The 266,257-nt window shown below is 39.0% G+C and overlaps 13 protein-coding genes and 8 pseudogenes across 24 annotated transcripts; 9 read left to right on the top strand and 12 right to left on the bottom strand.

Annotated features, from left to right (window-relative positions):
- Positions 1 to 8,659: 8,659 nt before the first annotated feature.
- LOC145493778 (trace amine-associated receptor 7c-like) lies at positions 8,660 to 9,900 on the bottom strand. Its single transcript, XM_081473234.1, has one exon. It carries the CDS (start codon positions 9,845 to 9,847, stop codon positions 8,660 to 8,662), a length of 1,188 nt encoding a protein of 395 aa, XP_081329360.1. The 5' UTR covers positions 9,848 to 9,900.
- Positions 9,901 to 23,449: 13,549 nt separating this feature from the next.
- LOC145493938 (trace amine-associated receptor 6-like) lies at positions 23,450 to 24,756 on the bottom strand. Its single transcript, XM_081473430.1, has one exon. The coding sequence runs from the start codon at positions 24,754 to 24,756 to the stop codon at positions 23,566 to 23,568; it is 1,191 nt and encodes a 396-aa protein (XP_081329556.1). The 3' UTR covers positions 23,450 to 23,565.
- Positions 24,757 to 34,040: 9,284 nt separating this feature from the next.
- Positions 34,041 to 49,457, top strand: LOC145492149 (trace amine-associated receptor 1-like). Its single transcript, XM_081471486.1, has 2 exons — positions 34,041 to 34,284; positions 47,351 to 49,457. The coding sequence occupies exon 2, from the start codon at positions 47,453 to 47,455 to the stop codon at positions 48,602 to 48,604; it is 1,152 nt and encodes a 383-aa protein (XP_081327612.1). The 5' UTR covers positions 34,041 to 34,284; positions 47,351 to 47,452; the 3' UTR covers positions 48,605 to 49,457.
- Positions 49,458 to 58,010: 8,553 nt separating this feature from the next.
- LOC145492177 (5-hydroxytryptamine receptor 1D-like) lies at positions 58,011 to 62,966 on the top strand. Its single transcript, XM_081471518.1, has one exon. It carries the CDS (start codon positions 59,507 to 59,509, stop codon positions 60,755 to 60,757), a length of 1,251 nt encoding a protein of 416 aa, XP_081327644.1. The 5' UTR covers positions 58,011 to 59,506; the 3' UTR covers positions 60,758 to 62,966.
- Positions 62,967 to 69,144: 6,178 nt separating this feature from the next.
- LOC145493223 (trace amine-associated receptor 1-like) lies at positions 69,145 to 74,424 on the top strand (annotated as a pseudogene).
- Positions 74,425 to 78,330: 3,906 nt separating this feature from the next.
- Positions 78,331 to 83,613, bottom strand: LOC145491653 (uncharacterized). Its single transcript, XM_081470866.1, has 2 exons — positions 81,693 to 83,613; positions 78,331 to 81,422 (listed from the first exon to the last, which is right to left on the bottom strand). Exons 1-2 carry the CDS (start codon positions 82,764 to 82,766, stop codon positions 79,431 to 79,433), a joined length of 3,066 nt encoding a protein of 1,021 aa, XP_081326992.1. The 5' UTR covers positions 82,767 to 83,613; the 3' UTR covers positions 78,331 to 79,430.
- A 2,135-nt stretch (positions 83,614 to 85,748) lies between these two features.
- Positions 85,749 to 90,655, top strand: LOC145492176 (adenosine receptor A3-like). The gene has a single exon (XM_081471517.1). It carries the CDS (start codon positions 87,806 to 87,808, stop codon positions 89,093 to 89,095), a length of 1,290 nt encoding a protein of 429 aa, XP_081327643.1. The 5' UTR covers positions 85,749 to 87,805; the 3' UTR covers positions 89,096 to 90,655.
- Positions 90,656 to 113,792: 23,137 nt separating this feature from the next.
- Positions 113,793 to 115,344, bottom strand: LOC145492606 (serpin B6 pseudogene; annotated as a pseudogene).
- Positions 115,345 to 115,356: 12 nt separating this feature from the next.
- LOC145493571 (leukocyte elastase inhibitor pseudogene) lies at positions 115,357 to 118,095 on the top strand (annotated as a pseudogene).
- A 2,606-nt stretch (positions 118,096 to 120,701) lies between these two features.
- LOC145493059 (serpin B3 pseudogene) lies at positions 120,702 to 124,823 on the bottom strand (annotated as a pseudogene).
- A 10,676-nt stretch (positions 124,824 to 135,499) lies between these two features.
- Positions 135,500 to 138,593, top strand: LOC145492038 (serpin B6 pseudogene; annotated as a pseudogene).
- Positions 138,594 to 140,037: 1,444 nt separating this feature from the next.
- Positions 140,038 to 141,999, bottom strand: LOC145492036 (leukocyte elastase inhibitor pseudogene; annotated as a pseudogene).
- A 3-nt stretch (positions 142,000 to 142,002) lies between these two features.
- On the top strand, positions 142,003 to 143,545 carry LOC145492037 (serpin B6 pseudogene; annotated as a pseudogene).
- A 1,255-nt stretch (positions 143,546 to 144,800) lies between these two features.
- LOC145491655 (rho guanine nucleotide exchange factor 7-like) lies at positions 144,801 to 182,765 on the bottom strand. 10 transcript variants are annotated; one of them, XM_081470870.1, is made up of 30 exons: positions 182,460 to 182,765; positions 182,265 to 182,357; positions 182,039 to 182,123; positions 178,948 to 179,051; positions 178,339 to 178,413; positions 175,942 to 175,980; positions 175,760 to 175,844; positions 175,551 to 175,636; positions 174,926 to 174,976; positions 174,617 to 174,660; positions 174,038 to 174,133; positions 172,947 to 173,001; positions 172,762 to 172,829; positions 171,094 to 171,172; positions 168,637 to 168,696; positions 168,098 to 168,157; positions 167,578 to 167,658; positions 166,740 to 166,802; positions 165,506 to 165,592; positions 164,846 to 164,924; positions 164,125 to 164,399; positions 163,846 to 164,019; positions 163,102 to 163,162; positions 161,630 to 161,656; positions 160,683 to 160,730; positions 160,199 to 160,288; positions 153,643 to 153,669; positions 151,751 to 151,853; positions 151,362 to 151,416; positions 148,119 to 150,062 (listed from the first exon to the last, which is right to left on the bottom strand). In XM_081470870.1, the coding sequence occupies exons 1-30, from the start codon at positions 182,628 to 182,630 to the stop codon at positions 149,934 to 149,936; spliced, it is 2,550 nt and encodes an 849-aa protein (XP_081326996.1). In that variant the 5' UTR covers positions 182,631 to 182,765; the 3' UTR covers positions 148,119 to 149,933. The 10 variants fall into 10 exon arrangements, with proteins under 10 accessions (XP_081327001.1, XP_081327003.1, XP_081326996.1 ...); XM_081470872.1 differs by lacking the exon at positions 153,643 to 153,669 and having other exon boundaries at positions 182,460 to 182,763; XM_081470871.1 differs by lacking the exon at positions 161,630 to 161,656 and having other exon boundaries at positions 182,460 to 182,759.
- Positions 182,766 to 184,370: 1,605 nt separating this feature from the next.
- On the bottom strand, positions 184,371 to 196,849 carry LOC145491988 (uncharacterized). The gene is made up of 7 exons (XM_081471294.1): positions 196,645 to 196,849; positions 196,432 to 196,525; positions 191,350 to 191,574; positions 190,171 to 190,372; positions 189,221 to 189,502; positions 187,033 to 188,120; positions 184,371 to 186,531 (listed from the first exon to the last, which is right to left on the bottom strand). Exons 1-7 carry the CDS (start codon positions 196,809 to 196,811, stop codon positions 186,472 to 186,474), a joined length of 2,118 nt encoding a protein of 705 aa, XP_081327420.1. The 5' UTR covers positions 196,812 to 196,849; the 3' UTR covers positions 184,371 to 186,471.
- Positions 196,850 to 202,437: 5,588 nt separating this feature from the next.
- Positions 202,438 to 218,428, bottom strand: LOC145493399 (tyrosine-protein kinase HTK16-like). Its single transcript, XM_081472866.1, has 12 exons — positions 217,492 to 218,428; positions 214,429 to 214,743; positions 213,490 to 213,627; positions 212,446 to 212,718; positions 210,787 to 211,078; positions 210,098 to 210,219; positions 209,367 to 209,420; positions 207,750 to 207,842; positions 207,021 to 207,206; positions 206,313 to 206,404; positions 205,844 to 205,970; positions 202,438 to 202,974 (listed from the first exon to the last, which is right to left on the bottom strand). The coding sequence occupies exons 1-12, from the start codon at positions 218,077 to 218,079 to the stop codon at positions 202,786 to 202,788; spliced, it is 2,469 nt and encodes an 822-aa protein (XP_081328992.1). The 5' UTR covers positions 218,080 to 218,428; the 3' UTR covers positions 202,438 to 202,785.
- A 209-nt stretch (positions 218,429 to 218,637) lies between these two features.
- Positions 218,638 to 222,091, top strand: LOC145493403 (A-kinase anchor protein 14-like). The gene is made up of 4 exons (XM_081472872.1): positions 218,638 to 219,082; positions 220,468 to 220,647; positions 220,816 to 220,868; positions 221,028 to 222,091. Exons 1-4 carry the CDS (start codon positions 218,777 to 218,779, stop codon positions 221,110 to 221,112), a joined length of 624 nt encoding a protein of 207 aa, XP_081328998.1. The 5' UTR covers positions 218,638 to 218,776; the 3' UTR covers positions 221,113 to 222,091.
- Positions 222,092 to 224,704: 2,613 nt separating this feature from the next.
- On the bottom strand, positions 224,705 to 230,695 carry LOC145493402 (golgin-45-like). Of its 2 annotated transcripts, none has more exons than XM_081472869.1 (9): positions 230,397 to 230,695; positions 230,194 to 230,297; positions 230,017 to 230,060; positions 229,020 to 229,690; positions 228,670 to 228,728; positions 228,142 to 228,282; positions 227,357 to 227,485; positions 226,453 to 226,729; positions 224,705 to 226,159 (listed from the first exon to the last, which is right to left on the bottom strand). In XM_081472869.1, the coding sequence occupies exons 2-9, from the start codon at positions 230,232 to 230,234 to the stop codon at positions 225,986 to 225,988; spliced, it is 1,536 nt and encodes a 511-aa protein (XP_081328995.1). In that variant the 5' UTR covers positions 230,235 to 230,297; positions 230,397 to 230,695; the 3' UTR covers positions 224,705 to 225,985. The 2 variants fall into 2 exon arrangements, with proteins under 2 accessions (XP_081328995.1, XP_081328996.1); XM_081472870.1 differs by having other exon boundaries at positions 230,555 to 230,695.
- A 281-nt stretch (positions 230,696 to 230,976) lies between these two features.
- On the top strand, positions 230,977 to 248,180 carry LOC145493401 (protein O-mannosyl-transferase TMTC4-like). Of its 2 annotated transcripts, none has more exons than XM_081472868.1 (18): positions 230,977 to 231,678; positions 233,288 to 233,375; positions 234,285 to 234,394; positions 237,705 to 237,806; positions 239,180 to 239,347; positions 240,289 to 240,491; positions 242,068 to 242,242; positions 242,456 to 242,512; positions 242,982 to 243,053; positions 243,431 to 243,510; positions 243,866 to 243,917; positions 245,113 to 245,168; positions 245,469 to 245,532; positions 246,047 to 246,124; positions 246,203 to 246,317; positions 247,069 to 247,181; positions 247,346 to 247,415; positions 247,739 to 248,180. In XM_081472868.1, exons 1-18 carry the CDS (start codon positions 231,070 to 231,072, stop codon positions 247,894 to 247,896), a joined length of 2,370 nt encoding a protein of 789 aa, XP_081328994.1. In that variant the 5' UTR covers positions 230,977 to 231,069; the 3' UTR covers positions 247,897 to 248,180. The 2 variants fall into 2 exon arrangements, with proteins under 2 accessions (XP_081328994.1, XP_081328993.1); XM_081472867.1 differs by having other exon boundaries at positions 239,177 to 239,347.
- A 2,389-nt stretch (positions 248,181 to 250,569) lies between these two features.
- Positions 250,570 to 251,993, bottom strand: LOC145493768 (trace amine-associated receptor 1-like). The gene has a single exon (XM_081473224.1). The coding sequence runs from the start codon at positions 251,800 to 251,802 to the stop codon at positions 250,633 to 250,635; it is 1,170 nt and encodes a 389-aa protein (XP_081329350.1). The 5' UTR covers positions 251,803 to 251,993; the 3' UTR covers positions 250,570 to 250,632.
- Positions 251,994 to 261,678: 9,685 nt separating this feature from the next.
- LOC145493127 (trace amine-associated receptor 13c-like) lies at positions 261,679 to 263,369 on the bottom strand (annotated as a pseudogene).
- Positions 263,370 to 266,257: the final 2,888 nt, after the last annotated feature.

The following is a 266,257-nucleotide window of genomic DNA, read 5'->3' as shown; positions in this document are numbered from 1 at the left end:
TGGCGGCAGCAGATCATGTAGCTTATGGCATGGGTCTCTCATAATTTGATCAAATAAAGTTTCGCTCAGTGCCTGTCTCCTCTCATACAGTGAAGAGATGCCTGCAGCTACTAGAGCCTCAGCATGAGATAGGTCAGGATATATTATCCGTAGTGCGCGCTTTTGCAGTCTTTCTATGTTATTAGATAGGTACTGCGGCAACGCATGATGGAAAACTGAGCACGCATACTCTAGGACAGGACGGATGCATGTTGTATAGAACAATAACATATCCTTTGGGTTGACCTTCGTGCGTTTTATCTGCTTTAGGAAATACAGGCGTGTTGCGGTCTTTTTGCAAATATAATCAACATGTACATTCCACTTGAGGAATGTACATGTAACCTGGCGCCAGGCATGGCCGCCATGCTGAATTTGTTTCCATATATTTTACTCTATTATATCACAATTTACCGCTCTGACTGCCTTACTTTCCACCAGAAATCTCTATTAGGATATCCTAGAGTTTATTACGGGCAGTTTCAATGCGGGAGACGGATTTCCTCCGGCATTCTGCAGCATTTTTATGCCTGGCATCATCGACCCTCGCTAACGACACGGAATTTGACACCCGCCGGCTTCTTTGCTTCAAATATTCCAGCTACAAAATGGACTAAACATGGCCAAACTGCATTGCTGGCTCCTGGACATGATCCCCCGATAGATATTAAGATCTACATGGATGTTCACCCCCAACCCGGCCCTACAAATGGAGAAAACACAGCCATAATATCTAATGGAAGGCTTACGAAAACAACAAGAGGTATGCAAATTCCTGTCTCAGGGAAAATGCACTACTCTCGAAGCGAGCTTCTTACCTTTCGAGGCTATCCAAGTGTTATACTTCCTCACGAACGTACTCAGTTATTCTCCACACTAAAGGACTTTGGTTTATTTCGCTATAGAGGTAAGCAGGGTGGAAAACGCAAAATCCCTACCATTTACAAACATCGGCCGACTATCGATTTCGAGCAAGGACATGTTCACCGTATCGCTACGTTAGCAAGACTCCAGCGAACTCGAAACCCAGCGAACTTGATACCTGTTACCACCACCCTTGCAACCCCGTTGAAAGGATCGACAACGGCCTACGTTCCATCCTTTTTGGTCTCAAATGTGATGTCCTTGGCTCCTAAAATTGATGAATTACGCCAAGTTATACAAGCCAAGTTATATACCGAGCTAGAGAGGCGGAAAATGAAGTCACAGCCCACTGACAATATTAACAAATAGTGTAAAACGCAAGTGTTAGAGAATACAGAAGGAAACGTGACACCGCGAATCCTTGTCCGAGACGGTTACCAAAAGGAAAGTACCTCTTCTTCATTTCCGATCACCAAAGGTAAGCTTAGTACCGAAAGCCTCACCAAGTCATAAAATCCCCGTATTTCAGGTTCTAATTTTCTTTCCTATTTTCATTATTTTCTTTTGTTCTTCATTTTCCCCGCTAATAAACACGATGTGAGTGATTTCCTCCCCTTTCATTTGGCTTAGTTTATCTATTGCCCTGTGTAGTAAAGTTTGACCGCTCCATCGATACAAAGCTGTGTATAATTTATATATCTTTGATGCCAAAACGATCTTCAGTTGGGCATTTTACGATCGCAGGTTCTGAGGTCAATTTCAAGTGTAAAATTTGAGAGATCCTAGAAATAAAATACTGTGTTTAGCGCAAAATCACTATACCACAAAGACAGCGCCGCGCCTCGTCCGATCATCAAATTAAGCCTTGTTCGGCGGGATTAAGTTAGTGCTTGGTTGGGTGACCAAATACGAATACCCCGTGTTGTAAAGTTTTCTTTTACTTTTCTTTTTTTTTTTTTTCTTACCTTTCCAAGGCGATATCAATGCATGCAGAGTTCTCAGCCCTGTGTAATGTATTTTTCTTCTTTTCACCAACTATTCGTTCATATCACCTCGCCATCCCCAAACGTCTTTACGTTGCCAAAAAATTATAAGCGAAACGTATAGTTCGGTCTCTGCTCAATTCGATCTCCTGTCCGTTTCTCGTCTTAGAATATTTATCACGGCTATATTTCAGCTATGTTGACTTTGATTCGACTCTCACTTGATCCTGCTGTGCTAATTACCTAATTAACATTTTCACACTTAATCCAATGCTTTTACAAGTAGTGTAAGTTGTGGACAACAATGCTCACTCAGGCGTAAGACGCGATGCGTGCCTTTGCTTTTTTGTTCGGCTCTGGATTTCAAACAGAAATGTCATTTATTTTCCCCTTCATCTTTCGAATAGATAAAGACCTGTGTTGTCTTTTAAGTCCTCGATCAACGACAGACTACGTAAACCGATCGAGTAAAAGACTACGTCTGGTGAACTGCTTTGACCGGTCGAGTAAAAGAGGACAACGATAAAGTAGTAGAAAGTTTTATGCGCACCGTTCTTTCAATTTGGCAACGCTTTGGAAGAAGAATTTTTTGTGGGAGAACTTTTGGCTCCCGCGCTCAAACCATTTCGAGTGTGACATGTCAACAAAAAAAGTGAGAATGTCGCTGCACACGACTTTGTTGACAAAAGTCTTTGTGAAGAGCGCAGGCCGCCTTTAAATTAGAGCGCTTTTGTTAGCTTATTACACCTTGGGATTTCCTTCACACATCAGACCGTTTGATTGACAGCCGCCGATTCATTGACGAGAGCAGTCGGAATTCCGACAGCTAACATTTGTAATTATTATTCCGCGCATTGAAAAAATGAGCACTGCAAGTATATGTCGCGAAAGACAATAGAATTCTGCGCGATGATAATCTTTTGCCTTCAGCGCCGGACTAAACAAGTTCGCATATCATAGGTCACAATTTTTCTTTTTTCTGTTCTTTTTCGCTGTTTTTTTTTTTGTTTGTTTTTTTTGTTTGTTTGTTATGTTTTTTGTTTTTTGTTTGTTTGTTTGTTTTTTGTTTGTTTGTTTGTTTGTTTGTTTGTTTGTTTTTTTGTTAACGCATAGTTTATGTCAAGAAATCATTTACCAAAAGGCAGCGTCTTTCTTTCCATTTCCCGTGTTTAAAAAAATTGTCTGGAGCTTTTGAACAATCAATCTTGATTGTTTCTTGAACTCACAATATGCTAGCCACTAGTATCACATAGGTTTGTGAAAAAAACCGTGAATACTTTCCCTGACAGTCGAATCGCCAAGAAAGAATCATAAGGCTCTCATAAGTTTCACCTTGTGCCTCTCGAATATAACCCACTTTACACCGTGCAAGCGACTGTGAAAGCCGTTAGACGTCAACAGAATGTTCGAAACCCAGCGGGAACTCCCATGCAAAAAGGTCGAGGATCCTCGTCGTCTCACTAAGGGGTGTAAATAAAAGTTTTTGGTCTCACTTAGGGTGATCATGACGAAACACCACTATTTTTAGCTGTCAAAGTATCTTCTTGGGTACACTCGAAGACACTCCGTTTTTAGGCTCGATTTCCGATGGTCTCTCCAATCCGGTCTACTAGCGCAGGCTCCTTTCCTGAACAACTCCTGGTAATCTAGCCTATTCCGTTTTAAGTGGTATCTTTTAGGAATTAAATAGAGATTGAGCCACGATCAGGTTAGTCTCCTATGAGGATTTAGTTCAGATCTTCCGACGAACATTCCCGACCTTTGCATATGGGAGTCCGCCACCCCCCACCGCCCCTTCTATCCCCCCGGGGTTCGAAATGTCTAGCAAGAAGTGACGGAGTGAAGGAGTGAAACCATTCTACACCCACAACTTGGAAAATAATTTTCCAATATTTTCCAACTTAAGAAGGGTTTCATCGTCCTGTTTTTTAAATATAAGTACTGAAAGCTAACATTAAGGGTGTTTTCAGCAGGTGTTATTGTTGCTGTGGTAACCTATCGTGTTACAAAAATGAAAACCACGTCTTCAGCAATGTTTGGGCAGTCTTTTGATATCATTATTGTAACATCAACTGATCAAGAGTGGTAATAATGACCATCAATATATAACTCTTGGAAATTGCAGAAAACCGTTTTGTGCCACCTTAAGGCGGATGGTTTTGGATTTAATGGGTGATTACGTTTCGTGCGTTTGAACTCGTTTGATTCAACCATTAGCGTTAGACCGCAAAGACGGGAGACCAAAGTGAGCATTTCTAGAAAGACTTTTCTTATGTGAAATTTAAGAATTGCCTGTGTACAATTCTAGATCACTTCTTTGTTTTTCTTTGGACAAGTTTTGTTTTCATTTCTAAGTAGCAAAGGATTCACTTACTTCATTCAACTCATAACTTCGCATGTATGTACATTTCACAGTCACTTCAAATCAAATCTCAGTAAAATCTAACGACAATAAAGACATACTCAACTAAAATACAACGGCGCAGTCTAGATACAAGTGATGGCATTACACAATATTTGTACAACGCGTGATAATCTACTTAATATGCAAGCAGTTATTGGCTTTGGTCTTGAAATTGTGAAATGTTGCATCTCTTAACATGTATATACACTATTTAGACCTAGATGAATAAATAACATACTTAACATTATTTTGTGCAGGCTTAAATTTTTATACAAATATACAATACTGGATCAATGATTCAAAGTGGTATACTTTTAAGAGCAAATGTCCACAAGAAACCAAAATAGTTCGGTAAGGCTTGAAAAATAGAATTTGCCCTACTGTTGCGTGTAAGTAGACCTTAGTGAAAGTAAAAACGCTATGTAGTTTTTTCTTCTTCTAATATCTTGGTATTTTCCGAGAAAAAGGACATTATCGGTTTCACGTCCAGACATCAATCTAACGAGTGAAAAATTGACCATTTTTATTCGATTCGAAAGACTGAAAATTGACCATTTTTATTCGATTCGCATTTCGCAACTACTGAGCACAGAAAAGTTGTAATACAACCAACTTAATGCAGAACTATTCCTTGTCCAAAAAAGATCAGTCTGAAGAATATTGGATTTATGTAGCTATTTAGCGGTATACAAAACTAAAGTGTTCTCCAACGATGAGTTCGTCAGTCGGTGAAAACAATTGTCATTTTGACCATGTGTCATGTCGGGGAATTCCAAAAGATTTTAGATTCTAACTATACTAGGATAGGTCTTTCAATATATGTAAAGTTTAGTTTGGGCAAACGATTAGGCACTCGTCAAAACATTATTCAAATCATACACAAAAAAATTAAAATCACGCCAGCAGTCGAATGCGTGACCAAAAGTACTACCACCGTTTTTGTCATTAAATCACTTCAATTCGAAATATCACAGAAATATTAGCACGACTTAAGCATAAACCAACAAATATATGTTTACCTTAGCTGGGTTATCATGTCTTGACTGTCAAACAACATTCCTATCCCGCCATTTCAACGGTGTTCCAGTAGGTTTGCATAACTTGTACGCATTCGTCTGGTGATTTTGAATTTCCCAAATCGCTCAATATTACCAAGTTCTATGCAAATGTTCCTACGTTTTCCGTTTTCTTGTTTGGTACAATCATTCAACCTGCTATCAGGCAGGAATCCCCAGTAATTAGCAGTAACAAATAAGCCGCCATATTCGATGGCTCCGCGTCTGTTATTTGTATATTGTCCACCAAAAGTCTTTACACACAGGGTAAGGGTAGAGTGGGTTTATTTCCGAAAGAAAAAGCGTTAGAATTTTTCCCATATCTCGATCAGGCTAGTTCCAATTCAGGGCCTCCTTTCTTAAGTAAAGCGATAAAATGCTACACACGAACCAGGTCTTTGTGGCTTAAAATTCAAACAAAGAAAGGTAACTCTCTTCAAAGCTCTGAAATCCCGGCCCTCACCCCCATGTAAAATATGTTGTAACGCAAGGGTCTTAGATAACACATCTTCAGTCAAAATGGAGGACTTTCAAACGTCTTCAAAATGGAAACCCGAAAGTCGCATATGGAATAACACTTTAGCAGTTACTACTGGCTTAATCAAACGACACAAGTAACACAGATAGATAATACATACATGGGACTTGGCAGTAACTGTTTTTTTTTTTTTTTTAAGGTCGGATATGAGTACTGGCAAGAACGCCGCTGAAAATTATATGCAGAGAAAGAATCAGTTTGCAAGATTCAGGATATTACAAACCGAGGTAGGTGAACATGCTATTATTATGTGTATGTCATTTATACTGCTTGGTAATGCTGACGTTTCGAATTTAAGTAATATGCTGATACGATGGCAATACTTTTGGTCACGCACTCGGAAGCTGCTGGCGTGATTTTGTGTCTTTTGTGAACGATTTTGAATAATTTTTTGACGAGTGCCTAATCATTTACCCAAACTGAACTTTACATATATTGAAAGACCTATCTTAGTATAGTTAGAATCTAAAATCTTTTGGAATTCCGAGCTAGACATGGCACATGGTCAAAATGACAATTCTTTTCACCGACTGACTAGCTTAATTTTGGAGAACACTCTGGTTTTGTTTACCGCTAAATAATTAGACTAATCCAATATTCTAAAAATCGTCCTTTTTTAGGCAAGGAATAGTTCTGCAATAAGCTGGTTGTATTACAACTTTTCTGCGTTCAATAGTTGCGAAATGCGAATCGAATGAAAATGGTCGATTTTCAGCCCAGTTGGGACTCGCTAAATTGCATGAAATTGAGTCTGAAAGATTAATCGTAAATTTCGTTTTTCTCGGAAGCACAAAACTATTTCAAGGAAAAAACTACAGCATGTTTGCACTCTTGCTAGGGGCTAGCTATATGCAAAAGACGAGCGAATTTGAGTTTTCTAGCCTTGCCGAAGAAATTTGATTTTGTTTGATTTTTGTGTGCATTTGCTCTTAAATGTCTGACAATGGACGAAATTTTTCCGTATACAGAGGAGCCCTCAGAAAAGATTTAGACCCATAGTTTCGTAAGGAAGGTAAGAGATTGTTTTCAAAACTGATCCTTAATCTTTTCGATTTCAATACCATCTTGCTAAATCAATAACTATGAAAGTCGTTAAAAACGCCTGGATTTACCGTTTTCTAAGGTTCTGGTGATTTTAAATGTCTCTTGAGAAATGATGCGGAGCCCCATACCCATATAGGAAAGAGAAGGAAAGCCATGAATAAATTTTCTCATGGTTATCATGGCTAGCGGTATTGCTCGTGGGCGCGTGGGCAAGACGACGACGACGACGACGGAGACGCGCAAGATGGCGGCCATACTCCAACTTAAAGGTTGACAGAAACCTACAGCCTTGATTTATAGCCTCTTTCTTTGATATTGCGCATCCATGTTGTGGTCAATTGACACCTGTCAAATCAAGGTATCTGCTGACCAGTATCAAGTGACCATATCGCAGGCTCAAGTTTAGAGCTCATCGAGGTCGCGCGTTTTTTAAAGATGACCGTTGACTAAGGGCTGGTTTCCTATTGGATCGCGGGCTCGTGTCAGGTTAACTTGTTGTAAACCGGACGGGTTGTTCGGAAGCCGGTTAACGCTAACCCGGGATTAAAGTTAACAGAGGTATAAATAGTTCTTGTATACAAATGTTTTTTACTGCTTTTGTTTTGTGCGTTTTGAGATTATTCAAACTCAAAACAGAAGGCCAAATTATGTAGAGAAAACCTCACTGCAAAGTTACAAAATTTAGGTCAAAATTGTCGCTTAACCTGGGTTATCTTAATCGGACTTTGAACAACCCGGCCCAGGAGCTCCGCTTTTAGGCTTGGCTAAATCTAGATATTAGTATTGTGAGGCAGCAATTACCATTTTACCGATTTCTACTCGTCGCTCTTTGCCAATCTAGAATCTAACTAGTCCTGTCTGTAGTTCCTGCATTTTCCCTCATTTAATTTAAGTCGGGATCACTCTCAAGCTCGACTATCCGCTGTGTTGTGACAGCTGGCCTCCAAATAGTCCCTCTTCCTTCTTATGTCAATAAAACAGTCGTTTTGACTTGCTTGATTAGATATAAAACGGACCACCTTAAGCTGATTAAGCCATCTGAGCTAAGATTGAAAGACTTTTGGAAGATTGCGCTACAAAAGTGCAAAGGCAATCTAAAAAGGCTTCAAGGTGATGCTCTTCAACGGCAATATGTGCTTCGATGGGGCTTTTTAGCGACGATAGTGTATTGTCCCGCCTGTTTCTCTGAAGTTTTGCACTAAGTTTGCTGAAACTATGCATTTTTTTCTTATCTACACGGACACAGAATATTTCTTTCTGGAATCTTCGTGCGAAAGTTTGTCTCAATATATCAGGTGTGAAACTGGACGACTGTTCACGAGGACATTGAACAACTATTTCAGACGTCTGTGAACGCGAAAATTTCAAATTAAATCGAATTCGATACACGGGTACAAAATGCAAATGGGCGGCTGAACAAAATAATTCTAAACTGTTAAAGAGAAACATGAGGTGATAAAGATTCGCTTAGGTTTCGAATCCCAAATGAATGAAATGTTTGCAGTGGCGTCCAGCCTGTTACTTGTAATTTTAAAAATCCTGCCTCAAATTGAGGCGTTGTTCAGAGATACTTATTATGTTGGAATCAAAGGATTTTGAACTTGATATATTTATTCCACGGTGGTATTTCAGGCCTGTTACCTTTACCATTTTCTGTCGCTTCGCATTGCACGCCGCTTTCATCACATATCGTTTGGCATGTTTCCTCCATAGATGAAGGCTGCTGCGCATCTTAACCATCTAAGGAGCTGCCGCATGTATCAAGGATGGGAGCAGACAAAGACCTTTTCATTGTAGCTACACAGGGTGTTCCATGAATAGAATCTAAAGCACCAGTTAGATTGCAAGATGCTGATCTTTTCAAGCGTTGGCTACCATTTCCTACTGTATGAAGCTTTGACGATCTAAATGGATCATTTCGCCTGAAAAATTTAGCGGCACCACCTCTCGACTGTTTTGCTTGAGGTTTTTTTCTACCTAACAGCTCCCAAATAGCGTTTCTGAAACGGCGGTCTCTATAACAGTAAAGCAGCGGATTAAAAATGGAGTTCAATTGAATCAATGTTTGTGTAAACCTGTGAGGGGCAATTGTACGAAAGATTGGCACAATGTTTGCTAAGATACCAAAAACAAATGTTGGAATAAACGATGATATTACCGCTGCGGTTAATAAACCAGTTGTCTTGGCAACTTTAGACTCCAGTTTTGCTTTCATGAGAACGTCGATTTGAGAGATTTCGTTTAGCTTACGATTGCGTATTCCAAGGTAAACTTTTCGATAAAAGAATGCAACAAGAAATAAGCAAAGGGTATCTACAGCAATCCACACGGTTGCAACGCCTTCCAAAATTGTACGATCACCCATAACGACTACTGTCATAAAAAAGCTTGCAACCGTTGGGAAGAGGGCAGAGAGCCAGGTACCTATCGCAATCTTTTTGAGACGGCCGTTTGTGATGATAAGCTTGTAGTCCATCCATTTTTGTACCGCCACGTACCTCTCCCAAGCAATAACAGTCAAGTGGTGAAAAGTAGCTGAGAAGAGTAAAGACCCGAAGAATTTATTTACCGCATATAACATACAAGTATACTCAAACGAGACCTGACTCAGTGTAAAGAAATCAATAGTGGCACACGTCGGCATAACTATAGCGCCAACTAGAAGATCCGTAACGGCCAGGCTTGACAACATAATGTTTGAGGGTTTTTGAAGCTCTCTTCTTTGCTTTATAGCCAGGATTATGAATACGTTCATAAGAACTGTTGGGAATGAAGCCACGACCGTTATGAGGCCTATAATCAAGTAAAAAACCGACCCATCGTTTTCCCATGATGATACATACGGTGAGTACCGGCAATAAAATGTTGAGTTGGATGAATTGATGTTTGTTTCGTTGCTGTTTATGCCCATGCTGTACATGAAGAATGTCTCTCGTTTGGATGCAGGGGGCGTTAAATAACCAACTACCTCTGTCGATCACACAGGGTTTCAATTTTTAGGATTCACGCCTGTCTGCGGTTGTTTCAATCAAACCTATGAGGGATAAATTTAAAACACCTATAGTTATCTCTTAAAATAAGCTTATGTTTCCTGGGGAAGGGGGAAATGCCAAATGGACAAATAGAAAATACGTGTGACGAATAAAGGTTATTCGTCGTCGTCGTCATCATCATCATTATCATTATTATTACTGTAATATATGTACATTTTGCAGACAGTATGTAAATTTAAAAAAATCGGGTTCTTGGCAACCAGCGCTCTGATGGTGTAATGGTAAGTTAATGTATCCCGACTCCTGAATCGAATTTCTCTGGTTCAACTTCCAACGTCCCCCTACGAATAAGATTTTTTTTCTTTCCCTCTTTTGATATACAGATATAATCTGTCTGTATCCGCAAAAACATAGCCACAGAATTTGACATGTTACTGATACAATTCTGCCCTAGCGCTAGCTTTCGACAAGGTTTGTCGTAGACAACACTGATTGTTAGCTACGCCGTGTACGCCTAAATCTGATAAGACACGGAAAGGCTCTACTCGCATCAAAGTTTAGGGAAAATATCGCCAACATCAGCTAGAAATGTCCGTTCAATTGCACTTCTAAACCCTAATTGATGTGGCTAAAGCTCTTTACCGTCTAAATCAAGCACAACATTATCGCCACAATGCAAACGGCCTAATTACGAGGGAAAATGGTGAACCGTTTCATCTAAGGGCCGTTTCATGTACGATAATGGACGACGCTTTCTAACAAATCGTTAGACTTGCACCTTCATTGGTCTGCATGGTATCCATCATGATGTCCTTCTGCGAGTCACCGCGTGAACTAAAATTCAAACACGCATGTTTACTTGACATCTTGGCAAGTAAACATGCATGGCAGACAGTTGCTGAATGAAATTTTCATTTCTTCGAAAGATAACACTCCAAGTCCAGGATTTGTGAAAGCATCAGGAATTTTCTAATTGACTACATCGCCCTTGGACCTAAATGTGTTCAAGAATTCGTATTCAAACGCAGTGGTTTCGCTGATTGCCAGCAGGTCGGATCCAGTGACCGAAATGAATTGTTTTTCAAACTGGAGCTCATTATTTGTTGACGATTAGTACAACTGTGAATGAAGTCAACAACGATAAATCAAAGGTACCGGATCAATTTATTATTCGTGGTTTTCGCTTGTTTGTTTTACTGCGTAACTCGATGCGCAAACTGATTCACAATCGATTTACATATAGGCTTAGAATTAAAACAACGGCTGCATACGTGTATAAAAACAAACAATTACGTCCGTGGCCTTTTGCTTTAGTCCGCTATTTTGTAGTCAAATTAAACAATTTATTCGCCTCAGGCTCAGTAAACTCGACTTCGTCGTCTGGGTAAAAATTCACCAATGCTCGCAAATAATTGTTAAATATTGAATTTCTCGGTGAAGTTCTTAATAATTTACACTTTCGATTCAATGTTATATATTAGTCAGTTTATTTCATCTGTCACGATCAATTTTTTAATAACTCCATGTAGTAAATCGCTCTCTTAGTATTTATAAGGACTTGTGATGTTCAATTTACCAAACAGCCAACGCACGAGCTGCCGATATCTGATTAACTCATTTAAGAAGAATAAAATTAGCTGCAAACTTAGAAATGTTTCTGTACTAGCTCTTTCATCTGCTTTTGAGGACAATGTGATTCATCTTTCTATCTTTAAATTTAATATTTATCTACGTTGCTTGAAAACTGGATTTCCTTTGTGTTTTTGTAAGTTTGCGGTCCCTGTACTTTACACCAAACAATTTACTTGCATATTTTACCCACCGCTTATAATAAACTCAACGGATTCTATAGCCTCCCACTTTACTATGAAAAGATCTTTTTTTCCAGAAAACGAAACTTGTTGTTCTACCATATCTGCGACCCTTCTGGCAATACCTAATCCACAAATTGATATGAAGACTTTTTTCTTAGAATTTCGTTTTAGCGTCTCTGTCACTTTTTACTGTTTGTAAACAAAAGGTCTACAAGAAATATGTTTCGTGTTATTGATCGAAACATCCATCTTCACCACTTTATGAGAATAAAAGGGTGTTTTCAGTATGTCAGGAGTTAATTAATTGAGAGTTAATAAAGGGGAATGGTTATAAAGCCCGGCCAATTTCAAAGGAGCCAACAGAGCTGCCAAGATTTATCTTGAACGTCCACCGCCGTGCATAGTCTTTTGTTTTGTGTTCATACACACCGTAATATATAGATTTAGGCCAGCCTAAAAGCGTAGCTCCTGGGCCGCGTTGTTCAGAGCCAAATAACCCAGGAGAAGGTAGAATTTTGATTTCAGTTTTGTAGCTTTGCGGCGCGGTTTTCTGTATATTGTTTGGCCTTCTGTTTTGAGTTTTAATAATCACTATATACACAAACCAAAGCAGCCAAAAAACATTTGTATAGAAAAAAAAGTTATAATTCGGTTAACTTTTAATCCTTGGTTAGCGTTAACCGGCTTCCGAACAATCCTGCCCTGTTTTCAACAAGTTAACCTGAGATGAGCCCGCGATCCAATCGAAAACCAGCACTTGGTCAGCGATATGGTCGCGATATGGTCGCGTGATACTGGTCAGCGGATACCTTGTTTTGACAGGTGTCAATTGATCATAACATGGACGTCCAATATCAAAGAAGTACACGGTAAACCAAGACTGCATGTTTCTGTCAACCTATTATTTGGAGTATGGCGGCCATGTTGCGCGACTCCGTCGTCGTCGTCGTCGTCGTCGCTGTCGTGCGTACGCGCCCACGAGCAATACCGCTAGCCATGATGACCATGAGAAAATCAACTCATGGGTTTCCTTTTCTCTCCTATATGAGTATGGGGCTCCGCTTGGCGGCCCTTCGGGCCGCCGGAGCTCCGCTATGAATTACTTATGTAACCGAATTTTCTCTATGTGTTAGTGGCTCAGGCAGACGTTAACAACTCTTGCGTTTTGGTAACCTGTGTTACAGTCGCCCTCCACGAAAGAAAAGAAAAATCATTGGAGAGATCGAGTGCATTGTCCATATAGCCAGAAATTCACATTCTGCTCCAAAAAAAAAGAAAAAAACTAGTTCTTACTTTGTCACATAACAGTAACGTTTGTCGCTGAATCATGTTAACACTTTTTTGAAGGGTAACTAAAAAAGGACAACTCGGAAATTCTCCAATGGCTTTTACTTGAAGGATAGCTGTGTACTTCAATCACACCCTCATGAAACCTAATAATACCGTTATGAATTGTTAATACACAGCGGAAAGTACCAGTATCTTTTAATGGCTGAAAAACTCGTTGAAACAAATTGGAAAACAATGCTTGTTGATGGAAAAGGAATCTGACCACGGTGGTTGGGCGGGTTAGTTCATGGGGTGTACAAATTTTGTTTTTCTGTCTGACAGACGATATCTTCGCGTGCGGGGGTTGGAATAACTTCTCGAAAATCTCCTAAAGGTGATTACTTGTGGGGGCCGAGAATATCAATATTATGATTGAAAATATTTTAAATCACATTCTTGAGCTAATATCGTTTTATTGCATCTGATATAGAAATTTAGTTAGACAATTTATTGATCTTTATTTAGTAAACTGGCATTTTGCTTGGGCAATCGAGCAACTAATATGAAGAGATGGAAATTGTTGCCGTAAATGGTGATTGAAACCGGAGAAACGCAACCAAGTGGATGAGAATAGAAGCGTGAAAATACAAGGAAGATGAATCAGAAATTTGTTTGTAAGAAAACAATAGCTTCCAAGGATTGAAATTATATTTGCCAGTCAAAATTTGCACTTACCTCAGATTCGGGAAAGCAAGATACAATTATTTCCCTCAAATAATTGTCCGCTATCTTGTTAGGAGTTAATGGGATCACCAGAAATTCACATTTGTTTTTATATGCAACAAGACCACTTGTCTCTCTATCATTTGACATGGAGATTAGTAAAAGTAAAAACACTTTTATTACATCAGATAGGCCGAAAAGATCATATCAGACAGGCCGAAAAGTACCGCTTTGAATGAAGTGCACAATTGGAAAGTACCAAAGGCTTTGAGTGTGAAAAAAGTCGTCGAAGCAATTGGAAAAACGGCTTCCTTTTTGAAAACGGACTGTGGCCGCTAGCACACAATTAAAACTTTAATTTGGGCCAGCCTAAATTTAGAAATTTAACGGCTTTCATGAACAGTCAGTCTACAATAGTCTTTTCCGGGCTGTTTAATTATAATCTACATTTTCGTTTTATATTAAAAATCATTTTATGGTACCTGCCAATTTTTTGATTAAATTGACGCCAGTCATCCAAGACATTTCGAAGTCGGTGGATGGCCATAAATAGTTTACTTTTTCTACAAAGTTGTATTCGAGTTTACGGGCTCGTGTAATTTCGTAAGCCGTTTAAAAATTTACTTGTGAGATGTTTCTTACAAATTTTTGTCGAAATTATGCCATTACCAATAAAAATTACATAGCATTTAACAGAGTAATAATGTTCAAGCAGCCAATCACCAATCTAAATTAGCGATTAACTTGACAACTTTTGAATAAGTGGATTAAGATAAGCTATAACATGATGGAAGTTTTGATAGCTCCTTCATTTGGCATTTGAAATGAGTTTTTCTTCAATATCTTATATGTGCAAATGTCGAATTTATAAGGTGATATCTCCACACACATACAATTTTCAACTTCATTCTAACGATCAAGTCTTCTTTTTTATTACGTGAATCAAAATTATTTTATCACATCTGCCCATTATTCATTTGATTTCATTTATTATTGAATTGAACTTTTTTAATATTTTAGTTCATGCAACCAAACAGCTGCGACAAGGAATCTCGAATGTAAAGACAGATTATGTCGATAAAAATTTTCATAAACGGAATAAAATATTTTGCTAGGTGAATCACGTTATGGCAGTGATGTTTGCAATGGCAATTTAAAAGCGTTGTCGCTTGCTATGGATGAGAAAGCAATTGATCATTGTATTTGTATATTCAGGACCGTATTTTTAATGTTAGCCAAATCGGTTTTATCGTAATTTTAGTGTGTGTAGATCAAAGATATCCGGCTGCTCTCTAAAGTGGTCCGAGCCTAATTAATTGCGCGTTGGTTGCTTTCCCAGACCGCTGGTCAAGGGGAGCGAAGACACCGGGTACGAAGTTGTTACACAGCACGGCAAATTTATGCGAGACTGATAAAATGTTTTCTTGGATGGAGTTAATTGAATATCACAACTGCTTAAGTTGTTTATATAATTGCGTTGATCAATAATGTCTCCATATCAATCTCGTCAGTAAAAATACATGCTCTTCATACATTCACTTGCATCTTCACCATCTATGGGCATATTGCGAAGTTACCAGCTCCCAATTGGCTTGATAGCTCAGTTGGTAGAGCACACAGAGGTCATGGGTTCGAATCCCGTTCAAGCCTCCTTTTCTTATTTTTTGGTTTTTTTCAGGCTTTAATTTCACAACTGATTAAGTTGTGTTTGTGACTGCGATGAACAATCATGTCTTAAAATCGCTCTCCGCAGTTCAAATATATGGTCTTTCATATATTCACTAGCGACATTTTACTTTATCTCTCTACTATATGTACAGGACCTGTTTGTTTGTTTGTTTGTTTGTTTTTTGGAAAAGCGATACTGATGTTGACCTTCTCTGATCGTTTCACCGGGAAAATCTCCATCAGTGAAGTTCGTTAATTTCTCTAAAAGACTAAGCTTACTACCTGTCGGTTCTATGACTCGCGACAAAGCTTAACGTTTATAAATGCAAGGAGATTACCGAATCGATAATCAGGAAATAATTGAAAGGAAAAAAATCTATAACTTACAACGCAGAAGTGATATTTATCAGCACGTTCATGCGGTGCTTATTTTTGCAATTGATTTTTAGGGCGAGAACGGGCAATCTAAAAAGATATCTTCATAAATTTGAGAAAGCTTTAAGACAAGGTGTCAAAATCCAACATTTTTAATCCGTCATAATATTCTGCCTTACGTTGTAGCGATTTTGTAAGCTTGCACGTTACCACGTGATACTGATACTGACCTTCTCTGATCATTTCGCTGGGAATGTTTGCATCAGTGAAGTTCGGTAATTTTTCTACGAAACTAAATTGGCTACCTGTCGGTTTTAAGATTCCTAACAGTTTAAAATCGATAAATGCAAGGAGATTACAGAATCATTCAAAACTCATTTATAATTCATAAAAGAAATACGAAACAAATAAATGCTTAATGAGTGTCTAAATTTGATGAAGACACGGCTAAATTTTGCAGCCGATTCTCTCCACAAAAACAATAACAAACTCAAGGATTATTCTACAAATGAGTAGATATACCACAAACGTTTTTGAAGTTGTTCAAAAAACTCGCGGTGTTTTATCGTGTTTAAAACACTCGGCTAACCCTCGTGAAAGCGCAATCAAAGTGCGGTATTTCGTGTAATAAAGTTACCGAAATAAGGTGCGCGGACGCAGCGCTACTGAAGTCTTAAAATAAATTCACTTCACTTCAAATTTCACGCAAATGTGTAACAGCCATTCTAATTAATTCTTCGTTTTGTGAACCATATTTAACAGTATAAAAATGTATCCGGTACCTCACTTTTCGATTATTTTACTTTACAGCCTTAAAATATCATTATTAAACATACAACAGGTCTCATGCTGGATCTCAAAGTATTTCTGTTTGGGAAAAACGAAAATCTATGTGTTGGGCGCAAATAACACAATTTTTAAACACGAACAAGCGACAAATCAGTTTCAATGGCGAAAATAAAATACAATCATTAACAAAGATAGGTCCGCAATGCGTACATGTGTGGTTTACAAAATTGAGCTACTTCGATGGGAAGCTGACAAATTTTTTTGTATCTGATCTCTTATACACCCTATTCATAAGTGGCTGTGAGTTAAAAATTCTTTTGTAATCTCGTTTTTGAGTTGATAATTCAAAACAATTTTTCAGTTACACTCAAACGAAAGAATCACGATATTTTAGCTCAAGAGCTCCACTTAGATATTTACTATTTATTAGTTGCCTCGTTGAGTATCCTCCTAATCCAATCGCAAGTTGTAAGTTTAAACCATTTTGGTCCAAGAATCAAGCACAGCTGTCTACGCATTTATGGAGAATTTGTTTGTGAATTTTCCAGGTCTTTTTACAACTTATGGCGATTTCATTGTCGGGCATTGTACATGCTAGCAGAAATTGTGCGAAGTTCGTTTACTGGTCGTGGTTATCCGAGCTAATTGTGCAGCTAAACATCTTTGCCGTGTTGCGATCTTAAACCCTTTTCAACAGTCATATCTCCTTTGGAAAGCGAATAATCTCTTTCGAGAGAGCCAAAACGAATCATGATAAACTCCTTTGCGAAAAGAACAGTCTAATGACGAGGCGTCAAATTACATTGCACATAATTTGTATAAACTTTCAAGTTGCGTTTTCTTTGCGGATAACTCCGAGAATTTGCGACCCTTAACGCAGTGTAATATATAGATTTAGCCAATCCTAAAAGTTAAGCGGAGTTCCTGATTGCAATAACTGACCTTAGACGAAAAAGATAATTATTTTTTCTTGGATCAGAAACTCAAAAATTGAGCAATTATGATCATGTAATTGTTCGGCGTGTGGTCTTGCTATTTTTTCCAGTTAAATTTTGATAAACTATACCCAATAAGCCTAACCAAGATTGTAGAAATTACGTACGCAATATATCAGGGACTTTCCAAAAGACGATTGTGCAAAGAATATTTCAGAAGAAAAGTCGACAACGCGCCACGGGTTAATTGAGGTTATTTTTGAGAACGAAACGAGCTCGAACAGACTCGCAAAATTTGGCAATGTGTTGCATACGAATTATAGCACCAAAATATCGCCATATTTTGCTATGGGCTATAACTTTAAATGCCATAAAAACACTTTGTACGGGTTAACTATAGACCTACCTGTTTGAAAATCAAAATATATCTCTCTGGGCAAATGATTTTAAGTACGCCGCTATGGCCTGTGTTTCTCATAATTTTTTGCCTTAAATTCGCCGTTGGAATGAAAACAATCGCGTGACGCGGCCAGTCACCCTGAATTCATAATTGATTCCAACAAACCGCAGATAGCTATCTGAGAACATTGGAGTGAAGCAAGAAAATGTCGCGCAGCATGGCTTCAAGTGAAAAAGACTTTAAAAAATACCTATTGAAGATGAGGCAACTTGATAAGCTTAATTTTTATAGAAAACACCACAACAATAGATCAGTCGCTTACCGCAAGTTCTGCCACTGGCTAGGCCTTCCAGGCAGAAACTTGCAGCAAAAGTAGTGAAGACGGAACTGAACTAATCTTTTCGATAGATCAACGAATCAACCATCTTTTCTGCTATATTTAGCGTTCTGTAATTTCTCTAAACACAGTAAAAATCATGTGATTTGCACGGCTGCACATCTCGACGCGCGAATTAACTTGGGAAGTCCTGTAGGCTTCTGAGACAATTTGTCGGCCATTTCGCCTCCTTTATCAAGCTCTCGCTAGCTCTGCCTCATGGCATTGCTTAGTATTGTTTCATATCGTTTCTCTCAGCCCGACTCGCTCTAATTCACGGCATTTTTTAGTACTGTTCCGCCTCCTTTCTCTAGCCCTCGCCGCACCTGCTCTCCTTCGCGATCTTTTCCTGTTACTAGTAATTCTTGCCCCCGATTATTCTCTTCCACGTTCTGCCTCAGTTAAACCCTCTCTTGAAAAGATTATATTATAAACTCCGCCATCGTTTGCTGACGTAACGATATAGCTAGCGATGAGTTTTCATTAACTCGCCAAGAAAAGATGGCATTCTTAAGTTCCCCCGTTCGGGTTACCTTGAGACTACCCTCCGCCTCCCCAAGAGTCTGTTCGGAAGGACGGACGGATGGACGGACATCGCTCGTACGGTGACGTCATAACCAAATTTACTCGGCTTGATAGGTTACCAAAATTTCTAAGGAATGGATGCTAAATGCTCCGCTATTACAAAAAATGTATGGACGCGTTCACATAAATTTCTTGGCTATAAAAATATCAAATCGAAAAACAAAATGAACAGTTCTAAAGTAAATAATGCAGAGATAATGTAGATAAATGTCAGATCTATAGCTCAAATACTCGAGCTAGAAAAAAAATTTTTGTTAAATTACAGAGCTTGTATGAGAACAGCCTGATTCTCAGACGTCCGAGGTCTTTTGCGGCCCCTCTCTCTCTCTCCCATCTGATATACTCTGTGCGAGGTCGTGTTCATGATGTCAGAGCACCTATTGTATAGCAAGAGCCAATCACGACGCGCGTAAGAAATGAAGCGTGGAAAAGCCAACAAATCAATTTCAAGCGGGTTTTTCCTTGATCAGGTTTTGGCAAAGTAAAGATTTTCTAGCCATGTTTGTAACTTTTACGCCGAAGATAGCCGTCTTATCTCAGAATAACTCGATTCAGTACTTGTTCTGCGCTGAATTTCTCGAAACAAGCGATAGAATAACGGTTTTTGGGCGCTTTGCGAGGAACTCTGCAAGATTTTAGGCGGTCAATTACAAACTTCCCACGAGGACTTGTAATATGTTTGCACAAGAAAATGCTACCCAAAGTTGAAAAAGATCGAAAAAATTGATGTGAAATCTCAGAAGTCTCGAAGACGAGTTGAGGGCAGGGGTATCTAAAAACGCCGTGGTTCACATAAAGCGGGGATTGAGTCGAGATCAAACTCAGGAGGTATCCGCCGCGAAATCGCTGGAGGCGAAGCCGGTGAAGAAAGCTCAATTTCCTACAAATCCACCTCAAGATCAAACAAGGTTCCCTTCGCCAGTAACGGCAAAGGAGATGACAAGTCTGACAGAGTTACCTCCTACAGTTTCGATGGTTGGATATACAGTAGTAAGGCATTCAGGTGTTCCTGTAGTTGTGCGGGCATTTCCAGCTTGTGTAAACATTGGGAAGAATTACTTCTCACCTCAACCGGACAAACTTGGTGCAGCAAATAGGGAAACAGTGTCCAAAAGCGTTTCTTTTGCGTTTTCTAAGTTTAATAATATTCCCATAATATTCGATCATGGCTTGTTTTGCTCGAAAAGGAATAAAGAAAATGGTACATTTTTGTTTGACATAAAGTGGATATGAAATATTCCTCCTGAAGTATCGTTACAGTAAACTGTATTTAGTGATGTGTTTGGCTGTTAAGTTTGAGTACATAATGAATTTGTGGAAAACAAAACTGTTTACACAGAATATTTCAACAAATACTTTTCATACAAAGGTCCGGTTTTCCCAGGAAACCTTCGCCAACGACCACTTCCTAGTAAGGACTCTGGCGACGAAAATACCATGATCTAAATCTTCAGATTCAGAGCTTTATCTTTTCCTATCGAGCCAGCTGATATACCAAATTTCCGTAAGAAATTTGTTTGATCTTCCATAAAGCTCACTAGAGTGGATATTACAATTATCATTGGATTCGCTGCAAATCCATCGTGGCCTCGTGATTTCGGCTTGAACTTAGGACCCATCTGGAACACAAGCAACTTTCCGAATCCCGTTTGCAAGTTAAGAAGGACATCAATACCAGAAACAAACGTTTTGAGCACTTTGAACGGTTCAGAGAACAGTTTTTCCACGCCTCCCACAGAGTATATCAGATGCGAGAGGGAGAGAGGGGTAACGAAGGGGCTGCGAACGACTTCGGACGTCTGAGAATCAGGCTAGTATGGGAACGCCATTACAGAGAATGTATGGGCACGGTCACAAAAACAAATATATAGCTCTAATACCAGTCATGTAACAGTACTTTTCACCAAATTTGAGAAGAAAAGGTCCTAATATTGGAATTCTAAGAATTATTTCATTTATTAATTTTATTTAGTTTATATCTTGTTTGTGTAACATCTAACCCCGACAACCGCACAAAAAAGATACACTCAGTGAAATCTGTGAGTGCTAGCTAGTAATGAGGTGAAAAGCAAAACGGTCATTCATCCGACAACTAACGTTAACTTGGACAAAACTGAGTCAACAGAACCTCCACAGTGTTTAAATAGCCAAGTTTGATACTTGGCCTCCAAGGCTTTGGAGAATAACAAGAAGTTGTATCAAGCGAAAGGGATGTTTGTCTTATTCCTCTTAGACTAGGCAAAGAGATGAGTAAGGATTTAATCACATCAAATTTTGCCTAAAGTATTACCCATCAGTGGCTAGTCCCTGTAAGGAAAGGATAGATAAATAAGACAATAAGGATTCTACTACGTTTTACGTGGTATCTTTTAAGAATCAAATTAAGCTAGAGCCACACCCAGATTTGTCTCCTTTTGCGGATTAATTTCAAATTTTCCGACGAGTATCCCCGACCTACCCATATGGGAGTCTCCCCCCCCCCCCCCCCCCGCTTCCTTCACCTCGGGGTTCAAAATGTCTAACAAGAAGTGAGGGAGAGAAACAGCTCCACGTCTACAACTTGGAAATAATATTTTCCAAATTAGAAAGGGTTTCACCGTGTCGTTTTTGAAAGATAAGTACTTTAAGTAAACATTGAGGGTGCTTTTAGCAGGTTATACTGCTGTTATGGTAACCTATGTGTCACAAAAGTGAAAACTACGCGTTCACCAATGATTGGGCAGTCTTTTGATATCGTAGTTGTAACACCAACTGATCAAGAGTGATAATAATGACCCATCAAAATATAACTCTTGGGAACGCCTGAAAACCGTTTTCAGCCACTTTAAGCCAATCTTAAGGTACGTTTGAACTGGTTTGACTCAACCATGTTTGGAGCGTTAGACCGCAAAGACGAGAAGCCAATGTCAGCATTGCCAGCATGGCTTTTCCTTTGTGAAATCTAAGAATTGTCCGTTCTCGATCACTCTTGATCTTTGTTCAAGCTTTGTTTTCAATTCTAACTAGCAAAGGATTAACTTATTTTATTCATCTCAACTTCGCTTGTATGTACATTTTACATTCACTTGAAATCAAATCTCAGTAAAGTCAAGGAACAATGAAGAACTACTCAACTAAAATACAACTGCGCAGTCTCGCTACAAGCGACGACAGTTATTACACAATATTTGTACAACCCGTGATAATCTACTTGTGCAAGCAATTATTAGCTATTGTGAATCGGCGTATCTCTTAACATGTATATATACTATTTAGAGCTAGATGAATGAATAACATATTTAAAAATTATTTGTGAAAGTTTAAATTTATATACAGATATACAATACTGAGTCAATGATTCAAAGTGGTATACTTTTAAATGAAACACAATGGACGAAAATGTTCCATATAGAGAAGAGCCTTCAGAAAAGATTAGCTCAGACTCGTAGTTTTGCAAGGAAGATAAGAGGTTGTTTTCAACATATCATTAGTCTTTTCGATTTCAATACCATCTTGCTAAACCAATAACTATGAAAATCGTTAAAAAGGCCTGGATTTAGCGTTTCCTAAGGTTCTGGAGATGTTAACTGTTAGTTGGAGAAAGGGTGGTTTTTTGTTGTTTTTTTTTTGACTGAAGGCTTAGTTCTGAGATCTGCCAAATAACTGATAGCTGAGAAATGGGCTGAACTCCAAACTAAAAGAAGGAATCACCAAAAACTCAACTAATAGCTGAGGTTCCTGCACCTAGACAACAACACGTTAACTAAATACAACCAGTATACTTTGGTGCTGCAAAACATGAAAAGTTCTTGCGGGATCCTATTCATGGTATGGGATAATATAATAATACTGTGAGGCAGCAATTACCCTTTTACCAATTTCTACTAGTGGTTCTTTCCCAATCTAGAAACTTATTAGTCCTGTCTGTACATCCTGCATTTTCCCCCATTCACTTTAAGCTGGGATCACTCTCGAGAGCTCGACGGTCCGCTGTGCTGTGACAGCTCAAGGTGATGCTCTTCAACGACAATATGTTCTTTGTTAGGTCTTTTTAGTAACGATAGCGTATTGTCCCGTCTGTTTCTATGAGGTTTTGCACTAAGTCTATTGAAACTACGCATTGTTTCCTAACCTAGAAGGAGACGAATGTTTCTTTCTGTAATCTGCCTGCGATAATTGGTCCCAATAGATCAGGTGTGAAGCTCAACGATTCACGAGGACGTTGAACAACTGTTTCAGACGTCTCTGAACGTGAAAATTTCAAATTAAATGGAATTCGATACACGGGTACAAAGATACAAATAGAGCTGCTGGACAAAATAATCCTAAAATATTATAGATAAACATGAGGTCATAAAGTTTCGCTTAGCTTGGGTTCCGAATTCCAAATGAATGCAATGTTTGCAGTGCCGTCCAGTACGTTACTTGTAATTCAATATTTAAAATCCTGCCTCAAATTGAGACGATGCTCAGAGATGCTTCATATGGGGCCACGGTATTCGCTGTCAACGGATCTGGTCTTTAAACGGTTCCATGGCAAATTTGGTTGGCAAATTTCACAACGTCTTGGTAGAATCACAGGATTTTGAACTTGACACATTTATTCACGGGGTATTTCAGGCATCCTTTCATCTCTGTAACCTTCACGATCGTCTCTGGCTTCATATTACACGCCGCTTCCATTACAGATCGTTTGGCTTGTTTCCATGATGGGTGGTGGCTGCTGCGCAACTTAACCATCAAAGGAGCTGCCGCGTGTATCGAGGGTGGGAGCAGACAAAGACCTTTTCATTGTAGCCGCACTGGTTGTTCCATGACAAGAATCTAGAGCACCAGTTAGATTGCAAGATGCTGATCTTTTCAAGCGTTGGATACCATTTCCTACTATATGAAGCTTTGACGACCTAACTAAATCATTTCGCCTGAAAACTTGGGCGGCACCAACTCTCGACTGTTTTGCTTGAGGTTTTTTTCTCCCCAACAGCTCGCAAATAGCGTTTCTAAAACGGCGGTCTCTATAACAGTAAAGCAGCGGATTAAAAATAGAGTTTAATTGAATTAATGTCTGTGTAAGCCTGTGAGAGGCAACTGTCCGAAAGATTGGTACAACGTTTACTAAGATAGCAAAAACAAATGTTGGAATAAACGATGATATTACCGCAACGGTTAATAAACCAGTTGTCTTGGCAACTTTAGCTTCCAGTTTTGCTTTCATTAGAACGTCGATTTGAGAAATTTCGTTTAGTTTACGATTGCGTATTCCAAGGTAAACCTTTCGATAAAAGAATGCAACAAGAAATAAGCAAACAGTATCTACAGCAGTCCACACGGTTGCAACGCCTTCTAAAATTGTATGTGCACGATCACCCCTAGCGACAATTGTCGTAAAAAAGCTTGCAACCATTGGGAAGAGGGCAGAGAGCCAGGTACCTATCGCAATCTTTTTGAGGCGGCCATTTGTGATGATAAGCTTGTAGTCCATCCATTTTTGTACCGCCACATACCTCTCCCAAGCAATGACAGTCAAGTGATGCAACGTGGCCGAGAAGAGGAAAGGCCCGAAGAACATATTTACCGCATATAACATACAAGTATACTCAAACGAGACTTGACTCAGTGTAAAGAAATCAATAGTGGCACACGTCGGCATAACTATGGCGCCAACTAAAAGATCCGTAACGGCCAGGCTTGACAATAGAATGTTTGAGGGTTTTTGAAGCTCTCTTCTTTGCTTTATAGCCAGGATTATGAATACGTTCATAAGAACTGTTGGGAATGAAGCCACGATCGTTATGAGGCCTATAATCAAGTAAAAAACCGAGCCATCGTTTTCCCATGATACATACGGTGCGTACGGGCAATAAAATGTTGAGCCAGATGAATTGGCGTTTGTTTCGTTGCTGTTTATGCCCATACTGTACATGAAGAGTGTCTCTCGTTTGGATTCAGGGGCCGTTAAACAACCAACTACCTCTGTCGATCACATGGGGTCTTCAGTTTCGGCATTCACGCCTATCTGTGGTTGTTTCAATCAAACCTATGAGGGGTAAAATTAAAACAGCTATGGTTATCTTTAAAATAAGCTTATGTTTTCTGGGGTGAGGGGGGAAATGCCAAATTAGACAAATATAAAATACGCCTGGTAAATATGGGGTATTTAATTACACTTGAATGCACCACGATGTTCTTCTTCGTGTAGTACTGACTCTTTGCCTCGGGTTTCTGAACTCTAAGTTTGTTATAGTAAAGTGTATTATCGTTTGTCTCACGATGTAGTCACTTGAGATGTATATCGCGACGTTTCGACTGCTTACTGCTGGTCTTCTTCAGGCGATAAGGTCGACTGATTGCACGGTATCATTTATGTCACAAAGGTCGGCTGTGATTGGTGCATTTCGATCCTCCTATTGTTCCATTGTTCCGGCGAGTAGCTGTTCCCTCAGTGGTCCGCTGTTGTACCGCTCTCCTGTTGTTGTGTTTCTTAATCGTGGGTATCCATGCTTCAGGAATTTCAATTCCACTATCCCTGTTGATGTTATTAGGGTGAAGTCTTATGTGAATAGCTTCCTTGACCCTTCGTGTGTACCAGTGAGGATCTCGATCAATAAACTTGGCCTCATTCCAGATAGGATAATGGTCGGTCTCGTGGGTGTGTTCAGAAACGGCGGAGGTCTGGGTACGGGCGAGTCGTATCTCCCTGTCGTGTTCTTTGATCCTCTCCTGCATAGATCTCCCTGTTTCCCCGATGTAAACTTTGCCGCGCTCACAGGGAATCCTGTAGGCAACACCATCTTGTTTAGCCGGGTTGACGGTGTCCTTTGGTCGCACCAAGTGTGACCGAAGTGTCGTGTCGGCTGCGCCGTCTCGTTGTTCGTAAGTCGATCCGTTGTACTGGAAGTACGTAGATCTTAATTCGAAATCCAGGAGGTCCGCGATTTGAACTGGTGTAAGTGTCGTGCGGTCAGCCAGGCCTGCGTCGTTCTCCATTTTTTTTTTGTAGCGTGGCTTGTACGGCGCCCTCGATCGGTACGTTGGTAAACAGTGACTACGTCGAAAGACACCATGATCTCGTGGTCCTGGATCTCTTCACTGGCGATGGTGGAGGCGAAGTCAGTTGAGTTCTTCAATGTGAAGTTCGAGTTACCTGCAAGAGGAGATAATACGTTAGCCAAGAAAGCAGACAGGTCGTATGCAAAGGTGTTGACACACGACACAATTGGCCTAAGCGGTGTGTCGGCCTTGTGGATCTTCGGCAAACCATAGATCCTAGGTGGTTGTTTGTGTCGGGGTCTGATCTTATCATAAACCGCCTCTGATATGTGTCCATTCCGTTTCAGGGCTAGCAGCTTCTCAGATAGCTTCCAGGTCAAGCGGTCTGTCGGATCTTTGTTGAGTAGCTGGTACGGTCCGGAATCAATTAGCGCTGACATTTTTGCGTGGTATGTGTCAGCGTCCAGGATTAGGCTGGCGCGACCTTTATCGGCCGGAAGGACCATGATGGAGTTGTCCTCTTTTAGGCTGTTAAGAGCCCCCTGTTGTTCCTTCGTGATGTTGGGCGTGGGTGGTTGTGCCTGTTGAAGGATGGTGTTGACGGATCTCCTGACTGTGTCTGCTCGCTCCGCATCTAGTAGCCTGACTGCTGACTCAATCTTGGCCATGATCTCGGTGGCTGGGACGCTCGTAGGAGTCAAGGCGAAATTTAGACCTTTCTTCAGTAAGGACACCTCAGCTTCGTTAAGGGTCCTGGATGACAAGTTGATAACCCACTTTGTTTTGTCAACAAAAGTTGTAGGAGTTACAGAAGACTGTTTCTCTCGCAAAAGTTTCTCAAACTTGCGCTGTTCACGGTCTTTGGTGGTATTATTTTTTCTAACGGATATCCCTCCTCTTTTGTACAGAAGATCACAAAGGCACGAACAACCCCAAGAAGAGAGCCTGTCGCGGAATTTAAATCCACCGCCGTTTTACCTTATGTCCAAGGAGTTTCGGAGTCTCTCCGCCGCTGCCTAGAACAACAAGGCAATCGCCCCGTCTTTAAGTCCGACACAACACTTCGGTCACACTTGGTGCGACCAAAGGACACCGTCAACCCGGCTGAACAAGATGGTGTTGTCTAGGGGATTCCCTGTGAGCGCGGCAAAGTTTACATCGGGGAAACAGGGAGATCTATGCAGGAGAGGATCAAAGAACACGACAGGGAGATACGACTCGCCCGTACCCAGATCTCCGCCGTTTCTGAACACACCCACGAGACCGACCATTATCCTATCTGGAATGAGGCCAAGTTTATTGATCGAGATCCTCACTGGTACACACGAAGGGTCAAGGAAGCTATTCACATAAGACTTCACCCTAATAACATCAACAGGGATAGTGGAATTGAAATTCCTGAAGCATGGATACCCACGATTAAGAAACACAACAACAGGAGAGCGGTACAACAGCGGACCACTGAGGGAACAGCTACTCGCCGGAACAATGGAACAATAGGAGGATCGAAATGCACCAATCACAGCCGACCTTTGTGACATAAATGACACCGTGCAATCAGTCGACCTCATCGCCTGAAGAAGACCAGCAGTAAGCAGTCAAAACGTCGTGATCTACATCTCAAAGGACTACACCGTGAGACAAACGATAATACACTTTACTATTGCATCTACCACGATGAATAACAACAACCTTTTCCTCGACATCTAGCATTGGCCTTTTAAAGTGTCTATACGGCCAACAGGGTTTTTGATGTTTTGGTATCTCTATGATGTGTAAAAAGGTATTCTAAGAAAAAAAATTAGATTCCGATATTTTTACGCCCTACGATCTAGCTTTAAGGTTCTGCTTCAGCCACGCCCAATGAAGTTGACCGTGGGTCAGTGGAAAAAAAGAGTTTGGGTTTCTGAATGGGTCATGACGTCATGTCAGGAATTGCCAAATCCTGCTATTTCAGGTCACTGTTGTTTCAGTAGTGGTTAGGAGTTTTCGTCGACAAAAAACAAACAAACCGAAGTTGGTGAAACAATGCGGTCGTTAATCAAGCAAAATAAAAACATGCAGCTTTGATAGCCTCCTGAGGTGACGTCATTCGTCACCAATCTAACATTACGCGGTCAACTTCATTGGGTGTGGTCGAAGTGGGAAAATTTAAAGCTGGATTTCACGGTAAAAAAGCATCGGAATTCATTTTTTCTTTGGTTTGAATACATTTTTAGATGTTATAGAGATACCAAAACCACAAAAACCTTGTTGGCCGTACAGACACTTAAAATGGGAGATATTATAGTCTGCCTTCATTCTTTCGCTATTCCAGCTTTTTGCGTTACCTAACCCAAAGGCGTTGTGTACCTAGGCCCAATTACCAGCCGCTGCTCGGAAAAGGAATTCGCACTTTAGCGTAGACCAGATTCAAGAGAGCGGCGGAAATTGAGCTTCTAGTGTACCAGTGTAACATTGTTTTGGGTAGGGAGTACGGTAGTGCGGTCATGAATGTCTTGATGAAGGAAGGAAAATTCTGGCCCCTAATGTAATAGGAATTTTTGGCATCTCTTCTAACAGAATAAGGAAAACTAAATACACTTTTCTCGAAGTTGAGACATTTTACTTTTAGAAGAAATGGGTTTAACATTTCTTGTCAAAAACTCCAACTTTGACGAAAGACCAAAGTACAAATATATTGAGTCGGGATACCTTCATTGAAGAAACAAAAAGACATCTTTAGAACGTTGAACTACTGTCAATCAACATTGCTTTGAAATCAGGTTCTCGAAAACAAATTGCAATGACATTGGCCTCCAAAAGAATCGTCAATGTTCTAGAGAAGATTGTCTATTAAGTCAGAAAATGACATGTGTTGTGGTTCCATTTTTCCCGAGATACAATTTGGTATTTTTTGCTTTGCCCTTACCGAGAATACTAATAAAACACGACATATGCATTCAGCACGTGATAAAAGACGTTTATGATCGCATAATCAAGCGCAAGTGGAATAATTGTTTTTTTTTAAAAAAAAAACGGCCCTTAATTATAGAAAACTAAACTAAAATTTAAAAAAAAAAAACGCCCAAAAAAACACGCGTACGCTTACCATATTTGTAGAGCATGGCCTATAACTCATGAAGGGCTAAATCAATGAAAACTCTCGAGTTGCATTATCCAATGATCCAGTTTTTGATAATACTTCTTATATAGCCACACTGCTTGAAGCGTTTGCCAATTAATCATATTAATTATAATTTCGAAAGGTGAATATGAGAATTGCACTGATAGGTCGAAAAGATAATTGATGTGGCTAAAGCTCTTTATAATAATAATAATAATAATATTATCATTATTATTATTATTATTATTAATAATAAAAACAATCTTTAACGAGGAAGCGCCCGTCACGTAAATACGTGGTTTTCAGGCAGGTCCTCTATAGAAATAAAAAGTATTAAAATCTAAAATAAGAAATACAAATACTGTCTAAATCAAGCACAACATTGTCGCCACAATGCAAACGGCCTAATTACAGGGCAAATGGCGAACCGTTTCATCTAAGGGCCGTTTCATGTACGATAATGGACGACGCTTACTGGCAAATCGTTAGACTTGCACCATCATTGGTCTGCATGACGGTCAATCATGATGTCCTTCTGCGAGTCACCACGTGAACTAAAATGTAGCGAGGCACTTGCCATCTTGGCAAGTAAGCATGTATGGCGGACAGTTGCTGACTGAAATTTTCATTTATTCCAAAGATTTCGCTCCAAGTCCAGGATTTGTAATAAAATCAGGAATTTTCTAATTGACTACCATCGCCCTTGGACCTGAATGCGTTCAAGAAGTCGTATTCAAACGCAGTGGTTTCGCTGATCTCCAGCAGGTCGGATCCAGTGATCATGACCGAACTGAATTGTCTTTCAAACTGGAGCTAATTATTTTTGGACGATTAGAACAACTGTGAATGAAGTCAACAACGATAAATCAAAGGTACCGGAAAAATTTATTATTCGTGGTTTCCGCTTGTTTGTTTTACTGCGTAACTCGATGTGCAAACTGATTCACAATCGATTTACACATAGGCTTAGAATTAAAACAACGCCTGCATACGTATACGTGTATAAAAACAAACAATTACGTCCGTGGCCTTTTGTTTTAGTCTGCTATTTTGTAGTCAAATTAAACAATTTATTCGCCTCAGGCTCCGTAAACTTGACTTCGTCGTCTGGGTAAAAATTCACCGATGCTCGCAAACAATTATAAAACATTGTATTTCTCGGTGAGGTTATTAATAATTTACACTTTCGATCAATGTTATATATTAGTCAGTTTATTTAACCTGTCATGATCAATTTTTTAATAACTCGATGTGGTAAATTGCTCTCTTAGTACTTATAAGGACAACTGTGAATGAAGTCAACAACGATAAATCAAAGGTACCGGAAAAATTTATTATTCGTGGTTTCCGCTTGTTTGTTTTACTGCGTAACTCGATGTGCAAACTGATTCACAATCGATTTACACATAGGCTTAGAATTAAAACAACGTCTGCATACTATACGTGTATAAAAACAAACAATTACGTCTGTGGCCTTTTGTTCTAGTCCGCTATTTTGTAGTCAAATTAAACAATTTATTCGCCTCAGGCTCAGGCTGTAATTTCTGTTTTTTGCGTTTTTTTCTTCCTTACAAAGCACTATCGGTTACTATTTACTTTCTTTACGTTATATTTACATATCTATGTATTAGCTAGGAATTGGAGGAATAAAATAAAATAAATAAAAAATAAGGACTTGTGATGTTCAATTTACCAAACAGCCAACGGACGAGCTGCTAATAACTGTTTAACTCATTTAAGAAGAACAAAATTAGCTGCAAACTTAGAAATTTTTCTGTACTAGCTCTTTCATCTGCTATTGAGGACAATGCGATTCATCTTTCTATCTTTAAATTTAATACTTATCTACATTGCTTGGAAACTGGATTTCCTTTGTGTTTTTGTAAGTTTGCGGATCCCTTTACTTTACACCAAACAATTTATTTGCATATTTTACCCACCCCTTATCATAAACTCAACGGATTCTATAGCGTCCCACTTTACTATGAAAGGATTTCTTTTCCAGAAAACGAAACTTGTTGTTGAACTATATCTGCGACCCTTCTGGCAATACCTAACCCACAAATTGATATAAGGACTTTTTTCTTAGAATTTCATTGTAGCATCTCTGTCACTTTTTACTGTTTATAAACAAAGGTCTACAAGAAATATGTTTGGTGTTATTAATCGAAACGTCCATCTTCACCACTGTATGAGAGTAAAAGGGTGTTTTCAGTATGTCAGGAGTTAATTAATTGAGAGTTAATAAAGGGGAATGGTTATAAAGCCCGGCCAATTTCAAAGGAGTCAACGGAGCTGCCAAGATTTATCTTGAACGTCCACCGCCGTGCACAGTCTTCTGTTTTGTGTTCATACACACCGTATGAATTACTTATGTAACCGAATTTTTTCTATGTGTTAGTGGCTCAGGCAGAAGTTAACAACTCTTGCGTTTTTGGTAACCTGTGTTACAGTCGCCCTGCACAGAAGAAAAGAAAACATAGGAGAGATCGAGCGCGTTGTCTCAGTCCCCTGTTGTTGTTGTTGTTGTTGTTGTTGTTTGTTTATTTGTTTATTTGTTTATTTGTTTATTTGTTTATTTGTTTATTTGTTTATTTGTTTATTTGTTTATTTGTTTATTTGTTTATTTGTTTCTTGGAGGGAAGCTGTAACACAGGCTAGCGTTGTGTGTACGGTCGAGGCTCAAAAAAGCGAACGAAGTCGCGCTGCGAAAAGCTTTGTTGGGCTTCTTAACCTGCATCACCCTCTGCCATCTTTGCTTAATTAAAAGGAAAATTACCTTATAACTTTGACATAATATTTCAATTATCATTTTAAGTTGCCTCTACCTTAGATTCCCGAAGTTAAACTTAAAGGATTGAGCCTAAAGAATCATTCACTTTCTTGAAAGGTATTGTCCATTTAGCCAGAAATTCACATTCTGCTCAAAAAAAATAAAAAAATTGAATAGTTCTTATTTTGTCACATAACAGCAACGTTTTTCGCTGAATCATGTTAACACTTTTTTGAAGGGTAGCTGAAAAAGGACAACTCGGAAATTCTTCAATAGCTTTTATTTGAAGGGTAGCTGTGTACTTCAATTGCACCGTTATGAATCATTAATACACACCTGAAAAGTACCAGTATATTTTAGTGGCTCAAAAACTCGTCGAAAAAAATTGGAAAACAATGCTTGTTGGTGGAAAAGGATTCTGGCCACGATGGTTGGGCGCGTTAATTTATGGGGTGTACAAATTTTGTTTTTCTGCCTGACAGACGATGTCTTTGCGTGCAGGGGGTGGAATAACTTCTCGAAAATCTCCTAAATGTGATTATATGGGGGCCGGGAATATAACATTATGATTGAAAATATTTTAAATCACATTCTTGAGCCAATATCGTTGTATTGAATCTGATATCGAAATTAAGGTAGACAATTTATTGATCTTTATTTAGTAAACTGGCATTTTGCTTAGGCAATCGAACAACTAATATGAAAAGATGGAAATTGTTGCCGTAAATGTTGATTGAAACCGGAGAAACGCAACCAAGTGGATGAGAATAAAACGGTGAAAATACAAGGAAGATGAATCAGAAATTTGTTTGCAAGAAAGCAAAAGCTTCCAAGGATTGAAATTATATTTGCCGGTGAAAATTTGCACTTACCTCAGATTCGGGAAAGCAAGATATAATTATTTGCCTCAAATAATTGTCCGCTATCTTGTCAGGGGTAAATGGTGTCGCCAGAATTCACATTTGTTCTTATATACAACAAGACCACTTGTCTCTCTATCATTTAAAATGGAAATTAGTAAAAGTGAAAATACTTTTATTACAATATTTATTGCGACATCAGACAGGCCGAAAGGTACCGCTTTGAATTAAGTGCACAATTGGAAAGTGCCAAAGGCTTTGAGTGCGAAAGTCGTCGAAACAAATTAAAAAAACGGCCTCTTTTTTAGAAACGGACTTTGGCCGCTAGCACACGGTTAAAACTTTAATTTGGGCCTGCGTAAATTGAGAAATTTAACGGCTTTCGTGAACAGTCAGTCTTCAACAATCTTTTCCAGGATGTTCAGTTATAATTTTCGTTTTCGTTTTATAGTAAAAATCCTTTTATGGCTCCCGCCAATTCTTTAATTAAATTGACGAGATTTATCAAAGGTATTTCGAAGTTGGTTGATGGCCATAAATAGTTTACTTTTTCTACAAAGTTGTATTCGTGTTTACGGGTTCGTGTAATTTCGTGAGCGGTTTAAACATTTACTCGTGAGATATTTCTTACAAATATTTGTCGAAATTATGCGATTACCTACACTAATTACATAACATTTATCAGAGTAATAATGTTCAATCAACCAATCACCAATCTAAAGGGGTTTAACTTGACAACTTTTTAGATAAGTAGATTAAGATAAGCTGTGATGATGAACCTTTCAACAGCTCCTTCACTTGGCATTTAAAATGAGGTTTTCTTCAAAATCTGATATGTGCAAACGTCGAATTTCTAGGGTGATATCTCCATATACATACAATTTTTCCACTTCATTCTAACGATGAAGTCTTCTTTTTTTGTTACGTGAATCGCATTCAAAGTTATTTTATCACACCTGCCCATTATTCATTTGGTTTCATTTATTATTGAATTGAATTTCTAATATTTTAGTTCAGGCAACCAAACAGCCGCGGCAAGGAATCTCAAATGTAAAGACAGATTATCTCGATAACATTTTCGTAAACGCAACAGGATATGTTGCTAGGTGTGAAGTTATGGCAGTAATGTTTGCAATAGCAGTTTAAAAGCGTTGTCGCTTGCTATGGATGAAAAAGGAATTGATCCTTCTATTTGTATATATATCTGGATTTATGAAAATGGTGTTAAAGACTGAATCAAGTGTTTTTTATTTATTTTACCTTTTAATTTTTTTTTTTTTTTTTTTTTTTTTGCTTTCGCTATGACAGCAGCTTGTAAATCTTACCTACCATAATGTAGAAACTCCTTGCCGCATGTCTCATTTATTTAGGGGTTTTTTTTTTTCAATATTTATCGAGCGCCCCCTTTACAATTTGTGTTAAGTTTAGCCCAGACTACACTCGTCTGTAAACTGAACGGGTCACATTTAGTCCCGTAACAGTGGGCCGTTTACCCTGTGGCGATAGTGTTGTGCTTTAGACAGCAAAATTTTTAACCACAACAATTTAGGGCTTAGACGTGCAATGGACTAGACATTTCTAGCCGCTGATGGCGTTATTTGCTCTGAACTTTGATCTGAACTTTGATCGCGCTCGACAAAATTCAAGTACATCCGGACATTCCTATTTGCGAGCAAAACATGGCCACGAACAGAGTGAAGAACATGAGTTCAAGCGCTGATCGTGAGTAAAACTTCATTGTTTTATCAATTTAGGCGTTCTCGGCCTAGCTAACTATCAGAACTGTCTGTGATTCGCTAGCGCGGAAGAAAGTTATTTGCGTGGCTTCCAGGCGATAATTGACGTAACGACATGTTGAGTGTTCGCTTACTGCTAACTATGGCCTAGTTTGTTTGAATTTCAATCAATTCTCGATGTAGGAAGCTCTTGTTCAGTCCATTCAGGCCGATGCAGGCCTTTAGAAAGCTGTAGATCAGCTCTCCGTCGAGGCTTTGATATCTGTATGTTCGTGTTGATTTAGACTCCAATTTCATGTTGAAAACACTCTTAATTTATATTGTACAATTCATGATTCAAGGAAAAGACGGTGAATTTAGTCTTCCTGGCCTCTAAAGTCATATAGGACAGTTACTTGCTTTTATTTGAGCTACGATACGCCTTGTGGAAAGCTAGCTCCGGGACAGAATTGTATCAAGATTATCAGTGACAAGTCAAATTCTGTGGCTATGTGTTTGCGAAACCAGACAGATATTGAAATTAAATGTCACGCAAGGGCTACTAGCTTTTTCGCTGAAATATAGAAGCAAATAACCAATTTCACTGCTTACCATGCTCTTGTAGCCATGATAGGCTAATTTAATTCACAGTAAACACATAGTGAGGTCATTTAGGTGAAATCGCAGAGGTTAAGCCTCTCTAAATTAGTGCCGCGAATCAAATGATCAATTTAAGCTCTAATTTAGCTTTGTTTGGCTCGTTCAACTCATTTGCAGCGACTTCAAAGGCTTGTATAGGCATGGTATGGACTATTAAGAGTACAGGAGGTAGATAGCACTCTCAGAGCCACATGGCCATATTTATGAACACTTTCCGACCGATTTTCCAAAAACATGCCCACCATTTTGGTGCAAAGTCTTTAACACGGTTTTCATAAATTCAGACATATATTTAGCACCGTATTTTCACTGTTAACCAAATTGGTGTTATAGTAATTTTGGTGTGTGTAGATCAAATACATCCGGCTGCTCTAAAGTGGTCCGACCCTAATTATTTGCGAGTTGGTTGCCTTCCCAGACCGCTGGTAGGTCAAGGGGAGCGAAGACACTGGATACGACGTTGTTGTTGAGCACGGCAAATTATAAACTACTAAATCACTACAATTTTTTTTCAATACGTAGGCGTCATGTACTTGTATCTTTCGTAGCGAGGGCCTCTGATCGTTTAACTATGAATGCCAAGGATAGAATAATTTCTGGTGGGAATTAGAACACCGGAACCCAGGAATATATAGCATTTTTTTGAAAAAAATCTAAAAGAACTGCTATTTTATCGACGACCTACCATTAATTAAAGGGTTAGAAATAAAGCAATGCAGTTCTTTTGTGAAAAACAAGCTAATATTTTTTAATCTCCCTTTAAAATTGACTTTTTAGAAATGTGATACGGTGGTGACAATAAATTTTCTTTAGTAGCGACTTGAAAAGACAACTGAAGATAAAATTGAGGGATGTGCTGTAATCCAGAAATGCCCTTTTTCCGTTCAAAACTCGCGTAAGCTTCTTATCTTATTATCACTATTCACATTGCCTTCAAATATTTTACGGCAAATTTTATGACAAATGAACTATGCGAGCAACAATACAAACAGGTTAGTCGTGAGCTTGCTTGAGTTGTGTGTATAACTGCGATGATCAATCATGTCTGCATATCTTTGTCCGCAGTTCTAATATGTTTGATCTTTCATATATCCAATCTCATAATCCGTTTATTACCAACCCGAGTTATAAGCATATACAAATATACAACACTAGATCAATACATCAATGATTAAAAGTCGTATGGTTTTAAATGTCAGACAACGGACTGATTTTTTCGTATGCCTACGGAAAAGACTTTTATAGTTTTGCAAGGAAATTGTGAAGCTGTTTTCAACATCTCCTTAATCCATTTTATTTCAAACCCATCTTACTAAGCCTGATCTATGGAAATCGTGACAAACGTCCGGGAACTACCCTCTACTAAGGTCCAGAATAGGGTTAAAGTGATAGCTGAGAACTGGTTAAAGTTTTATGGTAATGACAAATGATAAAACTTAAAATTAGAGATGCCTCAATGAAATATTCTAAAGTCAAAATAAAGAATATGGAAAAGGAGGAGGCCAATATTGAAAGTGCTCTAGCCGCCCTACAAGGGCAATTGGAACAGGACGTAAATAGTAAAGATGTCCTTGAGGAAAAAGTAAGGTGCAAGAAAAATGATTTGGAACGTATTATATAGTACAAAACAAAAGGGGCCATAATTAGATCTACGGTCAGATGGTACAACGAAGGTGAGAAAAATAGCAAATATTTCTTTAATTTAGAAAATAGACATTGTGAAAGGAAAACAAGAACGCAGATTAAGACTAGCAACGGTGCATATGCTACAAACAACCCAGGTATTTTAAAAGAATATAATTCTTTTTATAGTTGGCTTTACACTTCAAAAAACCCACGTTGACGTCATGTTCTGACAACTTGTATTTCGGCCAGGAACACTCTTTATTTAATGATATTGATAAGCAAAAATGCGAAGGACTATTGACTGAAAAAGAATGCTTAGAAGCATTAAAAACAATGGAACCCGGTAAATCGCCTGGAACGGATGGCCTTCCTGCCGAATTTTATGTAAAGTTTTTGGAAGGATATCTCTCCTTTTCAAATACGTTGTCTTAAAAAAAGCCATCAGAAAAGTAAGTTTGCTTTAACCCAAAGAAGAGGCATCATTTCATTGATCCCCAAGAAAAACAAGGCACTACCAGAACTGAAAAACCGGGGACCCATAACTTTAATAAGCTGTAACTACAAAATTGCATCCACGGCTGTTTTGCAAAATTGAGTAGACAACGACCAAACGGGTTTCTTGAAAGGACGATCTATTGCAAAAAATATTTTCTTGATTAACAATGTCATCTCATACACAGAATCAGTGAACATTTTCGGGTTACTTCTCTTTGTTGACTTTGAGGAAGCCTTCGATACTATTGAATGGGCATTTGTTGAGAAAACAGTCCATCGTTTTGGTTTTGGCTCTTCTATAATTAAGTGAATCAATTTGTTTTACTGTGTTTTAAATAACAGTTGGTCAACGGGTTTCTTTGAATTAAGTCTAGTGTAATGCAGGGGTGTCCGCCATCGCCTTGCATTTTTATCTTGTCCGCACAGGTGTCAGCTACCACCATCCGTAAAGATAATGAGGTTAAAGGAATCACAGTAGGCAGGAACAAATGTAAGCTCAGTCAATATGCAGATGACATCACTCTGATTTTAGATGGGACTCAAAAATCGCTTGAGAGCTCCTTTGCTATATTGGAATACTTCTCTGTAAGGAAACTATTGTAGGCTAAAAGAGTTTTAGCTTCAACTAATTCACAGAATCGTGATAACTACGAAAGAACTATTCATATTCGGCATCAAAACTGATGACGAATGATTGTACTGTGGGGGTAAGGGCTCTGTTGAGCACACTTTTATTCAAAGCCCGTTTACGAGGTCCTTTCAAAAAAAGTTATACAATGGTTTAACGAAGCTAATTGTTGTCAGATCTCCCCTACCACTAAGGAACTCTTGTCTGGTATTATTCCTAACTCCAAAGAAAGAAAAATAATCAATAAATTTAACTACACTACCTTAGCTATGCGCCATTACATATATTCAAACAAAATCAGTAGTAAGGGCATTTACATGCACGAATTCATCAGTAAATTATCTCTTAAGTGCAATCTGTAGAATATCAATTAATTACAACAAAATATTTCAAATAAATATCAATTAACGAAAAGACATCCTCTGATATAGCTATAGTTACAAACTAGTGAATTCCTCTACATCCTGACCAGCTCTGTACTATTTAGATGTTAAAGTATAATAGTAAGTAATGCACAGGGCTGTTAACGCGTAATTTTGTAAGTGATATTAGTATTGTAAGTAGCATTAGTATTGTAAGAATTGTAGCTGTTGCAAGACAATAAAAAAAAGATATTGGAAAAGTTCGGTGAGGTTTCGGGTTCGATGAGCGCGGTCAAAGTGCCGGTTTTCGTGTAATAAAATGACCGAAATAAAGTGCTAGGACGAAGCGCTGCTTAAGTCTTAAAATAAATTTAACCGAATTCAAATTTTGAACAATGTGAAAAAACCATTCCAATTCATTCTTCGTTTTAAACTAATCTCAGATATGTTGATATAGTGGTTTTGTGAACCATTTTAAAAACACCTACGAAGCATCTTTGATGCACCATGATCCGAGTGATCTTGGATCACTGATTCTGAACCAGATCACCCCAAAGTAACGCACCCTTAATTTTTTCGACTTACCAAAACGTTTTGAGTTCGTTAAGACACAATAAATGGATAAACTTGGAGTGCTACTTGTTTAGCTTTTGGGACGTTAAAGGACTATAAAATAATCGAGCGGAAATATCTTGAAACAAATCAGAATCGCGCCCTTATTCTAATTTGGTAAACAGCCGATCTCGGCAATAATAATAATAATAATAATAATAATAAAATTTAATAATAATAACAACAACAACAATATTAAGAAGAAGAAGAAGAAGACGAAGAAGACGAAGACGAAGAAGAAGAAAGTTCAAGTAGTCGAGAGGCTAATCCGGCAATATATTCCCGGGGAAACAAAAAAGTCAAACCGAGGTCATCCAAAGTGTGAGCGCCCAAGCGTTCTGCTATAAGAATCAGGGCAAAAGTGCCGCGTGGCTGACATTCGAGACTTTGTAAAAGTGTCACACAACCGTGCGACCAGCCCAGTCACGCGTGTATAATGTAAATATGCAAATATGTAGTTTGTTTACCCACGGAGCACCAAGGAGTTCACAAGAACTCGTTCAGAAATGCCCGTGCATTCAAGATCGAATTGGAATATGGAAATGTTGGTTTTTGAGGAGAGGGAGAAACCGGAGTACCTCTCGTAGCAGAGTAGAGAACACCAACAACAAACTCAATCCACAGACGACGCCGGGTCCGGAAATCGAACCCGGGACACATTAGTATGAGGCGAGCGTTCTCACCACTGCTCAATCCCTCTTCCCCTTTCACTGCTCTTGCGCAAATTTTCAGCATTTCGCAATTTACATAAACCGATTAAAAGTTAAATGTAGTGGCAGTAGATTGAAACGCACTTTTTAAAGTCGTCCTATCCAGGGGCAATTCTTGTTCTTTAATGGCTTTCGGTTGTAGCTACAGTCAGGAGGGGGGGATACTCCCGGAAATTTCGGACATCTGTGTGCAGTGGGGGATTGGAAGGAATGTGAACAACACTGAAACACCAGATAATTCCCGAAGTATCACAGGGATCACTAAGCTAAATGATTTTCAGTTTAGATCAGCTGAGTCAATTAGCTGAATGAATTGCATTGACCGTGAAAAAACAGTTAAACCGGAAAAGCCTGTTGAACCTTGTAATTTAGCGTTGCCAACACTCAATCGGTCTGGTGTTAATGCTAATCGTATTTGATAGAATCTCAAGTTTTCTTTCGACACGTACTACTAGATGGGCGTGGCCGGAAACCACGAGTCAAGTCAGTCAACTCGCAGAGCTTAACAGAAGTGATAGTGAACCGCTGGTGCAGGGATCGCCGATTGTCCCTACGCTTTCCCCTTATAAGCATCTGTGTTATTCTAATTAACTGACGCTGTTGCATTGATATTATTCAGCTTTATGAACGTCCTAATGGTCAAGCGTTTCTTTTGAATTTAGTCAGACATCGCTCTTTCTTTATTTCTGTCGGAAGCACTGAAGGAGACCAGTGGCCAGTTTCTCGAGAGCCCCGGAAACTTTTCGGGCCCGTAAAGCCATTTTAAGTTCATCTGTGTCTAAAAACGGAAAAGTGTATACGCCTGAAACTTCTTGTATGAAGGGAAACTCTGTTCATATTAAGAATACGTGAATAAAACAGCTCTGTAGTCATAAGTTTCGAGATTCTGCTTGGCTTTTCGGGTGCGAAAACTTCTCAGGACCTTCGAGAAACGGGCCACAGGTCATTTTCTAAAAAAGGTACGAACATTGCGACCTCAACAGCAGTGCCATTATCAACAGGTGTGACAGAGGAAGCGTCTGCTGATGTTTCCATGGATAGTGGCCATGCAGCAGGGGTGTATTATTGTCCTCAAAGCGGCTGCATTCGTTTCTTTCATAGGCTGTCTACTTTAGGGAGGCATTTGTCTCTGGAGAAATGTGCTCAGTCGAAGCAGAAACATTCCCTTATGGACGTAGCCAAAATGGGCTACAAGCCCTGCTTGGAGCAAACGTTGTCGCGTTACCAACACGTTAGCAAAGTCATAGTAGGTCAACACGAAGCTCTTTTTGTTTTAAAAGAGGATTGGGCTCTCAGGGCAGTCAGCGACAAGCAGCAATCATATCTTTTGGCAAAAATTTCGCATAGGTCAAACGACAGGCCGAAACCTTGACGCCGAAATGGTTGCGCGGTAAATGCGCAGAGCCAGGGATCCTGATGATATGGGTCTTTTTCAAGCATCTGAATTCTTTACAGCCGCCTCGCAGGTTGCTAGTTTTCCTCTCGCCAAAATGCTGCGGTGCGCCAAAGTGATCCTGATGGAATGCATGTTCAAGCGTTTAAGGAGGAGAGCAATTTGAGCAAAGGAAGCTGTAGAAATAATGCAGCTCTAGCATCCTTTGGAGTACGACCAGTACTACCTCTGTAATCTTAGTATGTGGCCATTAACCCTCGAGCGGTACTTCCTCTTATGCTCATTTTTTATTTCTTTTTGACCGAGATAAAACCTAAAATCCAGAAATATACCTTTCTAGGAAAGATTCTACAGCTGGGTGAAAAGATGTGTGCGGGCGATAATGAACCTTTAGGAATCGTTTCCCTGCAGTCAATTTAGCAGAAATTATCGATATGTAAATGACTCTTATAATTAAAGTCGTCCAACAATACCATTTACAACAGAACGATACCATTTATAACAGAATCATTTGCAGCTGGAATCAGAGCAACTGAAAAATAAATTCAATGTGGCTCCATTGGTTTAATGGGTTGCCAAATCGCTTGGGAGCGGCCTGTGGCACCAACAAAAGTTGCTGCTTTCAATTAAATGTGTTAATGGAGAGATGCGGAACATTTCATGTGAGATTTCTCAAGATGAATAGGAAAGACTACTTGTTTGCGAAAAACGTTCTTGGGCCCGCTCTATTCGAACATAGGGGCGGTGCAGATTTTGACTGAAATTAACTGTAGCTTAACAGTCGACGTCTTTGCTTACATTTTCGTCCAATCCAGTGGAAGTATCTAGGTGCCCCATTTGTCACCTAAATACGGAAGCGTGACAGAAATTGTCACTTGCATGTTATTAAAAAGTAATCAAATGATTCGTTTCCTACAATTTGGAAAAAAATAGCCCTCGTAAATTTCTCAAAGAAAACAAATTGCCCGCATCTTACGGGCTCGTTCAATTTTTTGTAGTCTTGGAAATATTTACTTAGCTTGTGCTTATTTATTCCAAAATGCACCCGGAAAGAGTTGACCACCTATACAAATCGACTGCAGGGAAACAATTCCTAAAGGCCCATTATCGCCAGCACACTGTATCGCGTGTAATATTGACATATCACATCTTGTCGCCCAGCTGTATAATCTTTCTTTGTGGATTTTAGGCTCTCCTTCGGTCAAAAAGAAATCAGCATCACAGGAAGCAACGCTCAAGGGTTAATAGTCACATACTAAGATTTCGTACACATTGTTAAATATTCAAAACCAAATTTATTAACTGCAGGTTTAGCTTCGATCATTTTCTTCTATTTAGTTGTACATGTTTGCCGATTTATTTTGAATTTCATGATTTCCACTTGTGTTTTGATTTCTTAAAATATGAGTTTTAAGAATGAGATTAAATTACGTTTATTAGAAAATTATCCAAGTTTTTGTTCATCTTGAAATACTCATCATCTTTTAGCCGGCCAACCCACCTTCTTAATCCTTAAATTCCCTGTTTAAATATATTTAAGGCGACTATGAACAGCCCTGACAGAACATATAAATTTTTAATTAGTTTAAATGTCAGAATTTTATAGGCGTGCCTCATGAAAATCAACCAAGCAAAGGTAAAATATTTGCATCATAAGAAAAGCCGCGATATAGATATTAATAGTGCTGTTTACGAAATGAAGCTAATTAAAGATTTTACAGGTGTGATAAGATAATTCGAGTCTGATCAATTAATCCAAAAAGTAAATTATTATGTAAACGCCCCGAAAAAATAAAATTATCGTAAAGCATCAACTGTTCAATTAGAATTTCGAAATCTGCGCCACCCCGTAAGGCTGCCCAAGAATTATCTCGCAAACAGGCAGTTTTTCCAATTAGTGTGGAGAAAATTTCCTTATGAAATTTTCCGCTTCTCTCCATTTACACACTTCATTTAAAGCGGCAACCATCGTTTTCGTTAAAGCAGTTCCATTCACTCCAAAGGAATCGGCAACCCTTTAATTATTGCAGCATTAAAATTTAACTCAGTTGCCCTGATTGCAGTACCAAGCAAGTCATTCTACGTCAAATTGCATCGTAAGGCGACTTTATGAATATCAGTCCCACGATCATTTCTGGCTAAATCGACAGAAACCAAACGATTTTCAGAGGCTAACCATCGCCAGTTTCAGTATCGTGAATCGTAGGTAGGGAGCAATTTTGAACGATGAATGTTACTTCAGCGTTCTAAGTTATAGATTTGTTTTCCTTGCAATTATTTCCTGATTATTGATTCCGAAATCTCATGCATTTATCGGTTTTAAATTTCGTCGCGAATCAGAAAATCGACAGGTAGCAAACTTAGTTTCGCCGAGGAAATACCGAGCTGCACTGAAGCAAACTTTCCCAATGAAACGATCAGAGAAGGCCAGCATCAGGATCACGTGGTAACGTGTAAGCTTACAAAATCGCTACAACGTAAGGCAGAATATTGAGACCGGTCAGGCTAAAAATGTTTCATTTTGTCACCTTGTCTTAAGCTTTCTCAAATCTCTCCTTATATTGTCCGTTCTCGCCCTAAAGTTCAATTGCAAAAAAATAAGTACCGCTTGAACGTTCTGTCCATGGCTTAATCTAAATTATTACGTAATAGAGTTTTATCCAGAAATTTCATGTTAAAATATATTTTCTACTCCAGGTTTGATTCCGATCATTTTCTTCAGTTCTTTGCCCCTTATACCAATTCGTGAGGTTTGATTTTAAGAACAATGAATAATCAGAGAACTTATCAGACGAAGAAGATTATAAAATTGGCAGATACTTATGGCAAGTATAAATATAATTCTCAACGCAATACATACATCAGAACCGTAAACTATTAAGAATGGCACAGTTAGTTTTAACTAAAAAAAATGTACGTAAAGCTGTTCTCCTGTTACCATACAATTCCAGACATCTCGCACGTTTTCGCAAACAGGCAGTTTTTCCGATGTGTGAGGGGAATTTTGGCACGAAATGTTCCGCTACTCTCCATTCACACACTGAATTGAAAGCGGTAACCACTGTTGGCGCTCAAGGCAGTTCGCTTCACTAAAAAAAAATTCAACATTAACAGCAGCTGATAACGTGCCAGCTCACTAAATCGCTACAACGTAAGGCAGAATATTGAGATGGGTTGGAAATGTTGCATTTTGCCACCTAGTCTTTAAGATTTTTCAATTTTTGAAGATTTCATTTTGGATTATCCGTTCCCACCATAAAATTTGATTACAAAAAATAAGCACCACATGAAATTACTGTTAATGGCTGAATTACTTTTTTCTCTACCCCAAATTTGGTTCCGATCATTTTCTTCAGTTCTGTGGCCCTTATATCGATTCTTGGGTTTTGATTTTATGAACAGTGAATAATCACAGTAAAACTTATCAGATGAAGTTGATTATAAAATTGACAGATGTTTTTGGCAAGTATATATATAATTCTTTACGCAATATATCCATCAAAGCCGTAAACCATAAAGAATGGCACAGTTAGTTACATACGAAAAGCTTCCGCCTGTTACCATACAATTCCGGAAGTCTCGATCACTGTAAAAATAATACTTACAATGATGAATCTGTAAGCGGCCTAAGAAACGAAAACGAACATTATTTTAATTTAATTTTATATATATATATATATTCATTTATTTTTATTAAACACAAACTAAACATAGAAAGCGTATCAGGGAAATTTTGAGGGGGAAAAAATCTACCTGGGAAATAACGAGCCGCCTCATAAACTCAATATTTATTTTTGCCGACGGCTTTGTGGCCAATTTATACACCGTCGCTATGCTTTATTAGTCCTTAAAAATAATCCACTTTCTAAGCAATCCTGTTTACTTTTACTGTATTGCTCAATGCAATTCAAATTATTCCGTGACAATTGCTATCTTTAAGTGACAATGTCACTTCCAAGTTCAATTTCTTTGGATTACACTGACAAATCCTTTTCAAGAAAGCGGACGATTATTTGAGCCCCATCGTTGTATTTCATTCCACGTAAATCTGAGGCAACATTAATTTTGAACTATAACTATTACTTCGACATTCTAAAGCAGCTTTCCTTACCATTATGTTCTTGACTATTTCACACCGTCCTTGCATTCATACGCTCTGTAATAGGCCCTTTGCAGCTAAGGTCACGTGACCAATTTTTCCCTAGAAAATATAAATATTATGGGCTATAACTTTAAGAATACTAGAAATGGAAAGAGCGCATCGAAAATACCATAATGGCCAAGTTTGAGGTCCCTGGAATTAAAGAGTAAATTTATACGACAGTTTGAATTTTCGGAAAATTTAGAGGATTTATATGGAAAATGTTGCTGAAGAACAAGGTCTTGCTCTCCAACAACTTTTTCCATACAAATCTTCTTATTCTTTTAAAAATTCAGACTGTCATAAATTCTCATTCTTTAATGACAGGGGCCTCAAACTTGGCCATTTTGATAATGATATTTTCAACATGATTTATCCATTTTTGGCATTCGTTAAGTTATAGTGCGTAGTCACGTGATGGCTTAGCTGCAAAGGGCCTATTTGCTATGATTTACAGTACAGTGTGTGTATGAGTGTCTAATGACATCTAGCCTGGAATAACAGAATTGAGTATAAGAAACATTCCCCGTGAGATGACTAAAGCGGTCATTATTAATTTGATTGTAATAACGTGTTAGTAAACTAGATTATAACAAGTAGTACTTAGAAGAACTGTCAGAAGCGTAAGAGCGTGTGCCATGAAATTTTTTGCCAAGCAACAAAAAAAAATTACAGGCAAACAGGCAGTTTTTCCAATTGGTGAGGAGAATTTTTACACGAGATGTCCCGCCCTTTCCATTAATACACTTAATTGAAAGCGGTAACCATTGTTGTGCTTAAGGCAGTTTCCTGCACTCCGCAGGATTCAACATATCAGTATCACTTCTTTCATGGTTAGCTTCCCTTCACAAGTGGGTGCTTTATCCGGCGAGAGTTTGGGGATATCCAAATGTCGAAGGAATTAATTTGCAACGTTTAGTCTAGTTACTCTTGCTGCCGTACAAGCTTGGGTGAAAATCCTCGAGTTCATTCACAATTATCTTTGGATCCAAACTTAAGGTTCCTTTTTTAGTAAATACTTTACAGACACAACTCTTAACTTTTCTTATGAGATTCTAAATTTATCAAAACTTCTCTTTTTGAGAGAGTAGCTGGTCGTTCACTATTGTTCTCGTTGTCTCGAACAAATATTCTGGCAAGGTCTTCACAGACTATTTACTAGTAGTAATTATCGAGTATTTACCTTAGATCAGCACTTTTTCCTTGACAGACCCGTGACGTACACGTGACAGAAAAACATAGCATCCGTGGCGGTAGAGTTAAATCCGGGATGACTTAAAGACTATATTAACGGCGTTTTCTCAAATCCGTGACGGTAATAGTCAAATCCCCGACAATTTATATTAATAATGTAGGTTTATATAAAGACTTCAAGACTATTAAAGATCAATTTGAACTTTGAGTTGAACTTTGGGCTTTTGAGTCTGAATTTGAGACAAGAAAGGTTAAATCATTTCTCGTTACATTAAAATGCCTCAACTTCAAGAAAAGTCTAATTAGCTTCCCTTTAAAAAAAATGAGAACTTCAGGCCTCTCAAGTCATGATCGCACCACTGTAGTCCCAAACCAAAATACTGGTACACTGGTTCACTAGAAGCTCGATTTCCGCCGCTCTCTCGAGTCCGGTCCACGCTGGAGCGCGGGCTCCTTTCTCGAACAGCGGCTCGTAATTGAGCCTAGGTACAACAAAACCTTTCGGTTATCTGACGCAAAAGCTGCAACACAAAAAGAACATGGGCAGACTATCTCTTATTTGTAAGGTCAATGCTCGTCATAACTTTATTATGAAAAAAAAAAAAAAGATCAGAAACCCAGGACAAATAGTCAGTGCTACATGAAGAAGAGGGGAGGCGCGGTGGCTTCCTGGTTAGTGCGCTCGTCTCCGGATCGAGCGGTCCGGGTTCGAGCCCTGGCCGGGGACATTGTGTTGTGTTCTTGGGCAAGACACTTTACTCTCACAGTGCCTCTCTCCACTCAGGTGTATAAATGGGTACCGGCGAACTTAATGCTGGCGGTAACCCTGCGATGGACTAGCATCCCATCCAGGGGGGAGTAGAAATACTCCTAGTTGCTTCATGCTACAGAAACCGGGATAAGCTCCGGCCTGATGGGCCACTTGGCTCGCATGCAGACTTTACCATATGAAGAAGAACATTATGCTGCATACAAGTGTCATTAAATATCCTACATTTATTAGACATATTGCCTATTTGTCCATTAAGTCACCATGCTCAACGAAAAAAGAAAAGATCTGTGTCACAAAATACAACATCGGTACCTTTGTATACCTTTCTCTTGAGTTGTTTCATTGACATTAGTCCTGGGTCCCTTTAGAGTATGATTTACTTTTAAGCAAGAAAGACATATTATTTTCATGGAACGGGAGTCAAGAAACATGAGTTTATTTTAAAGATAATTATAGCTATTTTAATTTTACTCCTCATAGGATTAATTGAAGGAATCGCAGACAGACGACGTAAGAGCTGAAACTGAAGATTGCGAGGTTGTTGGTTATTTACGGTACCTGCCTCCAAACGAGATTTACGGCATGGATCAGAATAGCAACAAAACAGTCATCAATTCATCCACCTCAACGTTTTATTGCAGGAACGCACCGAACGTATCATGGGAAGTCAGAGGCTCACCTTTTTACTTGATTTTAGGCCTTGTGTCGGTCATGGCGTCATTTCCCACCATTATTTTGAACGGATCCGTCATCCTGGCTATACAGCGAAAAAAAGAGCTTCAAAAACCTTCAAATATTATTTTGTCAAGCCTGGCTGTTACGGATCTTCTAGCTGGCGTTACAGTTATGCCAACATCTGCCACTATTGATTTTTTTACCTTTCGCAAAGCTTCGTTTGAGTCTACTTGTATGTTATATGCGGTGAATCTTTTCTTCTTCCCTTTACTCTTCGGAGCTACTATGCATCACTTGACTATCATTGCTTGGGAGAGGTACGTGGCGGTACAAAAATGGATGGACTACAAGCAAATCATCACAAATGGCCGCCTCAAAAAGATTGCGATAGGTGGCTGGCTCTCAGTGATCTTCCCAACGGTTGCATACTATACTACGACATTGGTCGTTGCGGATCGTAGAATTTTGAACCGCATTATGACCGGATGGATTGCTGTAGAAACTGTTTGTTTATTTCTTGTTGCATACTTTTATCGAACGGTTTACATCGGAATACGCAATCGGAAGCTAATCGAGATCTCTCAAATCGACGTCCTTATTAAACAAAAACTGGAGTCTAAAGTTGCCAAGACAGCTGGTTTGCTAACAGCTGCGTTTATATCCTCGTTTATCCCCATTTTTATTTTTGTTATCTTAGGAAATGCTGTTCCAGTCATTCGTACAAATGCCGCTTTCCAGTTTACACAGAAATTCGCCCAGATAAACTCTCTGTTTAACCCGCTGCTTTACTGTTATAGAGACCAACGTTTTAGGAACGCTATTCGGGAGCTGCTGGGGTTGAAAAAGCCTCAAGCAATACAGTCAGCAGTTGGTGCCGCTCAATTTTCGAGGCGAAAGTATTCATTTAGGTCTTTAGAGCTTCCCAAATTAGAAAAACGAACCAAACGCTTGAAAAGATCAGTATCTTGCAATCTACCTGGTGCTTTATATTCTATTCATGGAACACCCAATGAGGTTAAGTTGAAAAGGTCTTTGTCTTTCCCAACCCCTTACACATGAAGCAGCTACTTAGATGCCTTACATCTTCAGCGACCTTTATCCACTGTGGAAACAAGTGCAACGACCCATGTCGAAGGCGGCGTTTAATGTAAAGTGAGGTAAGACAGTCTTCCAGATAACGGAGATGTAGTTAGCTAAACCTGAAGTAACACCTGTAACCAACGCACCAGCAATAATTTTAGGACGTAAAGGAGTCAGGTTGATTTCTGGACGACTCGAACTCTTAACCAAACCTGTCATTGCCAGCGGTTTCAAAAATAAAATGGTAGAAGCATGTTACAGTAAAAGCGGAACAACTAATTAAAATACTGGAAATAACATTGGAAATACGGAACAGACGATGAAAGTCGACATTTACTTGATGATTCGGGAATACGGCGAAAGACAGCACAAATGAACGTAACTTTGGGAACTAGATAGGGAATTGGTTTCTACAACACCGTTAAATTAATCAACTACGATCCAAATCTTGTGACTCCAGCGACACTCCGTGAGAGATACGTCAACCGGTACCTGTCATGGAACGGTTCGAAGACCACCGAACATCTCGGGGCCCCGCACGAAGCACCTCTGAACAGCGACTTGATTTGAGACAGGATTTTGAAAATTGCGAGGAACAGGGTAGACGGCACTACAAACATTTCAGTCATTTGGGAGGTAGTATTTAAGGGAAGCAAAAGCATCTTATGTTCTCTTTAACTGCTTTTCTCTTTAACTGCTTGGGATTATTTATCCAGTCGCTCTCCATTTCTATTTTGTATAGGTGTTTCGAAGTCTATTTTGATGCCTTGTCTAATCAATTGAATATGTTTAGAGATGATACGTCCAGAAGATCTTGTTGATTGTTGAGGTCTTCGCTAATGTTTACTAAAAAGGCACTGAAACACTCAGCTTTATTTAAGTCAGGGGTTATTATCTCCTCACAGGGACCAGAAATTGCACCAATGGTTTTGGCCTTGTGTTTTGACGACATATTGACGACAAGCTTTACGCGTTTGAACAATTGTACTCGGACATTCTTGATGAGCACGCCCCCGTAAAACAAACACACATCAGAGGAAACCAGGTGCCGTACATGACAGAAGCTTGGCGCAAGGCAATTAGGCATCGCAACAAGTTGTGGAAAATATTCATGCGGGATCGCACGGATTGTAATTACGAGCTGTATAAACGGCAAAGAAACAAATGCACGTCTCTCAGACGGAAAGCGATAAAAGAACACTTCAAAAAGAAATCGGAAGGTGGGCGTGAGAATCCGCGTGAATTCTGGGATACATATCGCCCCTTCTTAAACAGTAAAACTAAACAAGCAAATGACATAGTTCTTAAGGAAAATGAAGTTCCCATCACAAACAAGAAACAGATTGCGGAGTTCATGAACAATCACTTCGTCAAGGTAACGGAAAATGCTGATGATGTAAAGGAAAGTGATTTTGGAGAAGACTTCGTGAATCATCCGAGTATTTTGGTAATTCGTAATGCGCAAAGACATGCACCAGAACAGTTTAGCTTTCATCACACGAACATGGTGTTGGTAGAAGAAATGCTTAAACACATGAATACGCGTAAAGCATGTGGGTACGACATGTTACCACCCAGGCTGATTAAGGATTCTGCTTCTGCGATCGCCAAGCCGCTAACAGTGCTATTCAACTGCTCTATTGATCAGAGTAGGTATCCGGCATCTTGGAAGATGGGACAGATTACACCACTATTCAAAAAGGACGATGAACTAAATAAAGCAAATTACAGGCCGGTTACTGTACTTCCTGCGCTAAATAATATATTTGAAAGACTCCTGGCAGCGCAACTTGGTGATTTCTATAGCTTGATTCTATCGGACTATATCAGCTCTTATAGGAAATTTCACAGCTGTGAAACTTCCCTGCTATGCATGACGGAGGAATGGAGAAGGATGAGAGATCAAGGGGACACTGTGGCAGTTGTATCTATGGACTTGTCAAAGGCGTTTGATGTAATCCAACACTCTCTTCTTCTTGCGAAGCTCAAAGCCTACGGATTGGACCAGGCAAGTTGTGTCCTGATTAAGGACTACCTTTCCTCAAGGAATCAGAGGGTCAAGATAGGGGATACTTTTTCAGAGTGGTTACATGCAAGACGAGGCGTGCCTCAGGGAAGCGTCCTCGGTCCCATGTTTTTCAATATTTTCATAAATGACATTTTCTTGTTTTGCGGGGATGTTAAGTTAAATGCTTATGCAGACGATCACCAAATATATTCATCGGACAGTGATCCTGTTGCGCTAGATGGGCGCATGCGTAACGCAGTCGAGACAGCAAACCGGTGGTACCGGCAAAATGGAATGTTGGCCAATGAAAGCAAACATCAGGCTTTGATCCTGGGAAAATCGGAACACACCTTCTCGTTTCCTACAAAGGACTCAATTGACATTTTGGGAATGAACATTGATAACAATTTAAATTTTCACAATTACATATCTCTTTTTGCAAAAAAGTCAACAACCAGTTTAATGTAATGCTTAGGTTCAGAAACCTTATTTCCAAAGACATTTTAGTGAAACTGTATAAGGCCTACATACTCCCTCATTTTGATTATTGCTCGACAGTTTGGCACTTTTGCAGTGCAAACAACAGGGACAAAATAGAAGCTCTTAACAAAAGGATTCTGAGATTCATTCTGAGCGATTTTGAATCGCCTTGTAATGTGCTGCTAGACAAGGTAAACTGTCTCCAACTTCATGATCAACGCATCTGTAAATTCCTTACTACCTTGTACAAAAGTCTATTTTTCACTAGCTATCCGGCCTATATGAGAAACATGTTCTCGTTCCGTTCTACTTCATACAACATGCGTGGAAACTATATACTGGAAATGCCCAAACCTAAAACTACAACTTTTGGTCTCCACTCCTTTACTTATCTGGCAACAAAAAAATGGAATTCTCTTCCCAATTTTATAAGGTTATGTAACTTCTCAGACTTCAAAAAGCACATCAGTAAAACCAATTCATAAAACATGTAAATGACAATTTTATAATTAGTTAACATAAGTCAATTGTAAATATGTAAATAGCAATTTCAACATAAGTCAATTGTAAATATGTAAATAGCAATTTCTATTTTAATTTTTCGTTATCAAATATTTTGTTGCTCGGAAATATTAGCTGGTCAAGCTACTCTGAAATTCGAGCTTAAATAAAGTTTATGTATGTATGTATGTATGTATGTATGTATGTATGTTTTTCAAGACTTGATTTGTCAATCTCCATATTCATTTCGCTTGCATGCTTCCTCTAATAATTTTTGCCACTAAGCAGCTTTTGTAGTCTTTTTAGCCAACCCCCATTTCTTAGGATCACCACATGACTTTGCGTCTTTCAGGGGTTTATATCTCTTATTCATTTACTTTCTAATAGAAGGTGTTGATCCAAGGAAGAGATGTAACTCTGATCACGACATCTCTTGAAAGAAGGTAGCTGAAGGTTGTGGTGTAAAATTACATTATACACACATTGCCAAAAAGCCACACTATCGTCGATATCGTCAAATAACCCAGTTAAATGCTAGGGAGCTTGATCAAAGTCCCTCCTAAGTTGCTAAATATCCAACGACTTATGGTACTTTGAAGACAGCAAACAGAGATGTGCAAGTCAATAGAACCAGAGTTATGAGTATTAGAAGGTTGAATTGTTATCATCATCTTTGCCAAATCCACCACGAATTCCACTTTTCTATACCCTTACAAAGATTCACAAAGCAAACCCAGTCCGAATAGTCCTCATATTTGGCTTTGATACCCCAACAGAATAAAACTCATCATTAGTTGATTACGTCCTTCGGCCTATTGCTAAAGTCAGAAATCATACCTTAAAGATACAACAGATTTTTTAAACTTTATAGCGAAAACGAAAGTGGCAAAGAACACAATAATGCTAGCGCCGTTGCAAGCCTATAAAGTAATATTTCACAGGTGGAACGAATCACCATTGTAAGCCAAAATTACGAAGCAGTACACCTAAACAAACCTCCTATACATGCACTCTAAAAAAAACTCTTTCCACTTGAAATGAAAACATTACTTTTAAATGCAAGGTACTCCCGGTGGGAACAAACATTTTTCAAAAATAGCGAGTGATCTTCGAAAGTGTTTGGAAATCTTCTAACTATTTGCGACTTTCTTCGGAACGATTCGTGTGAGCTTCGACTACCTTCGAAATACCTCGGATCACCATCGGTAGTATAAATAAAAACTTGACAAGTGCTATAAGGTGATTTTAAATATAACAAAAGATAATGAAGTATTACCAAAAACAAGGAAAAAACTGTCTAGTTATACGTAGATGTAAACTGTTTATGCAAAACATTCAATTTCTTAGTTTACGCAGCCCAAAAGATCTCGCTACTTGTTAGTGGTCAAAGTCCGTTTCTAAAGAAACACGCTATTTTTTAATTTCTCTCGACGACTTGCACACTCTAAGCCTTTGGCACTTTTCAATTGTAGACTTGATTCAAAGTGGCACTTTTCTTGTATGACCATTGAATGGAAGAATTCATCTGAACTTCATATAATGGACAGCTTGGAATGTCTGGTTCTTTTTAATCTTACCTAATCCCATTTAAAAAGATAAAGCGACAAATATTCTTGTTGTATGACTATATAGGAACAGAATCTGAATTTCTGATGAAATCCTTAACTCCTAATAAGATAGCGATCTTTGTATATGGCTTTAGCAAATCTGAGGTAAGACCAAATTTTAAATGACAAATATAATATTATTTCAATACTTTAATGTGCTCATGAAGTAAAAAATAATTGCTGCTTATTTGAAACGCTTTTCAAAGTAAAGAAGAATGGCGTTTTCCTTTTTGGAATATCTTTTTTCGTTTTAGAGATGTTCATGCTTCTTTTGTGATGCAAATGAGGAAAGTGATGACATCATAAATAGTTCCACTTAAACAGTGAAATACTGATTCAAGAATATGTCTAGAAATATTGGAGCAGTGTTCCTCAAACTTGGCACCAGAAATGTACATCACAAAAGAAACAGAATGTTTCGAATTCCATTTTTATATATTGTCTAATTAATTGTATCTGGTTAGCGATGATGATACGTCCAGAGGATCTAGCTGATTGTTGATATCTTCGCTAATATTTACAAAAAAGCCATTGAAACACTTAGCTTTGTTTAAGACGTGTTTGTTTGATTGTTTTGTTTGTTTTATTACGCGGGTTTTTATCTCTTCCTCATTCGGATCAGAGATTGGACCAATTCCTTCGTTTGCTAATCTTCAAAACTCATTTGGGTTGGGTGCTCTTCCTCTATTTATTTTTGCCAGTAAACAGCTTCAGCTCTCTGTCAGTAGTTTCTTTAGACAGCTTTCAATTCTTAGGATCACCTAATGACTTTGCGTCCTTCAGAAATTTTGTATCTCTTATTCATTTTCTTTCTGATAGAGGTCTTCATCCAAAACATAGATTTATCTCTGATACTGACATCTCTTGAAAGAAAGTGTTGGAGTAAAATTTCATTATACAAATATTGTCAAAAAAGCACACTGTCATCGATACCGTCGAATAATCCAGTTAAATGCCAGGGAGCTTGATCAATTGAAAGCTGCACCTTAGTTGCTTTTTGTCTGCAACTCGCGGTTCTTTGCTCTGTTATCATCGTCATTGCTAAATCCACCACTAATTCCACTTTTCTATACCCTTACCAAGGTTCACAAACCAAACCCAGTCAGAAAACTTATCATATTCTGCTCAACAGAATGATTCTCATCATTTGTTGACTATCTCCGTCAGCCTGTTGCTAAAGTACAGAAATCATATCTTTAAGATACAACAGATTTCCTAAGCTTGGTAGAGAAAACGAAGGTGGCAAAAAACACAATGCCAGAGCTGTTGCAAGCCTATACACTAATATCCCACAGGAGGAAAGAATCACCACTGAATGTCAAACAGACGAAACAGTGCACCTAAACAAACCTCCCAAACCTTTACGCCACCTTAGAGATATACCTAGGCTCTGATCTTAAAGGAAACTCTTTCCATTTTAACGAAATAAAATGCCTTCAAATACACGTCAACCTAATGATAGTTTCATCTCCCAAAATTCTTATGGCCGCGGTAGAAACAGAAATTATTAACCCTAGTGACGTAAAGTCACCCACTTTGAAAAGATGTATCGATGATGTCTGTTCTCTGTGGATCTTATTAAACGAAGAGGAAATAAACACGTTTATAGAGCTAGCAAGTAACAAGCATAGAGCCATAAAATTCGTAGCTGCAATTTCAGGAACAGAAACAACTTCCCTGGATAAAAAATTTGTATGCGTATGCAATAGAGATAGATTGAAAAAGGACGTCATTCTCGAAGTGGGCAAAAACTTCAAACTATGCGAAACCCTCTTCACCTCTTACCACTCTACAGGCGCCAGAAAAGGCTTTATCAAAGGCAAAGGCTTTACGAGTTTGACAAGCAATTCTTCAAACGGTACATTTAAAGAAAATACAACACAATTTGAACGTAGATTACGCGACAGAGGTTACCCAGATAACCCGACAAGATTTTGTCAAAAGTTAATTTTAGCGAAAGAATCTCGGCCCTACAATATATTCTTATAGGCAAATAGTATTTAATACAAAATCAGCCTCTAATAACAAAGATGTATAAAGACCCTCCCCTGCTTTTACACAGAAAGGGGAGATCTTTAAAAAACTTAGCCGTTAGAGTAAGGTCAAAGTTTTGCCATCTTGACCAATGGGTGTAGAGTTTGGCCTGTAAACAAAATGTACCATCACGTGGATGTGGGATGTCGCATGTGGGAGGTGGGATGTGGGATCTGGGATGGGAGATTTCGGATGCCTGAAATGGGACTGATGTTGGATGACGGATGTAGCATGTCAAATATCGGATATTCTATGTCGGTTGTCGAATGGCCGGCTTACAAACTTTCGTAATAATCACATGATTTCGAGAACAAATGGGAATAAATAACTCAGGAATAAATTTTTTGAACAATTTATTTATGCGAGTAAGTGCTTTAGAAAAAATAGACCATTTACGGCTGCTGGTAGTGTCTTTGATTTTCCAATTAACTTGGGAAACTCCATAAGTATTGCAAACCTAGCGATATTGTAGAGCAAACTTCGAGGACACCTTGTAGTGATCTTCTTCACCCTTCGGATATCTTCCAAGATTTTCGAGTGATCTTCGACAGTGTTCGAAAATCTTCCAATTATTTTCGACTATCACCGGAACGATTGGAGTGACCTTCGACTACTTTCCAAATATATCGGATCACCATCGGTAATTTAATTAATTGGCAGGTGCCATAAGATGATTTTGAATATAATACGAGAAGATGAACCATTACCAAAAACAAGGAAAAAACTTTGTATTTACTTGTAGATGTAGACTGTTTATGTCAGCCGTTAAATTTCTCACCTTACTTGAGGCAGCCCAAAAGATCTCTATAATTTGTTGGCGGCCAAAATCTGCTTTGAGAAAAAAGAGTTATTTTTCCAATTTGTCTCGACGACTTTTACACTAAAAGCCTTTGGCACTTTGCAAATAGGCACTCAATTCAAAGCTGCACTTTTTGACCTGTTTGATCATTTAATGGAAGGACTCAGCTAACCTTCAAATAATGGCAGCTTTCATGTCAAATGACACTTAACTGATACAGCGAAATATGTTCTTGCTGTATTACTATATAAGAGCGAATGTGGATTTCAGGCGAAATCTTTAAGCCCTAACAAGATAGCGGACAATCATTTGAGGGAAATCATTGTATTCTGCTTTCGCGAATCTGAGGTAAGACCAAATTTTGAATCACAAATATTACGTCAATGCTCTAAAGAATTTCTTTTCTTATAATTGAATGTGTGATTCAGTATGCTTTTGTTGATTTTTACTTTTTTATTTTTATCCACTAGGCTGCTTTCCTCCGGCTTAAATCATAATATTGATATTCCAACCGCCCTATACTCGCCTTTTGGAGGATTTTAAGACGTTAAATTTCACTCCTGTGCACGTCAAGATATCGTTTGTAAGGTAGGACGCCGAAATTTATATAACCCGCAATTACAGCGTGCAAACACAGAAACTCTTTTCCTACATATTAGCAACCAGACTCCTTTGCCATCAACAAACAGTTTTTTCCAATTAGTCTCTGCGACTATTACAGTCAAAGCTCTTGGTATTTTCCAGGTGTACACTTAATTCAAAACGGTGCTATCACGTTCTATAATAAATTTTAATTAAAGGACACAGTTACCCTTCAAATAATGGACTTTGCGAGTTGTCATCTTAAAAGGATTCAGCGACTCATGCAAACAACATTAAGAACTAAAGAAGAACTGTTCCCTTTTCTCTTGCGCAGGATGTGACTTTTTGGCTAAATCAACAGTTCCTTTCGAGAAAACGTTCTATGCGAACAATTAAATTTCTCACCTTAGGCGACCCAAAAGATCTCTCTAATTTGTTGGCGGCCAAAATCCGCTTTGAGAGAAAAGAGTTATTTCTCCAATTTGTCTCGCAGACTTTCACACTAAAAGCCTTTGGCACTTTCCAAATGTGCACTTAATTCAAAGCTGCACTTTTTGACCTGTCTGATTATTTAATGTAAGGACTCAGCTAACCTTCAAATAATGGCAGCTTTCATGTCAAATGATACAGCGACAAATTTCTTGCCGTATTACTATTAAGAACGAACGTGGATCTGAGGCGAAATCTTCAAGCCCTAACAAAATAGCGGACAATTATTTGAGGGAAATCATTATATCCTGGTTTCGCGAATTTGAGGTAAGACCGAATTTTGAATCACAAATGTTATTTCAATACTCTAAAGACGTTCTTTTCATAAAATTGAATGTCTGATTCAGTACACTTTTAACGATTCTCACTTTTTTTCTTTTTGTCCACTCGGCTGCTTTCCTCCGGCTTAAATCATAATATTGATATTTCCGTCGCCCAATACTCGCCTTTTGGAGGATTTTAAGACGTTAAAATTCACTCCTGTGCTCGTTAAGTCATCGTTTGTAAGGCGGGACGGGGAAATTTGCATAACCCGCAATTACAGCGTGCAAACACAGATACATTTCTCCTACATGCTGCCAGACTACTTTGCCATCAACAAACTGTTTTTCCAATTAGTTTCTGCGACTTTTACAGTCCAAGCTCAGTTACAAAAACACAAAACACAGTTACCCTTCAAATAATGGACCTCTCGATTTGCGAGTTGTCATCTTAAAAGGATTCAGCGACACACGCAAACAACATTAATTAAGAACTAAAGACGAACTGTTCTCTTTTCTCTTGCGCACAATGTGACTTTTTGGCTAAATGAACAGTTCCTTTCAAGAAAACGGCCGTTTCTCTAGGCTCAATCACTGAAGTTTAACCTCGAGAACCAGAGGTAAAGCAATTTTGAATGATAAGTGATGATAATTGAAATATTTTAATGTCCTGAAACCGATATTCCTTTGATTGACTCGACAGCAGCTAAAGCAGCTGTTGAAGCCCAACAAAGATCTTTTCTACACTATGTGGTTTGCGTTTTTGGCCTTGATTGTACACACAACGCTAGGTTGTGTTACTGCTACCTCCCAGAATGCTGCATGCAAGTGTAGTTACACATCGATACTCACCAGACTTGTCACCTATTTGTCCATTTAGATCCCAAAACATCTTTTTTGCAAAACACATCATCTGTACCTCTGCATTTTTTTTTTCTTAAATCGTTTTATTCCCTTTTGGATGTGGTTTAAATTCAAGTAAGAAAGACAGCTTAGTAAGATTGAACATGCCTCATGAAACATAAAAGTGTTTAAAACTAAATTTTGACATCACTTGCCATTCAGGCGAGTGACTCTCAACTTGCCGGTACATGGAAGACTAACGTTTGTTCCCTTCCGAAGAAAAAATAAATGCTGCAGCCGTTAATAACATCAATGGAGACAATGGAGATTTATTTCCTAGCCAGCAAAATCCTTGTTCCTCTAGTGTGCCATCTCAGTTCTCACGCACTAATAAATGCCAGCTCAAATAGAGACCAAGAAATCGCTTCATAAACATTCGACCGTTGCGTAATTTCACTGCGAGGGAGTCGCATTTCATTGTGTCTAATTTCGAAACCCTGAGTTTTGTTTTATAGGCTAATAATATACATGAAAATATTACTCGATTCTAATTGGCTGACAGCAGTGCAGTTCGAGTGTAACACCAGTGAAAAAAGTGTAACGCTAGTGCAAATTATACATCGTAATTCTGGATTATGATTGGCTGAAAGTCAATAGGAAATTTTCTAAGCCAATGATATCACGTAAACTGATGACAAAAATATTGTGCGGAAACTTCGAAAAAAGTTTTCTCGAATGAGAAAAAATGCCTTCAAGAAAGATCTTCCGGCACTTCCTCCAGGCCAATTTTTTCATGTTAGTATTATTAAGAAGTAATCATACGGTTTTTCTCGTTCAATTTGGAATTAATTTCCACTTGTGAGTTTTTCAAAAACTCACTCGTGCAAATTAATTCCAAATTGAACTCGAAACCGTATGATTACCCATACAAATTAGTCGGGCATTACGAAAGATTAGCAAAATGGAAAATTAAAAGAATTTTTATTAATATTAAGCTTAAATAATTTCCAAAAGATGAAATCATACCAACCAAACGGCGAGTGATGAGTGATTTGCACTCGCTCGCCGCTTCCAAACTCGCATGGGCGAGCGGACGAGCGCTCATTCCTAATACTTTCATAAGCTCATTTTAGAGATAATTATACCGGCTTTCGTCATAGGATTGACTGAAGGAATCGGTGGACAGGCGTAAAGAGGCTGAATAGCTGAACAACATATGTGATCGACAAACGTGGTTGGTTATTTAACGGTCCTGAATACAACTGAGAGATATTCTCCATGTACAGCATGGACCTGAATAGCAACGAATCAACCACAAATTGTTCCAGCCCAACGTTTTATTGCAGGTACGCACCAAACATATTACGGGAAATCAGAGGCCCAACCAGTTTTTACATGATCATAGGCCTCACAACAGTCATGGTTTCACTCCCGACCATTATTTTGAACGCATTGATAATCTTAGCGATAAAGCAAAGAAAAGAGCTGCAAAAACCTTCAAACATTCTGTTGTCAAGCCTGGCCGTTACGGATCTTCTAGTTGGTGCCATAGTTATGCCGACATCTGCCACTGTTGATTTCTTTACATTAGGTCAAGTTTCGCCTGAGTTTACTTGTATGTTATATTCGGTGAATCTTTTTTTCCTTCCTTTACTCTTCGGAGCTACTATGCATCACTTGACTATCATTGCTTGGGAGAGGTACGTGGCGGTACAAAAATGGATGGACTACAAGCGTATCATCACAAATGGCCGCCTCAAAAAGATTGCGATAGCTACCTGGCTCTCAGCGATCTTCCTAGCGACTGCAAACTTTATAACGACAGCGATCGTTGTGGATCCTAAGATTTTGAACGGCTTTTTAACCGGGCGGACCGCTGTGGAAACTGTTTGTCTTTTTCTTGTTGTATTCTTTTATCGGAAAGTTTACCTTGGAATACGCGATCGGAAGCTAAACGATATCTCTCAAATCGACGTCCTAATTAAACAAAAACTGGAATCTAAAGTTGCCAAGACAACTGGATTGCTAACCGCTGCGTTTATATCCTCGTTTATCCCCGTGTTAGTTTTTGCTATCTTAGGAAATGCTGTGCCAGTCTTTCGCACAAATGTCGCTTTCCAGTTTACACAGATGTTTGGGCAGATTAACTCTCTAGTTAATCCGCTGCTTTACTGTTATAGAGACCAACGTTTTAGAAACGCTATTCGAGAGCTGTTGGGGTTGACAAAGCCTAAAGCAATACAGTCAGCAGTTGGTGCTGCTCAATATTTCAGGAGAAAGCATTCAATTAGGTCTTTAGAGCTTCCCAAATTAGAAAAACGTATGGAACGTCTCAAAAGATCAGTATCTTGCAATCTAGCTGATGCTTTATATTCTGTTCATGGAACACCCAACGTGGTTATGTTGAAAAGGTCTTTGTCTGCCCCAACCCTTGATACAAACAGCAGCTACTTAGATGCATTACATCTGCAGCGACCTTTGTCCACCGTGGAAACAAACGCAACGGCTCATGTCGAAGACGGCGTTTAATGTACAGCGAGGTAAGACAGTCTTCCAGATAACGGAGATGCAGTTAGCTAAACCTGAAATAACACCTGTAACCAACGCACCAGCAATAATTTTGGGACGTAAAGGAGTCGGGTTGATTTCTGGACGACTCGAACTCTTAACTAAACATGTCACTGCCAGCGGTTTCTAAAATAAAATGGTAGAAGAATATTACACTAAAAGCGGAACAACTAATTAAAACACTGGAAATAACATTGAAATACGGAACAGACGATGAAAGTCGACATTTACTTGATGATTCGGGAATACGGCGAAAGACAGCATAAATGAACGTAACTTTGGGAACTAGATAGGGAATTGGTTTCTACAACACCGTTAAATTAATCAACTACGATCCAAATCTTGTGATTCCAGCGACACTCCGTGAGAGATACGTCAACCGGTACCTGTCATGGAACGGTTCGAAGACCACCGAACATCTCGGGGCCCCGCACGAAGCACCTCTAAACAGCGACTTAATTTGAGAAAGGATTTTGAAAATTGCGAGGAACAGGGTAGACGGCACTACAAACATTTCAGTCATTTGGGAGACAGTACCTAAGGGAAGCAAAAGCATCTAATGTTCTCTTTAACTGTTTGGGATTATTTATCCAGTCGCTCTCCATTTCTATTTTGTATAGATGTTTCGAAGTCCATTTTGATGCATTGTCCAATCAATTGAATATGTTTAGAGATGATAATTCCAGAAGATCTTGTTGATTGTTGAGGTCTTCGCTAATGTTTACTAAAAAGGCACTGAAACACTCAGCTTTATTTAATTCAGGGGTTATTATCTCCTCAGAGGGACCAGAAATTGCACCAATGGTTTTGGCCTTGTGTTTTTCAAGACTTGATTTGTCAATCTCCATATTCATTTCGCTTGCATGCTTCCTCTAATAATTTTTGCCACTGAGCAGCTTTTGTAGTCTTTTTAGCCAACCTTCATTTCTTAGGATAACCCCATGACTTTGCGTCTTTCAGGAGTTTATATCTCTTATTCTTTTACTTTCTAATAGAAGGTGTTGATCCAAGGAAGAGATGTAACTCTGATCACGACATCTCTTGAAAGAAGGTAGCTGAAGGTTGTGGTGTAAAGTTACATTATACACACATTGCCAAAAAGCCACACTATCGTCGATATCGTCAAATAACCCAGTTAAATGCTAGGGAGCTTGATCAAAGTCCCTCCTAAGTTGCTAAATATCCAACGACTTATGGTACTTTGAAGACAGCAAACACAGATGTGCGAGTCAATAGAACCAGAGTTATGAGTATTAGAAGGCTGACTTGTTATCATCATCTTTGCCAAATCCACCACGAATTCCACTTTTCTATACCCTTACAAAGATTCACAAAGCAAACCCAGTCCGAATAGTCCTCATATTTGGCTTTGATACCCCAACAGAATAAAACTCATCATTAGTTGATTACGTCCTTCGGCCTATTGCTAAAGTCAGAAATCATACCTTAAAGATACAACAGATTTTTTAAACTCTATAGCGAAAACGAAAGTGGCAAAGAACACAATAATGCTAGTGCCGTTGCAAGCCTATGAAGTAATATTTCACAGGTGGAAGGAATCACCATTGTAAGTCAAAATTACGAAGCAGTACACCTAAACAAACCTCCTATACATGCACTCTAAAAAAAACTCTTTCCACTTGAAATGAAAACATTACTTTTAAATGCAAGGTACTCCCGGTGGGAACAAACATTTTTCAAAAATAGCGAGTGATCTTCGAAAGTGTTTGGAAATCTTCTAACTATTTGCGACTTTCTTCGGAACGATTCGTGTGAGCTTCGACTACCTTCGAAATACCTCGGATCACCATCGGTAGTATAAATAAAAACTTGACAAGTGCTATAAGGTGATTTTAAATATAACAAAAGATAATGAAGTATTACCAAAAACAAGGAAAAAACTGTCTAGTCATACGTAGATGTAAACTGTTTATGCAAGACATTCAATTTCTTAGTTTACGCAGCCCAAAAGATCTCGCTACTTGTTAGTGGTCAAAGTCCGTTTCTAAAGAAACATGCTATTTTTTAATTTCTCTCGACGACTTGCACACTCTAAGCCTTTGGCACTTTTCAACTGTAGACTTGATTCAAAGTGGCACTTTTCTTGTATGACCATTGAATAGAAGAATTCATCTGAACTTCATATAATGGACAGCTTGGAATATCTGGTTCTTTTTAATCTTACCTAATCCCATTTAAAAAGATAAAGCGACAAATATTCTTGTTGTATGACTATATAGGAACAGAATCTGAATTTCTGATGAAATCCTTAACTCCTAATAAGATAGCGATCTTTGTATATGGCTTTAGCAAATCTGAGGTAAGACCAAATTTTAAATGACAAATATAATATTATTTCAATACTTTAATGTGCTCATGAAGTAAAAAATAATTGCTGCTTATTTGAAACGCTTTTCAAAGTAAAGAAGAATGGTGTTTTCCTTTTTGGAATATCTTTTTTCGTTTTAGAGATGTTCATGCTTCTTTTGTGATGCAAATGAGGAAAGTGATAACATCATAAATAGTTCCACTTAAACAGTGAAATACTGATTCAAGAATATGTCTAGAAATATTGGAGCAGTGTTCCTCAAACTTGGCACCAGAAATGTACATCACAAAAGAAACAGAATGTTTCGAATTCCATTTTTATGAGTGAATGCCTATAAAAATCGACCTAAATCGCCTATCAATGGCACAAGTCGAAAAATTGATTTCGCTTGTATTTTGCCCATAGATAGGTCCTAGTAAGAAAAGAAACGGACCATAGTTAGTTTCTGCTAATACAGCTTTCTTTGGTAGAAATATGCCAAAAACGATTTCGCCCCCATTGGGCTCAAAACCTACTTTCGGTTTTGCTGAATTTTCCGAATATTTGATTGCTTCGCGCTTCGCAGAACAGCTACTTGAGAATCTTTCAATGGATTTTATATTTAGTTCAGGTCTTCCTGGTATGACTGAGCGAAAAATAAAATAAATCGAAGCTAGTTTTGAGCCCGAAACGAGATCAAACAGACACGCAAAATTTTACAATGTGCTACAACCGAATTATTGCATTAAAACATCGCCATATTTTTCTATGGGCTATAACTTTAAATACCATAAAAACACTTTCTACGGGTTAAATATACACCCAGCTGTTAGGATATCAAAAAATATCTCTGGGCAAATGGTTTTAAGTCGCCCGCCTTGGCCTGTGTTTCTCATAGATTTTGCCCAAAATCCGCCGTTGGAATGTAAACAATTGCGTGACGCCGATAGTCACTCTCGAGTAAATATTCGTCTCCAACAATCCGATGAAAGCAATTTTTGAGACAATGTCTGGATAAAATAATGGAAAATGTTTTTTTTTTGTTTAAGTTAGTATAAATATATGTATATTTTTCGTTTGCATTGCAACACCCACGACATCCCTAATAAAGAAGGTGACTACATTGCTCCAGGAAATGATTCAGGTGAATAATTTTTAACTCGCTTGTTCATTTCCACAAGATGGCTCAGTTATTAATTTCACTGATAAGTTACAATACAGTGACAGTTTTAGAGATACACTTAACCAGTCCTCTATAGTTTATGGCAATTGAATCATTGACTGACAAATAAAGTCAAGTGGAAATACCATAAATTCTATAAACTACTAATTGCGTGACGGCATCTCAACTCTTCTAGCTGTGTACAAAATTTGTTTTTACACAATATTGGCCGTTGTCACACTAGAGACGGATAATCCGTCTAAATAGACGGATAATCGGACGGATAAAAATAGACGGATTATCCGTCTAAAATGAGCACCGTTCCGTTTTCACACTAAGACGAATTATCCGTAATGGACGGGTTATCCGTCTCTAGTGTGAAAACGGCCATTCTCAAACTCAGCTAGAAAACCCGGAAAGAAAATTAAAATGAAAGTGAATGCAATGAGTGAAGGCTAGCAACTAAGAAGAGTAATCTATTCCTTCCAGTCGTTCGCAGTCAGTTTAATCACGTGACTGTCTCTTATTCCCAGATTTCGTTCTTCACAGAAAACCAAGGTGGTAGCGTTCGAACTCCTTAATCAGACCTAAAAATATGGGTACACGAGTGTGATTTCTTTATTCAATTCATTACGTCAATACAAAGAAATGCGTATACACGACTTCTCATGAAGAAATAGTTTCTCCATGAGACAGAAATAGAACTCTTCAGCATTGAGTTTCTTGTCTAAACTAGTTCGGACTTCTCGTGCTCTGATGACAGTGTAAACAAATACAAAAAAGTTTAAAAACATTTGGCCACGCGCGCGCTGTCTTGCAGGGTCGCTGGTCAAAGCTTTATTGTGTCACGAAATATTTGTTACAAGTATTCAAATGCATTTCCTGGAAAATTCTTTGTACAGTACAAGTTAATACTTAATTAATTAAAAATACTTTTACCGTAGGCTATAATCTTTTCATCGCTAGTTCAACTTCACGTGCAGATCGTTATCTGACATTCGATCAAACTTAGTTTTCTATCGAGCCATTCAAGTTCAATTTTCTCTCGCGGGGTCAGCTTGAGAGCTTTAGTCTCGATAAGTTCTTCTTAACTGTGTTCAAAATATAACCATGCTACGCGGTTTTTTTGGTAACTTAATTTTTGCCATTATTGCTCGAATGTTCTGCGAAAATCATCTTAACCGGAAATCGATCCGTCGAAATCAACAAATACAAATTTAATCACTGTAGCGTTCCTTCAGATCACGTAAGGCTACAAACGAACAATATCAACTTGTTATTACGCTTAACAAATGAACTTAGAACGATTTTCTTTCTAGAACTCGTTCTTGTAATTAAAATGATCAAAGAAAGAACGACAGCTTAAAACGACATAGCGGTAACACCCGAACTCCAAGTGAATTGCTTTTAATTGGCGTTTTTAATTAACGAAATTTCTAAAGCAATGCCTTTCAAATTATTTAAGTTAAAAGTGGTCCATTATGTTTTTCTTTTTTCACCCAAATGTTCTAAGATAGCCATCTGCAGTTTGTTGGAAACGAATTATATATTCAGGGTGACCGTCCGCGTCACGCAATTGTTTACATTCCCACGGCGGTTCAGGAGAAAATTTATGAAAAACACAGGCCAAGGCGGGCGACTTAAAACCATTTGCCCAGAGATTTTTTTTGATTTTCAAACAGGTGGGTGTAAAGTTAGCCCGTAGAAAGTGTTTTTATGGCATTTAAAGTTATAGCCCATAGAAAAATATGGTGATATTTTAGTGCTATAATTCGTTTGCAACACATTGCAAGATTTTGCGTTTCTGTTCGATCTCGTTTCGGGCTCAAAACTAGCTTCGATTTATTTTATTTTTCGCTCAGTCATACCATGAAGACCTGAGTTGAATCTAAAAACCATTGAAAGATTCTCAAGTACCTGTTGTGCGACGTGCGAAGCAATCAAATTTCCAGAAAATTCAGCAAAACTGGAAGTAGATTTTGAGCTCAATCGGGGCGAAATCGTTTTTCGCAAATTTCTTCCAAAAAAAGCTGCATTAGCAGAAACTAACTATGGTCCGTTTGTTCTCTAGCTAGGGCCAATCTTTGGGCAAAAAATGAGCAAAATCGATTTTTCGGCTTGTGCCGTTGTTTGGTCCATATTTGTGGGCAGTGGCTCTTATATATTGTCTAATCAATTATATCTGTTTAGCGATGATGATACGTCCAGAGGATCTAGCTGATTGTTGATATCTTCGCTAATATTTACAAAAAAGCCATTGAAACATTTAGCTTTGTTTAAGACATGTTTGTTTGATTGTTTTGTTTGTTTTATTACGCGGGTTTTTTATCTCTTCCTCATTGGGATCAGAGATTGACCAATTCCTTCATTTGTTAATCTTCAAAACTCATTTGGGTTGGGTGCTCCTCCTCTATTTATTTTTGCCAGTAAACAGCTTCAGCTCTATGTCAGTAGTTTCTTTAGACAGCTTTCAATTCTTAGGATCACCTAATGACTTTGCGTCCTTCAGAAATTTTGTATCTCTTATTCATTTTCTTTCTAATAGAGGTCTTCATCCAAAACATAGATTTATCTCTGATATTGACATCTCTTGAAAGAAAGTGTTGGAGTAAAATTTCATTATACAAATATTGTCAAAAAAGCACACTGTCATCGATACCGTCGAATAATCCAGTTAAATGCCAGGGAGCTTGATCAATTGAAAGCTGCACCTTAGTTGCTTTTTGTCTGCAACTCGCGGTTCTTTGCTCTGTTATCATCGTCATTGCTAAATCCACCACTAATTCCACTTTTCTATACCCTTACCAAGGTTCACAAACCAAACCCAGTCAGAAAACTTATCATATTCTGCTCAACAGAATGATTCTCATCATTTGTTGACTATCTCCGTCAGCCTGTTGCTAAAGTACAGAAATCATATCTTTAAGATACAACAGATTTCCTAAACTTGGTAGAGAAAACGAAGGTGGCAAAAAACACAATGCCAGAGCTGTTGCAAGCCTATACACTAATATCCCACAGGAGGAAAAAATCACCACTGAATGTCAAACAAACGAAACAGTGCACCTAAACAAACCTCCCAAACCTTTACGCCACCTTAGAGATATACCTAGGCTCTGATCTTAAAGGAAACTCTTTCCATTTTAACGAAATAAAATACCTTCAAATACACGTTAACCTAATGATAGTTTCATCTCCCAAAATTCTTATGGCCGCGGTAGAAACAGAAATTATTAACCCTAGTGACGTAAAGTCACCCACTTTGAAAAGATGTATCGATGATGTCTGTTCTCTGTGGATTTCATCAAACAAAGAGGAAATAAACACGTTTATAGAGCTAGCAAGTAACAAGCATAGAGCCATAAAATTCGTAGCTGCAATTTCAGGAACAGAAACAACTTCCCTGGATACAAAATTTGTATGCGTATGCAATAGAGAAAGATTGAAAAAGGACGCGATTCTCGAAGTGGGCGAAAACTTCATTCCAATACACCAACTTCACCTCTTGCCACCCTACAGGAGCCAGAAAAGGCTTTATCAAAGGCAAGGGCTTTGCGAGTTTCGACAAACAACCCTTCAAACGTCACACTTTAAGAAAACAATACTCAATTCCAACGTGGATTACGCTACAGAGGTTACCCAGATAACCTTTTAGACAACATTTTCTTAGAACTTAATTTTAGCGAAAGAATCTCGGCCCTACAAAATAAAAAATAACGGGCAAAAGACTTTTGCCGATTGAATATCGTGCGTATGTGCCTCATCTTGAAAGAAATATATTTATTCTTATGATCAAATAGTATTTAATAGAAAATCAGCCACTGCAAAGAGAGATGTATAAAGACCGTCCCCTACTTTTATACAGAAAGAGGAGCTCTTTAGAAGACGTTGCCGTTAAAGTGAGGTCAAATTTTTGCCATCTTGACCAATAGGTGTAGTGTTTGGCCTGTAAAGAAAATGTATCATCACGGTTGATGTGGGATGTGGGATGTGGGATGTGGAATGTGGGATGTGGGATGTGGGATGTGAGATGTGGGATGTGGGATGTGGGATGTGGGATGTGGGACGTGGGATGTGGGAAGTGGGATGTGCCATGTGGGATGTAGGATGTGGGGTGTGGGAAGTCTGAAATAGGACTGATGTCGGACGACGGATGTAGCATGCCAAATATCGGATATTCTATGTCGGTTGTCGAATGGCACTTACAAACTTTCGTAGTAATCACATGATTTCGAGAAAAAATTGGAATAAATAATTTAGGAATACATTTTTTGAACGGTTTATTCATGCGACTAAATTTTTTAGAAAAATAGACCATTTACGGCTACTTTCCAACAGTAATTGACTATTTAGACAGCAGATAGTGTCCTTGATTTTCCAATTAACTTGCGAAACTCCGTAAGCATTTACAAACCTAGCAATATTGCTCAGCAATCTTCGAGGAAACATTGTAGTGATCTTCTTCACCCTTCGGATATCTTCCAATAATTTCGAGTGATCTTCGACAGTGTTCGAAAAGTCTCTAATTATTTTCGACAATCTTCAGAACGATTGGGGTGGGCTTCGACTACTTTCCAAATATCTAGGATCACCGTCGGTAATTTAACTAAAGAATTGGCAGGTGCCATAAGATGATTTTGAATATAATACGAGAACATGAATCATTACCAAAAACAAGGGAAAAAACTTTGTATTTACTTATAGATGTAGACGTTCTATGCGAACAATTAAATTTCTCACCTTAGGCGACCCAAAAGATCTCTCTAATTTGTTGGCGGCCAAAATCCGCTTTGAGAGAAAAGAGTTATTTCTCCAATTTGTCTCGCAGACTTTCACACTAAAAGCCTTTGGCACTTTCCAAATGTGCACTTAATTCAAAGCTGCACTTTTTGACCTGTCTGATTATTTAATGTAAGGACTCAGCTAACCTTCAAATAATGGCAGCTTTCATGTCAAATGATACAGCGACAAATTTCTTGCCGTATTACTATTAAGAACGAACGTGGATCTGAGGCGAAATCTTCAAGCCCTAACAAAATAGCGGACAATTATTTGAGGGAAATCATTATATCCTGGTTTCGCGAATTTGAGGTAAGACCGAATTTTGAATCACAAATATTATTTCAATACTCTAAAGACGTTCTTTTCATAAAATTGAATGTCTGATTCAGTACACTTTTAACGATTCTCACTTTTTTTCTTTTTGTCCACTCGGCTGCTTTCCTCCGGCTTAAATCATAATATTGATATTTCCGTCGCCCTATACTCGCCTTTTGGAGGATTTTAAGACGTTAAAATTCACTCCTGTGCTCGTTAAGTCATCGTTTGTAAGGCGGGACGGGGAAATTTGCATAACCCGCAATTACAGCGTGCAAACACAGATACATTTCTCCTACATGCTGCCAGACTACTTTGCCATCAACAAACTGTTTTTCCAATTAGTTTCTGCGACTTTTACAGTCCAAGCTCTTGGTATTTTCCAGGTGTGCACTTAATTCAAGACGGTGCTATCACGTTCTATAAAATTTAAATTGAAGGACACAGTTACCCTTCAAATAATGGACCTCTCGATTTGCGAGTTGTCATCTTAAAAGGATTCAGCGACACACGCAAACAACATTAATTAAGAACTAAAGACGAACTGTTCTCTTTTCTCTTGCGCACAATGTGACTTTTTGGCTAAATGAACAGTTCCTTTCAAGAAAACGGCCGTTTCTCTAGGCTCAATCACTGAAGTTTAACCTCGAGAACCAGAGGTAAAGCAATTTTGAATGATAAGTGATGATAATTGAAACATTTTAATGTCCTGAAGCCGATTTTCCTTTGATTGAGCATAGATAACAGCAGCTAGAGCAGCTGTTGGAGCCCAACAAAGATCTTTTCTACACTATGTGGTTCGCTTTTTTGGCTTTGACTAAGTGTACGCACAACGCTAGTCTGTGCTACTGCTACCCTCCCAGAATGCTGCATGCAAGTATAGTTAAACATCGATACTCATCAGACTTACCACCTATTTGTCCACTTGGATCCCAAAAAAATCTGTGTGGCAAAATGCATCATCTGTACCTCTGCATATTTTTCTTGAATCGTTTTATTCCCTTTTGAATGTGGTTTAAATTCAAGTAAGAAAGAGAACTTAGTGAGACTGAACATGCATCATAAAACAAAACAGTGTTGAAAACTAAATTTTGACGTCACTCGCCATTCAGGCGAGTGACTGTAAACTTGCTGGTGCATGGAAGACTAACGTTTTTTTCCCTTCCGAAGAAACAAATAAATGCTGCAACAATAACATCAACGGAGACAATGCAGATTTATTTCCTAGCAAGCAAAATCCTTGTTCCTCTCGTGTGCCATCTGCAGTTCTCAGGCACTAATAAATGCCGACTCAAATAGAGACCAAGACATCGCTTCATAAACATTCAACCGTTGTGTAAATTCACTGCGAGGGATCCGCATTTTATTGTGTCTGATTTCGAAACTCTGAGTTTTGTTTTATTAGCTTGGCAAATTAGTCGGGCATCACGAAAGATAAGCAAAATGGAAAATTAAAAGAATATTTATTAATATTAAACTTAAATAATTTCCTAAAGATGAAAATCATACTAACCAAACGGCGAGTGATCAATGATTTGCACTCGCTCAGCGCTTTCAACCTCGCATGGGCGAGCGGGCGAGCGCTAATTCCTAACACTGTCACAAGCTTATTTTAGATATAATTATACTGGCTTTCGTCATAGGATTGACTGAAGGAATCGGCAGACAGGCGTAAAAAAGCTGAATGGCTGAAGATATGTGATCAACAAACGTGGTTGGTTATTTAACGAGCCTGAATACAATTGAGAGACATTCTTCATGTACAGCATGGACCTGAATAGCAACGAAACAACCACAAATTGTTCCAGCACAACGTTTTACTGCAGGTACGCACCGAACAGATCATGGGAAATCAGAGGCCCAGCTAGTTTTTACATGATTATAGGCCTCACAACAGTCATGATTTCATTCCCTACATTATTTTGAACGCATTGATAATCCTAGCGATAAAGCAAAGAAAAGAGCTGCAAAAACCCTCAAACATTTTTCTGTCAAGCATGGCCGTTACGGATCTTCTAGTTGGTGCTATAACTATGCCGACATCTGCCACGATTGATTTTTTTATGTTAGGTCAAGTTTCCCTTGAGCTTACCTGTATGTTATATTCGGTGAATCGTTTCTTTCTTCCTTCACTCTTCCTTGTTACTTTGCATCACGTGACTATCATTGCTTGGGAGAGGTACGTGGCGGTACAAAAATGGATGGACTACAAGCTTATTATCACAAATGGCCGCCTCAAAAAGATTGTGATAGGTACCTGGCTCTCGGCGATCTTCCCAGTGACTGCAAACTTTATAACGAAAGCGGTTGTTGTGGATCCTAGGATTTCGAACGGCTTTTTAACCGGGCGGACTGCTGTGGAAACTGTTTGTCTTTTTCTTGCTGTATTCTTTTATCGAAAGGTTTACCTTGGAATACGCAATCGGAAGCTAAACGACATCTCTCAAATCGACGTCCTAATAAAACGAAAACTGGAATCTTAAGTTGCCAAGACGACTGGTTTATTAACCACTGCGTTTATATCCTCGTTTATCCCCGTGTTTGTTTTTGGTATCTTACGAAATGCTGTGCCACTCTTTCGTTCGAATGCTGCTAGCCTCTTTGCACAGATATTCATGCAGTTGAACTCTCTTTTTAATCCGCTGCTTTACTGTTATAGAGACCGCCGTTTTAGGAACGCTGTTCGAGAGCTGTTGGGGTTGAAAAAGCCTCAAGCAATACAGTCAGCAGTTGGTGCCGCTCAATCTTTCAGGCGAAAGGGTCCAGTTAGGTCATCAGAGCTCCACATAGTAGGGAAACGTACGCAACGCTTGACAAGATCAGTATCTTGCAATCTAACTGATGCTTTATATTCTATTCATGGAACACCCAGTGTGGTTATGTTGAAAAAGTCTTTGTCTGCTTCCACGATTGATACATGCAGCAGCCCCTTAGATGGCTAAGATCCGGAGCGGCCTTCATTCATCCTTCATCATTAATATTCTAAGATCGAAATTCTCTTATTCCAGTAAGACTCTATGAGATTCATTAACTGCTTACTGTCATGGAGCGGTTGGAAGACCAGAAACAGTGAGAGCAAACATCTCGGCTCCATACGTAGCACCTTTGAACAGCGACTCGATCTGAGACAGGATTTTGTAACTGCAAGGAGCAATCTATATGTAGACGGAAGTACAAACATTTCAGTCACTTCCGATGTAATTGTGAACCAAAACCATCTCATGTTTCTCTTAAACTCTTTGGTATTATTTTGTCAAGAAGCTCCCCGTTTGTATTTGTATCCATGTTTGCAATCAATTGTATAGATAGATAGGTATCCGTCCGAGTAGCCGCTAATCAACTCAGCGGTTATCTTATTTTATCTCGGTAGATACCGGTACGCCATGTATTTCGATACATGCATATTTCGATATTACTGTACACATCATATCATCAAAGATGGCGGAATGTTTTATCTTGGGTTTTGATAGAAATGCGTATCTTACAGTAGCAGTGATGGCTCTCTCTGGATTTTCAACGATCTCTTGAATGGCGTTCTCGACAAACTGTTGATATCTGTGATGAAGAAAGTGGAATGGCAATGCACAACACTACGATATATGCATTTTATATAAGACGTTGCCATGGACATAAATCAAATTGCCTACTGTAGTGAATTACTGCGCTTAAAGACTGATAAATTTAGAACATGATACACTGGATTTCATTTTCTTTTAGTTGACCTCTCTTGTTGCAGAAATACTAAACCAACGACAGCTGAATGAAAATGCTTAAACAGGTGTCACACGGCCATTTTTGAAGGAGACTCTTCTAACTAAGAGGGATAAAATATTTTGAACCTTCATTTAGAAACCCAAAATGTGTCTCAGGTTTGAGCGAAATCGGATTTGAGCTGTATAACGTCCTGCCTAGTTCTCTCATGGACAAGCTCTGAAGAACCGTTATTTCCTCGTTTATTTAATTGCATATTTTCCATTTTTACTCTACTTTGTAATATTCTCTCCTTTTATATGGCAAGGCAGTCTTGAGTTAAATCCAAATGTTCTGATTGGTCTTGTTTCTTGGTGGGGGTTTTGCCACACGGACTGTCTCCATGGAAATGTTTTAACGGTCAAAAGCCAGGGGGTGTTTTTCAGTTCAAAAGCCTAGCCTAGCTTGCTTGAGCCGCACTGGGGAATTTTGGCCATCGGTCGTTTTTGTACGGACCACGTTGCGCTCGGGCCGTAGTACCACGACCTCGGGTCAATATTCCCCAGTAACGCCTTCGTGCTCGGATAGTAAGACGCCATTTTTTTTTTTTTTCAAGGCAAGGGCATCAGCTCCCGCACGAGCAGTGCAAGTTGCGGACTTACGCTCGTACAGACAGTCTTGTCACAAATTAAAAAAATAAATTAGTAGGTATGGGATTCCGCGCTTGGGCCAATAGGTGCATAGGAACTTCGCTACAAATACAAGGACAAATTTTCGTCCCTCCCAAAACAGGTGACAATCCTATTAAATTCTAATAACAAACATTATTACCATTATTACAACATGTTTAATTCTGGTTTGAAATAAATGTTATCGCCTCAATCCGCTCTCACATTCGAGATTCCTTGTCGCAGCTGTATGGTTATCTAATTGTGTGCGGTGTTATAAAATAATTTTGACTCAAATCTAGGTAACAATGACATGAAATAGATCTAGAAAAACTTTTAGGTACGTGAAGATGCGACCCTAAAATTTCGATATTTGCAGACATAAGAAAGGGAAGAAAAACTCGGCTACTCTCTTCAATATCAAATGAGGGGGAGGTTTTAAAAACCTCATCATTTTACAGTAAATCTTACTTTATTTGTCAAATTTTTCTCGAGTCAATCCGCTTTCAGTTTGATGATTCAGATTGGCTGCTTCATTAATCTTATAAATTCTCCGAATGTAATATGTCTAGGTAATCAAATGATTTCGAGAACAAATTGGAATAACTAACTCAGAAGAAGATTTTTCAACTGGTAATGCGAATACAATTTGAAGAAAAAATCTAATTAAGGAATAAGTATTAGTGATAACTAGTGATTAATCCAATAACTACAGTAATATAATAAGTAGAGAGATGTTGAGTAATGTAAGTAGAGTAATGCAACGTTTAGTCCTGTACGAATGTTTCTTTAAATAAAAAAGGTAATAAAAATAATAATAATTACGGAATTGACAGGTGTAATAAAAGAATTTTAAATGTAATGCATAAATCAAACCAATGGCCAAAACTATGACATATACGTCTGTTACAATAGAATTACGACTTTAGCGAACTCTGTAAATACAACGGCAAAGAACTTTCACAGAAACAAGCAATTTTTCTAATATGTCGGAAGAATCTTCACGTACAAAAAGTTCGCTTCCTTCCATCAACAACCCTTATTCCGCCAATCCCTGAGCCAAGTTAGAGTTTTAATATATTGCCTATTGCTGTCACATTTGTCCTAATTTTCATATCCAGTAAATCAGTGCAATTATTATCTTTTAGTCGCTATTAGAAAGATCATCACCATTTATTATATAAACACCGATGAAATACCAGAAGAAACATGATATCTTCACACATGAAAAATAACATGTTATTTTCATATGTGAAACGATCACGCTGCTACGGTAACATAATAAATCGCGCCTTTCGCAGCGAAAGTTAAATGGTTCGTTATTTCATTGGTGTTGATATAAGTACAGCATTACATGCCCTCGCGGAAATACGAGATTTCTCTACGACTGTTGAAAAATATTTCACTCGTTCGCTGCGCTCACTCGTGAAATATTTTTCAACACTCAGGGAGAAATCTCGTATCTCCGCGCGGCCCCATTTATATGGTCTCGGGTACCCGAGACAGCCCTTTCGCCAAGGCAACTTTAGCGAGCGTTTATATGTGAAAACGTAGTCCCTGTAGGCCGAATCAAAGTTGACCCTGCATCATTATTCATAACCGTCATTGAATAATCAAATGTGCAAATATTCCTCTTTCTTTGAGTTTCCCTCAGTCATTCGATCACAGTGGGTTTTGCCGAGTTAATTTTCTTTGAAACAAATTTCTACTTTAAATCTAAATCTAGGCATTACGTGACACTCGCCACGCCGAGAGTTGTCACGGTTGGGCGAGCCAAAGCGTTTATATGAAGAAAAGTTGTCCCACTTGCTAGGGTTACCTACCCACCGAGGCGAGACAATAAGCCCACCCGAGTTGTCTCGCCCCCCGAGACGGGTTCACGATCCTAATGTAAACGGTTGGTTGAAGTTTGCAAAGAAATAAGCTAAAAGCTACCTCGGCCAGGGCAACTCGGGGGAGGGTTGTCTCGGGTACCCGAGACCACATAAATGGGGCCTAATATCCTATACTTATTTTGAGCTGAATCTCATTTTCACCTTAATTTCTGCTGGCTAAATCAACAATCTCTTCCAAGGAAACCAGACGATTACTTGAGTCCAGTCATTGTATCTGTTTTCGGAAAATTCAGACTAACGCAATTTTGGAAAAAAACACTACTTATATGTTCTAAACTTTGTTCTAACAGTTATGTTTATGATAAATCAGTACATGTAACTTGGAACATGAAACTTGGAATTGAATTCCTTTTATAAGTTGAATTAAACGAAGTTACGAGTTACAGAACTGATTCATAATGGTAATTGAACTCAGTGGAGTGCAATTTGGTCTGAAGTCATACGAGTGATTTCAAAATCGAACGAGCGCGCAGCGCGAGTTCGATTTGAAACCACAAGTATGATTTCAGACCAAAATTGCACGACACGAAGTTCAATTGCCCCTTTTTATTAGATCGATTTTGAAATCACACGATTTCATCGTCTTAAATTTTAGATTTTTGGTCCCAGTAGCCGGTTTGTTCAAAAAGCGGAACCGCAAACGCCTTTGCGTGTCATTTAGTATGCAAAACGATGTCATGTGACGAAAACTCATTCGAGCATGACAAAGAAACAAGCAGTTCTGAAATCAGAACGAAAATAGTCTACTTCAGGTACAAAAGTTCAGTTCTCGTCGCCTGAATCAATGATGAAAGGCCTTCCTTTCTTTTGTGGTTGAGGCTGAGACTTTCATTGTCTTTAGAGAAGGAATTTGAAGGTGCATCCTATGTAATTCTGCGATCGATTTCTTTTGAGTTGTGAAACTCCCTCGAGTGCACGATGCCCAGTGGATAGTACGTTTTTTTTTTCCTTTAAACACAGTTTAGTGGCATGATTTTAAGGGAGTCCAGCTCGTTATCATCTCCTTTTCTTTTTGTGACCTCGGCGTAGGACTCAACACTCAGGACCTTGTCAAGTTCTTGCGGCGCCATTTGTTTCAAGATATTTCAAAGATGGCGGGACTGGCAGCGGCTTCGTAAGACGTTCGTTTATTCACTGTTTTGTGCAGTGGGGCGTATTTTGACTATGTTTATTCACAGCGACAGAGTTGAGCTCTTTTGTTGCTTCGTTGGAAACTACCGCAAACCTGGAAACATCTACCTTGAGATGGCTCTGAATTTGTTGTTGTGTGGTTTTCGTTTGCTTATGTTTTACTGGACTCGGTATCATACGGATCTTGAGCAGATGTTGAAGAAAAATCGCCAAAATATTCGTCAAAATGGGCACTGAAAGTTGGAAACTTCCATTAAAGTAGGTCTTCTGCCTGAAGGAGCTCATAATCGTCATTCAGAAACTGTAATTAATTAAATTCGTCAATTTTTTTGGAAAAAACTACAGTAACAACAAAGTTTTGGCAATAGTAGTTGCAAAATTCTCCACACAATGGCTTTTTGCCTTTCATTTTCCTAAAATTTTATTGATTACTTTAAACTTATCTTGAGATGTGATTGGTTGTTTTGCTTTACTGTCCCATTTTCATTAGCTGAGAAAAAGATGCAATTTAGTGCAAAAAATAGTGCGATTCGTGAATAAATCGCACCACTGACAGCCAATCAGATTGCAAGGATAACCAGTGATTTCAAAATGGATTTAATAAAGGGTTAAACTGTTTTCTCTTACTCTAAAATTTAAAGATAAAAGAAGAGGATCACGAGAAGCAGTGTTCAAAAGTAATAAGTCACATACTAAGATTTCGTGCAGAAATTTTCAGATTTGAAACGTAGTTTATTTACTGTAGATTTCGTTTAGATAATTTTCTTCGAATCAGTCGTTTGTGGCTTTTGAGATCCGTGATTTCAATGCCATGTTTGATTTCTTCAATTTCAAATATTAAGAGTGGCATTTATCAAATAACGCTATTTAAAAAAATACCAAAGTTTCTGCTGACCGTGAAATATTCATCATCTGTTAGCACCATTTCCTGTAACTAACAGCGTTTCCAAGTTTTTCCATAAGTTTTGTTTTCATTTTCAAGACTTTCCCCATATGTTTGTTACTTTCAATAGTCAAACATTTCCAAACTTTATTAAAAGCGGCAACCGCATGATACTTCTTTTCCCTTTAAGTAATCAACTTTCTTTACATTTCCGACACTTTTTCCTTAATTTCCATTCCAAACGACAACGCTTCGTGTCCTTGGAGCTAACGCTAAATCGTTTCTGCCATCACGGTTTATATTTTTAATTTTTTCTCGGTAGTATATGACTTTGAGCAACTAACGACGTATCATGCTACATGCGAATTGTAAGACCTTCCCGTAGTAAGACCTTCGTAAACTGTTCGGCTCAGTGTGGTATTTTGCTCAAACCCCATTTGAAAGAAATAACACTTGAATGTTAACTCATCGAAGTAAGAGGGTCAGAAAAAGTGCCACAGATCCACTAGAAACCAGTTGCAGCCGCAACAGGCCACAGGAAAGCAGTTTCTTCCTACAGTTTTAACTTAACAATCATTTGCAAATATATAACTTTGTATTTTAAACGCGGGAAAATTTACCACGAAAAAACTGAAAATTGACAGGCAAAGAGGCCGATTTCAAGGAAAACAAATTAATTTGTTGTCGCAGCTGTTTGGTTAGGGAAATTTTAAGAGTAAATGTCAGTAAAAATCAAAGATTATCGAAAAAATCGCGGACACGGCCAAAAATCGATTTGGCTCATTTTTTGCCTGTAGGTAGCCTTATATAGTAAACAAACGGAAATGGGGTTAGATGTTTGAAATATGCACTTTAACGGGAATAAACCGTTAAAAACTTTCGGCGGGTCAATTGCTCAAATTTCACCAAGCGCGATCCTGAAATTATGCACTTTTCGGACAGTTGTCATACGAACAAAAATGTAACAGAAGGACTTTTCTAGCTATAGAAATATAGAGTTGGACTTGCTTAATCAAGACAAAGTGATAGATTTTGTCTCGTGTTATTCCTGGAGGAGCTACGTCTCTGTTAAGAGACGACATCTTCGGCCTTTTGAAATTAAGGCAAAGGTGGCCTAGAATAGCTTGGCAAATAATACATGTGGTAGTGTCTCAAAGTTTACAATAACACTACCAAGAAGTCTTGAAAGATAGTTCTTTTCGATTTGGGTTTTATTTCTTTGGGACCTTTGACAATCAAAAGATGACCACCGGCCGTAATTCGGTTAAATACTATGACGCCATAATGAGATGCATAATAACAAAATTAAACGCGTTGTACACAAATAACTGTTTTGGTCAGTTATATCTTCACTGGCCGTTGAAATGACTAGAAACATATTAAAATGTCTATAACTACACTTGATTTTCATATACTGTGACAGGAGAAACAAATTTCGACTTTTCCTACCCTGTGAATCGCGCCATAATTCTGCATAATTCTGCACACAACAGGTTGAACATTTGAATTGCACACAACAGGTTAAATTTGCCACACAGCCGTTAGTTTACGTTTGCTTCGCATCCAGTGAACATGAATTCGAGCATTTACATCCCTTCTGCGCCTTCTGCACTCACCAGTTTCGAATATACTGAAAATCGTCAACACAAATTGGAGGAGATGCCACCAGCAGCGGCGAGCTCGAGTGACTGAAATGCGATATGTAGAACTCTGCTGTCACGCAACGCCCTCTTAAAAATTATATACGCACCGCGTTTTATAATCAGCGGATCAGTTATTCGTGAAACGTACAGGGCTCAGTTACTTGGAAGTGCAGGTACACTCCTGGACTAATTGTGTGAGTCGTGCGATGTATGGCTTTTTCCTCTTCTGAGGTGAAATGTCAGAAATATCCAGCCCAAGGTCGATGCACATGTCTCTCAGCCTATCCACTCTGAAAGTTGTGAGTGTACGTTTTTGTACAAGTTCGCAGATGTTAAGATCGAAAGATACAATCGGATGCTGAATAGCCACATCTCTCATCACATTCGCACACACAGCAGATAGATGACTCTCAGCTTCGGCGGAAATTTCGTCCTCGTCGGAACTCTCCATGGCCACTTCTGAGACGTCACTGGCTTTTGCTTCGTTACCGGCGGCTGTAACTTCTAATCGCTTCTTTGCTGAAAGACGGCTAAAGAAGCCACTAATCTGCTGCGACGTGAGGACTTCATCAGGTTGAAATCGGCGTTCCCCCGCTTGGTCTCTTGCTAAGCTCATTGCTTTCGAAACTTCCTGTGGATCGCTTTTCCGTCCACTTTGCTCCCCTTTTTGAAATTGGTCAGTTAAGAATTCGGTCTGTTTCTTTGTAAAACGCACTTTTTTCTTAATTGTCTTCAGGGCCCAACCCATTGGAAGAGGCAGCAAGGCGTCACTCTTTGCTTGGACAGTAACTTGAACGTTTGGAATTTGACTGCATCCCTCCGTCAGCTTGGAAGAATATTCTCTTTTAGCTCTATCGTAGAGAGTTTCCTGTTCGAGCATCATTTGGTGTTTTCCAGTATCTAGGTGTGTCTGGAGGTTTGCAAAGCGACTGTATGCTTTTACACATCCATCCTCTGGACACGGGAAAAGCATGTCGTCTGGCTTATTTTGACCAATACTGCTTCGATCTTGGTTTTCGTTTTCAGTTGACAAATCTGCTTTGACAGAGCTTTTCTTGATATGTCGGTGTCTCACAATCTTGAACGGCGGTGCGCCACTTACATTCTGCGATGGGGGTTCTAGGATTTCCAATTTTTCGGGCTGCTTCATGACTCCTTCGAACTTTGCCCATGGCACTACTTTACCGGAACCCACATTGAATGCTCTCCACACTCGTACGCCAGTTTCATCGTACTCAAAATTGTTGAGTAAGCTTATGCCATCCCATTTGATATTAAAGGTGCTTGACGGCTTGGCAGCAACATAGCTTGTTTTCACTCCTGTGGTTCCTTGGCCAGATTCAATGGCTGTTTTGAGCTGTAAAGCGTTGATGACATCATTGCCTTCGTTTACGTACCTTCCAACGTCTCCTTTGATTGTTGCTGCTTTGCGATCACATACCCCCTTTCCACCTTGAGGGTCCGAGAAGTCGTTTCTTACAACAGCCACTCCTACGGCATCACCGGCCAGCTTAGCTGAGATGATTGAATTTCCGCTATGATAACAGCCAGCGTTATCTTGTTTGTAATAAGCCATTTCCAGGTCTGGAATTTCCTTTTTCAGGGTGGTGAGGCAGTCAAGCATTATCGAAGCCACAGTCACACTGTCTTGGGCGCAGCTTTGAAATACGTGAACAAGTGTTTGCGATTCAAAGTGCTCAGAACCCTCTGACCGTCTTATGGCAACGCTAATGTGCCATGGCAATCCTCGCTTCGCAAACCAGTCTGACTGTGCCTCTCGATATTTTCGGGGCATATATTTCATTGCCCAGTCCTGGACTAACAACACCGATCGGCTGTCGAGTTTGGCTAAAACTGAATGCTTCGCCTCAGCTTGGTGGACTGAACGTAGCTGATGGGCTTTCCAGCTAATGATATCATCCCTTGCCTGTTTGATAGTATGCAGCATGTCAGCTTGATCTTCTGCTGACGAGAGCGCAATTGAACACTCATCTTCTATGGTACGCGTGACTTCCTCTAACTCATAACACTGCACACATGACTCATTGTGGAGGTGGTCGCAGGAGCTCCGAAATTCTGCATTGCTTGGATCACTTAGCGCATAAATTCGACAATGATCGGGAACCTCTGAGGCCTCCACTGCATGTACCTAAAAAAAGAAGTAAAATGACAACCGCGTGATTCAGTGCATATTTGCAAAGCAACGCATGCGCATCGACATTTCAGAAAGATTACTTAACCGATTCTCAGCGTTGTATACATGTGTGTAAGCGTATTACAGTGAATTGCAACCTCTTGTTTCATGAATTAAGCATAAAAAAGACTTGGAGAGAAAGAAAAAGGTAGCCGTATATCATAGTAAGAAGTCTACTACATCACTTCCGCAAAGACAACGCATAATAATAAAATATGCACCCACCTTGTAGTCGCCCTTTAGGTACTGCTTCGACAAACGAAGTTGCTGCTTAATTTCCCTCGCCCATTGTTGAGTCTTGCCACAGTCAACAAGCTTGTCTACGAGTTTCTCTAAATGATCAAATGCTTCCGCTCCTTGTGCTGAAAAGTTATCAAGTCCTTGCAGAGACTTGCGAACAGATGAAGAACAGACGGCCAAAACTCTCTGTAGGGTTCTCTTACTCATAGGCTCAAAGTTGGTTTCACAGCAGTATTGTTGATACTGCTGGACAATGCGCTCTGGTATCATTGTTCTGATCACATTGGGTGTTTTTATGATCTCACCAGTTGACAATTTCAGAAGTTTTTCCCCAAAAGGAACATCTTGAATTACGTGTGGACTCGTTATGAAAGAAACAAAATGTTCTAATTTTACAGGTTCAATTCTCATTCTCTTTTTCTCCTGGTTTGGAAGAGGAGCAGCTCTTCCATGTAACAGCCTGTGGCGTCGGGCAATGTTGTAGCGATAGCTAGTAACGGTTGGAATAAACTCTCTCATCTCCTTAAGGGATAACTTATCTGCCATCAAAGAGAGTATTTGTCGTCTGGTGCTCCAATGTTGCGCGTTCAAGTAGCTCTCAGCAAATGCACTAAGAAGCTCCGTCTCTTTTTCACTTCTACCTTCGACCACAACCTGACTCTCTCTGCTTATAGCATGACGATCACAAAGCTCCGTCCACAGTTCTTGCGAATTTTCAGGTGCCAGAACATCAAGCATTGCAGATATACATTGCTGAGCTTTCCGTAGGTATCTGCGTTTAGTACGCTCGTGCGCTGTATTCCACGGCACTGATAACGTGTGACGTACTGGACTGACGTCTCGAAGCTGTAAGAAGCGATTAAGCTGCTCCTGGGACTCGTTGTCTAGACTGAAGCCTTCATCACTCTCTTCGGAATCTTCCTGCGGAAAAAAAAGGCTCTGCCGTCTGGATGTGGAACCTTCTGGCAGAGATTCATCACCAACAGTTACAGGACAAGTAATGGCAGGAATATCAAAGTCACTCGCTTGTTCATCAACCTGACAAAAAAGTGAACACATTGCTTTGGATGGCTTCGAAATGAGATCAACCGTGTGCAAGCGCAGGGTGTCGTGTATAAAAGCGCAAGTCGCATGCGAGCTGGAAAGTAATAGTCGATAATTAATTTAATTGACTGGTAATCTATCCTGATATCTTCATCCAGTTACTACTCAGTATTGTTTTCCATTTGGAACATTTAGAAAAAAAGTTGAGAAGCCATATATTAATTTAAAGCCTTTATTATTTGGCTATATTTTGGGATGTGATTGGCTGTCCGGGCAGGACACGCTTTTCCAATTCTTGTGCCATGCATGTCTTGCCCAGTCGTTGACGGGCGGCAATGGCGCCGTTTTGAGGATGCGCATGCAAGTTATCCTCGACACGCCCTTCTCCCGCGTGGGTTGAACCCCTGAAAAGGGCGGAGAAGGGAGAATTCAGAGAACGCGTTAAGGTTTTTCACTTTCATTAACTATATTGGATGGAAATTTTTCATAAACATTTTGAAGAAACTCACCAAGCTTAGACCACATAGACCTTCTGTGATGTTTTCCATACCTCCTGTGGCACCCAAGTCCTGCGATTCTAAATGATTTTTTGTTTTTGCCAGGGACTGTCGACATCGTACACAAATTCCTTTAATATTTGGAGAGAAAGGATTACTTTATTCTTTTCTACTTTACACATCCCCCTTGAACAAATAGCTCTGAATGTGGCAAAAGAACAAACCTAGCCCAGGGAAAAAGCCCCACAAACCTCAAATTGATTACGCAATCTGTATTTTACCTTGTCACAAGTCAGTCTTTTACGTTCCTTTCCTTTTTTCCGAGCATTGTTGGAAGGAATTCTAATATCTGTAAAATATTTCAATTCGAGTGTTCCTCTTTTGATTAAGTCTTGAAGAAGGTGAAAATGTTGAGTAAATGCCTGTGTTTGAACAAGGTTCCGACGTAAAAGTATTTGCAAAACTCCTGAAAACTCGTGAGACATAAAAATAATTTTGCTGTTAAACTTGGCGTTACTTTACGCGGCAGTGAAGTGATTTGAATTAAGGATATGAAGTTTGTGATTCCCGCCAAGTACCCTGCGTGAAATGAGAAGCTATACGGATGTTTATCCTTGCATAAAGTGAGAATAAACATTGTAATCGCTTACCTGATCCGACGGGTACGAGGTTTTTCGTAAGCTCAAAAATTTGTATTGAGTGCTGCAAACTAATTCCCCTTTCTGCTGCGGGTACTTTTTCAGATTCCTTTTTGTGACCGGAGACATCCTGAGGCACAGAACATAATCTACTAGTTCTTCTCCATCCGATTCCAAGGCTTGATCGATGCAACGGGCAAACAGTCATTTCCGAAAAATTGACGGGGTTCACGAAAATCCCGCTTCTTGCTAAGAGAAGTTCTATCTCTGTCTCAACACCTGAGAACTGTAAAAAACGCTTGTGGCTTCTGATAACCTTGCTGCACGATGACAGCGATACTGTCTGAGTGGACGGATGCCTTGCGCGTTCCTCTGCACCACAAACGCCACCAACAATATCAAGGAAAGAACAAGACATTTTTTTTCTGCTGGAGTTTAAGCAACCGTTATCTTTATTACTTTCACCGACGATTATTACGCTTTTGCTTTTTGTTTACTATCGTTAACTGGTTACATTTGTTTCCCGTGGGAAAATTGAATCGTTATTTTCGTTCCATAAAGTTTTCACTGTACGTTTTAAATTTGTGACATTTTGTAAAGTCTGTTTCTTTGCTGTATCTTTTTTGTTCATGACGGCAATATATTTGTTTGGATTTTATTCGTGAGGCAGAATGTACTGTTAGTTGATCTCGTTACGTGACAGATTATCACATGTCACGCAGTCGACACGCAGACAGGAACCTGTGCAAATCGCTAGCGGTGCCTGCCATGTTGTACAGGATCTTTCGTGTGTGGGACGTCAAAAAAGCCGAAATTAGGATCAAAGTAGACTAAACGAAACTGGCTGGCGACACGCTATAGAAAATGATAACAACAAGTAACTTTTAAAGTTTACCCATCACCGGCTCAGTGGCTTCAGTGAGTGCGCCGGTCGGCCCCCTTTACACCAACTTGCAGAGGACAGTATTTCGAAAGTATCTTCCAAGCAGCATAATAAGGGCCTATAAAAGATTTCTAAGGTAAGGAACTATTGATGTCAAAGCAAACATAACAAGCTAAGTGCGGCTGCGACTCAAACAATGCTTTGCTTGTGTCACTGCAATGTTGATGTTGTTCATTTCAATATGGCGCCATTTGCAATTTTACCGAAGTTTGGTTGGTTGGTATATTGAAACAGTAGAAGATACCAGAAAAATGAAACGATAAATTTGAAGACCTACCTCAGAAGCCCTCGTGATAGTATTGCTGGAAATTTTGAGACACTACCACATGCATTTTTGCCACAATATATTAGGCCGGGTTTGACGTGAACTAAAAATGGCGAAGACGTCCTCTGGTAATTAACCCGTGGTTTCATCAGGAAGGACACGATACAAAAAATATCAGTATATCTTGGTAAAGGAAGGCCAACTGTATATATTTATAACTTGAGAATTCCTGCTGTCGCATTTTAGTTCATCTAAGGACGGCCTGAAAACTACATAATTTCGAGCTCGCACGCACTCATTTTCGATCATGCAATTCATTACGGTTTATTCCCGTCAAAATGAATATTTACACAAACTAACCTCATTTCACTTTAGCTAGTACCTATAGCTACCTGTAGACAAAAAATGGGACGAAACGAATTTTTGACCATGTCCGCGATTTTTTTATTTTTCTTTGATTTTTAGAGACATCCACTCTTAAATACTATAAGTGTAATTTACTAAATGAACGTAATTAATGAATTTACTGCTGTAAAATAATTTTTGACGTGTAACCTAAATAAAAATGTAAATTATTATCAATGGGTAGAAACATGACATACACCTGACATATATGACATTACAGTAGAACTTGGAGATTTCCGCACTCTGCAAATGTGTCGCCAAAATTTTTTACACAAGCAAGCAACTTTCCAAATACGCGTATGTCAAGAGAATTTTCTAATACAAAGTGTCTACTACTTCCATTTAAACACTTAGTTGAAAGTGACAAGTACTGTTGACGCTGTAGGAAGTTTCCATTAGTTGAAGGATGCAGCGACCCTTCAACTGCAAACAATAGACTACTTGAAATTTCCAATCCATTTGCACTAATTTTCATACCAAATAAATCACCGGCAAATGTTATATTTTACTGACTACACGCAAGATTATCATTCATCTTGTGTTGAATGTTGGTCAGTTTCACGTTAATTTCTGCGGACTAAATCGAAAGCCTCTTTAAGAACACAGCCGATTACTTGAGCCCAGTCTTAGTATTTCGTTTTCGTGAATCTCAGGTAAGGGCAGTTTTAGATGTAATATATTCGTAAATGTGTTAAAATTTGTCCTGAAAATCATGTTCCTGATAAATCGGTATAGTAGCTTGGAACTGAATGTTTTTATTTATACATTGAACTGAATGAGTCGAGGAATTACAGAATTGAATCAGGACCGTTCCAGGTGAAAAGACAGGAATATGACAAAACTATTATCACTCTAAGTAATAAAGAGTCTGCACACTAATTTCACATTACAATTTTACATCTTGTCACCCAGCTGTGTAATCTATCGCACAAAGATATGCTTCTGGATTTTGGGTTTTCTCTCGATCAAAAATTTAAAGAGATAAAATAAACTCACATGAAGCACTGCTCAGGGGTTAAAAATTCAAAACCATGTTTATTAGCTGCAAGTTTGGTTCCGATCATTGTCTTCTAATAAGTTGTTTAACGGTTTAATTTTAGTCGCTGTTTGAATTCTTGACCTATAAATATTGGGAGAAAGATTAACCAAATTAACCAAAGTTTCCGCCTACCTTGAAATACTCATTATCTGTTAGCAGACTAACACTCCTTCTAGAAACAAACAGTTCATCCAATTTACCTCAATGACTTTCGTACTATTTACCAAATGTTTGAAACTTTTAATTGTCAAATTGAAAGTACCTAACAGACAATGAAAGCGACAGCTGCTGTACCAAACGATATTTCATTTTCACTTTTTTTTTTTTCCATTGGAGTAATCAACTCTTTGTACTGCGGACACTTTTTATATCGATCTCTATTTCAGATGACAATGCTAAATGCAATTCTTAAATGCTTTCACAAACCAAATTCGAAGTTAAAAAGAAATTAAAGCCGGGTAAAAGACTGATAAAGCATGGTTGCCATACAATCGACTCAGTTTGGGTATATTGGATGTAATGCGCCCTAAAAAAAGCGGAATTGGGAAAAGTTAACGGACGATTCTTTCAGGTCAATACATTCAAAGTTACGGCAAAACTGGAACATCAGCTACATTAGCTACAATAAAGGAATATATGTTTTCTTACATGCTTGGTGTAAAATGGAAATACGAGCAAAACAACCCAGCTAAAGTGATACTTACAAAAGTTAATACAATAACTGCAAGTTGTTGCAATTATTCTCCTATAAGGACTTTTTCATGTCCATTGTTGCAATAGACCAATTTCGATATGTTAAAATTCAGCCTAAAACAATAGACCGCAGTGCGAGGCTCCGGGGAATAAAAACAGAGTTTGTGGGGTTTATTACCCGGAACCTCGTGTTGAGGTCTATTGTTTTCGGCTGAATTTTGATACATCGAAATTTGTCTATTCTGATGTTTTGGCCTCATCGACGACCACGACTATCGATAAAATTGGTCTTATCTGTAGTAAGTCAAATTTTGCTAGAAAGAATATTTTAAGGAATTTACAACCAATACACATGTGCTTGATATGGAAATGGTCGTGACAAATATATTTTTAGAAAGAGGTTCCGAGTGGCAAATATTACGTGTTTCATTCTTAAACATTATAGGGTTAAAGGACCAGAAAGACTTCAAAACGGAAGACTCGTCGTTCTTGTAAGCGACAGATCAAAGGCGGCAGGTTGTTGTACAGTCATTGTAGGTCTCCAATAGAGGTTCTTTCTTCATACCACACCAAAATGCGTCCGAGCAACACTGCAACAACCATCAACTCTTCCAATTCCACATTTTATTGCCGGTATTCTCCAAACCTATCATGGAACTTAAGTGACTCCCATTTTCACTTAATCATAGCCGTCATGACATTAATTGCTTCACTCTCTACCATTCTTTTAAACGCTTTGGTGATCATAGCCATAAAGCAAAGGAAAGAGCTACAAAACCTTCCACACATTTTGTTGTCCAGCTTGGCAGTTACAGATCTTCTAGTCGGCTTTACGGTTATGCCGCTATCTATCACTGTTGATGTCTTCATATTCCTACGGCTTTCGTTTGAGCATGTATGCTCGTTACTGTTGGCGAGTCGTTGTTTTGGCCCCTTTCTCTTCTCAGCTACCTTACATCACTTGACTATTATTGCTTGGGAGAGGTACGTGGCAATCCAAAAATGGATGAACTACAAGATTATTGTCACAAAAAGGCGTCTCAAAAACCTTGCTACGGCTGCCTGGCTCTCAGCGCTTCTCCCGTCGGTTCCAGACTTTTTGATGTCAGTGCTTGGTGTGGATAGTAGATTTTTGGCCGCCTGGTTAACTGTATGGTCTTTTGTATGGACAGCTTGTGTAATACTTATTGCATATTTCTACCGAAAGGTTTACCTTGGAATACGCAATTTGAAAACAAACGAAATCAGTCAAGTCAACGCTCTCATGAAATTGAAGCGTGAATCTAAAGTTGCAGTGACGACTGGCTTATTAACCGCCGTTTTAATACTCTCTTTTCTCCCAATAACTGTGGTTGCCTTCTTAGGAAACGTTTTCTTGGTCTTTAATACAAATGTCGCTTTCCGATTTACATGGGCAGCAACGCAGCTGAACTCTTTATTGAATCCGCTGCTCTACTGGTATAGAGATCGCCGTTTCAGAATTGCCATTCTCAAGCTGGTGGGAATGAAATCTCCGCCTCAAAAATTTCAGCCGGCAGTTGATGCCGCTCGATTTATCACGCGAAAGGATCCTGCGGAGCTCAATAACATAGACAATAAACCTACTACGCTTGTCCCACAATCAGGATCGTTCACTCCACCAGTGGTTTTAGATTCTGTTCATGGAACACGGAATGAAGCTATTTTGAAAAAGTCATCTTCTGCCCCCGCGCTTGAGCAATGCAACAGTTCCTTTGAAGGCCTAGACCTGCAGCAGCCTTCTTCCATCGTAATAACCACCTCTCCAAACCATGCCGAAAGCAGCGTGCAAAGTAAAGTGAGGAAAAACAATCCTCAAGGTATGGCGGATGCTACCATACCTTGAGCTAAGCCGGACGTTGCACCGCACCTATTTAGGAATAAGCCAAGATTGAAATCATGCCTGCCGTAAAAAGCTGGTGCTCAAAGTTGGGTGTTAATTATGGGCAAAGCCTAGATATGGGACCTTGATCAATTATAGGTATAATGGGCTATTTTACCACCATTTTTGCACTAAAACTGATGAAGTTGTTTTCCCATTTGCTACGTCAGAATGCCATCAATATCCAAAACCGCCTGTTGTGACATTTAAATTGATGACGTCACAGAGGACATAAGAAGATCGCTAATTGTACGAGACGTAAAGATATTTCCATTTTCAGGAAGGAACTTGAAATTGAAAGCAATACCCTTTCGGCTTTTTGAATAGCCCTTATAACTTTCACCTTTTTTCTTTTTCTTTTTTGATTTTTTTTTTTTTTTTGCTTGAATACGTATAATAATACCACGCCGAAAGCGGCCTGGTTTGTCTTTGCTTTGTTTTGTTTATCTTGATGTGTCTAAAATTGTGTTCCGCAGAAAGAGCTCTTCAAATGGTGCCGGTGTTATCGTCAGTTCATTGACAGAGCAATTAAGGACAGCGGTTGAATAACATGTTTCTCTAACAATCACCTAATCAATTTGTCAGTTTTAGTTGTTTGCAACCTACGTTACGCTGTTTTCCTTGTATTTTGCTTATGTATATTTGAATTCGAACAACATCAAGTTGTAAGAACGTATATGTTGCCAATTGTTCGCGAATCGAAGTTTCTTTTTTACAATCAGTATATAAATTAGATCCATAGCACCCAGAAATAAAATAACCAAACATTTTGCATTGTACATCAGGGTATTATAAGAAGCAATTAGATTATGAGCTCAAGATTTCTATTTAAACAATTGTGTTTCTGTCGAGGAACTATCGGCTGATAGTTGCCCCGCGAAGATTTGATGTTCTTGAAACAAATATTTGCCCAAGAAGCGAAGCTTCGAGGGCAAATATACTAGTTTTAAGAACATCAAATTTCCAAGGGGCAACTATCAGACCGATAGTTCCGAGACATAAACACTCTATTGTCTTTGTTGTTCACCACTAAATTTTCTTCCGCGCGCCAGTTCAAAAATCAGATCGAATTATTTTCGACTTTTTTAGATGAAAGCCGTCAAAGTCAAATGTAAAATTTAGTAGGAAGATAAACAAAACCCACTTAATACAATTTCAATTGTTTATTTTTTTATCAGCTCGCTTGTTTACAGAAAATTTTTCACGGACGAGTACTATCCATCCGGGTGTTCTCCTCGGACGGGCAGTATGGGCTGATGGTGTCTCTCCGCGGATGAACACTATCGTGTCACGTGATCAATTTAAACCAATAAGAATCGGAGAAAATTTAGTGGTGAATTAAAATGCGTGATAGTTGACGAGGGCGCATCCTGAGTCAACTATCACGAGAGCGACAGCGAGAGCGAATAATCTAATTGTTTTAGTGTAAATCTACTATTCATTCGAAAATATATCTAAATACTTTTCACAGACACTTCGAAAAAGCCAAGAAGAGGCCGCCATTTTTTTACAAGGACTCACTGCGACGCTACTCACTATCTATCACAGAACAGATAGTGAGTAGCGTAGCCAATCAGAGAAAGGCATTCGTCATAGAACGCTGGTAGATTTATACTAACAAAAAATAGATTTACTAAAAAATCGATTTTCAAATCGATTACATTTAAAAACGAATAAATTTTCTATCCAACAATCGAGATTTGTAGCTACTTTTGAGAACCTATTGCTGGCAGACGTCCGCCATACTTGCGAAGTTCACGTGTTTGAAAGCGTGCTCGTGTTAGACGGTTTTTACAATCGCCATTTTTAAACACCAAATGGCTGATTTGAAGAAGCAGACGTAGATAAATGTTTTATTTTTATGTCGCATTGCTGAATTATTTAGAACGAAACTGTCGGTAAGACGGTTAGTGTTTGTTCCTGTAATCTTCGGCTTATATTCTTCTTCATGTTTTCATAGAGTTGTTTTTTGTTTATAATTGTGGAAAGCCTAAGCTTCAAGTCCCTGTCCATAACTATGGAAAATAACTCGGCAAGGGTCGAAAATTCGATTTCGCTCATATTCCTATGGTAGATAGGCTAGGGCATGACAAAAACTACTGGATAGTTTTTTTGGCAAAATATCCTTTTATATTAAAGAAATATGCAAATTACCAAATTCCGTTAAAATCGTCATTTGACGTACCATTTTATTAAACAAGTTTGAGAGCCTCGCATGCAAAACCACATCATTCCTCCGTCTTTAAAATACTCAAATATTTTTGTGCAATGTTTAATCGTGCACTGGGTTGATTTTAGGGAATGTTGCGGTTTTTGTTGGGTGCAAAATAATTAAATTTCGAAGACATGTATTTTATTCACTTAAAAGTACTTCGTAAAAATAATTGATTTTCACCATGCGCGAAACCTTCAAATTGATTAAGCTTCTGGTGGTTGAATTGCAGAAGGATGGTCTACGGATTCCTGTAAAAATTTCTTTGGGCAAATGATTGTGAGCGACGCGAGAGCTTTTCAAAGTACGTTAAAAATGCAGATATTTGACCATCCGTCGTCAAATTTTAATTTACGGGTTAGACATATATTTTAGCTCGCGCCACATGTCTTGAGCTATATTAAGTTGAAATAGACACAGAGCTGATAATTTCGAAATGTTCTAACCTTATTTTCTGTAAAGACAGGTCCAAAAGCCGATTTGACGTGTTTCTGTCACCATTCGTCACACATAAAGCTGAAGTTTGCTTTTGTTTACACACCATCCGGTGTACATCGCCAACTGTCAACTTGTTTAATGGTCGAATACCATGAATCTGTGACCCTCTTTCGACAAATATGATCACCACTGCATCTAAGTCAAAAACGGCTCAGTGATTTGTAGATAGTTGCTTGCTTTGCACTACACCACAATATTACGTTTGATCATCGTTTGATCTGTTGCTGCTTGAATCCTTGCTTGCGGCGGTTCCTTGTTTGTTCGTCACGCAATGCTGTCATCCCATTTTAGGGGGTAGGGGTACGACAATTTCTATCCTAATAGGTAAGGCTTCGTATGGCTTGGAACCACAGGGAGCACACAATCTCGTTGAGTAGGAAGAGATCAAATTAAGCAATGAAAAGAATAAATAGTTAACCATTTCCCGTGTTGTCATCTTTTAATAGACCACTGCTACCTACATGCCCTGCGTAATACTGTAACGCTAAACTCGTACCTATTGTAGGTCTTTTCGCGCTGTGCAATTATTTTTGGTTTACATATGATACAGTGGGCTACCCTTGGGGAAATGGTAGGTGGCCGCTTAATAGGGGTTGGCCGCTTAATAGAGGTTGGTGAGCCTTGAATATTTCACTAACGGGTTATAAATTTATTAGTTAACATGGAGTCAATTCAAGACAATCATTACAGACGTCATCCTCGGAAACCCAGGGGCAGTTAGTGAGAGCGGGGAAAAGTCTAAACGGCTGGACTTCTTCCCCGCCCCCACTAACTGCCCCTGGGTCTCCGAGAATGACGTCTATCATGATTGTCTTGAATTGACTCCATGTTCACTGAGAAATTTAGCTAAATTTATAACCCGATAGTGATATATATTATTGTAGGCAACATCCAACACGCTACTTGGCCTTTAACCGTTAAGACGAAATGTACAATTTAACGAGTGCGAACAGAAGCGATGAAAAGGGAGCGGTTGCTACAAACAAAATAAATTACAAGTTATAGACGAATACAATAAAAGAAACAGAAATAACGAGCCGAAGGTAGACGATACTTACAAACGTTGTATGACTAGGAAGCTGAGGTACACGTAAAAAAAGGAAAACGGCAGGGCGGTAAACGAGACGAGAAGACGGTAGCGTCGCGAAGAAAATGCACAAATAAACTAGAAAGACGCATACAAAAGGGGACTGAAACAAAGCAAAATTATGCGAAAAAACCTAACAGAACATCGATAACGTGAAAGCGAGATAAACGAAAAGAATGCGATGATCACGAAAGAATGCACGCACAAACGGAAAAAATAACAATTAAATGCGGCTGCAACATATATATATATTTTTTTTGTTGTTTTTTGGTTTTTTTTTTTTTGCCGTATTCAGCACAGGCGTCGCAACCTCACGTCTCGAGAAAATACAGAAAAGCAAAATATAAATTAATTCTCGGACACGGTGTATTTATTCCTGAAAGCGTCACACGCGTGTGGTGTGAGTCCAGGCTGAAGGGAATTACACGCGTGAAACACACGCGAGGGGAACGAGATTTGTACTTTTCAAGGATCTTCGCGATCTCGAGAACGAAAACGCGAGTGTAGCACATCGCTAAACGCGCGAGGATGCAAAGAAACAAGAAGAAATGATATGGGTGAGAATTTCCAGTCCTAATTGTCAAAGTTGAGAGATTTTTACCCATGAAAGGAACGTGTGTAGATTTAAGGGAGGGCCAAATATGGAAATATAAAGGATCTTTACGATCACGAGTACGAAAACGCGGATGTGGCACATCGTTAAAAACGCGAGGAGGCAAAGAAACAAGAAAATCCACGCACTGTCAAACTTGAGAGATCTCCACGCGTGAAACACACGCCTAGCGATTTAACGGAGGGCTAACATTTGCGCCTTTCATGAAAATAAAGGGTCCCCAAACCGAAAACGCGACTGTGGCACGTCGCTAAACGGGCGGGAATGGAAACAAACAAAAAAACAAACAAAAAATATATGGCTGAGAATTTCTAACCCACGCACTGTTAAACTGAAAAGATTCAAAAGCGTAAAACACACGCGAGGAGAACGAGGGAGGGCCTAAATTTGCACCTCTGAAGGATCTTAGCGATCTCGAGAACACAAACGCGACTGTGGCACATCGTTCAACGCGCGATAATGGAAAGAAACAAGAAGCAATGATATGGGGGAGAATTTTTAATCCACGCACTGTTAAGCTGAAAAAATTGCACGCGTGAAACACACGTGAGGAGGACGAGGGAGGTCCAGAATTTGCGCCTTTTAAGGATCTTAGCGACCTCGAGAACGGAAACGCGAATGTGGCACATCGCTTAACGCGCGGGGGTGAACAGAAACAAGAAAAAATGATATGGGCGAAAATTTGCAATCCACTTACCTTCAAACTCGAAAGATTCGCACTCGTAAAGTCCTGTGATACCCACAATAAAGTGATCACTGCATTTTTGCTTTCAAATTTTAATATTCTTAACCCAATGACTCCTGGGTGTTCAAGTGACTTTGCATAAACTAAAATTTTTGAGAAACACACTAGAAGTAAACATAGATAGATCGTCTGCTCCGCGGCAAAACCAAGCTCTGAGGAAATTAGAGCAGTTTAATAAATTATTTCCAAAGAAAAAAATGCGATTGCCTGTTCCGAATTTTTTTATTGCCCTTTCTTTTCCTTTTTCTCGTCCCTTTTACACTCGCTACTTTTTGCATTTCAATTTCTTTTTGGCTGCCCTAAAAAGATTAGTGTCCATTTAGGGCAAAGCCTGGAAATGGGAAATTGATCAATTATAGGTATTATGGGCCATTTTACGACCATTTTTGCACCAAAACTGAAAACGTTTTTCGGTTTGCTACGTCAGAATGCCGTCGATATCCAAAAACAACTATCCTAGCTCTGCCATTTGCTTATCAAGAATATCTGGTGACCTTTAAATTGGTGACATCACAAGTGGTAAAAAAAGCACTACCATTAAGGCGCCTTGAGCGTCAAAGGGTTACAGCGGTTTAAAGGTGTCAGATTTTGCCCTACTTCAAATCTCCACTCTTTAAACACACGCGTACACATTTCTCGAACTGGGCAGTACCTGGGTTGAGGCTTTTCGGTCATGTCATTTTTAATTTCTCTCGCACATCCTTGCGTGTTTACTGGTGTGCCACAGTGGCATTTACGGTCTCGAAATCCTAAACTATGTTTGGCTCATTGAAAGATACCATTTTTGGCCCTCTCTCAAATTTCTGCACATGTTTTTCACCCATGAAATTCTATCAAATTGAACAGTACGTAATTTGGAGATTTTCGCCCATGTCATTTTTTGTTCATCTCGCGTGTTCTCGCGGGTTTAGCGATGTGGCACACTCCCATTTTCGGTGTCGGGATCCTTAACTATCCTCGCCGGGTTTTTGAAATATGCTAGTTTTGGCCCTCCCTCAAATCTAGACACGTGTATTTAACTCTTGGAAGTCTATCAAATTGGACAGTGCAAGGGTTGGGATTCTCGCGTGTTCTCGCGCGTTTCGCAATGCACCAGACTCGCCTTTTTGGCTTCGGGATCTTAAACTATGCTTACTGGGCTGCTACTTTTGGCCCTGTCTCAAATCTACAAACGTGTAATTCAATCGTGGAAGTCCTCCGAATTAGACAGTGCGTAGGTTGGAGATTCTCGCGCATGTCACTTTTCTTTCATCACGCGTGTTCGCGCGCGTTTAGCAATGTTCCACACTCGCGTTTTCGGTGTCAGGATCCTAGACTATGCTGAACGGGTTTCTGAAATATGCTAGTTTTCGGTGTAGGGATTTCTAACTGTGCTTAATGGGTGTTTAAAAGATGCTAGTTTTGCCTCTCTCTCTCCCCCCCCCCCCCCCTTCACATCTACACACGATTATTTCACACGTGGAAATCATTGAATTAGACAGTGCGTGGAATAGAGATTCTCCCCTATGTAATTATTCTTTTATCTCCATTGTTCTCGCGCGTTTAGCGATGCACAAAACTCGCGTTTTCACTGTCAGTATCCTAAACTATAATTAACAGTTTTTTTTAAAGTACTAGTTTTGGCCTTCCTTCAAATCTGAACACGTGTATTTCCATCGTAGAAGGCTATCGAATTGAGTGCACTTGTTGGAGATTCTCGCCCATGTTACTTTTTTTTCTCTTGCATGTTCTTGAGCTTTTAGGGATGCGCCACAGTCGCATGTTCGCTGTTGGGATCCTAAACTATGTTTACTGGGGTTTTACTGGGGTTTTAAAGACGCTATATTTTGCCCCCTCCCCCTTCCCCCCCACCAAATCTACACATGTGTATTTCACTTTTGGAATTCTATCGATTTGGACAGTGCTTGGGATTCTCGCCCGTGTCAATTTTCTTTTCCTCTGCATGTTTTTGCGCGCTAAGCGATGCGTACACTCGCGTTTTTGAGGTGGGAATCCCAAACTATGCTTACTTGACTTTTTAAAGATGCTAGTTTTTGCCCCCTCTCAAATTTACACACGTGTATTTTACTTGTGGACTTCTATTGATTTAATGAGTGCTTGGATGGAAGATTCTCGCTGATTTCATTTTTCTTTTTTCTTGCGTGTCGTCGCGCGTTTCGCGATGCGGCACACTCGCGTTTTCGGTGTCAAGATTTTAAACTATGCTTACTGCTCACTTTTCGCCCTCCCCCAAAAAGTACACACGTGTGTTGCACTTGTGGAATTCTATCGATTTGAACAATGCTCGGGTAAATGATTCTCACCCATGTCAATTTTCTTATCTCCCTCGTGTTTTTGCGCGTTATGCGATGCGGCACACTCCCGTTTTTGGTGTCGGGATCCCAAACAATGCTTATTGGGCTTTTTAAAGATGCTAGTTTTGGCCCTCCCTCAAATATGCACACCTGTATTTCACTTGTGGAATTCTATTGATTTGGACACTGCTTGAGTTGAAAATTCTCGTCCATGTCAATTTTCTTTTCTCCTGCGTATTGCTGCACATTTAGCGATGCCCCACACTCACGTCTTTGGTAACGGGATACCACACAATGTTTATTTGACTTTTTAAAGATGCTCGTTTTGGCCCTCCCCTAAATTTACACACGTCTATTTCACTTCTCGAATTCTATTGATTTGGACAGTGCTTGAGTTGAAGATTCTCGCCCATGTCAATTTTCTTAATTATCTCTGCGGTGTTCTTGCACGTTTAGCGATGCGCCATGCACACTCGCGTTTTTGGTGTCGAGATCCCAAACGATGCTTGTTGGGCTTCTTGAAGATGGTAGTTTTGGCCCTCCTCAAATCTACTCACGTGTATTTCACTTGTGGAATTCTATTGATTTGGACAGTGCTTGAGTTGAAGATTCTCGCCCATGTCAATTTTCTTAATTATCTCTGCGGTGTTCTTGCACGTTTAGCGATGCGCCATGCACACTCGCGTTTTTGGTGTCGAGATCCCAAACGATGCTTGTTGGGCTTCTTGAAGATGGTAGTTTTGGCCCTCCTCAAATCTACTCACGTGTATTTCACTTGTGGAATTCTATTGATTTGGACAGTGCTTGAGTTGAAGATTCTCGCCCATGTCAATTTTCTTAATTATCTCTGCGGTGTTCTTGCACGTTTAGCGATGCGCCATGCACACTCGCGTTTTTGGTGTCGAGATCCCAAACGATGCTTATTGGGCTTCTTGAAGATGGTAGTTTTGGCCCTCCTCAAATCTACTCACGTGTATTTCACTTGTGGAATTCTATTGATTTGGACAGTGCTTGGGTTGAAGATTCTCGCCCATGTCAGTTTTCTTTTCTCCTGAGTATTCTTGCACTTTTAGCGATACGGCACACTTGCGTTTTTGGTGTCGTCATCCCAAACGATATTTATTGGGCTTTTTAAAGATGCTAGTTTTGGCCCTTTCTAATATCTACACACGTGTATTTCACTTGAGGAATTCTATTGATTTGGACAGTGCTTCGTTTTAAGATTCTCGCCGATATCAATTTTCTTTTCTACTGCGTATTCTTGCACTTTTAGCGATACGGCACACTCGCCTCTTTGGTATCGGGAAACCAGGCGATGTTTATATGACTTTTTAAAAATGCTCGTTTTGGGCCTCCCTTAAATTTACACACGTGTATTTCACTTGTGGAATTCTATTGGTTTGAACAGTGCTTGGGTTAAAGATTCTCGCCCATGTCAATTTTCTTTTCTTCTTGGTGTTCTTGCACTTTTAGTGATGCGCCACACTCGCGTCCTTGCTAACAGGATACCACAGGAATTTCATTTGACTTTTCAAAGATCCCGTTTTGGCCCTCCTTTAAATTTACACACGTGTATCTCACCTGTGGAATTCTATTGACTTGGACAGTGCTTGGGTTAAAGATTCTCGCCCATGTCAATTTTCTTTTCTTCTTGGTGTTCTTGCACTTTTAGTGATGCGCCACACTCGCGTCTTTACTAACGGGATACCACACGATGTTTATTTGACTTTTTAAAGATTCCCGATTTGGCCCACCTTTAGATTTACACACGTGTATTTCAGTTGTGAAATTCTATTGATTTGGACAGTGCTTGGGTTAAAGATTCTCGCTTATGTCAATTTTCTTATCTATGCGATGTTCCTGCACGTTTAGCGATGCGCCACACTCACGTTTTTGGTGTGAGGATTCTTATTGGGCTTTTTAAGATGCTAGTTTTGGCCCTTCCTCAAATCTACACACGTGTATTTTCCTTGTCAATGTCAATTTTCTTACCCTCCCGGTGTTCTTGCACATTTAGCGATGCGCCATACTCGCGTTTTTAATGTCGGGATCTCAAACGATTCTTATTGGGCTTTTTAAAGATGCTAGTTGTGCCCCTCCCTCAAATCTACACACGTATATTTTACTTGTGGAATTCTATTGATTTGGACAGTTTCTGGGTTAAAGATTCTCTTCCATGTCAATTTTCGTATCTCCCCGGTGTTCTTGCACGTTTAGCGATGCGTCACACTCGCGTTTTTGGTGTCTTAATCCCAAACGATGTTAATTGGGCTTTTTAAAGATGCTAGTTTTGGCCCTTCTTCAAATCTACACACGTGTATTTCACTTGTGCAATATTGATTTGGACAGTGCTTGGGTTGAAGATTCTCTTCCATGTCAATTTTCTTACCTCCCCGATGTTCTTGCACGTTTAGCGATGCGCCACACTCACGTTTTTGGTATCGGGATCCCAAAGTACTCTTATTGGGCTTTTTAAAGATGCTAGTTTTGGCCCTCCCTCAAATCTACACACGTGTATTTCACTTGTGGAATTCTATTGATCTGGACAGTGCCTGGGTATAAGATTCTCGCCCATGTCAATTTTCTTACCTCCCCGGTGTTCTTGCACTTTTAGCGTTGCGCCATACTCGCTTTTTTTTGGTGTAGGGATCTGGAACCGTGCTTATTGGGCTTTTTAAAGATGCTAGTTTTGCCCCTCCCTCAAATCTACACACTTGTATTTCACTTGTGGAACTCTATTGATTTGGACAGATCTTTGGTTTAAGATTCTCGCCATTATGAATTTTTTTTTTTAACCTGCGTATTGTTGCACTTTTAGTTATGTGGCACACTGGCGTTTTTGGTAACAGGGTATCACACGGTGTTTATTTGACTTTTTAAAGATGCCCGCTTTTAGCCTTCTTTAAATTTACACACGTGTATTTCACTTGTGGAATTCTATTGATTTGGACATTTCTTAGGTTAAAGAATCTCGCCCACGTCAATTTTCTTATCTCCCCGGTGTTCTTCCACGTTTAGCGATATGCCACACTCGCATTTTTGGTGTTGGGATTCCAAACGATGCCTTTTGGGGTTTTTAAAGATGTTAGTTTTGGCCCTCCCTCAAATCTAAACACGTGTATTTCACTTGTGGAATTCTACTGATTTGGACAGTGCTTGGTTTGAAGGTTTTCGGCCATGTCAATTTTCTTATTTATCCAGTGTTCTTGCACGTTTTAGCGATGCGCCACACTCGCGTTTTTGATGTCGGGATCCCAAACGATGCTTATTGCGGTTTTTAAAGATGCTACGTTTGGCCCTCCCTCAAATCTACACACGTGTATTTCACTTGTGGACTTCTATTGATTTGGACAGTGCTTAGGTTGAAGATTACCGCCTATGTCAATTTTCTTATTTATCCGGTGTTCTTGGACGTTTAGCGATGCGCCACACTCGCGTTTTTGATGTCGGAATCCCAAACGATCCTTATTGGGCGTTTTATAGATGCTGCTTTTGGCTCTCTTTCAAATATACACAAGTGTATTTTACTTGTGAATTTCTATTGATTTGGACAGTGCTTGGGTTAAAGATTCTCTGCTATGTCAATTTTTTTTACCTCCCCGGTGTTCTTGCACGTTTAGCGATGCGCCGCACTCGCGTTTTTGGTGTCGGGATCCCAAACGATGCTTATTAATCTTTTAAAGATAGTAGTTTTGGCCCTCCTTTAAATCTACACACGTGTATTTTACTTTTGGAATTCTATTGATTTCGACAGGTCTTGGGTTAAACATTTTTTTCCATGTCAATTTTTTTATCTGCCCGGTGTTCTTGCACGTTTAGCGATGCGTCACACTCGCGTTTTTGGTGTTGGGATCCCAAACGATGTTAATTGGGCTTTTTAAAAATGCTAGTTTTGGCCCTCCCTTAAATCTACACCCGTGTATTTCACTTGCGGAATTTTATTGATTTGGACAGTTCTTGGGTGGAAAGATCTCTTCCATGTCAATTTTTTTTTATATCTTCCCGGTGTTCTTGCACGGTTAGCGATGCGCCATACTCCCATTTTTGGTGTCGGGATCCCAAACAATGCGTATTGGGCTTTTTAAAGATGCTAGTTTTTGCCCTTCCTTGGATCTACACACGTGTATTTCACTTGTGAATTCTAGTGATTTGGACAGTGCTTGGTTTTAAAATTCTCCCCCATATCAATTTTCTTTCTCCTGCGTTTTCTTGCACTTTTTGCGATGCGGCACACCTGCGTGTTTGGTAACGGGAAACCAAACGATGTTTATTTGACTTTTTAAAGATGCCCGTTTTGGGCCTCTCTTAAATTTACACACGTGTATTTCACTTGTGGACTTTTATTGATTTTCACAGTGCTTGGGTTGACGATTCTCGCCCATGTCAATTTTCTTAATTTATCCGGTTGTCTTGCACGCTTAGCGATTCGCCACACTCGCGTTTTTGGTGTCGGAATCCCAAACGATGCTTATTGGGCGTTTTAAAGATGCTAGTTTTGGCCCTCTTTCAAATATACACACGTGTATTTCACTTGTGGAATTCTATTGATTTGGACAGTGCTTGGGTTGAAGATTCTCGCCCATGTCAATTTTCTTATCTCTCCTGTGTTCTTGCACTTTTAGCGATGTGCCAGACTCACGTTTTTTGTGTCGGGATCCCAAACGATCATTTAATTATTTTTTACCCAAAAAGACAACACAGCTTCCCTAAAATCAACCCAGTACACAATTAAACACAGCACAAAAATATTAGTGTTTTAAAGACGGACGAATGATGTGGTTTTGCATGCGAGGGTCTGAAACTTGTTTAATAAAATGGTGCGTCAAATGACGATTTTAACGAAATTTGGTAATTTGCTAATGTTTATTGAAATAAAAGGATATTTTGCCAAAAAAAACTATCCAGTAGTTTTTGTCATGCCCTAACCTATCTACCATAGGAATATGAGCGAAATCAAATTTTCGACCCCTGCCGCGAAATTAAGAATTTGTCTGATTTTTACAGGCAGGCACTCTTAAGAGTGAGTCCATGGGTGCACCAGGCAGGTCTGCTACATGCCATCTCAATGAAACTTATGACTTAAATGTCATATTTAGAGAATCGTACACTCAAATGGGTGCCATCAACGGGTCGATCTCTAATAGCTGTTGTGACCTCCCTTGGTGACGTTTTAAGGGCCACTACTATTTCTATTATACAACAACGATCTTCAAAACTGTCTATCAAATTGCGAGCAGAGGATTCCGCTGATGACACCTATCTTGCATGTGTGGGTGATAATGCAAACAATTTCAAGATCAAGAAATCAAGATTTGAAAAATGTGCACAATATAATTAGCTGAGACCAAACAGACTCACTCTAAATATCACTAAACCCGAATTCGTGGTTTTTGGATCTAGGCAATGGCTAAGTGTTTTCACAAAGTCCCTGACAACTGCAATTAAATATTTTTCAGTTAGTCAGGTCACTACTGCAAAATCACTTGGGGCGACCATCGATGACAAACTTGATTGCGGCAGCCACATCGTAAAACGAATATGGTACCTTGTCTCTCAAACGACCTCATATGAAACATATCAAACCCTGTTACAGCCACACCTTGACTATTGCAGCATTGTTGTGGAAACTGTGGCATAACGTTGCGGAATAAAATGCAAAAGCTACGAAATAGTGCAGCCCGTGTTTTGACCTACTAAAACTATGACGTAGATACTAGTCACCTGTTCGAACTTTTGGGGTGGAAAAATCTAGTTTGGTAACAACAAATTCAAAGAGCTACGAAGGTTCACAAGTCTCCGCACGGGCTGGCTGAGGCCTATCTAAATTCTAAATTTGAAAAGCGACAAACCGCTTATAACCTAAGGGGCCGTTCCATTAAAACGCACGAACTAGCAAAAAATAACAAGTTACAAAAATAGCTTTAGCAATACTGTCGCCATTCTTTGGAACAATCTTCGTTGTGAGAATTGGGCAATTGAAAAGTCTACTCAAAGAAGTACTGTAGGGCACGGCATTTCTGGAAAGCAGGTTTTTATTTAAGATTTTATATTATATTAGGTTTAGATAAGGTATTGCTTGTTAGAGCTGACGAATTTTAACGTGATCAAATAAAGATTACCCATCTGTCTCAGGGGCACCAAACGACCGTTTTCTCTCGAATGCTTTTAAACGCTGTTTTAGGCTATCTGGGGTACTTTTAAAGCTCTGTAGGTTAATTTTAGGTTGCGCTAAAAAGAATTTATCTGTTCGGTTATTCTAGGGGAACTTGAGTATTCTCGAATTTATTAGGGCTTTTTTTGCCCATTTCCCGAAAACCTTAGGTCTTAATTATCGCCTTTCCGAAAATGATAGCTGACCTTTTTTCGGTATTCAAAACGATATCTTTTAACAATCCGAAAACAACAGACATTAAATTTCTCATATCCCGAAAGTACGATGTGACAATTCTCTTAAGAAAATCTGAGGGGATTAAAAGCCTTCCGAACAGATAATTAGCTATAATTTACCGAAACGATCCGTTGGGTGCCCCTGCTGTCTATCTATCAGAAAAAAATAAATATGATATCGCGATAAGAAGTAACTTATTGTCCTTGCAAACAGTTCAATTTATGGGATACGTAACGGCTTGATAGAATTTGTGTTATTTTCTTGTCAGTCAATCTGTAAAACCATTAGGGTGCAGTAAAACTATCATTTTCACAGACGTTGTTTTAGTCTAATTTGTGTTTTGTTTGCGTAAAGGTACGTTTTAACGGCCGTCGATAAAACCCGGAACATGGAACATCCCGGGACATCCTGGAACATCGAATAATTATCATACTTACGCGAAAAATATGTAAAATTAAATTTTTAAAACTAAAATAAACAAAAATAAACAAAAATAAACTCTTATCAGCATGAAATATGAGATATTATTGGGGATAGGGGAGTCGGTAGCAGAGGGGTAGGGAGCGTTGGGTATTCATTCAACTGACCACAATGGGTACAGGCTCCTCTTCTTTCCCGCCAATTACGTCACGTCGCTTTTCAGCACTCTGTTTTTCAACAAAAACATGGACGATTCTGACGATGAATGCCAGGTAATTCACGGCGTCTCCTTTGGGTGTTTGTCTGTGCATCATACAGTTGCTTGTCCAGTCAATAGTCATAGTTTTGTCCCTATTGCATATTCATGTTGCTATTTATCATCGCCAGTTTTCGCGCCGCTCCGCTAGGAACGCCTGGCACTATGACCCACTAACTGCAGACTCGGCCTTTCCGGAAGCCCGAATAACAAGCAGGTTATTATTAATAAACTAGTGGTAATCAAAGATTTGTAGAGCAGCGCGCTCACGCGCGGTTTTCGCATGTCTGGTTTACTTTGGTGGTGTTCGAATGGCTCGATAGAAAACTAAGTTTGATCGAATGTCAGATAACGATCCACACGTGAAGTTGAACTAGCGATGAATAGATTATAGCCTGCGATTAAAGTATTTTTAATTAATTAAGTATTAACTCGTACTGGACAAACATTTTCCAGGAGATGCATTTGAACTGTTTGCGGCACTTAGAATTCAATTTCAGATCGCTAACACTTGTAACAAATATTTCTAGAGACAATAAAGTTTTGACCAGCGACCCCGCAAGACAGCGCGCGCGTCGCCAAATGTTTTTAAATTTTGTGTTTGTATTTGTTTACACTGTCATCAGAGGTCGAGCAGTCCGAACTAGTTTAGACAAGAAACTTGATGCCGAAGAGTTTCTATTTCTATCTCATCAAGAGAAATCGTGTATACGCATATCTTTATATTGACGTAATGAATTGAATAAAGAAATCACACTCGTGTACCCATACTTTTAGGTCTGATTAAGGAGTTCGAACGCCAGCACCTTTCTGTGAAAAACGAAATCTGGGAATAAAGGACAGACACGTAATTAACCTGACGGTGAACGACTGGAAGGAATTGATTTCTCTTCTTAGTTACTAGCCATCACTCACTGCAGTCACTTTCATTTTTCTTTCTTTTTTCCTTTTTTTATGTTTTTGTCGAGCTGATACCAGTTTATTTTTGTTTGATTTGATTTTTTGAAATTTAATTCTACATATTTTTTGCATAATTATGATAATTATTCGATGTTCCGGGATGTTCCGGAATGTTCCATGTTCAGGGTTTTATCGACGGCCCGTTTTAACAAAGTGTCCGAAAGATATTTGTACGAAATTTGACTGAAATAAGATGAAATGTGTCCGAAAGTTATAATAATAATAATTAAAATATTTAACCGGGAGCTCACTTAACTATAAGGTGCTCTTCAATGGGGCCCTGCAAATTAAAAATTAAACGTCCGAAATAAAATGTCTGAAATTTTAACGTCCGAACGTTTTTGTAATAAATGTATTTTGAAACGTTTTCTGTGGGACTGCTGACCGCCACAATTATTGTCTCAGCAGAGAAGCCACCTAGAAACCTAAAAGTATTAGGGCGAAAGTTGGTCGCCCAGGACCCTCGCTCATTAATAAATTCTTGAACAAAAATTCCTTGAGTAGGTGTTATCTTATAAGTCTTTCATTCTCTACTTAGCACCCCCAACTGGGTCACATGAGTATTTCGAGTAGCACTGGGGACAAGAATGCTGTCGATCTGTGTGCCATTCTCGTCCCCATAGCCCTTTTCGCTCCCCTTAGCCGGCGGGGCCTTGGCACGAGAATCGAAGGGCTCTGGGGACATAGGATTTTCGCATTAATTCGAATTTTTTTGATTGGCTGTTTGAAAACAAAGAAATCTTGAACGGAAGTCAGAATGTTCCAGCTGATTGCTGGCGCGAAAATATGGAACAGCTGTGACTAGCGGTGTTGAGCGGTGTTTAAAATGAAGGACATAGAGGATTTGGGCCATACATTGTTTAACTCACGGCTCAATACTTGTCGCTGTGGCAACAAAACGGTGTTTTTAGAAACCCCAGTTGATATTTTCGGCGAGGCCGAGCAGCAAAGAGCCGGAAATTTTAAAAGTGCTTGAATTTTTTTAAACTGGGTAAGATATTAAGTTTGGCAATGGTTTACCAACGAAACTTTGCGAACCATGTACAGAAAGGTGAAGAATATTAAAGAATTCCGTTCATTGTTGCTGGCATCACTTTCTTCGCAGGAATTGTCGATCGAAGGGTCTTGTGTGAAAAGAGTTTGTGGCTCGCAACAGGTTGGAGAATCACCTTCGTCGAGTGAGCACTCCACGAAGAGTGAGCCGCGGAAGTGTCGAAAGTGGTCGGATGTGTCTTTTCCTTGAGAAAGCTTGAGGGCGATCAACATCACAACAAAAATCCCCCTCACTTTAGACCTATTGCTTACAAAAATAACACGACTGCACTACAGTGCCTTCCACAATTTTAAGAATAAATGCGGGCTTAGGGCTGGTGTTTCAGAAAATATGTCTAAAATATACTACTGTATTGTACTTGAAGGAAAACGGTGTGTAAATGGTTTTGTTTCCTGGCAAATAATTGTTAGCATATTTTTTTTGCTTTGGCATCAATTGCAATGGAAGGAAACATGGGAAGGCCAATATGTGATTTCCACTTTTCTTTGCTGGCCCCAATCTCCAACCGGGAAGTGGAACTGATGATAATGATGATGAGTGGATAATGTTTCAGCTATGTACTGATGCAAAAAGTTAGGAAGTGTTCCTTTTGCAGTCAGGTATAATTAAATGATTTAGGTGAAATTAGGGTTTTAAAAACCAGGTCTCAGCAAGGCATCAATTTCAAAACAAATCTGTCACTGCATAAAACTATATACATTCAATTCTCAACTCTGACTTATGTGCAACTGAAAACAGACATTAAGATATTCTGTTTGTGTTTAACACCTGACAACTGATGACTGAGAGACTTGCAATCAACCCCTAAAAATGAAGAGACCTTTCTATCAACATTGAGGGTAGAAAAATATATCCGTTTCTTCTTCAATATTTGTCATTTCGGATCTTGTGTATTTAAGGCATCTGTCGGCAGACAACTCTAACCAGTGCTCGGATTCAACGTAAATGAGAGCAATTGCAATAGCGAAAATAATCTAATATTTGAACTCATGAATAGAACTCATGCAGTGACAAGAGCTGACGAAGTAACGTTAGCGTGTGGGCCGAGTGTCGGCAAAGTAGACATGCGTGTCGGTCGAAAGGCAACCGATCCCGGGGGGGGGGGGTACTGCCATATATGGGCTATATAGGTATGTGCCGCTGTGAAGGCTAAGGCTAGAGTAAGGGTTTTAGGGTCCCAGCGGCACATCCCCACCCAGAAATTCCCAAAGTACCCCCCCCCCGGGCAACCGATGTCGATCGAGTTTCGGTTGACATATCGACTGAGTATCTGCCGACATTTCTTGTTACCTGTATTGTTCGAGCCATGTACAAAGCTATAAGTAAACCGATATCGAATCCTAATGCCTAGAGGGACAGAAAAAACACATTGGCATTTCAGAACGTTAACAATTACATAGTAAACATAAGCGATAAGAACGAACGACGTCATGACAGCACCTCTCAATGTCCAATCAGACTCAATCTGGGACAAGCTATTTGTGTGACATTGTTTGTAATTGAATATTTATTATGTTAATCTTCTTCTGACAGTTTATTTCCTATCTTTTGAACTTAAAAATGGTGTCATGACGACTTCGAAACGTCGTTTGTTCTTATCCCTAATTTTTACTTGCTTGGTCATTACAAACCGTTTGCTTATAAGGATCTTTAAAAAAGGCTTGTACGTTAAAAAATAAACTTTCCGTTACAAAATGGACATTGATAGTTTAACACAAGGTTTCCATATAACGATGCGGCCCCGAAGTTCTACAGCATCTCCCATTAAGTTAGTTTTGCTTGCTTGTTTGGAGGGAGCTACTTTCGCGGTCTATTAATCTCAGCTAAAGATGAACTTGCGAAACAAAAGGAAACTTTTGGCCAATAAGAACACCGCTCACCTTCTTTCCGAAGCGCTTTTTGCCCAGTAAAATAAACCCGAGTACAGTGATGATACAAGACCCGATACTGGAGAGATAAAGCACTCTTTCTGCCACAACAAAGCCAACAGTGAAGAAGATATTCGATGCTGGAAGGAACGGAACAACAACTAAGGCGAGGCCCATGGTCAAGATCCCAAAACAAACAAACAAAAAATGTAAGCAAGTTATGGTGAAGGATTGTGCTTCAGGGAGACGGACTAACAACGTTTTTATTGAAACCCTAAAATGGCTGGGTAAGCTACAGTTACGCCAGTGTGATCCTGCGTTTCTGTTGCTGAGTAATTTGTATTGGTTTTTAAGCGAATATATGAAAGATCATATATTTGAGCTGCGGAGAAAGATAATGATTGATCATCGCAGTTATGCACACATCTTGTTGTGTGCATAGCTCCGATGATCAGTCATGATCAATCATGTCTTCATATCTTTCTCCGCAGTTCAAATATATGATCTTTCATATAGTCACTTGCATTCTTCATCATCTACGGGTATATTACGAACTCACAACGTGACTGACGTGACTGTAGTGACTGTAGTACATGGGAATAACCCAAGACAGATATTAAATACCTGCCATTCTACAACGAGATATGCTTCACCAGTTACGACAGCTCTCATATTGCGTCTCACATCTTCACAATCCAACAACTTCCTTAATTTTCCAACAAATGTCTCCGGGAGGTCATAAATTATTGGATACTTCGATTGCTTGATATCTTCAATTTCAACCTCGCTCAATGTCTCAGTATTCCGAACCATTAGACAGCTGACCTGCAAATCGTTTTGCTTCACGGTCTGATCTCGCATTTAAAGGTGAAACAACGAAAATAAACGATTCAGTTGATCCATGCCAGGAGTCAAAAACAAAGGGTAATAACTGAAAAATCAATGGCCTTCTAAAGCAGGTAAAAAATTAGTGTCTTTCTTCAAAACAACAATGTCCCTTATCGCCTCTTTCTGTTCAACACGGAGGGAAACATTCTCTAAATTGATACCACTCAAGGCTTGACACAAAGATTCCTGGAATCCTGGCTCGACGGCCGCCATTGACAATCCCATACTGAATGCAGAGACATTACGACTGCATACATGGCGACCGGAAGTCCTAGAATCTAGGACTGGAAAATGTCTCCAGAACCCTTCGATTCTCGTGCCAAGGCCCCGCCGGCTAAGAGGAGCGAAAAGGGCTATGGGGGACGAGAATGGTTTCACTGTTGCTATTGCCTGTTCCCAGACTTCCTTTTATGGCTGGGTGTCGGGGCTTAAGATCCCACATTGAAAGAGTGATGAATTAAAATAATTGAACTCTATAAGAGAGAGTTGTCAGAATTGCTAGTGTTCTCTCATTCCCTGGCACTGGAATGTCTATTATATAGAGAAAGCAGACTGAAAATAGGGCGAAATGTCTAAGTAACCTTTCAAAATAAGTTGCAAATACATATGATAGTTAGGGATTAAAAGATAGGGAACTTGGTCTGTTAACAAGGCAAATGGAAGGAATCGAAGAAATTAAAGGTGCATGCTTGACCTCATAGGATTGGGGAGGGGGGTGTATTGAAACTTTATAGTGTCGCTGACATTTAACACTGTTGAAATAGAAAAATAAATTACATTATAACTGAAAAAAAAAACACGAGATGTCCAGATTACTGAATTGCCCATAAAAATATCCTCTTGTTTATATTTAAGGGGTTGACGGCGTGCTTATGTACATGTTAAAGGAAGCGTTTACCATTATTAAGGGATTACGAAGGGAAAATTTAAGATAACAGTTTGAGTCACAAGCAAGAACAAGAATTTGAGTTAGTGTCGATCGGCAAGAAAGTTCCGCCCCGTTATGTGTGTGGGTCTTACAATGTGATACGATTAACAGCTCTCCATTACCCTCAAGTGTTTGTCAATGGTGAATTTGAAAAAATGGGCTTTTGTTAAATAGGTTCTCCCACGGGTAGAAAACTGACATTGCGCTTTTCTCTCTGTGTAATGCCTGCCAAAGAGAATAGGATATTTGAATTGAGTGCAACTTACCTAGAATTCATTATTTCCACGCAAACGATGACTCCTGTGGAATTCAGCGACGAAGAAACGACGACAATTCGTAAAAACACACGCCTTCAAAACAGCGTCTTTTTGAATAGATAATTGTTCCGTTCCTCAAACAAACGATATGGCGAGGAAGAAGACAAAATTTTGTTTATCATGGCCAAATAAAACGTTAGAAATATCCGGCCGATCGCGAAATATTGCTGTTTTACTTACAGGGAGAACGATTATGTCGCAGTCAAATTTTATTTTGCCGCTCAGCCAGCTTGTTTACCGGATGTGACGTCACTTTTTGTTGGATGATCCAAACACAAAAAAAGTGCCAGGCGTCGCAGAGTGTTCTCCCCCTGCCCCTGAGAACTACGCATGCTACAAGAACAATCAACGTAGGGATTTGCCTTCTCTACAAGATACTTACGTAAATGTTGATCCAGACTGTTTGTTTTGCCGTGACAAGAAAATAAATGACGGAAAGTTATTTGATACAGTCGAACCGCCCGTAAGCGACCACCCAAATGCCAAGCCTGGTCGCTTACGAGAACTCAGGCCATATTGGGTCAAACTTTTGCCTCATTAAGACTGATAGGGTACAGTGTATGTGCATTTTTTACTTTAAATTTTTAACAGTTGTTACTTATGGAAAGTAAATTTTGAGAAAAAATTCCTGTTATTCCCATTAAGAATTTCCGTCTCTTGTACAACCCAGGAATGCGATAATATTACAATACCTTATCATCCAATTTCCGCTCTATTATCTGTCAAGTGGTCGCTTACGGGAGGTTAAAAACAAAATAAGATTTCAAACTTGTAGCTGTGAAAGTAGTCGCGGTCAATTTCGAGAGGTGATCGCTTACAAGAGGTTCCAAATATAGTGATTTGACAGGGAAACTTGGTGTTTTGGAAAAGTGGTCGCTGAGGAGAGGTCGGTCACTTACAGGAAGTGGTCGCAACCGGAGCGTTTCGACTGTAGCTTAGAGCGGTTTTCAATATGGGAATCCTGGTTTACAATATTTGCTACATTACATGTAGCTCTGATGGAGTGCTGAATATTGATTATGAATTTTTCCTTGAATCGCATAGCCTTCTTTTTAAATAAAAGAGAACCCCATTTCATTTACGTCTTTGTGAATGTTGAAATATTAACGCCCGCTCGAGAAAAGCCATTCTAGTTGAATCAACTGTCAAGACTGTCAGCCAGCGAATAGAAATCCAGCTAGAATCAGAGAACTTTATTTCAACCTCGTGGTTGGCAAACCTTCATTTTCAAATTGTTCACCCAAGATTTCAACTATTTTAACGACATAATAATGTTATTTTCTGAACGTGCTGGTCTTTCAAGAGCTTTACTGTAATTCTATTTTTGTTTGTGTGACAAATCAAATAAAACAAAGTAAAAGAAAGAAATCAAAAACAAACGATAAAATAGTCAATATAATATATACTTTTATCGCACCGGCCGCGGCACTGAAAGTGAAAGAAATAGACAGCACGCATCGAAAGTGATATCTCAAGAAAACACTGACTGATATTCAACAACGTCGAGCAAAGGGTGGTATAAAGAAAGTTGTTTTGTTGTCCCTACAGTGCAATATCACGCAAAGCTACGCTTTCAAGAGTCACAATTCCGCGCTGAATACCTCGCCCAGGTAACCAATCAGGCGGGTGCGAGAATTCTCCGAGCTATGCGATTCTACATTGTAATTTCACCCTTTCGCGTCGTTTGTGTACGTTTTGAAATTAAAGAATATTTGACCGCAGACTCGGCTGCAATAACAGCTATTAGTGTTTAAAGCCCCGTCCACAGTACGCCGCAGGAAGTTCAGGGGCACCCAACGACCGTTTTCTCTCTAATGCTGTTAGATGCTGTTTTAGCCTATCTGGAGTACTTTTAAGGCTCTGTAGGTTAATTTTTGGTTGCACTAAAAAAATTTTATCTGTTCGGATATTCTAGGGGAACTTGAGTGTTCTCGAATTTATTAGGGCTTTTTTGTCCATTTCCCGAAAACCTTAGGTCTTATCGCCTTTCCGAAAATGATAGCTGACCTTTTTTCGGTACTCAAAACGACATTTTTAACAGTCCGAAAACAACAGACATAAAATTTCTCATGTCACGAAAGTTCGAGGTGCCAATTCTCTCAAGAAAATCAGAGGGGATTAAAAGCCTTCCGAACAGATAATTTACCGAAACGATCCGTTGGGTGCCCCTGGAAGTTGAAAACGGAGGTTTCACTCTGAAAATGCATGAAATGTTTTACCCACACACCACATCGGACGAATTCAGTTAAAAACGGAGGTTTCACCGGGGGCCTGTTCACAATCTATGTGGGAACGCATTAAATGTTTCCCGTCCACACCACGCCGAAGGAATTTGAGAACGCGACAAACACTGGTAAATCTTGGGCAAGGGAATATTATAATGATCGTAACGTCATCGTTTTCGAAAAGCTTCGTTTTCAAAACGTTTTCCGTCCACACTGTACTAAAACGCAAAGCCGGCGTTGCAAATTCCTCCTGTTTGAGGGGTGTTTACAAAAAGCTCCGTTTTCGTCAAGGATTAGTATAGAGGGAAGGCCTAACCGGAGAAATAACGCTCCGTTTTCGAATTCCTCCAGCGTAGTGTGGACGGAACCTAGCGAGTTTAATAAAGTAACCAACACCGAGTGGACTGATGTGATACCGAAATTAAATTAACTTGGTCACCCTGGCATAGCGAATAAATCGAAATAAATTTTTTATCCCTCAGATCAAGGGGAAAATCTGTTACCGGTTCACTCCTGTTTGACTCTAGATTATCGTCTAATCAAAAGCCTGTTGAGCCTGAGCTCAGAGTCATTCGCGAATGGGACGAGTAAAATGGGGGAGACAAGATATCACCCCAGTCCCCTCCATCTCGAGATCATCTCCGAAGTCTCTATACAACGTTTCGCTTCTGTCCACAAACTTGTGTCTACCAACTTGTGTTTATATACTGTATCCACTGCTCGTATTTACTGATTTTAAGTTATTCCTTGAGATCTTGTTTGTACAACTTTTTTTATTTTTATTTTTTTTTTGTTATGATGGCATAAATAGGTCCGCAATGCATGCAAAATAGACTACCTAATCCCGGGAGTCAAAGTAAATTTGTATATTCTGTTCAAAAGAAAAGACCATGAGTTCATGGCTAAAATTATGTACAACAATTAACACCATTGGAAACGTACTGGTGACAAGACTGCATTTGGCACAAACGTCAAAAGTCCTCCAAGTGCGTTTCGAAATCTTCTCACCATAACTCAGAAAGAGCTACGAGGTATAGTTTGGTGTAGGCTACATAATTTTTGTGGTCGCTGTGAATAAGGAAATGTAGCCTGATGCTCCCCTCACAGAAGTGAAGAGGATGAGTGAGTGCAAATAAGGAAAAATATGAATGACTGACTGACCGATTAAATCCAACTGGAAGTCATTGAGCAGTACTTTTGCGTGAGCTGCCTCTCGCTAATTGTATTTTACAATTTTTCTTCATCTCTTTTTTTCATTAATAGACATGATTTCGGTTTGAAACGCCCCCCCCCCCCCCCCTCCCCTCCACTTCCATCCTAAAACCTAGTGCCCAATTCTTGTGGAGATTCTATATTGGCTTCATACTTTTCTTTATTATCGTTATTTTTTTGTTGTTGTTTTTAGAACCACCCCTTCACAGAATTTCCAGTGACCTTCCTTAGGGTGAGTGGGTATGAATAATGGTTTTCTGGAAACACGCCATGATTAAGCAGGCTGAACTTGAGAAATTATAGCAATAAAGACTAGGGAGGAGGTACTCCCCTAAATGGGCTATATAAGTATGAGCAGCCCCAAAGGGCATAGTTTTTCAGCCATTGGTTTTGGTCAGAAATAGAGTATCAATTTCTGGTTATTTTGATCTCAAACAGGGTATGGTGTTTCCACTATAGCCTTGAATTGGAAGTGTTTTTTAGGAGATGCTACTTTTTCATCATTAATGATAAAACCATCACCAAAAGCCCTTCACAGTGCCTTATAACATCGGTCTGAACTAGAGAATTAATTAAGACAGGTCTGAAACAGGGTATTGATTTAAGGGTCAGGTCTTAATTTAAGGGTATTAAATGTTTTGTCAGGTCCATTTCATATTTTGGTTTTAAATAGGAAGTTGGCCACTCCCACCCACCCAACCCCTCAATGTTTTTTGGGAGTACCCCCAGGAACAAACTAAATGAAAAACACAGAATAATGATATCATAATCCAGTTGAAGCAATATTTATTAGGAATAAACTGCATACATTACTTTTTTTTTTATTACTATCCGCTTTAAGAGTTCCAAGTTCCACCTAGGCAGCAACATTTTAACTATGTTTAATTGTCTAAATTAAAAGTGCATGTTGTTTTACTAGTTTTATTCTGGTTTCACAAAGCGACCCATGAACAAAATTGCACTGGACTTCCTATGACAAATCATGAACAGAAATGGATGATCAGCACAGAACCTGGCATCGAACACTGGACTAACCGCTCGTGACATCATGACCACTGCTGTGGCCGCTGCTGCTTCTGTGCCCTTCTCGTTCACTTCGACAAATGCCTTGTGAACGACATGGGACACGTAGAGCCTCTCAGGACCTCGGATTATGCCTGAAAAATTAGCCTCAAACTCACTAAACATATCTGTTACTCCCATCTTAATTAGAATTTCCTTGAGTTGAAACTGCTGTGTCAGCTTAAATCTTGGCAGGGACACCTCTACCTTTTCTGGGTGTGACTGTGATACAGTCGCCAGAGCCTGTTGTAATCTTTCATGGGTGAGGCTTTCCTCCAACTTGGCCAATCCATAGGTGGCATGGGGCAGCAGGATGACCATGGAAAGGTCTTCTCCTTGGTAAGGCATCTCAAGAATCTGACAGGCAAGCTCCCCACCATCTTCAGCATGCTTGAACCTTTTCGTCAGGTGCATCATCTCTACTTCGGTCTTTTCACTTTCGGAGACGAAGAAATTCTGTTTGAAAGTCTCCTCTTTTTTGAACTGGTTTTGCCAAAATCCCTTGAAGTAGATTGCATTCACCAGGGACAGTCGAGTGCGGGTGTTGAATACTCCCGAGGGAATCATATCCTGAATTTTCTGTTTCGTTTTCTCTTCCACCCAAGCGTTCACATGTTTCCTAGCGTTTTCTGTATCGTCCTGGTAATCAACCATTCCTACTTCAGCACCATAGAAATTTTTCATCTCGTCCACGAAGTCTTCCAACAGGTTGTAGTCCATTTGAAGGAAAATTCGATTGGCAGTGAGGAGCTCGTTACTCGCGGTGTTTGCGGCTTGGAGAGCTTCAAGAAAATGTTTTTCTTCATCGTGGAGTGAGGGGATTTCTTTCCAATGTAGTGCCTTGGCCAGCTGCGTAGCTGTGTCTCCTCTGGCTCCCAAAGAGGTCATGGCTAGTGCTATGCTCAGACTGCCTGGCGAATAGAACAGGTTTTTGCCAGCGAAGTTTTGCTCATTTTTGAGAACCTTATGGAGATCCACCGTGAACTTGTTGCTTCCTTCGACCACAGCTTCCATTTTAGACATTCCCTCGTCTACAAAACCTTCAAAGTTCGTCAACACTGAAATGAAGCTTGCGAAAGAGGGAACGTGTTTATCACTTGTGCAAATTTCATGTAATTGGCTTCAGTTCAACCAATCAGAACTTCCCATTTTGTGTCACGCGTCACACACTCAACCGATCGACATCCGGCCCTTGAAAATGAAAATGTTCGTAAGCTTGTGCTTCCTCGTTTTCCTTTCATTTTCTAACAGTTTAGCGTCGTCAGACCAAAGTGAAAGTCAACAGGTGGGAGAGATAATAGAAACTGTCAACGATTTTGGTTTCGATCTGTTGAAAAGTTTCAACCACGAGGAGAAACTGAAAGATGACAATCTATTCTATTCTCCAACCAGTATTGTAGTCTCTTTGGCGATGGTGTTCTTGGGAAGTAGAGGAAACACAGCGCATGAATTAACGAAAACTTTGAAGTGGTTCTCTCATGAATTCGAAGACGTCCATTTGGCGTTGAAGTCGTTGCAGGAGGCCATACAAGAATCCGAGCACGATAACCTGGAGCTGAAGATCGCCAATCGAATTTGGGGACACGAGGACTTAGATGAGACAGCCGAGTTTCAGGAAAGTTGCCTTACATTCTACGACACACGCATAGCTAAAGTTGACTTTAAGGAGAATTATGAGCGAGCGAGAGAGGAGATCAATGGGTGGGTAGAAGAAAATACCGCAAGGAAAATTAAGGGTTTTCTCCCATCCGGAGCTGTCAATCAAGATACGAGACTGGCATTAATTAAGGCAATTTATTTCAAGAGAACATGGCTTCATACCTTTAAGGGCCCATTAACCGATTTTTTCGAGCCGTTGCTAAGGAAAATTTATTCTCATATAACCTCATCATTTTTAGTTAGTTCAGTTATTTCCTGTGTTTTAACTTCTTCATGATCAGTGACACTAGTGATGACGTCATCAGGCCACGCCCATGGTCATGTGACTAATACTGAAAAAACGCAAAGGCTCCCAGGCAAGTTACTTCATCGGGATTTTTTTCATTGATTTAATATTTTAATTTAAATCCTCATTACGCTATGCATAGATTTTGTTTCATTTTTAAAAGGTCAGATTTTGAGTGAATTTCAAAATATTAGAAAATTCGTAATTTTCTGAAGAAAGCATGATTTTGAAAAAGGAATGCATAGCTATCTTTCCAACGTTGGCTTTAATCGAAATCTGTCGAAAAAGGCTGGATTTAATGAAAAATCACGTTTCCTTTAGCATTTAAAGAAACCGGAAGTGCGCCCGATATATATTGGATGTTACCCCATCAGCGCGTGCGCAATTTACACTACCAGCACACTTTGGTAAGATCAAACAAAGCCTCACGGAGTTAGCTTTTCTCTTTCCATTGCTCTTGTTTCTATGTCTTTTTCTTATTTTGTCTTTCCTTGTACTTTTTTTTACTTTGCATTTTGTGAAACACAAAGAAAAACATCTAAAATGTGAGCGAATTTGCACGTTATCGAGTTGTTTTTATTTTCCGCGCTCAGGCTGACGTAAGTAACCGGAAGTGAAATTTCAACTCCTTAGCAACGCGCGCGAGCGCGCGTATAAATCGGTTAATGGGCCCTTGAAGTCATTCCTCACATTTGCATTGTGCATCCTTACTGCGCATAATTTATGGCGTCATTAGCGCACGCTTGTGCACGCGCATATTGAAAACATGACAGATTTGCCTTGATATTGTGCTCTGTCAGTTGAAAAATGGCTCTAGCTCACCAACGAGCATGGGCACCCCAATTTTTTTTCCAGTCGTTGTAGTCAACTAATCATAAGCTTTGCGTGAGAAAGGACTGATCTAATTTCTATTGCTGAAAATTGAATAAATAAGAAAAATAGCAAATACACTGTGGTCTTTTCTATTTTGCAGTCGGTAACCACGTCAAGAAATTTGGTTCAAATTTTTAATCACGGATTTAGCTTTCTGTCTGAATCAAACTTAAACGTTTATTTGTGGTCCGACACAATGTATCGACTGTAGTTTAATGCGTGTTCTTATGAGTCCGGGCTTACAAAGATGTTACAATTACTGGGAATGTGTTCTTATAATAAGCATTAAATAATGCCAAAATGGGGCATTTTCAATGCCTCATTGCTCCTTAATGAGCATGGGCACCCCCCTTTTTTATTTCAAAATTGAAGTTTTCATATGAAAAATATTTAGTGGACAAAGTTTGAACAAAAATCTATTGTCACTTTTATTTCAGAGGAATTACCTTAAGCCAGAAAAACTCATCATGTTCGACTTTATACCGGGAGTGATCATGAGAATGTTGTGGAAGTTGAGATGATGTCACGCACCTCAAGGCACAGACACTTTGTCGACAAAGAAAATAATTGTAAAGTTATTGAGCTTCCATACAGTGGGGAAGGCGTTGCTATGTTGATTGTCCTTCCCAATGAAATCCATGGAGTTTCTCACCTCGAGCAGGTAATAAGCACTGAGATCATGTCCCAATGGATTATGTCGCTCAAGAACACCACTGTAAAAGTATCCATTCCTAAATTTATCCTGAGTCAGCATTTGAACTGAAGGAGGTACTCAGTAAACTAGGCATAATTGACTTGTTTGAGCCTGGCATAGCAGACCTGTCTGGGATTAGTTCAGTTGAAAGCCTCTTTGTCTCTCGTGTCATACATAAGGCACACGTCGATGTGAACGAGAGAGGAACAGAAGCCACCGCAGCATCTGGGGTGGTTATGCAGAAGAGATCTTTAGACATGCCTCCAGAGTTCTATGCCAATCACCCCTTTTTGTTCATAATCTATCACAAGACCTCAAGCGCCATTTTATTTATGGGTCGTGTCAAGAAAACTGAGATGACTGAACAAGAAAATGACACTGCCAAAGTTAATTCCAATTCTGCAAATCAAAGTGATGAACTGTAAGTTTGGTCAACTAGTCTAAGCAAGTCTACATGTAAGTAACTTTCAATAGAAAAAAAAGAGTTTTTTTAACTACTTAAAAGGAAAGAATGAAAGATGCGAATGCAGCCATAACACTACTGGAGAAATGACCTGAAAAAATTTCAGGCTCTGAACGGGATTCGAACCCACGACCTTCGCGTTACCGGTGTAATGCTCTACCAACTGAGCTATCAAAGCCACATGAGAGCGGTTGTGTGTGAGTTCGGCCCTATATGTTCAGTGGACGTAATACTCGGCTCTAGCATATGAATTCCATGGTAATAGATGTCCAACAGCAGCAATTAAATGAAAGAATGAAAGATGCGAATGCAGCCATAACACTACTGGAAAAATGACCTGAAAAAATTTCAGGCTCTGAACGGGATTCGAACCCACGACCTTTGTGTTACCGATGCAATGCTCTACCAACTGAGCTATCAAAGCCACATGAGAGCGGTTGTGTGTTAGTTCGGCCCTATATGTTCAGTGGACGTAATACTCGGCTCAAGCATATGAATTCCATGGTAATAGATGTCCAACAGTAGCAATTAAATGTGTAAGGGCCAATTTCCAATTCCCTCGGTTTCAATAGGCAAGATTCACTCTAGTTCACTGACTTTAATTTGACTAACACTCCAATAAGACGCTCCTGTTTGCTTGAACATAATTCCATCAATCGTCCGCGTCTTTATCCGTCTTATCCGTCTTATCCGTCGTTACTTCGAGTGAATCGCATACACAACTACAACGTTTGCCGACGTTCGCCATTACATGCACACTCGAAAAGATCACGTGACTTAAACGCGGGAACAAAACGGCGGGAAAAATACATGAACAATACAGGGAACCCAGCAACAAAATGAAAGAATGAAAGATGCGAATGCAGCTATAACACCACAGGCAGCCCAAGCTCTCTCTATGAACCGCACAAGCAACACAATATGGCATCGAATTATAAGGGTTTATATGGGATTTTCTACAAGATATCCATGGAAGTAGTTAAAAGTGAAAATTCTCAATAAAAATGGCTTACCTTATTCCAGACGTGTTTTGTTTGCTCCTTGTGTGGTTATTTTACCGATTGAACTTGATTTAAGCGATTTTTTTGAATTCCGATTTTCCCTTTCAAAAAAGTCGCTTAAATCAAGCTTTCTGGGATAAGGTTGACGTTCAATAAGCCTGCTTGCTAGCACGACTTTTAGACTGGGGTTGATCCTTGTCAATGGGTAGATCCTTGTTTATCAGGCTTTCTTAATACAACTGCTTAAATAATAAGCATCTCATCAGAGATGTCTTTGAGAAAGAATTGACACCATGCATTCATACACATTGGTCTTTAAAATATTATGAGAAATATAAATAAATAATGCAATTTTGTTAAAATAATATTGTCCAATTCAATAGTTATTGTGAGCAGCTCCTGTATATTATCAGCATGTATAGGTAAACGCAACTTTTTGCAATGATGCCTCCCAAATCTGAGATTAAAAATGAGTATTGTTCAAATGGCTTCTCTTTGATCAATGTATCAATGATATAGCTTGTTTAGAACGTTAAGAAGAAGCAACCCCCCCCCCCCCCCATACACACACACACACACACACTGAAGGAGTGGTTGGACTATCCTACATGCCATTATATTAAAGAAGATTTTTGACGATAAATACGTAACAACTGTGCAACAACATTGTCAGTTTAAGCTGAAATAAATTAATTAGCCGTAAAGTTGAGTTACTGTTTCTGCCTTGTTGATCCGAAAGAGGCTTTGTTTTGTAACAGGAATTACTTATGGGGATCAAATGCCAAACATAGAAGAGAAAATTAGAGATTAGAAACAAGTAAATTGACACTGTACGTGATTTGGTAAAAATATGACTAATTTTAAACCACTTTAATGGTCTGCAAATTATTGGGACACTTTGTCACCCCAAACAATGAAATGCGGAGTTGTGTCACTCTCCAGGGAAGGGTGGGAAGGCAGGGGTGAAGTGAAAGAAACTTTTATTATTTTCTTATCCTCACAGAAACGTTTTACTGTACTTGTGTTTTTTTAAAAAAAGATTGATATTTGTGTGTACATTAGAGTGTGTGGTATGCCAATTCTAACTAACCAGAAATTTATTTTAAGTTTACCATATCCCTATGGTTACATTCCAAGGAGACAGTATGCTAAATAAATAAATCATTTACATAGGACTTTTATGCATTAGCCAGTGCAATGCAACGTTTTAGTAAATGAACCAATAACGACAAAGAATACAAACATTGTTCTATAACAAGATTTGACTTCCACAAAGAGGATTGGAATGTTGTGGATCACTCAGGACCTCAGTATCTTTATTGGCAATATTTTAATATTGCAAAAAAGGATTTCTTTCATTATTTTTGTCCCAAACTCGTGGCCATGATTTTTCTTGTTTACAACCATCCTGGAGCATATTTATGAAGAAGACTGACATGAAATTATGAGGAGAAAGATCTCTACAAGGAATATGACTGAATTTGTCCTACATGTTTTCATCTCCACAGTTATAATTAACAAAATTTAAAGTAGATTTGGTGGATGGAGAATTATTGATACAATACAATACAATACAATAAGGTTTATTAGCTTCCACAAGAGGATCTTCACACCAGTAATCTAGAGAGTATGTTTATGCATAATTTAACAACAGCATCAAAAATATTTCCATTAAAAATTACAGTTGGTTTGAATGAAAATGACTAATATCACTACAATATTTATGAAAAAGGTATGGTATTTAAAGTAAATTAACTCCAAAAACATATAGACAATTTACCTGAAAATAATTTCTTTCCTCATAATAAACTGTACAACTGCATAATTTAGTTGCATCGTAAATGCATATATAAATGGCTGGTAAAACATACTTTAAATTCTGTTTCAAAAATTAAGTACCACTGACATGGATTCTGGAAAATTACCATCCAGTTCTTGAGGTCATATGAAGAGATGCACATACACTTTCTCATACCATTCATGCTTAAAAATCATACATCCTGTCCAGTGTCATGCATTGTGGGGGCGGGGGGGGGGGGGGGGGTTGGGGAGTGAGGGGTTTATTCATCAGAAATGGGAGGTGGGGGTGCTTATCGGAAGTTTTCAAAAGAACCCCTAATGGGTACCAATATCCTGTTTTGTGGGTGTGGCTTGAATTTTTTTTCATCCCCAAGAGGTGCCAATTCTAAAACAGCACATTATCTCCTGTCATATTTTTGGGGGCTTTATACCCTAAAAGGTACCACAAAAGCTCACCTTGTGGACCTCTTGAAGCTGAACACCATAAGGGGTACTAAAACTACCTTTATAACCCGTAATTAGATAGAAGGCTATTCCACAAATATGCCCCACTGTGGCAGCATCTTTGTTTAAAAAAAATGGTACAGGGTTTGGGGAGAGCTAATTTGTTTTCAATATTTGTTAAAATAAGGGTTAAAATAGACCTTTTAGGTATTCTGGATTTTTCAATTTTTTCTTTTTCCTTCTCATAATAGAGATTACTCCATCCTAGTTTACTGCAGAGGGTGGTAGTGGTAATCAGACAGACCCTAAATAAGGTCCTGCAGCAATCTTGGTACCCAAAAAAGGTGCACCAAAATGTTTCTACCCTAAAACATCCTCATATCCTAAATTTTGTAGCTCAGCATCACCAATATACCTGACACATCCAATAGTTTGAAAGGCCTTTTAAATAACTAAATGACGAAATTTTTGTACCCTGATCTATACTTCGACTGTTTAAATCTACCCCTTTTTAGAATAAATCTACTGGCGTTCTATCACAAATGCTGTTCTCTGATTGGCTACACTACTCACTATCTATTCTGTGATACATAGTGAGTAGCGTAGCAGTGTTCAGTTTTAAACAAAATGACGGCCGCTTCTTTGCATTTTCAAGGTGTCTGTGAAGGGGATTTAGATAAAGTCATGAACGACTAGTAGATTTATCCTAAAACAATTTGATTATTCACTCTCGATTTCTATGCATGATAGAAATCTGGGGCTCATATTCTAATTGCTTAATATATGTACCTCCCAGCCTGAAAAAGGATCACTTTGGGTGCATGGAGTCTCCCCCTATAGTGCATTATGGTGAGTATACACCCCTGCTTGACATGCACCTACAAAGCTTGTAAATGGGAAGTATCCTCAACCCCTACCTAGCACCCCCTACAATGATGTTGTCTCTAGCTGGTTATAATGATTCTATAGTTTCACTACCCAACCCATGAACAAAATAGCACTGGACTTCTTAAGACAAATCATGAACAGAAATGGATGATCAGCACAAAAAATTGGATTTCTCGCAACGCCTGTTGGAGCCATCATGACCACTGTCGTGGCTGCCGCAGATTCTGTGCCCTTCTCATTCACTTCTACAAATGCCTTGTGGATGACATGGGACACATGGAGCTTCTCAGGACCTGGTGTCATGCCAGAGAAATCAGCCTTCAACTCATCAAACATGTCTGTCACTCCTATGTTTGCAAGAACATCACTGAGTGCAAACTGCTGAGTCAGCTTGAGTCTTGGAAGGGACACATCTACCTTTTGTGGGTGTGACTGTTATACAGATGCAAAAGCCTGTTGTAATCTTTCATGGGTGAGGCTTTCCTCCAACTTGGCCAGTCCATGGGTATCATGAGGCAGCAGGATGACCATGGAAAGATCTTCTCCTTGGTAAGGCATCTCGAGAATCTGACAAGCTAGGACCGTGCTATCGTCAACGTGCCTGAAATCTTTCATAAGGTGCATCATCTGTACATCAGTCTTCTCACTTTCTGAGACGACGAAATGCTGTTTGAAAGTCGCCTGTTGATCGAACTGGTTTTGCCAAAATCCCTTGAAGTAGATTGCATTCACCAAGGTTAGCCGAGTGTGTGCGTTGAATACTTTCTCAGCAATCATATTCTTAATTTTCTGCTTCGTTTTCTCCTCGACCCAGTCGTTCACTTCTTTCTTAGCACTATCTGGATCTGTCTGGTAATCAACCAAGGCTATTTCAGAGTGGAAAAATGTTTTCGTCCCCTCAACAAACTCTTGTACCAGGCTAAAATTCTTTTGCAAGAAAAGTCGATTTGCAGTTAGCAGTTCGCTGCTAGCAGTGTTGATTTCTAGGAGGGCATCGAGAAAGTCTTGTTCTTCGCTTCGAAGTTGATACTTAGACATTCCTTCCCAGTGTAGTGCCTTGGCCATCTGCACAGCTGTGTTTCCTCTTGCCCCCATGGAAGTCATCCCAAGTGCAGTGCTCAAACTGCTCGGCGAATAAAACAGGTTTTGGTCTTTAAACTCTTCGTCGTTTCTGAGAATTTTGTGGAGATCCGCGATGAATCGATTGTTTGCTTCGATAACAGCCTTCATTTTGCATCTAAGACCTACCACGTCTTTTCACAATTTCATTGATACAAACACAGTGTAAAACGGGCCATTGCATGACAAACTATAACTGGCGATCACGCGAGGGAAAGGGACTTGTTGCGTCACGCCATTCTCGATCCCATAGCCCTTTTCGCTCCTCTTAGCCGGCAGGGCCTTGGCACGAGAATCGAAGGGCTCTGAGGACATAGGATTTTCGCATTTTTTTTGATTGGCTGTTTGAAAACAAAGAAATCTTGAACGGAAGTCAGAATGTTCCAGCCGATTGCTGACGCGAAAATATGGAACAGCTGTGACTAGCGGGGTTGAGCGGTGTTTAAAATGAAGGACATAGAGGATTTGGCCCATATATTGTTTAACTCACGGCTCAACACTTGTCGCTGTGGCAACAAAACGGTGTTTTTAGAAACCCCAGTTGATATTTTCGGCGAGGCCGAGCAGCAAAGAGCCGGAAATTTTAAAAGTGCTTGAATTTTTTTAAACTGGGTAAGATATTAAGTTTGGCAATGGTTTAACAACGAAGCTTTGCGAACCATGTACAGAAAGGTGAAGAATATTAAAGAATTCCGTTCATTGTTGCTGGCATCACTTTCTTCGCAGGAATTGTCGATCGTAAGGTCTTGTGTGAAAAGAGTTTGTGGCTCGCAACAGGTTGGAGAATCACCTTCGTCGAGTGAGCACTCCACAAAGAGTGAACCGCGCAAGTGTCGAAAGTGGTCGGATGTGTCTTTTCCTTGAGGCAGCTTGAGGGCGATCAACATCACAACAAAAATCCCCCTCACTTTAGACCTATTGCTTCCAAAAATAACACGACTGCACTACAGCGCCTTCCACAATCTTATGAATAAATGTGGGCTTAGGGCTGGTGTTTCAGAAAATATGTCTAAAATATATTACTGTATTGTACTTGAAGGAAAACGGTGTGTAAATGGTTTTGTTTCCTGGCGAGTAATTGTTAGCATATTTTTTTTGCTTTGGCATCAATGGAAGGAACCATGGGAAGGCCAATAAGTGATTTCCACTTTTCTTTGCTGGCCCCAATCTCCAAACGGGGAAGTGGAACTGATGATGATGATGATGATGAGTGGATAATGTTTCAGCTATGTACTGATCCAAAAAGTTAGGAAGTATTCCTTTTGCAGTCAGGTATAATTAAATGATTTAGGTGAAATTAGGGTTTTAAAACCCAGGTCTCAGCAAGGCATCAATTTCAAAACAAATCTGTCACTGCATAAAACTATACACATTCAATTCTCAACTCTGATATATGTGCAACTGAAAAAAGAAATTAAGATATTCTGTTTGTGTTTAACACCTGACAACTGATCACTGAGAGACTTGCAATCAACTCCTAAAAATGAAGACACCCTTCTACCAACATTGAGGGTAGAAAAATATATCCATTTCTTCAAGTCTCATATAAAAAATTTGGAGGAATTTGAGTTTTACTAAATAAATGACCTGATTGTTTCATTTCATGAGTACTTAAAAAATTAGTAACTGAGGAAATGTAAACACTAATAGTCTTATGGATAAAGTTTAAAAGTTCACAGTGGATTAGAAAATATACAATGTGTTCATCACTTACAAAATAGGGGCTAGGCAATGAAATTTTCACTTTTCAAGAACAAGTAGTCAACCTATAATTTCTCCTTACTGTAGTAGTAGTTTCGAGTAGACAGGCCAAGTTAAGAAAATCATTTTGAGGTCACATTTTCTAATTATGTTGTCACTATACAATGTCCACAATAAGAGTATGTAAATTGGAGTAAATCACTGTAGGGGGCGTCCTCTCTCTCATAACTTGTAGCTGTGCTATGTACAGAAGAAGCAGCACTTTGATTTTGTCATCACCAGTGTGTGGACTTTCACTTGACTGCTAACTGTTGGCTTTTTTATGGTTATGAATATCGGCAAATTCTCCCCTCACATTTTCACTGCAATGATTTCTGGATCCTGACCATTCCAAGGGAACTTTTTATAACATGTATAACATAATAACAGCAATAATATGTATGACATTTTGTTTGCTCAGTCACAGTTGCAGTTAGTGCAACTACAGGCACCATTGCAAATATGGCACCTAGCACACCTACTTGGCCATATACAGGCCAAAAACTCTTCCTGTAAATACAGTCAGAAGCATATCCCCTAGGTGACATGCTTCTGATACAATGTATGCAAATGTTTACTGATTTAACAATGATTATAATTAGTTTGTGATCAGTGATAGCATACAAGTAGCTCAGCCAATTGAATTTCCACATTTTCCATTAGTATATACTAGTATATCAAATTGTCACAGACTAATTTTACAGTTTGAAAGCCACTCATACAAGATTGGGATTGTCTGAGTGCATCAATAAAATAGAAATGATGATCACACAAACAATGCCACTATTCACTCTAACAATTTGCAACCTAATCAGAGAATTCCACCCTCAATTAGAGAAGGTGAGGCAAGACTAAATAAAGAAGCTCAATTACATTTCTTGTGCACAAAAAGCCATCTACAAGAAGACATGTTGACTATTTCAAAAAAGGTACAAAATTTTATTTGTCTTATTCTTTGGCCCCAAAGCAATTCGTTCGCTTACAAAGCTAAGCCTTATATCATACTGTAGTACATGGGAATAACCCAAGACAGATATTAAATACTTGCCATTCTACAACGAGATATGCTTCACCAGTTACGACAGCTCTCAAATTGCGTCTCACATCTTCACAATCCAATAACTTCCTTAATTTTCCAACAAATGCCTCCGGGAGGTCATAAATTATTGGATACTTCGATTGCTTGATATCTTCAATTTCAACCTCGCTCAATGTCTCAGTATTCCGAACCATTAGACAGCTGACCTGCAAATCGTTTTGCTTCACGGTTTGATGTCGCGTTTAAAGGTGAAACAACGAAAATAAACGATTCAGTTGATCCATGCCAGGAGTCAAAAACAAAGGGTAATAACTGAAAAATCAATGACTTGCCAAAGCAGGTAAAAAATTAGTGTCTTTCTTCAAAACAGCAATATCCCTTATCGCCTCTTTCTGTTCAACAAGGAGGGAAACATTCTCTTAATTGATACCACTTAAGGCTCGACGTCCGCCATTGACAATCCCGTACAGTTTTTTTTGTATTTAAGGCGATACGATGGACGCAGTGCAATGTCCACCAACCTTAGAGACATACATGAAAGGACAAAAAAAGGTACCGCCAAGGAGGGGGAGCACCATCGTACGAGGCCGGCTCGCCACCTTCGCCGGGGAGTCGAACCCCGCCCCACCATAAAAGATAGGAAAGACAATAGACACGATTTCAAACAGTGACCCAGCACAACCAATAGAGGCGAGCAGGACTGGAGCGAGAGACGTAAATTCCATGCAATAAAAGCGAAAAAACGAAAGACCAGTTAAAACACTAGCTCAGTACATCCAATAAAGGCGACCAGGACTAAAGAAAGAGACCAAAGACTTCAATACATGCAATAAAAGCGAAAAAACCCGAAAAAGCAGTTAAAAACGCTAATCCAGTGCATCCAATTAAGGCGACCAGAACTAGGGAAAACGGACAAAAAAAATCCTAGATAAAAACAGGTACTCAAAAACTTAATTTAAAAGAACCGCCGGAGACACGGCCAACGACGCCATTAGCACCCCATCGACGATGGAAATAGCGACGACGACGCTGGAAAAGGAAACGCTTGAAAAACAGAGGCAAGTAAAAATTTGCCCTGGACTTGAGGCAAGCCAGGAGCCTAAGAGCACCGGGTGGTACCGAGCGAAAGCGATGGTCGTGCCGCTGGCACCAGACCAAAAACTTACAGAGATTCGGTAGGTAGGGGAAGACACGAGGAACGCAAAGAAGCTTGTCGCTGCTAAAACCAAAGAGCATGTGGCGCACAGTTATGGAGGGAGCCAAGGGGGAAGCCCGAAAAAGCATAGATTGAACAGTCAATGCCACTCTGGATGAGAGGACACGAAAAGAAGAGATATTCAGCGGACTCCATGTGAAAACCACAAAAACAATTGGTAGGCAGGTTATAACCAAAGGAGGATAGCCGTTCAGCGGTGTACAAGACCCCATGAGCCACTTTCCAATTCAGATCAATGACTTGCCTGTCCAAGGGCAAGAAAAACAGAGACTTCCAGGTTGAAGGCCAGTCGAGGTCACCAAAGGATGGTCTGAATTTGGGAACACAATGAGGCCTACAAGGATGAATGAGGAGACTCAACTGGTAACACAATTTGCAAGAAAAGGAAGATGCCGGAAGATCTACATTTTCGACCAAAGAGCGTACAACCAAGCCATTTGGAGAGGCTGAGCCATTCAGGGCTTTCCACGCATTCAGCACGGCAGCATAAAAGGGAGGAAGCCCGGCGGGAGAGAAAGCCAAAGGCGCCGAAAAGACACCCATGGGATCTATACCAAAACGATCAAAAAACCAGAAGTTCATTAGAGAGACCCACCTGTTCGGGGAACACAAATAACGGCGGATCCATTGCACCAAAAGAGCATTAACTTTAAGAGCAATAGAGACCATATTAAAGCCACCCTTGGAACGGTCATGGATCTCTACATTGCGAGCCACAAGGTCACGCTTCCCACTCCAAAAGAATTTGAAGATGATTGAGTTGAGCTCAGCAAGGACCCAGGGCGGCATGTGCACCAGTGAGGCGACATACCAGATCCTTGACAGAACGGGGGCATTAATAACAAGAGCCTTGCCGCTATATGACAGAGACCGTGAACGCCATGAGGAAAGGCAGTTCTCAACGGCCTCAATTCGAGGGCGCCAGTTAGCAGTGTCTACATCATTATTCCCAATGAAAACACTCAGGACTTTTAACTTGGAGGAAGACCATTCGATTGGCACCGGTGCATCCACACGATCACGCCAAGCACCAAGCCAAAGACCCTTGCACTTCTCCATATTTAATTTTGCTCCGGTGCCGGCCTCAAAGAGGGCATACGTGTCAAATACAGCCATCGTAGCAGCATCCGATGATGAAATGACAGATGTGTCATCAGCATATAAAGATAAAACCGGCAACGGCACAGAAGCACGAGGCAACACAAGGCCCCGGATGGCCGGGTGGGCCCAGATATTAACCGCAAGGACTTCCATTGTCAGAACATACAGAAGAGGTGAGAGGGGGCAACCCTGTCTCACCCCCCGAGAAGGTTTAAAGTAACGAGAAGTGTGACCGTTGATGAGGATGGAGCTCCGAATGTCATAGTAAAGCAGAACCACCCACTTTATAAAAGATGGGCCAAATCCCATCCGAGAGAGGGTAGACTGGAGGAGGGGCCAATCAACGCGGTCGAAAGCCTTCTCTTGGTCCAAATACAAGATGGCAAGCGGGAGATCCGCATCGTTGGCATAGTGAACCACATCCCGGAGGGGGGCCACATTCTCACCAATGAAGCGATGGGGCAGGTTTGATCACGGGCCACTACATGATGAATAACTTTTAGAAGTCTTCCAGCGAGAGCTCTGGCACAGATTTTATAGTGAACATTTAAAAGACTAATGGGGCGCCAATTCTTATGCAATAATCGATCAGCCTTCTTGAAAATGAGGGAGATAAGCGCACCCCGTTGAGAGAAGGGAAGAAGACCAGAGTCAAAAGAACCATTTAAAACCTCGACGAGGTCAGGACCCAAGATATCCCAGAAAGCCAGGTAAAATTCGGCCGGGAGACCATCCGAGCCTGGAGATTTTCCTTTGGCCATACCTGCCTTATGCACCTCCTCCACAGTAAGATGGCCCTCACAAAGGGGGACTTGCGAAGGGGGGACAAAAGAAGACAGATTATCTAGAAGCTGATTCTGGACATCGATGTTGGTAGGACAGGCACAGAATAAATCAAAATAAAAGGAGACCCATGAGTCGCAGATGCCAGGAACATCAGCCACAATAGAACCGTCAGGCTTCTGCATATTTATTTATTTATTTATTTATTTATTTATATGGCGGCGGAAAACCATTGCTCTACGCCATTTCTCTTTTCCAACCGAAAAAAGTAGCTGGTGGAGGCTTCGCCCTCCTCAGCCCAACAAGGAGACGCTATTTTTGACAGTGTGGACTCGTAAACATTAAGAAGGGACACGCGCCCATTGTCAATTTGAGCTTTTAAATGTTGGGCCAGAGATTGCAATAAAGTACGAGACGAGTTCCGCTCTTTCGATTTTGAGGCACCAGATTTGATAGCCAGGCTCTTTAGATGATTCTTACCCGTGTCCCACCAAGATTGTAAAGAATCAAAGGAGTGTTTCATAGTTTTCCATCCAGCCCAGAAATCCGAGACTGATGATCTGAAACCAACATCCTTAAGGATCGGGATGTTGAGCTTCCAGTAGCCAGGGCTGCGAGGAGTCGGTTCCGGAATGGGAACAGTGAGAAGAACAGCACAATGGTCGGAATAAGGGCAAGCCAGCATGTCACAAGATCGCACAAGATGTATCCATGAGTAGGGACGCCCGACAAGGTCAATCCTGGATGACAGTGTGCCATCTGGCCTAAGCCAAGAGAAGGCAAAGGTAGCAGGATTGCGAGATCTCCAAATGTCTACCACACCACAATCACGAAAGAGGGAAAGAAGGGAAGCACTGCTTTCCCTGGAGTAATCCAAAACATTGGAACCCCTCCTATCCATGGACCGGTCAAAAACGGCATTGAAATCCCTGCAAACAAGGGTGGCAACCGACGGATCAACTTTGGAGGAGACAAAACTGAAAAAGGCGTCCCTATCCGGATTCCGGTTAGGGGCATAAACACAAACAACACGGAACATCACATCACGATCTTGAAATTCAGCCAAAACAAAACGACCATCCGAGTCAGTACACAGAATTAAGCAACGAATATCTAGGCCGTAAGAGAATAGCAGAACCACAGGAGTGTGCGGAGCCGGGGGAAACAACAGATAGGAAACAGTAAGAAGAAAACCAGGAATTGCTTTCGGCAATTGAAGTGACGTGCGTTTCCTGCAGGCAAGCGAAGTCTAAAGACAAATGACTGAGCCAATGAAGCAGAGCCATCCTCTTATTCGCGTCCCGCAACCCATTGGTATTAAGAGTTAAGAAAGACGCCATGACAAGTCAGTAAATGAAGAAAAACAACAACTACGAAAAATAAACAAAGTGTCAAGAAGGGAGATCAGCTCTAAGTGGGACGATCTCTCAACACCATCGGTAGACCACGATGCCGCCCACCACCTTGGGGGGAGGCAGAAACAGTCCTGTGTTTCTTTTTGGACGAGGGATCCCTGGACCTACTGCGTTTAAGCGATGCCAAAGATGGATCCATTGAGTCGACATCAGCCTTAGAGCGCAAATCCGAAGATTCTAGGACTTCACACTACCACTTTGAACATTTTGTTCAACATTTTGAGCACCACCAAGAATGCTTTGGCTCTGAGAGAACTCAGATAGCTTGAGAGGAAGAGAGGGAGGGCTCATCCTCAGTAAATTCTTCAATGTCAGAGCCGTCTGACGCATCCACAAAAACTTTCTCCAGTTCAGTTTGTTGCGAGGAAGGAGCAGCCTCTTCCTGAGGAGCCAACAAATGGCTAGAGGAAGACTGAGTAATGGGGGCCGGCTGATGAGAGCCAGCCAAAGGGTTGCTAGACCCCTCGGTGGGGGCGACCCCAGGAGAAGCTGAATGACTGGAAGAGCCAGCAACCTCATGAGAACCCGGTTAGGCCCCACCGTTAGCGGGAGCACCAGAAGAAATTTGGACACCTGAAGAGCCCCCACCATTAGCAGGAGCACTAGGAGAATTTTGATCTCCCGAGGAGCCCCCGCCATTAGCGGGAGCACCAGAAGAATTTAGACCACCACCAGGGAGGACCACCTGAGCCCCACCATTAGCAGGGGCACCAGAAGAATTTAGACCACCCACAGGGGGGACCACCTGAGCCCCACCATTAGCGGGAGCGCCAGATGAATCACCCCCAGAAACGTCCTCAGCAGGATCCTCATAAGGATAGTCAAAAAGATGGACGATAGTGGTGGGAGGACCCCTGTCCATCCTACACCACAAGCCGAAAAGCCTCACACCCTTATCACGCAAAGCAGCGAGGGCCTGCTCTTCCTCTTTGAAAGTGACACGTAGGGCGTCAACTTCTGTTGGACTGCCACCACATTTTGATATTTTTGAAGATGGCAGTCAGAATTTCATCCCGGGATTTGCCCGAGAGCTTTTTGCCGCAATGGATGTTGACAGTTTTGCGGTGTTCTCGCATGATGAAGATATACAATAAATATTGACGAAAGGAAAACAAATTTAGACAACAGGATTATTGCCTGGCTACAATAAAATTAGGTGAACACGGGAAAGAAGATGAATTTGACAGAACCACGGGAATTTACCGGCTACAAAAGTATTACTAGATAATAAAACTACAAAGAGTTAAGAGCTTCTGCCTGAGAGACCGGGGCAGACTTGGAAATGGCGGTCGGCCGATTTCGCTTAAAATTGGTACACAAAGTCGTTATGTGGGCTTATGTACTATGCCAAAGTTTCAGGTTCAACGACCATTTTTTAGCCGAGTTCTGGATATCAGCACCCCAGGGGTCCCCAGAGGCTGATTTTTGGTGTAATTTTGGCCACTTTTCATTCTCTCTTTTAGCAACGTACAATTAATTTCAGACAAAACCAAAACCATATTTGTAACGTCCTATCCTTAGGCTTCTATGGGTAAAAATATTAGCTCACGGGAAGTTTTCGTTAGCCTGTGGCTGTGATCACAACTTAGTCCTATTTGAAGCATATGGGGAGCAACCGGAAATGGCCTGTTTTTCAGACCGCATATTTTCCATGCCCATGTTTTATATCGTGAAGTCTTAGTATCCCTGCAAAGTTTAGCCCTTAGTTTAGTAATACCAAGAAAAAAATACTAAGGTTGAGTGTTTTTTACTAAGAAGAAACTTACGAGAAAATGACTAACCAGGCCACTTCCGGTTTAAGTTTCAACAAAGCGTGTCTCTAAAAATCAGCCATTTGATTTCGATTAATGCCTTTTTTTCTTCTAAGTCAGAAATTAGAGACTCTGAAATTAATTCTAACCGAAAAGACTTACCCTTAATCAGAAATTTTCATGTGATTTTTTTAGGACCGATCATATTTTGGTCCGGCAACGGTTATAAATTTTTGTGGAAGAAGTCTTGAAAATTACGGATAGTGGAGTCGCTGGACTTTTTTCCTGAAGAAAAACAACTTATCAGTCACTCTAAATGCAATCACAACGTCTCTCATGACACCACTTGAAAATCGCTTTGAACCTTAAGGAAATTTCGAATATACTTATAGCTAATTGCAAAATTAAATGCGGTCTCACTATTCCAGTCTATACGCACGGTGTCTGGATAAATTCACTTACTATGAATGCTTACCTGGCTACAAGTTTAGAGGCTCGCCCCTTTCTTATAATCCATTAAAAGTGAAGCAACATTAAAAACCGTAGCCCCAGCGATAAATTGATCTTGAGTGCATCGTTGCGAGTAATGAAAATTCAGGTTGATTCATACCGTACGTGACGAGGTCACGACACGCCAACTTATCTGAAGTTTGCTGGCTATGATTGTCTTGGGATTCAGTTTTTTCTCGTCTAGATTTGTCTCCTTGACACTGCAGAGAATGATCAGGTATAGAACTTGCATGAGAACCTAAAGAACGAATGGATATGCTACAGAATATTTATTCATACCCAGTCCACCGGTGCAAACGGCCTAGGTATTATAAATTGAGGAAGTCCAAGACGGTCCGTTTTCCCCGCCAAGTCGCTAAATGTCTGACTAAATTACCAGAAAATTACTCATTGGCACACTTTCCCTTTCTCTATTGGGATTTTCCTTTTGTTGCTTTCTCAGTCCGCACAGATCCAGACTAAATAGGTGTACTGCATATATCCAAAGATAGGACAGGGGAGGGGTGGATTGTCCTTCAAAGACTACTGCTTATAGCACCCTAGCTGTAGAATTGCTGGCCCTAAACTCCGATTTCCATAAAAAAGAAGTGATAATCCCCAGGACGACCAGTATGCTTGGTGTAGGTGGTATGGTAAGTCGTCACAAAGTCCAGTGCCTCATGCATGCTGGAGCGTAAATTGGTTATTGCTCTTCTTCCCTGGACAGGATGATAATCACCGGCTCCTATTTATACATCTGGGTGGAGAGAGACACTGTGAAAGAAAATTGCCTTTCCCAAGACGACATGACAACGCCCTAGTAGCCAGGAGCGCTCGATCCGGAGTCCAGCCCGCAGCCATTAGGCCACGACCGAGCTATGCGCTAGGCAGTTGCCAGTTTTGTATAGAATTCGAACGCGTTACTACGTTACATGTTTACTTCAGTCTGTCGTAAATTGATAAAATGCAACCGTGAAATGAATATATGGCCAGCACATGGACATCTTGCCGGCTGGATTGTTTATTTACAGGAAAAGAAACTATCTGCGATCAATTAATTAAACTTATTAAATCTATTCATTCTTTAAGTGAATTTAAAAGGTGCAAAAAAACTATGTTTGCTCCAAGAAACCTTGAAAACGTCAATAAAAAACAGAGAATTAGATGAGAAAAGTCAAACTTAGGGTAATTATGCCTGATAAAGCAAGGTTACCATGGAAACAAGGCAGAGTCCCATAAATAAGGCTTTTTTTTTTTAGCTTTTCCCACCTAACTTATACACTCAGTAAACAACTTGTTTCATTGTATTTTGATTACTTTTCTTGTTATCAACGTATAAAGTTTCCCCTCACCTTCCAGTCCCCTGGGTACGAGGTACAAATGTTACATAAAATTTAGTTTCAAATCCGTCAGTAGGAAAACTTCTAGTTTATGGTTTAAAAATATATATTTCATTTAAATAATTTACTTTGGGATCATTGAGTGTTGGTTAATTGTGCAGCTGGTGTCTAAAAATATCTCCTAAAAAGTAATTAAGAGTTTGACAGGAAGTGCGTAGTAGGTAACTTCTCTAAAAATGTTTCGTAGTAAAAAAGCATCAACCTCAGTATTTTTTTCTTGTTATTACTAAACTAAGGGCTAAACTTTGCAGGGATACTAAGACTTCACGATATAAAACATGGGCATGGAAAATATGCGGTCTGAAAAACAGGCCATTTCCGGTTGCTCCCCATATGCTTCAAATAGGACTAAGTTGTGATCACAACCACAGGCTAACGAAAACTTCTCGTGAGGTAATGTTTTTACCCATACAAGTCTTAGGATAGGGCGTTACAAATATGGTTTTGGTTTTGTCTGAAATTAATTGTACGTTGCTAAAAGAGAGAATGAAAAGTGGCCAAAATTACACTAAAAATCAGCCTCTGGGGACCCCTGGGGGGGACTGATATCCAGAACTCGGCTAAAAAATGGTCGTTGAACCTGAAACTTTGGCATATTACATAAGTCCATATAACGACTTTGTGTACCAATTTTAAGCGAAATCGGCCGACCGTCATTTCCAAGTCTGCCCCGGTCTCTCAGGCAGAAGCTCTTAAGATACAAATTTGGACAACAGGACTTTAGCCTGGCTATAATAAAATAAAGCGCAGCGAATAGCAATAAATAAGGGAGAATTAATTACTATTTAAATACGTTAGCGGGACTTTACCCGACTACAATAAATACTATTAAGGAGAAAAAGAATTTGCACAACAGGACTATTGCCTGACTACAATAAAATTACGTGCACACTGCAAAGAAGATGAATATGAATGAACCACGGGAATTTACCCGGCTACAAAAATATTACAAGATAATAAAACTACGAAAATAAAGATACAAATTTGGGTAACAGGAACTAGCCTGGCTACAACAGAATTAAGCGTATCAAACAGCAATGAATAAAGGAGAATTTGGAAGAGCGAAGGCTTAACAAACAAGCAACGCTCAAGCAAAATTAAAGCACGCTATCAAAAAATGCTAAACAGGATGGGACAATTGCCCAGCCACAATAGATATCAATTAAGTTACAAGATGAATTTGGACAACACAGGACAAACCTGGCTACAGTAAAATTAACGCAAGAGACACAAAGTACAGAAGAGTGCAAAGTACACAAAAGTGAATTCAAAAGGATCCACTCAGAAAGAGCCACACACAAATTTAGAAAAATGAGAAGTTAAGCTGGATGGGTGACCAAGCTTAACTAAAGGCAAAAACACGCAGCGGCCAGAAAACTGGCACGATTGAGTGCAAAAGAAAAGCTCTCGGCCGAAAACGGAGTCGAGCAAAGAAGAAAAGTACGGAGGAAAGATGCAAAGACGCCGCTTACCCTAGGTTAGGTCAGAAGACCAGCATGAAGTCCCTAGGAGGGTCACGGCAAAGATGCGAGGGTTAAAACTTACCAATCCTCTTGACTTGAAGGTCAATCAGTACCTGATTCTACTTGAGATGACAGCGGATCAAACAGTATGTAGGGACATTACGACTGCATACATGACGACCGGAAGTCATAGAATCTAGGACTGGAAAATCCTATGTCCTCAGAGCCCTTCGATTCTCGCGCCAAGTCCCTGCCGGCTAAAAGGAGCGAAAAGGGCTATGGGGACGAGAATGGCGTGACACAACAAGTCCCTTCAGTTTCCCTCGCGTGATCGCCAGTTATAGTTTGTCATGCAATGGCCCGTTTTACACTGTGTTTGTATCAATGAAATTGTGAAAAGACGTGGTAGGTCTTAGATGCAAAATGAAGGCTGTTATCGAAGCAAACAATCGATTCACCGTGGATCTCCACAAAATTCTCAGAAATGACGAACAGTTTAAAGACCAAAACCTGTTTTATTCGCCGAGCAGTTTGAGCACTGCACTTGCGATGACTTCTATGGGGACAAGAGGAAACACAGCTGTGCAGATGGCCAAGGCACTACACTGGGAAGGAATGTCTAGGTATCAACTTCGAAGCGAAGAACAAGACTTTCTCGATGCCCTCCTAGAAATCAACACTGCTAGCAGCGAACTGCTAACTGCAAATCGACTTTTCTTGCAAAAGAATTTTAGCCTGGTACAAGAGTTTGTTGAGGGGACGAAAACATTTTTCCACGCTGAAATAGCCTTGGTTGATTACCAGACAGACCCAGATAGCGCTAAGAAAGAAGTGAACGACTGGGTCGAGGAGAAAACGAAGCAGAAAATTAAGAATCTGATTGCTGAGAAAGTATTTAACGCACACACTCGGCTAACCTTGGTGAATGCAATCTACTTCAAGGGATTTTGGCAAAACCAGTTCGATCAACAGGCGACTTTCAAACAGCATTTCGTCGTCTCAGAAAGTGAGAAGACTGATGTACAGATGATGCACCTTATGAAAGATTTCAGGCACGTTGACGATAGCAGGGTCCTAGCTTGTCAGATCCTTGAGATGCCTTACCAAGGAGAAGATCTTTCCATGGTCATCCTGCTGCCTCATGATACCCATGGACTGGCCAAGTTGGAGGAAAGCCTCACCCATGAAAAATTACAACAGGCTTTTGCATCTGTATCACAGTCACACCCACAAAAGGTAGAGGTGTCCCTTCCAAGATTCAAGCTGATTCAGCAGTTTGCAGTCAATGACGTTCTTGCAAACATGGGAGTAACAGACATGTTTGATGAGTTGAAGGCTGATTTCTCTGGCATGACACCAGGTCCTGAGAAGCTCCATGTGTCCCATGTCATCCACAAGGCATTTGTAGAAGTGAATGAGAAGGGCGCAGAAGCTGCAGCAGCCACAGCAGTGGTCATGATGGCTCCAACAGGCTTTGTGAGAAATCCAATTTTTTGTGCTGATCATCCATTTCTGTTCATGATTTGTCTTAAGAAGTCCAGTGCTATTTTGTTCATGGGTCGGGTAGTGAAACTATAGAATTGTCATAAGCAACTATAAGAGACAACATCATTGTAGGGGGTGCTAGGTAGGGGTTGAGGATACTTTCCATTTACAAGCTTTATAAGTGGAAAAGTGAAAAAAAAAAAAAGTTTTGTAGGTGCATGTCAAGCAGGGGTGTATACTCACCATAGTGCACTATAGGGGGAGGCTCCATGTACCCAAAGGGGTCCTTTTTCAGGCTGTGAGATACATATATTAAGCAATTAGAGTATGAGTTCCAGACCTCTATCACGCATAGAAATCGAGAGCAAATAATCTTATTGTTTTAGGATAAATCTACAAGTCGTTCAAGACTTTATCTAAATCCTCTTCACAGACACCTCGAATATGCAAAGAAACGGCCATCATTTTGTTAAAAACTGAACACTGCTATGCTGCTCACTATCTATCACAGAATAGATAGTGAGTAGCATAGCCAATCAGAGAACAGCATTTGTGATAGAACGCTAGTAGATTTATACAAAAAAGGGGTAGATTTAAACAGTTGAAGTACAGATCAGGGTACAAAAATTTTGTCATTTAGTTATTTAAAAGGCCTTTCAAACTAGTGGATGTGTCACTGGTATATTAGTAATGCTGAGCTACAAAATTTAGGGTATGAGGATGTTTTAGGGTAGAAACATTTTGGTGCACCTTTTTTGGGTACCAAGATTGCTGCAGGACTTTATTTAGGGTCTGTCTGATTACCACCACCACCCTCTGCAGTAAACTAGGATGGAGTAATCTCTATATCAGAAGGAAAAAGAAAAAATTGAAAAATCCAAAATACCTAATGGGCTTAGTTTAACTCTTCAGCACTCACAAATATTGAAAACAAATTAGCTATCCCCAAACCCTGTACCAATTTATTAAAACATAGATTCTGCTACAGTGGGGCACATAGCCTTCCATCTAATTAATCGTCACATAAAGAGGATGGGTGCCCCCCTCGTACCTTTTACGGGTCACAAAGGCAGTTTTGGTACCTCGTAGTGTGTTCAGCCTCAAGAGGTCCACAAGGTGAGCTTTTGTGGTACCTTTTAGGGTATAAAGCCCCAAAAAATATGACAGGAGATAATGTGCTGTTTTAGAATTGGCACCTTGGGGATGAAAAAAAATTCAAGCCACACCCACAAAACAGGATATTGGTACCCATTAGGGTTTTTTTTGAAAACTTCCAATGAGCACCCCCACCCCCCATTTCTGATGAATAAACCCCCCACCCCCAACTCCCCCACCCCCCCCCCCCCCACAATGCATGACACTGGACAGGATGTATGATTTTTAAGCATGAATGGTATGAAAAAGTGTATGTGCATCTCTTCATACGACCTCAAGAACTGGATGGTAATTTTCCAGAATCCATGTTAGTGGTACTTAATTTTTGAAACAGAATTTAAAGTATATTTTACCAGTCATTTATATATGCATTTGCGATGCAACTAAAATATGCAATTGTACAGTTTATGATGAGGAAAGAAATTATTTTCAGGTAAATTGTCTGTATGTTTTTGGAGTTAATTCACTTTAAATACCATACGTTTTTCATAAATATTGTAGTGATATTAGTAATTTTCATTCAAACCAACTAATTGTTAATGGAAATATTTTTGATGCTTTTGTTAAATTATGTATAAACATACTCTGTAAATTACTGGTATGAAGATCCTCTTGTGGAAGCTAATAAACCTTATTGTACTGTATTGTACTGTATCAATAATTCTCCATCCACCAAATCTACTTTCAATTTTGTTATAACTGTGGAGGTGAAAACATGTAGGACAAATTCAGTCATATTCCTTGTAGAGATCTTTCTCCTAATAATTTCACGTCAGTCTTCTTAATAAATACACTCCAGGATGGTTGTAAACAAGAAAAATCATGGCCATGAGTTTGGGACAAAAATTATGAAAAAAATCCTATTTTGTAATATTAAAATATTGTCCTGAAGGATCCACAACATTCCAATCCTCTTTGAGGAAGTCAAATCTTGTTATAGAACAACGTTTGTATTCTTTGTCATTATTGGTTCATTTACTGAAATATTGCATTGCACTGGCTAATGAGTAAAAGTCCTATGTAAATGATTTATTCAGTTAGAATACTGTCTCCTTGGAATGTAACCATAGGGATATTGTAAACAAAATAAATTTCTGGTTAGTTAGAATTGGCATACCACACACTCTAATTATAATGTACACACAAATATCAATTTAAAAAAAAAACACAAGTACAGTAAAACGTTGTTGTGAAGATAAGAAAATAATAAAAGTTTCTTTCACTTCACCTGCACCTTCCCACCCTTCCCTGGAGTGTGACACAACTCTGAATTTCATTCTTTGGGGTGACAGAGTGTCCCAATAATTTGCAGACCATTAAAGTGGTTTAAAATTAGTCCTATTTTTATCAAATCCACATACAGTGTCAATTTACTTGTTTCTAATCTCTAATTTTCTCTTCTATGTTTGGCATTTGATCCCCATAAGTAATTCCTGTTACGAAACAAAGCCTCTTTCAGATCAACAAGGCAGAAACAGTAACTCAACTTCAGGGCTAATTAATTTATTTCAGCTTAAACTGACAATGTTGTTGCACAGTTGTTACGTATTTATTGTCAGACATCTTCTTATAATGGCATGTAAGATAGTCCAACCACTCCTTCAGTGAGGGGGGGGGGGGGGGGTGCTTCAGACTAAAAAGAAATTGTATTTCTTTTTAACGTTTTAAACAAGCTACATCAATATCATTGATACATTGATCAGAGAGAAGCCATTTGGACAATACTCATTTTTAATCTCAGATTTTGGAGGCATCATTGCAAGTTGCGTTTAACTATACATGCTGATAATATCATATAGAAGTTTGCCTTTCTCCAGGAGCTGCTCACAATAACTATTGAATGGGATAATATTATTTTAACAAAATTGCATTATTTATTTATTTCTCATAATATTTTAACGACCAATGAGTACAAATGCATAGTGTGAATTCTTTCTCAAAGACGTCTCTGATGAGATTCTTATCATTTAAGCAGTTGCATTAAGTAAGCCTGATAAACAAGGATCTACCCATTAACAAGGATCAACCCCAGTCTAATACTCGTGCTAGCAAGCAGGCTTATTGAACGTCAACCTTATCCCAGAAAGCTTGGTCGACCATTTGCTGGAACAGTGAAGGCTAATATTAGTGACAAAAATGTGTTTAAATCAAATAATGATGTGGGCAGCAAAGAATTCTGTTAAAGCCTTTTAAGGTAGTTAAAAAAAACTCTTTTTTTTTCTATTGAAAGTTACTTACATGTAGACTTGCTTAGACTAGTTGACCAAACTTACAGTTCATCACTTTGATGTGCAGAATTGGAATTAATTTTGGCAGTGTCATTTTCTTGTTCAGTCATCTCAGGTTTCTTGACGCGACCCATAAATAAAATAGCGCTTGAGGTCTTGTGAAAGATTATGAATAAAAAGGGGTGATTGGCATAGAACTCTGGAGGCATGTCTAAAGATCTCTTCTGCATAACCACCCCAGATGCTGCAGCGGCTTCTGCTCCCCTCTCGTTCACAACGACGTGTGCCTTATGTATCACATGAGAAACATAGAGGCTTTCAACTGAACTAATCCCAGACAGGTCTGCTATGCCAGGCTCAAACAAGTCAATTATGCCTAGTTTACTGAGTACCTCCTTCAGTTCAAAATGCTGACTCAGGATAAATTTAGGAATGGATACTTTTACAGTGGTGTTTGTGAACGACATAATCCATTGGGACATGATTTTAGTGTTTATCACCTGTTCGAGGTGAGAGACTCCATTGATTTCATTGGGAAGGACAATCAACATAGCAACGCCGTCCCCACTGTATGGAAGTTCAATAACTTTACAATTATTTTCTTTGTCGACAAAGTAACTGTGCCTTGAGGTGTGTGACATCATCTCAACTTCCACAACATTCTTATGATCATTCCCGGTATAAAATCGAGCATGATGAGTTTTCTCTGGCTTAAAGGCATGAAGCCATGTACCTTTGAAATAAATTGCATTAATTAATGCCAGTCTCGTATCTTGATTGACAGCTCCGGGTGGGAGAAAACCCTTAATTTTCCTTGCGGTATTTTCTTCTACCCACCCATTGATCTCCTCTCTCGCTCGCTCATAATTCTCCTTAAAGTCAACTTTAGCAATGCGTGTGTCGTAGAATGTAAGGCAACTTTCCTGAAACTCGGCTGTCTCATCTAAGTCCTCCTGTCCCCAAATTCGATTGGCGATCTTCAGCTCCAGGTTATCGTGCTCGGATTCTTGTATGGCCTCCTGCAACGACTTCAACGCCAAATGGACGTCTTCGAATTCATGAGAGAACCACTTCAAAGTTTTCGCTAATTCATGCGCTGTGTTTCCTCTACTTCCCAAGAACACCATCGCCAAAGAGACTACAATACTGGTTGGAGAATAGAATAGATTGTCATCTTTCAGTTTCTCCTCGTGGTTGAAACTTTTCAACAGATCGAAACCAAAATCGTTGACAGTTTCTATTATCTCTCCCACCTGTTGACTTTCATTTTGGTCTGACGACGCTAAACTGTTAGGAAGTGAAAGGAAAACGAGGAAGCACAAGCTTACGAACATTTTCATTTTCAAGGGCCGATGTGAATCGGTTGAGTGTGTGACGCGTGACACAAAACGGGAAGTTCTGATTGGTTGAACTGAAGCCAATTACATGAAATTTGCACAACTGCTGCACAAGTGTTAAACACGTCCCCTCTTTCGCAAGCTTCATTTCAGTGTTGACGAACTTTGAAGGTTTTGTAGACGAAGGAATGTCTAAAATGGAAGCTGTGGTTGAAGCAAGCAACAAGTTCACGGTGGATCTCCATAAGGTTCTCAAAAATGAGCAAAACTTCGCTGGCAAAAACCTGTTCTATTCGCCAGGCAGTCTGAGCATAGCACTAGCCATGACCTCTTTGGGAGCCAGAGGAGACACAGCTACGCAGCTGGCCAAGGCACTACACTGGAAAGAATTCCCCTCACTCCACGATGAAGAAAAACATTTTCTTGAAGCTCTCCAAGCCGCAAACACCGCGAGTAACGAGCTCCTCACTGCCAATCGAATTTTCCTTCAAATGGACTACAACCTGTTGCAAGGCTTCGTGGAAGAGATGAAAAATTTCTATGGTGCTGAAGTAGGAATGGTTGATTACCAGGACGATACAGAAAACGCTAGGAAACATGTGAACGCTTGGGTGGAGGAGAAAACGAAACAGAAAATCCAGGATATGATTCCATCGGGAGTATTCAACACCCGCACTCGACTGTCCCTGGTGAATGCAATCTACTTCAAGGGATTTTGGCAAAACCAGTTCAAAAAAGAGGAGACTTTCAAACAGAATTTCTTCGTCTCCGAAAGTGAAAAGACCGAAGTAGAGATGATGCACCTGACGAAAAGGTTCAAGCATGCTGAAGATGGTGGGGAGCTTGCCTGTCAGATTCTTGAGATGCCTTACCAAGGAGAAGACCTTTCCATGGTCATCCTGCTGCCCCATGCCACCTATGGACTGGCCAAGTTGGAGGAAAGCCTCACCCATGAAAGATTACAACAGGCTCTGGCGACTGTATCACAGTCACACCCAGAAAAGGTAGAGGTGTCCCTGCCAAGATTTAAGCTGACACAGCAGTTTCAACTCAAGGAAATTCTAATTAAGATGGGAGTAACAGATATGTTTAGTGAGTTTAAGGCTAATTTTTCAGGCATAATCCGAGGTCCTGAGAGGCTCTACGTGTCCCATGTCGTTCACAAGGCATTTGTCGAAGTGAACGAGAAGGGCACAGAAGCAGCAGCGGCCACAGCAGTGGTCATGATGTCACGAATGCTTAGTCCAATGTTCGATGCCAGGTTCTGTGCTGATCATCCATTTCTGTTCATGATTTGTCATAGGAAGTCCAGTGCAATTTTGTTCATGGGTCGCTTTGTGAAACCAGAATAAAACTAGTAAAACAACATGCACTTTTAATTTAGACAATTAAACATAGTTAAAATGTTGCTGCCTAGGTGGAACTTGGAACTCTTAAAGCGGATAGTAATAAAAAAAAAAGTAATGTATGCAGCTTATTCCTAATAAATATTGCTTCAACTGGATTATGATATCATTATACTGTGTTTTTCATTTAGTTTGTTCCTGGGGGTACTCCCAAAAAACATTGAGGGGTTGGGGTGGCGGGGGGGGGGGGGGGGGCAACTTCCTATTTAAAACCAAAATATGAAATTGACCTGACAAAACATTTAATACTCTTAAATTAAGACCTGACCATTAAATCAATACTCTGTTGAGACCTGTCTTATAATTAATTCTCTAGTTCAGACCGATGTTATAAGGCACTGTGAAGGGCTTTTGTTGACGGTCTTATCATTAATGATGAAAAAGTAGCTTCTCCCAAAAAACACCTCCAATTCAAGGCTATAGTGGAAACAGCATACCCTGTTTGAGATTAAAATAGCCAAAAATTGATACTCTATTCCTGACCAAAAACAATGGCCAAAAAAACTGCACCCTTTGGGGCAGCACCTCCCCTCCCAGTTTTTGTTGCTATAATTTCTCCAAATCATGTCTATTAATGACAAAGAGAGAGAGAGAAATTAAATGTTGCAAAATGTAATAATAATTAGTGAGAGGCAGTTGGCGCGAAAGTACCGCTAAATGACCTACAGATGGATGGTCTCACAACAGGGTTTTTTATCTGGTGGAGGCAATTTTCTTAACATTAACACCACTGCAATGATGCAAGGTTGAGCTGTGGGAGTGAAACTCAGCTTCACATAAACCTTTGCCACACTGTCAATCCATCTGCCAACCAATTAATCAATCAGTCAGTCAATTATATATTTCCTTATTTGCACTCACTCATCCTCTTCACTCCTGTGAGGAGAGCATCAGGCTACATTTCCTTATTCACAGCCGCCACAAAAATTATGAAAGTGAAGAATGATCATCACAGTAAATTTTCCAATTTAAGCACTTGGAAAGAAGAAGCCTGAAAAAATTTAGGGCTTCAACGGGATTTTTCATCTACAACCGCAGTTCAAATATGAATTGTTTCATATATACTTCACAAAAATTATGTAGCCTACACCAAACTATACCTCGTAGCTCTTTCCAAGTTATGGTGAGAAGATTTCAAAACACACTTGGAGGACTTTTGACATTTGTGCCAGATGCAGTCTTGTCACCAGTACGTTTCCAATGGTGCTGTACATAATTTTAGCCATGAACTCATGGTCTTTTCTTTTGAACAAAATATACAAATTTACTTTGACTCCTGAAATTATGTAGTTAATTATGCATGCATTGCGGACCTATTTATGTCATTTTATATGTTTAAAAAAATATACTAACAAGATCTCAAAGAATAACTTTAAATCAGTTCAGTTCAGTTTTTATTATTGCACACTATTTGCAGAAAAACAACTTAATGTAAGATGGTTTACAATGATATAGGAAAAATAAATACAGATAGAAATTAACTACAAGAAACAATATTTAATTGTGTACAGTGACCAAAGTGGCCAATGAGCTTTCGAGTTGGTTACTGTCATGTAGATATAAGTTGGCGTTGGCCGCATGCTAAGTTAATTTAAACATTAAAGACGATATTATTATCATAAAAGAAGAAAGAGATACACAAATGCAAGCTAAAATAAGGGAAAAACAATGTCCTGAATTTAGGGACTTCGGAGATGACCTCGCGAGCGAGGGGACTGGGGTGATATTAACTCCCAGTCTCTCGTCTTCCCCATTTTACTCGTCCCATTCGCGAATGACTTAGTCTCCTCCGCAGCCGTTTTTTGGGATGTCAAGCAACGCTCCCCCCGCTTTGGGGGGAGCGTTGCGTGACATCCCAAAAAACGGCTGCGGAGGAGACTACGAATGACTCAGCTCGGGCTCAACAGGCTATATTGATTAGACGATAGTCTAGAGTCAAACAGGAGTGAACTTGTAACAGATTTTCCCCTTGATCCGAGGGATAAACAATTTATTTCGATTTATTCGCTATGCCAGGGTGACCAAGTTAATTTAATTTCGGTATTAAATCAGTCCACTCGGTCTTGGTTACTTTATTAAACTCCATACCTCCGTCTACACTACGCCCGAGGAATTCGAAAACGGAGCGTTATTTCTCCGGTTAGGCCTTCCCCCCATACTAATCCGTCACGAAAACGGAGTTTTTTGTAAAAGCCCCTCAAACAGGAGGAATTTGAAACGCCGGCTTTGCGTTTTAGTACAGTGTGGACGGAAAACGTTTTGAAAACGAAGCTTTTCGAAAACGATGACGTTACGATCATTATAATATTCCCTTGCCCAAGATTTACCAGTGTTTGTCGCGTTCTCAAATTCCTCCGGCGTGGTGTGGACGGGAAACATTTAATGCGTTCCCACATAGATTGTGAACAGGCCCCCGGTGAAACCTCCGTTTTTAACTGAATTCCTCCGATGTGGTGTGTGGGTAAAACATTTCGTGTATTTTCAGAGCGAAACCTCCGTTTTCAACTTCCTGCGGTGTACTGTGGACGGGGCTTTAAACACTAATAGCTGTTATTGCAGCCGAGTCTGCGGTCAAATATTCTTTAATTTCAAAACGTATACAAACGACGCGAAAGGGTGAAATTACAATGTAGAATCGCATAGCTCGGAGAATTCTCGCACCCGCCTGATTGGTTACCTGGGCGAGGTATTCAGCGTGGAATTGTGACTCTTGAAAGCGTGGCTTTGCGTGATATTGCACTGGAGCGACAACGAAACAACTTTCTTTATACCACCCTTTGCTCGACGTAGTTGAACATCAGTCAGTGCTTTCTTGAGATGGCGGTCTGAGATATCACTTTCGATGCGTGTTGTCTATTTCTTTCACTTTCAGTGCCGCGTCCGATGCGATAAAAGTATATATTATATCGACTATTATATCGTTTGTTTTTTATTTCTTTCTTTTACTTTTTTGATTTGTCACACAAACAAAAATAGAATTACAGTAAAGCTCTTGAAAGACAATAACATTATGTCTTTAAAGTAGTTTAAATCTTGCGTGAACAATTTGAAAATGAAGGTTTGCCAACCACGAGGTTGAAATAAAGTTGTCTGTTTCTAGCTGGATTTCTATTCGCTAGCTGACAGTGCAGTCTTGACAGTTGATTCAACTAGAATGGCTTTTCTCGAGCGGGCGTTAATATTTCAACATTCACAAAGACGTAAATGAAATGGGGTTCTCTTTTATTCAAAAAGAAGGCTATGCGATTCAAGGAAAAATTCATAATCAATATTCAGCACTGATTTTTTTGTAGCTCCATCAGAGCTACATGTAATGTAGCAAATATTGTAAACCAGGATTCTCATATTGAAAACCGCTCTAAGCTACAGTCGAAACGTTCCGGTTGCGTCCACTTCCCGTAAGTGACCGACCTCTCCTCAGCGACCACTTTTCCAAAATACCAAGTTTCCCTGTCAAATCACTATATTTGGAACCTCTTGTAAGCGATCACCTCTCGAAATTGACCGCGACTACTTTTACAGCTACAAGTTTGAAATCTTATTTTGTTTTTAACCTCCCGTAAGCGACCACTTGACAGGTAATAGAGCGGAAATTGAATAAGGTATTATAATATTATCGCATTCCTGGGTTGTACAAGAAACGGAAATTCTTAATGGGAATAACAGGAATTTTTTCTCAAAATTTACTCTCCACAAGTAACAACAGTTAAAAATTCAAAGAAAAAAAATGCACATATACTGTACCCTGTCAGTCTTAATGAGGCAAAAGTTTGACCCAATATGGTCTAAGTTCTCGTAAGCGACCAGGCTCGGCATTTGGGTGGTCGCTTACGGGAGGTTCGACTGTATCAAATAACTTTCCGTCATTTATTTTCTTGTCACGGCAAAACAAACAGTCTGGATCAACATTTACGTAAGTATCTTGTAGAGAAGGCAAATCCCTACATTGATTGTTCCTGTAGCATGCGTAGTTCTGAATGACTTCATTTTCCATATTTAGTTTTTTCAAAAGTTTTCAAATTTATTCCAATAGGCCACGTTCGACGTATCAGTATGCTAGCATGGCTCCGAGGCTTTCAGGACTAAATTGCAATATTTTTAAAATTTCTTTTGTCCCTCAATTCCCAAGAGACTTGGATACAAAGAAAACACCACAAAATATAGAAGTTTATTCTGAAAGCCTCGGAACCATGATAGAGTATTATTATATCGAACGTGGTCTATTACGAGATGAAACCAGAGGTTAAAGATGTTTCATTGAGAAGTTGTCAGCTGTTAGTTTTCAAAGAATGCACCCACTCGCTGATTGTAAGATTGTGTCCCTAATTCAAACAGTTATTTTCCCACTTTTCGAAAGCTTACCCCATAGTACAGCTACCTTACACAATTTTAAAATTGGGTTCCAGTTTGCTTTTAATAATTTGGGCAAGATCTCTCAGTTACATTTTAGATTAAGTCTTCCCAGGGTATACGCCCTAAAGAGATCTACCGAGCCCCACTTTCCCATGCCAAAGATAACGACAAAATATGTGGAGTTATAAAACCGTTTATAAAACCCTGCACACAAAGAATACATTCAAAGTCTATTAATTTACAAAGTTTACATCTATTCTCTGGAAGGAAACGTCCGTTCTATTGTCAATGGTTCACTCATAGTTACGTTTTCTTGCCTTTGAATTTGGCCAAAAGGGAGGACTTTGATGAATCTGTAAAAAGATTAAAACACACAAAGCAACAACAGGTTTAATAATTACAACTTAGAACGACACTTCATGTACGTTAGAAAATCAGGACATTTTGTACAAGAAATAACCTTCAACTTAGTCTCAAGCTAACAAAAGTTTCAAATATTAACAAATACATTAATATAAAATCTAGTCTGCCCAGTTGATTAAATACCAAATAGGAAATGTTACATTGCAGTTTAGGGATTCAGAACATTGTTTTGGGAAAAATGTAACTTCTTGTTCTTCAAAGCTATTATCTAATGCTGTGCGAGATGCACAACAACTCTTTAAAAGTCAGAACAATTTCTGACACTTGTTTTAATAAAATAACGTATTTCGAAACTATTGTTATATAGTTTTTAACAGTACTCTGTGGTCTTTAATGTCTTATGTGAAATCGAACAAAGGAACCGTGTATGTCTCCTTCATATCGTGTTTATCAACACTGGTCTTTTGCTTATATCGACTGACTATAAAATGTATCCTGTTAAATTAAAACATGTATAACAACTCTGTAGTGATTTAGGTCTACCTGATGCCGTCAAATTATTATTTTGTTTTTCAAAACAGTCTGGTTCAAAGAAAAGCAATATATTATCTCAAAGTACTGTCCAAAGAAAAGCATCTTAACCAAATTTCTTTTGACGTTACAAAAACGTAGTAATTAAGTACTAAATGAAATCTCCACATTTCTATTAAATTAATCGAAGTGTAGTTAAAACGGAAATTTGCTCAAGCAGAAGAAAAAAAAAACCAACGGAAATAGTTAGGGTTGGATTATCAGCTATGTTGGGTTTTTGCTTCTTGCAGGCGATCATTGCGGAAACTATGACGTCACATTAGAAGATTCGGTAAGCGACAAAGAAATTGTGACAAGAGGAAGGCAACTGGCATTCTAACATCCAAAATGGCCGCCACACGTAAAAAAAATTCCTTAATGGCTAGCTAATGGACCCTACTCATAAATCGCTGCCAATTCTAAAATAATTCTTTTGTAAGTATCAAAATTACTCTTACTAGCCTCGTTTTTGAGTTGATGATTCCAAAGAATTTTTAATTGGCGACCATTTATGAATAGGTTTGTTCCGTAAATGCTTTTTTCCCATTTGTGCAACAGATTTCCAGTTAAAACTATACTGTGTAAGCTTCATCGTGGCAAAATTACACAAATCGGACTACACACATTAAATGAGCAAAAAGTCATTAATAATAAATTAATAAATCTTAAATCCTCTCCTTCCTAATATTTAGTAAAGTTAATGCGAACAAAGTTTGACTGCCATAATATATTATCTTGTCTGAAAAGATACACATAACTATATTAATTGCCACAAAAACAACGTAGCAAATTACTTGATAACAAAATTTCTTACATCAGTTAAAAATAAAACGATAAAATTTAAAGAGCACTTTCAATAAATATGTCCTGTTAATATTAATCAACATAAGCTTTTGTCAAGTGTAATTAAATTGGTAACAGTAAACTGTCTTATGCTAGTCTGTTATGCACTGATAAGTTAAGTAATTACGTAATCAAGTTAAAAATCTCCTACAATTGGAAAAGGAAAGGATTTCTTAAAAAAAGTTTTAAAAGTTACGAATATTTCACTCAATAAAAAGGTTTGATTCATGATGTTTATAAGGAATAACTTTAAAATTTTCTACTTATCAACTGGAAGAAATATTATCAAAAACAAAATAACAATTATGCAAGTTTAGTTTAACGTGTAATTTTGAGTACATTTTGATTGCAGATTATTAAAATTGCTTTCAACAGTTAACAAAGTTAAAAAATTCTCAGATATCATCTTTGCTAGCTTTTCTCCACGTCCTCCCATTTAAGATCTGGGATCACTCCCTTCAGCGAACAGCGAATGAACTTTTCCATCTTTTTTCTTGCATTCTGCTCTTCTTGCAAACTCTGCCGTAGGGATTCAGTTTCCTACGTGAAGAACAAGGTAATAATAACAATATCATAGTAAGCAAAAAGCATACATGCTTGATCGAAGAAATACCTTCACGTTGATCTGCATTTTTTCGGCGATTTTATCTGCTGCAGGCTGCTGCAATGTGCTCTATGAATAGTGATGTTATAAAATCATTCTTGAAGAGATTGAGCAAACCTGTTTATTGTTTTTTCGACGAAAGGACTCTAAGAAATTATAGTTCACCACTAAATTTTCTCCGATCTCATTGGTTTAAATTGATCACGTGACACGATAGTGTTCATCCGCGGAGAGACACTACGGAGTTTTAGCAAACCGCGACGGCGACGGCAACGAGAACGTCACCAAACAAAAGGTTTATTGAGCAGAACAATGGTTCAGCACGTTCGTTTTGAATCACTGTACATTTCTTTGCCGTCCTCTGCAAAACAACAACGTGAAATGACACAATGTCGTGCGTATTTTGGAGAAAGTGTACCGCAATGGCTAATTTTCGTGTCCTCTTTGGAATTGAACGCTGTCATTACATATTAAGCCTTAGCAGGTTTTTCGACCTACAGGCGTACTGAACAGATCTACACAGTTGCGACAATCGAGGGTAAAATTTAAATCCATTTTTTACAAGGCATCGTCCTCGGCGTCGTCGTCGTTATTGCTAAAACTCCCAATTATAAGCCCATAGCGCCTGTACTCATCCGTGAACAGGTCTAAAAAAGCGGGCTCAAAGAAAATAAACAATTTACATTGTACTAAGTGGGTTTTTGTCTGCTTTTTTTTTCAAATTCTACATTTCGCTTTCACGGCTTTCATCTAAAAAAGTTGAAAATAATTCACTACGATGTTTGAACTGGCGCACAGAAAAAAATTAAGTGGTGAACAATAAAGGCAACAGAGTATATTTGTCTCGAAACTATCGGTCTGATAGTTGCCGCATGGGAATTTGATGTTTTAAAACTAGCATATTTGCCCTTGAAGCTTCACTTCTCAGGCAAATAATTGTTTTAAGAACATCAATTTTCCGCCGGGCAACTATCAGCCGATAGTTCCTCGACAGGAACACTCTATTAGTTAAATAGTATCCCTCTTCCAAAGAGAGGAGTCCAAAGTTTGGACGTGCACACACAAGGCTTTTTTTAATGCCTCTGAATGGTAAAATCCGAGCAATAATCAAGCCATCAGACCACTCTCTTGCTTTTCCACCATTATAGCTGGAATGAAGGAAATGAATCGCTTAAGATGTCTGCTTTCTCTGGCTACGAAGGTACCATAGACTCAACCAAGGAAATTTAACTTACAAGTTGTAGTTCTTCCACTCTTCTTCTAAGACAGTTAAATTCACCAACAACATCCCTGAAATCAAGAAAAGCCAAGGTGGAGACAATTACTACTTAAGAAATGAAAAGGGCCTGGGAAAGAATCATGAGTTACTGTAAGTAGTGTCCAATTTATATAGTATTTTTGAAAACTCTGGGATGGTTGTAAGCCAACCAAACAGTCCAAGTATTTTCTATGTTCATCACATGATTACTACCTGATAAAACAATTATGTTTAATTCTGTTATCGTACTGACTTTAAAATATTATCTGTGGAAAGGTTGTGAACTCTTCCAAATCTGTTTGAGTTTACACATTTGGGAGTAGAACACAATAGGACATAGTTTGAAACTATCACAAAATTGCTCACCTAGTTAACTTTTTCTTTGATTTCTTTGATTTCAGCAGGTCACCTTTTAAACTGGATGCTGAGGATGTTCGATGGGCGGGTAGTTCTGGAAGGATTGGACTACCTGTGAAATGAATGGTGGGACAAGCATTCTCATGCACTGGTCTTAAGCATGCAAACAGGCAAGACAGCGAAAATTTAAATTTCAAAAAATTTAGATTTTAGAAAATTTAAATTTTAGAATAGATTAAATAACTGCTATACAGCTACATGCGTTTATGGCGTCTTTTAGAAGCCTTTTGTTGATTAGCACATGTACGACAAGTGTATATCAGTTTACTGCAAAGTTTGAACTTAAACTCACTTATTTAAGTAGACTGATTTTTAGAACTTGAACTTGAACTAAACCTGGTGACAAAACTAACAATTTACTTGATGGCCTCAAAATACAACTTTATGATGTCATGTACCAAAAAAAAAAACATATTTATCACTTAATATTTTAATTATGTCACCAACATTGTAACAGGTCCTTGCTTTTCAGGGAAATATAGGAGTAGTTACTGCTTTACTCAGACGTAGTAACTATTTATGCTCAGTTATTCTTTACATGTTTAGAAATATTCTTAATAGGCAATTTAAATTATGTTTTAAAAATAATTGTTATAACGTTATTTTTCTCGAGGATTCACTAACAACAAATTTTATGCAAAGCTGAAACAATAGGCCACATTCGATATATCAATAGTCTAACATGGCTTCCTAGGCTTTCAGGACAAGCTGTTATATTTTGTGGTGTTTTCTATGTATCCATGTCTCTTTTAATCTGGGATTGTGAGACAAAAGAATCTTAAACAATTGGCAATTTTGACCCGAGAGATCCATGTCAGAATACTGATGTATCGAACGTGGCCCATTACTCCAATGAGGTAAGTTTGCTATTATCTATATTATAATTGTTCAAAATAGTTATTACTCAATAATTTAGCATTACAACAAGTTTCTCAGTCAACGTAATGAAATACTTGAATTCAAAAAACATATTACAGCAGATTATATTTATTGTTTAGATTGAGTCCTATTGCGACAAACACAAGTTCCACTAATGCATGTGTGTCAGTGTCAGTGAATATTACGCGTAAAGAGATTAACAACATGTTAGAGGAAAATTGATTAATTTGAAAGAATGTTTGCTATAAATATTTTCTACAATGTTCCTTTCAACATACGAAACGAATATTAAATTAAAAGTTAATTAATAGATAGTACAAACAATATTTGTCACATATTGTAAACATTGGTGATCAAATACCTAGTAGCTACAGACACAACCTTATATTTACTACATGACATAAATTATCTTTCCCACAAAGGGGCTTTTCAAAGACAATATTATGACAATCAATGACACTTTTGCTAATTTCCCATGACCCAGAATAATGTTTTGTAGGGATCTTTAATATCAAGACAACACGTAAGAGTAAACAAAATACCTTGTCCCACATAAACATCCCCCGTCCAAAAAAAAAAAGAACTTCATGTTTTTGTGATAGTGCATTTATGCAACACAAGGAGAAAGGCACTTTCAAGCAACAATGATCAAAACAGAGCTTGAAGTTTTGAATTGCTTCGATTTTAAGTTGTTGATGATTACTTGAAACAACTCATTTCATATCTTCAAAATCATCTTCTGAAATTCGATACTTCTGTAAATGGGTAAAAATTAAGAATCAGTTTCATGGGAAGGCAGGGAGGGATGTGTCTGATACACAATTATCATAAACCCCCAAACTCCCGGCTGATAATCCATCCGAACACCCCTCCCATTACATTGTTCACATAGCTCTAGCCCCTGGCGATACGTCCTCCACCTTAACATAGGGAGAAAAAGAAAAAGAAATATTTTGTAATACCTGAAATTGCCTCTGTCCTTTGTTTGTCTATATTGTAAGTAAGGCAAATTAGAAAGACACTGAGTGATTATGTCTGCATTTGAAAAGCGTTTGTGGTAAAAAGTATTCAAAAAATGCAAAGGAATTGAAAGACATGAGGATAATAACAGTCAGTGTTCACAACTCAATTGAAATGAAACCAGCTCACAACGTTGGCGGAAATGCGAGGCCAGATTGGCAGCTGGCTACCGATCAACTATCCCAAACAGATGGTTGTTCAGGAGTGGTTGTTCAGTATAACTGGATCTCTTTGTTATCCATTTTCACTCCTACAGATGTCCACTTTGCCTTCAAAAACATTGACTAACAGTTGAAAAATGGTTTCAGGTTCAAAATTAAACGAAACAAAACTTTAACATTTAGCTCTTTTCCTGCAAGGTAAAGAGGATGGTTTACATTGGCCGTCACTCAGTGGGTGAACTTAAAAATGGCAAAGGGTGGTAATGTAAAATGCATGTGTCAGACACTTTGCTTCCAGTACAGAACGTTTGTACACCTAAGAATCTCACTGATAAACGACCACACATTCAGCGGGCATCTGGAGAATGCATGCTATATGCAACCCGTCAAATTACAACAAGAACACTCTTAAGCAACCAAAAGAAACATACAACATGCAAGTTAACAGTGGGCCATTTTTTTATGACAGGTGGCAAAGCCTTACAGCTTTCATAAATAACAATAGACAACATGACTTGCATAGGCAACACTCCCGTGTGTAATCGTCGCATAACCACTCCCACACCAGTTTCTCCTAATTGACAATCACAAGATAAAGAAACCTGCTCTAAGTCGAAAATCCAAATTTATTGGGAGAATCATATTCCCATCTTTCAATCACATACAGTGCAATCGTCATTTATAATTTATATATAAGGTGCACATTCTGCTACGGTTGATTCTGAGTTGCATTCCAAGAATCAAGCAATCAATATTCAAATAATATGAAATAGTCAAATATCACGTCTAATAAATTAATATTCAATAAATAAGTTCACCTGAAATGACTGTAATAACTGTTAAAATGAAAATATTCACGATGAAGTTTGATATGGATCTCACTTAGCACAACTTGGACTGCAGTGGAACTCTGTGTTATGCCAGACTCTCGCCAATACTTCTCATTTTTTCCGACTTAAACATAAGTCCAGTCACGTAACAAACAAAAATGCCGTTGAAACTGTAATAGTGAGCACCATGGAGGCAGAAACCTTTTTTAAAACAGACAGTTAACATGGTCCCAGACACCTCTCTTAAGACGACACTTTCTCATGGTCCCTAGGCCGCCTGCTTCCTGGAAGTTTGATCATATTGCTGCTATGTAATATGAAGATTTACATCTCTGTCATGGCCATCTTTGGCCCATACAAATGTTCAGTCAGGACTTTGCACAAAATATGTCCCTGAGTAAAGGAAATACTTTCTCGCATGGTTCATCATTTGTAATTTGACAATCTCATCCCCATAGCCTGTACCCGTGTTCAAACACCTGATGCTCTGGACAAAATCAAAAACTGAAACCAGAAAATTTTGGTTTGGGTTTGGTTGTGCACATAGGGCCAAACTAATAAACTTAAAAATGGTTTCTGAACATGTGTAGAGCAAGTAACCACTGTGACTAACTATATTGGCTCGCCCAGAAGTCTTGATTCTTGTTGATAACCGAAAGGATCGCAGCCTCTGGGAATGAGATTGTAATTCGTCTTAATCTTAGGATCTAATTTTATCCTTGTCCTATATGATTTAATATTACTCTTTTGGCGTTTTCCCCCCTTTAACTTATATTTCAAGTCAGCTTTGTACATCATATCAAATTGTTTATATGTTTTGACAAAGCTCCTCCTGAAATGACAGAGTTCCACTGCATCATTAAATATTTTTCCTATTGATATCATTACCTGAATGAGCAAAGATTGAGTTCTATATTATATATGATAGCAATGTCATTAATAGTGATTATGACTCCTATTCTAGTCGATGTTCTGTTTTTGCTGCCTTTTTGATGTAATGGTGTATATTCATGACTGCACTACACACTGTGACATATCATAAACATGTAGGTCATTAAAAAGTGTTTTAGAGTAAAGAAATCGTTACCAATGGGATCACAAACTATGGCCTACTACGTGCCACCTATTTTGTGCATAGATAAGTGATTTACATTACTGTTAAAAGTCAATTACAAACTAAGGTAACATACAAATATTTGTGTCTAAACGTTTTGCAACCCTAGTAACATTAATCTGCCAGTTACCAATAATATTATGGTCAAAATGGCCAAATCATTCTGTTTGAAAATTCGAAAGTCCAAAGCAGTATTGAGTAATCGATTTGAAATGGTTTGAGTCAAATTATTCTATTATCATTTCAATTTTCAAAAAGTGAAAAAAGGAATCGACAATGCTATGCACTGATAAATTAGTATTATTATTTAAAGAAACTGCTCGGCTACTTTAAACGTTAAGCCCTTGTGTCAATTTGTATCAGTTACTCTAACCATGTTTGATATTGCTTAGTTCCTGCTAGTTTCTCACAAATTGCTTATCACGTATTCCTGCAATGTACACTTAAATACAAATATCCTGCCATAAATCAAACACGTATTTCTTTACATGTTACTCCCTAGCTGTCATACTTCCTGTTACTCTTCTTGAAGACCTGCTTCCAAGATCGACTTAAAACAACGTTGTTGCTTAAAAGTAATATATGATGTATTCACTAATATGTATACTACAACTATCTACACCTTTCATTCATGTTTAATAAAAATTGTAAGTCTTTCTTCACCTTATAATCATAAATAGCATAGGACTTCCCTGCCTTATCTGTACTTCCTCTTCTTTCTATATACACTTACGATTTCACCTTTTGAAAACGAGGCCTGGTCAGTATTGCAGTCACAAAATGTATCAAAGTTAAAATTAAAAAAAAGTTCACGACGTGATTTCCAAAATACAAAAAACAACTTACATGTAAACTACTGGTTTCAAAAATCAATATCTTAAGAATAATTTAAAAATGGACGAGTAACCAGGACGAAATTAATGCCTTTTAAACTCGGTTCTTGGACGACTACCTATAGATTTGCATTACAATTGTCCCGTCTTGGAGATTCGTCAGTAACACTGTATTTTTGAGTTAAAATCAATATAAAAGTGGTATCGTAGATTGTGGGAATAAACAAAAATATCTAAAAGTAACACAATAAGTAGTACTAACCTAACAACTATAGTGACGCTTGGGGGCTCTTTTTGATAGGACTTAAACCCAAATTACCATATCGCTTTTCCTACCTCCCAAACAATACAAGAATATTATTGCAATAACAGTGCTACAAAATGTTCTTAATAGTTGCTTAATTCATTGAACATGTACGCATCATGTACCTTGGAGAAGTCAGATCATTCCAAAACAATGTGACCACCAAAAATCGTTTTTGCAATAAACACAGATGAACCTTCATCGCAAAATACAGACGTACATGCGATTGTTAAAATTTTTCTATATTGACAGTGAGTCAACCAAATTTATACCACTGAACTGCATGAATAGTGGTTCTAAAATAATAATACTCCTCCTAGACAAAACTAACTATAACACAGAGCATATCTTTGTATATGCCTAAAAAATTAATGTATTCAAATTCATTTAGAGGACGGTAACTTTAAAATTAATATGTGTACATTTTGCTCTTGCTTGCGAGTCCCGGGCAGCATCCATGAGCCAAGATCTTGGCGCCTCTAGGTCGACTGGAATGGTTAGTACCGTCATGTTCATCAGCAGGGATGTCATTTGGAATGCATTCAGCAGGCCCATTTGGTTTGGGTTTATTTGCATCTTCTGCTAAGGTACACATAATGAAGGTATAATAAAGACTTAGAATATGATGCCAGAGTTGAAACTAAAGATATTTACATACAGGTAATGTCCCAATTTGCAAAATATTGTAAAATGAATAGCACCAAACAAATCCTCTGTTCAGAAGCTTTTATTTAAATGGTCACATGGAAGGGCTTAAGCTGCACACAGTTAGAACCACATAAATTAAGGCTTTGACAAAGTTAAGAAGCGTTTTAACACAAATTAGATTAGTGGACAGTAATCACAATTAAATTTGTGAAATAATTAAAACTCCGACAGGGTTAGCGATTCAAATTATTACACAATTGATAGTTAATTTGCATACCAAAAAAAACTAAGCAGTGCAATTTAAGAAGCAAATTGGATCTTAGTTTCAAGTGCAATATTACTGTACAAGATGGCATTAATGCTTAACATACTCTTATCCTGGCACAAGATAATTGAAATAATGTTTCATAAATCATATTCCAAGATTTGACGTTTGTTATACCTTCATTACATGTCCTACACGAAATTAAATGCCACGTGGGCTTATCTATTTAACTATGCAACGCAGTAAAACCATATTTAACCTTTGATATCAGTACGGATGATCAGAAAGACTTCAGAGTACCAACAGCAACTAAAGTGGATCTAAATCAATGTATGCCTACACTTGCATAAAAGGGTTTAACAATGGTAGAAGTTTGAACATGTAACGATGTGACAGATTGTGTAGAACGTAATAAGTGCGTGAATGCTTGGCTGATTGACACTAACAATACAATTATTTCTGGCTAAAGGGTGGATGTGGTTTCAAACAGGATTAAAACGTGATCCCAATATATGATTGGAAATCAGCCAGTTACAAAAAAAATTAAGATTAAGAACACGTAAGCATGACACATGCAGTGAAGTGCAACAACAAGGACATAGGTTGATGCATAAATGTGTTTTAATCAAATAATGCATTTTAATACACAATGACAAAAACCAAAACAGCTTGTGACAACAAAAAATTTAAATCAATTAACAGTGAGCTAGGTTACACAAAAAGAAAGAAACAGTAACTTTTGATTTAAAATAAATGCACTGTAAACATCTGGTTTTTAACATTCATATGGTATGCTGACTTTCATACAACACAGGCCTTCATTGTTATCATTGTTACATCAGAATAGGGCAATGATCAAAGTAAAATTTACAACGCTCTGGGTATTGATCACTCACCAAGGACTGAGACAATAACATTTCTTATTTGAAAAAAAAAAAGGTTAAAAGAGTGGAAATAACAAAACTGGGTGCAACTAACCCATAAACTAACATAATCATATTCATTTTGAGGAGCTTGCGGAAAAGCTGTTACAGATCTGAATTTTGTTACCCTCATACTCAACGAACAATACAATTTGCAAATCACCCTCGTACATTTTTGAAATTGAAATAACTGGAAATCACAAACAATACACTTCTCTTCAGGTTAAATCGATATCAAAGACTACATTGCAAGTAAAGTTAAATACCTTCTGGCACTAATAGCAGTAACTATTCGTATTGACCCTCAAATTAAAGGACGTGCAATACTCATCTTCAAACATATTTAAACTAATTTTTCTATATTAATATAGTGCTTCACAAAAATGGTGTTCAAATGGTGTTTAGATTTTACTGACACCAGAGCTCTTCTACATGTACTGTTGCATTGATGATTCTTCTGATGACTCAGGCCTGTTTATAAGGAGAGAGGTTTTCCCTGCAAACAGAGTTACCCTTCCCCTAGAGCCATTTTCTACTAAGCAGCTTTATGAAAAACCTCTCCTTGCTGACCAAATAACAAATTGGCCCTTCCCGCTGTACACAAGCTCTCGCCCAGGGCTGCTCAATGTGGGGATCGCCCCTCCCATAAGGGAATATTATTTCTCTCCTCGTAAACAGGCCTAAACTGTGGATAAGAGGCCACCCACCCCACTCTCCTACACAGAAGTCACCTTCATTAAGATGTAAAGATAGAAAACTAATTCAATATCTTCAATAACTCAGTAAGCAGAGTATTGGTGAAAAGTGTGAAAACAAATTCAGCGCATCACTCACTGACCACCCAACTCTGACAGTTACTGCAGATTGTACTCTACATCTTTACGCCACTACAGTGTCAAAACAAAATGTAACTACATGAAAGATTCAGCAGTGGCCATGATGCTTTACTACAACTGTATCAATTCATCAAACGAGTACACAACAAAAGACTCTGAGTTCATTTCACCCTGGGCACATTTAATTTGAGCTGTAGGTGGGAAAAGCCAAATTTTGCTAGATTCAACATTTCGAAATCCATCATTTTGGTTCTTGCCTACTTGAGCACTCGAATGAAGACAGCACACACTCTACATATGATACAACATAATTTCAAGGACTGTTAAGGTGCATGTACAGTCTATCTATGACAATGAAGCACAATATATCTGGAAGTAGTTCTGTATTGTGGGATTCAAGTACATGCACATGTAATGTACAAACCAATCTTCACTGTCGGTGAAATGACTGAACTCAAAATATTTCGTCTTGAACTTACATTTACACCGTTCACTAAGTAAACCTTGAGTTACTCAGGCTTACGTAGAAGAGATCGCTTCTGGAGAAACAAAATCTGATTACAAGGATAGTACTTGACACTTACTGTTTAGCGTATGTCTTGCTCTCGCACTTGTACAGTAAGCTTCAACGACCCGAAGAATAAGCATATCTTCCTCTAATACACGACTACTTCCTGAAATGTTTAAACAAAGTTTCCATATAACTATTGGTTTTTATACCTAATCATGCCAGTTTTGGTATGCTTCAAGCCATGGGCCGTAGAAATAAATAAATACCATGGCAAGACCAAACAACCCTGACATGTTGCTGAATCATACCATTACATATTTACGGTACCCAAATTCGGCCAAGTGACCATGATATCGTAGCAATACAGGGTCAGTATTGATTTCGCAGGATATTGGACAGTAGACATGGCTTCTGATTGGCTAATAGCGAATTTGGGTACAGTGAACAATATTATTGTTAAATTGCTTATGTTAACAGAGTCACAAAATTTTAGGCTTGATAAAAATGGAATTCAAACACACAGTACATATGAGGCAGCTTATTGTTTTGTCTCATACCTGAGCTACCACTGTGCTTGTCATCTTCAAGTTCACTCTTTGATCGACCTTAAAAAATACAAGAGTGCGTTTTGTAAGAAATCTCATAACCGTTTCTACAATCACTTTATCCTATCTAAACACTTTAAGGAAGATGGCAGCTATTTTAAATTGTCATGCCAGATTGAAATTTAAATAATTATTAACTAAAGGGAGAACCTTTTTTATTACTTCCATCACTATTTAGAGACTCACTTACAAATAATTTTACAATGCACAGCAAATCCAAGGTATAAACAGCTTGTGTGATTGTTACAGGTTAGAATTACAGACTTCTAAGTTAAACATAAAATTACGCTTATTGCCTGAGCTGTGTCATTCCACACTAATTCTCACTTACTGCCCATCATGGAGGTGTGGGACATAGGGCGATGGGAGAACAAATAAATTATTAACCCCCAACCACATTACAATGCATACCGCACTTTGAATTATCTGTTGAAATTCTTATAGCACAGTTTACATTTAACTTGAAACTGGAATAGTTGCATGGCTCAAAAAAATTGGATGCCCATGTTTATTTACTTTTACCCATTCTCAGACACATAAAATGCAAATAAGCATAAATCAAACATGGATTCAATTTTGTCTGAGTCACGCCTAAAATTCAATACACCACGTAAATGGGTGTTAAAGAAAACTCCACTGCAAGTTATCAGTAACAGTTAAATTTAGTTAAAATTTTATTTCTTCTGTAGTGAGAATTTAAAGCTTTTATTTGTAACAGAGCAGAGCATTAACAGCAAGTTAAAAGATCGTTTACGGGCACATTTTAAGCATTGAGCCCTTAAAGGAGGCAGGGGTTTAAGAACTTTATTTTGAAAGATTACTTACAGTCTGAGGTGCAAGATTTGAAAGATGTAAGCGGATTAAGAGTAAGACAACCTAGAAGAGAAGTTATCAGTCACCTCTGAAACTTGGCCTTGAGATGGAAACTGGTTGAAGGGGAGGAGATAGGTTTTTCATGTTAGTTCAGACGTTTAATTGACAAGATTAACCCATAAACTTTACTTGTTTCTTCAACAGGAATTGCCTGAGGTTATAAATTATTTTGGTGGCATTTCAAGCAGCTCTATTATGCTGCAATGCTTCAGGTCTTAAGTAACAATGCCATGTTTACAATCTGTTTTAGTCTGAATAGATACAAGAACCAAGAAATTATTAAGTAACCTGTCTTTCATCTGTTCTGATTTAATCAGAACAAAACTCTTACTCAATGCCTGAAAATAGGCTGCAAAAATGCTCACAAAATCACAGTGACAACTTTTTTTCAGGTAGCAATTCCTGCTGAAAAAACAATTTAAAATCTAAACAATTACATTAGAGGTCAATGTTCATGAAAGCAGTTAAAGATCAACCTACATTGTAGTAGACAGTTTTATAATCTTATTTCCCTTGTTTTCATCAAAAACCTCTTGAAAGAAGCAATCACCACAGTGCATTTTTTTTTTTGATAAAACTGTTCTTGAGTTTTAACAATAAATCATACATTTACTTTTGCCATGAAAAAATAATTTCATTTCAAATTTATTTCTTTTATAAATGTTTTTTACTTCTTATTTGAATTTGTAAATGATATAATTGTACAGTACAGAAGTGTAAAAGTGATTGTGCAGAGGATTTTGTGTCTGTGATGTTATTATCCTATGTCATTCATACAGATTATAACGTTAAATTTAGTAGACAAGATCATTAGGGAAAATGGTTTTTAAGCTACAGTATAATCTATGATGCATCATTGCTTCATTCTAAATTAAACTGTGATACATATTAACTACCAGGATACATATATTTAAAACAATTAGGACTAGTTTTCTATTTGGAATATAGTAAGTTCTTCAGCCAACTAAATGTAGACCTTACTTCGTAGTAAAACTGGCAAAAATGAACTACACGACTGATAGGTCAATTTTGAGTTTAGAAAAGAATTGCTGCCTTGAAACACCTTTTTACGTACATTTTTGTGTCTTTTTTTAGTTGCAACATACAGAACATTTTTGCTAACTCCTAACTTTCAGTCCTTCACAGCTCAAGTGCAATTTTTTTTGTGTGTGTGTGGACCATGGAGATGGCCCTACAGTTCTCTTGCCTGAATCAATATAAATGTGTGGTGTTAATACACTATTTTCGAGGTACCTTGTGCCGCTGTTTCAAAATTAGTCCTCGTGCAAAACCTTTCATATGAAAATTAGCTTGACTTGCATAAAATTGAAAATGTAGGCCAAAAACATTTTCATATGAATGGTTTTGCACAAAGATTCATTCTGACACAAGGGCAAAAGGCAACTCGGAAATGGCCTATTAGAGGTGTGGTATGGAGTATTTCCCATAAAAGTACATGTACTGTATGATGTATCAATTTACAAGTCTTTACATGTACCTTGCTTTTTCCTTGACGGGTGAAGTAGGCCTCTCATGGAGCGATGCGCTGTGGATGTGTCCTTCACAGAAATAATCAAATTTTATAATTCAATAAACAATTTAAACTAGACTTTTGGCTGCCTTTATTGTATTAATGTGTTGACCTTACACGCTGATTTGTGCAGGGAATGTTTTAAACGACAGGACATACTGTGGGCTACTCTAAGGGAAGGCAAATGGATTCAGTAGCCCTTTTGAACCTTTCATTTAAACATTAACCTGTTTCCCGAGAGGTCCACTAAGACAATTGACAAAAGTGAAACACAAAACTGTTGAATGACCAGAGTTCACGTGTCATCAAAAGGTGCAGTTAGCACGTTTCTTTTTTTTTTTTTTTTTTTAATCAAAGGTAGCTTTCTCAACCACAGAAAAGGATTGCACAATATTATTATATGGCCTGCTCTTGTAGCCGATATAACATGCACTCTGATTGGCTAAATGTAGGGCATTATTCTCCCATAATGCCCACGGGCCAATTACGGGCTTTCAAAAACAAAGCAAAATTCCATGTGCTAAACAACTTATTGACCTTATACGTTCGGTCATAACAGGAAAATCTGAAACCTCAAACCTCAACCTTGCTGTATTGACTGAGTGATACGGCAAGGTCTCGGTCTGAGAACTTCCTGTAAAGACCTCACTCTCAGTTAATAAGTAGTTATTATTACAAGAATATGCACAATAATGGCAAAGTATCATGTACCTCCTTAGCAATCAGTGCATATGCTGGCCTCAGAGGAGGGGTGGGTCTAAGCCTTGTGAAATCCCAGTGTCCTTTTCTGTTTGGACTGTGAGGGGCAGAGCTGAACGTCGTCAGGTCTGTGGCTACCGAATGTGATGTTGACCCAGAACGAAACTTTGATCCATCACTGGAAGACTGTTATATGATAAAGTAAAAATTAACCGATTACATTGACGCGTTTTTTAACAAAAAATGTTGACAAACACACTGTATAGACCTCCTGTTAAATATCACATTTACCTGTGAATGCACTCCAGAAGTACTAAGAGACCCCTTGGGTGTAGCTGAGTTCGGCGGTGAACCAATAGATTCACTTCGAGGAGGACTTGATTTTGAATATGTCCGTTCTGATAGTGACGCAGGATGTCTTTCCACCCAGGGTGATGGTGATGTCACACTACCCTTTTCTGAGGATTGGCGAACCTTGGGACTTTGACCAGGGAACTGAACAGTGTCAAGCCATGCTGTCTTCTCGTGGGCGTGGTTTGTAGACAGTTTCATGACATCTCCATTAACTGCAAGATCAATATAGGACACGAATAATCTGTCTGATGCAACCCAAAAAAATCCCTAAAATAATGATGAGGTAAATAATATTGTAGGTCTATGGGGATCCAAGAAGTGTCTCAGAAGGATGTTGCCTGCTTTCGAATTTGCACACGCATGGAACAATAAACCAAGGAACTTCAAAGAATATTCATGTTCATTAGCACACAAGTTCTGTTTATCAATTTGAGTTCCAGATCAATTGGTATATGTAAACTGTATAGGTATATAAAAAAGGTGCCATTTATTGTTTTGGTTGTGAAGGGAAAGGACAGGGGTTGTGAAGGGAGCTGGGGGATAATTACAGAGGATTTAAAAAACCTAGACATGTACTATGTAATAAGAGAAAATGGCAGTTCCTTCAGGAACAAGATAATTAAAAGGAAAAAGAAAACATTTCAAGACTTTCACTTGCCTTTTATTTCAAATGCATTCAAAATGCCCTCTGAATCTTCCAGTGAACGTATTGTCAAGTCTGAAAGGTCATACTTTTTCTGTAATGAGATCAAATAACAGTAGGTATGAACAACAGATCTATTTAACACGACTAAAAGAGGTCTACAGTATGAGAAGCTGAATATAATTCATTTGATAACTACATAACAGTGAACCAAATGATTTTGTAATTTTTACGGGTTATCAGATAAACATCAAATTTCATCCTCCAGTACCTATGCAATGTTAACTATACAGGTGACATGAAAAAGTGATTTGATCATTTCCCTGATAAGGTAAATTGCAGAGATCAAAAACATTACACATGTGTATAATCTCATTATAAGCTGTTAGCAAAGATGTCAATGGCATCAAATACAAAAATTGAAAAAATTTAAGAAAGAACATGTAAATAAGGACTATTGTTTGCTCTTCATGATTACAATAAAGATCTGCATACAACGAAATTAATAATGCCAAAGTTAAATAGAACAAAAGATATTGTAACACCTCTACCACAAATTCAATTCAACTTACACACAAACACTGCTATGACTAAAACACCTGCCTGAATTATAATAGAACACACAATAAGCTACTATACATAAAATGTGTAACTATACGAAATGTCCAAATTTACCTCAAATCTATATCCACAGGCATTTGCATTTACTGAAAGTATAATCAGACAGTTTGGAAACAGAAGAAATGATCTTTCTCGGACCTCCTGGGTGGAAAATACACAAAATGCGTCAGGTCTTGTTGATAATGTAAGTTAAGTATTGTTGTTACAGATAAGAGAATTCATTAGTTCAACAACAAACTGTAAACCCATGGTTCAAACAAAACATTCCGGAATATGGCACTGATATTGATCAAATGACCTGCTTGTCTGACCTTTTGAAAATAACAGATCATATTTATAAGTTCCTTAGCTGTCTGTCTTTTTTGTACCAATGCATCATGACAATTTATTAATTATTATTTATCAATTTGTTATTTAACAATGGGGTGCAAACTACTCTGGCTAACTACATGACTGTATACTACAAGTAAAGCAGCCAGTACAGTAAGCAGAATATATAAAAACATTTAAACTACCACAAGTTTTAACCACTGCCTAGGCAGCTTTATTTTACTGTGAATTCAACCGAATTAGGATGCAAAATTATGGTCACTATTCCATTCATCTAGATTCTCCAATAAATAATGTAATACACTCAATACAAGTTTAAAAGTTACAGAAAAACAGGTCATCCAAAACCAATGATATTGAGTTGACAACAAAAAATAAAGAACTGCATTAGACTAGCCATCACTATTGTATGCTAAAACAACATTCAGAAGATCTAAACAGCATATGTCTTCAGCCCCTGATAGATGAGATGTTACTGAACAATAATTTATTTAATTAGCAAACAATCCAAGCATCCTGTTCAAGATTATCATTTTATGATTTTCAGACTACATAGAAATTGACTGTTAGGACCGTGACCTGGTTGAATCAAACTACAATCGGTGAACCACATTAAAATACAAGTTATACAAAGAAATATTAACTGTGACTGCTTCAAAAAAAAAAAAAACACTTGAAAGAACAAAAATGTGTACAATATCAGTGTAACTTTGACACTCGCAGGACCTTTCTATGTTGAAACTTATTTTTCAGAAGAAAAACATGACAACATGAAACTTGAACCAAGTCTGTTTTGGTAGACCTCAGATTTTTTTCTCATCCCATTACTTTGCAAACTGATCAGTCACTTAGTACAATTTGACATCAATTATATTGTGCCTGAAACTAAATGCTACCCAGTATGGATTTAATTAGACATTTAAAACATCATTAAAAGCAAAATAACCAAAGCCATTACCCCATTTTCTCCATGTATAAGGAACTGTGACATCAAAATAAGATCTCCTTCTTTACTAATGTCCTGGAAGAAATCAATAAGTACTAATAATATAGCAGGCATTTATAAATAAATCAACTATTATCAACAGAAGTTCAAGTTAGTCAAGTGAACGAGTCTGTATACTACGGCTGACCTGTTAAGTGTATTAGCTGTATTAGCTGTCTAGGCTTCAGTTCATCAGTGATAACATTAAAGTTCAAGGCAGTTTTGGTCTGAAGTTTCAAATAGTTGAAATTTTATAACAGATCTTCAGAATACCTTTTGTGATTGTTCAAGATGACAATTCCAGTTATTGACTCTTGAAGCATTTCACACAGATGCTCAATATTTATCAATTCTACATTCTACCATATAAAATATATTCAGATTTAACTGAGCCACTAAGGGCTCTAAAATTTCAAGACTGTAACTTCATACGTCATTACTGATGGATTGAGCACAAATAATAAATTTAAGTCTTTCTATACAAACTTGTTTTCTAGTGTTTAAGCAATCACAACAAAATGTACTTGTACATTTAATAAAGGTACTGTCAGCACAAGTCAGGAAAAAAGCTGAGAAAACGCTTTTCATTTACATCCTCTGAAACAGTAACCTGATACAACATATAATGTTAATGTAATGCAAAGCAAGAAAGATCCGCCCCAGATATAACAATGTACAAGAACAAGCAGCTCCATATTGTAGAAGCTCTGTTCTATGTACGTGCAGTTATCCAAAATAGTGTCAAAACTTCACTCTTTGGTCAAGTAATTTGGCCAAGATCTCACAACAGTTCTTGTCAGTATCATGTTACCTCTTCTTCCCATCCTTCTATTGTCCCTGTCAACATTTCTAACTCTGTTTCTTTCCTTTTTCTCGTCTCATGACAACTTGTCTGAAATCGGAAGAAATTACACATCCTGAGGCTGCAGCTGTGAGGTACTAGACGCAGCAGTAACATTGCACTTAGCTTTGTCTTGAACCTTATCAATTGCAGTCAAAGAGGAACATTCATTAAAACAGTAGTTAATCAGTGCAGATGTTGTAGAGATCATGGTATAGCAGGGATTTGTGACCATGACAACTATGCTGATAACAAACAGGGCAATATAGGAATTTTTTTACAAAAACCTTTTATTAGCTAACAGTGATTACAAGATAATAACACATGAAGACAACAATGGGTCATGCAAACACAGCAGCAATACTCATTAATGTCCTCATGCAGTTAAAAAGATTTCATTCTACATTCTAATGTCATATGGCACAAAACTGAGTTGATGCAAGTTAATTACAATTTAACAAACAAAAGGTATGTGTATAATTATACATACAGTCAAATTCTGAAACACAGCTATTGCCTTCTTAGTGTCTAATTCGTCTACATGCCCTTCCTGCAGTAAAAGAAACAATAGAAGTCAAAGTTTAAGCTGGCTTTTAAAAGATGATTAACTCTAAATCCCTGCAAAAAAAATTCTGAAGAGATTCTAGGACATACCTTACTATTCTTAGCTCTTTTTGTGAAACAAGAATAGAGGTAGTTCTTTTAAAATTCTTGATCACAGTTCACAGTTTTTTCCTGAGCATTACAGCTTGAAGATTTTTTTTTTGAGAAACTTGACTGATTAAGAAATTGTTAAAATGCACAAAACCTGAACAGATCAAGGGAAAATAAAATATCAAATATGGCAAACACATCTGAATAAGACAACACCTTTGGCACTGTCAAATGAATATCAACCAGAATTCATCTGTTGTTGACCTTAGCTCTGGTATTTAGCAATGTGACCATTGACCGCTTTTCTTTTTCACTAATTTCACAGCAACACTACCTGTGACACTGGTAATTACTCTATTACTGCGTAAACTGTACCTCAAGGTGCCGCTCCAGTTCTTTCATGTGATTTGGATACTTGCCTAGGTGTCTGAAGGGCTGATGGAGAAACAAGTTGATTTGTGTTAATTTGATGCAGAAAGTGTGACAACAGTTAGTAATTAATATTAATGAACAATTAACAGACTGCAAATCGCATTATGTCAATTTTCTTTTGTTTTAAAGCATATTTGATTTTAAATGTTATTGGTAGTAGTTGTTTTTTCTCTCACATTTTACCCAGTAAAAAACTATTTTTTTAAACTATAAATTGTGCATTGGAATGTTAATCCTTAAAGACATATTTTTGGTTTAAACTGTGTGGTAAAAATTCTCTTTATGACCTTTGAGGTTAAACTAACATCAGTTTTGGGTTTACATGTAGGGACATTTGCGATATTTAACAGCCACCTTTTGCAAACTCATGCAGAATAATAAACAAAAATATCTTCAAAACATTACGTAATAAAAACTGAAATTCGTTATGCAAGAAACACTGATAGAATATAATTATGGTACACGACATTGACAAAATGTAGCAATGTCATACTGTTAATAAGAGTGTGTTTTCTAGGACAAAATGAGAAAAACGATATAACCACAAAAATTGCACATAAAAAAGTTCCGAGTGAGATATGTTTTTAGTGGTTTAGACTGTGGATAAATATTGATGGCTACAAGAGACAGCAGTACCATGTTTAGTCTCCTTTGGTCTTCAAAATGAACCATGTGAGTTTAAAGTTTTTGTATTTACGAATTTTGCAGCTTAATTGTTTTCAGTCACATAGCCACCTTGAGGAAAATAATGCACAATTCAACACTTAATCAAAATGGAAAATTATTTCAAAAACATAACTTCTGTGAACGATGGCTCAGTAGCATTTTTGACAATCATAGAAATTGAAAGGAAGTTAGAATGATTTTACTTAACCTGTGATGAAATAGTTAGTACACAATTAGATACATGTACTATTAGACACTGATTCCATTGTTTTCTTTTGTTAGTTTGGTTATTTTTAGCCTGTGAACGCAGACGTATTTCTGGCTGTCGCTTGTCTCTGCCGAAAATAATGTCTGCGAACCCAAGCCAGGAAATGATTTCTGTGACGTAATGACTTTTGTTACTCCTTGGCCAATCAGATTCCATGATAGAATGAAACTCAAGTGCTCCTCGCAGCAAATACCTCGCGCAGTAGTTCTGGGGCTACTTGAGCTAAACTGCGATTGGCTTAAAATTCCTACGTCACAGAAATTGTTTCCTGGCTTGGTTTCCTGGCTCGCAGACGTTATTTTCGGCGGGGACAAGCAACAGCCAGAAATACTTCTGCGTTCGCAGGTTAAGCTATTTTGGACTACTCTGCAATTGTGAGATGTTGTTTTAAAGGGCAGTTAAATAAAATCACTCTTATTTTAGAGAATTACAGACTGAATTTACTGTTAGTAATATTGATATTTACATGTGGTCCCTAAGTTGGTAATCACATTATTATACCAAGAAAACAGTGTTGTATGTCAAGAACAGAGCAATTGCTATTTAAATCAGTGTTATCCACAGTGTTTATCACTACACTTGGTGACCGTGCCTTTTCTCGTTCAGGTCCATTTTTATGGAACAATTTGCCCTTGGCCATACGATCAAGCTCATCTTTGGACATTTAAAAAAAAAATAATTGAATACATATCTTTTTAAAATTGCTTATGACTGTTTATAAGTTTTGTAATTAATCTTAGTTACATATGCCGTTTTATATTTTTTTTATTTTTAGCACATTTTATGCTTTTTATAGATCTTTGTTTTAGTTTGTTAGTGATTTTTTATATGTAAAGCACTTTTGAATATTTCATAGTATTAGCGCTATATAAATGTATAATTATATTATATTATATATCCATATTCACTTTGTACATATTAACCCTTCAAAATAGGCTCTTAAGTATTCAAGTAAGCATACAAGATAAAAGTTAAACACTATTACAGCACAAAACACTACTTGAATTTGTGCTTAGAACTACAAAATCAAACAAATCCAAAACACCTTACAAGTACTGTCTCTTGAAACCAAATATTTACTTAAATCACCAAGGAATCTCTCTTGTTTTGATTTCTACACACAAGGTCACATAATTTTATTTTAGTTTTGAAGCTTACTCATAGTGTCAAATATTTTGCTCTAAAAGTCATGAAAAACAAATTTGCATGAGCTCTGTTCTGGACAGCCTTGAGTATCATTTCATTCTTGTGAAAATGTTAAAGATTATAGTGCATTTTTGACTGATGCAACGGCAGCCATATTGGAGTCCCAAACCAATCCTACCAGAGCTGAACTCTTTTCTTATGTGAACACTTTCTTTTGTTCCAATAAATTTGCATAGCTGCTGGCCACGTGAGTGAAAACGCTCTATAGATCATGGCTAAAATGTTCTTTCTTCATTTTACAGTCAATAAATTCAACCTACATTACTGAGACTTGTTGTCAACGTTAATATCCCAGGTGCTGGTGCTCCTTTACTTTCAATAAACGCTGACAACTCGTCACTATAAATAATTAAAAAACATCAATCAGTAAAGATATTAAAGACTCTACATAAACACAGCTGCATACAGTTCACATAATGTCTCAATATTTTAAGTTTTTTCTTTTCTGCAATGCCCATGTTGTGATTCAATTTTACCCTTGGTACAATTTGATATTTTCTTTTCTCATATCTATCAACATGCACCAGAACAAAGGAAACCACCACATTGTACTGAGGGAAAAACTGAACCACAACCTACAAATGTGGGTACATCTGTATCTGGGTGTTTAGCTGCCAAGTCAATTGGCCTGTCGCTTGCTAGCCCCCAATAAGTAGATGAGCTTGGACCTAACAAGTCGATTAATCCCCAATTAAATCTCATCTTTAGTTGATTATTATTCTGTCTCTTGCTGAACCAGAAAGCTTTGACAGCTGAGTCAATTACACCTTTGCTTAAAAGCCTATTTGTAATTAGCATTACAACATGGTGAGGTTTATCACGCAAGGAGTGTAGTACACAGAGGAATGAAGTTTACCTGGTTTCCATTCTTGTCACATTATAATCAAATGAAATCCCATTCTTCTATCACATGCACTTTTATAGTCATGTTTAGCTTCGTGGTAATAACCAACCCATTCCTCTATCAACACACACACTCAGCTTCAAATCAGCAGCCAGAAATGTGACGTGACTCCAGTTCCCTTTTGCAAACAACCAACCACATGGTGGTGGCCTCATAGTTAGTGTGCTCAACTCAGTCCTGGTTCGAGCCCTAATCGGGGACATTGTGTTATGTTCTTGGGCAACACACTTTACACTCACAGTGCCTCTCCCCATCCAGGTGTTTACATGGGTACTAGCGAATTTAATGCTGGGGGGTAACCCTGCAATAGACTAGCATCCCATCCAGGGGGGGGTAGAAATACTCCTAGTCACTTCATGCTACTGAAACCAGGATAACCTCCAGCCTGATGAGCCACTTGGCTCGTATGCAGACTTTAACTACCAACTTATGTGGGGGCTTTATCAACTTCTTGTTAGGGGCTAGCAAGTCTCTAGGCCTAATCAACTTGGGGGCTAAATGACTTACATGTACATGTACATTCAAAATATGGGGCAGGGAGCATGGCTTGCAATTCTAGCTAATAAATGCTGTTTGGATAAAAAAAATTTCTAGGGAATATTTACACAAACAAAATTACCAGGAATATATATTGAGCACATTACACACAATTTTGCAAAAGCTCAGGTCCTGGTCGCTCAAACATGCTAAATCCAATTTAGGCAAAGTCTGACTCAAGCCAAAGCTGGTCAGCAGCCTTTGAGGGAAGCCATGCTCTTTGGGGTCTCGAACAGAAGCTGTGTAAGAATGTGCAGAACTTTGCAACAAATGCCAATTGTGCTTGTGGCATGCTTTTGCTATTAATAATGCTATTCACCAGGAAAATCCATATCCTGTGAATAGAAAAGTTTGTCTTACAGTCAAACACTTTTCCACTGGAAAGTGATAAAATTTACAGATCATACCATTTGGTCAGAGCAAATTTTACAAAGTTCTGTTTTATTGAGCTGAAGAGTGGGGAAGGATTTCAAGAAATTCCAGTTACCTGTACTTGGTCAACACCTCAACTGCTCTAGGGTGGTTTGCACAGTACATCATGTACAACTCCTTCATCTATCATTATTAAATGAAATCAAAAAGACAATACCGTCAATCCTCATTACCAAACACAACTAAAAAAATCATCATTAATGGCACTGCCGATCAACTATTAACGAACGAAGATTGTACCTGAGGAGCAATCTGTAGATAGCTGGCTCCCATTCTTTGCTGAGGTAAAGGGAGGCTGTATTAAAGAAATTCAATTAAAATTCAATTTAACAATTCAATTAAAAATTACTAGTAAATAATTTACTAATTAAAAGAATCATAACATTATGGTGCATGGTTTAAACTGAGAAATTGTCTAGAACAATGATCTGCACCACTTAAAACGCTCTTTTTTTTTGAATTTTTTTTTTTGTCATACTAATCTGCACCTCTTTCGTTTTTAGGGCTTAGGACATTATTTGTGTTCTTTACCTATTGTTTCGTTTGGCCAATTATAAAGAACAGTGTGAATGGTGAAGGTCGCCCCTAACGGCACATGATTATGTAGCATACATAAATTAACATAGCATGCACACACGGTACATAAATTGATATACAATGCAATTGACGCTTACTGGGAAATTGTTTCCATCAAACTTGAACTACCACAAAGATTGAGAAGTAACATCCGTTGTTACTTTTGAACTTATCAACCTTTTTTCTATTGTGACTTTCAGAGATGGTTCTAAATAACTTTCAGTGCATAAGATAATGGCACCCACACGGCACACCTGAAGTACGCTTTTAAGTGCAAAAAATAAACCACAATTATACTAATTCATCCTTCAATTTATACCCTTTGATAACATCAAAAAAATTAAAACTGGATAGTTGTGAGAATAAAGCATGTGTTAGACCCAGGAATAAAATAGTTGGACAGATTAAAACAAACTTCTACATGTACTTCTCAAACTCCTTAATAATTCATCGATTTTAAACAAAGGAAATCATGACCATGATGGTGCTTGGATATCAAAATTATCTTACTAAGCATGGATTTTTACGATTTTATTTATCCGTTTTCTCCTTCATTTTAGTTTTGATTGAGAAGATATATCAAACACTCAAGACAGTGTTTGACGATAATTTCCAAACACCCCGAAGTTTGTCAAAAATACTCCACTACGTGTCGTATTTTCAATTCTCTTCTCAGTGTTTGGAAATGCGGTCAAACACTGTCTTTCGTGTTTGATATATTACATGTACTTGTAAGCCACTGTGATTTCACTTACTGTGAGCACTCGTCCATGACATTAAAAAACATCTGCTGAAACTGTACAATCTCTTCAAAGTTTCCAGCGAGAACTTTCATGTCTTTCGCTGGTAATCTGTGGAACATCACATACAAACATTAGCTAAGGATCAACAACACAACAATAAGATGCAATGAAAAAAGTATGTATGCTCACTATTAACTACGTGTTCATGGTAGATATATACCACTAGAGGAGAAAAGTGGACGAGGATATGAAAGTTGAGATGTACTCTAGAAGCAGGAGGAGCTCAGCATGCAGAACAAGACTACATTGCAGGGGTTTCATAAAGATGGCTTTTCAATAATTAAAAATAGCAAGACTGACAGTGCAGTCTTGACTTGTCACCAAAAATATAAGATGTGTTCATATTACAGTGATTTTCAATCATTTTCAAGAAGATGAGTGCATCTAGACCTCTCATCTAAACACACTTCTAAGTTAATAGATCTAACAACTGCAATATTTTCCTAGACATATGTTATTTCCTGCTATGCTGACAACTTATAACTTGACCACACAAAATTTCACTTACAGGTTTAAGACATGAATACTTACACGTTTGATGCTTGCAGGGGTTTTAAATAATTTTGTAGTAGGGCCTGCGATATTACAAAAAAATAACTGTTAAATCTAAAGCTCAAAACATTCCTCCCTGGCCAGTGCACGTATATATCTGTTTCAGTGTTATTTAAACAAAAAATAGATGTACCTGTGCAAAAAATATATATATATTCCGGTATGTAAAATTATGTGAATTAAAAATGTTTGACTTGTATATTTCCATTTTACGAATTAAAACATGTTCAATAAACCCGTACACTGTGGATTAAAGGAAGAGTATCTAGACTATAAATGAGGACTTACTTGCAGTTCACTAACATGGGCTCTCTCTGTATCCAATATATTTTGAACCACCTGTAGTTACAGTAAAACATCAAAAACTACTTCAAAAACAAACCAAGAAAACAGGCAATCAACAAACCAGGCACTGGGGGAACAAACAATAGCCTAAGAACAGATCATTGGCCAGCTGACCAGATGAATATATATGCTACCCTACGCAACACAATGCAATGCAACGCTATGATACGAAACGATACGATAATAACTGAAAGTCTCAGTCCAGGGACTTTGGCTATGTACAGACACATTGTTGTTCTGGCAACAGTCCTGCATAGAGAGGAAGATATTCAGCTCAAATGATGTTCTTCTTGCTTCAAACATTTCATCAGTTCAACCAGTGACAACCCGATGCTCATTACACCCCAAATACATGTACTTCCATGAAGTAATGACAATTTTTATTTTGCTGACTGGAGTCCTTGAGGAATTTTAAATTTGGTTGGACATGTATACATGTTATGTTCAATTTTTCATTGATTCCCAACAAACATATATATTAATTATTTTCTGTTTTAATTGTTCTCCCTAATTCATAGCACCTCTGATTCATCAAAACAACTTCACAGTAACAAAATACCACTCTCACCAGGTTATGATAGACTCTTGCACTTTCTCGTTTGCTTGATGATAATGAGGATGGCACGGGTGTAACTGGTGTTGTAGGTTCAGGACCTGTTAACAAATGAACGGTATTTTTTAGTACGTACACATACAGGTACATCCTAAAGCTGTTTTTAGTACATCACGTTTATACATGTACTTAAGGCAGAACAATACAAAAGGAGAGGTACACACTTGCTGATATTTCTTTGACATAGTTGCTGGGAAACCATCCAACTTTGCCATTTAAGGTTCCTTCCCACCATCCTCCATCCACCGCCTAAAGAGAAATATTGAAAACGAATCAACCAAACACTTACTCAACTATGGCTAATTTACATGTGCAGATATATTGGCCCCATTGGTTAAACACCTACCTTAGTGACTTCTAGGATGTCTCCTCTCTCAAAGCAAAGCTATCAAAAAAGAAAAGTAGGACAATATCACTTATAGCTCCATCAAACTTCCAAGAACATTCATCATCATCATCATCATCATCATCATCACCACCACCAGTCTCAATGCCATGTGACACATGAATAAGGCTGTACAGCACCAATCAGAAGAAACCTAACAGGGAACGCGTTTGCGAATGGGAACGGAACGGATACAGAACGGGTACGAGAACGGGAACGGAACGGGTACAGAATGGATACAGAACGGATACAGAATGGATACCGAACGAATACCAAACGGAAATAGAACGGATAAGGAACGGTTACGAATCACAAAAATGGAAAAAAGCGTTCTCCAGAGCGCAAACTATAAGAGAACGCATTCTTTAGAACACATGGTAGTAAGTTACGCTATCAGAGTGCTTACCAAGGATTTGGAAACGATGTAACTTTAATTACACGTGCGTTCAATTTTTGTCCAGCGCGGCGATCTTGAGAAAATGACAGAACAAATCATCTTATGTCTTTTTTTATTTCTTTTTACATGCACTAAGCAAGCATCTTCCCTACATCTTCTTGTCCATTTCACGTTCATCGCGGCCATTTTGTTATCGTCAACAAGCTCAGCTTATGTCCAAATAAGGAAATGGATGGACAAGTCGAGAAAGGTTTCCTCGTGAAGAGAAACAAAACAAAACATTGATGTCTTGGTTGACCTTTATTACGGTGTTGTTCACCAACTTTGCGGAAGGATCGGCGAGGGTAATGTTCAGTCTTAACTGAAAATTCGCCTATGAAAATAACATCATAAAATGCTCGCTTCGGCTGTTTGTCAGTACTTTGCACTGCTCGCGTCCACCAGCCAAGTTTCTGCCGCATTCGCCAAACAGCTTTTGGCGATACTTCAATGTTAAATCTCACTTAAAGTATTTGTGTAAATACAAGAGCCGAAAGTTCATCTTTTGCTTGTATCTTTTCATCCATGGCGTTGAAAGTGCTTGGCAAGCTGGTTTACTTCTTCTTTTCCTCAGGCAATCGCACATTACCGGTCACTTTGTATCTTTTCGGAGAAAGACTTACTATAAACTGGCCTTGAAGTTACATTATCATCTTCCCGTATATTTTGAGTAACTGGACTCATATTTTCACCACGAAAATTTAAGTTCACTGTCTGTATTCTCGCAAAAAGGCGACAGTTTTAACCCATTTTATGAAATGCAAATGAGTGTCGCTAATCTTGTAAACAAGTTTTCAGAAACCTTGTTCCTCTGAATGAGTTCCAAGAACGCTTACCGATGGAACACTAATAGAACAGGAACAGAACAGCACAGAATGGACACAGAATGGGAACGGAACGGATACAGAACGGATACGGAACGGATACAGAACGGATACGGAACAGATACAGAACGGGAACGGGAATGCGTGTGGAACGGAAACAGAACGCATTCAGTCAAGCGTTCGCTGTTAGGTTTCTTCTGATCGGTACTGTATGTCAGGACATTCAGGGATTTTTTTCTGACCAGGCTTTTAGCTAGATGGTTGTCCAGGCGTCCTGTGGATGGCCACTTTCTGAAGAAACGTCTTTTTTTTTATTTTTAATATGTTGCCTTGTAAATTGCTCATTTGAGCAGGCACTATTATAGCACATTTTGGACAGCCACTTTCCAAATTCTGGCTAAAACCCTGATTCTAACTTGAAACCAATGCTCCCAGTTGGAGCTGGAGTTTTTGTAGGATACTTATGAAACCCTGCATCAGGGTCAACCACCAACCTATTAAAACATACTTTGGACGGCCCAGAATCTTGCAATGTATGTTATCCTAAATCAGGAATGATTACCAAATATCACAGAAATCAAGGACACGCCCAATATCTGAGTGATCAGAAATGCTTTCTCTTTCCCTCATTTTTCTGTGAGTAACCATGATGGTCAGTGGCATCAACATCTACATAGTTTGGAAACTCCATTGCTTGTACTGAGGGGAGCAGGATAGTGTACTGGCTAGTGTGCAGGACTTCAGGTCAAGTGACCTGACAAGGTACTAAAATTCTCACAGTGTCTGTCTCCACCCAGGTATACAAACGGGTATCAGTGACTCTAATTCTGAGGGTACATGTAATCCTGATACGGCCAAGTGACCCTCCAGGGGGTGGGATAGCAGTTGCTTTGATATAAAACCCAATCTCAGCACACATCTTACACTACATGTAGGCTTGCATGCATGCAGACTTTACCTCAGCTTTAACCCATGGAAATTTGAGTTTCCCCTTGATGATAACATTACCTTTCCTAACCATAACATTTATCATATTTACCCAACAAGGAAAGGGCATAATGGCTTAAAATGTTACAAGCCTACGAGTGGCACTCATACCTCATCTTCATCTCGTCCATTAAATGGAAAAGCAGCTTTAACAAGGTGGATACCACCTCCATAATCTGTCATTTCCTGAATCAAAGAACAAAAACAATATTATTAGACATGGTTTTCTTTGCCCTCGAGAATACATTTTTACCACTTTCCTTTGAAGATGGGACTTCAATGCTTATTGTCTTTTGACAGTCCTGAAATTCATATTAACAACTGGAGTACTTTAAGAGATTAATGTATTTGAGGACTCGTGAAAATTACTTTCGAGCTACATGTAGTGCATTGTTTTTCGAGCTTGCTGGCAGCGCAAGCCCAAAACTTGGTTCTCTTTGCAACCTGCATTTGTGAGCAAAATTATACCTAGACCAACACCAAGGAAGCTAATTGGAAACTCCAATGTAGAGAGAGGTTTCAAACACCAAAGGTTTTCAAGGAAGGTATAAAGCTAAACTGGAATTTCCAAAAAGGTGCAGGATTAAAACCAACAAACCTTCAACAAAAGGGGTATTGGCAATTTTTGAATAACACACCCATACATATAGGTTACATAAGTTTCTATTTTACAGGTTCTCAAAATTCATATAACACAACGATAAAATCTTCTCCACTTACAAGATGTCTTGTGTCGTCAGCAGCAATGTCTTGTTCTGACTCGTGTGTTGTTTCTCTTGTTGTTACTTCATGGTGTTGAGTAAATTGCTTTCCCAAACCATATCCTGGATAGAACAAGAGAGGTTAGTTTAATGAAACACAATTCAAAAAATGATTTTCTAGTTTACAGGGAGAAGGAGTTCTACCACTCTTCCTCAATGAGATGTTTAATCCCGCCCAAGCCAACCCTATGGAGCACTTGGTCAGGTTCCACATATGTTAACCTGGTGATGGATTAAAATACAGTTGTGGTATCCCATACACTGTTCATGAGGAGAAACCTGTAGTCATACGCCCAATTAAATTTCACACTTAAAAGATCAGTTTAACCACTGGTTGTACATGAAACCTCTATTAGGTAACCACACATATAATTTTCCAAGCTTCTTCCATTTCTTTTAACGCTAAGGCAACCACTTTGGTACTGATATTTTGTGCTTGATTTTTGAGAATGCTTTGTAAACAGCAATTAAATAGACTGAGATAAAATCCAAATTACCATAATCTTGAATTCAACTGAAAATTAAGTACCACTTTGTAGCTCACAAGTTCATATCACATTGCTGCATTTTACTAAATATTTGTGCATTTTTCCTCACAATTTTGCAATTCAAGAAAAATCGATACTTTTTCCCAGTAATTTTATTATGCTTGTCTATATCAGATCTCATGAGAGGAGCAATAGCCAAATAATTAGTTCACTGGACCATGGGATTGAGCTGTCCGGGTTCGAACCTGGCTGGCTCATTGTGTTGTGTCATGTTCTTGGGTAAGACACAGTTTAGTTTGCTCTCGAACCAGGAGAATAAATGGTACTCACCTGTTAAATTTAATTCTGAGGGGAGGGGTAACCCCTAGATGAGTATCCCATCCAGGACCCGGAATTTATGCTATGGAAACTGGAGATATGAATCTGTTTAATGAGCTACTAGGTTTGAACACAGAATTTTATTTGGGTGTACCTACAGTTCTTATATTAGACCTCCCATTATCCCGCTTTTGATCATTGTATGTTACAAAGCATGATACAAATTAATAACTTATTAAATTGTTATTAATTATTAGCCACCCATAATTTTGTCAAGCCAAGTCATAAAATAGTCAAAACATCCACTTAAATATAATTACATGACATGTTGTAGGATTCTTGAGGTTCAGTTTTACCCATCTGGAATTCTCCTTTTTTCTTTTTTTTTTTTGTAGGGTACAACATAGTATACACGTAGTATAATGGATATGAAACAAAGGGAAATACTAAACTGTAGCAAGGCTACATGTACATGTAAATATAGTGAACCACAACTTATACATCAAGGTCAAAACCAGGAAGCAGCTTTTATAGGCTTGACTCAGATGGTGCAACTTTTGTGCATATGCACGCATGACTTCTTTTGTGGTGCATGCACGAATTGCCTGCACCATCCCAAAAAAATCACATATCTACACGCTTAGAATATTGTCAGTTGAAATATATATCATTGGCGGAGAAAATCATTGTCCTAGCTAGGGTTTAAAAAACATGTTTCAACATGCCAAATTATGTTTAGTGATGTACCATTATATTAGCAATAATTGTTGTACATAGCACTAAGTTTTTGCTGGCTTAAGTTGCAGGCTTGATTTACATGGGTATTATACCTGAAAACAAAATTTCCACATCACGTGTTTAAGGAGAGTGAACAAATCTCCAAACTCAGAACGGAAGAGATAATCTCCTTCGATATAATTAGTACACGTATCTACTTTAAATGATGAAGATTATGTAAGAGGAATTGGTACTGTACATGTATGTAAATTAAATCTAAAATAAACGATGTTAGTGGTAGCAGTGACTAAAGATATTTTGGTCCTCTGACAATTGTTCGCAGCAGAAGTCACATTTTAGCTAGAGTTGGCCAACTGGAGACCCTCCTGCACAATTTAAAGGTCAAGAACTGCAAGATGATCTTTGATGAGCGAGAACTACGCCAGAACATATTATTGATAAAGTTTTCTGCTGAGCGTAGTTTATAAGCTTAAGATACAAAACTTACGTAGTTTGACAGACTTGATTCTCCGCAACATAGAAGTCTTCTTCTTAGCGGACTTAGCCGCCACAGTTATCAATTTTGATTGACGAATAACATCAACAGAAAGCATTGAGGCTGCGATTGCTAAGAGCTTGAAGCTATCGAAAATGAAATACTGATGAAGAGTTTTCGGCGCGTTCAGCTTTAAGCTGAAGTTGAGTTTCGTTTCATAGCAGTGAAAAAATAAAATAATGTACGTGAAATTCAAACCTTTGTAGTGTTAAAAGACAAAGAGTCATTACCAAATACGGCGTGCACTTCAGGATTCACAACACTTCCTCTTTGAAAAGATTCGTCATGAGAATGTCATGGCATGATTTTTAGCGCTCACGAATAACAACGTGACTGCATTGTGATCACACAAAGCCCTTCTCATGACGGAATTTTAAAACAAATCAACTTACAGAATGATAAAATAAATTGACTATCAATCGCGATCAGTATTTTCTTTCCTCTTGTTGAATCGTGACATCTAAGCCAATCGTTCGCAAGGGAACAAAAAACTCGGTTGTAAATAAAGTTCGTTTGAGCTTTCGAAAGTAGAATACGCTAAAGTGGCCGTGCTGGCTGAAAGCTTAACGAAGGACACTTGTGATTACTACTTCTGGACAGTTAAAAACAAGCGTTAGCACAATGGTCAACAATATTTGCCTACCTTCAAATCCCTGTTGATGAAGAGCTAGGTAATTTCGAGCGCAGCCACAACAAATCAAAATCAATTCAAAACACATAAAGCGAACTTTATCGTTCTGGATACCAAAGCATTAAACCGGAACTTGCCTCAATAAACACAGTTTGACCACGTAATTGTACTGTAGCATTTAGTTTCGACTGAATTTTTTTACTTCCCTGTCACTCGACCTATCGCTTTGTTCGCTCCAAGCTACACATGACAATCAATCAATGAAGTTGACAGAATTTTTCCCGTTGAGCAAAAAGCCCATTCTAAAGCTCAATTTACAGAATATGGAAAATTCACTTACCAGTAGCAACATTTTCTAGACAGTCGAGAGTTCGCAACAGACGGGTAAAGCCTTCTTCGGTGTCAAAGTCGCTCGGAGAGAAAACCTACACACAGCAAAACATGGCGCACACTATTACATCGTGTTGAGCGTGCTCAGATGGGGCATGAAATTTTAATGTCGCAACGCCGATGTTTATTTTATGATAATCATAATGTACGAAAATTATTTATGTTCGCCATCAAACCTCTTCGTCCCCTAGCTGCAGTTCTTGACAGGCGCTCGCAAAAGCCTTGAAGTTCTCCAAGCGATCCTCTACTGAAATCGGCCCTTGGTGAATCTGTGAAAGAACGACCAGCGGACAGATATACAAAATGCTAATTTACATGACAAAATGCCGAAACAGATCTCGTTGTGGCTGATAAACAAGTCACTCTCTTACCTTATTTATTGTACCTGGCTTCACTCGATTAACCAAACGGCAAAGAATCGAGCCGTCTTTTAAAATATTCTGGAGATAGCTGTCAAACTCGTCATCGGGCGTTATTTGCCGCTGCTCCAGTAGACCCAAAGCGACAAACCAGCTTTCTATCTGGCGCGGTTTGAGCCGCATTTTATACAAATTCAGCCGATCGGTGGTTCAAGACCCGCACTGTACAACGCTAAACAAAATAAACTCTATCCCGCCGAGTGTTTGGGTATTTGAAATTCCTTGATCATTGGGTGGAACGACATACCTCGTTAATTCATCCCATTTAATATAGTACAGGAAACGGACAAAATAAATTACGCGCCAAGTCTGGACAGACAATTGATTGTTCGACTTTGAAAATTTTCCCGCGAAAATTTGATTCCACTGAAGCAAGCCAGCGTGTTAACATTTAAAAGAGAAGTAAAAGTAGCATACTTAGAGAAGACTTTAATTTTTCTATTTCCTCATTAAAGCAAATCAGGGATAATAGGGAATTTTCAAACCTAGCAACTCTTACGCGCGGGAAGTACACTTCCTATAATATTCTTCGGTAAACATGGAAATTGACCGAGGCACTCCCTTATTACGTGGGAGAGCTTTGTGCCGTTGATTTCAGATGTGCCGGTTCTCACAGCCACCAACCAAATAACGAAATCTGAGATCTCTTTAGTTTTCTAACAACTTATAATCAAAGCAGTGTAAAAACCTTGATCGAGGTTGTAAAATTTTTGTCATCTCTATACGTTTCTAGCTTTGTGGGCACTGCGTAACAAATTCGCAGGAAATCGTGGCTTATCACACTCAGTTAACGATTGATCAAATCCATCATTATCATCGATAACAAATTGTAAAGCTTTTATTTGATCGTTACCAAGACCTGCAGATGTCAGCGTATCAGATCACACAGATACCGAAGAAATAATAAGCCAGTGATCATTTTCGGGGGTAGAGGAGGGGGAGGGGGGGGGCGGTGGTAGGGGGGGTGCGGGTTGGGGTTCAAAGATGATTGTGCTAAATTCATAAAGAGATCTTGTTTCTGAAAGACTTCAGGTGCGTGTGCGAACGAAAAACAATACAAAACAAGCTCTATTGGTGGGGGACCTCATAATCAAAGAAAATTGGAAAACATTCTAAACGAAAGTCGACCTCGTAATAGTGGCTAATGGAGTGTTGTTTAAAAACGCAGAGTTCTGTTTCGCTGGTCGTCCCTCCTCTGTATTTGTGCAAGACAAAATAAGAGACTTTTCAGCCCAAGCTATTTTAATTCGTCACGTTATCTTCCTTTTCTCCGTGAACATTCGATCGAAAGATTGCGTGCTTGTGTTATCACCCTAGCGCGACGTCACACACTCTAGTCACGCGACAAATATTGCGAAAAAATGGCGTGACATTTCGAATGCTTTAGTTGCAACTTTTTTCCTTTTCAGCTCTATATACAAAAATAACAGGACATTAGAGTCTTGGGATAAAGTAAATAGGAATAAAAAATTATGTCAATCTTTCACTATAGAAAGGGATTGTTATAATTTGAAGGATGTAGACATCCGAAAGTACACATTAACTATTTGCCCATAAAAATCTCACTCTGCTTTACCATAGGTTTTTAATCAAACATGTTGCAAGGCAGTGATGAAGTTTACAGTTTTGAAACCTACTTAGCAAATTTACGCACGTCTAATGTTTAGTTTGGACTGCAACTAAACAGTTACTTTTCTCGCGCGAACATTGCAGTTTCCACCGTGTTTGCCCACCACGCCATAATAAGATGCAAGGTAGGTTCATGAGTATTTCGGATTTCACTTAACAGCTTCCTTCAACAGGATTTCCAAAGGAAAAAGGCAACAAATTGTACAAAAATTCTCCCAAAAAGTTATTGACAAGTTTGCTTAAACCCTGCTATGGATGATTCCAATTTATTATTTCCAACATAATATTTTAATACGTAACACTCGAGCAAATAATGTCTTGCCAAATAATTTAGGCAGAAACCATAATTATCTGTCTCTTGCTGTTATTTCAGGTAAGTACACAAAATATTCTATAACTACATTTTAAAAGATTAATCCTTTGTCCTCTCTGTCCATACTCCCACTTGCATACGACCGAAACCCGAGGACTGAAACTACATAAAAGCATTGAACTAACAGGTGCATGGGGTGGGAGGAAGAGAAAGGCAATAACCTAAAGCACTGCACTGGAAAGCATTATTACACAGCAGAATTTGTTTATAATACAACAAAGTACACCAAATCACATAGTCAGCTTGATCACACCATTTTGTTTGTATTGTGCAGTTTTGGATAATATCCATAGCCATTTCAAGGAGGGTTATTGGATATTTTGAGGGGGAGGGAGGGGGGGATTTCAAAAGCCAGAATTTTAAAAGGAAAGTATGAAGCTAAACTGGAATTTCAGAGGGGTGGGGGAGTTCAAACTAAAAAAACTTCTGTGGGAGGGGTATTGTCATTTTCTGAAAAACAACACATTACAAGACCGTTTGAGGAAACTAAGATCAGCACATCAGTGCAAAGATCTAAGCAAATAACTTCCTTCGCACAGCTGTTGTGCTAGTCGTCAAATGACAGTACTCCTCAGATTGAAGTAATAGGGTGATGTGGTCACAACTACAAAAAAATTAATTCAGACCACACTATCCTGTGACACATACAATTTTTGTTACAATGAATGACAAATTATTACAAGTTGATTGCCTAGATGAAATGTTACCCTTCTCTTGCTGTAATTGCCCAATGCATCAAAAATAATGACAGGAGACAGATCCAAAACATGTGTAAGATGTGGAATAATTACCTCATATTGTTTTTAAAAGTGTGAAAGCAAAGTCTAAAGAGTGGAACGGGTACTACAACCCTTCAAATCCTAAACAAAAGTTGATGAATATGACCTTAGTTGGTATTGGAGACTGCTAGATATAATGCAAAATTTGTCTTTCATTGAATTAATGGATTATCAACTGACTGCTCGTGAAATAAGGAATAATTTTAACTCTCAAATTTTCATCTGTCAATTCTTTTAATGTTGTTTTCCATACTACATAATTTTTTTGCGAAATCAAATTTTCACTTTTTGCAATTTTCGTTTTAAAATTGTGAAAATTTGATGTCAAAAAAAGGAAAGCAACATATTTTGAAAACAAAAAGTGTCAAACACATTGGCCAAATTGGCAAAAACTAGGTGTCACCAAATAAAGTTGTTCAAAAATTATGAATCCAGATGCAAGTTGCCGTGAAAATTTTACAAGACATTTATATTTTGACAAAATGCTATTGAAATAACTTCCTTATCTCACTTGTCACCATTTGATAACCTGTACAAATTGCACTGTGTAATAACAAGGCCTTCCAAGGCCTTAATTTACTGCAAAACAGATAACGTCTATTACCATTACTCTTTTATTATTACTTTACCTACAAGTAAGTTTGGGTTCCTCCATTTTTATTCCCTGATTGGGACTGACATAGAAGGATCAGCTACATGTGATCAGCTAGATATGATGCAGACGGAGATGGGGCACGATGGCGGGCGGGCTTTGCAGTGGGGGTGAGGGTGAATAAGGGCCCACTATGGCGCCTCCCCAATGGCAGTTTACATCATTTTCACATCATGGTTGCATTGTTTATATTATCCCCATCAACATTCAAATAAAATAGAAACTAGTTCACAGATTCATTCAATGAACATCAGTTATTGTGGGGATACCATAAAGTAGCCCTTGTTGATGATTATTTTCCTTTAAGGAGATTATAATATCCAAAGTATGTTCAATAATAAAAACGTTTCACAGCATGCAACATAAAACAATGCAACCTACGATACAAACTATTAATAACAACCTAAGGTTGCTATTCAATTATCTTTTCTCTCTCAGTGAGTCTTGTCGTCCATGTTCTCCATCTTCGTAGCTCTTAACCACTTTGGACTCATTTTTTTAACTGCATGATCTTAATCACTAAGCTGCAATCTACATAAATGGATTTGTAGACTGAGTGTGTCTCTGCATGGCTTGCTGTCCTCCAGCATTCTGAAATACAGTCAAAACAAATAACTTAATGATACTGACAACTTGAAAAACAAAAGAAAAAAAAAAAAAAAAGAAAACTGCTTTAAAACCTTTTTGAAAAGTCTGCAAGGTCATAGGCACATAAGTATGACTTTTTGTAGCAAAAGGAAGGTAGAGGTTTCCACATTTCAAAAGGGAACTGACAAACTGTATTTCAGATCTCCCACCCAAGTATTTTTCTTCAACTCAGTTGTACTCCTGGGTGGAAAGAGGCCCTGTGAAAGTAAGGCATTTTTGCCACAGAACAACTGACTATTCAATCCCTGGTACCAGTCCCCTAACTAGAGGTTATCATGTACAAACTAATGCATTGTGCATAACCGAGATTAATTAAGTGTCCTTTCATGGAATATGTCCCCAATAGAAAATGTTCATGAGAGAGGTGTCCCCCTTTTATACATGTACTCTTATCTCACAATGGAGCTTCAACAGCATAATGTAATTTATTATACATGTACCTACCATAAATGGATTGGCTTGTTGGCCCTGTTGCCAGCCACCAAACTGTTGCATTTGCTGCTGTCCAAATTGACCACCTCCCATTCCTTGGATACTGCCACCAAATGCCGCCCCTCCTTGACCGCCAAAACCACCACTTGGCTGTCCCCCGAAGCCACCAGGATTCCCAAACCCAGAAGCTTGCTGTTGACTTCCAAAGGCGCCACCACCAGACATGGGATTAGCTCCAAATCCACCTGACGAAGCTCCAAACCCACCTGTGGAAGCTCCAAATCCAGATGCCAGCTGAGCAGGCTGAGCAGTACCAAATCCCTGATTACTGCCAAAGCCAGGCTGATTACCACCAAAGTTCATTTGACCCCTCACTGGGGGCTGCTGTTGTGGCTGGCCACCTCCCATTTTTCCAAACTGTGTCCAAGCCATCGCTGTCATTCCAGCACCACCAAGGCTAAGATTCTGTTGTGTAGAGGCTGGTGCCATACCCATATTTTGCCCACCCATTGGTTGCATCCCTCCCATGCCTCCCCAACCAGGCTGCTGACTTCCACCGAATGATGACTGCGGCTGTGCTGATGAAAAGTTACCAAACCCCCCAGTAGAGGGTTGGTTGCTACCAAATGCTGCACTGGAAGGCTGACTGCCAAACCCTGAACTAACTGGTTGGCTTCCGAATACTGAACCTGAACCGGAAGTTGCTGTCATACTACTAGCAGGACTCATGCTCCTCGTAGGACCATTGAGCTGTCCAAAGCCAGCTGCACCTCCACCCAGGCCTTGAAATGGATTGGACATTTGCTGCTGTTGCGGCTGCTTTGGTTGCTGAAACCCTGCAGACATTGTGCCTGATGACGTATTTGAGAAGGGGTTTGGTCCACTAGACATTCCAAATGAAGAAGAGCCACTAGAACCAAAGCCTGACCCTGAACTAATACTATTGCTGCTGCTGCTGGTTGCAGGACCAAACAAATTATCCAACTGACTGAGTGCTGCATACCTGTCTCCTGACGTACTTTGGGGTGCTGAGGCCCCAGACGCTGATACTAGTGGTCCAAACCCAGCATTTGATGTTGGCTGCGGAGCTGGGGCTGGAGCTGTTATCAAAAAGAAAGTTACTACTTTCATAACCTGTTCACTCCCAAGAGCTTAAGATAGATCCCAGATTTTTTTCTTTTTGGAAAACACTTAAAAACACTTAATGCATTTTGAGCTTGAAATTTCAAATGCATGATAGTTAACAAGGCCACAGCCCAAGTAAACTACCACACATAGAAATCAAGAGTGAATAATCTACTGGTAATTGTTTTTTATAAATCTACTAGTCATTCAAAACTTCCCAATACTTAACCATTAGATAACGAGTTTGAGATTTCTACTGCGTGATAGCTGAGGAGGGCACAGCCCGAGTCAGCTATAGAAAGAAATAAATGCATGTTGCACTTGTAAACAGGTAATTTTGTGCAAGTAGGTGTTAAAGGCCTTCCTTGTGCATGTCGGGTGGAGGCACAGTGGCTTCATGGTTAGTGCGCTCATCCCCGGATCGGGCGGTCCAGGTTCAAGCCCTGGCCAGGAACTCTGAGTTGTGTTCTTGGGCAAGACACTTAACTCTCACAGTGCCTCTCGCCACGCAGGAGTATAAATGGGTACCAGCGAATTGTTGGGGAAGCCTAACAAATTGCTGGGGAATGACCTGTGATGGACTAGCATCCCATCCAGGGGGAGTAGAAATACTCCTAGCAGCTTCATGCTACAGAAACCAGGATAAGCTCCAGCAGCTATGAGCTAGTCGGCTCCAAGGCTTCACTTTTGTGCATGTCGGGCTTTGCAGGAGAATGACTGGGACCAGAAACTGTGAAAGAGAAGCCCTGACACCTACATGTAGGTTAATAGATGGATTTGTCCTTGTTGCCACCCATTTCAGATCATGAGATGATTCATTTGGGAGGTTACATGTACAATTGATCTGTTCACACAAACCCTCATGCACTCAGTAGCTGGTGACAAATTGCACAATCGTAACCTCCCAAATGAATCACATGTTCTGAATTGGGTCAACAAGGATGTTAACATGTTAGCCGAATTCACCTGTCTATCAAACCTATCAAATTTCCACTTGTGTAGGGAGTGAGGAAATTTACAGACTGAGATGTTTAACACAAAGAAATATGATTTTTAGATTGAAAAGTAAACTAACCTGATGATGGTGGAGTGCCAAAGGCATTAAATCCTCCAGAGGATGCTGGCGGTGATCCAAAAGCATCAAAGAAATTGGCCTGTGCTTGTGGCTGGGCAGCAGGTTGCGGCTGCTGCTGGGGTGGTGCGCCAAATGCCGCAAACCCTGGCTGGGCTTGTTGAGCCGGCTGTGGCACTGTTGACCCAAATGGGTCGAATGAATTCTGAGCAGGAGCTGCTGGTTGACCGCCAAATGCATTGAATTCCGCAAAGCCACCTGGCTGTGGAGGTGATCCAAACTGACCTGGGAAAACACATTTATCAAAAATTAAGCATGCATGTATCACAGAGACATGACTTGATTCCTGTAATATCATCAAGCACAAACTGTTAATAATAAACTGGACTCACTATCTTGGCCAGATGTAAAAAGAAAGAGAAAACATATTTTGTGAAGACAAGAATAAAGATAATGATGCAATTCAATTTTGCCAATATTGAATGCATGGTTTTGACAGTTAAATGTGAACTTCAGATGTTAAAAACATGTGTTAGCATGGATTTTTTCGATGAATTGGATAAATCAGTGCAGCCAATCAAATTAATTTTAGAGATTGATTCACATTAAACTAACACAAGGCTAGTTTCTACATGTACAAATAGAAACTACATCCATTCAATAAATACATCTGTTTAGCTCTTCCTGGTCTATGTGAATGGCGTCTTCAAGGCCATTGTTGTTACCGCTGCTGTTGTAGAATAGCTCAGATTAGAAACAAAAGTTAATTTTTAAGAAATTTTTGGGAATAATTTGTTCAGAAAAATTGGTGTTACATCGAGCAATGTTCTTTAATGGTCATTTTCTTTTTTCTTGTCACCTGACCGCTTAATAATGCATTGACAATGTAAAGAGACCTTAGTTTTTCATCACAATTTACAAAATAAAGGGATAAAGCAAAAAATTATTCTTACCTTGCGGTTGTGGTTGTGCAAAAGGATCTCCCCCTAAGTCACCAAGTAAATCCACTGATGGAGGTTTAGGCTGCGGAGCTGGTTGTGGAGCTGGCTGAGGGGCTACATGTTGCACCATTCCTGGGGGTGGTGCAACAGACACAGGTACAGATGATCCACTATTTTGACTGCCAGTGCGAGGTCTTTCTCTTGTAGCTTGTGCCTGATTTGTGAGCATTAATTTTTTAGTAGACTAGCATGACCACCTACATGTATTAATAAACATGGCAAATGATTCACTGCATCAGTAAAATGCTTCTCCTGTACACACATGTCCTTCACGCAAGAGATTTTAAACACCTCCTGTAGTGTTTAACCATCATTGCTGGGCACATTGGGCTTAATCTTACATGGGGTAAGGTGCAGCATGCTGTGTAAGGAAGGACTAGATGGAGAGAGGCACTTAAAACAATACATCCCACAGTCTGTTTTCACGTAGCCTGGCTAAAATAGGTACAAAACATTGCATGTAAAAGGGAAAATGGACAAATTTTATAATAAACTTTTGGCATACACTGTACATGTAACTTATTGACATATATGTTTTGATGAGTTTACTGATCAAATTTGTGAAGAGTTGGTTTGATTTACTGACACCAATTCCATCCCAAGTCAACTTCACCAGGGAAAAACAAAAAGACAATTAAAATAAAACCCACGGAAAATTCTCAAGAACTTGTTCAGAACTTAAGAAAAATTAATGAAATGTGATTACTTGAATTGCAAATATGTCAAGAAAGGTAAAGTCTGCATACGAAACAGGTGACCCATCAAGCCTGAGTTTATCCCGGTTTCTCTAGCATGAAGCAACTAGGAATATTTCAACTCCCCCCTGGATGGGATACCAGTCCCCAGCATTAAACTTGCCGGTACCCATTTCTACACCTGGGTGGAGAGAGGCACTGTGAGAGTAAAGTGTCTTGCCCATGAACACAACAGAATGGCCCAGCCAGGGCTCAAACCTGGACCACTCAATCCGCAGTTGAGCACACTAACCATGAGGCCACAGCACCTCCACAAAGATGGCAATGTAATCAATACTATAAAAATGTTCTTCAGATTTTACCAAATGTGATAATTTTAACAGCAATGTAAATCATAAAGCTACTAATTCATTAAGAAACTTTCGTTTGTACTTACTTGCACTGATACAGCTGGTGTATTTTCTCCTAAAAGTTGTTTCAGTGGTTTAGGTTCAGGTGCTGCCTGACTCGAATTGGTATTGCTGACTTGTTGTGGAGGGATGTACCACCTTTTCCGCTCATATTTCTGAACCATAAAATCTTTAATCTTTTGCTCATCTCTAGATTCTGGTTCTGCAGGTTGTGCAGAGTTCCACAGCCCGAGCCAAACCTTTTTACAATACTGTGAGGTAAACACATGAAAAGGTGACTCACTCAAAAGATTGACATATATACTTTGAAATTAATTGTATAGAAAAGGAGAAATTAAAACATTAGACCACAGAACTCTCTCAAAAGGGCCTGGTGGTTTTTTAAAATATATGTAATTAGCCGAGATATGTCAAGTACTTAACAATGAATATTACTTCTCAAATATATCCCACCAGCTAGTGAAAGAAGATTTGAAAATGGCTTGTGACTATCGGAAAAAGAAGGAATCATGAAAAGATTTTGGTGCAATAAACACAGGAAGTTTAAGAAAATAACTAAGGCTAAATGTTTCCATAGGTGCCATCTCAAAAAAGACTGATTCAGTATATAATTTTAGAAAACAACCCTAAGTAAATATCCATGCTGATTGGTTAAAAATCGTGTTTCCATAACTCGATAGAAACATAGAACTAACACAAGCTGTTGACATAATGATGGTGCAGGCAAAGAGAATTTAGATTTTGATAATCAAAGTTAACAAGTTGTTTCCGTGTTTCTATCGAGTTATAGAAGCAGTTGTGAAAGTTTGGGAGAACTCGAAAAAGCTGTGGAAACACTCGCCTGTGACTTGTGTTCCCACAGCATTTCTTGTTCTCCCAAACTTTCACTTGTGTTTCTATCACTCCATAGAAACACGATACATGTTCTCTATTTCTTAAATACAGGTGTACCCATTATAAAGGGGCAGGGCTGGAAATAACAGCCACACAACATCTATAGGACAACAACATAGGACAACGTCCGGCTTGATAAGGGATTTGACCAGACCGATCAAAATTTTGCCTTGCTGTTCACATTCAATCATGTCAAGAAAAAAATTAAACTTTTCATGCAGATGCTCTTGTTTATTATTAAAAACTGGATCATTGGATAATGCAATTCAAGAGTTTTCATTAGCTTAGCCATCATGGGTAATGAGCCATTACACCATGCTCTACAAATGGTAAGCGTATGTGTGATGTTTTCATGGGGCGTTTTTTATTTTACTTTGGGGGCGTTTCTAATGAAGCCATCATTTCACTCATGGTTATTGAATATGAAATGATTAAAGCCAACTTGACACTACACGTCTCGTTGGCTATCTACCATCTCATATCCAACATGCACTCGTGGAATAATAATTATTTACTATCAGCATCATCATGCTGTATATTCTGTATATTCTGTACAATCTGTATATTCAGAAAAAAATTTGTTCCAGCGTTGTTTTTAAGGAAACTACCACAAACTATATATCAATAAAAAGGTTATAAACTGTACAATTTGGAAAAAAGTGTGTACTGTTTTGGCTGTGCTTTTGCCTTTGGACTTTTCTCTTCCTTTTTTTACCACGTTTCATGACCTTAAAGACAATGAGGAGTGATAGGTAGCAGAGAAGGACAAATTAATTCGAGAACACAATTGCAAAATAGCTTGTAAACAAAAAATGCTAATGAGGGGCCCCCTGTAATAAGGAAGCTGTTTTGCGCAAAAAGTCGACACACTATGAGTATTAGGACACCTAAGTTCTGTTAAATTATTAACTTTTATTTTAAAAAAAATAACTTGCGCAGGTTTCAAGATTTACCTTCATTTTCTGGGAAATGTTAGATTTTGTAGCAACCTTTTCGTTTTGCTTAGAAAGAAAATTTTGACAAAAGTAGCACTCTCAAGGTATTGTGCAACCTTAAAACTGTACTGACAATTGACATATTGAAATGCAAACTTCCACTCTCAAATTCAAAATATTTTTCCTTGAGTACTTTTCAAGTTGTCCATTTCCCTCTTGGATGCAAATTGGTTCCAACCCCAAAGTATAAAAGTCAAATTTCAAGAAACTATTAATTAAATAAATAATGAATTAAAAATGACCTTTCACTTCTTTACAAGTTTATTGTCTTTCCAAGTTGCAATCTGACTGCCATGTAAAGTGTAGCAAAGAAATTAGCTTTTACTTTGGGTGGGAGAAGGGGTTAATATTGTGTATTACGAAAAATTACTCATTCTATTTGACCAGTCAGAAACAAGATATCGACAAGCTAAAATTAATTTGGCAGGTTGTTTGGACAGGCAACTGGGCAACCGTTACTTGCAGCCCTGAAAGTATAGAGAAATAGCATCTGCCCAAGGGATAATTTCATAACAAACACACTTTAAAAGTACAGATGTTCTGTTATGTTTAACCATTAAAATGCAAATGGGAAAAATGCGTATATACATGTATATACAAGCACAATGCTTCACAAAAATTATCCATTACTCATTCAAAGAAACAACATGCTGCCTTTACAAGTAATTACAACTGCAAATGGTTAGACATTCAAGTCTTCTTGGATAAGGACAATAAACCGTAGGCCCCGTCTCACAGCACTTCACTGATCTGGTTCTTGTGGGACGTTAAAGAACGCATGACACTGTTCGAAAAGAGTAGGGGACGTAGAACCCGGTGTCATGGTCTATCTGACTTGTGCCGGTCATTGGTCTGGGGTGGGTAAGGTGAGATCATACATGGACTGAAGTGGCTGCAAAGTGCGCCGTCATATGCTGACGTCCGATCTCACCTCTCTGGTTCCTCCGCAATTCAGCCTCTGGCTGCAAGGGAGGAAATTGGCACCAACTATCTATCTATCTATCTACCTCTATCAACATCTACCAGAAGATGTTTGCAAATTAAAGCAATCTGAATTCAACATAATATATAATGGACATTGACTAACACAAATTATTAAAAACTGGATAGCTGGAATGGGATAATGCAATTCAAGAGTTTTCAGTGGCTTAGCCATCATGGGTTATGAGCCATTATACCATGCTCTACAAAAATGGTAAGTGTACGTGTGAGTTTCGGGGGCATTTTTTACTTTTATCTTAGTTTAGTTTTCTATATTTTGGAGCAATTTTAATGAAACAGTTATTCTGTAGGTCCAGAAAATATCCATACCTCCCCGACGGAAGGAAATTTTTCTAAGTCCCCCCCCCCCCCCCCCCACCCCTCTGGAAATTCCGATTGAGCTTCATACATTTCTTTAAATGTTTTGGTCTTACAGAACCCCCTCACCCCCCCAGGAAATTCCAATCCCTTCTGTGGGGGGAGTATGGATATTTTCTGGAACTGAATGTTCCACTCACGCTTGTTGGATAGGAGATGACTATTAATAGCCAACTCGGCCCTATGCGCCTTGTTGGCTAGATCCACCATCTCATATCCAACGTGCGCTCGTGGAATAATTGTTGATTATATGGGCTCGAGACATGAGACTATTCTGGAAAAAAATGAGTAGAACAACTGTAGGACAAAGTAGCATGTGTCTGCGTTGTTACTGATTAGAGTTACCTTCAATAAAAAGTTCTGCCAAATAATGAAAATAATGGTTTTGAGCCATTAAAAAAACATGACCAGGCCGAGCCATAAATTTAAGAGTAGTAGTAAATATCCTCAAGCAAAAGCCCTGTGCAATTGTGACTCTTTGCATACAAGGAGAAATGCCTCCGATATCTTAAAACATATTACAAACACGGCTCTGCTTTAGAAAGAGTTTAGGTTTCCATGTACAACATTAGGTAGAGTCCATAAAGAATAGACAAATTTTATATGCACAATTTATTAATCGAGCATAACAATATTATTCATAATTATTTTATTCTCCTTTTTTCACAACTTTATTCATTCTTATCAAAAAGGAATTATATATTTAGCAGGAATTATTAATACCAACCATTTATACACATAAAATGAAAGATATTCTAGATTAAATGAAATAAGAGGAGGGGTGAGCATTTGGAAGGTCTAATTATACACCTGAATTATACAAAACCAAAGAACCCAAATACTACACGGGGATTTATAATGATACAAAAGGAAAATTTCTTCAGGGATTTAAAATAAAAAATTTAGATTTCTACACTTGTTAGCTCAGGGAGTGGCGTTCACCCTGCCACTGTGATATATTTATAGCATCAATGCAAGTTTATGTGTGTTCATTAATTGATTTTCATGTTAGCAGCCGTTTTGAACAACTCACTCAGCCAATGTCAAAATATTTGAAGACATTTCATTTTTAGGTACAAGCAATCACAACTAAAGAAATAAATCAAAGAAACTTGAGGGATCAGCTTAATGAACCAAGAAAACACTATTAAAATAACTCGACAAATCAACTATGCTTTGCAACACTGGGCAATGTACCTGCATTGTCATCGATTAGCGGTAAACAATGCGACCACAAGGGGCTTGCAACAAAGTCGCGCCATTTTTGTATACACAAATACAGCTAAGCTTAATTTTGCTCTTCAACTGTGAATGCACTTAACACACTCTATTTCAAAAATAGGAAGAGATGAACATTTACAAAAGAGTTTAGCTGAGGCGGAATGAGTGGAACAAGTGCAACGTGAAATTGACCAATGCGTGCGATATCGTAAAGATACGATTTCCCATTAGTCACGATCGGTCACGATAACCAGTTTTCCATTTTTCGGCAACACCAGTTACTCCGTCAATCAATCGACTATTCAAACCAGTGTTCGTGGACTCCAACGGGTTAGTTTGCACCGAAACCACAAATCAAGCTGCCTAATATTGGCCAAATAGCTCAAACGAAACGTGAAAACGATCAACGTGAACGATAAAACTGGGGGTGTCATGTCCCTTCAACAAGACTCTGATCTACTTGCAAAGATCTAAGTGCTGGTTGAAAAGGGAACCGGCACATGGCGCCTCTAATTTACCGTTTCATGAGGTAAATCAGAACTCACAACAAGGAACTTTTAACCGACTAATTATGCCAGAGTAGAATGACAGAAAATGCTGTCAGCCCTTACTACAAAACCACTTGAAGTATAAGCTCACCTCATTTCCCGTGCCTTGAAGACTTTCTATTTCTTGTGGTGTAAAACTAGTCATCGAGATTGACTTGACCCGATGAGGAGGGTTAAGTCCTCTTCTGTATAAACGCAAAGAGTGGGAAATTAGCGTTCAAAAGAGTTGCAAAGCCAAATCATTCAACTAATAGCTAGCTAGCGTTTACGAAAAGCCTCGCGAATTTCCGCCAATTCAACTCACAAAATGCCGCTACACGAGGTACAGACGAAAGATCCTATGGTCGTATTCACATATGTTGGCCCCCTCTGTCCACAGTCGAAGCATTTTTTGTTGTGGGGTAAAGCAGCGAGGTCACGAAGAAGTTTTAAGTTCTTTTCGTCCTGCTTTTTCTTGGCAGAAGCCATCATGGATGTCTGCTCGGCTAGCGTACCACGCACTGCGCAAGTCTGCTCGAGTGCATTGCAGGGGAGGGGTAGCGTTTAATACCTTGGTCACGCAACTTAGTCACGTAACATCCAGTCAACTTAGAAATATATTTTATGTTAATAGCGCCTTCATACTCTTTGATATTTCGAAGAGGCATATTCAAACATGTAGGAAAAAAAATTTTTCCAGAAAGTTATAGCAACTTAGATTCGCGAGAGGGGTTTGCTGCGTTCGCAAGCGCCTTTGAACCCGTCACGCGTAGGTGAAGGGAAGTTATGAATAAAAGAGGTCTTTTCACCTTTCGTTCACCCATTGTATATATGAGTTAAATCATGCACACCAAAGGAACTTCCAGAACTCACGGTATCGATTCGATAAGGCACCGTCCTGGCAAATCCTAAAAACATGTCCATTCAACGGATAGGGGAAAAAATGGAAAACAATAGGGGAAAAACGTGATTTTACGCTTTTCGGTAGGTATCTCAATTGTTATTTAAACGGTAAGTTATTTTGCCAGATCGATATTCCAGGGGTTTGTGGCAACAAGGGAACATGGGCATTTACTAGTAAGGGGAAGTCATTTTTGGATTAATTAAAGGGAGTAAGGGATATTTTTACTATTAGCGCAAAGCGCAAAGTTTTGGCAAAAAATCCAGGAAATAATGGAATTTATTACACGACTAAGTTAGTTAGAGGGCCAATAACAACCAATCAGATTGCTCCATTGCCGGTTCAATATTCTCTCCGGCAGTATTAATGCATTGGACCGGGCATTGTCCCGAATGATCCCGCACGATCACTCGTGAAGATTAGTTTTGGCTGCTTTATGGCTTACGTCTCTCAAAGAACTTCCTTTAAACATAAAAGATTCCTTTTCTTTTTCTACCAACCCTCTATCCCTTCTGGTTTGTGCAACGTCACACGTGAGCACTTATTCTCCTTTATTTTCGTATGTCTTTAAATTCGCGATTTTCGCTATTTTGAAAAAGTCGCGAACTTAAAGACCCGCGAAAATTGCTGTCGATCGAGAAATGTAATGTCTTCCCCCTAAGGATCCATTTGAAGATCTGAAGGTTCTATTGAGATTCCCTAGAGCGGACTTGTAACGATACTCCCGATACTCGATAATGACTCGGAAGAACAAAAAGACTTTTTTATTTATTACTGCAAGACTGACTTTTAGAGGAATACAGCTGCCGAGTCAGCGACAGCACATTGGTTTTGTTGCAATTGTTGATCGACGTAAGTTTTTGTAAAAAAGAAAAAATAAAGACATTGAATCGTCAATTTCGCGAAATTTAGTTCACTGCAAACACAATATTTTCTCCCCGATCGCGAACTAAAAGACTCGCGAAATGTGCCGAGAAAATTTTCGTGAAATGTGAAGTCCTGCGAAAATAAAGGAGAATAAGGCGGCTCCCAATGGGAATTCACGCTTTTTCCATGCAGTCCTTGATCGTGGCCTTTTTTCCTGATCATTTCAGTCGCGTAACAAATATCTTATCTACCAAGCTTGCTCGGGACCGTACTGGAAGAATATCGGCCCTCAGTCTTTCTCTCAGCATTCTTTTTAACAAGACCGTTTTGAAATGCAAGGCCTCTTCTATTAACTTTCGTAAATTTGCGAATCACGTCCGTACGTCTTTTGAGCCTCATGCTCCGTCCTTTGTCATCCTCTTCTATTGTCGTACCACTACAGCAACGACAACAACCGCCACCTTTATTTGTACACGTACTTACAAAAACGTACCTTTGATATCCTACTGAGCCATGTATTTCTAACTCTTTCATGAGCCTTTTTCTTAATCATCAAAGGAGCTCAGTCACGGTATTTTGGTTTATTTAGGCCGTGTGTAGAATTACCTTTAAATTGAAGGAAACCTGAAAACAGTAGTTCGCTTAGATGGGAAAACACTCAAGACGTTAAAATGAACCATAAATAAACAAGGTTGGTTAAGGATGAAGAAGATTATCACGGATTACAAACAACGAACTTAAAAAATTTAGGCTAAACTTTTCAAGATGCACAAATTAAACCAGGACGTAGCTCCTTTAACCTTGGAGCCGCGAGCCATAGTACATACTTTTTTTATTTGACTAGGGACATCCGAAATCATGATAGTCGAAATATTGTTAAGTTTGGTTGAACGCCGGTGCGGAAAGACTTGTCTGTTTAATTTGTGAGGGATTTACTTAGGATCTTCTCACTCACGTATACAGTACAACGGTCACTGATCAAAGCGTCGGGAACAGATCGTGATCGTGCTTGCTCCTTTTTTATGAGGACTGGACACATACGTCATCGAATCTACAGAAACGCTTGGCTCGATTTCCACCGTTCTCTCGAGTCCGGTCCACATTCCTCTCTGAGTTTGGCGGGAGGCGCGTGGGCTCTTTTCTCGAACAGCTGCGGCTGATAATCGAGCCTGTAGAAACGGGTAGTCACAGATCGAAGTCCTGAATACGAAATGCCAGTCAAAACCAAGAACGAAAAGTTTAGACCAAAACGTTGCACCATGTATTACAAAGTAGCTAAGGGGTGAAATGCAAGAGTAAAAATACGTACACATTTACATTTATACATGGCAAAGGTTGTCCATCCCGCCACGGAGTGCTGGTACAGGTGCATGTGATCAAGTTAACAAAATGCAAAGTAATACTATGATGTGCATGGTGCTCTTACAAAAAAACGAAAAATAAATAAATAAATAAAATTGTCAAATGTTAAAATGTTCCCGTAGAGCCAGTCTGAAAGGGGTTTGAACTGGCGTATGTTGGATATGATTTTTTCTAACAAGGCTTGCGTAATATGAATTTCGGCACCAAAATACAAACAGTAGAGACGCCGTCTTTTTCCTTCAACGCCAAGTTAATTTACCTTTTTACTTTTGTGAATGTCGGTTATAGAAGCAAAGTGTTGTTCAGGCAACTCCACGTTTTAATAAATGCTTATTCACCTATATATATGTGTTTTTAATCGAAGACGGTTTTATTAAGAACCTCAGTATGAAGTTCGAACATGAAGGAAAATAAATTATAACAAGTGAAAAACATACTGAAACTTAATAGGCCATTATTAAACAGGGTCAAACAGGAACAAGTTTGTAATGGAGGCTCATGCAGCCGTGCGGAGGAATATCATTCAAAAGAGGTATATGTAATTTGCATTTGAAAAGACTCCACGCATAAGCTTCAGTTGGGAGCTCGTTCCAGGCCTATACCGAGAATACGAAAATGGCCTATTACTTTGAAGTCGTTTTCCCCTGGTAATACGTTTGACTGCTTACTAGAGTAACCTTAACAAGCGTGACTAAAAACCACGAAATGTTATAGGGCAAATAATTCCAGGAAGGACCGAGAAGCCAATAGTTGACTTTCTTAAAAACTAAAAGGGTACAAAAGTACACTAAACTGATCGTGCTACGGCAACGAAACCCAAAGGCGGTAAACGCGCGCGCGAAAGGTAAACAATTACTTACGTTTCTCGGGTCGCTTTTGTGAACATTTAACTGTAATCGTCCTCCCAAGATGAAGGTAAAAAAAAAATTCTACTTGACAAAAAACTGTTTATTCTGTGCAATGAATTGAAAAAGCAATTCGCCGAAATTAATTCGTGAGCGGGCCATCTCCGCGGTCTGTATTGCAAAATATGAACCGCTAAGGCAACCCATCAGAATTCTTTTTTTCATGCCGGACCTGTTCAAGCATACAATAAATCTAATAACTTTTCACACGTAAATGGAATCCACTGAGCACCTGAAACGCTTGATCAACTCTCCAGCCATTTTATTTTAAAACTCTCGATTTCTTAACATTTTACTATTTCTAGCTACTTACAGGTGAAACTTTATTTAACGACATCTGGCTCGGTCTCATTCCCACACTGTCTCTTCAGTCTCAGGAGGCGTAATTAAGAAACAGCCTGGGAGCGAGGGTAGCCCCGTGTACTCTTCAACTACAATGTGTGAATTTGCACTCTCGTGTTCCTAATATTTCATTATAGGCCAAGAAGAGAGGATGATCCGTTGTGAGACAAATCACCAAAAGCCTTACACCTCTCAATTTGAATTTCTAGTCATGCAACTGCTCAATCAATTAGAATTGTACAGAACATTTCTACCCTTCCGACGGGTAAGTCCCATTTCAGTCACTCCTTGGAGGCCATGCATTTGGGTGGTCATTGTAACGCAACGATTATCGTTGAGTCACGAGATTGCGTGACGACAACTACAAAGGAAAATGGTTTCAAAAATATCAATAAGATCCTATTACCTAAGAAATCTTTAAAATTTCAAGCAATAACCAGAAGGTATTTCCACCTTATTGTACAAAAACGCACTTCAAATTTCAAACAATAAAAATAAGCTTTTTGTGCCACTACACCCCTGGTTGAATAAAGCTAACTTCATTTTAGGACTATATCGACTTTTGATATATAATAATTATTAATAATAATTCACCATTTCCTACAGGATCTGAAGAAACTGGCTAAGGGATGGATCAGTGATGGGAGGGGGTGGGGGGTGGGCAATTACCTCCAAAAAATTCCTGAACAAGATAAAGTGACAAAAAAATAAACTGGTGCACAGCGAGCCACGCATGACACATATGAAGCTAATGGAGAAAAAATTCTTAAATGATCGGACCCTAAAAAAAAAAGCATCTTGGTCAGAACAATTGCCCTTGCCCACTTCTCCCCCCAACACTTACACAATGACCCATCCCTATACAAATACTTAGAAAAAAGTTTCACTCCAAAAATAAACTGACCAAAATAACTTCTCTGTTGTTTCAAACTTATTTCTAACTTCAAAGCTATTCATTAGATAAATGAAGCGACATGAAGTTTCGAAGTTTTTCCCTCAGTATTATGAACTATATTGAGGAAAAGCAAACAAAATCAACACTAAGCTGGCGTTTACTGCTTGCTTTCTCTAATTTTTCAGCAGAAAAGCACCCAAGGAAACGAGCTTACATTTGAAAACAAAAGGCAAAAAAGACCAGATGCATAGCACCAGATAAGAGAGGCTGTGTAAAGAGAAAACTATATGCTATTCCATATTAGTAGAATTCTACTAGTATACTAATGCAAATGCTGTAATCTGATTGGCTGAGCCCTTGAACACTACCAGCCATTAGTGTGCAGTGGCTGGAGGTCGTCTAGGAAATGACGACGTTTTTTTCGTTTTTCCGAAGTTTTGAAGGAAAATTTTGATGCAAATGGATAATTAAATTTCTGAGAAGTCTAAACGAAGGACATTTACGGTTTCTTGATTTTCAAAATGTTGAAATTATTGAAAAAGGTAATGCGCGCACGCTCACAACAAATGACAATTCAATCCGAGCGACCTTTTTCTGGCGGAAAGTTAAATAATACGTCAAGAAATAATTGGAAGCCGGTATTTGAAGTAAATGTTAGTAAGAATTCTACTAAAACAATTAGATTATTCGCTCTCGATTTCTATGAGGTGATAGTTGATGAGGCCATCGGCCTCGTCAACTATCACCTCATAGAAATCGAGAGCGAATAATCTAATTGTTAATTAGAGGTAAATTGATAGAAATCTAAGGAGGATGGCTAACAGGGCATGGCACTTTTTTTTCCAGTCACTTACAGAATGCAATTTTAATTTCCCGATTTATCATGAATATTTTTTCTGATCTCTTTTGGTATTTCGAGGAAACTAATTTAAAAATTGTTCACCCTTCACGTTGATTAAAAATGAATTAAAATCTAATGTGGACAGTAAATTTTATGCACGCGTGACGCCAGAACTTCCATTCATCGTGAGAGCGTTACGTCACGCAAGAACCTACAAGAAAACGTTACACTAACATATCACGCCTCATCCCGTCTGGAATTTTACACGCTTATTCTTCTAAATTATGTTATCATATTATCATTTAATTAATTAATTAATTAATTCGTTTATTTATCTTGATTGACTTGTCGCTTCATCCTTTTATCGGCAGCTTCACATCTGCGTAAAACGGATTTGTGCTGAATACATTATGTAACGCTGCGAAGGTCGGTCTCTTCTCCGGCTTCAAATCCCAGCATTGTAACATCAGTGAATATGTCTGTTCTGGGCAAGCTTCAGGTCTTTCAAGTCGTTTGTTGTCCTCCTCTAGCATGCGTATTACCTGTGCAAAGATAAAACGATGTTATTTATAGACGATTTCTTTTATGTTTTTGTTCCCACGAATTGCATGCGGGATTTGCGGCTTTTCGTCACTTAAAAGATCAAAGTGGGGGAAACAGGTGCCACTTTTGGCAAATCTTCGTTGAAGCACTCGTTGACTTTCCGATCTGTATTCGACAACACGCGCATTAGGCGATATGTTGCTTAGCAACTAAGAGACGAATACTGTTATCCAGTCCCGTCTGGGAGACTGGGATTCGTCATCAGCTGGTACTTTACACTCGATTTCCGCTATTCTCTCGAGTCTGGTCTACGATCCTCACCAGGATGAAACTTCGGGAGAGGAGAGCAGGCTCCTTTCCTGAACATGTACAGCGGCTGGTAATGGGAACTTGTTCGGCGGAGAGAAGTACAATTGCATAAGTTCGTCTTTTCCCTTCGTTTTAAAAACAAGGATATAGATAGCAAGAAATACTGTGTAGAGAAAATTGATGTCGAGGTGCAGAATTCCTGAAAATCTACATTCGTAAACTTGACCAATCAGGACAGCCAAAGTTGAAACATGCAATTCGAGAAAAGCGAGGGGAAAGTCGCACAAGCTAGACGCTGATTGGCTAGGTAAAAAATAAGCTTGGTCCTGATTGGTTAGGACTTAAAGAAACGTTGAACGTACAATTTTAGACCTTAGCAAGCACAAAACCAAACAAAACCTCTTGGCACTTTCCATTCAACCAAAAATTTCGAGACGGTGACAAATGGTACGGAATTTTCTGGGTAAGTTTCCAGAATATCCGGAAATTGTTGAATTTCCGGAAAGCGAGTCACTCAACCAAAAATACCGGAAATTCGGGGAGGAACATCAAATACAACGGAAATTCCCGGTGAGAAATTTTCGAAAATTTGCGTTGGGTATACCTCGCGAGGTTATCCTCTTTTCGGGAGAATACTCATTCGCCCTAGAAAATGTTCGGAATCACACCTGCTTTATGAGGTCAAATTAACGACAATTGTATGCTAGGCTAGCATGGATTAATCCCTCTTGCGCAGAGAGAATATTCATTACTAGATGTAATATGCAGTTTCTTTAGACCTCTTTAGAAACTACATAACCAGGAGTTATATCACCCGAGCGCGCTTAAAGGCCGATACACACGAGAGGTTTTGTTCCTAGGTTTTGCTCCCGGGGCACGCTCCGTGGGCAAAGCTCCTGGGTTTCCCGGGGGGTGGGGGCACTGCCATATATGGGCTATATAGGTATGTGCCGCTGTGAAGGGTACGGTTTTCAAGCAGTTTACTCTAGGATAGGGTATATAAATCAGAGCGTTTGGGTCTAGAATATGGTATCATTTTTCACAAAACCGAGCTGGTTGGTTGAAGATTTTATTTAGAGTAAGGAAACCAGGAATTGCCACTCAAAAATATAAAAAAATCAAATCGGCAAGTTTAAATTGACGCAAATCAGCCTCAACAGTGTCGATAGATGGGGGGATTTGGGGAGTTTACCCTAGTATAGCTTAGCAAAATTCAGCTGAACAAGCTCTGGTATAAGCTAAGGGGTCTAGGGTCCCAGCGGCACATCCCCACCCAGAAATTCCCAAAGTACCCCCCCCCCCCCCGCCCCGGGCTCGGTGTGTACCAACGTATTTCATGGGCGTAATTCATTCTCGGGAGCAGAATTTCCACCCTGCAAAATGCTCCACAACATTAAACTGGTTAAATATTTGGGAGCAAGATCCCGGGGCAAAACTTGAAAACGCTCCCTCGTGTGTACCATAATATGGAGCAAGCTCCCACACTATGCTCCCCACTGTGTACTAGTGTGTATCGGCCTTAAAAATATCACTTTCCTTTCGCGCGTCGTTTTCTTAAAGCATTTATACTAAAGTAAAAAAACGCGTTAAAATTTAGAGCTACTAAGGGAATTTGTCCAAGTATTAAACCCGATATCTAAACTATCTTGGAGATTACAGCGCGCATTCCAACACTTGTTTAGCTAACCTATAGGTCAGTCCACATAACTCTCTGATATCAATTACACATGCCGTATTCTACAGGCCCCAGCCACACTACACCGGAGAAATGTGAAAATGGCGTTTTCACTCTGAAAACGCATCAAATGTTTTCCGTCCACACCGCGCCGGAGAAATTTGAAAACGCAACAATTACCGGTCATTTTGGATTTGTGTTTGAGGAAGACTCGGGCAGGGAAATCACGTGATTGTCGTGACGTCATCGTTTACGAAAAAAACGGCATCGTTTTCGAAAAGCTCCGTTTTCAGAATGTTTCCCGTCCACACTAAAACGCAAAGCCGGCATTTTCAAATTCCTCCGGTTTGAAGAGCGTTTTCGAAAAGCTCCGTTTCCGTGACGGATTAGTGTGGACGGTACGCCTAACTGTAAAAATAAAGCTGCGTTTCCATATTTCTCCGGCCTAGTGTGGACGGGACCATAGTCAAAGATCGGAAGGATTCCGATGAGCCAAACTTGATTTCTCCGAAACTCATTTTCTACTGATCAAAATGCAAAAAGTATGATCTTCGTGTGTTCGCTGTAGGATCTTTCAATGATTTATTTCGTACAAAGAAAGAGGGAAAAGCTACGCTGAACTAACAATAGGCTGATTTAGCAACAGGACGGGAACGTCTGATGACGACTGCAGGTCGCGCGGAATAACCTGGATTCTGTTCTAATTTGACCATATTTGGGTATTTGTACTGCGCGCGCTGTCGTCAAGTGATGTTCCCGTTCTCAAGCTAAATCAGCCTATTGCTAAGATGATGCACTTGCCTGCAATACCATCTAAATATCACAAATAACTTGAAACATCTGCTATTTTTGTTTTTGTTTTTTTACTTTTAAATTCCACTCACCTCCCCTCCTGACATTTCTCCATATGGTAACTGACCAAACGAGTACATTTCCCACAGTGTCACGCCATAACTCCACACGTCACTCTGATGCGAGAACGTTCCGAAATTGATCGATTCCGGCGCATACCTGAGGGGAAAGAAAACTTCTAAGTTTTATTTTTTAAAGTCCGAAATTCACTAGTAACACACAATAGCGAGAAAAGCTCAACAAACAATCAAACAAAAATGTTAATATCAGACAGACATGTAGACAAAAACGGTTAATAGTTGGTGAAGAAAGAACATCTTTACAAGACTCTCTACTATACAGTCCAATGGAAACGCAAGCATTATGAATTAAATTACTACATCCCCCTGTTATTCCGCTTCCTTGCACAGTAGTGGGTTAACGGCTGGGGGAAAGAATTAAAATAGGTTAATTGTAATTCCAAGACGAGTGCGCGCTGGTGGAGCGATAGTGCTAACTCACCATTTTACTGGCCAGCGGCCACCCTGTGAAGCCTTGTAATAATCGCTTCCAGAACCAACTGCACGAGACAGACCAAAGTCACTGATTTTTACCTGAAAGGAAAGGTAAAAAGAAACATGGTAAAGCGCTGGAAAGCATATCCTTAAGCCCTCCAAAAACGCTACTTTCTTAATCTTATTATCAGTTGTACTTTATCTACATAAACAACAGAGCAAATCTATCGAATCACTTTAATCATTAGGGTATTTTAGTACCACTGTGCTAATTAGGGATACTAAAAATCGAGAAACACTTATTGTAAATTGCACTAAAAGCCGTGTTAGACAGAACTCATCCTGCCCCTCCGTGCCATGTGTGTCCCTCCCAACGGCTAGGCAGGCAAAGGATATGTCAGTCGAGAATACCAGTTTATCTGTGGTGATGTGCAATCAGGAAACATGGAAGTCGACGATAACCACAGATTTCTTACAGTTTTACTCTAGCAGTCTTACATGACACCCGTGAAACGACTGTATCGAGTTAGATATCTACAACATAACTGATTTAGAAAACAGCAAAAAAGTCTCAGCTCTGGGTCTTGCGGACAAATGGGTCCCGGCTTATTTATTTTCAACACTCAATCACTAATGATAGCAGTCCCGCACATTCGCTCAGAAATTTGTGACCCAAAACCACAACTTTTCAGTTAGTTACAGGTCCTTTTCTGACCTGTTGCTTGGTAGACATGAGGATGTTCCTTGTTGCCAGGTCCCTATGGACAAAGCGCTTTTTCTCCAGGTACATCATACCCCACGCTATCTGAGCAGCCCACAGTTTAAGGTCCTTCTGAAAAATGTCTGCTTGATGGTCGAGTAATAAGTCGAGTAGCGCTCCCATCTGAACTAATTCTTGAACCTGCAAAACAACACAATTTGTTTGTTCCATGCCACAATTAAACGACGGCAACTAGCACTGTTGCTTCCTACCAAAATAAATTTATTTAATTTTGGTTTTTCACGACTTTACAAAAACAAACAGTGTGTAACGGAATACACAACGCATTACAGTTCTTGCTCTTTCAAATTTTCACCCAATTTTCTATGAGGCAGCGTGGCCAAGTGGTCAGAGCGGCGGATTTGAAATCCGTAGGTCCCGGGTTCAAATCCCGTTCAGATCGCTAGCTGATGTTGTTCTCGGTAGCCCTAGGTTCAGCTTCTCGGCTGCGCTTGTAAATAGCCAACTGTTCTGCCTCCCGCCAGTTGGGATTCTTAACTTAATTATGTTTATTTGAATATTTATTTATCATTGTTTGTTTACACTGGTCCTGAAAAGCCCCAATTGAGAGTGGCCAATCAAGTATATACTTTGTAGCCATTATTTGGGATGTCAAGCAATCTTCCCAGTAGCAGGCTAACTAAAAGTATCAACTGACAGCTTCTGACTGTGATGATTACTAACCAGGATCAACGGAGGCCCAAGACAAACACCAATAAGTCTCACAATACACGGGTGATCTAGCCCGAACATTATTCGCGCTTCACGTAAGAATTCCTGCAAGCAAAAATACATGTACTATTGTGTTTAACTGAAAATCACATTTAGAACGACATGGTAATTCTTGAACATCATCAGAACAAATACAACAACATCCCTCCTCCCTTGGTGTCACGGTTCGCGCATCTTGAAAAGTTAAAGGGGCTCAGTCACGGTATTTTGAGTTATTTTGGCCACATACAAAATTACCTTTAAATGGTAGGAAACCTGAAATAACAGTTTAATAAGATAGAAAAACACCAAAGAGATAATGATAAACCATAAAGGAACGAGGATGGCTAAGGATGGAGAAGATTAACACGGATTACAAACAAACTTTTCAATATGCGCAAACCGTGACTGAGCTCCTTTAAGCTTAAATTTTCCAGGTTCTTCGTTTGTTATCCGTGTTTATCTTCTCCATCTTTGTTCCTTTTAGTTTATGGTTTATTATAATCTCATTGGTGTTTTTCTATCTTAGTAAACTACTATTTTCAGGTTTCCGTTAATTTAAAAGTAATTTTGTACGTAGCCAAAATAACTCAAAATGCCGCGACTGAGCTGGGACGTACAAGCTAACTCATACCCCCATTGTGGTACAAGGGGGGCAGAGTCGTTCTGTTAAGGCACAGCGGAAAAAATTTACATTCATTAGATAGCCCTGAGCTTGCTCTACAAAATCATACCATGTTTGTTGGTTGTGACGTCATATGACGTCAAATGACGACATTTGGCCCGCCAAATTGGATCCGCCATCTTGAATTTTACTATTTTCTTAAAAAGTCATGAAATGACCGAAATTAAAACAAAATCAAGCCAGAATGTCTCTGAAATGTACAAATTGATGAATGTCTGGAATTTGATGAATTACAATGTATGTCAAAAAAGTTGGTTTTGGCCAAACCTACATGAAATTTGCGGTTGCCATGGCAACATCAAAAGTGATGGACACAATTGACATATCAAAATTTCCGCAAAGAATGAATGAACAGCTACTGTAAGTTAACCATCTTTTCTAAACTTTGAATAAAACCTAATGTGGATGATGGCATCCACCCACTCCACCCCCCACCCCTTGTACGTCCGAGGGTTACAGTTGGACCAAACAAGCTGATCAATGAAATCCTGCTCAGAGGTTCATGGGGGTTGGAAAAAGGTTTGTTCCTGTGACAAACAGATAATTTCAGCTCTTGCATTCTCATTGATTGCGACTTCATGCTAATAATAAGCTGAATATTGCTTTCTAAAAATAAGTGATAGGCAGCTTAGAATCTAATGCTGCATCACTTCCCCCCCCCCCCCACCCCCTCTCCATCACACCAGTATTGTCTATATATAGAGCATTTTCACATGACGTCACGGCAGCCATATTGGTGTTCCAACATGCTCAATGAAACGGTGGCCATGTTGGTGAACACACCAAACCAATCCTGTGGAAGTTGAGGTCTTTTCTTGTGTAAACACTTACTATTGTTTCAATGAATTTGTATGGCTGCTGCCCACGTGAGTGAAAATGCTCTATACACTTCAAAGAGCTTTCACCTGTTCTCCAAGGGCAATTTTTTCAGGATGTAAAGTTTTCAATGCCACTGGAACCTGTAAATTGTCAGTTTAATTGAAACTACTAATTAGCAACTTCCCAATAGTGACTAACACTATATATTTACATGTAACTTTTTCCAAAGCAGAAAAAAGCCATGATTGGCTCAATTTCCCCTACTCTCTCAGGTCTAGCCTCGTTCTCTTGCAAGCAGCAGCTGGTAATAGGCCACCTTTGATAAATAAATATTCTAACATGGCTCTGAGCTTTCAGGACAAAATTCTATATTTGGTGTTGTTTTCCTTGTATCAAAGTCTCTTTTGGGATTTGAGAGACAAAAGAAACTTTAAAAATTTAAAATTTTAGCCAAAGCCTCAGAGCCATGTTAGAATATCGATATATTGAGCATAGCCTATTGAACACAGTGTTAAGATTAATAAATAAAGAAAATAATAAACTAGCAGATGTTGTTGTGAAGAAACATAAAATTCTCAGAAAAGTTCTGAAATTGAAAGAAATACTGCGAGCATACATGTATTACAGAACAGTGTACCTGTGCAAATGGTGGAGCAACTCTGCAAATGGTGGGTTACCTGTGAACAGGCTTTTATATATTTATTATTATTATTATTATTATTATTATTATTATTATTATTATTATTGATACAACAGGCTTTTAGGCTTTTAGGCGAGCTAGAAAATGTGTTCAACCAAGTTGAAAATTCCCTTTTACCTTGTTTCCTTTAGGATCTGTCCAAACACCCTTGAGAACAGAACCAAACTCTCCCTGACCCAGTTCCGCTCCAAGTTCTAGTGACTGCCTCGTTATCAATGTCTGTTGAGATTGCATGGGAGCTGAAAAGAACAAAGGAGATGGAATGGGTGATCATCATGTAATTTCTCCTTGAAATCTCTGTACAAAAGCAAGGCACGTGGTTATGTTAGCAAAGGAACTGATCTGCAAGGAGGCTTGGGTGAATTGCATTAAGTAAATATTTTGCAAGTTAAATTAGTATCTTGTGACATGTATTTTTCATCCATCACGTTTAAACAAATGAAATCATGGCCGTAATGGTGTTTGGAGATCTGATCTTAATTAGCATACTATTAGATTTTTACAATTTTATTTCTTCATTTTCACTTTAGTTTAGTTTCAATTGGGAAGATCTATTATACACTCAAGACAGTGTTCAACCACATTTGCCCAAAAATAATACATGCGCAGGAAGTGGCACAAGAAGTTCTTGCGCTGCAAGGAACATGTTAGAAAGCAGAAGAAGTGAAAATGTGGTGTTTTGAGTCTAACAGCAAGCTGCAAGAAATGCAAGAGGTTGTAAGGTACAGCCGCTCTAAGTTTTCTTTATCTGATTAAACAGTGCAAAGACAGCAAAAGTGTAAACAAATGTTGCAATGTATCTGTACCTTGTGACTGAACTGGGACATTTGACTTTGCTGGACCTGGAGGATTGGGTTGCGCGGGTCTCACTGGACTAGTAGGACTTGTCAGATTAGGTGGGAGGGGTGGTGGTGGGCGTCGTTGCCCTCTTGGTGGTGGGTTCGGAGGAGGAGGAGGGCGAGGGTGTCTACCTTCCAATTTACTGAAGTTTTCTCCATCACTGATGCCTAGGGCATGAGAGTTCTGTTCACTGATGGATCTCTTCACAAATGGAGGAGTCGCTTTCCTTGACGGACTTTGATCAGTACTGAGGGTCTCCTTAGGAGAAACAACATTTTAGATATAAGAATATTTCTTATTTCCCATACTGTATAGCAATGGGAGGTGGGGAATGCTAATGGTTAGTGTGTGTCACTCCTGATCAAGTAGTCTGGGTTCGAACCCCGGCTGGAGTCACTGTTAAATTGTGTTCTTGGGTAAGACACTCTCACAGTGTCTCTCTCTGCCCAGGTGTATAAATGAGAAGCAGTGAGTTTAATATTGGAGGTTACTTTGTGATGGACTTACATCGGACCCCATCAAGGGGAATTAGAAATACTCCTTTTCACTCATGCTACAAAGACTGGAGATACATGTTGGCTTGATGGGCCAGTAGTTTATCTGTGAACTGTGGGTGAAGTGGCAGCCTAATTGCTAGACAGTGCATTATGCTCAAGATCTAGTCATTGCAGCACTAGAAGCTGGTTAAATTGATGTTTTTTCCAGCAATGCACTTCTCCATGGGGGGAGAAAGGACTCCTCTAATAAAATGACTGAGGTGCTTGTCATACCTTTTAGGGGGTGAACATTCTTGATTGGTATTGCCAAGAGTGTAAAATCTAAGATGGCCTTTATGAAATTGAGGAAATTATTGCTGCTGTTTCTTTTTAGTGTATGGAGCTGAAAAAATGTCAGTGTCAGAAAAAAAAATTGTTCTTTATTACCATGCTAAAAAAAGCTTCAAAATTTTTGATGAGCATCCCCTGTCAATTTTACAGGGGAGTTCCTTCGGGCCCTTCTCTACCAAGAAGAATAACTGGATACTGAAAAACTGTTAGTCAAAGAACAATCTGGAAATGAAGACTAGCATTTCTGTGAGAAAGAGTACTGTGCCAATACTCTCAGTTGCTTCATGCTTCAAAAAATTGAGTTATATGCCACCTTATGTCACCACTTTGGCTCGAATGCAGACTTTACATTTTCCTCTATGAACAATGTACATGTAAATATTAATTATCATTACAAGGTCTGAAATGTAAAACAAATGCAGCTTTTGGCTGCATCTCATTGTCTTCTTCTTCCACTTTGCTGAAGATGACTGTGAGATACAGTCAAAAGCTTGTTTGCTTTTTTTGCTCCTTGTGACAAGAATGATTTATAAACATTTAAATAAGCCCAAGGTCAGGAAGCAATAGCAAGATCAATATGGAACGGCTGAGGTTTTAGACTTTCCCCTAAAGACCTAACTCTCAGCCAATAACTAAAGTTGTTTATTAAGTGGCTTTTCGCTTTGTTTTTGCAGTTCCATAATCAGCCTGTGGGCATTATGGGAGAATAATGCCCTAGAATTAGCCAATCAGAGTGCATGTTATATCAGCCACAAACACAAGGTATATAACAAATAGTCTAAATGTCCATGTACTTACAGCAGATCCTGATCTTTGTAAAGGATTTTGTCCAGGCAGGATTCTGGCCGAGTGTGTATTCAGTGCAGGAGAGCTGATAGCTGGTGTTAAAGGCGGTCGCTTCCTCATAGGGGGCACTGGGATGTTCTGAAGAACAACTGGAGGCTTTCCATCAGGTGGAAGAGCCATCTTGAGAAGAACTGGTAATCCATCTGCATTTCTACTGTAGTGGTCAATGACATGAGGTAGGGTCTCAAATAATGGGCCATCGTCAATGTAGAACCATCTGTCAGACTGTACAAATGAGTGTGATAATATAAAGCTTAACATAACTTACTGTATTTCTAAACCAGGAGAGTTTTTAATATTAATCAATAAGAAAAAAGGGGGAAGAGTTTAAAGTTTTTGGACCTTTAGATTTGTAAGCAGCTGAGCTCATACTGAAATGGGGAGGTGTTACTTTGGTGTCTGGTCAAGATTAATCAATTAAAAATAACTTGATAATATAAAGATTACGCCAAGCCTAACACTGGAGCTCCTGACTACAAACGTTAACCTGGCTTGAGCCTGTGATCCAATCAAAAACCAGTACCTGAACAGCCGTCAACTTAAAAAGACATGTGACCTCGATGAGCTTTAAACCTGAGCCCGTGATATGCTCATGTGATACTGGTCAGCAAATCCCTTGTTTAGACAGCTGTCAATTGACCATAACATGGATGTCCAATATCAAATATGTGTGCTGTAAACCAAGGTAACATGCCACAGTCAACCTATTAACCTGAAGGATGGCCACCATATTGCACGACGTCGCCATCATCGCTGCTGTCATGGCTAAATCTTTATATTATCAATTTATTTCTAACTGATTGATCTTGACCAAACTTAAGCAAAAAAAGGCAAAAGTTACATGTATTCACCTGTAGCATCTGGATGCTTCTAGAGCACAGCCCTGTGTGATGCAAGTTATTGTATACCTACTGTTACTAATTCACTCTACAGACCTTAGAGTTGACTAGATCAATACTTAATAGACATACTAAATACTTTTTGCTAATAACTTACCCTGCTCCGTATTTGATAATGATAAATCTGTGTGTTGACAACCACAGAAAGGACATAGTAGCCATGGTCACGCGTGCTAAGACGAACAAGGAACAGCCCATCAACTAATCCCCATTTCTGAAAGAGGTTAATAGTTTCCTGGAAGAAACCAAAGCAGCACATAAATCATTTCAGAATAAAAGGGTTTCATTCACTGAGATTCTTTTACTGTTGCTATTCAATTTGTTAACATCAGGAATTTGAAGCCCATTTCAAATTAAATGCATGTAAACTGTTTATAAACAGAAAACATGCGGGTCTAGAGAAAAGATCCCAAATTGGGAGTTGAGACAACTTTTGTCTAAAAGAACCAGTATTGGTCCAGAAAAATACTTTAAACAAACAAACAAACAAGTTACTTACTTTGTTACCTTTGAATGGTTGGAAAGAAGCGTTAAAGTATATGAAAAGAACACTGAATATAAAGGCTGATCCACATTATGTTCAACAGAACATTTAAATTGACATGGTCAGTTGACCGTAAAATTATGCCTGGCAATGTAAACTACTTCATTACAAGGTATGGTAGTAAAAACTGAATCATTGGATAATGCAATTCAAGAGTTTTCATTGGCTTAACCTTCAGGGTACGTACATGTATGGTACGTGTGTATGAGCCATTATACTGTGCTTCACAAAATTTAACATCGCAAGCGTATGACTAATTTTTTGGGGCGTTTTTGTGTTTATTATATTTTCAGTTTTCTATATTTTAGGGGCGTTTTTAATACGACAATTATTTCACTCACACCTGTTGGATATGAGATGGTTAAAGCCAACTTGGTGCTACATGCCTTATTGCCTATCTATCATTTCATATCCAACGCATGCTCGTGGAATAATAATATTATTGATAATAAGTACTTAAGTGCGTGAATATGAAGAATGAATCACGCATACCTTTCTAGCTAAGTTTTCATGTAACCACATCCTTGGCAAAGTCTTTGGAGGCTGAACTGGATAATTATCTATTATTTCAGCTATATGTATGTTGCCATATCTAAGGGCAAGGTCCCTGGGCGTGTCCCCTTCTTGTGATCGTGGGTGCAGTGCAGCCCCGAGCTCCAGGAGAATCATCAAACACTCAACATGACCTCTTAATGCTGCAATATGAAGAGCGACAAATCCAGTAACAGGAGAGCGGTCCTGTAAGTCAGCTTGTCCTTTCCTTACAAGTGAAGAGCACACTGACGCATGACCTCCCTCACAGGCAGCCTGAGAACAATTCAGTGAAGTAAAATATGTGCCGTCAGACAGTTTATGCTTAATACCTGCTTGAGCTGATGGCCAATTAGTCTGTTCCAGGCTCTCTGTAATTGGGGAGGAAAGAAAAGAAAAGAAAAGAGAAGAAAAGAAAAGAAAAGAAAAGAAAAGAAAAGAAAAGAAAAGAAAAGAAAAGAAAAGAAAAGAAAAGAAAAGAAAAGGAAACAAAAGAAAAGAAAAGAAAAGAAAAGAGGGAGAGAAAAAGGAGGGGTGGTCGACTTCCCTTCCTCATCTCAGTCTCGTTCATTTTTTCCCTTGATTGCCCTCTTTTGTTTCGCTCGTCCCCAACTAGACGGGCAACTAGCAAGAGCCTGGAACAGACTAATAGCCAATAAGGAAGTCAGAGTAAAGTATCAAGTATTACTACCTAGAAAAGGAGAATTAAGTAGCTAGTAATGAATTAGCAGACAGTATAAAAGACCTAGATCACGATTTCTCTCTAAATTGTTTGAAAACAATTTATGACTACTCAAATTAATCATAACCTTACATGTACAACAATTATTCTTGAGTATAAAAATGTCTTTAAAAGTTTTGATTCACAAGGTTGGTAGAATTTCCCATATGTACAAACAGTAGGAAAGCATTAGGGAGGCCATTAAAGTGTGTAATTGCCACAGAGATGCCTTAGCTACCCAACTATAACTGTTGTAATTGGACACCTGTAGTTGGATGCATACATGATCGCACACCAATTACACGACAGACAGGTTAACAGAGAGCCAATTGGAATAGAGAAGTTTGCTATAGATTTGGGAGAGTGATAAAGGCTACAACACTGTCGGCCCACAAAAAGTTAGCAAACGATATACTGCAACTGTTTAATAGCTGTAGTTCACACCTATGTTACTTCCTATGTTACTTCCATCTGTGAAGCCCCCCCTCCCCCCCTCCCGGGGGGACTACCATGTAAAAAGGACGGGGTTAATACTACTCATCAGAAATTTACAAAGACCCTAAAAGAGGTACCAAGATCCTCTTTGTGGGCGTGGCTTGAATTTTTTTAATCAATGGGAGGTAACAATTGTAAACTGGTTATCTCATGAAGGTCATTTTTTCAGCTTGATACCCTAACAGGTTCCACATTTTGAGGCTGAACACCCCAAGAGGTACCAAAACCATGTCACGTTTTAACCCCTAGAAGGTATGACGAGCACCCCCGTCTTTTTTTATATGGGAGTTCCTCCTGCCCCCCCCCCTTCCCCACGGAAGCACCCAGTTACGAGGGTGGTAAAGGGGGGGGTATAGATCACGTTTCACCGAAAATAAAGCAGCCCTTTCACAATTCACGAAAAATACAACATTGGCATTTCATGCTTCAGGGAAAATAAAAGAGAACGTTTTGGAAAATCATGGTTCACGGCGACTATGGAAATCACGATTCACGAGGAAAAAATAAGCCATTTCACATTTCACAGGAAAAAAAAAGGGCCGATCACGAGTCACGAAAATACCCTTTAACACCCTCAGTTACAGGTGATTAACTTCTTACACTACATGCAGTACGCTGCGAGATGGAGATTGGTATGTCCTTCTCTTTCTGCTCAGAGGGAGATAAGAGGAAACCTTTGCTCATAACTGCTCGATGGTTTGATCAGCCACCATCCACAACCAGGGATGAATAAATAAAATATACTGTCTGGTTTTTTAAAGTTTTAACCAGTTTAATAACTTACGTAAGACAGATAGGATTCAAAATGCTGTCCACTTGCGAAACTGCCAACAATATCTACTGCCCTGTGGTTGGCTAGAAAATTACAATTCGTTGGCAACACTGCACTGACATGGGTTCGTCACGTATGCATGCATCAAATTCAACACTTTTGTCCTATGAATAACTGGCAATCTTTGATTGTCTGAACAGTTGCAGAAACTATTGCTGTACAGTAATTCACCTTCACAAGCTATTCGTTGTCAAATTGGAGCATGATATAATGGTGGATAGGCAGGTTATAATGTTAAGTTTTTAATTATTCAAAAACAGTTTGTTTTTCTGCAGCTAGCTTGCAGTTTGTGAAGCACGTACTGGACAGTGTGGTCTTGAATGAAGCCAATTCGGGTTTCATCGGTCTTTGTTTTGTTGCTTAATACTTTGCTGAACTCTATGAAATTTCTGTAGTTTGTCTAACAACTTAATTGTGGAAAAGTCGGAATTCAAGTAAATTCGCCACAATTGAACCAAAAATAACAAAAAATTTGATTGCGTGAACACATTTCCCACGGCATAGCATTCATGACACGAGGCATTCTGATTTAGTTCATGCATGCACGATAGGAAATCACGTGGTTGTAAGCAGAGGTTCCCTCTCAACTTTCACCAAGCAGAAAAAGAAGGGAACCTCTGTCTTGCAGGGTCTCTACCTTGCTCCATGGTTCACTGAATTTTAATACCTTGAGCTTTGATCACATATTTACATAAATCCTGATCTGAACTGACCTCTGAACATTACAAATTCCAAAATGCTTTACTTGGGGTAAGATAAGCTTAAATAGTATATCTTACGGGTAAATTACATGTATAAAGACTCATTGATTCTGCATGTGTATTTCTCAGACAAAACGGATGGAACCCACAAGTCATATGACCATGATACCAAATTGATTCAGTGTGGATTTCCGCCAAGACAATCGCTCACAGGAAGTGAGCTTTATGACGAAACTCGATTCTTGGTAATTAGCTTTCAAAGTGGTCAATTTTACCTGCAACGGCGTGTTCCCGTTATCGTCTTTGCACTTCGTCTCCGCACCATGTTTTAACAAGAGCAAAACAATGTCTTGATGCCCTCGAAATGCAGCTTCGTGGAGTGGTGTTACCCCCTGTTCATTTCTTGTGCTCACATCGGACTGATTTCCTCCAGTCAATAAACCCGACACTAAATTAAGATTCCCCTCTGCACACGCAAGATGAAGAGGAGTTGTCACTCCATGTTTTCTACATGACGTAGGGGGCGGATTCCCCTTGCAAAACTGCGAAAGTCTGATCGGGAGACCGTCTGCCTGTTCTTTGTAGTACTCAATCAGCGAATCCAGCCCTTCAAAAATGGGACCATCATCGATAGAATAATAAATACCTCCTCGACACTGTATCTGGAAATGAAGCGCTTGATTCGCATGCCATAACGACAACACAAAGTTGTCTTCAGCCCCAGCTTTGTTTCTCACAAGGAATAGCCCCTCTTTCCGTCCATTTTGGAGCAAGATGTCGATAGCTTGATCACGGGTGATCCGTCCGTGATACCAGCTACAGTCGTTCAGAGTGACGGACATGTTTCGCTCTGTTCCAACCATTTAGGAGCGGGGTCATTCCGTGTGTACGAATTTCCGGCATTGAATATATTGGTAGCTCATGAACATCGCATATTAGCAAACCGGACGAAGAAAGATTTATCCTCATTCATTCGACACTCGATGTTCATAGAAACGAGGTTGGGTTACATATTGTTTACGATGAGTCGACGACGAATTTGCGCGATCTGGGGGTACTCCACGGGAATAATTGGTCTCAGGTTGGATGACTAAATGTGAGTGAATGAAGCGTAAATGATGGTAACAACAGTGTTTGGGAGTTCATGGCCGTCATGTCAGCAATCCTTAAATTTCTGATCCCTCATCCCCTCCCCTCCCCTCCCCTCCCCAGTCACCATCACCCATTCTGCTAGAATTTTTTGAGATTCCTCAGACATCTAGTTAGACTTCATGACTCTTTGTAAAGAAGTATAAGCTAAGAAAATTCTTTGTCCTAAAAAGTTGTTACGCGAGAAATAAGTCTTAAAGCGTACTTCAACCAGGTTTATCCCGCTCCTCCAAGGGCCCTCCAAGTTAATGTCGGTAGCACGAATCAGCGGTATCTGAGAAAGGGAATGCGTGGCTTAATGATCGTTACCATGGAAACCGAGTTAAATCAAAATGGTGGACAAACTTGAATGATAGGGTTTTTGCCAAAAGCAGCGAACGATAACCTTTTCAGTCTGTCATTTCAAGCACGATGTCCTCTGCAGGTACAGCAAAGAAACCTGCACCAATCATCCGTACAGTGGTTCCTGGAAATCGAACGCTTGAGGAAATTTACGAAGAAGAGGCTCGTGAGATCGTAGACGAAGCAATTGATAATGCGCGGCGAAGATTGTCGGTGTACGCCAGTGGGGCAAAGGAATCAGACGTTCCTGATGTTAAAGATGATGAACCCACAATAGATCCTGAGACGGGATATGAGATACCCAATATCAAATGGATGACTTCTGAAAACTTTACAGTCGCTGGAGGGTTAGAAAAGATTGAGGAATTTATCCAGGTAAGTTAATCAATGAGATAGGAAATGGAATAAACTTAAGCGTATCCGTACCTATTACAATTTATGACAGGTTAAAACTAAACATAAGAAAAGAAAATGAGGAAAAATGTATATATCTAAAAAGAATATATTTAAAATAGAAGTAGTCATTGGAGGCCCGCAAGTGTCCAAGACCCCATACGGCCATACTAGGCGAGTCACCACAAATCATAAGTTATACATGAGATGATAATAAATAATAATGATAAAAAGGATAGCTTAATAGAAATTAACTTCGAAATCATAATAATCAAATTTACAGTATATACTATCCTGAAAAGTTAATCGCAACATACTATAGTAAGGTGAAATGATGGGTCTCTCTTCAGTGTATAAAATGTATTTGAAAATGTTAAAGTAGTTATATGAAGCGAAAATTAAGGCATTTTTTGGACATCTTTTTTTAACACTCACCTATGCATGCTATGTGTAACTGTGTACCTGCTTTATTAATTCAGGCCCCATATATATGGTCTCAGGTACCCGAGACAACTCTCCCCCCGAGTTACCCTGGCCGAGGTAACTTTACACATATTTTTTTGCAAAATCAACCAATTGGACTGTGAACCCGTCTCGGGGGCAAGACAACTTGGGTGGGCAAGTTGTCTCACCTCGGCAGATGGGGTAACCCTAGCAAGCAGGACTGTCAACTTTTCTTCGTATAAACACTTTGGTTCGCCTAACCAGGACAACTCTTGGTGTGGCAAGTGTCATGTAATGCCTAGATTTAGGATTCAAAGAAGAAATTTGTATCAAAGAAGTGAAAATTAACTCGGCAAAACCCACCATGACTGAGTGAAACTCAAAGAAAGAGGGATATCTGTACATTTGATAATTCAATAAGGATTATGAATAATCATGCAGGGTCAACTTTGACTCGGCCTACAGGGACTATGTTTTCACATATAAGCACTCGACAAAGTTGCCTTAGGGGGAGGGTTGTCTTGGGTACCCGAGACCATATAACTGGGGCCTAAGTTGACACTTCTAGACAGGCAGGGCGGTCAATAAGGGTTGTAACCTGTAGCGGCTGTTACGGCTGAACATGCATGCTTGATGGACTCTTGATGCTATGGGTGAACTTGCTGAAGTTGATACAATTCGCCTATGAAGTAACAAGATTGTTATGGGTTTGAAGATCAAGGCTATAGGTGAATCAGAACTTAATGACAGTCCTGGAAAGGTATTTCTTAGAGGAGATTTCAGTATACAATCCCTTGCTGAAGATGTAAACTTGACAAATTATATAACAGACTAGCATACCATCCAGGGAATAAGAAATAGTTAATATATACTGTATGCATATATGACTATGGAAAAATGAAGCTTTATCAACCATGTTGCAGACATGGGAACGTGACAAGTGCTGGTTGTACTGCATTGACTTCTTGAGAGAAGAGGAACACCCTTACAGTTGGCGATATCGCTATGCTGTCAAGTGGAGTATACCAACCAGGAGAAGACCCATTCCAAGAGCAACTGCTTCAGTTTACTTCACTCTTGAAGTTAGCAAATTTAAGCCTAAGGTATGATATTAAATTTATTGAATGATTTCAACAAGGAAGGACGGGTTGTGGTCCCAGTAGCTAACATGAAAAATATTTGTATGATCTCCTACCTCTTTTAATTACCTTTTTGCTTGACCCAGTGAAGAGAAATTAGTGCTGGATCAATTATTTTGTCTCCTGTTTCAGACTTTTCCAGTTGAAGTTTACTATATTTTTGAGACGCACCGTCTTGTCCACAGGTATGTGTGAACAAAAATCTTGACTGTCTACATTCTCTCAGATTTGCATTAAAGGCATTTGAACCATCCATACCCATACATGTTCCTATTTCTCTGCAGAAGAAGATTCCTCAGCTCAAATCTTGAGTAATCCTGTGCTTATTTCTTTCTTATTGTCAGGCCTGGTAAAACAAGGTTTCGTGAAAAGTGGTTAAAGGATGTCATAGAAAGCAAGATTCGACTGATGGACTCAGTGAAATTCTAATCCAGTGGTTAGAAACTCTGCAGTTCATTACATGTAGCAGTGTGGAAATACTATATGGTAAAAGTTTACAGAAAACCAGAATTTTGAGATGAACAGCGAATTAGAAGTCTTTAGTTTCCTTGATAAGCTGAGCAAAAACTCATTGCTTGAAAATAAATCTGCCCAGAAACAGTTGTAATCCATACCAAGTGAGACACGCTTGTAACATACTGAATTATATTTTAGTTTAGGTTTCATAAAGGGGTTTTTGGGCATCAAACAGACACAGTTAGCTGTTTCGAGTTTGAGAATCAGGATTTATAATAGATAAGATCAAGAATAGAATGTCCGTAGTGTGATGTACATAGATCTTCAGAAAAAGCTAAAACGTAGTGTTCAATTGCGGTTTGTTGATCTCTTTTTTGATTTGTTGAATCACAAGCTTTCATTTTAAAACTTGATCTTATTCAGATGTAGCATCTAAACGGCGTCAAATCTCTTCTACCAACAATTTCTGGAATAAACCTCTCCCAAGTGCAGTATACCTACTCTACCTAATTATCTGAAACAAGATAGCTCAATGTTTTCTTTAATAGCAGAGTAAAGAACAATATTTACTGTAAATAACGTGTTAAGTGTACCCGTAGCAGATCTATCTTAGAATCACAGGAAGCATAACGTGGGCCAGAATAGCTGGCTTTTTTTAGAACCATAAATTGTCTCCAGTTCTCTGTGGTTCTCAAGTTTTTCACACTCGTCATCCAAGTTGAAACAAAAGTCGTACCAACAAAGAAGAATTAAAACATCACCACTGGACAGTTGACAAAAAGGCAACACTCATAGTGAAGATACTCCCGTATTTTGCTTATTTCTACGGGTCGATGCATGTCGGCAGGACCGTGTTTAAAACCTTGTTAATAACTCTGTTACAAAATACATATTATATGAAATTCCCATGTGTAAAATAACAACTGCAATAAATTTATTTCCTATCAAGCAATTTAAGAGTTACGCGTTTGTTCCACCCAGTATCTTCCCTTCTTTCCGAGTCCACTAGGTGTTGTATCAACACGAGACTTAAAATGACCTCTACAAAACTGACCCTGCAAACCAAACTCGATCTCTATATACACACAGCACTCATCAATGTCCACAGAGAATTCGATGCCCACCCAAAGTCTCAATACCCGGACAAAGCTTGATGCCAAGACAAGATATAAACCTCAATGCCCACACAAGCTCGATGCCCACGCAAAATTCGATATCTACACAAAACGTGCTGAGTCACACTTGACTCATTAACCTTTTCCCTTGTAAACACTCCAGGTAGGTTTAACCCGCCTACCCGGATTAACTTTCTAATTGTTTCCAGACCGTTAGAGTGTAACCGCACATTAAGTTGTCCCAGGTTGTAGGGTTGCGCTACCCGTAAAATTTTGCTTGTAAACCCGGGCTGTCTTTTGCCCTACAGCTAGGGTTAACCCGCTTGATAGGGTAACCGTCTCTCCTTGTAAACAGGCCCTTAGTTTACATGACGCCTGATTACTTCGTAAACTTACAGGTTCACTTGGTTTCATTTTAGTGGTCCACTTGCTTGTTCGCTTACTTTTTCATTTGGTTCATCTCCTGGTTCACGTGCAGGGTCACCTGTTGAATCACTTGCCGATTCACCTTGTTCGGTTTTATTGCCGCAGGGCTCGCCAGCCGGTCAGCTGCTGTTTCACTTGGTTTCCTTATTGGTTCACTCACTTCATTTGTAATTGACGTTTCATTTGTTTTAGTCACCGGTGCACTTGGGTCATTTCCTGGCTCACTTTGTTTTTACTTTCTCAACTTTCTGATCTGATTCCTTCCCTTACTATTTCATATGGTTCAATTGCTGGTTCAGTTGGTGAACTTGCTGGTTCACTTGGTCCACATGATTGGCTGGTTACTTACTTCACTTTGGAGTTCCGTTACTTCATGTGCTGGACACCTTCCTTGCCGGTACAGCTGGTTCACTTGCTGGCTCACTTCGTTCACTTGCTGATTCCTCTCTTTTAATTTGTTCATTGGGTGGTACACCTTGTTCAGTTTTTTATCTTTTTATATGCTTGTTCACCTGGTTGACCTGCTGGTTCACTTCCTTTGCATGCTAACAGATTCACTTGGATTACTTGCTAGTTTACTCGGGGTCGGTACATTTCGCTGACCCCCAGTCCATGGACTACCGCGATGGATTACCTAAATGGACTGCTAAATGGACTATCTACATGGACTACAAAATGGACTACCTTTTCCGAACTACCTGAAAAAAGAGAAATTTCAAAAAAAAAGATTGCTTTTTTTTTCAGAAAATCTGCAGGCACTAACTGTTGGAAACAATTGGAATTTCTCTTTTCTTAGGTAGTCCGTATAGGTAAACCATTTGGGTAGGTAATTTAGGTAGTCCATTTCGGTAGTCCATCGTGGTAGTCCATGGACTGGGGGTCAGCGAAATGTACCGCCCCCTTCTCTTGGCTCACTTGCTGCTTCACCAGGCCTTTTATCTTGCCGGTCCACGTGGATGATCCACAGGTTTACCTGTTTCACTCAGTTCACATGCAGGCTCTCGTATCTCACTTGCTGGTTCAGTCGCTCCACTTGCTACTGACATGGAGGATATTACATGCCCGCGCGTGGATACGAATTTTATCTTTGAGTGTTAATTACTGTTTATTACATAAACATACTAATGACGACGTTTTTGACCATTTTCCGAAGATTTCCGACCACTTTCCGAAGATTTCCGAAGATTTTCAAAAATTGTTCCGAAGGCCAGACGAACGCTTCGGAACATTCTCCAAACATTTTCCGAAAATTACCGAAGATTGCCGAGGACGACCGAAGATCCGAAGATGTTTCGATCATACATCAACAAATTTAAGTGAAGGGACAAAATAAAAATGTTATCAAGAAGGAATGATATCTTCACAGTGTGAAAGATAAAAATGGTATCTTCGCTGCGCGCGATGAAGATATGATTTTTTAGTAGAAGGAAAAATCCTGGTATTTCACCGGTGTTTATATGATAAAATGTAATTCATTTGCGTCGCTTGCTGCCTCGCCTAATTGACATGACGGAGATATCTGGCGCACTTGCCAGTCCAGGGGTTGACATGCAAGCTCGACTAGTTTGTTCACTTGCTCGTTCACTTTATTCACCTGCAGTGCTGGTTCACATAGTTCACTTGCTAATTCCCCTCGTTCACTTGTTGTGCTTACGTACACGAAATTAGTCATAGAAGAGTCAGGAAACCGTTACGGAACCCACGACATGGCAGACAGACGCGGGCCAATGGCAACATGCCTCTTACATAGAGCGGTTTTTATTTGAGTGCCGAAAGTAATGTGCATTTGCTTTTGTTTTGCCCTTCGCTAAGCGATTGGCTTAAAAAATTCACGCCAACGCCATAGCTGTCAACAGGCAGGGTTAATTTTTTGGGGTGGTAAATACCTATAATATCAACTCAAGGCTTCCCGATAGGCATACCGATCTTCGGGGTCAATTATTATCAATTATTCGGTATGGAAACTACAGCATAACAAGCCTCGTCTTAGTCAAGACCTCTTCTAGTGCACAATTTGGCTAAACTACAGAATACAGGGCCGCTTTTAATCATCCACCAAAAGAGCCGGCTCGTTTGGCTCGTTTGCTCCTTTGTCATCCACTGCCGAGCCAAATTAAACGAGCCACTAAATATATAGACCTATATAGATTATTGTTCGTTCTTTTATCCACTGCCGAGCCAAACGAGCCACTAAATATGGGCACCTTCAAAAGTGGTCCTGAATTGTGTAGTTGCTCCCAAAATTTAGCGTCCCATGGTCCTCGACGCCTGACTCCACTGATCAATCCTGTTTTCATTTTAAAATAAACTACGGCCGACGGTTTAGGCCCCATCCAAATGACGCCGGAGGAATTTGAAAACGGAGGTTTCAATCTCAAAACGCATCAAATGTTCTGCGTCCACACTACGCCAGAGAAATTTAAAAACGCAACAATCACCGGTCATTTTGGATTTGCGTTTGAGGAAATCTCGGTCAGGGAAATCACGTGATTATCGTGAAGCTGTCGTTTTCGAAAAGCTCCGTTTTCAAAATGTTTTTCGTCCACAGTAAAACGAAAAGCCGGCGTCTTCAAATTCCTCCGGTTTGAAGAGCGTTTACGAAAAGCTCCGTTTTCGTAACGGATTAGTGTGGACGATAGGCCTAACCGTAGAAATAAAGCTCCGTTTCTAATTTCTCCGGCGTAGAGTGGAAACATCATGTCGAATTGATTTCTTCAATTTAGGTGTAGATAATAGAGCTAGGCGCTTGTGCAGGCAAATATTACTTTAAAAACGAGTTCAGCTGTGCTATTGATATGTTATAAGGTTAATCTAACTGCGAGAAAACATTTCTTTACAATGCAGTTGTAGTGTGTGGTGTCGCCGCAGTATATTTCATAAATGTACAGAGACGATTTCAAAACACGCTTCAAAAATATTTTGCTCTCTTTAAAAATTCAATTCCATCAGTTACGTTTAAATTCATTCCAAATATTAAATAATTTTAGTTTATATTTTCTTTCTACCGTACAATTATTCAATTGTGCGCTTTTGAAAGACTTGTTAAATAGAATAAAATAGAATAAAATGGAATAAAATAAAGTAACTTTAGTCTTTCTGACTGTCCTTAAGAGCCAATTTTCTGCTCCGACCCAGCAGATTCACTCTCCAAGTATTCCCCACAGTACTTCGCTTGTTACATCCCCAACTCAGTCAATAATCACATTGTAACATTCAGCACTTAACAGTACTAAAACTCAGGGGATTGAGTTTAGTGCTAACCATACGAGAGCTCAGTAGACCATGGTGACGAGCCAATTAACGTGTTACACCACATGAAGTGTACCAGTGCATCGATCGCAACAATCATAAGTTACTCGAAAATTTCTGGTGGAGAACCGGCTTTGATAATCATGTCCCATGTATTGTTGAGACATTCTTTTCATTACACCTCTTAGTTGCTGTTCTTCAGCTTGGAGGTCGACATCACTGGACAAAACCTGGAAAAAATGCACGCAAAGAAATCGTGACTAAATTGAATTAAATTTTATGAGGCAAAACCTGATTTGGCAGGGTGAATACTAATCTTGGTGAGAGTGTTTTGAAAATTTCTCACTCAAAGTGCTGAGTCAAAGGGTCTCATAATCTAAGTCTCCAACCATGGCAAAGTTGCAGTGATATCTTGCACCTGACAAAGCAAAATAAACCTGAAATTGAAAACTCCAATCACCAGATCTGATCACCTCACTGGTGACGTGAACATTGGTGAATATTTACCATATACTACTTTTACCTGTAAAGCCAGTTTTTCAGCAGATGTTGGCTCCATCTGTAGCTGTTCCAGTGTCTCCTGTGACTCGTGTGTTAATAACAGTGATGTCTCTGCCAATGAGAAGGCTGGCAAAACATTCTGAGCAAGGTCTAGGGTCTCCTTAGCTAAAGAGCTATTTATGGAAGCCATTTCCAAGATACTCTGTTCATTTAAACCTTTGGTGTGTACTGTAGACTGGGATGAATCTTGATATTTACCACTTGTACTCTTTAACATTGAATACATGGACTGAATTAACCTGAAATTATGATATTCCGTTACCATTGCTTTATAGCAAAACTTTAAAAAGTATGAGTACTAAAAAATATTTCTGCAACACTGTGGTGTTCAAAACCAGCTCGGAAGGATAAACCTACAAGCCAGAATTACACACTGGCCCACAACATGTATTACAAAGCCCTGTGACACATCATGTAGTCTGCAGTGTTAGCCAATAAGAATAATGCCGAGCATTGTAGGCAAAGCGGAAGCATTAGCATCATGGTAAGCATGCTGGACTCTGGACTGAGTGAGTCCTAGCAAGGGTCATTGTGTTATGTTCTTGGGCAAGACACTGGATGCATAAACCATACTGGTTTAACACGAATCATTCAAGTGATGAAGTTGTTTTTGTTAAATCTTCTCAGGGCTGCTTGTGAAATTTTGGTTCGCGTAACTAACACTGACATCTTAGCAGGCAAACATAATGTGCACTACTGAGTCTTGGAAAAAAATGTAGTAAGCCACCTTAAAAATGCACACAAAGGGCTTGGACACAAAACGACATAAAAAACAAGGATATCTTTATAGTCAGCACAATCTTCCACAATAATATTGCTCTACGTTGCTCTTTTGAGACTATGAAGACAATGTTAAAAAGACTGACCTCTTTGTTTGAGTGAGGTACCGTTGAAGCTGACTTCGCTCATCAAGTAATCTCTGTAAGGCACTCTGAGCCTGCCTGAATTTGGTGTAGAGGGTTACCTTCCAACTGGACAGTTCATCTGACATCATTCTAAAGTGATAAAGATATACTGTGAGTCATAATTATACCCTGTATTTTATGCCTTGTGGGTTAACTTTAACATGATGATGGCTCTTAAATTACATGGTCATGTTTAGTCATGCATCAGATGACACTTAAACTCACAACTTGCTTCTATCAGGTGTTTAATCTTATAACTACACTGTCCAGTGAATTGATGGTATACTAGCATCCAATCAAAGGATAGTTAACAATTATTCCCTGAGTGTGCGTTAGATACAAGACGGTAGATGGCCAACGAGGCATGTCGCACTGAGTTGGTTATAATCATCTCATATCCAAGCGCAAGTGGAATAACTGTTTTATTAAAAATGTCTCCAAAATATAGAAGACTAAATTAAAATGAAAATAAAAATGCCCCAAAAAATTGTGTGCAAGCCTACCATACTTCTAGAGCGTGGTATAATGACTCGACATACATGTATAACATGATGGCAAAGCCAATGAAAACTCTTGTATTGCAAAACCCAATGATCCAGTTTTTAATAATAAAAATTATTTCTAAGAGAGATTCTATACAGAAACAGTGGTTAAAAGCCTGCAGTTCTATGTAAGCCACTGGGCTTATCAAGACTTTTTTCTTTGATGCTTTAGTTGCCATTTCTGTTTACAACAGCGGACTTTACCTGCTTGCAAGGAATTTTGTCCTCCATACATCACACTCAATTTCTAATCTGTCCGATTCTTCTGAGTATTCCTCGCACATCTTCTTCCAGTGATTAAGTTCCACAGTTTGTTGAACATTTCTGTTGACTAAGTCCTCCAACCTTAAGCATTTTATGACAAAGAACAAGACGACTGCACTATTAAAATGAGGCCCATTTGTTAACACACAAACTAATACATATTTTTGCCTGCAAAATTCAAGACTTTCAGTCTCCATGTTTCCTTGTCTAACCTTAGTGTAATGAGTGAAACCACACACATAATGGCAAATTTGACAAAAACAGCCACAAACTTCCTGTGCACAGCATTTGAAAAATTCTAAGACTTTTTTCAGACATTCATCGTTAACCACATTTCAGACAGATAATCTACTCAGAAGAATTATACATCTTTTACATTTTTCCCACTAACTCTGTATTTAAGAGAGTTCAATTTATCCTTTTATTAAACATCTGCAGAACACAAAGTTTTAAACTGATTACATGTACCTGTTGCCAATGTCTTCTCCAACTGATGCCACTAACAACCTCTTTATCTCAGCATTTACCTGTGCAAAGAGAAAAGAGTTTATAAATTTACTGAGAAATTCTATAAACAGTGTGCTACATGTAAGTCTGTTTTATGGTAGGTATCCCTTGTGGTAATATGTAGCTTGTGTATTTTTGTAAAACAGGAGAATTCAGAGAAAACCTCTCACACCAAAAAAATACAAAGGGAAAAAAAGAGAGAGGCTAAAATTTTGAAGATGTTTCTCCAGCTGGTCAAAAGCAAGAATCCAATGAGAGACATTTATTTACACAGTGTGACAACCACAATCAGATAACTATGATATCCGAACCTTTGTCTGGACACCCAGCTGCACCGAAAGTTTTGTCTTCTCTTCAACCAGCTTTGAATTGTGTTCCTCAAGATCACAGATTACTTTCTGGTGGTCAATAAACTCAGCCGTCTGTTCCACTACAGTTGACTTAGAAAGACCATCTCCAAAGCCTAGATTTACTGCGGGTGGGGCTAATGAAACAAGCTGATCATTGGCACTCAGTGATAATCCCAACTGACTGTTTAACAGTGGAAGTTCAGTTCCTTGAAGAAGAAGATTTGTTGAATTCCGTCGCTGAATACTGGTAGGTTTAGTGTGTCCATCATTATTTAGCTGTTCCCTTTGTGTTCTAGTTGTAGCAGTTACGCTATCCTCCTGTAATTGACTAGCTTGAATTAATCTAGGGTAAACACTAGGTATTTCTTTTCCTTGCTGCTTTTGAACTTGAGTGTGAATGCTACTGCGGTTGGCGTTGAAGATCTTTGAATGAGCATTAGTTCTTAATCCAGTTGAAGCATTAGTAGCATGGTTTAGTAAGGTTTGCCTTTCACCAGTAGCAGATAATAACTTGTTAATTCTTTGTGATGAGTCACTCTCTTCGCTACCCTCAGAGCTGCTTCCATCACTTGAATTGCTTGATGAAAATTCCATACCATCTCCACTAGATCGAGGCAGTTTACTATAATCCACTGGAAATTGAAAAACATTCTTCACCAGCCAGTCATGTAAAGCATGCCAAATCCATTGAATAACAACCAAGATTAATAGTTTCTTCTAAGACTTATACAAAACATATCTTAAATATCACAGTTATCCAGGGAATCTTGTAAACAGATTCATATGACAATCAACAAATAACTTGTTTGAGGCATTCCCACCTCCCAGGGCACCAGAAATTGTCAAATGCCAGGGGTATGCCAGGGGAAAGAGGGGGGTGGGGGGGGGGATGGGTAAACTTGAACCACAACATCTACATTATCTACCAAAATGAAACGAACTTCCAATCTTAACACACCTAAACCATGTTCAGCATCCTTTTCTCGTCTGTGTAGCAAAGACCTACAGTAATGGAAATATATAAGAATCTGATTTAACAAAAAATAAAATTAGAGTTGGCTTCGTCTAAGCAAGCTTAACTAAACGTATACTATAACCCTTTAAATCGAACGAAGCTCCTAACAATTGTACTCACCTTTCCATTTCTAAGGGATGTGGCTCAAACAACTTCGCCATATTTGTAAGAGTCAGTTAGGAATATCAAAACACCACTGAAAACTGCAACGACCGGGAAAAGTTCTAAAAAAAAAACAAGGACATATACTAAGTAATTTAGTACCAATCTAAACCAATTATCGAATTTTATATTGAATAAGTAATATAAATCACTGAAAACACAAACCTAAGGAGATCTCAGGTGCTCAGTTGCAAGGTTAGGAGCGTTTACATCAACAACGTCTACGTGTACGTACGTAAAATATTGCGCAAAATTGTAAAATGAAACTGGAAATGATGTAGTTCCGGGGTGAAGGCTCGTGATCGGAGACAATTAAAACTTACAGTAAATCTACCATGATCCTGTATATCTTCTGAGCTTAGAAACTGTTAGAATGCTATAAAAGGGAACAAACTATCACAAGAATTGGAAATAGACGAATAAAATGCTGAACTCGTCACGTCCGCCATGTTTTCAGAAACAATCCCAGCGTTCAACTTGTGTTTTCAGCTGAGCACCCCTGTCGGGAGGAGAGAGTAAACTACCGACTATTTATACTACTTGACCCTTCTCCAGATTGTCAAAAAGAGAAAAGAGTTTCTTTCCAGTTTAATTACATTTAAATAATCTTAAGCTTATTTTGAAGTACAAGCAATAAGTGCAAAACAGTTTTACACTTGGCAGAGTTTTCTTGCCGCATTTTGGCTGGTCTGCTTACTTACCCCTCCCGAGAAAGTAAGAACCCGCCAGACGGGTGCGGGTAAACACGCGCTTTGTTTGAAAAATGGTGCGTTACACCCGCTGGAAATTGGGTTAAAAAATTGCCTCAAATTAGCTCAATAACAGACCTGTTTCATGGCATCCAGGTACAGGGGAAATGGCAACAAGCTGCGACGGAAATCTGCAAAAGATTCGGTTGGAGAGGAACGCGAGATTTCAAATTCTTTGGACTTTGCCACGGACGGCGATGAAATCGACAGTGATTTGCCCGTTCCTAACTTTTCGTTTACAGTCGCATCTGTCGTTGTTTCCTGTGTCTCTGTACTATGTTATTTTAATTCATGCAAGGGTGGTTTTGTCTTCGATGATTCCGAAGCAATTGTGGGTAACAAGGACTTGAATCCCGACATCCCGCTTGGAAAATTATTTCTTCATGACTTCTGGGGTACGAACGTCAGTTCAAATACAAGCCACAAGAGCTATCGACCTCTCACAATATTGACATTTCGATTCAATTATTGGTTGGCAGGAGGACTTAAACCCTGGGGATTTCATCTTCTCAATGTCATGCTTCACGCTGCGGTGTCAATTCTGTGTCTGAAACTTTTTTCTATCCTTGTCGGTGGCAGAAATAAAATCACATTTTATTATGATACCGCACCAACAAGAACTCAATTTTCCGCGCCCAAGGCGAGTTTTGTTTGCGCCGTTCTGTTTGCAGCTCATCCAATTCACACAGAAAGCGTAAGTATAAATATTTCTTGAATTCTTTTAACGGTTAATTTTATTTCCTTGACCTTGGCGTGGGAAAGTTTGGTAATTTTGACAGCTGATGACTTATTTATGCTATTTTCTCCGGTGTCGAGTATTTTGCTGGCAGGTTTACTGAATTTGACTACCCAACGTTTAAATTTTTCATAGTTTCAAAGTTGGTTCATTACAGTACTTTCTTCCATGTAAAGTTGACGTTTTTCAAGTACACTAGTCTTTTCAACCAGACTAATTTCAATGTGAACTCCAACTTAATTTATTATTCTAGTAAATTATTATTTTTTGCAGTTACTTGTTCATAAAATCTCTTTGGTGAATATCAGTAGCTTGTCAATATTGATAGTTTGCACCCAATCCCCAGATATTTAAATTCCAAACATGAGGGTGGCTTGGGTTTTTTTTTTATGAGCTGTAACATGTTTTTCAACACAAACACATAATATTTTTCATGGCTATTAGCCTTCTTGTGGTTGATTTAATCATATTCAGTAACAATTTCTCACAAAATTGAAATCAAAAATTTTCATGAGCTATGACTGTGTGGCCATGAGGCAATTAGTTATGCAAATAATGAAATCACTGTTTTTATTTGTTATAAAACATGACTATGCCCTCCCCTCTCCTCCTCTCCCCCTCTCCAATTTATTTATCTAGATCTGACAAAAGTGAAAAGAAAATAGACCTTCCCTGCATTCCAGCAAACAATGGCATGGAGTCAAGGTCAGGGTGGACATAAATACAGCAAATGTATGGAAATGTCCACCCCAACCTCACTCTGGTGCTATTGTTTGTACGTACTGAAGTGGAATGCCGGAAAGGTCTATTCTTTGCTAATATCCTCCAACATATACTTGCTAATGTTATTGAATGCAAGAGAACACTTTGTGGCTTCCAAATATTGTTCACACAATTATTATTGTATGACTGTGTAAATTACTTCATTGTGATTGACTGAGGGCAGGCCAGTAATAATTATTTTATATCATTAATTTTTAGTTTGAACTGCAGTGCAAATTAACACGTGTTTGTTTTAACTTTTTTAGTCAGATAATACATGTAAATGAGTAATCATAAATGAAAACTCACAAGCAATTTGAAAATTCTTTCAAATTGCATTTGCCTTAAGGCTGTAGGCTTGCAATTTTGAGAGAACTTTCAAATGTCACTCAGAGTGTAAATTGTTAATTGGAATCACATTTACACAATTACCTATACTAATCACATTTATACGATTGCCTATACTCATCAAAGGACACGTACTAACCTGAAACAATGAGACAACCACCAGTCAACAAAATAATCAAAATGATCAAAATGAAACCACTGAACAGTGGAAATGGAAAAAACCCCACCAGATTTCTGTCACAAGGTTGCCATAGAAATATGGAGTCACATGACTTAACAAACTACAAGTGACACCTCCAAATTTCCCCTGATTAATTGTTAGGTAAAGGCCTGAAGTTCTTCTTGGAGAATACTGTACAAAATAAGGTAATTTTGAGATTAGCATGGGCACTGACACTTTGTGTCCTTGCCCAGCATGACTATTATACTTCATATCCTATTTTAATTGTCTTCTTAGGTTTCAGGTTTGGTTGGTAGAGCCGATCTTTTGGGTGCACTCTTTTTTATTCTCTCATTTATGTGTTATGTAAGATGCTGTGATATTGGTGAGTATTTCTTCTACTTTATTAGCTATGTTAAGTTTAATAAACTGTAGATAAAGTCTGCTTATGAGCCAAGTGGCCCATCAGGCCAGAGCTTTATAATCCCAGTTTCTGCAGCATGATTTGACTAGGAATATTTCTACTCCCCCTTGGATGGAATGCTAGTCCATCACAGGGTTACCCCCAGCATTAAGTTCGCCGGTACCTATTTATACACCTGGGCGGAGAGAGGCACTGTGAGAGTGAAGTGTCTTGCCCAAGAACACAACATAATGTCCCTGGCAAGGGCTCGAACCTGGGCTGCTCTGTCTGGAGTTGGGCGCACTAACCCTTGGCCACTGCGCCTACCTGTAAGTTTAGTTGTGCTTACTTTTAGCTTCAAGAACAGCCATTGCATTACTTACTGTTCTGTACACCATGTCAAGGACGTTTAAACTACATGTAGTTTGTCTTGTAGAACTTTGTACGTATCATTTAAATGTGTGTTGAAAATTAATGGAATGGGATTTTTCTTACCAGTATGGTGTTAATAAATACTTTCTAGTTCCATTGATTCCTTGCAAGCAGAATTTCACAGAATGCATTTTGAATTTAGTGTTTTCCTTAAAGCTTATTTGTTTTGGCTATGGTCAGTTTCAGTCTTAACTGCTGCTGCTGAATAAAACTGGGATAAACATGGGCAGGGGTAAATTAATAGCAGTGTTTGTTATAGACTTGTGTAACTTAGAGATTCCAGTTTCAAATGAGAATTTGGTGAGGTCTCTAGCTCTATAACAGCAAGGTTTTCAGTTTTTCATTCATCAGCTCATGTAAATGTACCTCTGTAAGACAATGCAAAAGCCTGCATGAAAATTTTTGGCATGAAAATTTCTTATGAGTCAGAATAATTATTTTGTTTTGTGCTATGTTTAGATTATGATGAGGTTAGACCTCCTGTTAAGTTGCCATGGAAACCTCTCATATTAAGCATGGTACTCTGCTGTATAGCGATGCTTTGTAAGGAACAAGGGATAACTGTTCTGGTAAATGTTCATTCTCTACTGATATTGATTAGCTTAGTGTGTGGTCTGAAAACCTGGCATTCGGCATCTTAAATAAACTAATGCAAATGGATTGTATGTGTTTGGTGGTAGAGATCTATAACATAGTCCTCATTATGTGTTTAAGCCAAAACATAATTATAATTACATGTACAACATTTTGTTACCTAAAAAATTGGCATAATTGAAGGGGTGAGTGCAAAACCATGCTAAGTGACGATTTGGGTGAAAAAAAAAATTTTCGCGAAAGGGCTTGAATTTTTGCATGCGGTCTTCAATGCAATAGAAAAACGTGGTCCTGTATTTTTGTCGCTGGTTTTTGCTTCGTTTATAAAGACGCCGCTAGGAAAACCGAGTGGTTTTTCTGCATACGCAATATCTCGAAAACGAAGCGAAGCTTAGCGGAAAAACTACGGGACATTGTTAAACATACCTACACAAAACTGTATGGGAAATTTGGAGCGTTTTCGACAAAGTTCACTTTTGATTAAAATACCTAGCGCCCTTTTCCCGCCGAGGTCTTCAAATAAACGAAGCCGGACCTTTGTTATGATAAACAGAGCCGACCCTTTGTTATAATAGCCAAGCCAAGCCTTTGTTATAAGTCGAAGTCTCGCCTCGGTTTATTATAACAAAGGATCGGCCCGCCGCGACCGCAAGGACTTTGATTTTACTTAGAAACCAGCAAAATGTCAATTTCACGCAACTTATATAAGCTCAAATTTATTGATTTCAGGTCAAAAGTGGTTAAAACGTTGACTCATGTTAACGCGCGACGGCAAGGATGTTGATTTCTCTTAGAGAGCAGCAAAATGTCAATTTCACGCAACGTAAAAGCTCAAAAATGTCGATTTCAGCTCTAAATAGGTCAAAATGCTGATTTCACGTTAACGCGTGACGGCAAGGATGTTGATTTCACTTAGAAAACAACAAAATGTTAATTTCACGCAGCGTATAAGCTCAAAAATGTTGATTTCAGCTCTAAATAGGTCAAAATGCTGATTTCACGGTAGCGCTTGACGGCAAGGATGTTGATTTCACTTAGAGAGCAGCAAAATGTCAATTTCACGCAACGTAAAAGCTCAAAAATGTCGATTTCAGGTCAAAAAAGGTTTAAATGTTGATTTCATGTTAACCTGTGACGGAAAGGTTGTTGATTTCACTTAGAAAACAGCAAAATGTTGATTTCACGCAACGTATAAGCTCAAAAGTGTCGATTTCAGCTCTAAATAGGTCAAAATGCTGATTTCACGTTAACGCGTGACGGCAAGGATGTTGATTTCACTTAGAAAACAGCAAAATGTTAATTTCACGCAGCGTATAAGCTCAAAAATGTTGATTTCAGCTCTAAATAGGTCAAAATGCTGATTTCACGGTAGCGCTTGACGGCAAGGATGTTGATTTCACTTAGAAAACAGCAAAATGTTGATTTAACGCAGCGTATAAGCTCAAAAATGTCGATTTCAGCTCTAAATAGGTCAAAATGCTGATTTCACGGTAGCGCTTGACGGCAAGGATGTTGATTTCACTTAGAAAACAGCAAAATGTTGATTTAACGCAGCGTATAAGCTCAAAAATGTCGATTTCAGCTCTAAATAGGTCAAAATGCTGATTTCACGTTAACGCGTGACGGCAAGGATGTTGATTTCACTTAGAAAACAGCAAAATGTTAATTTCACGCAACGTATAAGCTCAAAAATGTTGATTTCAGGTTTAAATAGGTAAAATATGGCGGCCGGAAAATAGTGTTAACATCTGGAACTTACTTTGGTTATCTAGGACAATGACTATCTGCACTGAACAAATAAACATCAAATAAGCACTTTTCCAAATACAGCAACGTCTTAAAGGGCTAAAAATCACGAGATAATACATATTTTTCGACAAACGCGATCGTAGCTTTATGTCACGCACCGCCTAACAGTTTAACAAATTAACCCTTCTGCGCAACGTACGGGTCTCCATACATCTGCATGTCCGCTGATCCCAGAAGTTCAAAACACTACAAATCATGCCGATATGAAATAAAATCAAAGCAACCTGGATCACAGATCTATGTTACAATCGATCGCTACGTGTTGGCCATTATTATCTTTAAATGAAAAAAGCCGAAACAGTCTAGTTACCAGTTCGAGAAACGCGAGCAGAACGTGATCGCAATGCATGCCGGGAAGGCTCTTTACACCTCGTGCGCGGGAAAACATGGCGGTCGATACAAGACAAATTTTATCACTCAAAAACCAGTTCTCGCTTTCCAAACTTTGACACTAGCAACGCTTGGCAAATGGGCCACAACTCACGAGAGGGTATTTTTCTTGGGCAAGAACTGCTCTTGGACTTTGCTGCCTGGCTCGATCTGACTTCGAACGCCGATAACACGATTACGGTATATCAGCTACCTTCGAAGTTTCAGAACACATTTTGATTCTTTAAAACGTGCTGATGACTTACGGGTTTATCGAGGCTTTATGATGCCTCTCAACCACCAGGCAGGCACACAAGGTACTTTAACACAATGCTTAAGATATTAGTTGACAGAGCTCTAATGCAGCACATCTCTTTTTAGTTCGATGGTATTTCGTTTGCCGCTCGATCGATTCACGTGTTGTGCTCACGTCACAATAGCCGATGTAAACAATCTGTTCCCAGATTTCCGCTCTATATATGCTGTGAGATTTGATTTTGACTTCATACACTATAAACAGTCTGCCTGTTTGCTGTTCAACAAATAAACTCCTAAAGACATGGCTGGGAAAAGCCAAGTATTTTTGCATACGTTATAACTCGAAAACGAAGCAAAATCCAGCGACAAAAATACAGGGCCGCGTTTTTCTATTACATTGAAGACCACATGCAAAAATTCAAGCCCTTTCGCGAAAATTTTTTTTTTCACCCAAATCGTCACTTAGCATGGTTTTGCACTCACCCCTTCAATTATCAGGGATATCATGTTAAAGTTACATGTAACCTTAACTCTAGAACAAATTTTAGTATCAATTGATTAACTTGTTGTATCTTGTTAGTCTACCATACCTCTTGTGGTTGGGGGTAACAGAATGGGTTAGATTTGGAATTTGTTTTGTCACAGCCATAGCATACATTTATAAACAAATGTCTTGCCAAAGTAGAATGAAGGGTTTCTCTCATTAACCAAGATTTTACTTCTTTTTAAATTTACTTTTAGTTGAGCAAATCTGAGAATAAAATTGTATTTAAGTGTAGTAATATCATAAGTATTAGACTAGAGTACCTCAGTTGTTCAATCCAGTGACTCTCTCCTTCTACCTTGCAGGGAATCTGTTGTGTGTATGATGTCATAGTAGTCTGTGAAATTGATCCACTGTTGCTGTTAAGAAAAATCTTTACAAAAGAGAGCAAGAATGGAGGTTTAAAAGTATGTTGCTCCAGATGTGCTCACATCAATTGCATGTAAAAACCCGTGGCCAGGAGCTTATGTGCCTAATGCAATGTTTACTCAGTCTCAGTAGGCTTGCAATGTGTGAAAAGGGCTTCAGCTACATAACTCTCTGCACGCATTGCTTACCTTTGATTCTATAATCCATAAGCAGCTAGTATCATAGGACTGTAATGTGTGAAAAGGGCTTCAGTTGCATAACTCTCTGCATGCATTGCTTACCTATGGTTCTATAATCAGTAAGCAACTAGTATCATAGAACTGCAATGTGTGAAAACGGCATCAGCTACGTAACTCTCTGCATGCATTGCTTACTTATGATTCTGTAATCAGTAAGCAGCTAGTATCATAGGTCTGCAATGTGTGAAAAGGGCTTCAGCCACATAACTCTCTGTACTCATTGCTTGCCTATGATTCTATAATCAATAAGCAGCTAGTATCATAAGTCTGTATATTCCTCTGCACGCATTGCTTGCCTATAATTCTGACCAGTAACTGGCTAGAATCATAGGTCTGCAATGTGAGAAAAGAGCTTCAGCTACATAACTCTCTGCACGCATTGCTTGCCTATGATTCTATAATCAGTAACTGACTAGCATCACAGGCCTGTAATGTGTGAAAAGGGCTACAGCTATAAAGCTCTCTACACGCATTGCTTGCCTTTAATTCTAACCAGCAACTGACTCATACTTAAGGCTTGCAATGTGAGAAAAAGAGAACAACTACATAGCTCTCTATGCGCATGTATTTGCCCCCTGAGCATCCCATAATAGCTATTTGAAACAATAGAATTCAAAATGGTCGCCATATCGCCGAAAAGGCCAATTTTTGCTTGCCTGTTATTCTAAACAGTAACTCACTAGCATCACGTGTGAAAAGGAAAACGGTTACATAGCTCTCTGCATGCCTTGCGTACCTGGAAAATAATTATAGTAATCAGTAAGCAACTAGTATCATAAGCCTCATCATTCCATTATTTATTATTATTATTATTATTATTAACATTTTTTCTATTTTATTAATTTTTATTGATTGACGTTGTTTACAAAAATTATGATAGAGAAAAAAACGGCTGTATATAATAAATTACATAGGTTTTTCTATACTAAATGTAACACTAGAGTAGAGAAAAAGACACTAACTTGATAGTATTCGTATATCGTTTTAGTCGGTACTGGATAAACACAATATCATTCCATTATGGGACGTGTACCGTCCTGTTCTAGAGTAGCAGTAGTACTCGTGTGAGGTCAGGACAAATGGCAACCTTATGAGTTGTCCTACTGGAAAAATAATTATTGTGAGTTATTTTTGAAATCCTATCAGTTATATGCTTTGTGTTGTTGCAGCAGAAAGAAGAGCCACCTCTGTGGATAAAGCCTCTCATTCGTCGGCAAGTAGTTCTGTTTATCACTGGCATTGTTCTTCTGTTTGGTCGTTGGCATGTCATGGGCTCCTCAACTCCAGTATTTCAAGTGGTCGATAATCCTGCATCATTTGAGAAGTCTCTTATTATGAGGGTAAGCGGTGCTCAGCTCACATAAACAAGTTTCAAAAACTGTTTCATTTTCCCCTATCAATCGTAGCAGAGGCCAAATTCTCAGAAAATACCTAACCTTTGAAAAACAAACCGCCCCACCTGAACGCACTGTGTTTATGCGGTAGCTCATAAATTGTGTGGTCAGACAGAACTTAAAATCAGCCTGTACAGTATTTAAACAGTACCACCTGAAACTATTGCTCAGAAGCAAATGAGAAGTCTGATTGGTTCCCTCAACGGTCCAAATTTTGCATTACCGTCAAGGTGGGCTGCTCACCAATTAATTTCAGTGAATTGGTTAGTCAAAACATTAAACGAATGAACGCCCCTATCTTTTAGTAAAAATACACATTCCTTAACTTTTGGTGGACAGCATCAGTTGAACGTTCATGAAAGCGACCTGAAAAACGAAAGAAAATTCTTACCTTTGTCGTGTGTTTTTACCGAGAATGGTCGCTGGGATTAAATTTACCAGCAGAGTTTTCAAAGAGCCATCACTATACATACTCTGTTTAACCAGCTTGTTCGGTCCGTATTGGGGAATGTTGGCCTCTTCTCTCATTTCTCTTTTTGCAAGATTATCAGAGTTTATCGGGACCTCGCCTGCAGGTGGGTCCAGAAACTTGCAAGAAAGAAAGCTCTCCACCAAGAGCGTGTTTAAAACATGAAATGGTGAACTGACGAAATGACACTACGAGTAAGAATCAATGTGGGATACAGGTGTCTGAAAGGGTTAACCCTTACAATTATTGAGTGCTAACCACTGTCGAGGCACTGATATTTAAGCTAACCTGAGCGCTGTTTAGGTAAACCACAGTGCCATTCGTCATTTCGCCATTCCTTGTTTTAAACATGCCCCTCACCAATATTAACACACTGATGAGTTAACTTTGTGTAAGTTGTATTTGCTTCTCTTCAAAGGTCATCAACTATAACTACCTATACGCCATCAATGCCTGGCTTCTAATCGTTCCACAGTGGCTTTGTTTTGATTGGTCCATGGGATGCGTGCCGTTAATCAAATCGTTCTTTGACCTGCGCATGCTCTGTGTTGCTGGTGTGTGGACAGTCTTGCTCGCACTTCTCGCTTACTGCGTGTGCGGAAAAAGTTTACAAATAAAACGGTATGGTTTAATTGTGATCATTTTGAGGTTTATTGTTGCCAGAAAGGTTGCTCACTATTTTAGTCCATAAGTAAATCTGGGTTTAGAGCGTCTTCATTTGAGTGTCGTTAAACTGAAACCAACGTAATCACTTTGACCAATCGCAAAGGACATAAACAATCCAATGAACCAATCATAACTCAAAGATAAGATACCTGTAGCTGACGCGAACGCGGGAAAACGTGTGTGAGTGAGCCACGATTCGTTTTGTTCGCGCCTTTTCTTAAACCAGTCGTTTAAAGGCTGATTTTCACTAGCGCATAACCACTGAAACATAAGGAGAAGCCGACATACGCAGATGTAGTAGGCTGTTGATAATTAGCACCTTTTGTTAGGAAAATGTTTAGCAAAAGGCGCTAATTATCAACATCTGACTACCTCTGGGTTTGCCGGCTTATGCTTTAGACTGCGAGCTGCCTCTCGTTTCCTCGAAAACCGTGGGAAAGACAACAACAACAACAACAACAATCTTTATTTCGTTCCCAGAAAAATTTTACAATAAAAATAAATACATGCAATGTGAAAAAATAACAATGAAAAACAGAGCACAGCCACGTAGAAATAGCTAAGGCTAATCGAGCTAAGTGGCTGGGTCAAGCGGAAAAATATTGCAATAAAGTTACAGAATATATGAAAAAAAAAAAAAAAAACAGGACACGATTTCATTCACACACACACAGACAAAGACACACATACAGAGAACGAAAAAGAAAAAAATAAATGTGCACACAAAAAAATGAAAGCCAAACGGATTCAACTCTCCCTCTAAAATTGTTGTTGGCAATAATGTAATTACTGATTCCAAGGCTATTGCTTCAGCTTTTAATAACTATTTTTCAGAAATTGGCAGAAAGTTAGCAGAAGAGATTCCTCAAGTTGATATCGATCCCCTAGACTTTCTTGGGTCCTCGCAGGCAAACAGCTTTATGCTTTTCCCTGTTTCTGCAGTGGAGATACAGAATGAAATTACTAGCCTAAACTCATCCAAGGCTTCTGGTCCTTTTAGCATTCCTGTATGCCTGCTAAAGCTATTAAAAACCTGCATATCATTTCCCTTGGAATTTATCTGTAATCTTTCCGTTAGTAGTGGCTGTGTGCCTGCCAAAGTGGTAGTGCATACTGCGAGCAGTCTCTTTTCCTCGAAAATCCGCGGGGAAGAACGCAAAACAAGTAACCGCGCGAGCGTGATTGTGAGCGTGACGCACGAGCGGCGATGACGCGAACGTGACTGTGAGCGTGACGTGTGAGCGGCGAGCGGTGATGCCGCGAGCGTCGTAGCGCGTAGACGAGCGAAAAGAGAAGCCCGCGTCATCGCCGCTCGCGCGTCACGCTCACAATCACGCTCGCGCGGTTACTTGTTTTGCGTTCTTCCCCGCGGATTTTCGAGGAAAGGAGACTGCTCGCAGTATGCACTACCACTTTGGCATAACTGTAGCTCGTCCAGCCATTTTAGGGCTTCAATAAAAACGCTGCTAGTCCATCTTCCTAAAGCACAATTCTTCAAGATAACTTGCTCGCATTTTTTGTTTTGTTTTAGGATCTTGACCATGGGCCTCGCCTTAGTTGTTGTTCCGTTCCTTCCAGCATCGAATATCTTCTTCACTGTTGGTTTTGTTGTGGCAGAAAGAGTGCTGTATCTCTCCAGTATCGGGTCTTGTATCATCACTGTACTCGGGTTTATTTTACTGAGCAAAAAGCGCTTGGGAAAGAAGGTGAGCGATATTCTTATTGGCCAAAAGTTTCCTTCTATTTTGCAAGTTCGTCTTTTGCTGAGATTAATGGGCCGCAAAAGTAGCTCTCCCCGCCATGGCGACTCCGATCCGTCGTTCGTTCTTATCGCTAATTTTTACTAATCTGTTAAATGTAAGAGTTAATGTAACTGGTAACTTTCTGAAATGCCAATGTGTTTTTTTCTGTTCCTTTAGGTATTAGGATTCGGTATCGGTTTGCTTATAGCTTTGTACATGGCTCGAACAATACAGGTAAGAAACGAGAAATGACGGACCTTGCCGACACTATCGGTCGACATGTCGGCAGGTAGTCAGTCAATATGTCAACCGAAACTCGGCGTACATGTCGAGTGCATCGGTTGCCTTTCGACCGACACGCATGTCAGCCGATACTCGGTCGACAAGCGGCCGATACTTAAACGACACGTGGCCTATATTCTACCGTCACTTGGTCGGCTCAGTTGTTACTGAGTTCTATTTTCTCTATTCAAATATTAAATTATTTTCTCTATTCGAATTGCCCTCGTTTACGTTGCGTCCCAGCACCGGCTAGAGTTGGCCGATACTCGGCCCACAGATGCCTTAAATACACAAGATCCTAAACGAGAAACATTTTTAACAGTTCATCAAAACTGTCAACCTGCTCCCTTCTTTTTCACAGACGACTTTCGTTTAAAGTGAACTAAAACTAATATTTTACATATGTTTGTTTTTTCTTTAGAGATCATCTGAATGGATAGATGAAGACACTCTATTCACTTCCGGGATGTTCGTTTGTCCGCTCAATGCTAAGGTAACGGGAACATCTAACCTTTGATACAAATTACGTCATAGATCCGCTGTTAATGACTCAAAGGTTTGTTGCGTCTACGTAGGTACTAGGTAATGATAGTAACGAAGAAATTTGATTGTGGGTTTTGATGAACTCGTATGATGGCGTTCGCCATGGTAAGGAAGTTTTGCTCTAAGTTTGGAGGGTCGGCTTTTTTTCGAAGGAAGCAGGTTGCTAATTGTGGTAACTGTGCCGCAGATAATGATGTATAAGCTACAGCTGGGCTGTTTTCTCACAATATAAATGAAGAGAATTAATGTTCAAGCGCGAGTTTGTGAATAGAACAGGTGGAACAATACACAAATCAGTTATAATTGCAATTGCTTTCACTTTAACAGGTTCATTACAACATTGGTAAAGTACGAGGTGAAAAGGGACAAGTAGAAGTTGCCGAGAAATTTTATAGAGAAGCAATCAGGTACACATGTGTTAAGTATAGCAATATAATATACGTTCATTTATTTGGATCCTATGGATTAGTTTGGAGTCTACGTCCAGTTTTTGTAGCATGAAAATTGTTTGCACAGACACTGAATACCAGTACGGCTATCGCTGAATATCACCCCATTTGTCCCAGGTAACAATTCGCTGGCAGCAATTTATAATATATCGGTGGAGAGAGATACCATGAGTCGAGTAAAGTGTCTTGAACAACGACTCTGGTCATGGCTTCAACCTGGCTTTTCAGACCCGACCATGTCTTAGACTACTAGTTTTTTAGAATGTTTGTCTATTCTTAATGTGTTTCTTTGTTTTTCTTCTGTATTGAGCAGGTTAAATCCAACATATGACCAAGCTTTGAATAATCTTGGAAACCTCATAAAGGTAGAGTTTGAATCTTATTTCATAGAGCGGTTTTCATTTGAGTGTCGTAAAACCAAAACCAAAGGAATCACTCTATCCAATCACAAAGGACGCAGACAATGCAGTGAACCAATCAAAACTCGAACTAATTACATGTAGCTGACGCAAAACCCGGGAAAACGCGGGCGAACGAGTCACGATTGGTTTTGGTTTTGCTTCTGATTGGATGAAAAAATGGCGCGAGTTTTTAAAGCCAATCGTGTTGCGTAGTTGATGTGAAACCAGTTCCTTTTCGACACGCAAATGAAAACCGCTCTAACTGCTACTGATCCTAGACGTCTGTTAAAATGGCTTTTTTTATGCCGTTTCACGCACCGTTGGTTTCAGCAGCGGATTCAAAGAAAGCGATCACATGATGACAAATATCTCTCGGCGCGGATGGCCAAAGTTTGCAGCACGGCTGTTGCAAATTTCTCAAAAGTACCAAGTTCGAGGAAAACTCTTATCCATGCGATGGATTTTCCCTCTGTCGACCTCTTCTCTGTAACACATCTTGGATCGTATCTTGCTAGAAAGTGCGAAACTCAACAAACTTGCAAGCAAACTGTGAAGCACTTCCCCGACGGCAGAGATTCACTCATCACACGATCATGAAATTCGTCATCACGTGATCACTTTTGTTTGAGTCCGTAAATGAAACCAACGGTGCGTGCAGTGGCCTGAAAGAAAGCCATTTCAACAGAAGTCTGGGATCAATAGTATATTATTTTCATTGCCTTTTGGCCTTCGAGGAGAAGGGGAAGCGTGTGCAACCCTTTGGCCGCCATATTTAAAAATAATTCTGTTTGTCTATCTGTCTGTCTCCGTCTGTCCGACAGTCTGTCTGTCTATCTGTCTGTCTGTCTGTCCGACAGTCTGTCTGTCTGCCTGTCTTTCTGCCTGTCTGCCTCTCTGTCTGTCCGTCTGTTTGTCTGCGATAACGCAGTTGCTTCTTTCTCGAGAACTTTCTTTGCGCACGTGATATTTCTGATTGGACAAAATCCATCGTGAATTGTTCCTGTACTTATATGAAGATGTGTGTGTGTTTCTAATTGGAAGAAGTCCGTCGGATAAGTCCGTCTGGTGTACATTTACGAGAATTGTTTTTTTTTCCACGACTGCGTTGTGTTGTAGTTGAAGTCAATCAGTAGACATAAGTTGTTTGTTCAATTGATAGGACAATGGAAGATATAAAGAAGCAGAGGTACTTTTAGAAAGAGCCGTGGAAATAAGGTATGTTAATTATTGCTAAGTTCCTAGGACTCCATACTCTGTTTCTGGTCACCTGACCGTTCGTCTCGGTTACCTCCACGAAACAGAAAGACCGCGATGACCTGGGTGAAGGCCGACAGGTTTTACAAACGCTTAAAATTTTCTGACTGGCCTTGTAGTCTGTAGTTTCTTTACATGATTTTAGCGAGGCTTAAGTGAAAGAGCTTAGGTTTTCTTTCTTTCTTTTAAAAAGATAACGTCATTTGGATCATTGTGACTGTTATATCGTTAATATTTTAACTGATGATGTTTTGTGAACAGTAATACATTTGCCGCTGGCTGGATGAACTTAGGAACTGTCAAGGCTGCACTCCATAAAAGTGACGTGAGTAGAAAAACAAATCAACTGATTGTAATGACGTGATCATGCAGTAAGCTTTTGCGTGACCTTTATGGTATTCGCTACCGTGACCTATTATATTAAAGAAGACTTATCGTAGCTGCTGCTGTGACTTTTATTGCTCCTGACTTGACTTAAAGTTCTTAGCGTGACTTATTATTGTACCTCTAAGCGTGAACTTTTGCCATGACTTGTCGTGTTTCCAATTCTCCTAGAGTGACTAATTGCTGCTCCTAGCTCCTCCAGTAGTTCCTAGCGTGGTGCATTATAGCTCCTGTACAGTGGCCATAGTAACTCCTATCGCATTGTATTGTAGATGTAGATCCTAGTGTGACTTATTTCAGCGCAGCCAATCTGCCCCCGACGTGACATGTTGTAGCTGCAAGCGTCAGTTATCGCAGCGTTCTGTGCGACTTAGTATGGCTCTTAGTGTGACCGATTACTTAAAACAACCGACTTTTGCAACGCACTTTGTCCTCACTGATCATTTTTTTGTTAGGAAGCGGAAAAATGCTACATCAACGCCATACAACACAGACGAGTATACCCAGACGCTTTCTTCAACCTTGGAAATCTGGTAAGAACTCGTTGACCTCGTTCACTAATAAAAACAATAAACAGGATACTCAAGTCATGTTAACGACTTTCCTTTCAGTACATTGACCAACGGAGACACAAAGAAGCCATTGCAGCGTTTAAAGCAGCTGTCAATTTAAAGAACGATCACGTGGGAGCATGGATGAATCATGCGCTGCTTCTTGAAAAGTCAGGTACGCGTTTAAGAAGAATTTTTCTCAAGGCTTTTACGAAGCTGGCTGTTACAGAAACAGAAACGGTGGTAGAATCGAAGCGCAAATATGTAATCAATTGCAAAGTGCTGCAAAACATGTTGGGAACGCTGAGCGCGAGAAAACATGTAATTAGTGACAAGCGCGGGAAAGTTTCACCCGCGCAAAACGCAGGAAATGCAAGCGCAAGAAAATATTTACAGCGGTTAAATGGAAAAACTCAACGCCATCACCGGTTTTCCTGGTCTGGAAGTTTGTAAGAGTCTGAAGCGAAAATTTGCAAGACTTGTTTGAAAATTTGACACGTTACCGATAAGCGGTAATTTTGGCGGGAACGATGACGCTGTGGAGGTGACAAGCCCACCTCGTTCCCAGGGTCTCTTTTCTTGCCCAAGAATAACAGACATCATGGGAAAGAGGCTGGTGGTAAGTCCTTTCGCACGGGAAAAGAGGCACCGGAAAAGACGTAACTGAAGGGAAACCTAAGGACAGTTGCTTGAGCAACCATGTTTGGTTTGGGTTTTGACAAAACGTTTCAAATTAGCATTGTTCAATTGTGGACTTCATTTGCTGAGGGACACGCCCCTTTCGAAAGATACGAAACTGCTAAGTTTCTTAATGCGAGTTGCTCTCGTATGTTTGAACAAATTTTGTTCTCTGTTGTTTTTTCTTGTTGTTTGTTCTTTTATTGACAAAGTGCGAAGTCCTTGATCGTCTTTATTTTTACTACTAGGTGACAGAGATGAAGCGATTGCTGTGCTCATGGCAGCCAAGAAGTACATCCCGGATGAATCCTCACTATACTTCAACCTCGGTAACATGCTTGGACAGAAGGAAGAATTCCAGGTGCGCAGGTTTTGATGGAATTTATATATATATTATATCTCACGAAGTTTCCTCAGTTAGTTTCTTTTACCGAGTTTAGTGGAAGAGGCTTCACTTTTATCATTTGATTTATTTGTCGCAAAAGAATAACCACCTTTGAATATAAAAAATTCTTTGTTTTGCAGGAAGCTGAAAATCATTTCTTAATTGCGTTGGAATTAAACCCTAACTCTGCAGAAATTCATGGAAATCTGGGTAAGAACACCGTCCTTAACCTCGATTACAGTTGTATATTCGGGCTTAGGCAAAGTGTGAAAATCTACTTCTCAGACTCATGGATTTTGACGATTTTATTTCTCCGTTTACTGCTTAGTTTTTGTCTTTCGATTGAGAAGATATATCGAACACTCGAGACGGTTAGTGTTTCATCGGCTATCCAAACACCCCGAATTTCGTCAAAAAGACTCCGCTGCGCGTTGTATTTTCAACTTTCGGAGTTTGGATTTTCCGTTGAAACACTGTCTGTCGTGCTTGATATATTACTTCTTAATTTCTCAATTGTTCTGTTTGTTTAACAGGGGTGCTATATCATAGATGGGGTAAACACGACCAAGCTTCAAAATACTATAAGAAGGCGCTAAAACTGGATCCTCAGAGCGAAAACGTTTACGACAACCTAGAGAAACTCAAAAGAACGAAACGGCTGTTAGGCAACGGAAAACCCAAAGGAAAATAACGGCAACAGGAAAATCCTTTACCACGTTGTATAGTTTGTACGCGTTTGAACGAATTTACCGTAACTTTTTACAAAATTTGTTTCGCAAAGATAGCAGTTATTTCGGCGGTCACGTAACTTTTGTACCCAATGTCACGCAATGCTTCATTGTTGGGCACAGGACTTGCGTGACGAATTAGTTACTGCCGCGAGAGGGAGTTATTTTGCTCAGTATTTTAAATTTCTTAGCATGAAATGCTGTTTTATTTAAATGTTTTGTCAAATAAAACGAGATGAGCAGTTAAGTTGATAGTCTTGCATTGTTTAATTAATGAATTATTCATGATGCTATTAGCCAACAAGAACACTCCTCTCCCTGGTAAGGAAGTCCGTTTTTTGGGATGTCACGAAAAGTGGAGCGTTGCGTGACATCCCAAAAAACGGTTGCGGAGGAGATTACGGTAAGGTGAATGAGTTTAGAAACCCAGGGCGCTTTCTATTCAGCTAAAAATTCCGACAATTTCAAAACATGGACGAATGGTATGAAAATTTCCCGAGAAAGGGCGCTTTCCATTCGACCAATGATTCCGAAATTTTCGAAACGGGGACAAATGGTTCGGAAATTTCCAGGGAAAAGTTCCAGAAAATCCGGAAATTGTTGAATTTCCGAAAAGAGAACCATTCAACCGAAAATTCTGGGAGAAGTGTTAAATGCAACGGAAAGAAATTTCCAAAATCTCGGTGTACTTCGGTTGTGTTCTTTTCCGGAAATTTTGAAAAATGCCGTTCTATTCGTCAGTGGAAATTTCCGAAAATTGAAAGCAAAATTTTCAAAGCATGGAAATAGCTTGCAAGAGAGGCAGGTTAGCGGGGCAAATCTGCCTTTCCTGTAGGCTAAATGGAAAAGGGCCTTACATGTTTTTCAGCAAATTTGAAGCACATTAGAAAATGTTTCTTAATTTACACTTCGTCTCGGGAAACATCAAGACTTTTTGGGACACAAAACTAACTGTTTCCCAAGGGATCACTTGTTTTTCATTAAAAGTGTATAATATATTAGCCTTATATTCATGCTTTATGCGTCCACTTGCTACCACCCCCGCCCCCCGGGCATGTTCCCAGGGATTGGACATTTTTTTTCTTACTCGGCGGCCTATTCCCTGCACCCATGCACGAAAAAGAAGACAATTCCCAGGCCCCGGGACTCCTATCTGCCTCAACTATGTCTGTTTATACATGTAAAAAACATGGCGGCAATTTTGGTTGTTCAGTTTTTCATGCGTTGGTCCTGTTTTTCTGACAATGAATCTCGTCATAACCTTGTCAAAGTAGCCTTGGATCGACCCCGGACCGCTCGATCCGGAGTCGAGCGCACTTACCATGGACCCTTTTCTCGAAAGCCCCGGAAACTTTTCGGGCCCGAAAGAACCGTTTTTAGTTCATCTGTATCTAAAAACGGAGAGGTGTATACGCCTGAAACTACTTGTACGAAGAGAACTTCTGTTCATATTAAGAATATGTGACTAAAACAGCTCTGTAATCGTAAGGTTTGAGATTTTGCTATGGCTTTCCGGGTGCGAAAACTTTTCGGGACCTTCGAGAAACAGGCCCCATATGGCCACCGTGTTTCCCATGTGAGGCGACTCAAATGATTAAGTTGATTCTGAAGTCGAATCTAATGGCGTCAAACTTAATTTAATTTGAGGTAAAATATAATTTATATTATGTATCTGCAGTATTATGTATGATTATTATATATCTTGTGTTTGTAGCCGATATAAAACGAGCTCTGATTGGCAAATTCTAAGGCATTATTCTCCCGTAATGCCCACGATTCGATTATGGGAACGTAAAAGCAAAGCAAAAAGCCATACAATAAACAAGTTATTAACGTCGAACGTCCGAACTTTACGGGAAAATCTCAAACCTCGGCCTTGCCTTGCCTCGGCCTTACCTCGCCGAGGTCTCGGTTTGAGATTTTGCCCATGATTGATGAAGACCTCGCGCTCGATTAATAGGTAGTTATGAGTCCAAGTCGAATTTGTGCCGTTCTATTATACTTAATATGAGGTTCGGCGCATGTAAAACTCGGTGTTTAAACTGGGCTTAATGCTGGCTCACCCTCCAGTTCCTCCTATAAGTGTCGCTTCTCGGTATTAGCCTTAACAATTCGTGGCCTCTGGAACGAGATTGGTCAAGTCCAGCTGGGCAAATGCACACAGTCCAAGAACTGGAGTTGAAAAGGGAATTAAAAACGACCCCAAGCTGTTAATCGACAGCATTAAGCACAGCATCATGCGTTTTATACGGATCAATGAGCCACTGGCTACATGTGATCCGGGTAATGATCAATTTGGGTCTTGAATCACAAATTATGTAAAATCTTTGCATTAGGTAGTATGCGTTTTTTCATGTTCTATGACCTGCTACCGCCATTCGCACCTTCTGTCTAGACCGTCGATGCTTCAACTGGGACCAATAACTTTATGGCGCTGTTCTGGGTCTTTCTTTTGCGCCTTGGGTCCTTCCGCTTCGAAATGCTCGAGATTAGCAAATTTAACGTTGGGAATACTTATATCGTTTCTGGATTTCGATCTTGACTAATATTCCTAATTAGATGTGGTGCAACAACAGGCTTCTTAGCATCTTCCACGCTTTGAGGATTTTTTTCTCTCGCTTTATTTTGCTTGCCACTATCAGCATGGATTGTTGCATTGGTTGCCACGATGAAAAATGGTTGTTGCAACTTTAAGCCATTTAAGGAGCTGCTGCATTTATCAACTGGGGAGCAGACGACGACTTCTTCAATATGGCTTCACTTGGTGTTCTATTAGCAGAGTCTAAAACCAGCGGGAGATTGCAGGATCTTGATAGTGCTACACGCGGAGAAGGTTTTTCCACGTTGTCCAGCTTTGCCGACCCAAACAGATCCCTTTGCCTGGGAAATGGAACGGCAGGAACTGTTGGCTGGATTGTTTGAGGCTTCTTTATGTATAAAAGCTCGCGAATAGCATTCCTGAAATGGCTGTCTCTATAACAATAAAGCAGAGGATTAAATAGAGAGTTCAACTGCGTCACTGCCTCTGTGAGCCGGTAAGCGAGATATCCAGGCAAGCCTGGAACAGCGCTTCGCAAAATGGCACAAAGAGGAAATAGGATAAAGGAGAATATTGCTACAGCAGTTAGCAAGCCAGTCGTCTTGGCAACTTTGGATTCAAGCTTCACATTCACGAGAACGGCGACTCCAGCTTTGCGGATTTGGTCTATTTTATGTTGGCGCATTCCGAGATATACCTTACGATAAAAATATGTTATGAGTATCAAAAGGGTTACTACCACACAAGTCCACATCATAAACAAGCCTATCACAATTTTACGATCCCCACCGGTTACGATGGTTATAAAGATTGGAAGCGCTGCGAGGAGAGCTGAGAGCCAGGCGGCTATCGCCAGTTTTTTGAGGCGGCCATTTGTGATGGTAAACTTGTAGTCCATCCATTTTTGTATCGCAACGTACCTCTCCCAAGCAATAATCGTCAAGTGATTTAAGGTAGCCAGGAAGGCAAACAGCATTAAGTTAGGATTCACCAAGAGTAACATGCATGTATGATCAAACGAAACTTGACGCGCTACTAAGAAATTAACAGTGACAGATAACGGCATTACTATAGCACCAATTAGAAGATCTGTAACAGCCAGGCTTGATAACATAATTCTTGAGGGCCTTTGTAGCTCTTTCTTTTGCTTTATGGCTACGATCACCATCGCGTTCAAAAGAATGGTAGGGGGTGAAGCAATGAGTATGAAAACGGCTATAATCCATGGAAAAGTGGAGGTATTTGAGTCCCACGTTAGGTCAGGTGCGTACTGGCAATAAAGTGTTGCGTTGGAAGAGCTGATGGTTGCTTTGGTGTTGTTTAGGTGCATGTTGCTATGGTATGAAGAATGAATCTCTTTTGGAGACCTGAAGTGGCCGTAAAATTACCCGCCGCCTCTGTCGCTTAAGGAACAAAGAATCTTCAGTTTTGAAGTCGCTCTGTGCCTTTAATCCTATAATGTACAAGGTTATAGCACGTATGAGTATTTTTCTGCAAGTATACTTATGCCGCCATCCGACTAGCTGAGCTGTCGCACACTTATCAACCATTAGTGTTTGGTGGCTGTGGAAACACTCGCCTGTCAGTTTGTGTTGCCACAGCATTTCTCGTTCTCCGGAACTTCCTCTCGTGTTTCAATAACTCGATAGAGATATGCGCGGTACATGTTTTCTATTTCTTAAATAATAACTATGAAACGCAATTCAAGGCGTCATGTCATTATTATGACGTTGCCTTAAGTTCAAAAATACGCTCAGAAAACTTGCAGTTGAGGTCAACATTGGAGACCGTTTGATTTGAGTTTTGAATGACAGGAGCGTTGGTGACTGTGAAAGTTTCTGTCTTCTGTGATTGGTGATTCTCAAAATCAATTTGATATAGTGTCGGAGAAACTTTGTAGCTTCGATACAGTTGGCCGTGTGCTGTAGTGGGCTATGTTACTAAATTATAAAAATGAAATTACAATGTCATACAATGGTGCCGAGGTTTGTCCTGTTTTCAATAGCTGTTTCGTTCATTAAAAGTTGTTCGTTTCGCTCATGTAAGTTCATTAAGGTCGAGGAATAAGACACATGCTCATCAAAGCTTACCACATCAGCATGAGATTTAATCATTTTCAGGTCACTTGCCAGCAAACAAATGCACATCTCCTGGTCATTTTGAACGCCTGGAAGACTCAAATGCTCCTGAAATTCAGCCTTTAAGTTGGCCATAGTACTAATTCGAACATTCGAAGTCAACTCCTCTTCAATTTAGCGAAACACCTAATATTAATGGTCGTGTAAAAGCTACAAAATCATCAATATTCGGGCTGGCACGATGCACGCATTGAGTAGTAGGCTCGCACTGACTGCACGGTTACTATTCCAATATGGCGTCGAGCTCGGTTGCTACTCCAACATGGCGTCGGAGTCGGGCGCTCTCGTTCGGGCTGACTAATTACGAACAGTGTCTACACCTGAGTGAGTGGGTGAGTGACACATTTGCATATCGAAGTCCCCGCAACAAACACGTTTCTACGCTTCGCGTATCCACGAGTTTAAAAATTGCTTGTTTGTGTGAAAGTTATTTGCGGTAATATTTACAAATAGCGCAAATTTTGAAATTCTACCGTCACAGAAGTATATGTCACAGTTTGGCCATTGGTTTTATCAGCTTCTCTAGACCCTGTTATTTGGATGCATGTCCCTGAAGCCCCAGAACGAGTTTCCTTGACTGGAATTCCAACATGCATGCCAGCAGAGTTAACTGCCACTCTGCTGGCATGTTTTTAAATACTTTTATTGCTATCTAAGGCTTTTTTCTCCATTTAAAAGACATTTTTTGAAGATGGGATTTGTGTCTTTTTTTAAAGACGCAATGTTTTTGACAATTAAAAAGTAATCACCTGTCCCTAATTTAACTTATTCGCCAATATTTGTAATTTCTCCAAAGCTTCGTGGCACTATGTAAATAATATACGAGAGAAAATCCAAAAAGATCTTTCTAAGAAAGATTACACAGCTAATCAAAAATATGTGATATTCTTATATCATCTGCGACTTTTTGTGCTGAGAGTTTTTTTGTGCGCCAGGAACGCTCCTGAGTAAATTCAACTCATTTAGTTCAACTCATCAAAAAAGTTAGTTCTGAGCTAAATGATCCAAGTTACATACACTGATTTATCTGGAACACAATTGTCAGGACAAAATGAAAAACATTTTAGGAGTATTTTACATCTAAAATTGTTCTCACCTGAGATTTGCGAAAATATAGTATAATGATTGAGCTCAAGTAATCGCCTGTATTCTTGAAGAGGTTTTGGATTTAGTCCGCAGAAATGAAGGTGAAACTGACCGACATTCGGCACACAGCACAAGATGAATGATAATCTTGCGTGCAGTCAGTGAAAGATAACATTTGCCACTGATTTATTTCATATGGAAATTAGAGCAAATGGGTTGATAATTCCACGTAGTCCATTGTTTGCAATTGAAGGGTCCTGCATCTTTCAAGTAATGGAAACCTCTTACAGCGTCAACCGTAGTTGTCACTTTCAACTAAGTGTGTAAATGGAGGTAGCAAACACTTTGTATGTAAAATTTCTCTTGACATATTTAGAAGACTGCTTGTTTTTGTAAATGGTTTTGCAGATAAATTTACAGAATACACAAATTTCGAGATTCTACTGTAATAGATGTTTATGTCATATATGTTATGTTTTTGGCCATTAGTAATATTTTACTTAATTTTTAAATTTGCAACAAATTTTAAAATTACTTTACACTTGTCAACTCTTGATTTATCTTCATTATTATTTTTAGTAAATTGCACCAATAACGTTGAAAGTTCTGGTAACCAAACAGCTGCAACAACAAATTAGTTTATTTTCAATGAATTCGGCCCCTTTACCTGTCGAGTTTTTTTTGGCTTTTAAAATACAAAGTATAATTTCTGCGAATGATTTTAAAGTTAAAACTCTAGGAGGAAATTGCTTTCCTTTGGCATTTCACGGCTGCAGCAGGTTTCTAGTGGTTCTGTGCGACGTTTGCTCAGTGACACTTTCGCTTCGATAAATGAAGATCCCATACGCGGGTTTTTCAGAGAGGGTTGGAGCAAAATACCGCACTGAGTGGTACAGTTTGTATATGAGTTAACCCCTAGTTTACTGGCATCTTTATGATTAATCAAGATGCAATTTAGAAGACAGTTTTGGAAGATGCAAATTGAAAAAAAAAACCGCAATGATCTGGACAGCTAAATATGGTTATGGCCTGTACTTCTGGAACACATGCACCAATTGTTCGCTCATTTCGAACAGAAATTTGTGGCGCTGTATAAATAAAAGACGCGAGACAACTGGACAGTGATAAGTTTGATTACTCTTTCAGTTTTGTGTAAGATTACTTATAAACATGAGCTAAAAGCCAATCTGATTCCATGTGTTTCGAGAGAGTCTTTTTGCGGACCATATCTTACATTTTCAATCAGCAGTTAATCAGTCTTCTCTAATCAATGCCAAATTGACACCGCTTATTGAAACTAGATTCCAGTTTAGTGGGTTATATTTCTAGAGGAATCGATATTTCTATCAGTAACTTCAATGATTTCAAACAATACCAAAATGTGTCTCAAGTTATGTCTTGACGCAAAGTGATAATGGATAATCCAAAAAGAGATCTTCGATCATAAAGTTGAGAAAGGATATACTACTATGTGGCACAATGATGTAAGTTACTCGTTCCGTCTCATTATTTTGTCCTACGATGTGGCAATGTAATTACTGAGCTCACACTTTATCAAGTACTGATGTTGACGTACTTTGATCGTTTCACTGGGATCGTTTCACTGGGAACGTTTCTCATGCAGTTCGGGAATTGACCTTAATTCCTCGAAGAAATCAATTAGCTTGCCGTTGATGTTATGATTCACGAAAAAAATTAAAGCGTTTTAATGCAAGTAGATTACTGAAAAAATAATTACTAAATAACGGTAAGGAAAAAAGTCTTGCACAGGAAACTGGAGTAATATTTATCGTTTAAAACAGCTCTTATCTCAGATTTACGAAAGTAAAAGGGACGATAAAGGACTGCTAAAAAATGTTTGCTTTCTGTCGACTTAGCCATAAATAATGATGCCATTAGACTAAGAATTATATGCGACTGGAATCAGGGAAACTGAGTCAAATTCTGATTGGTCCAATACTTAGAGGTTTGCCGATTCCTTTGGAGCGAAGAGAACTGCTTTTAGCGCCAACGATGGTTACCGCTTTCAGTTTAGAGTATATATGGAGAGTAGGGGAACATTTCATGTAAAAATTCTTCACACCAATAGGAAAAAACTGTCTGTTTGCGAAAAAGTTCTTGGGCCCATATGTTTACGGGGTAGCGTAGATTTTGAAATTCTAATCTGACAGTTAACCTCTAATCGTACATTTTGTTCTGCAACGCCAATTTACTCTTTCAGTTCATTTATTTATTGCACCTGTCAATTCTTTAATTACCTTGATTTTGTAAATAGAACTATTAATATTTATGGCTCGGTTTGTCTTATGATTTAATTATTTCACCTTTGCTTAATTGTGCCAGTGGTGATCAGAGTCGCGTTGAATTTATATAAAAAAGTGGCTTTGAGCATCTCTAGGAGATTGTTTTAAAAAATCTCTAGCTAGAAGACTCTTGAAATTATTCTATGTGAATTGTAAGACTGAAGTATATGGAAAAGAGAAACTTTCGACTTTCTTGCAAAGTAAGAGTCATGTCTACATTGACCTACTCGGGTCATCGCATCTCGCACGGAACGTTTAATTTCTGACTCAACATTTTTCCTTTTCATTCCTTTTGCTTGCGCTTGTGCTTGCGTTTGCGTAGCAGCAAGTGAAAACGAAATACCGCTCAGGCATAACACAAGCACAAGGATATTTACCACACCTGGTTGTGTTTGGCCAGTGAAACACTGGATCTAGATTACCTCACGCCTAAACAGTTCGGACTGTTCGGATGATTTTGCTTGTGCTCGTTTTTGCGTCGAATTTCGTTTTCGCTTGGGTAATCCCTATTGCTTACGCTTGTGCTTGCGTCTCTAGTGAAAACCAGGTTTAATTTAATTTGTGACCTAAATTCAATTCTAGGCTAGCTGTCAGCACTATGGTTGATGACAAACCTCAAAGTGTACAAATGCAGACAGAGTATGGAAGCAATCAGGAAAATAATTGAAACGAAAATAACTTTAGAGCAATGGAATGATATTTATCGTTCAAGTTTACCCTTGCCTCAGATTTACTTGGAACAAAATTCTAATGACTTAAAGATCCTCCACTTTATGCGAAGAGGCCGTCGACTTAGGCGGCAGACATCACCATGGAAGCGACATTCAGCGGAAGATAAATGATGATCGTCAGTCGCTGAATCATTTAACATGAAAAATAGGTTAGTCGGAAATTCCTAAAAGGCTAATTGCAAGTGCAGGGTCGCTGTATCCTTCGAGAAAAGAAGACCGCCTACAACGTTCCCACTTTAACTAAGATTATAACCTGAAATTACAGAATGCTTTTGTATGCGGAATTCTGGAGCAACATTAGCATTTAAGAGATGGATTTAGCATTGTCATTTGAAATGGAGATCAAGAGAAAAGTGTCGGCAGTGTAAAGAGGTTGATTATTTGAAGGGAAACGAAATATCGTTCAGCGAAAAAGCTGCCGCTTTCAATAAATCATGTTTGGTACTCTTAATTTGAAAATCTAAAGTTCCAAACATTTGGTAAATACTATGTAACCATGTACCAATCGGCACGAAGGGGACAGTTACAGTTACATGAAAATCATGATAACAAAATGGGTAAACTGTTTGTTTCTAGAAGGGGTGTTGGCCCGCTAACAGATAATTAGTATTTCAAGGTTAGCAGAAACCTTGGTAATTTTCTAATTAACGAAATTGGGCTAATCTCTCTCTTAATATTTATAGTTCATGAATCAAACAGGAAGTGGAAACTCCTCTTGTAATCCTTGATTCGTCCAAAGAGCCTTTTACGGTAGCCGGTCAAGGACTCGTTTATATAGATCTTGTTACTTCGAGAGATGGATTCCTATTTCAGTTTGTAAAGAAGGCAAATGTCGAATATTCTTTCCAACAAGATGTTTGCGTTTCTTAAATACTTCTTCTCTCTTGTCCCTTTGGAGAAATTTTTTCCTTATTTTAATTAATGAATTTTTTGTAATAGTGTGCGATAGTGAAATATGTCTGTAAATAGTGTCAAATAATAAAATCTGAAAATCTGAAATCTGAAACCATGAAATTCAAAATGAAAGCGGCAAACAACTTCTTTGAAGAAAATTAGTGATAGAAACCAAACCTCCAGTTAATAAATACAGTTTCAATTTGTAAAATGTACGGGAATCTTAGTATAGGACCATTAACCTTCAAGCAGTGCTTCCCGTGAGGCTTTAAATTTTTGATCATAAATCTAGAAAGACATTTTTGTACAAAACATTACACAGCTGGGCGACAAGATGTGATATTCTAATATTACTCACGATTTAGTGTGGGGACACTTTACTATCCGCAGAAATTAACGTGAAACTGACCGACATTCAGCACAAGGTGAATGATAATCTTGCGTGAAGTCAGTAAAATATAACATTTGAAAGTGATTTATTTCATGTGGAAATTAGAGCAAATGGATTAGAAATTTCAAGCAGTCCATTTTGTTTGCATTTGAAGGGTCACTGCATCAATCAAGTAACGGAAACATTTCAAAGCGTCAACAATAGTTGTGACTTTCAACTAAGCGTGCAAATGGAAGTAGCAAACACTTTACTTATGAAAATTCTCCCGAACTTTTTGGAAAATTGCTTGTCTGTGTGAAAGGTTTTGTGTGGTACAGAGTGTGCAAATTTCGAAATTCTACTGTAAGATATGTGTATGTCATGTTTTCCGCCATTGAAAATAATTTATTTTTTGTGGTTGTTTATGTAACTCATCTTAAATTATTTTTTTTACACCTGTCAATTTAATTATCTTCATTTAGTAAATTGCGCTAATAACATTTAAGGTTCCCGTAACCAAACAGCTGCGGCAATGGATTAGGTTGTTTTCCCCAACTTCGGCCTCTTTTTAAACTGTCCAGTTTTAGTTTTTCGTGGTAAATTTTCCCGCCTTTCAATTACTCCGGAATCTTTTCGCGAATGGCTGTGAAGTTAATACTGCAGGAGGAAATTACTTCACTGTGGCGTCTCACGGCTTTAGCAGGTTTCTGGTGGGTTTGTTCGACTTTTTCTGACCCCGTCACTTCGATAAATAAAGATTCAATGCTGTTTTTTCAGATGGAGTTGGAGCAAAGTACCACCTTGAGTCGAACAGTCTATACATACGTTAACTATCACCTTCCTAACATTTTTCTACTTAGTAAATATGCTATTTTAAGCTGTTCTCAGTTAAGAAGGCGATTTTGGAAAATCGCCATGCAAATTAATGAAAGGATTAAATGCTCTCGATAGCTAAACATGGTTATGGCCTGTATTGCTGGGAGCCATGCACCAATTTTCCGATTTTTTTTCTCTCAAGCTTAAGGCCTGGGTCACAATAACATGAATTAATAGAAGACGTGATTACTTTGCGACTGTTTTCCGGAAGTTTCGTCGAAACTACTAACTGAGATTCCTGAACGCTAGACAAGGCCCTGTTGACAGAATACAACTCCTTTATACGGGTACAGCCAGAAAAAGTTTTGCAGACTTCCCTTCATGGCATGGGATTCCAAATTATAACAGTACTGCGAGGTAGCAATTACCTTTTTACCAATTCCCAGTCGTGGTTCTTTGCCAATCTAGAAACCGTCAGAGAGTGATTTAAATAAGAATCCAAATTTGGTGATCGAATGATAAAACAATTATTGAACTCGGCTATCGCAAAATATCGTTATTTATCAGCCTTCGGCTTTCGCAAATAATTGATCTGCTGTCCACTGACAAATCAAGATATTTTGCTCAACTTCGTCCAATTATTGTTAAATGTGTGGATGAGGAGGAAAAATATAACCCTTGTTGGTGATTTTAATTCTGATATGCTGTCTAGGCCAGCTAATAGAGAGAACGAATATGGAAAACGCCAAAAAAGGATTTTAAAGGGCTGACGAAAGATTCAAGTTTTGTACTTCTAATCAATTAAAAAAAAAACAAAAAAACTTCGCATTTCATTAGTCTCTATTAATTTTTACTGATATTTTGATGGTTTATATCTATCTATTTTGTTTTGTTTTGTATATTTAATCTTGTACCAAGTTTATGATATATATGTGTACCAATGTATTTGTTGTGCCTCTTTCCTGACTCTTACATTTTTAATTATTATAATTACGGTCACCCAACTAGTTTAGCTTTTTAGTTATTTTGGGTGTCCCACTACTGTATGTACTGTACTGTTTATTTATTTATTTACAATTACAATCTTGTAAATTCTTTTAGTTGTTTACAGTAGTAGAAATAAACTGTTGTTGTTGTTGTTGTTGTTGTTGTGGACCAAGGAACACCATAAATTGTCCAACCGGTATTACTGCTAACTCGTAGTCACTTCATCGACCTTGTGATAAGAAGTTAACCTTTTAAAACTCATACGTCTGGTTCTATTGACTTGGGCATCTCTCTTAGCTGTCTTGAAAGATGATTTCCAGTCCGTACTGCGCACTGTCGAGAGTTTGTTTTCTTTTTTTGTTTTGTTTCATGTAAGACGTCACAAAATGTAAACGTTTCGCAACTACTTACATAAGAGTAAATTGAAAGTTTCTTGCCAACCGCCATTATGGATGCCAAGCTTTATGCTTCGCTCTTTCTCAAATCACTTGATGAAACAACTTCGCAGCTGTAAAAATCAATGAAGCTGTTGGAAAAAGAATTTGAAAGGCCTCAAAGATAGGGTATGTGGTTGGTAACGAATAACATCGATTCACATTCCATCGAGTGAAACTTTTTATGAAAATTAGGGTTCTGAGACTGCGCAGGAAGGACTGGAAATCATCTTTAACGTATCCAGGAGTAATGCAATCTTAGCAAAGAACCATGAGTCGCAGGATATTAAGAAATTTAGGAGCGACTTTGATCAAGCTCCCTGGTATTTAACTGGATTATTCGACGATATATATCGACGACAACGTGGCTTTTTGGCAATAGTTGTATTTAAGCGATAGAGCACTTTTTCCGTGTTTACATAGCCTCATCTAAACACTAGGAGGGTTGCGAGAATTCGAGACAGTTGTGCAAACCCGAGACGTAGTCGAGTGTTTGCATAATTTTCGAGAATTCGTCCAGCCCCCCGAGTGCTTAGATGAGGCTTTTTAAACACGGAAAAAGTGCTCTATTACTTTTATAAAATAATTCTGAAAAAAAAGTGAGAATCTAAAACGTCACAACAGTGTTTACATACTCTCATATAAACAGACCTATCCACCAATGAGCGCGCGCGTAGTAACTCAGTTATTTTATATTATTATATATGTTACACTCCCACCTTCTTTCAAGAGATGTCTTCAAGAGATGTCTTTCAAGAGATGTCAAGGTTAAGTCTGTTGACGAGCCAAGTGGCCCATCAGGCCGAAGAAATCTCCCGGTTCCCGTAGCACGAAGCGACTAGGAGTATTTCTACTCCTTCCCCCTCTGGATGGGATGATAGTCCACTAGTCCATCAGGCAGGGTTACCGCCAGCATTACGTTCGCCGGTATCTATTTATACCCGTGGGTGGAGAGAGGCACTGTGAGAGCAAAGTGTCTTGCACAAGTACACTGACCGCTCGATCCGGAGACGAGCTCACTAACCACGAGGCCACCGCGTCCCCCAAGAGAGATGTCAAGATCAGAGATAAATATCTTCCTTGGATCAACACCTTCTATCAGAAAGAAAATGAATAGGACATATAAACTCCTGAAGGGCGCAAAGTTATCAGGTGTTCCTAAAAATTGGAAGCTGTCTAAAGAGACTACTAAAAAGAGCTGGGGCTGCTTACTGACAAAATAAAATGACTGGCAAAAATAGATAAATGACTTTATTTAAGTGTCGAAGTGTTTAGTACTGCTGTACTAATTGTGGACACTGAAATAGGCAAACAAATATTGTAAATTAAACAGAAACTTGTTAAAAATCCCCACTGGCGGGACTCTAACCAGTTAGCTATTTACAAGCGTGGAGGAGTTGAATCTGGGACCACCAAATACAAACCCATCTAGTGGCAGGGGGGAGGATTTGAAATCGGGACCGGATTAGAAATCCAGCGCCCTAACCACTAGGCCACGCCGCCTCCACTTCAGGAAGCATCCAAACCAAATGAAGTTTGGAGATTGACAAATGAAGTTCTCAGAAACATAAAGTCAAAGACATGGGTCCAATCTATAGTCCCAATTAGTAGATGTTAACGACGATCTTTCAGACCTAGTTACATCTCTCTTAGTTTCACAATTGTCTTACCTCGCTTCACTTGTTTCCCTTTTTTCCACGATGGATGAAGGCCGCTGCAGATCTAAGCGATCTAAGGAGCTGTTGCATGTATCAAGCGTGGGAACAGACAAAGCCTCTTTTAACATAACCACACTGGGTGTTCCATGAATAGAATATAGAGCAGTATCGGTTAGATTGCAAGATGCCGATCTTTCCAAACGTTGCATGCGTTTTCCTAATTTGGGAAGCTCTAAAGACGTAATTGAATCCTCTCGCCTGAAAAATTGAGCGGCACCAACGGCTGACTGTATTGCTTGAGGTTTTTTCATCCCTAACAGTTCTCGAATAGCCCTTCCGAAACGGTGGTCTCTATAACAGTAGAGCAGTGGATTAAATAGAGAGTTGAACTGCGCTAATATCTGTGTAAACCGGGTAGCAGCATTTGTAAGGAAGAAAGGCACAACATTTCCTAAGATACCAAAAACAAATATGGGGATAAACGAGGATATAAACGCAGCGGTTAGCAAACCAGTTGTCCTGGCAACCTTAGTCTCCAGTTTTCTTTTAACTAGGACGTCGATTTGAGAGATTTCGTTTAGTTTCCGATGGCGTATTCCAAGGTAAATCTTACAATGAAAGAATGCAACGAGATATAAACAAGCAGAGTCTACAGCAATCCACCTGGAGAAAACGCTGTTAAAAGTTCTACGATCCTCAACGACCACTCTCGTTATAAAGTTTGCAACGACTGGGAAGACTCCCGAAAGCCAGGTACCTATCGCAATCCTTTTGAGGTGGCCATTTGTGACGATAAGCTTTTAGTCCATCCATTTCTTCACCGCCACGTGCCTCTCCCAAGCAATGGTAGTCAAGTAATGAACGGTAGTCGAGAAGAGAAAAGGGAAGAAGAAAACATTCGCCGAATATAACATACATGCATACTGAAAGGAAACTTGACTTAATATAAAGAAATCAACAGTGGCAGATGTCGGCATAACTATAACGCCAACTGGAAGATCCGTAACGGCCAGGCCTGACAACAAAATGTTTGAGGGTTTTTGCAGCTCTTTCCTTTGCTTTATAGCCAGGATTACTAATGCGTTCAAAATAACGGTGGAGTGTGATGCAATGACCTTTATAAGGCCTGTAATTAAGTTAAACGTTGAGCCACTGACTTCCCATGATATGTTCGGTGCGTACCTGCAATAAAATGTCCACCTGGATGAACTGTTGGTTGTTTCGTTGTTATTCAGCTCCATGCTGTACATGAAGAATATCTCTTGTTTAGATGCAGGAGCAGCTAAACAACCAACCAACGTCTGTCGATCACATATGGTCTTCAGCCTTTCAGCTTTTTTAAGGCCTGTCTGCCTATTCCTTCGATCCGTCCTATGACTAAAGAGTGTATAATTATCTCTAAAATAGGCTTATGTTTTCTGACCTATAATCAATCTCACTAAGCTGTCTTTCTTACTTAAATTTACACCATATTCCAAAGAAACTCATGACCAGTTGTCAATGAAACGACTCGAGAAAAAGGCAAACAAAGATACAGATGATGTATTTTGCCACACAGATTTTTTTGAGAGCCTAAGTTCTACTAACTGTTTGCCCTAGGTTTTTGATCGCTCAGCCTCTTATAATAAGAGTGTAATTAGCATTAGGCTTTCAGATAGGAGATAGTCTACACCGTGCACTATTCCGATCTTCGTTCTCTTTTGTTGAGAGTAAATTTAATCAATATTTTGGAATTAAAGAGTATAGTGGTGTGATCATGATTGTCAAGAAACTTGTTCATAAAACTTGAGAGGCCTGAAGCTTTTTTGATGAAGTAAGGAAAATTCTCTTGCCTGTTTCAGTTCAAAGTTCTGGGCGTCTCTTACAATACGGTATATTAAGCGTTTTAACTCCAAGGAAAAAAAAATCGAAACTATAAACTAGACTTCTCTTCAAGCAGAATCATTTTAATTTGCCAGGTGCCAAAAGTCGAAGAAATGAGTAAAATCTTTCTTGGTATTTCTTGTCTAAAATCACGACTAAGAAATGTGACCAAAACGAAAAATAGATTAATTCGGGACACCTTAATTTCAATTCAGAAGAAGAAACCTCTAGAACATTGAACTACATTTTGTCAATCGAAATTACTTTTCCTGAGATTCTCGATAAGAAATTGCTTCGTCCATGTTCTAGAAATGGGTTGTATACAGCAGGCCAAAAAATGGTATGTATTGTGATTTAATATTAGAAAGAAACAGAAAACATCTACCGTGTTTCTATCGAGTTATTGGGCTTCATAAACTACATTACCGTCTGTTATCCACGCTTAATTAAAGGAAAATCGGCTTCAAAATATTAACACATTTCAATTATCAGTCAAAATTGTTTTACCTACGATTCTCGAAGTTAAACTTCAGTGACTGAGCTTTAAAAATGGACCAATTTCTTGAAAAGAACTGTCGACCTAGCCAGAAATTCACATTCTGTGCAAGTGAGAGGGGAACAGTTCTACTTTTGTTCTTAATGTTGTTAACGCGTGTCGCTGAATCATTTTATCATAACAACTCGGAAATGTCAAATAGCCCATTGTTTCAAGAGTAACAGTGTCCTTCAATTAAAATCTTTTAAACCCTATGTACCATTTTGAATTAAGTGCACACCTGGAAAGTACCAAGAACTTTCACTGTAAAAATTGCCCAGAAAAATTGGGAAAACTGCTCGTTGGTTGCGCTTCTTCTTTTTGATAGAAGTGCGATCAAGTGCGTAAAAATAGAACAGTAACAATCGGTACAAGGATACTAAATCAGACATTCAATTTCAAGAAAAGAAATGCTTTAAAGCATTGAAATAATATTTGCCATTTAAAATTTGGTCTTGCTTCAGATTTGCGGAAGCAAGATACAATGATTGCCCTCAAATAATTGTTCTTTATCTTATTAGGAGTTAATGATTTCACAAGAAGCTCATTCTGTTCTTATATAGTGATACGTCAAGAATATTTGTTACTTTATCATTTGAATGGAAACTAGTAAGATTAAAAAGAATCAGATATTCCAAGCTTACCATTATTTGAAGGTTAGATGAATTCTTCCATTCAATGGTCAGGCAGGTCAAAAATCGCTACTTTAAATTAAGTTCACAATTAGAAATGCCAAAGGGGGATGGCGATCCTTGAGGCAATAACCTTTACACTTATGCAGTGTGCAATATTTCGGAATTTTTCGGTAACCGCAGATGTTTAGACATTACGTGCTATTCCACTGTTTAAAAGTTGCTTTTGATTCATTTATTACATTAGATATTTTTCATTTTTTACCATTCCTTTCTTAAATCAACTTCATTTAGGAAATCGTACTCTTAGCACTTATTTATACAACTGTTCACGCAAACAAGCATCGACTGACAATCACAAACCTTGAAGGGACTAAACGCGAAACCAAATAAAATATGCCGTAATAATATGAATTCATTAAAGGAATCAGTCTTACCAAAAAGAGTTTCAACTGGGTGTTTATTTTGGGATGGAAGTCAAGAAATTTATCTTTCTTTCTGTATATCTATAAATTTTAACACGTTTTTCACAATACTGGTCGGCTGTGTTATGTATTATATGGAATATTGTTACTATTTGCGTTGTATTCCTCGAAACTCGAGTTCAGCGGCTCTCCTTGCTTAACATCACGAACTGTTTTTCACACTGTATTCACAATAAACTTCTCTTACTTCAGCATTTGCGAAAAAATAACTGGCTTGTCCTTAACAATTTTTTCGCCATACCTAGGCAAAATTAAAAATGCATTTAAATGGAAAAGTGACCTCGCGGGTGCTAATACGAATGCCTCTAAATATATCCGCTTTCATCTTATCGAGATGCAAATTCTGTCTTCTTGTCGCCTCTAGAAGGAAAAGAGAAGATATGTTTAGCACCTTAATGTGAAGTGAGAACATAAAGGAAAATATAAGAAGTGAAAAACAATACTAATAAGTAACTTCTTCGAAAAACATTTTAGGATAAAACTAGAGATAAAAATCGACGTTTCGATCTGTCTGAGATCATTTTCATTTTTTCCATTTTTTTTAAACTTGAAAATTATCTCGCAGAGTTCGAAACGTCGTTTTTATCTCTTGTTCTTACCCAAAAACAAGACTGAAGCATAGTTACAATGAAGTCGTTTCCCTGGCAACGTTTGACAGTTCCTAGACTGAAAACCCCGTACCGATATATAGCGAGCAATAATTGAAGGATAGACCGAAAATAAATGGTTCACTTCCTCCACTGTCTCTTAAAACAAAAAAACAATGTTAACAAGAACAAACGAACCGATTGTGATGTGGCTTCGAAACCCTTGCCCGAAGCTATGTTTTTTTTAACCGCCTTGCCAACGAGGA

The sequence above is a fragment of the Orbicella franksi genome, chromosome 7 (assembly GCF_964199315.1).
Source record: "Orbicella franksi chromosome 7, jaOrbFran1.1, whole genome shotgun sequence".
Taxonomy (NCBI): domain Eukaryota; kingdom Metazoa; phylum Cnidaria; class Anthozoa; order Scleractinia; family Merulinidae; genus Orbicella; species Orbicella franksi.
The sequence above is the reverse complement of the archived record's forward strand: the minus strand, read 5'-3'. Positions and strand labels throughout refer to the sequence as shown.

Excerpts from the sequence above, each read along its gene's own strand:
- LOC145493778 (XM_081473234.1), bottom strand. The coding sequence starts at position 9,847 with ATGTACAGCATGGGCATAAACAGCAACGAAACAAACATCAATTCATCC.
- LOC145491988 (XM_081471294.1), bottom strand. The coding sequence starts at position 196,811 with ATGATGGCTTCTGCCAAGAAAAAGCAGGACGAAAAGAACTTAAAACTT. Across the intron at positions 189,503-190,170 it reads TGCACAACCACAACCGCAAG|GTCAGTTTGGATCACCTCCA; the intron begins GTAAGAATAATT and ends GTGTTTTCCCAG. Across the intron at positions 188,121-189,220 it reads TGGCACTCCACCATCATCAG|CTCCAGCCCCAGCTCCGCAG; the intron begins GTTAGTTTACTT and ends TTTTGATAACAG.
- LOC145493403 (XM_081472872.1), top strand. The coding sequence starts at position 218,777 with ATGTCCTCTGCAGGTACAGCAAAGAAACCTGCACCAATCATCCGTACA. Across the intron at positions 220,648-220,815 it reads TTAGCAAATTTAAGCCTAAG|ACTTTTCCAGTTGAAGTTTA; the intron begins GTATGATATTAA and ends CTCCTGTTTCAG. Across the intron at positions 220,869-221,027 it reads ACGCACCGTCTTGTCCACAG|GCCTGGTAAAACAAGGTTTC; the intron begins GTATGTGTGAAC and ends TCTTATTGTCAG.
- LOC145491653 (XM_081470866.1), bottom strand. The coding sequence starts at position 82,766 with ATGTGTTCACTTTTTTGTCAGGTTGATGAACAAGCGAGTGACTTTGAT. Across the intron at positions 81,423-81,692 it reads ACCTAAAGGGCGACTACAAG|GTACATGCAGTGGAGGCCTC; the intron begins GTGGGTGCATAT and ends TTCTTTTTTTAG.
- LOC145493401 (XM_081472867.1), top strand. The coding sequence starts at position 231,070 with ATGGCATCCAGGTACAGGGGAAATGGCAACAAGCTGCGACGGAAATCT. Across the intron at positions 243,918-245,112 it reads ATCTTGGAAACCTCATAAAG|GACAATGGAAGATATAAAGA; the intron begins GTAGAGTTTGAA and ends TTCAATTGATAG. Across the intron at positions 245,169-245,468 it reads GAAAGAGCCGTGGAAATAAG|TAATACATTTGCCGCTGGCT; the intron begins GTATGTTAATTA and ends TTTTGTGAACAG.
- LOC145493399 (XM_081472866.1), bottom strand. The coding sequence starts at position 218,079 with ATGGTTGGAACAGAGCGAAACATGTCCGTCACTCTGAACGACTGTAGC. Across the intron at positions 207,843-209,366 it reads AAATTGCCCTTGGAGAACAG|GAATTCTTACGTGAAGCGCG; the intron begins GTGAAAGCTCTT and ends TTTTGCTTGCAG. Across the intron at positions 205,971-206,312 it reads GGCCGCTGGCCAGTAAAATG|GTATGCGCCGGAATCGATCA; the intron begins GTGAGTTAGCAC and ends CTTTCCCCTCAG.
- LOC145493402 (XM_081472869.1), bottom strand. The coding sequence starts at position 230,234 with ATGGCGAAGTTGTTTGAGCCACATCCCTTAGAAATGGAAAG. Across the intron at positions 230,061-230,193 it reads CATCCCTTAGAAATGGAAAG|GTCTTTGCTACACAGACGAG; the intron begins GTGAGTACAATT and ends CCATTACTGTAG. Across the intron at positions 228,729-229,019 it reads AGCTGGGTGTCCAGACAAAG|GTAAATGCTGAGATAAAGAG; the intron begins GTTCGGATATCA and ends CTCTTTGCACAG.
- LOC145492177 (XM_081471518.1), top strand. The coding sequence starts at position 59,507 with ATGTACAGCATGGACCTGAATAGCAACGAATCAACCACAAATTGTTCC.
- LOC145491655 (XM_081470870.1), bottom strand. The coding sequence starts at position 182,630 with ATGCGGCTCAAACCGCGCCAGATAGAAAGCTGGTTTGTCGCTTTGGGT. Across the intron at positions 174,134-174,616 it reads CCCCTGCAAGCATCAAACGT|ATTACCAGCGAAAGACATGA; the intron begins GTAAGTATTCAT and ends GATGTTCCACAG. Across the intron at positions 168,697-171,093 it reads TGACAACAAGTCTCAGTAAT|CCCTTCAGACACCTAGGCAA; the intron begins GTAGGTTGAATT and ends TTTCTCCATCAG.
- LOC145492149 (XM_081471486.1), top strand. The coding sequence starts at position 47,453 with ATGGATCAGAATAGCAACAAAACAGTCATCAATTCATCCACCTCAACG.
- LOC145493938 (XM_081473430.1), bottom strand. The coding sequence starts at position 24,756 with ATGTACAGTATGGGCATAAACAGCAACGAAACAAACGCCAATTCATCT.
- LOC145493768 (XM_081473224.1), bottom strand. The coding sequence starts at position 251,802 with ATGCACCTAAACAACACCAAAGCAACCATCAGCTCTTCCAACGCAACA.
- LOC145492176 (XM_081471517.1), top strand. The coding sequence starts at position 87,806 with ATGCGTCCGAGCAACACTGCAACAACCATCAACTCTTCCAATTCCACA.